This window comes from Aotus nancymaae, unplaced genomic scaffold, assembly GCF_030222135.1.
Source record: "Aotus nancymaae isolate 86718 unplaced genomic scaffold, 86718_ANA_hifiasm-v0.15.2.pri h1tg000064l_0, whole genome shotgun sequence".
Classification (NCBI taxonomy): Eukaryota; Metazoa; Chordata; class Mammalia; order Primates; family Aotidae; genus Aotus; species Aotus nancymaae.
The window spans coordinates 9,226,355-9,514,712 of NW_026988478.1; the positions used below are offsets into that span (position 1 = coordinate 9,226,355).

General features: G+C 38.3%; 2 protein-coding genes, 2 non-coding genes and 2 pseudogenes across 8 annotated transcripts in view; 3 read left to right on the forward strand and 3 right to left on the reverse strand.

The window, feature by feature from the left end:
- Positions 1-11,051: 11,051 nt before the first annotated feature.
- LOC135270587 (small nucleolar RNA U13) lies at positions 11,052-11,152 on the reverse strand. The gene has a single exon (XR_010338743.1). It is a non-coding gene; the product is annotated as a small nucleolar RNA U13 (small nucleolar RNA).
- A 1,390-nt stretch (positions 11,153-12,542) lies between these two features.
- Positions 12,543-189,169, forward strand: DMXL1 (Dmx like 1). 4 transcript variants are annotated; one of them, XM_012448600.3, is made up of 44 exons: positions 12,543-13,112; positions 29,569-29,694; positions 32,968-33,039; positions 36,088-36,166; positions 40,775-40,907; positions 45,324-45,390; positions 46,699-46,877; positions 49,364-49,553; positions 51,802-51,970; positions 65,261-65,473; positions 69,161-69,414; positions 69,523-70,207; positions 70,297-70,418; positions 79,783-79,872; positions 80,575-80,677; positions 80,880-80,999; positions 81,290-81,511; positions 82,744-84,426; positions 86,658-86,765; positions 98,271-98,440; positions 98,953-99,050; positions 100,701-100,866; positions 101,700-101,961; positions 104,320-105,407; positions 105,889-106,080; positions 108,902-108,978; positions 111,060-111,187; positions 111,701-111,949; positions 123,728-123,906; positions 128,111-128,244; positions 130,753-130,838; positions 132,122-132,323; positions 137,652-137,769; positions 140,852-140,914; positions 158,424-158,510; positions 161,918-162,039; positions 162,389-162,530; positions 166,164-166,224; positions 173,653-173,780; positions 178,203-178,295; positions 179,940-180,031; positions 181,375-181,427; positions 184,616-184,833; positions 187,048-189,169. In XM_012448600.3, the coding sequence occupies exons 1-44, from the start codon at positions 13,026-13,028 to the stop codon at positions 187,270-187,272; spliced, it is 9,135 nt and encodes a 3,044-aa protein (XP_012304023.2). In that variant the 5' UTR covers positions 12,543-13,025; the 3' UTR covers positions 187,273-189,169. The 4 variants fall into 4 exon arrangements, with proteins under 4 accessions (XP_012304023.2, XP_012304029.2, XP_064222284.1 ...); XM_064366213.1 differs by having other exon boundaries at positions 12,908-13,112; positions 111,788-111,949; XM_012448606.2 differs by lacking the exon at positions 140,852-140,914.
- On the reverse strand, positions 20,950-21,575 carry LOC135270553 (high mobility group protein B1-like; annotated as a pseudogene).
- On the forward strand, positions 74,835-74,941 carry LOC135270571 (U6 spliceosomal RNA). The gene has a single exon (XR_010338728.1). It is a non-coding gene; the product is annotated as a U6 spliceosomal RNA (small nuclear RNA).
- LOC105714619 (craniofacial development protein 1-like) lies at positions 156,932-157,810 on the reverse strand (annotated as a pseudogene).
- A 21,610-nt stretch (positions 189,170-210,779) lies between the features above and the next one.
- The window catches only part of TNFAIP8 (TNF alpha induced protein 8), a 119,809-nt gene continuing 42,230 nt past the window's right edge, over positions 210,780-288,358 (forward strand). Inside the window, exon 1 of one of the 2 annotated variants that reach the window (XM_012448579.3) lies at positions 210,780-210,838. In XM_012448579.3, the coding sequence (XP_012304002.1) occupies position 210,838 (1 nt within the window). In that variant the 5' untranslated portion in view covers positions 210,780-210,837. Of the gene's footprint in view, positions 210,839-268,035; positions 268,486-288,358 lie in introns of those variants that run through there. The other variant, XM_012448567.2, reaches the window with a different exon arrangement.

Sequence of the window (288,358 nt, forward strand, 5' to 3'; positions counted from 1 at the left end):
GATTACAGGTGTGAGTCTTTATTTTTGTTTTTCAGAGACAAGGTCTTGCTATGTTGCCCAGGCTGGTCATAGACTCCTGTCCTGGGCTCAAGGGATCCTCCTGCCTCAGCCTCCTCTGGCATAGCTGGGAATATAGGCACATGCCACAGCCTAATAATAAATATTTATAAAATATTTATTTAATAATATTTTATAATGATATATATTTAATAATATTATTTAAGCCACTGCTAGTTGCTAGTCTGTTATGTACAGCCTAACACATACTATATAAATATTATTTATGCATTAGAATATTTAGTATATCCATCATGTTTGCATTTGTTGATTAGTAAATATATGATTATGCTTCATTTGTTCCTTTCCTGGAGTGACTGCTAGAAAGTTGAACAGGTTGTATGGAAACGTTTGGAGCAATCTAATATTTCAATTAAAAAGAAAGAGAGAAACATATAGACCACTACATTCACTCTATATAGAAACATCATTAAAGAGATTCATCTATAACCAGGAATTGCCATGGTAATATGAATGTGACTTTTAAACCCAATACTTTTCTAATCCTGTTCCATCTCTTACATTCTCTGCTTTTTAAAAACAGCTTTGTTAAAAGATAATTCACATACTATACAGTTCACAGTTCCTCTTTGAAAAGAATTTGCATCCTACTTTGTAGAATGGAGACTATCAAGTTTAACCTTTCGATCTACATTTACCATGTCCAAGATCAACCCCTCCACCCTTGATTCCTTATCTCCTGGGTGTTTACTCCAGCAGGAGTCTTTAATGTCCTTCCATTTATACGAGGAGCTAATTCTTAGATGTGTCTTTCCAAAGGAGGCATAAGCAACGGGATATGACATAAATAGGGTTAGCTAAGCAGTGTGGTCAGACAGCAAGAGGTCTGGCCAGGGCAAGACTGCTGACTAGATCCAGGCAGCAGGGCTTGGCAAGTTTGGGAGACTGAGCAGGCTTTAAAGCCTCTTTTAAAGGTAGCAATCAAGGTCAGAGAAGCAAACTAATTAGACTTTTCAAAACAGTAGTCCTGAGCCACTGCTGGAAAGGACTTGCTCTCTGCAGCCTAGGAAGCCACTGCCTTTTTAATCTATTGTAGTGTAAGTATTCTCCAATCAGCACCTCTCCCTGTGAGCGCCTTGTAGATATCAGGGCAATTTAAAAACTTCTTAGTCTCTAAAAAACAACCAAACAGATTTAAAATGAAAGACTGAAGGAAAGAAAAAGAAAGATGCTGTCTTCATCTATTCAAGCATTATCAGTCTTCAGGTCAGATTCAAGCCTTGGCTGGAGGATTAAGTCCCTCATTGGTGAGCTAATTCTTCAGTCTTGTGATTTTCTTCATAGTTTTCCTATTTCAGGACCAGCTTGAGAAAAGGACAATAAGTAAGTAAAGGGCCAAAGACAATTAATTATTTATTTATTTATTTTTGAGACGGAGTTTCGCTCTTGTTACCCAGGCTGGAGTGCAATGGCACAATCTCGGCTCACCGCAACCTCCACCTCCTGGGTTCAGGCAATTCTTCCTGCCTCAGCCTCCTGAGTAGCTGGGATTACAGGCACGCACCACCATGCCCAGCTAATTTTTTGTATTTTTAGTAGAGATGGGGTTTCACCATGTTGACCAGGATGGTCTCGATCTCTTGACCTCGTGATCCACCTGCCTCGGCCTCCCAAAGTGCTGGGATTACAGGCATGAGCCACCGCGCCCGGCCCAAAGACAATTTATAAATGAATGTCTCCTTATGTCTTCATCATCTAATTTAACATTGATAACCTCCACTTTACCAAAGTACACTCCTGACAGTCACTAATGACGTTCTAAAATCCTAAATCCAATGTTCTCTTTTTGCTCTCTGAGCAGCAACCTTTTTCCCCCAGGCACTTCCTAAAACCATTTTTCCTCAATGCCCCTCCCATCCACCTGACTACATTAGAAGAGTTGACCCTTGACTTCTAATATTGGGTAGTCTCTAAGCTTCAGTTCTTGATTCTCTACTCTCTTCACCTTCTACCTTGGAAATCCCCTCCATTCCTGAGGCTAAACTCTTGACAAAAGATAGCTTTTTCTTTTTTATTACCTGCTCTGACAGCATTCCTGAGCCCCAATCCCATCTGTTCAACTATCTTCTTTCTACAATGAATGTCCCATGATTACTTCAAATTCAAATACTAAAATTAATCATAGCCTTACGTACCCAAAATGGTTTATCCTACTATTTTCTCCCTATCTTACTGCATTAGTAAAATACCATTTCCTTAGTCATCCAACCCTACTATTTAGTGGCTGTTTCCATTACTACTTTTCTTTTCTTTTTTTTTTTGAGACTGAGTTTCACTCTTGTTGCCCAAACTGGAGTGGAATGGTGAGATCTCAGCTCACTGCAATCTCTGCCTCCCGGGTTCAAGTAATTCTCCTGCCTCAGCCTCCCAAGTAGCTGGGATTACAGGCGCCTGCCACCATGCCCTGCTAATTTTTGTATTTTCAATAGAGATGGGTTTTCACCACATTGGCTAGGTTGATCTCAAACTCCTGACCTCAGGTGATCCGCCCACCTCGGCCTCTCAATGTGCTGGGGATTACAGGTGTGAGCCACCTTGCCAGCCTCCATTACCATTTTTCTAAAAGAAATCTTCAAAATGTTTTCCCTGTTTTTTTTTTTTTAGGACAAAAACTTTTCTAGAAAAAACATTAAGCAAACGAATGTAATATGTCAGACACCAGACTGCATTATCTATAACAAAAAATTAGAAATACGTAAAAATACCATTATATATTTTAACATTTCATTTTTTAAAGATAAAATGCAGTCTCTCTATGTTTCCGAGGCTGGTCTTGAACTCCTGGCCTCAAGCTATCCTGACTTGCCCTTCTAAATTGCTGGGCTTATAGGTACAAGCTGCTGGGCTTTTAGGTACAAGCTACTGTGCTTGGTCAAAATTTTTCATTTTAAAGAACACAAGGTTGAGGGTGAGATTTTTTTCCCCCCCAGAAATATATACAGTAGAGCAGAAATTACTTTTTCACTTATAGCAAAAGATGTTTCTTTTATCTACCTTTTAGTTCTTTAGAGAGCAAAAGCCCCTACTTACTAAAAATCCACTATTGTTTAATTAAAGCAGTATGTGCAAACCTGGAGCTTTCCCTCTATGGATGTTTTAAATCTAGGAACTATAATCAAAAGCCTCTGCACAGAGAATGTGGTAGTGTTTTTCGAGCATACCGGGAAAGGCATTGAGGATATTTGAATTTCTAGTAATTTCAGTGACAGAAATGAGTGTTTTCAGAAAGCTGCTTATAGAATGTCTTTCTTGAAAAGGTTCTCTCTTTTTTTTCCCCCTCTGCTGTATAGGGAATGAAAACTCAGCAGGTGAAAGATTAGGCAATTCATCCATTCCTCAACTCTGCTTTTTTTCTATTCATTCAGAACTCTGTTGTATATTTTTCTGTAGAATTTTCACTTTGTGTCTATACTTTTATTTTTAAAAATCCTACTTCTGGCAATTACATTTAGTTTCATCAAGTTATGTATGAAGCACCTTTCAGGACTCATATTTTTGCTTTTCTCTAAACTCTGGTGTTCTCCTCTCTCTTAATTCACATGCTTAATACTTTCTAAAGATGCAGGAAAACTGGAACTCTCATGTTGCTGGGAATTTAAGTTACCATGTATTAATGTTGTGATCCAAAGTGACAGAAATAGAATGCAAGCCAACTGAGAAGAAAAAAAAGTAGATGAAGGTTGGGCATGGCGGTTCACACCTGTAATCCCATCACTTTGGGAGGCCAAGGTAGGATTGCTTGAGGCCAACATGGCATGACTCATCCCTCTCTTTCTCTCTCTCTCTCTCAGTATATGTATATATATGTAATATGTGGATATTACATATATAATACATATGTGTAAAGTAGTTGTATTCACATAATTGGGTAGGATGGACATTAAACAGGACTGGACCAAGAGTTCAAGTGAGGTTGTCATGGCTTCCTTTTACTCCCTATCAAAAACAGAGTTCAGCTCTACTTCGCTTTCTCCATTCTTTGCTAAAACACTCAGGCATCATTTCTGTTCAGGGACAATGTTTAATCACTTCAAAAATGCAAGAGTTCCCTGCTAGATAGATGCAGCAATAAGTCCTGGAGAAAGATTCTGATTGACCCAGCTAGGGTTCATCCCTGAGTCAATCACAGTAGCCAGGGAAACCAAGGTGAGGCAATATAGCCCTGAGTGGGAAAGGGCCTGTGTTCTGTGTTGCTAGACATAATGGACTTAAATCCCAGCTGGCTATGTGACCTTGGGAAATTACTGACCTTTACTGTTTTTGTTTCCTTATCAGTAATCTAGGAATTACATTGTGAAGATTACATTCTGTGTAGAAATACACAGCACAATCCCTGCAAGCAGAATATATTGCATACATCTTATCTATCATTTTTATTATTAGTCATGTGTCTTCCCTTGTGGTTTGAATGGAAGGGGTTGTTATGAGTAGGAGGTGGGAGTGGTGATGGAGAACAGTGTATAGAGTGCTGGGCAACCAAAATAGATTAGCTGCTAAATACGTTTTTTTTTTTTTTTTTTTTTTTTTTTTTTAAGACGGGGTTTCACCATGTTGGTCAAGATGGTTTTGAACTCCTGACCTCAGGTGATCCGCCCACCTTGGCCTCCAAAGTGCTTGGATTACAGGCGTGAGCCACCACGCCCGGCTTTTATTTTTTTATTTTTTATTTTTTTGAGAAAGAGTTTTGCTCTTGTTACCCAGGCTGGAGTACAATGGCGCGATCTCGGCTCACCACAACCTCCGCCTCCTGGGTTCAAGCAATTCTCCTACCTCAGTCTCCCGAGTAGCTGGAACTACAGGCTGTGCCACCATGCCCAGCTAATTTTTGTATTTTTAGTAGAGATGGGGTTTCACCATGTTGACCAGGATGGTCTTGATCTCTTGACCTCATGATCCACCCGCCTCGGCCTCCCAAAGTGATGGGATTATAGGCGTGAGCCACCACGCCCGGCCTTAAATACCTTTCTGAAAGGTAATATGAAAATCTTTATCAAAAATTGCAAAAATAGGGTCAGGCCCAGTGTCTCATGTCTATAATCCCTGCACTTTAGAGGGCCCAGGAGTTCAAGGCTACAGTGAGCTCTGATAGCACCCCACTGCACTCCAGCCTGGGTGACAGAGATCCTACCTCAAAAAAAGAAAAGAAAAAAATTGTAAAAATATGCATACCCATTGGAGACTAGTTGCATAGTGTGTGCTATATACATGTAATGGATTACTATGTTGTTATTAAAAATGATGCTAGAGAAGTGTATTTATTTATAGGCAAAGATGTTCATGACAAATTGTTGCATTTTAAAAAAGATTAAAAAATGTCTGTAAATTATAATCCCATTTTTTTTTTTTGGTAAACAGTGTGTATAATAGGCATACTAAAACCTATTAACAGTAGTACCTCTAAGTGGTGAGATTTGGATTACACTTTGTACAAAAAAAAAAAAAAAAAAGATAGAAGGCCGGGCACAGTGGCTCATGCCTATAATCCCAGCACTTTGGAAGCCTGAGGCAGGCAGATCACCTGGGGTCAGGAGTTTGAGACCAGCCTGACCAACATAGAGAAACCCTGTCTCTACTAAAAATACAAAAATTAGTCAGGTATGGTGGCACATGCCTGTAATCCCAGCTACTCAAAAGACTGAGGCAGGAGAATCGCTTGAACCCGGGAGGCGGAGGTTGCAGTGAGCCAAGTTCACACCGTTGCACTCCAGCCTGGGCAACAAGAGTGAAACTCCATCTCAAAAAAAAATAGAGATGAGGTCTCGCTATATTGCCCAAGCTTGTCTGGAACTCCTGGCCTCAAGTGATCCTCCTGCCTTGGCCTCCTAAAGTACTGGAATTACAATTGTGAGTCACCATGCCCAAGATTTAAATAAATTTTACCTGCTTTTTTCCTAATGTATTTTCAGATTTTTTAGTAATGAAAATATTTACATAAACATTTTTATCAAAATTACAATAAGTAAATATATTCCATCATTTTAAAGTAATTCTCTTCTTTCCAAGAATTACACTCCCACTTTCCATTTGTAAGACAAGTTATCTTAGTTTTAAAACTCACAATTTATATGTTTATTACTGTTTTTCATATCTACTTTATCATCTTCATTTGCATCATCTTGGTTATCTCTGCAGTTTTATAATTATTATAAGTTTTCCTTTTACACCAGAAATTTTATTTTCAGCCTGGCACAGTGGCACACGCCTATAGTCCCAGCTACTTGGGAGGCTGAGATAGGAGGATCACTTGAGCCCAGGAGTTTGAGAACAGCCTAGGCATCAGAGTGAGACCCCTTCTTTAAAAAAAGAAAGAAAGAAGTTTGATTTTCAGCCACACCTGTGTATTTCTTGCTCTAATTTATTAATTTGGAAAATTATGTCATTTATTTAGTTCTGAAATCTTCCTTGTCTTCTCATTTTATTATTTTATCATCTCATCTCTGAGGTTTTGTTTAATTGAATTTGTGTTATTACAGTACTGTGAAAGCTACCAGAGGAAATTTTGTTTTTTTGGGAGAGCTTTGCTTTGTTTGCGTCTGGATTTTGCATGCTAAATTTCTTTTCTTTTTTCACCCTTCTCCTTCCCTTTCTTTTTTCCTCTGGTATAGACGCAGTATAGTGTAACAGTTAACAACTTCTGGCTCTACCCATTACTATGTGACTTGGGTAAGCAAATTCACTTTCTCTGTCTCAGTTTCCTTACTAGCACAAGGAAGGATAGGGGAAAGTAATGAGGGGGAGGGCATAATAGTATCCATCTCTTCAGGCTGACATGAGGATTAAATGAGTCAATACGGAATGCTTAAAATAGTACTTAGTTTATTAAATGTTCAATTAATGTTAATAATTATAATTTCTACATAATTGACATTTTAAAATATGCCCATGGTATCTAACTGGTGTCAATACTGCTAGACTTGGCTCCCATGTCCCACTTTGTGAATTGTGTAGGATTTATGTAATCTACTTCTAATGAACTCTGATACTGGCCAGACTCATAATCCTCTTCACTTGGGAATTACCATTGGAATTTGGACCATTCCCCCAGTTCAGTGTAAGGCCCTGGAACCTATGTGTCTGCTAATGAGAGATAGTCCAGGTTGTGGTTGTTCATTTCTCTTTTTATCCATCTTTCTTGTCAAACTAAAATAAAAGAATCAGCCGGGCACAGTGTCTCGCGCCTGTAATCCTAGCACTTTGGGAGGCCGGGGTGGGTGGATCACAAGGTCAGGAGTTTGAGACCAACCTGACCAATATAGTGAAACTCTGTCTCTACTAAAAGTACCAAAAAATTAGCTGCACATGCCTGTAATCCCAGCTACTTGGGAGGCTGAGGCAGAAGAATTGTTTGAACCCAGGAGGTGGAGGTTGCAGTGAGCTGAGATCATGCCACTGCACTCCAGCCTGGGTGACAGAGCCAGACTCCATATCAAAAAAAAAAAAAAACAAAAGAAAAGAATCTGAGTCAGAATTAATATAGAGTTGGCCAGGCATGGTGGCTCACGCCTGTAATCCAAGCACTTTGGAGGCCAAGGCGGGTGGATCACCTGAGATTGGGAGTTCAAGACCAGCCTGACCAACATGGTGAAACCCTGTCTTTATTAAAAAAAAAAAAAAAAAAGGAAAAAAAAATAATATAGAGTTTATTTGGGCCAAAGTAGAGAACAGCTGCCTGGGACACACTTCCAAATTGTCTTGGGAAGTACTCTGTTCAGACTTTTGTTACAAGCAGATTTTTGAAGGCAAAAAGGGAACAAGGAGTGGGCTTATACAAAGTTGTTTGTTGTTTGTTAGGAATTCTCATTAGTTCATTAGTGATTGGCTATACATTGTTGAGCTACAGTGTACGGGTTACACTGTCCAGAATGTGGCATTGTTAGATTAATTTATAGTTACTTGTAGCAATAGCTAGCAGTTTCCTTCTTTCCTTCCTTCCTTTCTTCCTTCCTTCCTTCCTTCCTTCTTTCCTCCCTCCCTCCCTCCCTCCCTCCCTTCCTTCCTTCCTTCCCTTTGATGGAGTCTCACTCTGTCACCTAGGCTGGAGTGCAGAGGTGCGATCTCAGCTCACCAGAACCTCTGCCTCCCACGTTCAAGTGATTCTCCTGCCTCGGCCTCCCAAGTAGCTGGGATTACAGGCACCATGCCTGGCTAATTTTTGTATTTTTAGTAGACATGGGGTTTCACTATGTTGGCCAGGCTGGTCTCAAACTCTTGACCTCAGGTGATCTACCTGCCTCGGCCTCCCAAAGTGCTGGGATTACAGGCGTGAACCACCGTGCCAGACCACGCTAGCAGTTTCAGGAGAAGATTACATAGTTCAAGGAGAGAGATGGGATATGATTGCTGTCTCATTTTAATGCCTTTCTGGACCTGATAATTTAAAAGGGCTTATATTCCTCATATAAAAAGAGTATGTGATCAAGCATGGTGGGATCAAGCCTATAATCCAGCACTTTGGGAGGCTGAGGTGGGTGGATCACTTGAGCCTAGGAGTTCGAGACCAGCTAGGGCAACAGGCCAAAACCCCATCACTACAAAAAATACAAAAACTTGCTGGGCATGGTGGCATGTACCTGTTGTCCCAGCTACTTGGAAGGCTGAGGTGGAAGGATCACCTGCCTCAGCCTCCCCATAAAATATCTATTTAACCTATAGTATTCCTGATGAATTTGGGTTTCTTTACACTATCATTACCCTCTGACTCTTAAAAAATTCCCCATCTTCTTGAAGACGAGTACTGAAGACACCATAACTTATCTTTGGCCTGCCAGTCTCAGAAACCACATAGCACTTTAGTTTTGTAAGAGATCTTGCTGGTAGTAATAATGCAAATTATACAAGAAAAGTCTTCCTTTATTCTACCTATTTTTAATTTTTTATTTGTTTTTTAGAGATGTGATCTCACTATTTTACCTCGACTGAACTTGAACTCCTGGGCATTCAACTGATTCTCCTGCCTTAGCCTTTTGGGTAACTGGGACTACTGCCACTGCACACAGCAAGACTTCCTTTTTTTGGAGAGCCATTCTTTCTCTCTTATTTTTTTAGAAACTAAAAAAGAAAACCAGGCCAGGCGAGGTGGTTCACGCCTGTAATCCTAGCACTTTGGGAAGCCGAGGTGGGCGATCACAAGGTCAAGAGATCGAGACCATCCTGGCCAACATGGTGAAATCCCGTCTCTACTAAAAATACAAAAAAATTAGCCAGGCGTGGTGGCATGTGCCTGTGGTCCCAGCTACTCGAGAGGCTGAGGTGGAAGAATCGCTTGAACCCAGGAGGCAGAGGTTGCAGTGAGCCAAGATTGCACCACTGCACTCCAGCCTGGTGACAGAGCAAGACTCCATCAAAAAAAAAAAAAAAGAAAGAAAACCACAGAAGCACACTGTCAGTGAGAATTCAAAGGATGGAATGATACAGTTTAATTATAGTTGAGGGGATAATTAGATTCAACAATTATCCAGGAATTTTTTTTTTTTTAAAGACAGTGTCTATTGCCCAGGTTAGAGTGCAGTGGCATGATCATAGCTCACTGCAACTTGGAACTCCTGGGTTCAGGGATCTTCCTGTCTCAGCCTCCCAAAGTGCTGGGATTGCAGGCATTAACTACTGCACCAGGCCTTTCTCCTGGATTTCTTGGATTAGCAGGTGGATTTGCAAGGCTTAGGTAGAAGGAAGGTGGAGACTGTGAGTAAGCAGAATGCAGGCATGCAGTACTGCCTTCTAAACCAGCAGTAAGGAAACAGGAAGGAGAGGATGAGGAGTAAACACCTATAATTTACTTTCACCTCCTCTACCTTCTTACCTTATTAATATTCCCATAAGGTCAGAGTCATGTCAAAGTTGCACAATAAATCAGGAATAGATTTAGGATTCCACAGAACCTTATTAGGGGAGTTTTATGACATTAGGAGATGATCTATGAGGAGCAGCAGTGTGGAGGCAAAGGGAATTTTGTTGAAAAAAAACATAGAAACAGGGCTTCACTATGTTTCTCAGATTTTGCTGTAGGCAAATGTTTCTCAGGCTGATCTCAAATTCTTGGCTTCACCTCCTTATTTGGCCTCCCAAAGTGTTGGGATGATAAACATGAGCCACCTCTCCCCCTTCATTTTTTTTCCAGGGTGTTTCTCTGTCACCCAGGCTGAAATGCAGTTGCACCATCACAGCTCACTGCAGCCTCAAGCTCCTGGGCTCAAGCGATCCTCCCACATCAGCCTCTCAAGTAGCTTGGCCTACAGGCATGCACCAACATACATGGCTCATTTTTAAAAATCTTTTTTTTTTTGTAGAGATGGGGTCTCCCTTTGTTGCCCAGTCTGTATTTTTCATAGAGACAAGGTTTCACAATGGCACCCAGGCTGGTCCTGAACTCCTGAGCTCACCTTCCACCACGGCCTCCCAAATTGCTGGGAGTACAGGTGTGAGCCACTGCACCTGGCCAATAATTTAAATAAACACTAACGGATGCAAAGAGTTGTAGAAAAGGCTTTGCTAAACAAAATGTTGTGAATAATCAAAAGTTCCTAACTTTACAGATGAGGAAAGTCAGTCTTAAAAATTAAACAGACTTTTCCATGGTCACACAGCTAGTTACTTTGAGAATCAGGAATAGATCTCAGATTCCCTAACTACTCTGTTGCTTAGTTTCTTTTATTCTACTACGTGGAATGCTCTTCAAAACTAACAACTGGGCAAAATAGAATGAGTAAACATGTTAAATTATGGGCCAGCCACAGAATTTAGGTGGGACTCACACAAGTACATACAACAATCCTGACTTAGGGTCTAAAATATAAAATTAACTTAAGACATGTGAAGTAAAATTTGAAATAATAAAAGATAAGTCAAACGGTAGACCTTAAAAATAGTTTATTTTTAAGAAGCAAAGACAATTTTTGTCTCTCATCTTATGAAAAGCCTGGAATACAGAATGAAATTTTTTTTTGTTGTTGTTAGTTTCGGGTTTTTCTTTTCCATATCAGATGGGTAACGTGTGGGTGGCACAACAAGGTTTGAGGGACGGACATCTCACACAAGTGTGAACACACAATCATCACACTATGAATTACAAAAGTATCTCGTAAGTAGCTTTTTATTGCAAGACAAAGTAAATGTACATTATAAAAAATGTAATAAAAAAATAAATTTAGTAATGCTTGTCCCACCCAAGTATAGTTTCAAGTCTTTATACCGCAACAAAAGCATATAAAAAATAAATTTAGTGAAATTCTAAAAACCACTCATTTTATTTGTAGAGGGTTTTTTTTTTTTTTTTTTTTTTTTTTTTTGACGGAGTTTTGCTCTTGTTGCCCGAGCTGGAGTGTAATGGCACGATCTTGGCTCACTGGAATCTCCACCTTCTGGGGAGGCTATTCTCCTGCCTCAGCCTCCCGAGTAGCTGGGATTACAGGTGTGCACCACCACGCCTGGCTTTTTTGTATTTTTAGTAGAAACGGGGTTTCACCATGTTAGCCAGGCTGGTGTCGAACTCCTGACCTCAGGTGATCTGCCGGCCTCGGCCTACCAAAGTGCTGGGATTACAGGCGCAAGCCACCATGCCTAGCCTACCTAGAGGGTTTCTATACACATTTATGCAACATTTACTGAACATCTTGAACCGGGTGGGACTGGCGCGGTGCTAGACATGAGGGACAGATTGTGTCCTGTTCCTCTCTATCATGAAGAGGCTTACGGTATACAGGGGAAAACAAATAAATAGACGTTTGTCAATTATATTACAAAACGTGTCAAAATACAATGAGACTTAAATCTCACAATTTGTAGCTGTGACACTGATGATTCTGGAATTCTTAGGTTCTTTTCCAAAACAAGCGCTCAATTCAAGGCTGGTATGTTGTTATTACCAGCATTATTTCAAAACGTGTTAAGGTAAACTTAGGCTAAGAAAATACCACTTTACTACTTGTCAAGTGTTCGAACCTTTCAAAAACCATCCTGTTTAGGGACTTCGAAACAAGCGCAAGTCTGGAGAAACCATTAAGCTGCTAACGTAGACGTTTCAAGGGTCACTTGTACTTACACTAGGGCCACCCCGGGGAGCGGTGCATGTTGGGACTTGTAGTCCTACCAGAACTGAGGAAACTGCAACACTATTTACAATGCACTTCTCCCCTTCAAATGTTCAGACCCATAGTTAGATTAAGCCCTAACCTAAAGCACAATTGGCACATCTCACTCATTCTGGGTTCATCAGGCTTCTACTAGGCTTATCACGTTCAAGCTCAAACGCACGGCGTTCTCCTGCACAAGCCTCAAAGAGATTGGCTTATCCTCGGTGGTGGGCGGAGCCCTAGGTGGACCGGGGATCAGGATTGGCCAGTTTCTAACTAGAAGAGGCGTTTTTATATTTACTTGCTGATATGTATGCTGCGGTAAAAAAGTGAATCCTTTACCACAGCACCAGCTTCTCCGAGCGAAGTCTCGCGATATTTCCGCCTAAGAGCTCCAGAGACGCGTAGTGAGCGGCAGAGGACTGTGGGGGTGGCGGGCACCGGAGCCGGGAAGGGACAGGTCAGGCGGGGAGTGCGAGCGCGTGCTGCCTGCGCCACTTGGGCTAGGTCAGGAGCGGCTGCCTGAGGCCCAGAGGAAGTGTGTAGACAGCGCGGCCTTCCTGGCCGGTGAGTCGGCCCCGGGTAGTGGCCGGTGAGGGGACCCCGATCTTCACCTGGGCGGGCGCGGTCAGTGACAGGTGCGCCGAGGAGGGCGGCGCTCCGCCCGTTCGCCGACCCGCCCCCTCCGGGCCTCGCCCTCCTGGGCTCGGGATGAACCGCGGGCTCCAGCTGAGCTGCTCCAGCTCCGGGTGCCTGTCGTTGCTTCTGCCGTCGCAGCCAAACAGCAGCCGCCGCCCCTGAGGGAAGAAGGGAGGGAAGCGGCCGCTGACGCGGGGCATGAGCTGGAAGCGGTGTCCGTTGCAGGACTAGGGCGCCGACATGAACTTGCACCAGGTGCTAACCGGGGCTGTGAACCCTGGCGACCACTGCTTCTCCGTGGGCAGCATTGGCGACCAGCGCTTCACGGTGAGTTCGAGAGAGGCCCTCGCGTAGCCCATAGCTCGGCCTTTGCCCGTCATTCTGGGCAGAGCTCGGCCCAGAACGACGGGCAGAGGCGCGAGCGCCTTGTCGCTCCAGGGGGGTCCCTATCATCCAAAGCCGGGCAGACCTGGCCCTTGGAAACTAAAGAGGCAAAACCATTTCGGTCAGTGAGGTACTGTATGGAGCCTGAACTCAAGTTAGAATGTTCTGTAGGATTTTTAAAGTTTTTGGTGTGACTTCCTTGGGCAAGGGTGCTTTGCCAAAATCGTTTATCCAAAAATCTTTGATGAGTAACGAGTTGGGGGCTTTTTATTATACCACTTTATAGGTTCAAGTTATCAGACTCAGGAATAGTGGAGATTGGCTTCATTTTGTATTTTAAGTTAAGGTCAAGTGTCTTTGTAGTTAAAAAGAGTGGGTGTCTCAAAACAATTACCAATTGTTTGCTATCAACAACTAGCCTTGAGTAAAGATATAGTGAAAACAGTGCTTTTCGTTTATTTTCTTTACAAATTCCCTGAGAAATAGGAAAGAAAAAAAAAGCCTTTTCATTTTAAAGAATATTTCTTGGATATTTTATAATAACCTGGTAATTCCAGGTTAAGATTTACTAAAAGTGATTTGCTTTTCATTGGTCTTTCCCACATACTGAAAATAAGAGGGCACCAAACTTCAGGCTACTTGTCACTGTAGTGGCATTTTCTGCCTTAACTATAGTTTGTTTGTAACAGTTTCAAACTATAAGTAATTGCACATGATACTTTCATCTAAATAAATTTATAATGTTAATTATTTTTGATACAATTTGTGTAGATACCTCCTTAGTTGTGATTAAAAGTAAAACTTGTCACTGCCTGGAAATACCGAGTGTTGCAGGCTTTTTTTCTAAAAACAACAACAACAACAACAAAAAACACAGAAAAGTAAAACTTAATTTTGTATAAGTGACACGAAGTAAACAATGTAACCAGTGTCCCAGGTTTAGGAGTCTAAACTTTCTAATCTTTTTGTCTGCTTTTAGCTTTTTTGTGGTCTTTGTTGGTCAGAATAAATAATACTCAGCATTTAACATGGTGTAGGCATTTAATACCTCAATTGTACTTTTAGAATTGTGCCAACAAGCATTTTGCTTTCAGATAGAGGCTGTGCCTCCCCTGTAGACTGACACATACACAGCTTAGTTTATCCCGATTCCAATTCTAAATGTTTGCCCAGCCTAAATACTCAGGAAAAGAGTGAGCTCTGAGATTCTCAGTGAGCAACTTGTTTCCTTACAGCTGGGGGCATTGCTCTTTGCTGTTGGTGCTTAAGAGGGAAATGAACATCATCATCCTTAGATGGTTTTCCTAGTGGGAAATTATAGGATAATGTTGCATTCTCTGCCATTTCCTAAAGTTGTTTGAGTGCTTTCTCCAATCTAAATTCTAAGAACTTTTGCTTTTTAAAAAATTTTGAAATGAGGTCTCCCTCTATCACCCAGGATGGAGTGCAGTGGCGTGATCACAGTTCACTGCAGCCTCAACCTTCCTGGCTCAAGCCGTCATCCCACCTTAGGCTCCTGATAGCTAGGACTACAGATGCTAATCACCATGCCTAGCTAAGTTTTCTATTTTTTGTAGAGATGAGGTTTCCTTATGTTTCCCAGGCTGGTATTGAGTTCTGGGTTCAAGTGATCCTCTTACTTTAGCCTCCCAAAGTGCTAGGATTAGAGGTGTGAGCCACCATGTCCAGCCCAAAGAATTTTTTCTAAGAAGACATTCACAATCTATGTAAGCAGTGTTGTGAATTTCAAAGCATATACAGTGTGATGGCCTATTTGTATACCTGTATGCATTCCTCTATAAAACCTTGGTGCATGTCTCTGTATTGTTTTTAAGGAGAAATCAGTTAATGTGCCGAAGATTAGATGGTCATCCTATACCATCATGTAGCTTGTTGCTCAGTTCTGCTGAATTTTAAAGTTTATTTCCATAGAGTAGGATTTAATCTCCCACCAAGCCTACTGCAGATTTCTTCCAGGTCTCTGGAAGCAGTCAGTAAATAAACTAAAAATAAATTTTTTAAGTATAAAGAGAGCTCAGCTCTCTTTAGTTTAAATGGAATTTTAAGGATATAATAGTCATGGTTTTCTTTTGCAGCCTATCCAGGCTTGACTCTTTAAGTTGATAGTTCTGTTACAAACTAAATTTCTTATGCTCATTTTCCTGGACACTTATATACACCTTAAATGTATCTCTCCTGTTCTCTCATGTTAAAAGCCAGAATCTTTTGTTTACTTCTTGAGTTTTTATTTTTTTAAATTTTTTGAGACTGAGAGTTTCGCTCTCGTGTCCAGGCTGGAATGTAATGTCGTGATCTTGGCTTACTGCAACGTCTGCCTCCTGGGTTCAAGAGATTCTCCTGCCTCAGCCTCCCAAGTAGCTGGGATTACAGGCATGCACCACCATGCTTGGCTAATTTTTTTTTTTTTGAGACAGAGTTTCACTCTTGTTGCCCATGCTGGAGTGCAATGGCACGATCTTGGCTCACCACAACCTCCGCCTCCCGGGTTCAAGCTATTCTCCTGCCTCACTCTTTTGAGTAGCTGGGATTACAGGCATGCGCCACCATACCTGACTAATTTTGTATTTTTAGTAGAGACAGGGTTTCTCCATGTTGGTCAGGCTGGTCTCAAACTCCTGACCCCAGGTGATCTGCCTGCCTCAGCCTCCCAAAGTGCTGGGATTATAGGCGTAAGCCACTGTGCCTGGCTAATTTTGTATTTTGTAGTAGAGACGGGGTTTCTCCAAGTTGGTCAGGCTGGTCTCGAGTTCCTGACCTCAGGTGATCCACCCACCTCAGCCCTCCAAAGTGTTGGAATTACAGACGTGAGCCACTGTGCCCATCCTGAGTTTTGTTTTTAACCTCTTTAGATTTTGACTTTTCTTTGATTGGAAAATAGCAAACATTAATAGTAGATGCTATGTGAGGACTAAAATATCCCTTAATTGCATTCTACTCCAAGTAGAGTATATGGCATCTTCCTCTTGCAGTTCTCCTTGAAAAATTCTTTTATTCCTTCTGGTACTTTGTGCCTTTTCTTAGGACAGTCCTGTTTTTGTAAGTCCTCCCTTTGCATGTTTGCAGATAACTTCCCCGTGCCTGCTTTGAAAGATTACAAGATGTGAGATCTTGTTTTAATCATAAAGTCTGACAGGTTTTAAATGGAAATGAAACCGAATGCCACTTCTCCTGTTTTCTATAGTCTAATTATTAGATACTTTTTTACTACTTCAATAGGCATCAAGCTGTTTTGACTTTGCTCTTAGGAAGAAAACCTCTAGTGGGCAATGACCATCTCTCCTGTACTTTTAGAGTACTTTCTTTGCATCTTTATTATATCATAAACCAGTTTTGCCTTGTGGATTGTATGTGTCTTCCCAGGCTTCATTGTAAGCACCTAGAACAGTGATTGAAAGAGTATTTAAACCTAACAGTAAGGTCATTATTTGGAGTTGATTTCCAATGTGGTCCCTTATAATTAGCTGTTTATCCATTAGCAAGTTCGATTCTTTGAATTTCTTTTTTTCTCTTCTGTAAAATGGGACTAAAATTGTACTATTCATAGAGTTGTTGCATGAAAAAGGGCTAAGCTGTAAGTCCATGTTTAGCACATGTAAAACTCTCAAAAATGTCAGTTTTTTTTTTTAAAGACCAGATTTCTCACGTACTAAGATAAGTAGGAAATTAACAAGGAAAAAGGTATGAAGGAAGCATTCCAGTAAACAATAAAAAGAAAACTTTTGCTTAGCATACCTGAAGTCTCCCCTAGTTACTCACTTGATGTTGATGATAAAATACATAACGATTTTGAAAAAGAAACTAACAGGAATATTTTATTTGGACTCAAATCTAAATGATTAAAGCTATTTTAAAATACAGCAATTATTAATTATATTACAGTAAGGTTTCTCTATCCATTTTTCATTAATTCAACCACCATGAAGTACTTTCTAGTGTTAGGCATTAGAATAAATATCACCTTAATTTTATGAAAACTGACATTTTTGAGAGTTTTACATGTGCTAAACCATGGACTTACAGCCTAGCACTTTTTTCATGTAACAATTCTATGCACAGGAAGAACTGAGTTGTATTTGTGTTATGCATATAATCAGAATGTAATTTTCAACTTTTAATTGTGGCAGAGAATAAAGTTGAAAATTATGTTTTGATTATATGCATGATAACACACATGCAACTCAGTTCTCCCTGTGCATCCTGTGCGTCGTGTTTAGTCTTAAAGTTGATAAAACTAATGTTGTGTGTGCCTAATAGAAAGATTTTTATTTGTCAATTGAATTTTATTGGGTAGTAATAGATTGTTCTGATTTTCAGATCTTTTATTTTATTATTACTGTTTTTTAATTAAAACTTTTTTTTTGAGATGGAGTTTCGCTCTTGTTGCCCAGGCTGGAGTGCCATGGCATAATCTTGGCTCACCGCAACCTCTGCCTCCCGGGTTCAAGTGATTCTCCTGCCTCAGCCTCCTGAGTAGCTGAGATTATAGGCATGCTCCACCATGCCTGGCTAATTTTGTATTTGAACTAGAGACAGGGTTTCTCCATGTTGGTCAGGCTGGTCTCGAACTCCTGACCTCAGGTGATCTGCCCACCTCAGCCTCCCAAATAGGTGTGAGCCACCACGCCCGGCCTAGTTAAAACATTTTCAAATAAAAAGAGACAGGGTCTCACTATATTGACCAGGCATGTCTGGAACTCCTGGCCTCAAGTGATCCTTCCACCTCGGCCTCCCAAAGTGCTGGAATTACAGGCATGAACCACTAGGCCCGGTGCTGTTTTATTGTTGTTGTTGAGGTGGGAACTTGTTATATTGCCCATGCTGGTTTGGAACTGCTGGACTTACGTGAGCCTCCCTGTGATTACAGGTGTGCACCACTGTGCCTCATGATTATAGATCTTTTGACAGAAGTGGCTGGTGACATCTACCAGTTTATTTGATAAGCCAGTGCTGCTATTATTGTTTTGATAACCTTCTACATTATAGTCAGGGCACCTTGAAATGAGTTTTTGTGAATAATTTATTTAGATCTGCATAATTAGTTTTACGTTTTGATTTAGAAGTGTCATGTATTGTATTACATCTTAGGTGTTGTATTTTTTTAAGACATGGTCTCACTCTGTCACCCAGACTGGAGTGCAGTGGATCTCAGCTCACTGTAGCCTCTGCCCCCTGGGCTGAAGCAATCCTGCCACCTTAACCTTTCGAGTGGCTGGGACCACAGGCATGTACCACCGTTCCTGGCTGCTTTTTTTTTTTTTTAAGTAGAGATGGGGTTTCGCCATGTAGCCCAGGCTGGTCTCAAACTCCTGAGCTCAAGGAATCCACCTGCCTCAGCCTCCCACAGTACTGGGATTACAGGTGTGAGCCAGCACGCCTGGCCCGTTTTAGGTTTTTATTTAAAATCAGGTAGATGGATTATTTTTATTTAATAATTTAGTGGTACAAGGATTATTTTAAAATCATGCACAGCCATTCTGTTTCATTTATTTATTAAAAAAAAAATTTTAATGATAAGGTCTTGCTGTGTTGCCAGGGCTAGGCTGGAGTCCTGGCCTTAAGTGATCCTACTGCCTCAGCCTCCCAAATAGCTGGGATTACAAGCCTGTGCTGTTGCACCTGGCTCATATTTTCACTAACTTTCTAGTATTAAGAAGAACATGGAAACTGGAGATTTAATATGTCCTTTTCTTAATATTAAAATTTAATAGGAGACAGAGTTTCACTCTTGTTGCCCAGGCTGGAGTGCAATGGTGTGATCTTGGCTCACTGCAACTTCTGCCTCCCAGGATCAAGCTATCCTCCTGCCTCAGCCTCTTGAGTAACTGGGATTACAGGCATGTGCCACCACGCCAAGCTAAATTTTTCTATTTTTAGTAGAGACAGGGTTTCTTCATGTTGGTCAGGCTGGTTTCAAACTCCCAACCTCAGGTGATCCGCCCGTCTCAACCTCCTGAAGTGCTGGGATTACAGGCTTGAGCCACTGTGCCCGGCAATATGCCCTTTTCTTTTAGAAATGATACTACTTATATGGACCTGGAACTTGAATTATTTGTTCAGCCACTGATTCATCTGTTCTTAGCACATGTTTGTGAGATATTTATTTTATTTATTTTTTTGAGACAGAGTCTTGCTCTATCACGCAGGCTGGAGTGCAGTGGTGGGATCATGGCTCACTGCAACCTCAACTCCCTGGGCTCAATCATTCTTCTCAGGAGTAGCTGGGACCACAGGTGTGTGCCACACCATGCCTGGCTAATTTTTTATTTTTATTTTATGCGGAGATGGGAGTCCCACTGTGTTGCCTAGGCTGGTCTCAAACTCCTGGGCTTAAGCAGTCCTCCCACCTAAGCCTCTCAAAGTGCTGAGATTACAGGCGTGAGCCACTGCACCCAGTCTCTGAGATACTGATTGAGGAGTTCATATCATGTCTGTGTTGCAGGATGAAGACAACTGTATGAAAATCAGGCTTTAATTCTTAACCTTATTGCCTTTTGTTTCACAGTTATTGTTACACATTTTAACTTGACAATTTATATAATTTATCATGAGTTAATTTAGCAACACTCCTTTTGCCAATATCCTTTTAACTCTCTTGATCCTTTTTGTTTTCACTAGTCTCATTATTGATTTGTTGAGGTTTTCTGTTTTCTTATAGTTCAATCTTGGTAGATTGTATGTGTCCAGGAATTTATCCACTTCTGGATTTTATTGAATTTGTTGGTGTGTAGTTGTTCATAAGGATTCTTTGTATTTCTTTGATCTAGTTGTTATGTCTTCTTTTTAATTTGTTACTTATTTGGGTCTTCTCGTTTTTTCTTAGTCAAGCCAAAGATTTGTTGATTTTCTTTAACTTTTCATAAAAAATTTTCATTTCATTGATCTTTATGATTTTTTTAGTCTCAATTTCATTTATTTATGCTCTGAACTTTATTCTGTCCTCCTGCAAATTTGGGTTTGATTTGTTCTTGTTTTTCAAGTTCCAGGAGGTTCATTAATTATTAGATTGTTTATTTGAAGTCTTTCTACTTTTTTTTCCTACTTTTTCAATGTAAGCATTTATTGCTTTCAGCTTTTCTTAATACTGCTTTTGCTGTATCCTATAGATTTTGTTATGTTGTATTCCCATTTTCATTTGTTTTAAGAAAGTTTTAAATTTCCTTCTTAATTTCGTTATTGATTCATTGGTCATTTCAGGAGCGTATTTGTGAAGTTTCTGAGGGTTTTCTTACTGATTTCTAGTTTTATTCCATTGTAGTGAGACAAGATACTTGATATGATTTGTTTTTTATTTTTTTATTATTTTTTCTAATAAAAATTGTATTTACTTAGAAGCATTCAGAATGTCAACAAAACAGTTGCAACTTTTTTTTTTTTCAATTACAGAGTGGTATTCAGTTAACAGAACAACAGTTATTTTGTACAGGCTGCATCAGAGACAACTGAAGATGAAAAAACTACCATCCCCATATATAACTAATTTGTGCTGTGCACCAACAAGAACCTGCTTTAAATTTCCATGCCAATTTACAACCCCCATACTGTACCAGGCAAGGTTAGTGGCCATTGAAAATACCAGCAGGACAGGGCTGTCTAAAGACACATTCGGTAGTGTGTTAAATATACAAAAAAAGACACTGTTCAGTTTAAAAACAAATCTTACACGGCCTTACATTTCAACTTTTTTCTTTAAAAGGAGTATATTATGTACAGGGGGTTAAATGCTTTATAGACAAGAAAATAAAACTGCGCTAGAACCAACTTATTCATCATTATCATCTTCATCTTCTTCCTCTTCATCCTCTTCATCTTCCTCATCTTCTTCCTCTTCCTTCTTTTTCTCTTGCTTTTTTCAACCTTGACAACTCCCTTTTTTGCTGCATCAGGCTTTCCTTTAGCTCGATATGCAGTAATATCCTTTTTGTATTTTTCCTTCAGCTTCGCAGCCTTCTTTTCATAAGGCTGCTTGTCATCTGCAGCAGTGTTATTCCACATCTCTCCCAGTTTCCTCACAACATCACCAATGAACAGGCCAGGATGTTCTCCTTTGATTTTTGGGCGATACTTAGAGCAGAACAGGAAAAAAGCCAAAGGAAGCCTCTTGGGTGCATTGGGATCCTTGAACTTCTTTTTGTCTTTCCTTTAGGAGGGATACAGGTTTTCATTTCTCTCTCATAACGGGCCTTGTCTGCCTTTGCCATATCTTCAAATTTTCCTTTCTCTTTAGCAGACATTTCCTTTCCACCTCTCTGAGCACTTCTTAGAAAACTCTGAGAAGTTGACTGAAGCATCTGGGTGCTTATTCTTATGCTCCTCCTGACAAGGTTGCACAAAAAATGCATGTGATGACATTTTGCCTCTCGGCTTCTTAGGATCTTCTTTGCCCATGTTAATTTTTCCTCAGCAAGGCACAGGGTCACCCAGTGCCCGTCTGGCTCTCACTTGCCCTGGTGCTGTCTCTATGGAGCTCAATGTACTGCAATGGCTGTCTATTTCTATTTTTTAAAAAAATTGTTCAGACTTGTTTTGTGACCTCAGGTATGTCTATTCATAGGAATATTCTATGTGCTGATGAAAATAATGTGTATTCTGCAGCGGTTGGGTGAATGTTTTAAATGTCAGTTAGGTCTATTAGGTCTAGTTTATCATTTAGCTGATGTTTCCTTGTTGATTCTTCTGTCTAGATGATCTGTCTATTACTGAGAGTGGGGCATTAAAGTCTCCTACATTATTGTATTGCATTCTATTTAGATCTATTCATGTTTACTTTATTTTTATTTGTTATTTTTTTTGAGACAAAGTCTCGTTCTGTTGCCCAGGCTGGAGTGCAATGGTGCGATCTTGGTTAACTGCAACCTTCGCCTCCCAGGTTCAAGTGATTCTCCTGCCTCAGCCTCCCAAGTAGTTGGGATTACAGGTGCCTGCTTCCACGCCTGGCCAATTTTTGTATTTTTAGTAGAGATGGAGTTTCACCATGTTGGCTAGGCTGGTCTCGAGCTCTTGACCTCAGGTGATCCGCCTGCCTCAGCCTCCCAAAGTGCTGGGATTACAGGCGTGAACCACTGAGCCTAGCAATGTTTGCTTTATATGCTTGAGAGTGCTCATGTTGGGTAATAGAGATATTTATAATTGTTATATCTTATTTCAGGATTGACTGCTTTCTCATTATATAGTAACCTTCTTTGTCTCTTTACAGTCTTTGATTTGTAGTGTATTTTATCTGATGTCAGTATAGCTAGTCTGGTTATGTTTTGGTTTTCAGTTGCAAGGAATATCTTTTTCCACCCTTTTGCCTTAGTCTATGTATGCCTTTATTGGTGAGGTGTGATTCTTGTGGGCAGTATGTGGTTGATTCTCTTTTCTTCATTTATTCAGCCACCCTGTGCCTTCTAATGGGAGAATCAAGCCCATTTACATTGTGTTATTGGGTTGGTGCAAAAGTAATTGCAATTTTTGCCTTTAAAAAGATATTATTGGTAAGTAAGGATTTACTATTTGATGATTTTCTGGTTGTTTTTCTACTCTCTTCCTTTCTTACTGTCATCCTTTGCAGTTAATTGCTCTTTTCTGGTTGTGTGTTTTATTTTGTTACTTTTTATTTTTAAAGAATTTATTATAAGTTTTTGCAATGTGATTACCATGAGGCTCACATAAAACATCTTATTGAAGTGCATTGTTATCTTAAAGATATGACAACTTATATCACAAAGAATAGAAACAAAGAAAAATAAACAAAAATTTTCTACTTACATTTTTGGCTTTCAGTTGTCTTAATTTACACGTTTTTGTATTATCTATCTCTTAAAAAGTCTTAGAGGCAACACTTAAGTTGCTTTCAGTTGTCTTAATTTATGTATTTTTGTATTACCTATCTCTTAAAAAGTCTCAGAGGCAATGCTTAAGTCTCAGAGGCAAGGCTTAAGTCCAGGTTCACCTTGGCTCTAGTAAGCCATCAAAGGGCTGTCCTTTCTAAAGTGAGGCGATCCCACAGGAGGTATCTCAGCAGACTGGGAATGCTCTCCGAGGGTTCATGTGCTGGAAACGTGTAGGACAAACCTCCTACAGGGTGGTACTGCTGAACAGCCTCTCTCATGTAGCATCTCTTTTGGCTGAGTTATGGAGTCATATTTTCGGTGATGCAGATGATAATGCTGCCTGTCCTCTTTGTTTCTCCCTGTCCTCAGAGATATTTCTCTTTAGGCACTTGTGATGCTTCTTTTGTTTTATGGCTGGAATGGATCTCCTGCTAGAGAACCAAAGATGGTGGGAAAGCTGGATGTTCACCTTAATCTCACTTTTTCCAATGTAGAAATAGTATTTGGGGAAATTTTCTGTGCCCTTGGTACTGGGCAGAATTGGGGGAGGGGTCTTTTGAAGGTGGAAGTCTCATTGTTTTTTTTTTCATTTCTGAAAATTGTCTTTTTTCATTCCTGTGGCCCCAGGAACTGTCTTATCTTCATATGTGAGTTCTGTTTTATTTCTGATGATAATTTGAGCACTGTATATTTGTTTTGGGTTTTCTTTTTATTTTAAAGAATTCTTCTTCTTTTTTTCATATGGAGTCTTGCTGTATTGCCCAGGCCGATCTCAAACTCCTGGGCTTAAGCGATCCTCCCTCCTTAGCCTCCTGATTAGGTGGCATTACAGGTGCAATGTTGTGAGTATCTGTTTTTTATTTTCTTTGGAGGCGAGTGAAACACCACCTTTTTGGAGCCACAATTATTATTATTTAAATAATAGCTTTATTGAAATATAATTTATATACCATAAAGTTTACCTTTTTAAAATGTAAATTTTAGTGGTTTTAGTGTATTCACAATGTCTATTACCACAGACTGATTAAAGAACATTTTCCTCATCCCCAAGAAAAATCCCATATCTATTACCAATCACTGTCTATTTGCCACTACCCCTAGTCACTGGCAGCTGCTGTCTTACAGCCACCTACATTGCTTGTTTGCTTATTTACACCAGCTACCTTATTGACTCTATGGACTTGTCTATTCTGGACATTTCATATAAACGAAATAATAAATTATGTGGTCTTTTGTAAAGTTCATGTTCTATCATTTATTACTACTTTTTATGGCTTAATATTCCATTGTATGGATATATACTGTATTTTGTTTAGCTGTTCATAGTTGATAGACATTTGAGTTGTTTCCTTTTGTGGCCATTATGAATAATGCTGGTATGAACATTCATGTACAATTTTTGTGTGGACATATGCTTTCAGTTTTCTTGAATATAGGAATATCTTGTTTTCTTGCTCTTTCCTTTATTGTACTTCAAGTATTATTATTATTATTTTTTTTTTTGAGATGGAGTCTTGCTCTGTTGCCCAGGCTGGAATACTGTGGTGCGGTCTGGGCTCATTGCAACTTCTGCCTCCCAGGTTCAAGTGATTCTCCTGCCTCAGCCTCCAGATTAGCTGGGATTACAGGCACCTGCCACCATGCCCGGCTAATTTTTTGTATTATTAGTACAGATGGGGTTTCACCATGTTGGCCAGGCTGGTCTTGAACTCCTGACCTCGTGATCCACCTGCCTCGGCCTCCCAAAGTCCTGGGATTATAGGCGTGAGCCACCGCACCTGGCCAAGTATTACGATTTTTACAAATTGAAGTTTTGTGGCAACCCTTGAGCAAATCTGTCAGCACCATTTTTCCAACTGCATGTGCTCACTTTGTGTCTCTGTGTCACATTTTGGTAATTCTCAAAATATTTCAAACTGATTGTTGTTATTACTATTATTATTGAGACAGAACTTCACTCTGTCACCTAGACTGAAGTGCAGCAGCATGATCTTAGGTCAGTGCAACCTCTGCCTCCTGGGTTCAAATGAGCACATCTGGCTAATTTTTGTATTTTTAGTAGATAGGAGATTTCACCATGTTGGCCAGGCTGGTCTCCTTCTGATCTCAAGTGATCTGCCTGCCTCGGCCTCCCAAAGTGCTGGGATTACAGGTGTGAGCCACCATGCCTGGCCCCTTTTTAAATTATTATTATATCTGTTATGGTGATCTGTGATCACTGATCTTTTAAGTATTGTAATGGTTGTAGAGCACCAACAAACTTCTCTTCTGTAGGACCGTAAACTTAATAAATGTTGTATGTATTGTGACTGCACCACCAATTGGCTTTTCTCCCATTATCTCTTTTCTGCTCAGACCTCTCTATTCATGGAGACACAATGATGTAGAAATTAGAACAGTTACAACCCTTCAGTGTCTTTTAAGTGTTCAAGTGAAAGGAAAGAGTTACACATCTCTTCTTTTAAGTCAAAAGTTAGAAATGATTAAGTTTAGTGGTGAAGGTGTGGAGATGGACCGAAAGCTAGGCCTATTGTGCTGGTTAGCCAAGTTGTAAATGCAAAGGGCAAATTCCAAAGGAAACTATTAATAAAAGTTTGGCTCCATTGAACACATAAATGATAAGTATGAAAATAGCCTTATTGCTTATATGGAGAAGGTTTGAGTGCTCTGACTAGAAGATCAGACCAGCCACAATATTCCTTTAATCCAAAGCCTAATCCAGAGCAAGACTCTAACGCTTTTCAATTCTGTGAAGGCTGGGAGAGGTGAGGAAGCTGTAGAATTAAAGTTTGAAGCCAGCAGAGGTTGGTTCATAAGGTTTAAGGAAAGAAATCATCTGTATAACCTATAAGTGCAAGGTGAAGCAGCGAATGCTGACTGATGTAGAAGTTTCAGCATGTTATCGAGATATGGCTGAGATAATTGATGAAGGTGGCTATGTGAAAGAACAGATTTTAAAGTAGATGAAACAGCCTTCTGTTGGAAGAAGATGCCATCAAGGACTTCCATAGCTAGAGAGGAGAGGTGGCTTCAAAGCTTCAAAGGACAGGCTGACTCTTGTTAGACGCTAATGCAGTTGGTAACTTTAAGTTGAAGCCCATGCCCATTTACCATTCTGAAAATCCTAGAGTCTTTAAGAATTATGCTAACCCTACTCTGCCTGTGCTCTGCAAATGGAAAAACAAAACCTGGATGACAGCACCTCTGTTTACAGCATGGTTTACTAAATATTTCCAGCCCACTATTGAGACCTACTGCTGAGAAAAAAGATTTCCTTGCAAAATATTGCTGTTCATTGACAATGACCTGATCACCCAAGAGCTCTGATGCAAATGTACAAGCAGATTAATGTAGTTTTTATGCTTGCTAACACAACATTCATTTTGTAGTCCATGAACCGAGGAATGCTTCCAACTTTTAAGTCTTATCTTTTAAGAAATACATTTCATAAGGCTATAGCTGCTATAGATAATGATTCCTCTGATGGACCCGGACAAAGTAAATTAAAAACCTTCTGGAAAGGCTTTACCATTCTAGATGCCATTAGGGACATTTGCAATTCATGGGAGGACGTCAAAATATCAACATTACCAAGAGTTTGGAAGAAGTTGATTTCAACCTTCACAAATTACTTTGAGGTTTTTTTTTTTTTTTTTTTTTTTGAGACAGAGTCTGGCTCTGTCACCCAGGCTGGAGTGAAGTGGCACGAGCTCGGCTCAGTGCAATCTCCACCTCCCAGGTTCAAGCAGCTCTCCTGTCTCAGACTCCTGAGTAGCTAGGATCACAAGCGTGCACCAACATGCCTAGCTAATTTTTGTGTTTTTAGTAGAGACAGGGTTTCACTTTGTCGTCCAGGCTGGTCTCAAACTCCTGACCTTGTGATCCACCCACCTCAGCCTCCCAAAGTGCTGTGGGATTAGGCGTGAGCCACTGCATCGGCCCTATTTTTTTAATTTTTAGTTTTTAGACAAGGTCTCATTCTGTTGGCCGGGCTGGAGTGTAGTGGTGCTCATCACCAGAGCCTTGACCTTCTGGGCTCAGGTTATTCTCCCACCTCAGCCTTTTGGGTAACTGGGACTACAGGCGTGTGCCACTGCAACACAATTTTTGTGTTTTCTGTAAAGACGGTTTTGCTATGTTACCCAAGCTGGCCTTTTTTTTTTTTTTTTTTTAAAAGATGGGATTTCACCATGATGGCCAGGCTGGTTGTGAACTCCTGACCTCAGGTGATCCACCCACCTCAGCCTCCCAAAGTGCTAGGATTACAGGCGTGAGCCACCGTGCCTGGCCGCCAAGCTGGTCTTTAACTCCTGGGCCCAACCGATGTGCCTGCCTTGGCCTCCCATTTTTCTGGGATTACAGTTGTGAGCCACCACGCCCAGCTAAGTTCAATAATTTTATTTGATTTGAAATTAACCAAGCCTAAAGAGACAGCTTTGTAACTTCTAGTACCATCACTTATCAAATAGTAGTAATATGAAGCAGCAGCAGCCAAGGAACAAGGGTGATTCAGAACTAGCTAAGTCATTGAATGATAAAGTGGTAATTGTGTTATTAGTTTTTTCCTCTCTATAGTACTAAGCGTTTATTTCTGGGATTACTTTACATTTCTCAACTCTTCAAGTATGATACTTGTATTAAATAGTAATTTGTGTGGTACTTCCAGATTAACATAGACTTGATATGGGAAAATTTTGAGTCGTGCTTGACAAAATACATGCAACATAATATCTGAAATTAGGTAGATAATTTCAGGTATAACAAAGGTAAAGTTATGAAGACATGAGTTTCTTATTCCACTTAATGGAAACCAAAAACGTTGTTTAAAAGGGAGCAAATCTAAATTGTAAACCTATACAATTTAACATAATATTTTCAGAAACAGTGACAATCAGTATTATAAAATTTAATATCAAGTAGAAAAATTAGTTTCTAAATTATTTGAAAGACAACTCTTAAAATTAGTCTTTGGAATTTATTCTTGCTAATGGCCTTATGACAAGCCTTATGATCCCATCATGATATTTGTATAGGAGAGGAGATCATCATGTGATTTTTTTGTTTGTTTGAGCCAGTTCTTTTCACTATGTGATACTAGTGGAGTCATACTTGATTATTCTTTCTTATTTTTAGGAATAATTCCAGGCAAGCATGTTAACTAGGGAAGACCCTGTTGATACCATGGAAATAAATAGCAAGAGGCCAAAAATCAAGAGATCAGGTTCTGAAGTCCACTCTGCCACTAAAACATTATCAACTTATTTGGGCCTTGATTTTCTTTTCTGTAATAGGAGCACATTTATTTGTATGTTCTCTCAAGTCACATTTTTAACATTTTTGTTGAATATACAGAATAATTTTGATTTTGGTAGGAATTAAGAAGGTAAAATAGATATGAAATATAATTTTAAATATACATGCTTGTGCAAAAATGAGGAGCAAGTCGAGAATTGATAAAACTTAATGAATTCAGGATGGAAAACAGTTTGTGTTGGATGTTTTATTGTTGTAATGTGTGCCAGCCTATAATATGAATCCTAGGAGAACAACCATGTACCCTGTAATGGAAGAAACTCCTGGGATTAAAGAAGGTGGTAGGGAAAAGGACACACAAATAATTCTGGTTGGGAGAGTTATGCTAACTGTTGTAAAATTGAAAAAGAGGTATGAAATGCTTGCCAACAAGCCTTGAACTATGTATACTTTCTTTTGTTATGGTGACTGTTTTTGTGAACTTAAATGCTTCATTTATTCCATTTATAAATTACTAGCTGTGCTTTAGGCTCTTGTGTTAGAATTGAGGACTAGAGCAGAGAACAAGATAAATTTGAATCCTTTCTTTTTGGAATTTAACTTTTAGAATAGATATGGACAATAAACAAGATATTTAAAAATTGTGATATATGCCATGAAGAAAATCAACAGTAATCTGATAGAAAGTAATGGGAGAGTTAATGGTTGGGAACTGTAACCTGAATACTGGAAAGCAGCTAACTAGAAAAGACTAGGCAGATAAACACCTTGAGATGGAAAAAGGAACAGAAACAAGAGCCAACTGAGAGAAGGAAAGAGTAGCCTGAGATGGGTTTATAGAAGGACCACCATTTAGGATATTGACCATGGCAAGGTGTTGAGATTTTATTCCAAGTGCAGTGGAAAACTATTGAGTTTAAGCAGGGAAAATTACTTGGTGCAATAAGCATTTTTCAAATATCACTCTTTGTGGAAATGAATTAGAGGGAGGTAAGAATGGAAGTTTGCTATTAACAGTAGGACTAGACAGAGATGATCATGGTTTAGACAAGGGTTGTAGCAATCATTGGAGATGAAAGAAGTTGACAGAGTTGATACATATTTTGCATCAGGACTGACAATTTGCTAATAGGCTGTATATGGGGAGGTAAGGGAAATAGTTCCAAATATAGATTTTTTTGAAGAAAATAACATCTAAAAATTGGTCTTTTGAAACATTTATTCTCCCCACCTTAAAACATGGTAGTTAATGCTAGTATTCTACATGGTAAATGTTTTCTTGACACTTTTATCATTTTTATTTTATTTTTTAGGCTTATGCATCTGGATGTGACATTGTAATACTGGGAAGTGATTTTGAAAGATTACAGATAATCCCAGGAGCTAAACATGGAAATATTCAAGTGGGATGTGTAGACTGTTCAATGCAACAAGGCAAGGTTTGTAATCTTGTGTTAATATGCAAATTTGTATGGAATATGGTTTTTGTCAGGATAATCTCTGAAGTATGTACTTCCTATTGAATTAGAGACTTGGCTTTGTTTCAAGGATAGTGTAGCTAAAAATATCTTTGGTTCTCTAAGATGCATTCTATAGAGTGCTAGAAATTCTATTCTTATATAATTTTAAATTGTAGCATTGTTTTCTTTGAGTTGAAAAAGAAATATAATACTTATATTTTATTCTTTATATAGAATGAGTAAAGCTTACTTATTTAAAAGGCAATTGGATTAAGGGAAAGGAATAACAATAAATCTTAATTGTTTACAAATAAACTGAAGGAAATGACTTAGAGGTTTTTTTGGTCTGTAAACAGGTAGTTATCTCCTTGTAACTTCTGTGTAACAAGAACTGTGTAACTTTGTGTGGAAATGAAAAACTCTTCTAGAGTTTATAATATTAATTTCTTCTAAGCCTATAAGAAAAGTGAAAAACTTTATCTGGACTTCTATTTGCGTATGAAAAGTAAAAAGGTAACCTTGAAAGTAAAATAGCAATAACAAAAACAAAAGAAACAAAGTGTAAAAAAAATTAAAAAAAAAAAAGAAACAAAATGTAAAATTCTTCTACATCAGCTTAAATACAGTTCGTGTAATACCAGAATGAGAGAGTCGTACTAGTAGGCAAGGCAGCATAATATATAGCTTAAAATAATTCCATTTAGGCATAGATGGTAGAGCCTATGTATAATTGTGTAGCTAGACTGGACTGAACTTTGCAAATACACTCATATGACTCCACTAGAACATTTTGTGTAAGGAATCAAAATGGTCATATAAGAGGCCATGGACCCAATCATTTCTTTTTAAAACTAATCTTCATTTGAGGTAAACTTTCTAATATTAAAAGTTACTCACTTAGGCCAGGCGCGGTGGCTCAAGCCTGTAATCCCAGCACTTTGGGAGGCCGAGGCAGGTGGATCACGAGGTCAAGAGATTGAGACCATCCTGGTCAACATGGTGAAACCCCGTCTCTACTAAAAATACAAAATATTAGCTGGGCATAGTGGCGCGTGCCTGTAATCCCAGCTACTTGGGAGGCTGAGGCAGGAGAATTGCCTGAACCCAGGAGGCGGAGGTTGCGGTGAGCCGAGATCGCGCCATTGCACTCCAGCCTGGGTAACAAGAGCGAAACTCCGTCTCAAAAAAAAAAAAAAAAAAAAAGTTACTCACTGGGACATAAAGATATTAATTGTAAAAGGAGTTTCTGTTTTCTCAATCTTTACGTATTCGTTGGACTACCTTTCTGTTACATGGTATTCCTTCCCTTTAATATAGTTACAAGTGTCCCCTGTCTTTTGTTGAGGCTTCCTATGACTTCTCACTATACAACAGAAAGGATCTTTATTATGGAATGCTGAAAATCCTTGACATTTTTTTTTTTTCATTCTCTTCATGTTTGTTTGATCTCCTAGCTCTTTTGTTCTGTAATCTTTACTGTATAAAAACTTGCTTAATACCATCTAGACTCACAGGGAACTGGTTAATGTTAAAAATTGAATTTAATACTTTCCAATATGAGCTATCTTTTTGTGATAGATTATATGACAGTCCAGGTTAGAATGAAGAAATCACGGCCAGGTGTGGTAGCTCATGCCTGTGATCGCAGAGCTTTGGGAGGGTTGAGGCAGGCAGATCCCTTGAGACCAGGGATTTGAGACTAGCTTGGGCAACACTATCTCTACAAAAGTAAAAATAAATAAATAGCCGGATGTGCTCCTGTAGTCCTAGCTACTCGGAAAGCTTGGATGGGATAGTCACTTGAGCCCGCAGGTTCCAGGCTTCAGTGAGCTCTGGTTGCACCACTGCACTGCAGCCTGGGTGACAAAGCAAGACCCCATTTCTAAAAACAAAAACAGAAAAGAGGAATGAAGAAGCTGTTTGGTTTTATAATCATTCTAAAAAAGAAATATTTTCTTGATTTACAGATATCAGTATTATCATAGGGTTCCTTAAAAAGTATCAGGAAGAAAATTTGCAGGTCCTGGTACCCGGGGACTTCTGATTATTTGCATTTAAGAAGGAAATGTTAACATCATGGGCACCTGTATTTTTATTATTACTGTGTTTTTGCTTTGTACTGTACTACCACCTAACTAATTTTTCAGAGAAAATCAGCATTTATCCTGTTATTCATCAGCTTCAAAATATTCTTAACTTCAAAATATTCTTAGCTTCCCATTACCTTGGAAAAGTTCAAATTGTTCACCTTGGCATAAGGCCTTTTACAACCTGGTTCAGACCTGCCTTTTTAGTCTCAGGTACACTATTCTGTTACAAGGAGCACTCTCTTCCTGATGGGATGGTGGTCATTCACCTCTAAACATACATTGCCTCTTTTAATCTTTACACCTGTGTTTATAGTACACCCTATTTATAAAATTGAATACTTGCTGCTTTTTGAAATCCCACCCATAATTAAAGGCTCAAACTAAACACTTCCTACAGATCACCTCAGTACAAGTGTCCTCTATATCCTAAGAACTAAAATACCCATTAAAAGTTTTTTCTCCGTATGTATGTTGTGTCCTCATTTCTTACCTTCCTCTTTACTAGATCATATATTCTTTTTTCTATCCATGATTCGTTCATTCATTTAATCTCTTTGTCTCTCTCTGTGTTTGATTTCCAATATTTTGATTTTCTTCATATAAGACTCACTCAAGTTATAGTAGTAGTTACTTTATAAAACAGAACCAGGAAAGGTTATGCTCCATCGATTTAAAGAGTAAATTCAAAAGATAAGTAAAATAAAATATTTTTAAAAATGTACTCAGGGAGTTTGCAGAGGAATAGATCTAAGTTATAGTTTTGAAAAGTTAATGTACACTGACAGAATTGTGAATTTTGAGGATAGATGACAATTAACATTTATTGTGTATATTATAGATCACTTATTATGTGCTAGGTGTTTTACAAATGTTATTTCAACCCTCAAAATAATTCTGCTGGGAAGATAGTGTTGTATATATTATGAACACTGACACGGAAACTAACGTTTGGAGAGATTAAGTTGCCACTTACGTAGTAAATAGCAGTTCTAGGATTCTAATGCAGATGTGATAGTCTTCAAAACTGACATTCCTAAGCATCAGTGAATGAAATTGTGTGTATTAGCATATTTAAAGTTATAGTATTCATTTCTTTGCTTTTTTTGATTCATAAGTAAGTTAACATATCCATAATAAGTTTTCTTTTTTTTCTTTTTAAAAGATTGCGGCATCTTATGGAAACGTTATCTCCATTTTTGAACCAGTTAACCTACCAAAACAGAAGAAAAATTTGGTCAGTAATTTATAATTTTTTCTTTTAGGAATTGAAATGTCTTAAGTATTAAAAGAGTATAAAATCAGAGTGATCATTGAGTAAATCAGTATAACTTACATAATTGAAGATAACATGCTAAATTCCATTTTGATATTAAAAATATATTTAAATCTTTCATTGGGATAGAATTAAACTAAATTATACCAGTGAATTGTTGAAATGCTTTATTATTTTATTTCTGACATTTTAAATTTTATAATAAATATTTGAAGAGTCAGTAACCTAAAGTTTGTCACTTACTTTATTGCTAGTATCAGATACCGTTGTCTAGCTATATGTACTTTTTTCTTTGTTTTATAATCTACCTTTATACAGATTTTCTGCCTCTTTAGGACTTAACTTTCTTGCATTATTTAGATCATGTAATACAATTGTTAACAGGGCAATGAATGTTTTTCTTTATAAGGAAGCTGTACTCAGAAATAGTTCTGAAAACTAGTTACTCAATAGTTAATACATATTTGGATTGTGTTAGTAGATTTTATAGGTTCTTTAATGCTTGTGCCTGTAATCCTAGCTACTTGGGAGGCTGAGACAGGAGGATCACGTAAGGCCAGGAGTCTGAGACCAGCCTGGGCAAGAGTTTAAAAACAGTTTAGCCAGGCACAGTGATGCTTGCCTATAGTATCAGCTGCTCAGAAGGCTGAGATGGGAGGATCGTTTGAGCCCAGAAATTTGAGGTTGCCGTGAGCTATGATCACAGCCAGGGTGATACACAGAGACTCTGTCTCTAAAAATAAAATTAAAAAAACTGGCCGGGTGCGGTGGCTCACGCCTGTAATCCTAACACTTTGGGAGGCCAAGGTGGGTGGATCACCTGAGGTCAGGAGTTCAAGACCAGCCTGGCCATCATGGTGAAACCCCATCTTAAAAAAAATATATAAAGAATAAATAAACCACCTGAAATAAGATAAGCATAGTGTTATCCAAAGAGCGGTGTACTGGGAGTCTTAGAACTGGTTTCTATATCTGGAGCTATCTAGCTAGTTGCTCTTAGGTAAGTTAGCCTTATGAAATTCTTTGTTCAACTCTGAAATTCATTAATACCTATTCATTCTTGATGAGAATATTATTAGGCTAACATTCTGTCAAAGACTGTTTAGAAATGTATTAATTATAAATAATTAAACTGTTTTAATAGCAGATATACCTTTATATATCTTTTGATAGTTTTCATATCTTTACTTAGCTCATTAGTATTTTACAAATTACTTCAAACCTAGTTTGCACAGCTATTATTTCTTCTTTTTACAAGTAAGGTAGTAGACTAGGCCCAAAGGAAATAGTGACTTGACCAGTGAAACAGCTATTAAGCCACAAAACTAAGAGTAAATCCATCTTTATTGATTCCTAGGTGTGAACATTCTTTCCTTACCTTGTGTTAATGAAAAATATTTTCTGAGTTAATTGATATTCATCTTTAAATTTCATGGAAGGAGTATTCACACTTCTCTCTGATTTCTATTTGTTTTTATAGATTGCATAGTGAATCTATTTGAGGCTCCTAAAGCCTTAAGAATTAGTAATTGGCAAGTACTAAAAATAAATTTTTAAGGTAATTACCCCATTCAGCCCAGAACAGTGTATTTCAATACTCAATAAATATTTATTAAATAAAGTAAGTATCTTTTGAAAATCAGTATGCTATGTTAAGATGCCTTTATTGGGAAGGGTAGAATAGACAATTTCAGTGTTTGTCCATTTTCTTCTTTGCGAATCATAATTGATGAGTATAATAATGTATAAAATTCAAAAAGAGGCTGGTTTGTTGACTTATTAGCATTGACTTTGCAGAAAAGATAATAAACGTGATGAATAAGGGCAAAACTGGATCAAATGGTAAAGTTATAGACTTGAAAGATACTTAAAATCTATGATTCTAGAGATAGTCTCAGAATCTTTAGATCCTTGTAAAAAAACATTATTTCCTTTTCTTTGTATATTCTGGAGTATTCTTTTAAGATGGTGGTTCTTCATGAGAGTTGCACTTCACAAATCCCGTTGGATATATGTGTCCAAGTCCTGCTCTGGGAATTTCTAAATCTGTAGGTGTGGGATTGTGTCTATGCAGTTAAATGTCTTGTTCTAGAGAAGGTTCTGGTATGTACTGTGATTGAAAGCCATTCCTGCAAGGCAGTGTTTATGAAAGCATATTCTGTAGGTCACTTACATCAAAATCACCTGGGGTGTTAAAGTACACGTTTCTGCTCCCCATCCTGAAGCTTTTGAACCTGAATTTTTGGGCACAGGTCTTGGAAATTTGAATTTTTAGTAACATCTCAGGCTATTCTTTGTTGTAGCAGAGTTTGAGAACCATTACATTAAGAGAGAGAGTATGAATTTCAAGCTGTAATTGGGCTGTGAACTCAACTTAGTATAGGCCACAACCTGAATTTAAAAAGAAAATGAAATAGAGAAAATACCAGAGTATGTCACATGTAATAAGGACAATCCTAGATTGTATTTATTTGTATATGTATGTGTTCTGGGTCACAATACATTGTGTATTTCTTACTGATTTGCAGGCAAGAAAAAAAGGCAAAATTTCGCTTTAAGAAGTTGTAAAGCCATAAATTACATAATGGTATCAAAATGTTGCATCTTTTATTCTGAATTTTTTCACATACCATTATGATCTCAGGTCGGGATAAAACAGTGAAAGAGAAGGAAACTTCAAATAGTAAAGACACATTTAAAATTAAGCTTTTTGCTAAAACTATAATAATAATAAAATAATAATTAGATCTGAGGTTAATAAGACTGTTATCCAAGGTAGCATATGATTATTGGTTGTTTATACTAACGATAGAATTTTGACCTCCAGTAATAAGTATTGTCTCACATGTCTTCTTTAGCCTATATTCTATATTTTTGTTGACTGAACTGAACATTTCATTATCTTTAAAATTGACTGCCTGTGTTATTATAAGAATAACAAACATGAACGTACACATTTGACAGAGATGCCAATTATAATGGGCTAAATGACTTTTTTCTTAATTTTAGGAATTGTATAGTCAGTGGCAGAAAAGTGGCCAATTTTTTTTGGAATCAATAGCACACAATATAACGTGGGACCCCACAGGTAAGAAAATAAGCAGGATTAACTAAAATGAAATATCACTTACCAAGTTATTATTTTTATTACTCTCATGTATTTCACTTCTTTGTGTGAAATTGTAGGTCATTCCCTTTTAGAGTTTATAGTGAAATGAAGACAGATATGCACTGTAAGTGATGAGAGAATGTTCTAAGTGCTATAATAGGATACTTATTGTTTTTGGAAAGAGATATTTCTCTGGAGAATTGAGGTACTGGAAAAGAGCCTTTTGACCTGAGAGTAGACAGACTTTAGCAATGAGGGTTGGGTAGATGTAACAGGAAAAAAGTGAAGTTTAAGAAAATATAATATATATATATATATATCAGTTATCTATTTCTGCATTAGAAAAGCATCCCTCAAAATGATAGATGGCTTAAAACATCCATCATTTTATTGCTTATAATTCTGTTGGTCAGGAAGGCTCTGTGGGAATGGCTGGTCTATTGTTCCACGTGGTATTGGCTGAAGCATCTTATCTGTAGCTGAAAGATCCAAGAAAAGCTTTGTTCACCTATCTGGGCTTTGCTGCTTGCTATCTATTGGAATGCCTTTGTTCTCCTCCACGTGGCCTCTTCTGTGGCCCTCTCTAGCAAGGTAGCCTAGATTTTACATGGTGGCTGCATTCTGAGAGTGAAAGTAGAAGCTGCAAGGAAGTCCCAGAATGTTGTTCCTGCCACATTATATGGTTACAAGTCCAGCTCATATTAAGGGATGGGAGAAATAGACTCCACTTCTTAATGAAAGATATGGCAAAGTCATATTACATGGGGACATCAACATGGGGAGACGTAATTTATTGGGAGCCATTTTTACCATTCTACCAAAGTGAGCGAAGGCACAGAGAAAGAAAGCATAAGATACATTATAATAAGGATTAGTAGTTCACTGGACTGAGTCTCAGTGGTGATAAGGAGATAAGACCATACCATGTTATAGAAGACTTTTAAAATCATGCTAAAAACATTGAATTTAATTCTTTATAGTTGTCTAAAAACTATAGGTTTTTGAAAGAGGCTAGTGATGTAAGATTTATGGTTTTGTAAGATTGGGCTACTAGCCATGAGAAGGGTCAGTGGCAGGTGGAACAGGAGGAGTGACCTTTGGAGAAGTTGTATTCTCATTAATCTGGATGAGAAATAATAACTTATTTCAATGTCTTTTCCATGGTATGTGCTCAATTAATATTAAATGAATTAATAAATAGTGAAAGGTATACATGTATATGAAAAATGTTTAGGCAGTAGAATTGACCTTACTGGACAACTGGATTTGAAATTACTTTGAGAGTATCTATGACCACAAGAAGAGTAATATATAGGAGTTAGAGGTAGTGAAACATAAGGTATTAATTGGATATGTGGACTTTAAGAAGCTTGCATGTCATAAAGCAATAGATAGACATTTGAATCTAGAACATAAAAGGTTATCTTTGAGTCTGGGTGCGGTGGTTCACACCTGTAATACCAGCACTTCAGGAGGCTGAGTGGGGAGAATTGCTTGAGCCCAGGAGTTTGAGACCAGCCTGGGCAACATAGGGAGACTCCATCTCTACAAAATTTTTTTTTAAAAAATTAGCCAGGCCTGGTGGCCAACAATTGAGGTCTCAGCTACTTAGGAGGCTGAGGTGGAAGACTTGTTTGAGCCCAGGAGGTTGAGGCTGCAGTGAGCCGTGATTGTGCTACTGCATTCCAGCCTGGGTGACAGAGCAAGACTCTGTCTCAAAATAAAAAAGTTATCTTTGGAACATAGAAATAGAAGTCATCAGTTCAGATAGATACAAAAGTATTTTTAGATGGTATTGGTAAACTGATTAATGCCTTTGTCTTGTGTCCAGATTCACTATTGTATCTTGCCTAAATCATAAGATTTTCTGTTTTAGACTTTTTATGCTTTTTTTCTACTTTAATATCTGTAATTCTGTCCTTAGAGTTTGAAATCAGTATACCATATTATATCTCACCTACTTTTGTTCCTTTCCATACCTAGGATTAATTTTGTATTCTATATTAAATTCTTAATCTTTTAGGGGATATCCTAATTTTATCTTCAGTTTATATTAAGCAAAAGAAAATTTGTATTTGTTGGTAAGTTCAAAAGTGGAATAATCAGCATATTCAAATGGGATGTTTCATTACTTCTTGTGCTTTTTTCCCCCCGTCTGTGAAACCTTGTATCTAGTTGCTCTACTATTTATTGAGCTTCTGCTTAGTGCCTGGCCTGTGCTAGAGACTTTGTGCATATTATAGCTAATCCTTAAAACAACTGTATAAAAAGCTCAAATTTTATAGATGAGAAAGTTGAAGCTCAGAAGTTGCCCAACTAGATCAAATTCACATGACTAATTAAGCATCTTGGGATTTAGATATAGGCATTTCTGATCTACAGTCTATGCCACAGATCCACTTTCCTTTTGAAATAAGAAAACTAGGGCCGGGCATGCTGGCCCATGCCTGTAATTCAGCACTTTGGGAGACTGAGGTGGGAGGACTGCTTGAGCCCAGCAGTTTGAGACCATCCTGGGCAACATAACGCGACCCCGTCTCTGCAAAAAATAAGAAAAAAATTAGAGGTGCATGTTCTCAGGACCTCCTGAGGGCTGTGTCACAGGCCAAAAAAAAAAAAAATTTATTACTGTAGAAATACACAAATCTATAGTCCTTAATTGCCAAGGTGAATGCCATCTTTATTGTAAGCTTTTTTGCCAGAACTGCTTGTGCTTTGTGTGGATGATAGCATGACCTTCTACTTAATTCTCAAGTCACAAAGTTAGAATCTGTCCTTTAAAAACCTCTTGTTTTTTCCCTGTATTTTGTTGGGTTCAAACGCTGACAATTCTTCTTGTTTGTTTGTTTTTTCTTGAGACAAGGTCTTGCTCTGTTACCCAGGCTGGGCTGCAGTAGCACAATCATAGCTCACTGCAGCCTCGACCTCCGAGGCTTGAGTGATCTCCCACCTCAGCCTCCCTAGTGTCTGGGACTACAAGTGTGTGCCTAACTAATTTTTGTACTCTTTTTTTTTTTTCTTTTTCTTTTTTTTTTTGTAGAAACAGGGTTTTACTATGTTGCCCATGCAGGTCTTGAACTCCTGGGCTCAAGCAGTCCTACCACCTTGGCCTCCCAAAGTGCTGGGATTACAGGTGTGAGCCACTGTACCCAGCCTTGACAATACTTTTTGAAATGGCTTTCAGATGCTTGCTTTTGAAATATTTGGTTGAGATCCTCATGATTTACTATCTGAGTTTTTATAGTTAATTAACCAGGATTAATAGTTTAATACTTGGTTAACCACACATTTATGTTTTCCCTGATGTTGTTTGTCTCTAGAGTTTTTCTAAAAAGTATTTATTTATTTATTTATCTTTTGATACGGAGTTTCGCTCGTTGCCCAGGCTGGAGTGCAATGGTGCGATCTCGGCTCAGTGCAACCTCAGCCTCTGGGTTCAAGCAATTCTCCTGCCTCAGCCTCCCGAGTAGCTGGGATTACAGGCATGTGCCACCACACCCAGCTAGTTTTTGTGTTATTAGTAGAGACAGGGTTTTTCTCCGTGTTGGTCAGGCTGGTCTCGAACTCCTGACCTCAAGTGATCTGCCTGCCTTGGCCTCCCAAAGTGCTAGGATTACAGGCGTGAGCCACCGCACCTGACTAAAAAGTATTTTTTAATCTTCTTTGTATACTAGAGTCTTTGAAATTTTGATGAAAGTTACAGATTATCTTTCTGGAAAAAGGCACATATTGTATGTGCAACTTTTATATGTTATCTCAATAGAGGGAGGTTCACAGGCCTCTCCATCTGTTGACTGCCCCTCCTCCAGTTAAGGCCCCTTGTTGTAAAATACAGATCCAATTACATAACAACTCCCCCAGAACCCCCCACTGCCACTTGAAAACCTTTTACTCCCAACTACCTATAACAAAGCCCAAACCCTATGAACTTGAAAAACTCTTCACAGTCTCACCTTGGTATTTTTTCCATGGCAATTTTTTTTTCTAGCCTTTCTGTGTATCTTATTCCTTACCCTATACCAGATTAACAGGCATTCTTGGGAAAATATATGAACTTACATGTCTTCATGCCTTTGTTCATGTTAGGTCTCCTTTCTGAAATGCCTGTCTCTTCTGCTTATTCATCCATTAAGGACCAGGTTGCATTTCATCACTTTTCCTGGCACTTTTACTACAGGTACACATTAATGTCTCCTTCCTGTGGGCTTCCATAAAGCTTTGCACGCATTTCTATCATGTATATAATACTTGTACATGGTATCAGGATAGTCCCATGTCTTTCTACTGAAATATACACTCAAGACGAAAAAGGACAGTGTTTTGTCATTGTATTTCCAATGCCTAGCACAGTGCCTGGTACAAAGAAGATGCTCATTAAATGGTTGTCAAAGGAGAGGTTTTAAGATGTCTTCCTTTCTATCTCAAGCTGTTTTAACAAAATTAAAATACAGCCTTCTCCTCCTTTCCTCAAAAATTTTTTTTGTTATTTCACTTTTTTTAGTAGTTGTTTTATATGAAATTCTTGAGCATGTAATTTAAGTCAGTATTAAATACCTAAATAATAAATGATGAATAATTTTTTTGTAGGCAGTCGTCTTTTAACTGGTTCCAGCTATTTGCAACTGTGGTCTAATACTAACTTGGAGAAGCCAACTGAAGATGAAAATTTAAACAAAACTGATCTTAACTTTGGGGATTGGAGATGCATTTGGCATTGCAAGTAAGCAATTAATTAGGGGAATAAACTGATAAACCTGTTGTTCTATGTGGTTTCATTTTAAATGTATTTTAGTTGTATAAAACCACACTAACATAGAAAATATTGATTTTTAGTCAATGGTATGTTTTTTTCTTATACACAGATAATTTTCTACTTCCCATGTTCTACAAATACATTTTTTAAAAATGTCAAATAAAATAGGAAGAAACATAAATGTGTAAGGCCTGTATGAAGACCGTTAAATACAAACTTGCTAAACTATATGAAAAGAGAGACAACTTTGATGCTTTTGAATGGAAGACTTCCTATTGTGAATAAATCTATTTATCCCGCATAATCTATATATTGAGCATAGTCCTTGTCAAAATCTGAGTGAGATTTCTATTAAGTACAGTTTTAAAGTCTATTTGAAAGGACAAATACAGAAAAGTCAGAGCAATTCTGAAAGAAAAGAATAAAGATATACGGTTTAGTAAAATGAATTCTAACACTACAGATGATCAAGCATTTTGTTATTGATGTAGGAACAGACAGATTGGGATCCAGGATTAGACTCAGTTATGCATGGAGATTCTATATGTAAGGTTGGTTGTTTTTTTGTTTGTTTTTGTTTTTTGTTCTTTTTTGAGAAAGAGGATTGCTCTATTGTCCAGGATGGTGTGCAATGGTGCGAGGCTTACTGCAACCCCTGCCTCCTGGGTTCAAGCAATTCTCCTGCCTCAGCCTCCCGAGTAGCTGGGATTACAGGCATGCACCACCACACCAGCCTAATTTTTATATTTTTAGTAGAGATGAGGTTTCACCATATTGGCCAGGCTGATCTTGAACTTCTGTCCTCAAGTGATCCACCCACCTTGGCCTCCCAAAGTGCTGGCATTACAGGCGTGAACCACCGTGTCTGGCTGTAAGGTAGTATTTTACAGTGGGGAAAACTAGCTAGCTTTGTGGAGGGAAAGTTAAGTTAGAGTCCTTCATACCTGACATCAAAAAGAATGTGGGATGGTAAAAAAAAAAATTTGTATAAAATGAAACAAAAATATTAGAGGAAAATACAGGTGAAGTTTTATATTTTAGAGCTACATTGTCCAGTATGGTAGCCACTAACTACATGTCAGTATTGAGCACTTGAAATCCAACTAGTCCAAATTGAGATGTGCTGGACTTTACAAATTTAGTATTAAAAAAAAGTGTCAAATATCTCTTAACATTAAAAAAAAAATGTTGAAATGTTTTTATGTATTAGGTTAAATAAAAAATATAATTAATTTTGCCAGTTTTAACTTTTTAAAAAAATGTGGCTAATAGGAAATTTAAAATTACAAATTTGGCTAGCATTTGTCATTTATGTTATGTTGCTGTTGGACAAGAAGTGTTGCTTTAGAGTTAGGGAAAAACTAAGAATGACACCCAAACTGGAAATGGATAGGAAATGAAAAATAGTTCTAACTGTATCAATAAAACATTTCTATAAAGCAAAATGTCCACAAGGAAAGAAACACAAACATGAAGAGAAGTATGTGCAGTTTTGGGCAAATGTGTTTTTAAAAGTAGACCTTAAATTAGTTAGAGAAGAACAGGTGTCACAACAGTAAACAACATTGGGCAATGGAGGGAAAATTTTAAAAAGATGTAGAACATATTAACAATAAGTGTAAGAAGAAGTGATCTCACTTGAAATCAAGAATGTGAAATGTTCAGAAAGAGGATGGATCTTTTCTAATAGTGTTTAGAGAAGTAAAGGCTCTTGTATAGTGTCATCAATAAGAGAGTGCAGTTGATATTATCTTTCTAGAGCACGTTTTGGAAGTATGATTCAACAGGCTTAATTTTTTTCATATCCTTTAAATAAGAGTTCCAGATTTCATTCATTCATTCAACAAATAATTGTTGAATGGTTCCAGGCAACTTTAAAGGTGCTAGACTATTGCAGTGAACAGCTAGGGGGAGATAGAAAATAATTCAGTAAACTAGTATAACAGGATATTAAGTGAAACTGCCTAGGTTTATATGAAGTGGTGATAGCATAAATATCACAAACAAAGTAAGGCAGATGTCCCATATGTAGAATTTACAGATTTCAAAGGAGCTGATTCCATGTGTTTCGCACCCCTCAGATAGGTCATGGGTTAACATGTAGAAAAGGAACAGAATTTTGCATAAATAATTCTTTACAAAGAGCTGTAGGCTGGGCATGGTGGCTCCTGCCTGTAATCTCAGCACTTTGGGAAGCGGAGGCAGGTGGATCACCTGAGATCAGTAGTTCAACCAGCCTGGCCAACTTGGTGAAATCCTATCTCTACTAAAAATACAAAATTAGCTGGGCATGGGTAGCATATGCCTGTGATCCCATCTACTCAGGAGGCTGAGGCAGGAGAACTGCTTGAACCCAGGAGGCGGAGATTGTGGTGAGCCGAGATGGTGCCGTTGCACTCTAGCCTGGGCAACAAGAGCCAAACTTAGTCTCAAAAAAAAAAAAAAAAGGCCAGGCGTGGTGTCACACACCTATAGTCCTATCTACTCGGGAGGCTGAGACATGAGAATTGCTTGAGCCAGGGCAGTGGAGGTTGCAGTGAGTGGAGATTGCACCACTGCACTCCAGCCTGGGCGATAGAGCAAAACTCCATCTCAATTTAAAAAAAAAAAAATTTGTTTTAAGGATATCCTTAGGATTAACCAGATGTTCTAAAAATGTGTGTGTAGGAATGTTCACTTCTCTCTGTTGTCATTGCAGCAAAAATTAGAAAACAGCAGTGAAAAATTATTTGAAATCATTGTATGTGTGTGTGCATATGTCTATATATGTGTATATATATATATAAACATATACAATAGAATATCATAAACCAGTAAAATAGTAATGTAGATCTATATAGCTGGACACATATACACATCTTTTGCATCTATATGCAAAGATGTTCATGACATACTTTTGTTGTTGTTCAAGACAGAGTCTTGCTCCGTTGCCCAGGCTGAGTGCAGTGGTGTGATCTCGGCTCACTGCAGCCTCCGCCTCCCAGGTTCAAGCAATTCTCCTGCCTCAGCCTCTGAAGTAGCTGGAATTACAGGGGTGTGCCACAATGCCTGGCTAATTTTTTGTATTTTTAGTAGAGATGGAGTTTCATCATGTTGGCCAGGCTGGTCTCGAACTCCTGAACTTGTGGTCCACCCCCCTCTGCCTCCCAAAGTGCTGGGATTACAGACATGAGCCACTGTGCCCGGCCCATGTCATATTTTTTAATGGGTGATAAATATGGCTTCAGTTTGTAGCCCTACTTCTCCCACATTCTCCTGCAGAAAGTAGAATGGAGAGAAGGGGAATATTAACACTGGCTTTTTCTGAGGAAAGGATGTGGTGGTATTGGTGAAAACTATAAATGATTTCATTTTCTTTTTATCTACCTGTATCAATTTTTCTATAATGTATTATGCTTAAAATCAGAAAAAAAAAAGTTATTTGTATCTGAAATGAAATGTGACAGAATTTCTCTTTGGATTGCTTTAGAAATAAATTTAGTGTTTATCTAAGCATGAATTTGGGCAAAGAAAAGGAAAGCAATGATAGTGGTGGGTGTCTTGAGCTCAGTATATATGAGTAGCTGTAAGGGAAGGCAATGAAGAGAAATGAACCAAAGTGAGAAGAAAAGGCAGCTGGGTGCGGTGGCTCACATCTGTAATCCCAGCACTCTGGGAGGCTGAGGTGGGCAGATCACGAGGTCAGGAGTTCCATACCAGCCTTGCCAATATGGTGAAACTCCGTCTCTACTGAAAATACAAAAACATTAGCTGGGCGTGGTGGTGCACGCCTGTAATCCCAGCTACTCCAGAGGCTGAGGCAGGAAAATCACTTGAACCTGGGAGGTGGAGGCTGCCGTGAGCCAAGATCACACCAGTGCACTCAGCCTGGGCCACAAAGTGAGACTCCATCTCAAAAAAATAAAAAAGAAAAGAAAAGGTAAGTATGTACTAAGAATATAGGTGAAGCTGGCAGGCTGAATCCCTAATTGCTACAAGTCCCCTGTTAACCCACACATAATCTTTTAAATATTACCCTAAGGCAAATTTATATATTATCCATGAAAATGTATGTTGGCATATAGGAATCCATGGTTCTGGAAACTAGATTTCCAGATTAAAGAAATGAAACCACTCTCTCTCATTCTAAGGGAATGAGTGCTATGACTTTTGTTTTAGGCTTTAAAGATTTTGACAAGTCATTCCTTCCATGATTCTTATGCATGGATGTTTTTATATTTAAAATTTATCTTACTAACTAGTTCGTTTTTCAGGTACACAAAGATGTGAGTGTGAAACTTACAAAATTTTCTGTCATTTGAAGCAATTACTGATGTATAATTTTGAGAATATTGAACTTTTTAGCTTTCATTGCAAATTATTCCTTATCTGTTTAATTTACAGAACTGCTTCCCAGGTTCATTTAATGAAATTTTCACCAGATGGAGAATTTTTTGCGACTGCTGGGAAGGTAAATTGTGAAAATGCTGTTGCCAAATTTATGTTTATAGTTTACTTTGAAACCTTAAAAACGTTAACTGTCTGCATTCTTTTATTTATTTAACTTGAAAATAATAGTTTCCACTAAAAATTTTAAGTATCAGAAATTGACTACATTATTGTGGTGGTAAAAGGCTATGTGATATAATTGAAATAACATAGATTTAGGGGCAGATCTGGATATAAATCTGCCATTTACCAGCTTTCTCATCTTGGGCAAATGAATCTTCTGAGCCTTTCTTTTCTCATGTGTAATAAGAGGATAAAAACACTTACCTCATAGCTCATTAACCATAGGATTAATTTAGACCATGTATACAGTATAGAGTGACTGGCACAGTGCCTTTCATGTAGTATACAATCAATAAAGCATAGCTTCTATTTATATTACCTTTCAGTTGGTGTATATCAGGCTGTTTTTAATATGTAAGACTTTATGGGCTTTCTAGAAAGATACTAGTAACCATTTCTTTAGTGTGCATACTTTGTTACTAACTGTTGATTTTAAAGCAGTGTTTTTCTTTGAAGTTATTTTTATTCATTGGTTCATAGCGCATTTCATGAACTACTACTAAGTCAAATTATCGTTCTCATGGCTCAAAGCCTTCTGCAAACTAAGCGTGTGAGATACTCTAAAACCACAGTAAGATTTTTGTTTTTTAGGAGAGAAGTGGAGCTGTTTATTCTGATTGACTTTACAGGTGGGAACTCAGTTATAGCTTAAAAGCAGCACCTGGTACATTCTAGTCTCCCTTGCTCTTCCCTTATTTCCCAAATTAGGAGGTATAAATTTGATTGTACATAGACTATTTTATATAGTATTAATATATTAACTCATTATTTTCATTATCAACATTTTCTTTGAAAAGTCATATTCTAATTCATGAAAAGTATCCTTTGCTTCAATAATTAGCAGTCTTCATAAGTCTGCTAGTGGTATTGATTTTTTTATTTAATATTTGGCTTATGGGGAAAAATCCTTTATTTCATTTTTCAGTCTTTTCTGAATGACTCCATTCCCCATATTCTATAGTAATTAGCAAGAATTTTCCTTGAGCACAGAATACACACATTCACACACTTCAGTTCTTAAAGCACAGTTATGGAATGCTAATAGAAAAGTGCCAGAATTAGAATTTTCTTCTTAATTCCCCTGTGCCCAGCCTCTCTTCCCATCCCCAAGTTCTTGCCATTGAGGAGGAAAATATTACTTTTGCTATTTGATTTAATTTTTAGTTCTGATCTGCATGTTATTCTGTTTTTTTTTTTTTCTCATTAGGATGACTGTCTTTTGAAGGTATGGTATAATGTAGAAAACTGGCGGACAGCTGTTACTTCTCCAGATAGAAGTTCAGAAAAACAATCCCAAGGAGAAATTGACTTTTCTTTTGTATATCTGGCCCATCCTCGAGCCGTAAATGGATTTTCCTGGCGTAAAACAAGCAAATATATGCCTAGGTCAGTGGATTGGTCATTATTTCCCATATATTAAGGGAACATCATCTTTGTTACTTTGATTGCTTCTCTCACTTTTGAGAGTCCATAGTTATAGGACTTCTGAGCCTCTGAAGATTAGAGTAATATTAGATAGTCTCTGGCCTGCACATCTCTGGCTGTGGGTCAACTGTGATTGATGCTTAGGTTAAGAGCCATATTAAAGGAGTTTAAGGTGAGATAATTTTCCATATCAAATGTCTTTAAGTCATAGAATTGTGCATGTTTTGTTTTTCTTTGTGTTTTGTGTCTAATTCTGTCATCTTTTATTCTCCAGATTGTTGTTTATTTATATATTTACATAAATACTCTCTCATCTTGTACCTTCTAGTATGTCTCTCCTGGTTTTCTTCTTTTAAAAAATGGCTTTATTAAGAGGATATACCATGAGTGCTCATAGGTTTATTTGACTGCTCCCAGTATATCTGAGGAAAAGAGAGTAGTTTAATACCCTACATTATTCTTCTCAGAAATAGGTATTAGTTTAACCACACAAGCACATACTGACATACACACACATACATACCCTCAGTACCTTCTTTAGTTCTGGAAAGAGTTAATACCATACTGAATTTTAGTAGGATATAGAGACCTATTACTTAAGTACAGGTAGAAATCCCTTATTGTTTTTTGTTTGTTTTTTGTTGTGTATTTTTGTTTTGTTTTGTTTTGAGACAGGGTCTCACTCTATCACCCAGAGTGGAGTGCAGTGGCCCAATCATGGCTCACTGCAACATCCATCTCCTGGACTCAAGTGATCCTCCTGCCTCAGCTTCTCAAATAGTGGGGACCACAGGTGCATGCCAGCATGCTGGGCTGATATATTTTTTCCTTTTTGGATTTTTTGCAGAGATGGGGTTTTGCCATGTTGCCCAGGCTTGTCTTGAACTTCTGACCTCAAGCAATCTGCCTGCCTCAGTCTCCCAAAATACTGGATTACAAGCATGAGTCACTGTGCACAGCCAGAAATCCCATTTTGGACCGTATGGCCATTTTCAATTTGGCCACACCATATGACCACTGTATTTTTTCCCTACCTTTTCACTGTTTTATGAATTTTGCTATGTAGGTGTTTTGAGCTATAGTGTAGCTATAGCTAGGTAAGGGATAGAGAAAAGAGAGTGAGAAAAAATGGAGGGAGATGGGTGCAAGGATGGGGAAAGGAGGAGAAACAAAGGGTTGGGGAAAGAAAGAAAAAAGCTGCTAGGAAGCAGAGATAGAGGACAGAAGGAGAGCGGTAGAAAGGGAGTGTGGCCTTGAAAGGCTGTGAAAGCAAGGAATGGTGGGAGAGGGAAGCCAAGAGAGGAGAAAGGGAGGGGAAGACGGGGAAGTAGACAGAAAGAGGAAAGGGGGCCAGAGAGACAGTGATGAGAGAATGGTGGAAGGAAGGAGAAGGAGAGAGCAACCAATACAAATCATGCTGTTCTCCCTTCTCTTCTGGAACAACTTTTTTAGTCAGGTAGGTATGTCTGACAAAGTGGCTACTATACAATATTTTGATTTCTTTTCTCATTTACTGTAACTCACTGAGCTACTGATAAAACCTACTGATTGTTCAGTTTTTTAAAAAGCAGATATATATGGTGGAACAAGGTACTACTACAAAATATCATGACTTTTTATTTCTTTTTTCTAAACTTGCTGACTTTCCTTATGGAAGATAGTCTTTGTTTATAGGGCTTCAGCCTTTGAGCTCTTGATGCTTACGGGACTTATTAATATATATGTAATTGATTTTAGCTTTTATTTTAAGGAGGTGGCAAAAAGGATATTAACTGAAAGTCAAGGATGACTAAGGAGGGCAGGTGTTTAGTACTTATTTTATCATTAATATTCAGTTCTTGCATTTTACTGTTTTGGGCATCTGTTAGGCAAGGAGAGAATTATTGTACTCAGTAGTTACTAGCTTGTTGTGACCATGTGCAGGTGCCTTTATAGGAAGTAGAGATGAAGCATATGATATAATTCAGAGAACTATCTACTCAATAAATCAGAAAATTTTGTTAGAAGATGTAGTTATTTCTTGTGTGTCAACTGAGAGATCCTGGCTTAATCTCAGTCTTTTGTTTTTTTTAGATGTAAAAATAATCTTACTGAGAGCTGGGATGGTGGCACATGCTTGTAATCACAGGATGAGGTGGGAGGATTACTTGAGCCCAGAGGTTTGCTTGAACCCAGGAGTTTGAGAACAGCTTGGGAAACATAGTGAGACCACATCTCTTAAAAAAAAAAAAAGAAAGAAAATTTGGCAAGGTTGTTGAAACAAGAACTACTGAATTCTAGGCAGAAAAGAAATAGGTTGGCAAGCGTTTGCTGTGATGAAATCTGTACATAGTAACATTTTCTTCATTGGTACCTTAGTTGGAACTTTTAAGTAATTACATCATAGCATTGTCTGTGATACTATGTGAAATTTGTATTTTTGCTTCTAAACTCTTTTTATTCCTTAGGGCTTCTGTATGTAATGTACTATTGACTTGCTGCAAAGATAATGTGTGTCGTCTTTGGGTAGAGACATTTTTACCAAATGATTGTTTGCTATATGGAGGTGACTACAACCATTGGACTGAAACAATTAATTTAACAAATAACTTCAAGAGAAATGCTTCTGGTAAAGAACGAGTTCAAAATGCTTTAGAAGTGAGTGTTTTTGTTACATAACGTACTACAAGTTTTAAAACCTTTGGTACATTGCCTTTTTGGTAACATAGTAATATTATTAAAAAATCTATATCCTAGGAAAATAATTCTTAGAAAATTTTCAGTTTTATTTGGTTCAAAGAATATATTTTTGTCTAGATTTTGTCTGGAGCACAAAACTACCTATAAGTATCAAGTTAATTTTAGGTTAACTGATGATGATGATAAAAGGTTGATTACATTTGACTTAGCTAAAGTAACATAAAGTAAAATCTGAGAATGCAAATATTTGACTCTTAAAAATAACAGGCCGGATGTGGTGGCTCACGCCTGTAATCCCAGCACTTTGGGAAGCCGAGGCGGGCAGATCCAAGGTCAAGAGATCGAGACCATCCAGGCCAACATGGTGAAACCCCGTCTCTACTAAAAAATACAAAAAATTAGCTGGATGTGGTGGCGCGTGCCTGTAGTTCCAGCTACTCGGGAGGCTGAGGCAGGAGAATTGCTTGAACCCGGGAAGTGGAGGTTGCAGTGAGCTGAGATCGCGCCACTGCACTCCAGCCTGATGCCTGGTGACAGAGTGAGACTCTGTCTCAAAAAAAAAAAAAAAAAAATCATATTTTTTCTTTCTTGGAGCTTAAGTAGTTTATCCTATTTTCTTCTCCTGCCATTTTATCTTTAGAAACCCCACCCTACTCCCCAGAACTTGGGGTCTTTACAGATTAATCTGGAGAGTAAAAGTCAACTTTTGATGTTTGGATACAATAAAGATAGAATAGTAAAACACCTGATCTTAGCCTAAATGCTGAGAAGCAATAGTAGAATAGTAATACAGATTCTTCTTATCATTTTTTTTTTTTTTTTTGAAACAGAGTCTCACTCTGTCAACCAGGCTGGAGTGTAGTCTTATGATCTTGGCTCATTGTACTCCTGGCCTTAGTCTCCTGAGTAGCTGGGATTACAAGTGTGCATCACCATGCTCAGCTAATTTTTGTATTTTTAGTAGGGAGAGGGCTGCACCATGTTGGCCAGGGATGGTCTTGAACTCTTTACCTCAAGCGATCTATCTGCCTCAGCCTCCCAAAGGGCTGGGATTACAGGCATAAGCCATGGCTCCTAGCCTTTCATTTTCTTAATATTGAAAACAGGAAGTGATTTTATTTTTTTGTGGATTTTGTTTTTGTTGTTTTTTGTTTGTTTTTTTTTTTTTTTTGAGACAGAGTCTTCTCTGTCGCCCGGGATGGAGTATAGTAGCATATCAGCTCACTGCAACCTCTGCCTCTTGGTTTCAAGCAATTCTCCTGCCTCAGCATGCTGAGTAGCTGGGATTACAGGTGCATGCCACTATGCCCATCTAATTTTTGTATTTTTAGTAGAAATGCTGTTTTACCATGTTGGCTCAAGTAATCCTCCCACCCAAGCTGGTCTCGAACTCCTGGCCTCAAATGATCTGCATGTCTCATCCTCCCACAGTGCTGGGATGACAGACGTGAGCCACCATGCCCGACCCTGAAAACAGAAATGATTTTAAAACAATTTATCTTTGAATGCTTTGTGTGACTTTGCAGCAACTATTTTTCTAATTTGAATAGTATTCTGATGGCTTAGAATGTAATAAAATCTATGTTGACTCAACAACGAATAGAATGGTTACAGGTAGTAATAACTGAAAGAAGTTACTGACCAGGAATCTGAAGACTTGTTCTACCTTTTTCCCTGCATCTTCTTAGCTAGATGACCTTGGGTTCTCTATAAAATATTTTATCATATGAAAAATGAGAATAACAATATTTGCACTGCCTGCCTCATGACATCAAACGGGATGATCCCTATGAAAATGCTTTATAAATTATGAAATGTCCCATGTGCAAAGGTAGTATTATTTAATATTTTGTGGTCACAAAGAGTTAGCTATGGACAAAAGAGGGCAGTTTATATAGAGATGTCATTCACAGACAATAGTATTGGCAAAAAAAATTTTTAACATTAGATTTTAGGAAATACATTTTAAGAAAACAAACCAAATAAAAATTGCAAAATATTGTGTGAGGATTAAGAGAAGACCCAGGTACTTTAAGTCATAGCTTTATTCTTCAGGATTCAAATTTGCTATACAAAAATGTTGAAGGTGTTTTTACACATAAAATGTTCTGAACTAGGATAAATGTAACTTCTGACAATTGTTATGTAGCTTACACATATACGACTATTGACAACATAGGTATTAGTTTTGTTTCTATTCACACAGGTAAATCTGAGACATTTTCGTAGAGGTCGGAGGAGATCACTTGCACTTGTAGCACATACCGGATATCTGCCACATCAGCAGGATCCTCATCATGTTCACAGGAACACTCCACTGCATGCCAATGCACTTTGCCACTTTCATATTGCAGCCAGCATCAACCCAGCCACAGGTAATAAAACATTGTTCAAAACATGTTTTTGAAATTGAATAGATTGATTTTATAACAAGTAAGTTATACTTTTAGTTTTAGAATAAGTAGAATATTGGAGGTGACTTTCTTAGCCCACTTTTCATTGTAGTAAGCTCATGGATTTCTGTTTGTTTGCCTTTAAGGCCATGATTTTATTTGTGATTTAGGATCTTGATAAGGCATTGACGTTCATTATTAGTTTATTCAAAAGTTGAGATTTGAACTGTTACTTAATAAAAGTACTACAGAAGTAGTATTGTATTTTTTTTACTTTTTATTATTATTATTTTTTTTTTTTTTGAGATGGAATTTTGCTCTTGTTACCTAGGCTGGAGTGCAGTGGTGCAATCTCAGCTCACCACAACCTATGCCTCCTGGGTTCAAGCAATTCTCCTGCCTCAGCCTCCCGAGTAGCTGGGACTACAGGTGCGCACCACCATGCCCAGCTAATTTTTTTGTATTTTTAGTAGAGACGGGGTTTTACCATGTTGACCAGGATGGTCTTGATCTCTTGACCTCGTGATCCACCTGCCTTGGCCTCCCAAAGTGCTGGGATTATAGGCGTAAGCCACCACGCCCGGACTTTTTATTTTTCATAGAGACAGAATCTTGGTGTGTTTCCCAGGCTGGTCTCAAACTCCTGGCCTCAAGTGATCTTCCTGTCTTGGCCTCCCAAAATGCTGGGATTACAGACATGAGCTACCATGCCCAATCTCTAAAAGTAGTATTTTATGATTATCATATAGTTGTTAAAATCTTTGCGTTTGGTACTTGATCTTTGGAGCCATTCCATAAAGAGGGCAGAAATATGTAAAAGCTATTACTGGAAGAATTAAGAAACTTATCCCTGTAGTAAAATATGTACTGTTAGACTGAGAGATCTAGATTATCTGGGTCTACCTATGAATTTGAAAATGTAAGTACTTATTATTTTTGAGATGAGGAATCCCTCCCGTTGCCCAGCTTGGAGTGCAGTGGCACGAACACGGTTCACTGCAACCTCAACTTCCCAGGCCCAGGTGATTCTCTCACCTCAGCCTCCCAAATAGCTGGGACTATAGGCACGTACCACCATGCCCAGCTAACTTTTTGTATTTTTAGTAGAGACTCGGTTTTTCCATGTTGTCCAGGTTGGTGTTGAACTCCTGGGCTCAAGAGTTCCACCTGGCTTGGCTCCTAAAGTGTTGGGATTACAGGCATGAGCCACTGTACCCAGTCAGCACTTATTATTTTATATGTCTATAAAATAATATACTGAGTCAAAAATAAATATATGTTTAATATATTACAAATAAATGCATATTAATATTTATTAAAAATATATATAAATGACATATATATATATTTTTTGTTTGTTTGTTTGTTTTTAGACAGAGTCTTACTCTGTCACCCAGGCTAGAATGCTTGTTTGTTTTTAGACAGAGTCTTGCTCTGTCACCCAGGCTAGAATGCAGTGGTCCAGTCTTGGCTCACTGCAACCTCCGCCTCTCAGGGTCAAGCAATTGTCATGCCTCAGCCTCCCAAGAAGCTGGGATTACAGGAATGTGCCACCATGCCCAGCTAATTTTTGCATTTTTAATAGAGACAGTTTTTCACCATGTTGGCCAGGTTGGTCTTGAACTCCAGGCTCAAGCAGTCTACCCGCATCGAGTAAATAATTTTTATGAGTATAAAAACTAGTTGTCACAATTGGAACATTTAAAGTAGAGCCCTGGAATATTACTTGAAAAAAAATATTAAAGGCAATATTTGCATAAGGTGTTATTTGTATAAAAAGTGAAAAGTAAAAGCCTCCTTTCAACTCTATCACACCTTTGTCCCTCTTCCTAGAAGATAACCACTAACAACTACTTGGTGAGTTTTTGTTTATTATGAAATTTTTTTTTTTTTTTTTTTTTGAGACAGAGTTTCGCTCTTGTTGCCCAGGGTGGAGTGCGATGGTGCAATCTCAGCTCACTGCAACCTCCACCTCCTGGGTAAAAGCAACCTCCTGCTTCAGCCTCCTAAGTAGCTGGGATTACAGGCACCTGCCACCATGCCCAGCTAATTTTTTGTATTTTTAGTAGAGATGAGGTTTCACTATATTGGCCAGGCTGGTCTCAAACTCCTGACCTCAGGTGGTCCACCCATCTTGACCTCCCAAAGTGCTGGGATTATAGACACTTTGGGAGGCCTATACTCTGGCCATTATGGAATATTCTTAAGCATAAATTAAGTATAACCTATTTCCATATAGTACATTGGATTTACAGTATTGCATTCTTCAAGGAAACATAGTGATAAAGATGGCCCATTAATTACTTGAATAGAAATTAATCTGTTAAAGCAAGAAGTACTCTGATAAGTCAAGCGTAGAGATACTGTGGTAGGAATGAAAAGTATCTACTGACCTAGATTTTATTTGGTTGACAACAGTCTTAGCTCTAAAAGAATTTATGAGCCAAGAATAAATGGGGGAATATTGAATTATCTTTATTAAAAAATCATATAGGCTTGAGGCCAGGCACAGTGGCTCATGCCTATAATTTCAACACTTTGGGAGGCCAAGGCGTGCAGATTACTGGGGGTCAGGAGTTCAAGACCAACCTGGCCAACCTGATGAAACCCTCTCTCTACTAAAAATTGCATGTGAAAATTTGCCGGGCTTGGTGGCGTGCACCTGTAAGTTTCAGCTACTTGGGAGACTGAGGCAGGAGAATTGCTTAAACCCAGGAGGCAAAAGTTGCAGTGAGCTGATACCATGCACTGTACTCCAGCCTGGGCGACAGAGTGAGACTCCATCTCAAGAAGAAAAAAAAAGCCTTTAGATGTAGGCTTGTACCTTTATTTAAAACATACTGACAATGGTTGAATAGTTTTGAAGATCCCCGCTGAGTAAAGGACAGTATTGGAGAATAAGGAAAGCATGAATTCTGTATTAATGGAAAAGGCTTGAGGGGTTACTGGAAAAAAAGGAACCCTAAATTCTAGTGTGGTATTTCCTTGACTAGCTTCCAATAGGAAAACTCTTAAGATCTTTCTTTAGATGGTTAGGTCCCTAAGGAAAATATCCAGCAAGTCAAACATTAGTAGCTAGATTGGACCCTATGCAGAATTTCTTTCCCTAAATTTGATTTGTTGGAATGACTTTTCTGGATGCTTTATTTCTTATTCAAAGCACAACTCTCAGATTTGGCTTCACTTATTTGTCCATCAATAGAAATAGTTACAGGAGAGGCACTCCTAGAGCATGTTCTCTTAGTTCTAATTCTTATACACTGTCCATGAAGATTTTTAGTAAAAATGACATTATTCAAATTTTTGAATGCGTTCAGGACATAGAAGAGATGTGTTTCCTTTTGATTTGAATGCTTCTGCTAAAAGCCAGCATTATCCCGTCTTCTTGTGAATTTAACAGTAAGGCCTACTAAAGGCATTGCTGATCTCTTTTGAGGGGCTGATTGTAAGTCAGATATCAGAAAGTCTTACCCATGAATTCTTGGGGGCACTCTCTTAATCTCTGGCACCACTGTGTATCCACCTAGGAAGAATGGGATTGGCAGTGAGGCCAGCCACGGCTACTACTGAGTGCTTAATCTGTCCCAGTGTAGGAACTAGAAGTTGTGGTAGGAAGTAATGATACAGTGGTAATCAGAACAGGTAAGGTTCTTGCTCCCATGAAGTGTATAATCAGGCAGGGGATATATAAATATCAGTGAAATAATTATACAAAGGAATGTACAGTTATAAACAGATGCTCTTGGATTGGATGTAGCTATCAAGTCTTAGAACCTGCCTCCAATAGAAGGGACAGGAGAAAATTTTTTTTAATCCTTTCCTTTACATTAATCTCCTATAATATTCTTTCCAACAATATGGTACCTAACAATGGATACATTGTTTGAAGAGATATTTAATTCAAATTATTTACCTTTTTTTTTTTTTTTGAGATGGAGTCTCGCTCTGTTGCCCAGTGTGGGGTGCAGTGGCATGATCCCGGCTCACTGCAACCTCTGCCTCCCGGGTTCAGGTGATTCTCCTGCCTCAGCCTTGTGAGTAGCTGGGACTATACACACCTGCCACCGTGACCAGCGAATTTTTGTCTTTTTAGTAGAGACTGGGTTTCACCATATTGGCCAGGCTGATCTCAAACTCCTGACCTTGTGATCTACCCTCCTTGGCCTCCCAAAGTGCTGGGATTATAAGCGTGAGCCACCACATCCAGCCTTTACCTTTCTTTTAAAAAATAGATATATTTTGGAGAAAATTGTTTATACTCCTTGAGTTCATTCTGGCCTTTACAGTTTAGCAGATACCAGCATGATCCAGGTTTGATTTAATATGATCCTTGAATTTTTGCTTACTTCTACTAATTATGGATTATTTGTCACAACTGACTGGATTTGTACTTGAGTATACTCAATTTAACATTTATATCAAAAGTAATACCAAGGGGTCAGAATATCAAACTGTAATTCCAACACTTTGGGAGGCCGAGGTGGGTGTATCACCTGAGGCTGGGAGTTTGAGAACAGCCAGGCCAACATGATGAAACTCTGTCTCTACGGAAAAAAAAAAAAAAAAATATATATATATATAAAAGCTGGGTGTGGTGGTCCCAGCTACTTGGGAGGCTGAGGCAGGAGCATTGCTTGAACTAGGCAGAGGTTGCAGTGACCCGTGATTACACCACTGTACTCCAGCCTGGTGACAGAGCGAGACTCCATCTCAAAAAAAAAAAAAAAAGTAGTACCAAGGAACAAATTTTTTTTTAGCTGAGGTGGACTGTCTTGAATGCTTTCCTTGACCATGAAAAGGGAACCTCAACTTCAATCTTGATGGTAACAAATAAGCAGTCTATCTTAGAATTAGGTCATTAAAGAGCTTAATAAGTCAGTCTGTTGAGTAAAAACAAATTGTTGTTGCTACTAAGATACATATGTTCCTAGTTCCTTTGACATTATGGTGATGACTTTTTTGTGTGTGTGTGGATCAGCTTAAAATTTGCTTGTTACCAAAATTTGTTATAAATTAGATGTTTCTATTAACAGAGCTACAAATTATAGACAGTTTTATCATGTGAATATGTTTCAGTGTTAAAACATTTTGGTTAAAAATACATTATACTATGAAACGTAGAATATATAATTTAATCTCCTTTACAATAGATACATTAAATTTACTATTTAAATCTGTTACCACTAATAATAGTGGCAAACATTACTATGTTGGAATTTTTTTTTATTATTGTACTTTAGGTTCTGGGGTACATGTGCAGATCATGCAGGATTGTTGCATAGGTGCATACATGGCAAGGTGGTTTGCTGCCTTCATCCCCCCATCACCTGTATCTGGCATTTCTCCCCTCATTATCCCTCCCCACCCTCCCCACCCCCGCTGTCCCTCACCTAACCTCTCCCTACTGACTGCAGTGTGTGATGCTCCCCTCCCTGTATCCATGTGTTCTAATTATTCAACACCCGCCTATGAATGATAACGTACGGTGTTAGGTTTTCTGTTCTTGTGTCGGTTTGCTGAGAATGATGGTTTCCAGATTCATCCATGTTCCTATGAAGGACATGAACTCATCATTTTTTATGGCTGCATAGTATTCCATTGTGTATATGTGTCACATTTTCTTTATCCAGTCTATCAATGATGGACATTTGGGTTGGTTCTAAGTCTTTGCTATTGTAAACAGTGCCGAAATGAATATACATGTGCATTTGTCTTTATAACAGAACGATTTATAATCCTTTGGGTATATACCCAGTAATGGGATTGCTGGGTCAAATGGTATTTCTATTTCTGGGCCCTTGAGGAATCGCCACACTGTCTTCCACAATGGCTGAACTAATTTACACTCCCACCAATAGTGTAAGTGTTCCTATTTCTCCACATCCTCTCCAGCATCTGTTGTCTCCAGATTTTTTAATGATTGCCATTCTAACTGGCGTGAGATGGTATCTCAATGTGGTTTTGATTTGCATTTCTCTAATGACCAGTGATGAAGAGCATTTTTTCATGTTTGTTGGCCTCATGTATGTCTTCTTTTGTAAAGTGTCTGTTTATATCCTTTGCCCACTTTTGAGTGGGTGTGTTTTTTTCTTGTAAATCTGTTTTAGTTCTTTGTAGATTCTGAATATTAGCCCTTTGTCAGAGTGGTAGGTTGCAAAAATTTTTTCCCATTCTGTTGGTTGCCGGTTCGCTCTAATGATTGTTTCCTTTGCTGTACAGAAGCTCTGGAGTTTAATTAGATCCTATTTGTCTATTTTGGCTTTTGTTGCCATTGCTTTTGGTGTTTTAGCCATGAAGTCCTTGCCTATGCCTATGTCCTGAATGGTTTTGCCTAGGTTTTCTTCTAGGGTTTTTATGGTGTTAGGTCTTATGTTTAAGTCTTTAATCCATCTGGAGTTAATTTTAGTGTAAGGTGTCAGGAAGGGTTCCAGTTTCTGTTTTTTGCATATGGCTAACCAGTTTCCCCAATATCATTTATTAAACAGGGAATCCTTTCCCCATTGCTTGTTTTTCTCAAGTTTGTCAAAGCTCAGATGATTGTAGATATGTGGTGTTGCTTCTGTGGCCTCTGTTCTGTTCCATTGGTCTATGTCTCTGTTTTGATTACTGTGGCCTTGTAGCATAGTTTGAAGTCAGGCAGTGTGATGCCTCTAGCTTTGTTCTTTTTGCTTAGGATTGTTTTGGCTATGCGGGCTCTCTTTTGGTTCCATATGAAGTTTGAAGTGGCTTTTTCCAGTTCTGTGAAGAAGGTCATTGGTAGCTTGATGAGGATAGCATTGAATCTATAATTTACTTTGGGCAGTATGGCCATTTTCATGATGTGGATTCTTCCCAACCATGAGCATGGGATGTTTTTCCATCTGTTTGTGTCCTCTCTTATTTTGTTGAGCAGTGGTTTGTAGTTCTCCTTGAAGAGGTCCTTTACATCCTTTGTAAGTTGTATTCCTAGGTATTTTATTCTCTTTGTAGCAATTGTGAATGGGAGTTCACTTTTGATTTGGCTCTCTGTTAGTCTGTTACTGGTATATAGAAATGCTTGCGATTTCTGCACATTGATTTTGTATCCTGAGACTTTGCTGAAGTTGCTTATCAGTTTCAGGAGATTTTGGGCTGAGACGATGGGGTCTTCTAAATATACAATCATGTCATCTACAAATAGAGACAATTTGACTTCCTCTTTTCCTAATTGAATACCCTTTATTTCTTTTTCTTGCCCGATTACTCTGGCTAGAACTTCCAATACTGTATTGTATAGGAGTGGTGAGAGAGGGCATCCTTGTCTTGTGCCAAATTTCAAAGGGAATTCTTCCAGTTTTTGCCCATTCAGTATGATATTGGCTGTGGGTTTGTCATAAATAGCTTTTATTATTTTGTGATATGTACCATTGATACCTAGTTTATTGAGGGTTTTTAGCATAAAGGGCTGTTGAATTTTGTTGAAGGCCTTTTCTGCGTCTATTGAGATAATCTTGTGGTTTTTGTCTTTGGTTCTGTTTATATGATGGATTACATTTATAGACTTGCCTATGTTGAACCAGCCTTGCATCCCTGGGATGAAGCCTACTTGATCATGATGAATAAGCTTTTTGATTTGCTGTTGCATTCTGTTTGCCAGTATTTTACTGAAAATTTTTGAATCGATGTTCATCATGGATATTGGCCTGAAGTTTTCTTTCTAAGTTGCGTCTCTGACCAGTTTTGGTATTAGGATGGTGTTGGTCTCATAAAATGAGTTGAGGAAGATTCCCCCTTTTTGTATTGTTTGGAATAGTTTCAGAAGGAATGGTAGCAGCTCCTCTTTGTATGTCTGGTAGAATTCGGCTGTAAACCTGTCTGTACCTGGGTTTTTTTAAGTCAGCAGGCTATTAATTGCTGCCTCAATTTCAGACTTTGTTATTGGCCTATTCAGGGATTCAACTTCTTCCTGGTTTAGTCTTGGGACAGTGCAAGTGTCTGGGAATTTATCCATTTCTTCCAGGTTTACTGGTTTGTGTGCATGGAGTTGTTTATAATAATCTCTGATGGTAGTTTGTATTTCTGTGGAATCGGTGGTGATGTCCTCTTTTATTGTTTTTTATTGCATCTATTTGATTCTTCTCTCTTTTCTTTTTTAGTAGTCTGGCTAGCAGTCTATCTATTTTGTTGATCTTTTCAAAAAACCAGCTCCCAGATTTGTTGATTTTTTTGAAGGGTTGTTTGTGTCCCTATCTCCTTTGGTTCTGCTCTGATCTTAGTTCTTTCTTGTCTTCTGCTAGCTTTTGATTTTTTTGATCTTGCTCCTCTCTTTCAATTTTGATGATAGGGTATCGATTTTAGACCTTTCCTTGCTCCTCATGTGGGCATTTATTGCTATGAATTTCCCTCTAGACACTGCTTTAAATGTGTCCCAGAGTTTTTGGTATGTTGTATCTTCGTTCTCGGTGGTTTCGAAGAACATCTTTATTTCTGCCTTCATTTCATTATTTATCCAGTCTACATTCAGGAGCCAGTTGTTCATTTTCCATGAAGTTGTGTGGTTTTGAGTTAGTTTCTTAATCCTAAGTTCTATTTTGATTGCACTGTGGTCTGAGAGACTATTATGATTTCTGTTCTTTTGCATTTGCCAAGGAGTGATTTACTTCCAGTTATGTGGTCGCTTTTAGAGTAAGTGTGATGTGGTGCTGAGAAGAATGTATATTCTGTGGATTTGAGCTTTAGAGTTCTGTAAATGTTTATTAAGTTCGCTTGGTCCAGATCTGCATTGAAGTCCTGGATTTCCTTGTTGATTTTCTGTCTCATTGATCTGTCTAATATTGACAGTGGAGTCTTAAAGTCTCCCACTATTATTGTTTTGGAGTCTAAGTCTCTTTGTAGGTCATTAAGGACTTGCATGATGTATCTAGGTGCTCCTGTATTGGGCGCGTATATATTTAGGCTCGTTAGCTCTTCTTGTATTGATCCTTTTACCATTATGTAATGCCCTTCTTTGTCTCTTTTGATTTTTGTTGGTTTAAAGTCTGTTTTATCAGAGACTAGGATTGCCACCCCTGCTTTTTTTTTACTCTTTACTTGCTTGGTAAATCTTCTTCCATCCCTTTATTTTGAGTCTCTGTGTGTCTCTGCACATGAGATGGGTCTCCTGAATACAGCACACCGATGGTTCTTGGCTTTTTATCCAATTTGCCAGTCTGTGTCTTTTGACTGGAGCATTTAGTCCATTTTTATTTAATGTTAATATTGTTATGTGTGAATCTGATCCTGCCATTTTATTACCAGTTGGTTGTTTTGCCCTTTGGTTGGCGTAATTTCTTCATTTCATCATTGGTCTTTACCATTTGGTTCTTTTTTGCAGTGGCTGGTATTGGTTTTTCCTTTCTGTGTTTAGTGCTTCCTTCAGGAGCTCTTGCAGGGCACATCTAGTAGTGACAAAATCTTTCAGCAATTGCTTGTCCATAAAGGATTTTATATCTCCTTCACTTATGAAGCTTAGTTTGGCTGGATATGAAATCTAGATTGAAAGTTATTTTCTTTAAGGATGTTGAATATTGGCCCCACTTTTCTGGCCTGTAGGGTTTCTGCTGAGAGATCCACTGTGAGTCTGGTGTGCTTCCCTTTGAGGGTGACCCGACCTTTCTCTCTGGCTGCCCTTAGCATTTTTTCCTTCATTTCAACCCTGGTGAATCTGACAATTATGTGCCTTGGGGTTTCTCTTCTAGAGGAGTGTCATTGTGGTGTTCTCTGTACTTCCTGTATTTGAATGTTGGCTTGCCTTGCTAGGTTGGGGAGGTTCTCCTGGATAATATCCTGAAGAGTTTTCCAGCTTGGATTCATTCTTCCCGTCATCTTCTGGTCCACCGATCAGGCGTAGTTTAGGTCTTTTCACGTAATCCCATATTTCTTGAAGGCTTTGTTCATTTCTTTTCACTCTTTGTTCTCTTTTCTTGCCTTCTCATTTTATTTCATTGATTTGATCTTCAATCTCTGATATCCTTTCTTCTGCTTGATCTATTCGGCTATTGAAACTTGTGTATGCTTCATGAAGTTCTTGTGCTGTGTTTTCAGCTCCATCAAGTCGTTTATGTGCTTCTGTAAACTGGTTATTCTAGTTAGCATTTTGTCTAACATTTTTTCAAGGTTTTTAGTTTCTTTGCTTTGGGATAGAACATCTTCCTTTAACTCAGCAAAGTTTGTTATTACCCACCTTCTGAAGCCTGCTTCTGTCAGTTTGTCAAATTCATTCTCCATCCTGCTTTGTTCCCTTGCTGGTGAGGAGTCGTGATCTCGTGGTGGGGGAGAGACATTCTGGTTTTTGATGGTTTTATTCTTCTTGCTCTGGTTTCTCTCCATCTCTTGGATTTATATAGTTTTGATCTCAGGTAGCTGCTTGGGGAGGCGGCCTTCCCTTTTCTGCCTGCAGAAGTGCTGCTGGGCTGCCACGGATTCACTGGAGATGCTGTGTCTCTTGTTTACTCAGGAAAATTAGGCTGGCTTCTGTAATAGCAGCTTCCCTTTCACCAGGAGAGTTGGATAGTTCCTGGTTGCTCTCTGACTTTCTGGGTGCCTAACTCTGGAGTGAGAGTCTTTTGGCCTGCTGGGCTTTGTGCAGCCGGGGACCCGTCCTGCCCTTAGGGCTGTTTCCTGTGTTCCGTTCCCCTTCTTACTGGGGGGCGGGTAGCTCCATCCCACCGGCTTTTTGGCTTTCTGGGCATCAGCCAGTGTTTCGGCCTAGATCTATGCTGCAGCCTGGGCGCTGCCGGAAGTTGCTATCCTGCCTTGTTCAGGCAGCTTGCTAAGGCTTTTCAGCCTGGCGAAGATCTCCTGTTCTGTGGGTTGTGTAGGGTTTGGGTAGAGCGCTGTATTCGAACCGTAGTCCCAGAGGGGGAGATCCCTAGGTCCTCCGGTTGGTTGCATGCTTCTCCTGGGTGGGACAGTGGCCACCTTGCCGTAACTTGCCCTATTTGGTTTATAACCACTGTTGGACCAGACCCACAAAATGAACCTGGTACCTCGTTTGGAATTGTGGAGACCGCCTGGCTTCTACATCTCTCTCGCTGGGAGCTGCTTTCCGGAGCTTCCTCTTATTCTGTCCTCTTGGGATCCCGGGAAATCTTTTCTTTTACATCACAACATTGTTACGTGAATTGTTAATGGTACAAACAAAAATACAGAAATGCAATATAAGAATACAGCTAAGTGCAAAATGGTGACTTTTTTCTCTTCAAGAGTAAAAGTACTTTTTTCTCTTCTAGTGAAATAGAGAGACTACATAGATAGAAATAGATTGGTTCTTAGCTTTACAATTTTGCCTAGAAATGATCTATAAATGCTTCTTTCCCCACTGCTACTTACAAAAAATATAAAAAGGGAGTTAAAGGAGAGTTTCCTTGTTGGCTCCCATCCCACCGTATGAAAGATGCTATATTCTATTTTGGCAGGGCCAATATATGGAAAATATCTAAACGAAATGTTATTACAAAAATGAATTAGTAATGAGATTCTAGCTAAGGAGGGCACTAAATGAGGATAATATATATTTAAAGAATCCAAAACAAACAAAGGTTGCTATAAAAAAGCTCTGGATGCACTGTGTAAGCATATAGGTTTTTTTCTTTTTTCATTTGTATTTCTAAACAATGGAAGGGTCAACTGTGTTAGACTGAATTACGCCATTGGCTGGATGCAGTGGTTCATGCCTGTAATCCCAGAACTTTGGGAGGCTGAGGCAGTGGTGAAATCAGAAGTTAGAGACCAACCTGGCCAACTGGTGAAACCCCATCTCTACTAAAAATGCAAAATTAGCCAGGCATGGTGGCATATGCCTGTAATCCCAGCTACTTGGGTGGCTGAAGCAGGAGAATTGCTTGAACCTGGGAGGCGGAGGTTGCAGTGAGCCAAGACTGTGCCATTGCACTTCAGCCTGGGCAGCAAGAATGAAACTGTATTTCAGAAAAAAAAGAAAAAGAATGTATATATAATATGTAATAATAAATATAAATATAAACAATAATTTATTATTTAATATAAATATTTTAAAATAAATTTTATTTCTTTAAAAATTAAAAATTTTATTTATTTAAACAAAATAAAATTTTATTTAAAAATTTACTATAAATAAATTTTAAAAATAATTATTGTTATATATTATATTAGTATATATAATTACATTATTGTATATGCTACATTGACTGGAACCTTTGTATTATAATTATCATAGAAAAAACTTAGCTTGCATCATATTATGGCAGTTTATCCTCACTGAAAACCTTGCAGCATCCTTTTATTTTGGAATGTCCTGTAAACAATTATGCGACCAGGACCTGATTGTATAACGATAAAATGTTATCTTGCATTACATTGAGGATATCTGTTCAATAAAAGACAAAAAGGAAAATGTAGGAAATGTACGTAGAACTGTTATTTTCTAAGTGCACAACACCATAGACAATTTAAGGCATCATAATCTCCATCAAGAACAGTAACCACGAAAGTTTATCATGTTGTTAAATTCATCATTATGGATAAAACTGGTGGAGACTGATAAAACAGATCCATCTAACACTGATGTCCAAGCTGGTATTGGCAACTAATGCGTAACTGGTGGTCAATAGAGTATTTAAAAGATCTTCACTTTTTATTGTTCTTTTCCAGGGGTCTTGAAGAGTTCTGTTATAAAATAAGTTGTTGAGTTGGGCTTTCCAGTTTGCTTTCTCATCCTCAAACCGATGATGTTTTTCCTCTAATTGTTTGTGCTATGCTTCTGAATTCCTTTTTGCTCTTAGCACCATTGGAGCTCAGCTTCAGAGTCCTTTAGTTTTTGAACTTTTTCTCTGACCTTCGTCTTGAACATCTGCTCTATATGCATCTCCATCTTCTTCATTTTAGCCTCATGCTCTCTTCTTTCCTCTTCCATTTGTGCCAGAGGGCTCAAATGTTCGAGGCTGGCCTCGAACTCCTGACCTCAGGTGATCCACCCACCTCAGCCTCCCAAAGTACGGGGATTACAGGTCTGAGCCACCACGCCTGGCCAAATGTACCACTTTGGTAGTAGAGGCTGATAATGTGGGAAGCTATGCATGTGTAGGATGGGAAATATGGCTGTACCTTGGAATTTTGCTGTGAACCTAAAACTACTCTAAAAATAATCTTTAAAAAATCTTAAAATAAAATTAAAAAATGAAAGGAATAGACTTTCAGACAAAATATAAATGTAATAGTAATAAAAATATGAAACATGGATGTTTTATATGCTAGAAGGTAAAAATTTTAATTTTATAATCTCTTTTTCTCTTACAGACATTCCACTTCTTCCATCTATTACATCTCTGAGTCTAAATGAAAATGAAGAGAAGACTGGACCTTTTGTTGTACACTGGCTAAACAATAAAGAACTGCATTTTACTTTGTCCATGGAAGTTTTTTTACAGCAACTTAGAAAAAGTTTTGAACAACCATCTTCTGAGGCCAGTGCAGAAGATTCTAATCAGGCAGATGTAAAATCTGATGAAGGTAAAATTTTAAGAAAAAAGAAAAATTTAAAGTTTTGTTCAAAATAACAAACATGTTCGTATTAGGGTAAAACTAGCTACCTGTAGGAAATAAACTCCAAAATTGCAATGACATGATACAAATATGGACTAGCTAGCTTATTTAATAATCTAGTGTAGGTATTTCTGTTCTGGGTAGCTTTCTTCCACATGATGATTTAAGGGCTCAAAGTTCTCATTCTTCTGGTTTTGTCAGACCTTAGGACTTTCCTATTTAAAGGACTATCTGTAGACGAGCAGCATCGGTATTACCCGGGAGCTTGTTAGAAGTGCATGTCTCGGGGTCCACATATACCTACCAAACCAGAATCTGCAATTTAACGAAATTTCCAGATGATTTGTATGTACATTAAAGTTTCAGAAGCATTGGAACTAGGACCTTAAATTTCTCTGCCTTTGGCCTTCAGTTGGTGTAGAGAGAGGTAGAGAGAAAGAAAGCATAGCTGTTTCTTAACTACCTTGATTCAGAATTGACACCTATCACTTATACTGTCATTCAGTTGGCAAAAACTAGTCACAGGGCCATGTAGTTCCTGACTGTATAGTCTTTATATACTGAGAAATAGGAAGTAAGAAACAGTGCTGGGCAGCTAGCCATCTCTGCGACAGTCTGTGGTTCATAAATGTGTTTGTTTTTTAAAAAAAGTTTTGTTTTAATTTCAAGATTGTTCATGATCATTAGGGAAGAAAAACAGGTACACAGATAGTTATAAAGTTTCCACATTGTTAAGTTTGATGAGTATCCTTCCAGTTTGATTCTTTTCTTATATTCATACAAATATCTAAATACAGACACTTAAAAGTTGTACTTTGGGTGTCATTTTTATACAGAAATAATGTTCTGCACTTTGTTTTTGGTTTTGAGACAGAATCTCGCTCTGTTACCCAGGCTAGAGTGCAATGGTGCAGTCTCGGCTCACTGCAAACAACCTCCGGACTCAAACAATTCTCCTGCCTTAGCCTCCCTAGTAGCTGGGATTATAGGCACCTGCCACCATGCCTGGCTAATTATCGTATTTTTAGTAGAGACAGGGTTTCACCATTTTGACCAGGCTGGTCTCTAAACTTCTGACCTCAGGTGATCCACCTGCCTGGGCCTCCCAGAGTGCTTAGATTACAGGTGTGAGCCATCACACATGGTTTGCACTTTGTTTTAATTCAGTCAGTAATGGGCAGTTTTTCATTTCATTGTACTTAACAGCTGCTGAGTATTCCATGTCGAAGAGAAATATCTAACAGTTCTTCTACTGATAGTCATTTAAATTGATTTAAATTGTTTTTCATTATCCTAGGTACAATGACATGTCTTTTTCATTTTTGTATGAATTTACTGTAACATTGATATCTAGATGTAGAATTTCCAGGGAGTGTACCAATTTTAAATATCAATAACTTCTGCCAAATTGCCCTCCAGAAATGTTTTATCAGTTTATACTTTCTCTAAGTGTATCTGAATGATGTTTTACATCCTTATCAACACTGCATGTTTTCATTATATTACTTTTTTTTTTTGCCAGTTAAGGGGACAATGGACATCTTGTTTTACTTTGCATTTTCTTGATGCAAATTAAGCAAAATATCTTTTATAGTGTTTTAGCCCTCCTGTGGCTTGGCTTTTAATACCCTTTGTCTAATTTCCTACTGAGTTATTTTTTTTTTCTTATTAATTTGTATATCTTGACTTTTTAAATCTGGTAAATAGTCAAAACTTGTAAAATATATATCTCTTTAGGGAAAGGCTATAAATTGCTAACCAGGAATTGGGGGAGGGTGTAAGGTCTGGGATTTTTGAAAGAGGAAAGAACATACATATTTACCTGTATTGATTAGTTGGTATACAGTTTATTTTTTATTACTAAGGTGTTGCAGGAAACCTGGAAATTGGCACCACAAGTGTTTTCCCTTGAAATGGTTTATTTAAGATGTCATAACAGTTACAAGTCCATATGCCTAGAGGATAACTAGTGTAACATACTGAGGTTTGGATAAACTTGGTACTTTGAAGAAAGCATAAATTACACTCAAATAATATATTTTTAAAACTCAGTCCCAGTTATAGTCTCAATTCCAATTTCCTCATTTTAGCGTGAGCAAAACTGAGGTCCAGAAAATTGGTGTGTGTTACTAAAGGTTACCTGAGTGGTTAAATGTAGATCATCCAGGTTGAGACGCCAGTTTACTTATTTTCCAGTTTAATATTATGTCTTCTAACAGTTATCCACTGACTCAGTCCTGTATGGCTACTGATTAGTTAACTCCAGTGATCTTATATTCCTGGAGCAAAGTTACTTTTAATGGGAGCCCATTTCTTATTAATGTGAAAGCTGTTATGTTTTTCATCTTGAATGCATTTATAAAGATTATTTGTGTGTGTGTGTTTGTACTAATTTTATTACTTTTACTAGAGCGTTTTATGTTTCTCACATTCAAGGCAAAGAAATAAAATATAGTCTGAAGAAAAATATATATTTATTAAAAATAAAAAGAGTCTTCATTATGCAGATCTGGGCATATTGTACACTAGGGAATACTTAATGGCTCAAGTGGATCAAAGTACCAGTTTGATGCTGATCCACTGAATAGAATCTCCTTCATATTTGATGACTAGACTAACTCTGTAGTGGCTGTGATTTTAACCATTTTGGTGATATTCCCAGATGTCACTAAGAAAAGCCTCTATACCAGAATATATAACAATTGATCTGGCTATAAATTATATCTATAGGTTCTTTATTATTATTATTATTATTTTTGAGATGGCATCTTGCTCTGTCACCCAGGCTAGGGTACAGTGTGGCACAGTCTTGGCTCACTGCAACCTCTGCCTCCTGGGTTCAAGCGATTTTCCTGCATCAGCCTCCCGAGCAGTTGGGACTACAGGCGTGTGCCACCATGCCCAGCTAATTTTTTGTATTTTTAGTAGAGATGCGGTTTCACCACGTTAGCCAGGATGGTCTTGATCTCCTGACCTCGTGATCCGCCTGGCTCGGGCTCCCAAAGTGCTGGGATTACAGGCGTGAGCCACCGCGCCCGGTCAGGCTCTTTATAAGGTGGCAAAAGAGGCCCTTTCTTGAGTACATGGTCAATAAAAGTATTATTGTGGTCTAAAGATGCTGGATTGGTTTTGTGTTGTTATAATGAGGATAAGGTACGTATACCACTGTCAGATTAAGAAACTTCCACAACTTGACTCAGTTGTTCAAATAATGGAGGAAGTTTCTTTTCTGGGTTGACAGTTAGTCCTATATTGTCATTGCTGCTGGCTATGAAACTGACTGCCAAAGGTAAACACTTAAATTGAACTACTTGGTAAGTGTTACAGTAACAAATGATACTTTTATTTTTTGAAAGTCCAAGTTTTCTCCTTTTGTCTGTGCAAGGGCAAAGGTAGATAAGAAACTAGATTTCAATGCATGCTCTGGAACATTATCATTAGCCAATACATTTACTCGTTTATTATAAAGGATATTGCAAAGGATACAGATGAAAAGATGTATACGGTGAGGTATGGCAGAAGGGGCACGGAGCTTCCATGCTCTTCTTAGGCATGAAACCTCCATGTACTCAGCTATCCAGAAGCTCAGTAATTCTTAATTTATAGTAATAGCCTAATTGTATTTACTTGCTTTGTAAATTCTTTTGCTTATAGAAATGGATGATGGTGTTGATGATCTGAAAATAAATCCTGAAAAGAAGGAATTAGGCTGTGATAAAACGGTACCAAACTCAAGTTTTACATCGTTATCGTCAGCTGCCATTGACCATCAGATTGAAGTACTTCTGTCTGAATGGAGTAAAAATGCAGATATGCTATTTAGTATTCATCCCATGGATGGTTCTTTGCTAGTTTGGCATGTGGATTGGCTGGATGAATACCAGCCTGGTATGTTTCGCCAAGTGCAGGTACTACTATAATTTCTAGATAACTACTTTCTTGTTTATGTGGGTACTGTTTTGTAATATCTCTTTATATAATTTTATATGTTCTAACACTGACTTTCTTTCTTCTAGGTGTCCTTTGTTTCCAGAATTCCAGTAGCTTTCCCTACAGGTGATGCAAACTCACTCTGTAAAAGCATAATGATGTATGCCTGTACCAAGAATGTTGACTTGGCTATTCAGCAAGGGAAACAAAAACCTTCTGGTGTCACCCGTTCTACATCAATGCTTATTTCTTCTGGTCACAGTAAATCATCTAATAGTTTAAAATTAAGTATTTTTACCCCTAATGTTATGATGATTTCAAAACACGCCGATGGTTCTCTGAATCAGTGGCTGGTCAGTTTTGCTGAGGAATCTGCTTTTTCTACTGTTCTCAGTATTTCCCACAAATCCAGATATTGTGGTCATCGTTTTCATCTTAATGATTTAGCTTGCCACTCAGTGTTACCATTATTGCTGACAACTTCACACCATAATGCATTAAGGACACCAGATGTTGATAACCCAAAGCAACCTTTTGATGCTTTAAACACTGAAGACTGCTCTTTGACACAACAAAATAAAAGCACTGTTGACATGGCATTTCAGGATCCCAATGCAGTTTACAGTGAGCTTATTCTTTGGAGGGTTGACCCAGTTGGGCCATTGTCTTTTTCGGGAGGAGTTTCTGAGCTTGCCCGGATTAATTCTCTTCATGTTTCTGCCTTTTCCAATGTGGCATGGCTACCCACTCTTATACCCAGTTATTGTCTTGGTAAGTATTCTGGCATTTATTTCAGTAATTTAGATTTGCTGACATTATCGTAAAAGGGTGAAATTTTAATATTTGTAAATACTTTCTAGGTGCATACTGCAACTCTCCTAGTGCATGCTTTGTAGCCAGTGATGGACAATATCTGAGATTATATGAAGCAGTTATTGATGCTAAGAAACTTTTATCTGAGCTTTCTAACCCTGAAATTTCTGTAAGTAATGTCTTTTAAAACAGCTTAAGTATATAATATTATGTTTTTAGATACTTTATATTTATTGGGCATGTTCTAGAATTGTGGCCTATAATTTATAAAAAGCATTTGTATCTTTGTTTTATTTTTTCACGTTTGTGTTGTACTCTTATAATGATTCCAAGCGCCTTTAAAAGGAAACCATTCTTTCACTCTTTGAAAGAAAGTAGAGTCTGGAAGTTATATTGGCCCATCTGCAGTTATTTTATAGGCAAGAGGAGCTGGGACAACAGGAATAGAATTTTAATCTTAAGCATGAAAGCAAACAGCCCTTACCTTGCTTCCAATTCAGGCAAGAGTTCTTTGAGTACTATTGCAAGGCTTTTGCCTTATGACAGCTACATTTCTTCTCATACCCATCTAATAGCAACCTTCTAACTACATTGTCTTGGAACATTCAACAGGCAAGTATTAGGTTTTGTTGATTTTTCTTTTAGTATCCCCAGAGGCAGCCTTCAGCTGTACCAAGCTTTCTATTTAGGAGATTTAAGCCATCTCCCTGACTACCAATTAATTTATTTGTTAATTCTCTGCTTACAGAGTTGCATAAATGTCAGTGATCTGTTCCAATCCTGTTTTTTTGTAAGCTAATTTTAGTGCATAATTTTGCAGAACACAAAGTTTTCCAAAACAAGTATATAGTGTTACAGTAGAAATGCATATATTTTTTAGGGGGGTCTTCTATAAGGCATTTTTAAGTAATAGGAAGTTAGATGTGAAGAAAACAGATAAACATTTTGTATCATAGAGCTTATATTCTGGTGAAGGGAGATAGGAAGAAAACAGATAAAAATATATTAATTAAAAATACTATGGAGAGAAACAGTGTTACAGAAGAATTAGGGATTGCCAAGTAAGTTGCTGTATAGGAAAAAATTCACAGAAAAGGTACCATTTGAACAAAGATCTGAAGGAGATGTGGGAGCTAGATATGTAGATATTTATTAAAGGGAGAGTAATTTGCAAAGAGGGACAGCCAGTTCAGAGATCCTGAGGCCAGAGTGTGTTTGGTATGTGATATGGTTTGGCCCTGTGTCCCACCCAAATCTCATCTCGAATTATAATCCCCGTATGTTGAGGGAGGGACCTGGGTGGGAGGTGACTGGATCATGGGGGCAGTTCTCCCATCCTGTTCTCATGATAGTGAGGGAGTTCTCACAAGATCCGATGGTTTTAAAAGTGGCAGTTTCTCCTGTGTGCGTGTTCTCTTCCAACACCTGTGAAGAGGTGCTTGGTTATCCTTTGCTTTCTGCCATGATTAAAAGTGTCCCGAGTCCTCCTGAACCATGCAGAACTGTGAGTCAATTAAACTTACTTTATTTATAAATTACCCAGTCTTAGGTATTTCCTTATAGAGTGTGTAAACAGTATAATTGGTACCAGGAGTGGGGCACTGCTATAAGGATAACCCCAAAATGCAGAAGTGATGTTGGAACTGGTAATAGGCAGAGCTTGGAGCAGTTTGGAGGGCTCAGAAGAAGACAGGACGATGTGGGAAAGTTTGGAACTTCCTAGAGACTTGCTGAATAGTTTTGACCAAAATACTGATGGTGAAGTCTAGGCTGAGGTGGTCTTAGATGGAGATGAAGAACTTATTGGGATCTGGAGCAAAGGTCACTCATGTTAAGTTTTAGCAAAGAGACTGGCAGCATTTTGTCCCTGCTCTAGAGATCTGTGGAACTTTGAACTTGAGAGAGATGATTTAGGTTATCTGGCAGAAATTTCTAAGCAGCAAAGCATTCAAGAGGTGACCTGGCTTATTCTGAATCCATTCAGTTGTATGTGTTCACAAAGAGATGGTTTGAAATTGAAATTTAAGTTAATTTATGTTTAAAAGGGAAGCAGAACATAAAGGTTTAGAAAATATACAGCTTGTCTATGTGGTAGAAAAGAAAAACCCATTTCTGGAGAAGAATTCAAGCTGGCTACAGAAATTTGCATAAGTAACCGGGAGTTGAATGTTAATAGCCAAGGCAATGGGGAAAATGTCTCCAGGGCATGTCAGAGATCTTCGTGGCAGCCCCTCCCATCACAGGCTCAGAGGCCTAGGAGGGAAAATGGTTTCATGGGCCAGGCCCAGGGTCCAGCTGCTCTGTGCAGCCTTGGGACTCAGCACCCTTCTTCCTAGCTGCTACAGCTCCAGCCATGGCTAAAAGGGTCTATGGTACAGCTCAGGCTGTTGCTTCAGAGGGTGCAAGCCCAAAGACTTGGCAGCTTCCATGTGGTGTTGGACCTGCTGGTATACAGAAGATGAGAGTTGAGGCTTGGCAGCAACCACCTAGATTTCAGAGGATGTATAGAAACACCTGGATGTCCAGGTAGAAGTCTGTGGCAGGGGAGGAGCCTTCATGGAGAACCTTTACTAGGGCAATGCAGAGGAAAAATGTGGAGTTGGAGCCTCCTACAGAGTCCCCACTGGGGCACTGCCTTGTGGAACTATAAGAAGAGGGCCACCATCCTGCAGACTCCAGAAAGATAGAGCCACTGACAGCTTGTACCATTTGCCTGGAAAAGCCATAGGCACTCAATGCCAGACCATGAAAGCAACCACAGGTACTCTACCCTGCAGAGCCACAGGAGTAGAGCTTCCCAAATCCGTGAGAACCCACCCCTGTGTCAGTGTGCTCTGGATGTGAGACATGGAGTCAAAGGAGATTTGGGGACATAAGATTTAATGACTGCCTGGCCAAGTTTTGGATTTGCATGGAGCCTGTGTTCCCTTTGTTTTGGCCATTTTCTCTTATTTGGAACAGAACATTTACCCAATGCCTGTGCTCCCATTGTATCTTGGAAGTAACCAACTTGCTTTTGATTTTACAGCCTCATAGGCAGAAGAGACTTACTTCCCTTGTCTCAGATGAGACTTTGGACTTTGCCTTTTGGGTTACTGCTGGAAGGAGTTAAGACTTTGGGGGACTATTTGGAAAGCATGATTGGTTTTGAAATGTGAAAAGGGGATTTGGGAGGGGTCTGGGTAGATTGATATGATTTATCGCTGTGTGCTTACCCAAATCTCATCTTGAATTGTAATCTCCACATGTCAAGGGAGGCACCTGGTGAGAGGTGATTGGATCATGGGGCAGTTTCCCTCATGCTGTTTGCATGATAGTGAGCAAGTTCTCATAAGATCTGATGGTTTTAAAACTGGCAATTTCCGCTGCATGCTTTCTTTCCTGCCACCTTGTAAAGAAGGTGCTTACTTCTGCTTCACCTTCTGCCATGATTGTAAGTTTCCTGAGGGCTCCCCTGCCATGCAGAACTGTGAGTCTGTTAAAATTTATTTATAAATTACCCAGTCTCAGATATTTATTTATAGCAGTGTGAAAATGGACTAACACAGTATGTAAAGGAACAGCAAGAAGGCCATTGTGACTGGAGCAGAGTATGTGAGGTAGAAAGTAGTCAGGGATAAAGTAAAAAAGTTAGCCTGGCCAGGTAATATGAAGCCTCATAGGCCATTGTTGTAACTTCAGCTTTTACTCTGAATAACATGGAAACCATAGAAGAGGTATGAAATGATTTAGGTTTTAAATGTATTCCTCTGGTGGGTATATAAATCATACATGGGATTTGGAAGTAGATCCAGAGAGACCAATTTAGGAACCAATTAGTAGTCTAGGAGAGAGAAAAAAGGGGCTTAGAATATAAGCAAGTGGTGACAGCAGAGATAATAAGAATGGCCAAATTCTAGATGTTGTTATAGAACATTGAATAGCTAGGAATCGTGTGGATATGGTATGTGTGTGTGAGATATGGATATGGTATGGTATGTGTGTGAGAAAAAAGAGGACTCCAAAGGTTTATGATTGAATATTAGGAAGAATAGAATTGCTGTGAATTGAGATGTGGAAGAATGTAGAAGTAGCCAGTTTTGAGGGGCAGGGAAATTCAAGAGTCTGACTTTGGTCATGTTAATTTTGAGATGCCTGTTTGACATCTAAGATACGTAGTAGGCTAGTATCTGGAATTCAGAGGGAGGTCTGGCCTGAAGATATACAGTGGTTGTCAGCATAAAAATTTAAGGTTGTGGAAGTGGATGAGATTGTCAAGGGTGAGACTATAGTTAGAAAACAGAAATGATAGACCGGGAGTGATGGCTCATGCCTGTAATCCCAGCACTTTTGGAAGTCAAGGCAGGCAGATCGCTTGAGGTAAGAAGTTTGAGACCAGCCTGGCCAACATGGTGAAACCTCATCTACTAAAAGTACAAAAATTAGCCAGATGTGGTGGCAGGCACCTGTAGTCCTAGCTACTCAGGAGGATGGGGCAGGATAATCACTTGAACCTGGTTGACAGAGGTTGCAGTGAGCCAAGATCACACCACTGCACTCCAGTTCTTAAGATACCATCTTAAGAAGGGATAGAAAGATTGAATGTGTGCTCACTTCAGCAGCACATACACTAAAATTGGAATAATACAGAGAAGATGAGCATGGTTCCTGTGCAAGGATGACATGCAGATCTGTGAAGTGTTCCGTATTTCTCCAGAAGAGGCTGGGGACCTATATTCAACATCCTAAAATAAAAAAAGTCTTCAACCAAGAATTTCATATCCAGCCAAACTAAGCTTCCTAAGTTAAGAAGAAATAAGATCCTTTTTAGATAAACAAATGTTGAGGGAGTTTGCTACCACCAGACCTGCCTTACAAGTGATCCTGAAGGGAGTACTAAATACTGAATGGAAAGATCACTACCACCTAATATAAAAACACACTTAAATACACAGACCAGTTACACTATAAAGCAACCATATAAACTAGCATAATAACCAGCTAAAAACACGATAAAAATCCACACATATCATTACTAACTTTGAATGTTAACAGGCTTAGTGACCCACATACAAGGTATAGGTGGCAAGCTGGATATAAAAAAAGGCAAGACCCAATGGTATTTGGTGTTCAAGAGACCCATCTCACATGTAATGATACCCATAGGCTCAAAATGAAGGGATGGAGAAAAATCTACCAAGTAAATGGAAATCAGAGAAAAGCAGGGTTGCCACCCTGATTTCAGACAAAGCAGAGTCTAAACCAACAACGATTTTAAAAAAGGCAAAGAAGGGCATTACACAATGGTAAAGGGGTCATTCAACAAGAAGACCTAACTATGGTAAATATATATGGAACCAACACAGAAGCACCCAGATTCATAAAGCAACTTCTTAGAAACCCACAAAGAGACATAGACTCCCACACAATAATAATGGGAGACTTCAGCATTCCACTGACAGTATGAGACAGATCATCGGGGCAGAAAGTTAACAAAGATATTCAAGACCTGAACTCAGCATTGAACCAAATGGATCTGACAGACCTCTACAGAACTCTCCACCCAGAACAACAGAATGTATATTCCTTTCATTGCCATGTGGCACATACTCTAAATTGGACCACAGAATTGGACAAAAAACAATCCTCAGCAAATGCAAAAGAACCAAATCCTACCAAACACTCTGTTGGACCACAGAGTAGTCAAAATAGAAGTTGAGATTTTAAAAATAGCTTCAATCATACAATTACATGGAAATTAAAAACGTACTCCTGAATGACTTTTGGATAAATAGTGAAATTAAGGCAGAAACTAAGAAGTTCTTTGAAAGTAATGAGAATAAAGATATAACATGCCAGAATCTCTGGGACACAGCTAAGGCAGCATTAAGAGGGAAATTCATAGTACTAAAATGTCTACATCAAAAAGTTAGAAAAATCTCAAATTAATAACCTAACATCACAACTGAAAGAATTAGAGAAGGAAAAACAAATTAACCCAAACCTAGCAGAAGATAAGAAATAATCAAAATCAGAGATGAAGTGAAGGAAATCAAGACGCAAAATACCATTCAAAAGATCAACAATTCCAGGAGTTGGTTTTTTGAAAAAATTAATAAGATACATTGCTAGCTAAGCTAATAAAATAGGGAGAAGATCCAAATAAACCCAATTAGAAATTACCAAGGAGATGTTACCACTGACTCTAAAGAAATAAAAACAATTATCAGAAACAACTATGAACACATCTATGCACACAGACTATAAAACCTACAAGAGATGAATAAATTCCTAGACACATACCCACTCCTAAGACTGATCCAGGAAGAAATTGATTCCCAGAACAGACCCATGGGGTCTCTGAAATTGAATCAGTAATAAATACCCTACCAGCAACAACAAAAGAAAGCCCAGGATCTGAGAGATTCATAGCTGAATTCTACAAGATGTACAAAGAAGAGCTGGTACCACTCCTACTGAAACTATTTCAAAAAATTGAGGAGGAAGGACTCCTCCCCAACTAATTATTTGAGGCTAGCATTATCCTGATACCAAAATCTGGCAGACACACACACACACAAAAGAAAATACTTTAGCCCAGTATTCTTTATGAATATCAATGCAAAAATCCTTGACAAAATACTGGCAAACCAAATTCAGCAGCACATCAAAAAGCTAATCCACAGTAATCAAGTAGGCTTAATTCCCGGGATGCAGGTTTTGTTCAATATAGGAAAATTAAGTGTGATTTATCACATAAAGAACTGAAGACAAAAACCACATAATTATTTCAATAGATACAGAAAAGGCTTTTGATAAAATTCAACATTCCTTCATATTAAAAATTCTCAGTAAACTAGATATTGAAGGAACATGCCTCAGAATAGTAAGAGCCATCTATGCCCAACTCACAGCCATCATAATACTGAATGGGCGAAAGCTGGAAGCATTCCCCTTGAAAACTGACACAAAACAAGGATGCCCTCTCTTACCACTCCTATTCAATATAGTATTGGAAGTGCTGGCCAGAGCAATCAGGAAAGAGAAAGAAGTGGCATCCAAATAGGAAGAGAGGAAGTAAAACTATCACTGTTTGAACATGACATGTTTCTGTATCTAGACAACCCTGTGTCTCGGCCCAAAAGCTCCTAGATCTGATAAACAGCTTCAGTAAAGTTTCAGGATACAAAAATCAATATAAAAGAAAACACTAGCATTCCTATACACAACCAACAGCTAAACCGAGAGCCAATTCACAACTGCCACAAAAAGAATAAAATACCTAGGAATACAGCTAACCGGGGGGTGAAAGATCTCTATAATAAGAATTACAAAACACTGCTCAAAGAAATCAGAGAAGACACAAACACATGGGAAAAACATCTTATGTTGATAGATAGGAAGAATCAGTATCATTAAGATGGCCATACTGCTCAAAGGAATTTACAGACTCAGTGCTGTTCCTATCAAACTACCAAAAACATTCATCACAGAACTAGAGAAACCTTTTTAAAAAATCGTATGGAACCAAAACAAAGAGCCTGAGTAGCCAAGGCAATCCTAAACAAAAAGAACACAGCTGTGAGGTATCGTGTTACCTGACTTCAAACTATACTACAGGGATACAGTAACCAAAACAGCATTGTACTGGTACAAAAACCAGGCACATTGACCAATGGAATACAGTAGAGAACCCAGAAATAAGACCACACACCTACAACTATCTGATCTTTGACAAACCTGACAAAAACAAGCAATGGGGAAAGGATTCCCTATTTAATAAATGGTACTGGCAGAATTGGCTAGCCACATGCAGAAAATTGAAACCGGATTCCTTCCTTACATCATATACGGAAATCAACTCAAGATGAATTAAAGACTCAAATGTAAAACCCAAAACTCTAAAAACCGTGGAAGACAACCTAGGCAATACCATTCTGTACATAGGAATGGGCAATGATTTCATCACAAAGACATCAAAAGCAATCATAACAGAGTAAACAGGCAACCTACAGAATAGGAGAAAATATTTGCAAACTCTGCATCTGAGAAAGGTCTAAATATCCAGCATCTATAAGGAACTTAAACAAATTGACAAGAGAAACACAACTCCATTAGAAAGTGAGTAAAGGACATGAGCACTTTTCAAAAGAAGACATACGTGTGGCCAACTAACATGGTAAAAAGCTCAGTATCACTGATTATTAGAGAAATCCAAATCAAAACCTCAATGTGATACCATCTTACACCAGTCAGAATGGCTGTTATTAAAATGTCAAAAAAAAAAAAACAGATGCTGATAAGGTTGCAGTGAAAAGGGAACACTTATACACTGTTGATGCAAGTGTAAATTAATTCAACCATTGTGGAAGGCAGTACTGTGCTTCCTCAAGGAGCTAAAAACAAGAACTGCCCTTCAACCCAGCAATCTCATTACTGGCTTTATACCCTGAGGAATATAAATCATTCTATGATAAAGGCACATGCATGCAAATGTTCATTGCGGCATTATTCACAATAGCAAAACATGGAATCAACCCAAGTGCCCATTAGTGACATATTAGATTAAGAAAATGTGGTACATGTGCACCATGGAATACTGTGTAGCCATAAAAAAGAACGTATTTTGCAGGAACAGGGGTGGAGCTGGAGGCCATTATTCTTAGCAAACTAACGCAGGAATAGAAAACCAAATATTGCATGTTCTCACTTATAAGTGGGAGCTAAATGATGAGAACTCATGAACACAAAGGGAACAACAGACACTGGGGCCTTCTTCAGGGTGAAAGGTGGGAAGAGGGAGAGGATCAGAAAAAATTATTGAGTACTAGGCTTAGTACCTGGGTGATGAAATAATCTGTATAACAAAGCCCTTGAGTTTACCTACATGACACAGTTGCATATGTACTCCCAAACCTACAGTGAAAGTTAAAAAACAAAAAGAAAGATTGAATGCTGGAACACTCTGTTAAAACTAGGGTGGAAATAAAAGGGTGAATGTGGTATATAATGGAAGCCAAAGGAAAAAAATTTTTCAAAGAGGGAAAAGTAATGATCACCAAAGTCAAATGCTGCTAATAAAGTATGATAAAGATATGAAAATAGACCACGGAATTAAGCATTGTGACCTTCACTAAAGCAGTCAGGACATGAATCGCTCAAGAAATCAGCATATTTGAATAGTATGTAATCATGTTTCTTTAGCTGTATCCTCCCTAACTCAAAATTAATGCTTAAAAAGCCCTAACTCTTAGAACATTTCCAGGAGATTGAAATCAGTTTTTCACACTTACCTATATAATTTTTTTTCCTTAACAGTTTTCAAGCATTGCTTTTGTTTATCTCCGTACCAACTGAGCTGTAGTGCTTTTTCATTTGTATGTTAATTCTTATTAAGACTAAAGACCTAGAATTGTTATAGTTGAAAGGGACTATATTTAGGCCCACTTGAATTTTATTGTTATTTATCTGGTATGCCTGATATTTTGTTACTTACTCTTAATTGCATATGAATTTAATTGTTTAGTAAATTATCAATTTTTTAAAAAAAACAGAAATATGTTGGTGAAGTCTTTGACATCGTCAGTCAACAATCAACAGCCAGGCCAGGATGCATTATTGCATTAGATCCTATTACCAAACTTGTAAGTATTAATTTTTTGTGGGGGAGGTATATTGAAAAAAGAGTTTATGAAAGCATTTTGCATAAAATCCGTATACTGATATAATTTGTTAATTTGCTATATAATTGCAGGTAAAGTAGATTCAGTAATTAACTCATCACTTAATAGGTAACATACTATTGTACATTTTACTTTCTGGACTTCAAACTAGAAAATGAATTATAATCCTCATTACTATATTCACAACCAAATAATTTTAAAACTTTGACTCTTAAACACATTATAAATATTAATATTATGTTACCATTAGATTTAATAAAGTGGTGTTAGGTTCCTTGTCCATGGCTATGAAAATCACTGAAAAGAAAACTAGGTTGCAATTTGTGACTAAATAAAAGACATTGGTGGATATTATTTCTTTTCTTTTTTTTTCTTTTACTAATTTTTATTTATAATTGACACATAATAATTGTATATATTTATGGGTTACAGTGTGATGTCTTACTTATAAAGACTCATTGTAATCAAAGTAAATCATCTTTACCTAAATTTTTTATTTTCATCTGTTTAATCTAATGGAGGTACCATAGACTTATATTCTGCTGAACTTTTGACTTCTTATTCTGCCTTTAAATATCTCATTATGAAGTATTATGTTTCTGGCTATTTAGCATTAGGTAAATAACACATATGTCAATTATGTTGGTATTTATTTACATTCAGCATGGCAGAAAAACCCAACTGCTTCATGTTTTTCAAGAAGACTTCATTTTGAATAACCTTGAGAAGAAAAGTCTTGGTAAAGACAGCATTTTATCTAATGCAGGTAAGGAAGTATTGTTTATGTTTATGTAATGAGAGATACTACTTACAGTATGTTAGGCAGTTAACAAAAATGAATTGGTAAAATGTTTTACATTGTTTATTTGAAGTAAAAGTTGTTCGGGGTAGGTTATTTTAACTTGGCATATTCAGCAAGTTGTCTCTTTTATACATGTTAACAGTGAAAATATCATTAATACCAACAGGTAGCTCACCTAATGGATTTTCTGAGAAGTTCTACCTAATTGTAATAGAGTGCACTCAAGACAACCGTTCATTATTACACATGTGGAATTTACATCTAAAGTCAATTCCTGTCTCATTGGGTGAGTCTTGTGTGTGTTTGTGTATGTGTAACTTTAAGTAGGTATAAGTTAACAGATTACACAAAATTAGGTAATTTGGGTCATATTTCTTAAAGCCATCTCATTAAGTGGTGAAAACTGTAGATTATTCAATTAATTCAAAAAGCTTTTTCTTACTTTCTTTCTGTAAAGAATCATACTAATGTGTTTACTATTTTATCGTTTATAAGGCAGTTTTAGATTGTGAAATGTAGCAATTGTAATATTTATAGGGTTCCTCTGCCTCAGTTTTTGGTTCTTATGTTTTATAGAAGAAAAAGGAGATACAAAATTATCTGAAGCAGTTTGGCAGCCAGAAGAACATTATTCTTCTTCTCCAGAGAAGATCCCATCTCCGTTTTCACAAAAGTATGAGGCTTGCAGAGCAAATCTCCAGAGTACCAGCAAGTTGACTCTGTTTTCAGAAATGGTTTATAGCCAAGAATTGCGTTTGCCAGAAGGAGTTGAGATAATAAGTATTAAGCCATCAGCAGGTTTGTAAATTTTATGAAAGGCTAATTTTGTAACACGTGAGTGTTTGCCGGGTATTTAAAAATAGGTGCTGCAACTACCTCTTAAATCCACACAGAACCAGAAATGGAAATAATATATTCAAGTACCCTAAATTGAAGACTTATATTTCTCATTATGTTTTCAGATTACTCTGACATTTGTCAGCCAGTTCTAGTCTTAAATATTGATTTCTAAAACACATTTTCTTTGTCTTTTTGGGACAGTTTTTGACAGTTTCTAGAGCAAAGATGGTAACTAAGTTGTACCTTATTTGCAGACTTTGATGGTATTGGCAATAGCTGCCTGGAGCTGTGATTCTGAGTGTTTGGTTTCTGCTATATATTTATTATCCTTATTCTAAAGCAGTGGTTTTCAAAGTATCTTCAGGCCAGCAGCATCAGTGTCCTGGAAACTTGTTAGAAATGAAAATTCTTGGGCCACCCGGGGTTACTGAATCTCAAACTTTGGGATCAGGCCCAGTGGCCTGGTCTTACAAATCTTCCAAGTGATTTTATGCATACAAAAGGTCAAGAACCTCTGTTCTGGAGTATCAAGAACACTAATCAGAAATAAAAATCAAGGCCCCTGTTTTAAGAAACTAACAGTACATGATTACTTTAAGCCTAAGCAAATGTTAAGTTCCAGTTAGGAATTTTCTCAGCATCTGTTATATCAAATATACTTCAATCATAAAGGGCCCTGTAAAGTGACCATTTAGTACTTAGTAAACATAGGCCATTCATATTTATATTGAAAAATGTGAAAGAGAAGGAGCCAGTGAGTGTTGACAAATTTTTTAAAAAATGTATTGATACCTTTAAAATTAGATTTATAATGTATAAAACTAGCAAAGAGTTGTGAAACAAATTCTGGATTGAGAATCAGAGCTAGAGTTCAAGGTTTTAAATTCTGCCTATGACTAGTTGTTTGATTTAGGCCCAAGATGTTTAACCCATAAAATGCAGGAATTGAAGTAAATTATCTCAGAGTTCCCTTTCAGCTCTAGGTTTTGGTGATACTTTCTTTTTATATACCTTTCTGATGTCACTAAAAGCCTCTTTCTTACTATTCTTGCTACCCCTTCTTAACCTAAGTAAATATAGGTTGTCATGTTCTTAACAGTAATTAATACAAAGAGACTAAAACCTTTAGTAAAAAAACAGAAGTATTTAACCAAATTTGATGTTTTGTTAATGGATTATTTTTATTTTAGGACATCTAAGTTCATCTTCTATATATCCTGCATGCAGTGCTCCTTATTTATTGGCAACTTCATGTTCAGATGAGAAAGTAAGATTCTGGAGATGCAGAGTAACAGATGGAGAATCTGCTACATCAAAGAATGGAAAAATTGATCTTGCATACATTTGGGAAGAATGGCCATTACTTATTGAAGATGGACTTCAGAGCAATAGTAGTATAACTGTAGCTGGTAGACCTGTAGAAGTTAGCTGTGCTCATACAAATCGTTTAGCAGTAGCTTATAAGCAGCCTGCATCTAATAGTAGATCTTCCCAGGACTTTGTGATGCATGTAAGTATTTTTGAATGTGAGTCAACAGGAGGTTCATGTTGGGTTCTTGAACAGACAATTCATTTAGATGAGTTAAACACAGTATTGGATTCTGGCATTAGTGTTGATAGCAATTTAGTGGCCTATAATAAACAAGAAATGTATTTATTTAGTAAAGAGAATATCACGTCAAACACAAAGCATTTAGTTCACTTAGATTGGATGTCTAGAGAAGATGGTTCTCATATCCTGACTGTAGGAATTGGATCAAAACTTTTTATGTATGGACCCCTGGCTGGCAAAGTACAAGAACAGACTGGTAAGGAAAGCCTGGCATTTCCCGTCTGGGAGAGTACTAAAGTTGTGCCCCTTTCTAAATTTGTACTATTACGAAGTGTGGACTTGGTTTCTTCTGTAGATGGCTCCCCACCTTTTCCTGTTTCTTTATCTTGGGTCCGGGATGGCATCCTTGTGGTAGGAATGGACTGTGAAATGCATGTGTATTCCCAATGGCAGCCATCTTCTAAACAAGAACCTGTTATAACAGATTCATACAGTGGGAGTACTCCATCTATAACAAGTTTAATAAAACAGAGTAACTCCAGTTCTGGGTTACATCCTCCAAAGAAAACTCTGACTCGATCCATGACCAGTCTCGCACAGAAAATCTGTGGAAAGAAAACTGCATTCGATCCTTCCATGGATATGGAAGATTCAGGTCTTTTTGAAGCAGCTCATGTACTTTCTCCAACTCTACCTCAGTATCATCCTTTGCAGCTTTTGGAACTCATGGATCTTGGTAAAGTTCGGAGAGCCAAGGCCATCTTGTCACATCTTGTTAAGTGCATTGCTGGGGAAGTTGTGGCTCTGAATGAAGCTGAATCTAATCATGAACGCCGCCTTAGGTCTCTCACAATCAGTGCTAGTGGAAGCACTACCAGAGACCCCCAGGCATTCAACAAGGCCGAAAATACAGATTACACAGAAATAGATTCTGTTCCTCCACTTCCTTTATATGCATTACTTGCAGCGGATGATGATAGCTGTTACTCATCTTTGGAGAAATCTAGTAATGAGAGTACCTTAAGTAAATCAAACCAGTTGTCAAAAGAAAGTTATGATGAGCTTTTTCAGACCCCACCTCTAATGACTGATATTCATATGTTAGAGACAGATGAAGAAAATACAAAGCCTAGAGTTATTGACCTTTCACAATACAGTCCAACTTACTTTGGACCTGAGCATGCTCAGGTTCTTTCTGGCCACTTACTTCACTCTAGTTTACCAGGACTCAGCCGGATGGAGCAGATGTCTTTGATGGCCTTAGCAGATACAATTGCAACTACAAGCACTGAAATTGGAGAAAGCAGAGACAGAAGCCAAGGTAAAACTAAAATCCATACTGATAACAACTTTTACTTATTTTCACAGAAAATAATTTTAAATAATTTTTATTAAAATGATGCATTTGCTAGGCACAGGGGCTTATGCCTGTAAATTCAGCTCTTTGAAAGGCTGAGGCAGGAGGATCACTTGAACCTACGAGTTTAAGACCAACCTAGGCAACAAAGTGATACCCCCATCTCTATGAAAAATAAAAAACTAGCCAGGTATGGTTCCTCACACCTACAGTCCTAGTGACTCAGGAGGCTGAGGGGGAATGATGCTTGAGTCCAGGAGGTTGAGACTGCAGTGAATTGATTGTGCCACTGCACTGCAGCCTGGACAATAGGGCAAGACCCTGTCTCTTAAAAAAATACCATAAAGGTTTTTTTTGGAAACATCTTTGCTACCTTTAATAGTACATATTGAGGGTTTGCTGTTTATGATAGTCTCGGAGGGGGGTGGTTTAGCTAAACCCCCCCGTCCCAAGACTATCATAAACAGCAAACCCTCAATATGTACTATGTATCCCATAAATCATAGTACTAGCAGGCTAGGCATGGTGGTGCACGCCTGTAATCCCAGCATTTTGGGAGACCAAGGCTGGTGGATCATGAGGTCAGGAGTTCCAGACCAGCCTGATCAACATGGTGAAACCCCATCTCTACTAAAAATAGAAAAATTAGCCAGTGTCCCAGACACTCAGGAGGCTGAGGCAGGAGAAGTGCTTGAACTTGGGAGATGGAGGTTGCAGTGAGCTGAGATTGTGCCACTGCACTCCAGCCTGGGCAAGACTCCAACTCAAAAAAAAAAAATTATAGTACTGTAAGCAAGTGTATGCGCATGCCTGTAATCCCAGCTAGTCAGGAGGCTGAGGCAGGAGAATTGCCTGAACCCAGGAGGTGGAGGTTACGGTGAGCCGAGATCGCACCATTGCACTCCAGCCTGGGTAACAAGAGCGAAACTCCGTCTCAAAAAAAAAAAAAAAAAAAAAACTCATTATGCCAGTCATTTTTACTAATTGTCTGTTTAATAATACAAAAGATCCAACTGAATCTTTTTGAGTTTAGTAAAACTTAACAGATTCTTATTAAACAATTATTTTAGGTACCTAAAAATAAAAGATGGTTTCTGTTTTTTTCCCCTCATTTTGTGATAATCCACTATTAACAATTATAATTTGGTTTTTAAAATGTTGAGGTTTTTTTTTTTTTTTAAATAAGCATTAGTGTATGCTCCTGCCTAGAAAAGCATAATATAAGTAGGTCTTTTCCTCACCCAGAGAGCCTTCAAAAAACAAACAAAAACTACTGAGTTATGAACAGATTCCCATCAAATCTCAAGTTCTGAAATAAACAAATTGAGCCTTGTGGACCATATATGCGTCAGTATACCTTTGAACTAAGCTTGAAAGGAAAATATGTGGTAAATTTAATGTAGTAATAAAATTTAAATTTAAGAAAAAAGTTGGTTGTGAATCTTGACACTTTAAGAGATATTACTAGTAGATACTATTTTTGATGTGAATATGTTATAGGTGTTTTATGTTTTTAATTTTTGCTTCAAGGAGAAAATAGCAGACCCTCCCACCATGGAACTATTTCTTCCAGTGTTAACAGCAGATTATTGTGGTGGATGTATGATTTGAATAAATCGTATTGATTAAAAATATTCTTATACATGTACCACAGAGAAGGTTAAACTATTCAAAAATCAGTCACATTTTAATTTAAATAAGATTTCAGTCAGAGTTATTGAGTACCCTATAAATACATGCAATTTTAATGTGTCAAATTACCATTTAAAAATTTTAACGAGAATTTGGCTTAGCAGAGTGGCTCATGCCTATAATCCCCAGCACTTTGAGAGGCTGAGGCAGGCAGATCACTTGAGATCAGGAGTTCAAGACTAGCCTGGCCAATGTGGTGAAACCCCATCTCTATTAAAAATACAAAAATTAGCTGGGCGTGGTGGCATAATAGATTATATTTATAAATCTATAGATTATAAAGAGTTTCATAGAGTCTCTTTATTCTCTTCTTTATTCTTTTTCCAATTGTTTAACTATGCTATTTTTTTCTTTCATGTGAAATTGTTTAGAAAAAACGATGTTAGAAAATATTTAAGACTGATAACTTTTTTTTTGGTCAGGTTAAGAATGTTATGTGCCTATATTTGTTCGTTTGCTTACAATTTTTTTTAATACATTGCTCCCCCTTTCTCCCATTGCAGGTGGAGAAACTCTTGATGAATGTGGGTTAAAATTTCTTTTGGCTGTTCGACTCCATACCTTTCTTACAACTTCCCTTCCAGCCTATCGAGCTCAGCTTCTTCACCAAGGTGATTTTGATAGTAATTATTAAAGGGAAATAAAGCAACTAGAAAATGAGAGACTTGTGAATTTTTAAAATTGTTTTTTGCCCAGACATGATCATGATGACAAATTTGACACATTTTAAGTTTCCTTTATTTGTTAAAATGTTTATTTCCTTATAATCTTCTTTGCTTAAAACATTGGAATTTTTAATGGTAGACAAAAGGAGTTAATGAAGAAACGGATACTGGGAAATTGGATATTCTGTGTTATGTTTTTAAATACATGATATGTTCCAGACAAATTAGTATTGTTTCTTTAGATTGTCTTTTTTCTCCTTTGACATTTACCTAAAGTCAGTTTTTCTGCCAAACTTTGAATGATATTTTTGTTATAATACATTCTCAAATTTTAAATGTTTCACAAAGAGTACAGAATATTGAAAGTGTAAATTTACCCACCCTTAAAACTACTGATTAAAATATGTATTTCAGATATTAGTTTAGCATATTTCACGTATTCTATATTGAGTGCTGTATTTCAGATTCTGTTACTGTTCTCTTATTTTGAACTATCTTAGACTTTGAACTGTCTTAGTGTAACTTAATAGATTCTTACTGAATGATTATTTTAGGTACCTGAAAATAACATTGTCTTAGACAGATCAAAGTAAGTTCACTTAAATAAAAAACAGCATTTTTTTTGAACTTCATCTCCCAAGAAGTTCAAGAAATAGAGCTGGCTTTCAGCATTATTGGATCTATAGGTTTAAACAGTGTTACTGGGACTTTGCAGTTTAGCATTTTAGCCTCTGCTCCTTGGTTTCAGTCTTTTGCTTACACCTTTTGTCTCTGACTCTTTGTTTCACTGTCTATTTTCTTTCTCTCATTTTGCATTTAGCTTTGAAAAAAGTAAAGCTGAAAATTCTCAATCAAATTCGTTTTAGTTTTTCGTTTGTTTGTTTTTTGAGGTAGAGTCTTGCTTCGTCACCCAGGCTGGAGTACAGCAGTGCGATTTTTGCACACCAGAACCTCCACCTCCTGGGTTCAGGTGATTCTTCTGCCTCAGCCTCCCGAATAGCTGGATCTACAGGCATACACTCCCACGCCAGCTAATTTTTCTATTTTTAATAGAGATGGGGTTTCACCACATTGACCAGGCTAGTCTTGAACTCCTGACCTCAAGTTATCCGCCTGCCTCAGCCTCCCAAAGTGCTGTGGATTACAGGCATAAGCCACCTTGCCAGGCCACATTCTCTTTAAAATTTTTAAATTGTAATTTGACACATTAAAATTGTATGTATTTATGGGGTACAAAGTAATGTTATGATATATGTATACAAAGTGAAATGATTAAATCAAACTAAAGAACATATCACTTCAGATATGTAACATATTTGTGTTAATATTCAAAATGTACTCTCAACAGTATTGAAATAGACAATACACTATTATTAAACGTAGTTACCATGCTGTGCAGTAGATCTCAAAAATGTATTCCTCCTGACTGAAACTTTGTACCGTTTGAACCATATCTTCCTTCTCATCCTGACCCTAGCCTTGGACAAACACCATTTTATTCTCTTTTTCTTTGATTTTAGTTGTATTAGGTTCCACACATAAGTGAGATCATGTAGTATTTGTCTTTCTATGACTGGCTTATTTCACTTACTGTAGTGTCCTCCAGGTTAATCCATGTTGTTGCAAATGACAAGGTTTTCTTTTTTTCTTTCTTTTTCTTTTCGAGATGGAGTTTTACTCTTGTTGCCCAGGCTGAAGTGCAATGGATCTCAGATCCCTGCAACCTCCGCCTCCCGGGTTCATGCAGTTCTCCTGCCTCAGCCTCCTGAGTAGCTGAGATTACAGGTGCACGCCATCACATTTTTTGTATTTTTAGTAGAGACAGGGTTTCTCCATGTTGGTCAGGCTGGTCTTGAACTCCCAACCTTAGGTGATCCGCCAGCCTTGGCCTCCCAAAGTACTGGGATTACAGGCGTGAGCCGCCATGCCCAGCCTAAGATTTCCTTTTTTAAGGCTGAATGGTACTCCATGGTATATACAGGCATACTTCTTTTTATTGTGCTTTGCCAGGTTGCATTTTGCAAATACAGCAGTTTTTACAAATTGAAGCTTTGTGGCAACCCTTTCTTGAACAAGTCTGTCAGAACCATGTTTCCGACAACATATGTTCACTTCATGTCTCTGTGTCTCATTTTGGTAATTCTCACAATATTTCTAACTTTTTCTGTGATCTGTGATCAGTGATTTTTGTTACTATTGTAATGATTTGGGGGTGCCATGAAGTGCACCTATGTAGGACAATGGATTTAATCAGTATATGTTGTGTGTGCTGTGGCTACAACGCTGATCAGCCATTCCCCTGTATTTCTCCTTCTGCTCAGACCTCCCTATTCACTGAGACACAACAATATAGAAATTAGGAGACCGGGCACGGTGGTTCACCTAAGGATTACGCCTGTAATCCCAGCACTTTGGGAGGCTGAGGCAGACGGATCACCTGAGGGCGGGAGTTTGAGACCAGCCTGACCAACATGGAGAAACTCTATCTCTACTAAAAATACAAAATGAGTGGGGCATGGTGGTGCATGCCTGTAATCCCAGCTACTGGGGAGGCTGAGGCAGGAGAATCGCTTGAACCCAGGAGGTGGAGGTCCCAGTGAGCCAAGATTACACCATTGCTCTCCAGCCTGGGCAACAAGAGTGAAACTTCATCTCGGAAAAAAAAAAAAAAGAAAAGAAAAAGAAATTGGGACACTTTAACACCACCACCATGTCTTCTAAGTGTTCAAGTGAAAGGAAGAGCTGCATCTGTTGCCTTAAATCAAAAGCTAGAAATGACTAAGCTCAGTAAGGAAGGCATGTCAAAAGCCGAGACAGGCTGAAAGCTGAGCCTCTTGTGCCAGACAGTTTACAAAATTGTAAATGCAAAGGGCAAGGTCCAAAGGAAACTAAAAGTTCTACTCCGCTGAACACATAAATGATAAAAAAGCGAAGTAGCCTTATTGCTTATGTGGAGAATGTTTGCGTGGTCTAGGTAGATGGAACTAGCCATAAGATTCCCCTAATCCAAAGCCTAATCCAGAACAAGGCTCTAACTCTTCTTAATTTCGTGGAAACTGAGACAGGAGAGGAAGCTGCAGAATTAAAGTCTGAAGCTAGCAAAGATTGGTCCATGAGGTTTAAGGAAAGAAGCCATCTCCATAAACTACAAGGTGAAGCTAGATCTTCTGGATAACATGGTGAAGCTTCTACATCAGTTAGCACTTGCTTCAGCGTGTTATCTAGAAGATCTAGTTAAGATAATTGATAAAGGTGGCTACATAAAAGAACAGATTTTTAAAGTAGATGGAACAGACTTCTGTTGGAAGATGCCATCTAGGACTTTCATAGTTAAGAGAGAAGTCAATGCCCAGCTTCAAAGCTTCAGAGGACAGGCTGACTGTTGTTAAGGTCTAATGCAGCTGGTAAGTAAGTTGAAGCCAGTGCCCATTTACCATTCTGAAAATCCTGGAGTCTTCAAGAATGATGCTAACCCTACTCTGCCTGTGCTACAAATGGAACAACAAAGCCCAGATGGCAGCACCTCTGTTTACAGCATAATTTACTGAATATTTCCAGCCCACTATTGAGACCTACTGTTAAGAAAAAAGGTTTCCTTGCAAAATATTGCTGTTATTAACAATGATCTCTTCACCCAAGAGCTCTGATGCAGATGTATAAGGAAATTAATATTGTTTTCATTCCTGCTAACGCACATTCATTTTGCAGTCCATGAACCAAGGAATGCTTCCAACTTTTAAGTCTTATTATTTAAGTAATACATTTCATAAGGCTATAGCTGCTATAGATAATTATTCCTTTGATAGATCTGGATAAAGTAAATTGAAAAACTGCTGGAGGCCAGGCACAGTGGTGCACGCCTGTAATCCAAGCACTTTGGAGGCCAAGGTGGGCAGATCACCTGAGGTTGGGAGTTCAAGACCAGCCTGACTAACATAGTGAAACCCCGTCTTAAAAAAAAAAAAAAAGAAAGAAAAAGAAAAACTGCTGGAAAGACTTCACCTTTCTAGATGCCATTAGGGACATTTGCAATTCATCGGAGGAAGTCAACATGTCAGCATTACCAAGAGTTTGGAAGAAGTTGATTCCACTCTTCACAGATGACTTTGAGGGGTGTAGGACTTCAGTGGAAGAAGTAATTGCAGATATGGTAGAAATAGCAAGGGAACGAGAATTAGAAGTAGATCCTAAAGATGTGACTGAATTGCTGCAGAGCCGAGCATGATGACTCATGCCTGTAATCCCAACACTTGAGGCCAGGAGTTTAGGACCAGCTGAGGCAACATAGTGAGACTTCATCTCTGAAAAAAATTTAGGTGGGTTTAGTGACACGTGCCTGTAGTCCTAGCTACTAGCTACTCAGGGGGCTGAATGGAAATACCACTTGAGTCCAGGAGTTCGAGACTTCACTGAGCTGTGATCACACCACTGCACTCCAGCTGGGCAACAGAAGGAGACCCTGTCTCAAAAAAAAAAAAAAAAAAAAGCAAAGTTTCATCAGACGAGGAGTTTCTTAAAGGATGAGCAATGAGTATGGTTTCTTAAGGTGGAATCTATTCCTGGTGAAGATGCTGTGAACATGGTTGAAATGACAACAAAGAATTTAGAATATTCTGTAAACTTAATTGATAGAGCACTAAGAGCACTGGTAGGGTTTGAGAGAGGACTGACTCCAATTTTGAAAGAAGTTCTAAATTCTATCAAATACAATTACATGGTACAGAGAAATCTTACATAAAAGGAGGAGTCCATCTATGTGGTAACTTTATTTTCTTATTTTAAGAAGTTGCTACAGCCATCCCAGCCTTCAGTAAGCTCTACCCTGACCAGTCAGCACTGGTAACATCAAGGCAAGATTGTCCACTAGCAAAGATTATGACTTGCTTAAGGCTCAGATGATTGTTACATTTTAGCAATAATGTATTTTTAAATTAAGGTATGTACACTCATTTTAGACATGCTATTGCACAGTTAACAGACCACAGTATGATGTAAAAATAAATTTTATGTGCACTGGGAAACAAAAAATTGTGTTACTCATTTTATTGCATTATTTGCTTTATTGTGGTAGTCTGAAATACAACCCATGGCCTCTCCAACGTATGCCTGTATATATGGCATTTTCTTTGTTAATTCATTTATGGATACTTGGGTTGATCTGATAACTGAGTTATTGTGAATAAAGCTACACTTAACGTTGGAATGCAGATATCTTGTCAACGTACTGATTTCACATCCTTTGAATATATACTCATAAGTGGGATTGGTGGATCATGTGGTAATTTTGTTTTTATATTTTTCTTTTTTCTTTTTTTTAGTTTCCTTAACTTTTTTCTTCTCTTTTAATAAAACATTGTTCCAGAATATTTTTAGACATTTGAGCAAACTTTGTACCCTTTTCCATAATGGCTGTACTAATTTATGTTCTCACTAGCAGTATGCAAGGCTCCCCTTTTCACCACTTCTTTGCCAAAACTGTTTTTTTCTCTCTTTTGGTAATAGACATTCTAGCAGGTATGAGTTGTTATCTCATTATGGTTTAATTTGCATTTTCCTGATGTTTATAGATGTCAAGTACTTTTTTCATTTATCTGTTTGGACATTCATATGTCTTCTTTTGAGAAACATCTATTTAGGTCATTGCCCCCCTCTGTTTTTTTTTTTTTTCCTCCAAGAGATGGGGATCTTACTCTATTGCCCAGGCTGGAGTGAAACTCCTGGCCTCAAGCCATACTCCTGTCTCAGCGTCTCAAGTAGCTGGGACTACAGGTATGCACCACTTGTGCCTGGCATGCCATTTCTGAATTGAGTTGTATTCCTCCTATTGGGTTGCTTGAATTCTTGATATGTTTTGAATATTAACTTCTTATCAGATATACAGACTGCAAATATTATTTCCCAATCCATGGCTTTTCTCTTCACTCTGCTAATTGTACTCTTTGCTATGCAGAAGTTTTCAGTTTGATGCAATACCATGTGTTTATTTTTGCTTTTGTTGCCTTTGCCTTTGGTGTCATTTCCAAAAAAATCATTGCCCAGACTGATGTCATGTAGTTTTTCTCCTATGTTTTCTTCTAATAGTTTGATAATGCAAGTCTTATGTTTAAATCTTTAATCAGTTTTGACCTATTTTTCTATATGGTGTAAGGTAATGGTCCAATTTCATTCTTCTGCATGTGGTTATCTAGTTTTCCCAGCACCATTTATTGAAGAAACTATCCTTTCTCATTTTGTGTTCCTCACACCTTTGACAAAAATCAATTGAGTATAAATGCATGGGTTCATTTCCATGCTTTCTGTTCTATTCCATTGGTCTGTTTTTCTGTTTTTATGCCAGTGCCATGCTGTTTTGATTACCCTAGCTTTGTAATATAGTTTGAAATTAGGTAGTGTGATGTTTCTAGGTTTGTTCTTTCATCTCATGTTTACCCTGGGTATTTGGGGTTTCTTGGTATTCCTAATTAATTTAGGGTTGATTTTTCTATTTCTGTGAAAAAAAGATATCACTATTTTGATATACATGACATTGAATCTATAGATCATGTTGGGTAGTGTGGACATTTTATCAACGTTAATTTTTCCAGTCTGAGAACACTGGATATCTTCCATTTATTTGCCTCTTCAAATTTCTTTCATTAATGTTTTACAGTTTTTATTGTAGAGCTCTGTTACCTCCTTGGTTAAATTTTTGTTTGTAACGAAATGGGGTCTTGCTATGTTGCCCAGGCTGTTCTTAAACTCCTGAGCTCAAGCGATCCTTCCACCCCAGCCTCCCAAAGTGCTGGGATTACAGGTCTGAACCACTGGCCTGACCAAGTTATTTCTAAGTATTTTTTTTTGTAGCAATTATTAATGGGATTGTTTTGTTTATTTTTAAAATCAGATCAGATAATTTGTTACTGTATGGCAATGCTACTGCTTTTTGCATTTTAATTTTGTATCCTTCAAGTTTAATGTAGTTGTTTATTAGTTCTGTTTCTTTGGTGGAGTTTTTTGTGTTTTCTGTATGTAAGATTGTCTTGTTAGCAAACAGTGACTTTCACTTCTTCCTTTTCTAGTTGGATGCCTTTTTATTTCTTTCACTTGTCTAATTGCTGTGGCAGGGATTTCTAGTACTAACATAGTTGAGTAGAAGTTGTGAGAGAGTTCATCCTTGTCTTCTTTCTAATCTTAGAGGAAAAGCTTTCAAATTGTCACTGTAGAGTATGATGTTTAGCTCTGAGCTTGTCATTTATGACCTTTATTGTGTTGAGGTGCATTCCTTTTGCACCTAATTTGTTGAGAGTTTTTGTAGTAAAAGGATGTTGAATTTTGTCAAATGCTTTTTTTTTTTTTTTTTGCATCTATTGAGAGGATCATACGGTTTTGTCCTTGATTTTGTTGATGTGAACAGAATGACATTGGTTAATTTGCACATGTTGAGCTAATCTTGTACCCCTGGCATAATTCCTACTTGATTATAGTGGATGATCCTTTTATTGTGCTGTTAATTTGTTTTGCTAGTATTTTGTGGAGGATTTTACATTTGTGTTTATTGGGGGTAATGGCCTATAATTTTTTTTTTTTTTTTTTCTATTCATTTTGCCTGGCTTTGGCATCAGGAAAATACTGTCCTCATAAAAAGAGTTAGGAACTTTTCTTTCTTCTTCTGTTCTTTGGAAGAGTTTAAGAAGGACTGATGTTAGTTTTTCTTTAAATGTTTAGTAGAATTTACCTGTGATGCCTGTGATGTGATTAGATTCTGGGCTTTTCTTTGATGAGAGACTCTTTTTTTTTTTTGAGACAGAGTCTCAAGCAGTGGCGAGATCTCAGCTCTGTAACCTCTGCTTCTGGGGTTCAAGTGATTCTCCTACTTCAGCTTCTTGAGTAGCTAGGGTATTTTTAGTAGAGACAGAGTTTGGCTATATTAGCAAGGCTGGTCTTGAACTCCTGACCTCAAGTGATCTGCCTGCTTCTGCCTCCCAAAGTGCTGGGGTTCCAGAAATGAGCCACTATGCCCGGTCTGATGGGAGACTTTATATTACTGATTTATATCCTTACTCATCATCAATGTGTTCAGATATTTTATTTCTTCATATTTCAGTTCTGGCAGGTTGTCTATGTCTAGGAATTTATCCATTTATTCTGGGTTATCCAGTTTGTTGGCATATATGTGCATATTAATCTCTTTTGATTGTTTGTGGTACCAGTTATAATGTCTCTTCTTTAACTTCTCATTTTATTTGTAGTCTTTTATTTATTTATTTATTTATTGAGGTAGAGTCTTGCTCTGTTGCCCAGGCTGGAGTGCGGTGGAGCCTCTCAGCTCACTGCAACCTCTGCCTCCTGGGTTCAAGTGATTCTCCTGCCTCAGCCTTCCAAGTAGCTGGGATTACAGACTCATTCCACCACGCCTGGCTAATTTTTGTATTTTTAGTAGAGATGGTTTCGACATGTTGGCCAGGCTGGTCTTGAACTCCTGACCTCAAGTGATCCACCTGCCTCAGTCTCCTAAAGTGCTGGTATTACAGGTGTGAGCCATGGTGCCTCACCCTTCTGGCTTTTTCTTAATCTTGCTAATGATTTGTCAATTGTATTTATCTTTCCAGAAAACTGACCCTCAGTTTTTTGAGGTTTTTTTCTCTGTCATTTTTCTAGTTTATACTTAATTTATTTCTTCTCTGATCATTATTTCCTTTCTTCTGCTAACTTTGGTCTGAGTTTCTTCTCTTTTTGGCTCCTCGAGGTGTAACACTAGGTTTATTTGAGGCCTCCCAGGTTGGGCAGGTCTGTTGTCTAAGGAAATACACAGTGACAGGTGTCTCCCTGCCTGGGTAGGACCTTGGAGTGGTGTTTGAGGCTGAGCCAAGCCACTGTTTGATAAACTCTCTGGTTGGGCAGGTCTAGCCCCTGAGCTTTGCTGAAATTTGCTGTGGTAGGTGTCTACCAGTCTGGATGGGGCTTTGGGGTGGGCTCTGAGGCCACATGTGGAGGTTGGCCATCTAAGGACTGAAGCCAGGTTGAATTTTCTACCATGCTTCTAGAAGCAACCAGCTTGACTTTGCAGGTAGAATATGCCATTGGCTGTTACCTCTAATTGGATGCTACCACTGGCAGTAACACAGAGATACCACCAAGATCTTGTAGGCTAGTTGCTATAAGGTCTACCTCCTTTCTTTGTTTCTACCCAACCCCAGATGATCTAGTTATGCCATTGCCCACATTGTTTCCATTGAAGTGAGACCATTGTGAGCTTCCTGGGAAACATTTTAGAACACTGGGGAAGCTCAGTGTCTGACCGTGGCTTTCTTTTCCCCTGTACAAACTGTGGATCTAGGGAATTTTCTTTGTGTAGCACAAATCAGCTTGGATGGAAACAGATGATGTGCTCAAAGTGAGACTGTTACTCTTAGCCTTCTATTGCAGTTTTTATTTGGTTCTGTGGTCCATGCAGGTGTCTCAGCTCATTCCCAGGTTTGGGGGTAAAATGGCATTTTCTCATCTGTGGCTAGTTACTACTTAAACACTGTGTGTATGGAGTGTCTGTCTTTGGGCTTCTATAACAAATACCTTAGACTGAGTAATTTATAAATAGGAAAAATTTATTTTTCATATTTCTGGAGGCTGGGAAGTCCAAGATCAAGGTTCCAGTAGATTTGGTGCTTGGTAAGGGCTTGTTCTCCTCCATAGTTGGCACCTTGTTGCTACATCCTCAAATGATCGAAGTGGTGAAAAGGACTAGCTGGTTCTCTTGAGCCCTTTTATAAGGGCATTAATCCCATCTGTGAGGGCAATGGCTAATTATCTCCTTAAGGTTGTTCTTGTTGATGATAATACATTGAGGGCTAAGTTTCAACATGAAATCTGGAGGGACATAAATATACAAACCATAGCAAGGAATGAAGCCTGAGACTTCTGTTCCACCATCTTACTGATGTCTAAATCAAATTATTTAATTATTTATAAAAATATATGGAGAGATAATAGGAATCCAAAAATGATTTATAATAATAGTCCATTCACAACATAGGGTTTTTTTGTTTTGTTTTGTTTTTAACCTTTCATTTATTTTCAAAGTGTTCAGTGTAGAAGCATTTCACATTGCTTGGCATGGGAGGTGATTCCTTGCTTGGCTTAGGTTAAAAATTTGAGGCCATATATCTCAAAGCCACATCCTACAACTAATCATTTACTTTACCTAGTAATGCTAAACAAAATGTTTTGTGAAAAGTCAAAATAGAAGGTGAGCAATAAACATGTGTAGGCCATTAAGTTGAGAGAATCACTAACATAAATGATGTTGTATAAATATGAAAATATCTTTACTAATATGGTGATATGGGATAATAATTACTGTGTGTCAGATTCTATTCTAAATTTTATAACTATATTATTTAATTCTCAAAACTATGTTATAAGGTAGTTCCATGATTATTTGCATTTTATATACAGATAAATTGAGGCATTAAGAGACAACATAACTTGTCCAAGATTATATTAATATATTAGGCTGGTGCAAAAGTAATTGTAGTTTTTGCCTTTTTAAATGGCAAAAACCACTTGCAGTTACTTTTGTACCAACTTAATACTTAACAATTGAGCTGGAATTTATTTTTATTTTTATTTTATTATATTTTTATTTTTATTTTCGTTTTTGAGACAGAGTCTCACTCTGTCACTGAGGCTGGAGTGCATGATCTCAGCTCACTGTAACCTCTACCTCCCTGGTTCAAGTGATTCTTCTGCCTCAGCTTCCTGATTAGCTGGGATTACAGGTACATGCCACCATGCTCGGCTAATTATATGTTTTTTAAGTAGAGACAGGGTTTTACCATGTTGGCCAGGCTGGTCTCAAACTTCTGACCTCAAGTGATCCACCCACCTAGGCCTCCCAAAGTGCTGGGATTACAGGCGTGAGCCTGTACAGAATAGTACAGAAGAAGATTTCACCTTCTAGCACCCAGCTAGAGCTGGAATTTAATGTATGCATTCTGATTTTTGGGGTCTTTGCAGTGCTAGTCCTAATTCGTCAACCTGAACTGCTTACTTGATTTTTTAAATTAATTCTGTGGAATTACATCCACAAAACAAATGTTGACCAAGGAAGGTAAAAAGCAGCTTTGAAGATAGAAATATATCAACATAAAGTAATGCTTTGTTTCTCATTTTTTAAAAAGGATCATGGGTAATAGCTGGAGAACAAAAATACATCAGCACAGTGGAATTTACCATAAGCGTTTTTTCTTTTCTTTTCAAAAAAATATGCTATTTCTACAAAACACATATATGCTCACTGGAGTGATACAGTTGTTTGAAATAGCAAAAATAAAAAAATAGCCCATATTTCTAATCTTAAACTGTGAATCTCATAGAAGTTTACACATTTATATTGTAAATATGGAACATACATTTCTGATAATCATAGAAGCATACTTCTATTTCTTATAAACATCATTTTTGACATTTCTACAGGCCTTTCTACAGGTCATTTTGCTTGGGCATTTCACTCAGTAGCAGAAGAAGAACTGCTGAACATGTTGCCAGCCATGCAGAAAGATGATCCCACTTGGTCTGAACTAAGAGCTATGGGTGTGGGGTGGTGGGTCCGGAATACCCGCATCTTACGCAAATGCATGGAAAAAGTAAGCATTTTATTTTGGTGTTATAAGTGAGTTAATATTTTTTGGACATTTTTAAAAATGTCATTCCATATCTTCTCTGCCATTACTCCCTCTTGTTTTTGAAGAAGCAAAAGGCTTTTGAATAGTCCACATTTCATTTATAACATTTCAAAATATGTTAATATAAAGTTTTGAAATATATATTCTAATTCCCAAGTTTTTAATCGATACATTTGCTTAGTAGTATACGTGTGATTTTACAAAATAATATATGTATATATTTAGAAAAATTTAAAAATAGTACAGAAGAACTTCTAATGAAAGGCAGTAGTCTTACTATTTCTTCTCTGTGTCCTTTGAAGTCATCACCATAAGTCACTTTTGTTCTTCTAAAATGCACATATTATTCATTTACATATTTTTAAAATTTTATTAAACATTCAGTGGATAATATGTGCCAGCCTTGCATATGAAGGAAATTACTTGTTCAAAACTGTTTCTGTGAAATTTTGACCAATATTTTTTGATTATAGGTAGCTAAAGCAGCCTTTTATAGAAAGAATGATCCTTTAGATGCTGCCATTTTTTACCTTGCAATGAAAAAGAAAGCTGTGATTTGGGGATTATATAGGTAGGTAAAAAACAAAACAAAACAAAAAAAAAACTGTGCTTCAGTGTGAAAATCTGGTCATAAGGAGTAAATGTATGAAGTAAGATTTGTTGTTCTTGATGTTGATTCATGTAGATTCTTATTAAGAGAGAGATTTCATAAGGAAAAGGCCCCACGTGTTTTTTTTTTTTTTTTAGAATGGAAGAAACCTGATAGGTCAGTTTAATTTGTTTTCAGATTTATCAATCCAGAAACAAAATACTGTTTATTTTAAGAACTTCTTATCATGCTCCTATGAAACAAAGGTAATGTATTAGTCTGTTTTCATGCTGCTGATAAAGACATACCCAAGATTGGGCAATTTACAAAATAAAGAGGTTTATTGGACCTACAGTTCCATGTGGCTGGGAAGGCCTCGCAATCATGGCAGAAGTTGAAAGACATGACAACAAACAAGAGAAAAGAGCTTGTGCAGGGGAACTCCTGTTTTTATAAAACCATCAAGTCTCTTGAGACTTACTATCATAAAAATAGCATGGGAAAGACTTGCTCCCATGATTCAGTTACCTCCCACTGGGTCCCTCCCACAACACATGAGAATTCAAGATGAGATTTGGGTGGGGACACAGCCAAACTATACCAGGTAACTAAACCAGAAACTTATATATAGGACAGGGAAGAAGATGAATTAATTAGTTGGTAGAGTCTGGAACAGGCATCTACCTCTGTGCTATAGGCCAGCCCTACCCCTCAAAACTGCCTCCCTCCTGTGAGTGGGCCTCACCTTCTTTCTGAGCTGAATTCACTTAGAATTTTTCTCTCTCACGTCTGAGCAAGACTGGTGAACAAGATTACGATAAATAGTTCTTCATTTGTTTTGACTTTATTTCCAGAGGACCCACATGAACAACAACCTTTGGGAGAAAATCGTGATAACAAATGGGTTTTCTAAGAGACTAGATGATTTAGGGTTGTTTTGATTCAAGGCACATTCTTCAGATTTTATCTCTTATCTAGGTAATTTTCAGATGGGCAGGGGTGAAAAGTTACTGATGAGTTTCAATGGTGGCACATAAGTTAATATAAATTAAACATTTTGCATGGATTTAAAAGTAATTTTCACAGTCCTACTAATGTAGTTTCCTTTGTATTTTGAAAGAAAAATTTTTTTGTAATCTCTCTCTGAGACTTATGTAACAAATGTTTACCTAATACATTTTTTTTTTTTTTTTTTAGACAGAGGCTTGCTCTGTCGCCCAGGCTGGAGTACAATGGCTCACTGCAACCTTCACCTACGGGGTTCAAGTGATTCTCTTGCCTCAGACTCCCAAGTAGCTGGGATTACAGGTGCATGCTACCACACCTGGGTAATTTTTATATTTTTAGTAGAGACAGGGTTTCACCATGTTGGCCAGGCTGGTCTTGAACTCCTGACCTCAGGTCATCCGCCTGTCTTGGCCTCCTGATGTGCTAGGATTACAGATATGAGCCACCACGCCCAGCCTACCTAATATAATTTTTACTGTGAAAAGAAGCACATATATAGTAAGTTATGAACTGGCAGATGTTTCTATTGAGCCTTAGCTATTAAATCCTAACTTTAGAAAGTTGATTCTGATGTAGAAAAAAAATTGTATTCCAAAATTTTCATACCTCTTTTTTCCTTTGTAGAGCTGAAAAAAACACCAAGATGACACAGTTTTTTGGACACAATTTTGAGGATGAAAGATGGCGTAAAGCAGCTTTAAAAAATGCTTTTTCTTTGCTAGGCAAACAAAGATTTGAACATTCTGCAGCATTTTTTCTTTTAGCTGGCTGCCTCAGAGATGCAGTTGAGGTAATGAATAAAATTTAAATAACAAAGAATAGCAAAGTCATCTTTTAAAGCTCTTTCGTGCTTAAATTTTTAATTTTATTAAATTTTTAAATTTCAACTTTATTGGAAATAATACAAGGCTAAATACCTCAAATAACTGTTCATATTTAATAGAGACATTTAAAAATTTGACTGTTAACTTGAATAGTATTTATACAGAATTAAGATTAACCAAATGTTGTTTGTTAGCTGGTAGAGATAGGTAATTGATTTGACTCTTAAGAATATTCATAAACAAGTTAAAAATTAAAAGGTTTATGTTATCAGTTTAAACATATTTGAACCCTATAGTTGTCTCTGTATTATTTGATAAATGTTAGAAAGTCCTTAACTGATTATTTCGTAGTAAACCTTAAAAAAATTATGAATATTTAAGATAAAACATTTCTGTCTCAAATTGCCCTTTTGCTCAGAGTTTCATACAAGTAATTCAAAACAACCTTTTAACATGGAGACTAAAGTCTCCAGGGGCAGATAGAGATTAATAGTAGAGGTTCAAGACAAAAAATAATGTAGATTGAATTGATGTCATTTAAAGTATCCATTATTTCCTCATTTAGTCTACTTTTTTGCACATATATATATTTAGTACTAGAAAGTAGATTTGCAAATATTAAATGTTGTCAAGTAGATTTGCTAAAAGGAAGCAGCATATATTTTGTTTCTTACCCTTCTTTGCTAAGTTTGGATATTAATAAGGCCTTATATTTTTCCAGTTACTAGTGAGTTAATTGAATTTATACTAAAATGAAACCTGCTCCTGCTTATTTATAAACAATATTTTCTTTTTAAAGGTGTGTCTTGAGAAATTGAATGACATTCAGCTGGCTCTTGTAATAGCAAGACTCTATGAGTGTGAATTTGATACAGCTGCAACATATAAATCTATTTTACGTAAAAAAGTTTTGGGAATTGATTCTCCTGCCAATGAACTGTGTTCCTTGAACATAAATATGCATCATGATCCTTTTCTTCGGAGCATGGCATATTGGATTTTGGAAGATTATAGTGGTGCTCTGGAAACATTAATCAAGCAACCTGTTAGAGAGTGTGATGGTAAGCTGCATTTCTAAGATGTTAATAATTAAGAGTGTTATTGGTAATTGCTACATGTGCAGACCACTCTATGGTGTGATAAGGGTAATACAGACAAATTGAATTCATGGTCTTTATAACAGTTTTTGGTTGGTTTTTTTTTTTCTCCAGAAAGATAAATCCTTTGAAAACAAAGAACTTAGGATTTTCTGTTTTTAAAAAGTAGATTTATTGAACATAAATATTGTCAACACTTGAATATAAACATAGAAGAAATACTGTTATAAAGCCAGTTTTTAAATCTTAGGTTGAATTTAGGCATTTGTCCATCAGTTTTAGAAGTCTTATAGTGTAAAATATGTTCAGTGTAAAAAAAAAAGTTGACTTAGGTGATGTGAATAGAAAATCTTAAGCTAGATAAACCTGACTGTCTTGTTCATGAGATAAGTGAGGTAGAGCATATGTACTCTTTTGTGTCTACTAGTACCTTTTCTTTTAGAAATCCTCTTTGCTAAAGCTTTCTTAGAGTTTTGCATAAAATGGAATTTTTATGTAGATTCTATAAAAATGAGATTTGCTTTTCAGATACTTTTCCATAGATTGAATTGTGTTTGGTAGCTGATAAAATAGGTATTATATTATTTGAAATACTAATTGGAAAAAGTTCTAGTTCGTAGATTTTTATGTGGTATCATTTAATTGGGAAGAGGCCTTTGCCTTATTTTCTAAACCTTTGAGAAAGCTCTGTGACTCATTTGTTTAAGTCTTCTAGCCATCTAAGTTAAAGATTTTCAAACTAGCCTCTATGTATTGAAGGGAAAATGTAAATGCCTTTTCTAGCCACTTTCTTTTTTAAGTGTTTTTATTTTAAAAAAAATTTAGAGACCTCATCTTGCTTTGTTGCCCTGGCTTATCTCAAACAGCTGGCCTAGCTAGCCTCCTATCTCAGCCTCCCAAAGTCTGGAATTACAGGCATGAGCCACTGTGCCTGGCCCTCTTTTCTTTTCCCCTTTCCTTTCCTCCCCTCCCCTCCCCTCCCCTCCTCTTCTTCTTTATTTTCTTTCTTTCCTTTCTTCTTTTCTTTTCTCTTCTCTTCTCTTTCTTTTCTTTTCTTTTTTCACATGGAGTCTCACTCTGTCACCAGGCTGGAGTGTAGTGGTGCTATCTCACCTCATTTCAGCTTCCACCTCCCAAGCTCAAACAATCTTTACACCTTAGCCTCCTGAGTAGCAGGGACCACAGATGTGTTCCTCTGTGCCTGGCTAATTTTTTTGTATTTTCGGTGGAGATAGGGTTCTACCATGTTCCCCAGGCTGGTCTTGAACTCCTGAGCTCAAAGTGCTGGGTTTATAGGCATGAACTACCACACCCAGCCCTGGCCCACTTTCTTATACTTACAGATATTCATGTGAAAATTGTATTTTAATTTGGGACTAGTACATGTTTACATACTTTTATTACCAATTAATCTTGTATTCTAGAAAAAATTTTCAAAAGATAATAGTGGCTTGGACCAGAATGATTGGAGTGGAGGCAGAGAGATGTGGTTGGATTTGGGATATGATTTTAAGATTGACTAGATAGGACTGGATTTGATATGGAGTGAGAAGGAGTTAGGAGTCAAAGGTAACTCTTGGCTCAATAGGTAAATGATACAGGGAAGTATTGTTTTACATCATGAAGCTTTCTGATAAGGTGACCTTTGAGCAGAGAATTGGTTGAAATGAGTGAGTTAATCAGTGTAGATAAGGGTAAAGAGTGGTTCGGGTCAAGGGCACACTAAATAAAAAGGTCCCAAAGCAAGAGTTTATACATGTAAGTGGAAACAAAATGTAGGCCTTTCAGTATAGGAGTTTAGATTTTCAGTGTTAAGTTGGGACTGGAGATAGAGATGATGTCCAAGTTATCATTTCAGTATTTCATTGGATGTTACTGAAAGTCATGGGACTATATGAATTCAACTCAGGGAATATAGATAGAAAAGAAGTCAGCAGTTGAACCCTAGAGGAATCTCAGCATTCCAAGGTAGAGAAAATGAGGAGGACTAACAAAGCAGACTGAGAAGTATCCAGGGAAGTAGAAAAAGAACTTAAAGTCTGTAACTGGATGTTTTAAATTATCTTAGAATATTACCTGAAGAGATTTGTTTCAATGAGAAAGCAGCATAATGTTTGTTTGCCTACTTCGTTAGAATATGTTAATTATAAATGTGTTGTTGCCTCTTTAATGCCATGGATCATTGTGGCCTATTAGTAAAATTGTGTCAAAGACCCTGAAGATAAAGGTGTCATAGTATATAGAGAAAAGGGACTACAATACAAACACCCATTTCAGCTCTTGAATAACTTTCCTTGGCTCATGAAATGAATTTACTTTCAGATCAAGTTATGTCAGTCTGTAGTCCTGCAGTTTTTAATTTCTACAATTACCTAAGAACACATCCTCTTTTGCTGAGACGTCATTTCGGATCATCTGATACATTTTCCACGCATATGAGTCTAACAGGAAAAAGTGGACTGGCAGGAACAATTAATTTAAGTGAAAGACGATTATTTTTTACTACTGCCAGCGCTCATTTAAAAGCTGGCTGCCCAATGTTGGCTTTGGAAGTATTATCAAAGATGCCTAAAGTCATCAAGAAAACAAGACCTTTTTGTAGAGCTTCTAGTTTTCTGGATACTAGTAAAGACTGTTCTCCTTCTTCTCCATTAAAATTGGATGCAAGGGAAGATAAGTCTTCTGCTATTGATTGGTCACAGTCACTGATTAATGGTTTTGGATCTTCTTCAGAGGGTTCCTCAGAGAAGCAATCAAACTCCACTCTTTCTTTTGACTGGAGCCAACCAGGTGTTGTGTTTCAGGATGACTCTTTAGAGTTAAAATGGGACAGTGATGATGAAGAAAATGAGGATGTCCCTATTTCAATGAAAGAACTAAAATCTTTACAGAGAAAAACAGATAAAAAAATAGATGAAATCAGTTCTAATTATACAGAATCTTTCAGCACACTAGATGAAAATGACCTCTTAAATCCATCAGAAGATATAATTGCAGTTCAATTAAAATTTAGAGCATGTTTAAAGATTCTCACAGTAGAACTTCGTACTTTATCTACCGGCTATGAAATAGATGGTGGAAAATTGCGTTACCAGCTATACCACTGGCTTGAAAAAGAGGTGATAGCTCTTCAGAGGACTTGTGACTTTTGCTCAGATGCTGAAGAACTACAGTCTGCATTTGGCAAAAATGAAGATGAATTTGGATTAAATGAGGATGCTGAAGATTTGCCTCACCAAACAAAAGTGAAACAACTGAGAGAAAATTTTCAGGAAAAAAGACAGTGGCTCTTGAAATATCAGTCACTTTTGAGAATGTTTCTTAGTTACTGCATACTTCATGGATCTCATGGTGGGGGTCTTGCATCTGTGAGAATGGAATTGATTTTGCTTTTGCAAGAATCTCAGCAGGTATGTAATTTATATGACAGTCAAAAATAATACATGTCTAAAACTTTTTGATGTTGCTTTTTTGGTTTTGAATACTAAGACTTGATTTTCTTCATTATAGTTGCTTTAGGGAATGTTCCCTTCTGTGTGGTCCTTCATATTATGAATTAGTAGAGTTGTATATTTACTGTAGTTTCAAGCAATTCAGCATCAGGCCTTATGACCTGCTTAATTCACACTCCAAACACTTGTCTGAATGCCTTGTAGGGTGACAAACTTGTTATTGCAAGAGAGTATTGTCTTTTTATTTTCCCTCTCTGTTCCCCCTCAATGTCTTATTTTTAAATATGATTATTGGAATGCTGACTTCTTTAGGTCCCTTCTAAGTTTCTATTATGCTTTTATTTTTAAATTGCTTTGAAGTGAGAGCCCTTGATTTACTGAAATAATGGTTTATAACTATAAATAGTTGATTAACCTTTTTTCCCTCTTTGTTTTTAAGGAAACGGCAGAACCGCTATTTTCTAGCCCTCTGTCAGAGCAAACCTCGGTGCCTCTCCTCTTTGCTTGTACAGCCAGTGCCAAAACAGTAGTTGCCAATCCATTATTGCACCTTAGTAATCTAACACATGATATTCTCCATGCCATAATAAACTTCGATTCACCACCCCACCCTGATATCCAGAGCAATAAAGTAAGTATGCTTAGTTTCAAGCTTTTAATTCATCTGTACAATGATAAAACAACAAGATAAATATTAAGGTGTTTTTTTTAAGTAATTTTAAACATCAGACTAAGCATAGCAATTGTTACATTACCAAATTTATATTGATTCCTATTAAAGAAATCTTCTGGTTGTAGACCAGCTTATCTTACTCGTGTTACTTAGACCAGTAGAGTTCTTGAATTTTTTATCAAAATGCTTATTTAGTCTTAGCTGCTTTTTCAGAATAATAGGTGCATATGTAGATACATGAGTGATTCCTTTAGTAGCACATTTAACCAAAAAGCTCATTGTTTTTTAAACATAGAAAGTTAATATTTTAATGTAAAGGCACTAATATGTAAATAAAGTTTTCCCTTGTTAATATTGGAGGATTCCGTATTTTAAGGATAATGTGAACTATTTGCCCCTGTCATTTCTGAACCAGCTAGAACAGAATCACCTGCAGTGCTTATTAAAAGTTTGGATTCTCAAGTTCACTCCAAACTTATTGAATCAGTCTGTGAGAGTATGTCCCAAGAATATGTATTTTTAAAGAAGCTCCTGGTGTGATTCTAATGCGTAACTAATTATATTGTTATAGTTAATTCTCTAATCAACCAGAGCATCCTGTTCATCATCACTCTACTTTTTCTGCTGTTGATATCATATTTTATCTTTACTTTCCAGACATACTGAAATCCTTTGAAGTATAACTGATTTTGACCATTTTCATATATCCCTACAGTTTTTTTTTTTCCTCATACTCTATCATGTAGCTCTCGTCCACCTCCCAGGTTATATTACACCACTTCGCTTTTCTGTTTGCCTGATGGTGGCCTCTCCTACAATTTTACCCTCTTTAATCCTTGTAATTGAATTTCACTACCTATTTTTCTGTACGGCTCTGTAGTATACGCCCATATGGCTTATTATACAGTTTAGAATTTAATTTCTTTCAGATTGTGCTCATTTTAGCCAAACTCTATTTTATATTTAACTTTATAGCATACCTGTGGTGTATCAGTTAGCTTTTGCTGCTTAAGAACTGTCCTGAAACATTAGTGGCTTAAAAAGCCATCGTTTATTTTGCTCATGATTCTGTGGGTTGGTTCATTAGTTCTTTGGTTTGGGCCAGCTGTACTAATGTCTGGACTCTGTCATTCATCTTTGGTCAACTGGTGGGTTAACTGGGTTCTAGATGATCTAGGATGGCATCATTTACATTTCTGGTGGTTGGCATATGCTGACAGTACTGACAGGAGAATCTGGGTCATAGGTATCTCATCTCCAGCAGGCAAGCCTAATATATTTGTCTGGGTTCTTCAAGAAACAGAAAATAGGATGTGTAAGGAGAGAGAGATTTATTACAAAGAATTGGCTTATGTGGTTTTGGAGGCTGAAAAGTTCCAAGATCTGCAGTTGGCAAGTTGGAGACCCAGAAGAGCTGATGTGGTGTAGTTCTAGCCCAAATCAGGCCTGAGAACCAGGAGAGCTATGGTTTAAGTTCAGGTCAGAAAGTCAACAGGCTGAAGACCCCAAAAGAGCTGATGTTTTAGTTCAAGTTTGAAGATAAGAAAAGCAATGCCTCAGCTCAGTGCAGTTAGACAGGAGTTACTCAGCCTTTTTTGTTCTATTTACATCTTGCCAATTGAGCCTACTCACATAACAGACCACAATCTGCTTAATCAGTCTACTGATTCAAATGTTTATCTCATCTGAAAGCATCTCACAGACACCTAGAATAATGTTTAATCAAATGTCTGTGCACCCCTTGGCCCAGTCACAACTAGATTTTTTTCACATGGTGGCGTCAGGGGTTCAACAACAGTAAGAATAGAATTTGCAAGGCTTTTTGAGATGTAGATTCAAAACTCACACTTCATTTCTGTTGTTTCCTCTTGGTCAAACAAGTCAAGGCCAGCTTAGATTTAGTGAGTGGAGAAGAAGGTACAGCTCTCTTTTGCAGAAGCTGTAAAATATTGTGGTCATTTTTGCAAGCTCCCACACATAGTTTTTATCATCTTCAATTATATAATATCTTTTAATTCATACCATGTTTTACTGACATTTGAAGGAAAAATTAGCAATTAGATTTGACCTGTCATTCTCCATTTTTATCTGCAAAAAGACTGGCATACTTCACAATCAGATGAGGAACCTGGTCTTTTAATATTCTAGTCTAGTTTGACTTTCTTACCGAGCTGAAGCTTCTCCTTCATCCTCAGTTCTACCTAATGTTACTGCTGTTGCCATGCCATGTTTAGGGTCTTCTCTTCCTTAAAACAAATGCCTGACTCCACTGCCTTTTGGTTACTGCCTTTCATACCTTATAACGTTTCTCTTTTCTCTAGTTTCAGTCTCTTCAAATTATTTCCTAAGGTAACTAGAATACCTGGTAGTATATTCTTTAGTGACCTGTCCATTGGTGAACTGTCTGTTATCACGCAGTGTCTCTTCACATTTTGGTTGAGGAAAAAGCAGATTGAGAGTTGGAGGGCTTACTTTAATACATGGTTCATGCTCTACTGGAGAGCTGACATCTGTTCTTCATTGCTCTAGAAAAAGAAATTAGGTAGCAGATGTGTGTTTTATAATTTCTGCTAAAGGCTTCAGTGTGTTTTCTTTAAATTTTCTGTAGTGAGACTTATGTAGATAAAAATGAGTGTTATAGAAAAAAAGGAAATAGTTTATGAAGGCAAAGAATGAAAAATTTTTTCATTTTTAAAAAAATGCTGATTATATTAGGTCTTGAAAAAAATGTATACTTTAGAAAAGTTATGCTTAAAGTAATTTTGTTTTTGTTTTCCAGGTATATGTAATGCATACTTTAGCAGCCTCACTTTCTGCTTGTATTTATCAGTGCCTTTGTGGTAGTCATAACTACAGGTAATTATCTTTTTATGAAATTTAAGAATGCTTACAGTAAGCAGTGAGGTTTCATATTTTGTATGTTAGTGGTTTAGAACTATCTATAACAGTCTATTTCAAGTAATGCAAAAAACGTACATCTGAGGGTTTTTTTAGTACTTTCTGTTCATCTTTGAAATTTTTATGGCAAATGAATCTCAAATAAATTTCATCTTTGAAATTTTTGTGGCAAATGAATTTCAAATAAAATTCATATAACTTATTTAGCAGCCTATTACTGATCACTGCCTTATGTCAGATACTGTGATTGGCACTGAGAATTTTAACGCAAGTAATAATATAAGGTCTATTTTTTAGGATCAGTCTAGTTAGAGACAAACATGTGAGCTGATAAATGATATGTATGTAATATGGCATAGTACCAGAATGATAACTACAATAAGATGGTAGATAGTAAAAGGTTCAGGGAACACAGGGGAGGGAGTAATTGACTTGAAATTGAGAAAAATTTTGCGGAAGAATTGATGTATATGATATTTCTCTTTATGTTATAAAGTTTTACTGTAATTTATCTAGACTTTAAAAAAATAGTTTTTACCCTCTGGGGTCTTTCTGTATCTGTCTTTAGTTCTTTGAAATACTCTGTTTCTTCAAATATTGTCTCATCTCTCTTCTCTTTCCTATTAAACAGGTATTGCAACTTCTGGGTCATTTCTCAATGTTCTTTTAACTTTCCCCTCCTATGTTCCTTTTCTTTGTCTCATTTTGTTTCATTTCAAGAGAAATTCTAGCTTCATTTTCCAAATATGGATTCATTATTCAGCAATGTCCTATTTAGCCAGAATTTATATTTTAGAAATTCTGTTTTTTCATTTTTAAGATCTCTTGTTAAATTTAATAGTTGCTTCTATTTTTGTAACATTTCTTGATTAAAAAAATTTTTTTGTGAGTTTGAAGTACTTTAACTTAGTGGTAAGTTGGCTTTCTCAGGTGAAGATCTTTTGTTGAGTTTGTTATTTCTTACATGGTGTCAGCCTTCCTTGTTAATTTTTGGTTGTCTGTCCATTTTATGTATTTGAATTTTCTATGGGTAGCCTTACTTACCACTCTGGTTGTATATTTCCCAAGGTAGCTTCAACTTGATTTCTTTAACGCTGATCCTTCAAGAATTCACTTTCTTATTATTTAGGCTTTATTTTCATTAACTTATTTTTATCTTTCCTATGATTTCCAAAGGAATGAGGGAGTTTTTTTGTTGTTATTCTGCTATCTTGAAGTTGGAAAGTAAAGCAAGAGAAACTACAAATGCGTCAAAATGTTATAACCAATGAGATTTCCTAATCATAACACATTTATACCAATAAATGTGCTATGTTTAAGTATTATATTCATGTACTTTATGTATGATGTAGGAATTTCTAATTCCTATAATTCATAATTCTTTATACCATTTTCTGTCAGAATTATTTCATAGTTTATGTCAAGCAGCAAGTTATTTTGTTTATTCATCTATTAGACTTAGCTTTGCATCTTTTACTTGGGGAAGCTTATCCTAAATTCCCAAATTGTGTGAAATACTCCTCTATTTTGCCGTGATAGCATCACATGCATATGTTTCATCTTTAAGAGTAGTATGATAATATTATTTGTATTTTGTTCCCCCACTAGAGTAAATTTAATGGGGGCAGAAACATTGTTTTTCCTTGAATGCCTAGTATCTGCTACAGTGCCTGATGTGTAGGGGTAGGCTAGCCATTCTCTATAAAAGTGAGCCTAAACTTACTTTATTTTCAACCAGATAACTATGTTTTTAAGTCCAATATGTAAGCTTGCTACTTGTACATAGCAATTTAGTTTTCTCATTTGTACTTAACCTGTCTCTTAAAACCTGTCAAATGTGTTTTAATTTAGAAAATGTGTATATTTACACTTAAAGGATACTTTGTTTTCAAATAGCACTAGACTGTACGGTATACTACTTAGATGTACTAGCAGTATAATTAATAGACAGAAATTTGTACTCTTGATATTGTATCTGAAACATGAAAATATTATATATGAAATTTATCATAGATTTAAATATTGTTTTCTTCTCTCAGTTCATTTCACACAAATCAGTTTACTGGAATGGTATATCAGACAGTACTGCTTCCTCATCGACAGTCTTTGAAAACAGGAAGCTTAGATGAAGCAATAACTCCCAATACATCACCAGCTCAATGGCCAGGTATAAATAATTTTCATGTATAGATCAGTTTTTTCTTAGTCTTATTTATAATCTTAGATAAGTTGAAAGACGATTTTAGTTTTGACACATGATAATGATTTTTAAATATTGTTAGAGTTGATACCAGTTCAATATTCACCACTCATTCTGAATTATGCAGTTACTTAACGTTGGTATTTCCTTGATCATTATCTTAATGTAACTCAAATGTTTTGTAATACAATTTTTAAAATCATTTTACTTTTGTCATACTAGAAAAACACATCAATGAAATTTCATCTGAGATTTTAGTCATTAGAGATTTTAATATTTAATGTTACAGATTTTTAATGTTTCTCTCAAATAGCTCATTTGTGCATTAACTGTAATAACTGCTACTAGTCTATGAATCTAGGGAAGAAAATACAGTATTAAATCCTGATGCAATACCTTTTTTGCTAAAATCAGAAAAATATAGTTAATTTTTAATTTAAAAAATTTATAGTCAGTGGCAGCTATGTTTGTTTGTTCTAGGAATAACTTGTCTAATTCGACTTTTGAATTCTTCTGGCGAGGAAGCCCAGTCAGGACTTACAGTCTTACTCTGCGAAATTCTCACAGCAGTGTATCTTAGTCTCTTCATCCATGGCCTGGCCACACATTCAAGTAATGAACTATTTCGGATTGTGGCCCATCCTCTAAATGAAAAAATGTGGTCTGCTGTATTTGGTGGAGGTGCAAATGTTCCTAGCAAAGAACGGACGCATTCAAAAGCTTTATCTGGTGAGTTTTAAGCTTTTTTTTAAGACTGAAGTTTTATTTATCTGAGTGATAACTTTCTCAAACATAATTACATTTTAATTTAGTTATAGAAAGTTCTTGTTACAGACCATTTGTGAAAAGCACGAACAAATAGTTATACAGTGAAAATGTAATATTAAAGTTTCTGGTGCAGTTTTTAATCTAAAATATTCCTGTACCAGTAATTAGAATGATCTTATGTAAATTTGTTAAATATTTTACAATTGAAACTTTCATTTGTTTTGAAACACACTGTAATATTGGTTTTTGTTCTATCCCAAATACAGATTATTTCTTCTTTCTTTGGCAGGAAGGCACTTTGCTATGCCTAGTCCCCACCAGGTAGTGGTATTCTCCATGGAATGTGTGGGCTTTTCCAAAGCTCTTTCAGCCATCAGTTCTCATAGCCCTCCCAGTCTTGCAGGCAAGATATGAGCTTTAGAAATAGGCTTTTATCATTCAGCTTGCTTTATGTTGTTTTGAGGGGTTGGGATACAGTGAGCCAGTTTTATTTTGTTTGGCATTTATAGAAAACTGAGAAGTTTCCTTTGATCAAGCCATATTTTTGATTTAAAACAATGATTAGCAGTTAGAAAACTGTCTCTGGTATTTTGTTCTACTTTTAAATTCTTTGTTTTTTATATTTTTATGTCCCTTAGACTTTAACATTTTAAAATGTGTAAAAATAAAACACTGTCAATGCTAATCATAGAAAATCAGACTATGGCTTGAAATGACTAGAAAAACATTTCAAATTAGGCTGCTTTATGATTTGCATATTATGATTCTGGCTGTTAGAGTTTTTGGATTTCTAAGTGTTCGTAATACCATGAAAAGTAAACATTTTAAACAATTATATCCCCTTTTAAAAACTTTCTAATGTTAAAACTGTATTTTTTTAATGTGTTAGTCCACGTGTGATAATCTTGGTTTTCCAATTTTGGAGGACATAAGGAGAATGTTTATTTTTAATATATAGTACCTGAAAACTTATTTCATTTTATACTGATGTTGAATAAATTGAAAATGTTAAATGTTTTTCCAAAAAAAAAAAAAGAAAAGAAAAACCCTTTGCATACATTTAAGAGAGAAGCTCAGCAAGATTATTCATCTCCTTATGAATTTTCACTTACTTCTTCCCTGACATTTACACTGAACCTACACTTGAACATATAGGTATATGTGGGCTTGGATATATATGTGTTGGGAGGTCAGGCAGTTGGTGAGGGACATGAGAGAATAAGAAAAACTTGAATTTGGCTTCATTATTGAGGAGAAAATTATTGCCAAGATCTATACCATGATTGATGAATATTCTCTGAATGAAGCTGTATTAAAAGGAAGTTAGAAAAGTTATTCTCTAGTTAAAATATTAAAAAGTTATTTTAGGCAATGCTGGCATATATTATACTTTTCAAAAGCAGTTTCCACTAAGCTGTGGCCCTGCATGACTATATAGCAAAAAATCATGATAGCCTAGCTTCTACTTCCTCTCCTTAATTGAAATTGTTTCTTCAATTACCTAGGATTCTCAGACTTTCTAGTCTGGGTCTCTTACTCTCTTCAACCAAGAAAAAACAGGCAGGGATTCCTTTATGTATAATACTTACCATGAAGCAAATCCAGTTTATAACTTAAAGCAGAGTTCAACCAGCTTTTTCTGTAAAAAATAAAAAAAAAACTAAATATATAATTTAGGTTTTGCAGTTCATTCGGTATCTCACAACTATTTAGTTCTGCCCTTGTAGCACAAAAGCAGCCATAGACCATTTTTAAACAGATGAGTGTAGCTGTGTTCTAATAAAACATTATTTATTTGTTGGGCTGCAATTTGCCAACTCCTGCTTTACAAGTAGAAGCAATTTATTATTGCTCTATTTGGAATAAAATATTTGCCATCCTTGTTAAAGGAATTTCATTTTAGAAACAACTAAATTTAATATTTTGGGGCATGGAGTTCACTGTGGGTCTCTCATTTGACCTAGCCACAAATTGTAGTTATGAAATAGTGTAAATGGCATCAGAGGGATAATTTATAATCTTCCCTGCCATGGCCCTTAGCTTCCTTGAACAAATCTAGGGGCTAATTCAGTTTTTGCTGTTATAAAATACTGAAAATGCAGAATGCTAATATGACTTCTCCAGAGACCTGATACCATCCTGCCTAGTACTCATCCACCTATCACACTCTGCTTACTAATTTGATGGCTGTTTTATCTCTCTGGTCCCTGTCATTTGCCCTAAATTAAACTTATTTCCTTCTATCTTTTCTTCTTATGCACTTCAGATTTCATAAGCAAATCTACCTTATTTGCCAAATTTAACTTTGCTTATTAAAATATTAAGTATTTTAATTTTTGTAACATTTCTGTTTTCTAAAAAGTTGTTTATTGTGCTTTTTGTATAGATTTTTTTTTTTAAGAATTTCACGAGATTTGTCTTGGACTACATTTATGCTTAAGATACCTGAATTCCATTAAAGAAAAACTTTCAAAGTCTAAGGGAAGTAAGATCCTTAGCTCTGTTGAGTTTAAATTAAAAATTGGTAAATTAATTTTGACCATGTTTTTAATACGCTCTGAGAAAAATTGATTTGTTGAGACTCTGATTTTGTTGATGTAAAATGTTAAAAAGGGATAAATTCTTGCTAAGGAAGGTTCAGATATACATAAAAAAGAAAATGAAAAATACATTCTTACTAAGCAGCCATCAGGTCTCTCAATTCCATCCATTTCTTCTGAGCACAGATATATGTAAATAACCTTACTGAAAGTTCAGGTTGATCTTTGTATAAGGTTGGTGTAAAAGGAATGGCAAAAACCACAATTACTTTTGCACCAACCTTATTAACCACTCTAGTTGTTGGTTGTAGGCAAAAATACCATTACATAAATAATTTTTGGGGACCATCACAGGTGCCATCATAAGCTCTATCCTACCACTTATTCAACCCCAAATCAAAAATAAAGTGACCTGAAATTATCTGCATCTATATATCTAATCTCAAAGCAATAATAAGGATACTTAAAATAAACTATTCACTTAGTGGTAGGGCTGGATGTAGTCACATCCAGGTTATATGGTACTCATCTGTCCTTGAGTACCCAGAAAGTATTCTAAATACAATCATGGAAGTAATTGAAGGAGTACTTACAGAAAACATGAATGATACGATTTGTCCATTTGCTAACCAGAACAAAAGGAATATATTCACTGAATGATGAAACTAAAGGCCTGCTGGTTCCAAAGCTGATCTAATTTTAAAAGGAGCAGGAAGGCTGGGCGTGGTGGCTCATACCTGTCATCCAAAGCATTTTGGGAGGCTGAAGTGGGCGGATGACCTGAGGTCAGTCAGGAATTTGAGACCAGCCTGGCCAATATGGTGAGACCTTGTCTCTACAAAAATTAGCCAGGCATGGTGGTGCACCTGTAGTTCCAGCTACTCAGGAGGCTGAGACAGGAAGAATTGCTTGAACCCTGGAGGTGGAGGTTGCAGTGAACCGAGATCACACCACTGCACTTAAGCCTGGGTGACAGAGCGAGATTCTGTCTGAAAAAAAGAAAAAAAGGAGCATGTAGAAAGAGAAAGGGAAAGAAGTGAAGGCAATTAATGGTAACTAGAAGCAGTGGTCCTGTGCGGTAGAGATTCACTGAAAACTAGAGAGAGAAAAATCTCACAACAGAAAGTCAATGAGGACAAAGAACTGCTAGCAGCATTGGCTTTCAATATGAAGTAAAGTTCTGAAATCTCAGTTTTTTGAAGGCATTATTATGGTGCCCTGAAAACATACCAACTGAGGCAGGACAGCAACCTGATAAATTTTAGGTTGTAGGAAAGCAATCCTGTGTGTTTGGATTACTGCTAATCACAATCATGATGTCCCAAAAGTCTAATTGCATTAAGTAATGTTCAATATGCATTGTTGACCAAGGGAATAAAACAATGTATTTTAGAAAAGTTGACTTGAATCCAGTCAAAATTAATGTATATTTAAAAATTTTTTATCTTTTAAATTTGACCAATGAAAGCTGACGAATCTAGTATATTTCATTTTCCTGACTATTCAAATCAGTGTCAAAGCATTGTATGTTGAAGATGAAATACATGTTTAGACCCCTTAAAAATGGTTTCTGAAAAGTGTTCTGTAGATTTAGGTGCTGTATTGTGAGAGGAATTTGAAAGTCATCATTTGTTTTCCTTGTATTGATATAAATTTGGATTTAAATTTTCTTTGCCATGATGGCCTCATGAACTAGATTTTATTTCTTTCTACATATCTATTATATACTTATTATATCCTTATAGTAACAATATTTAAAGATAACTTAAGCTTCACAACTTAAGAAAATGATAGATTTTTATTAGACTGTAGTCTAGCAGGTCAAAATTCTTAACCAAAATGTTCATGTATATAAATTGATTTTTAATCAGATTTAGGTTTTTGTGAATTCCACATTATATATTAATGAAGAATTTGATTTTTCTAATTCACTGAAACTGTAGTGCAGTTATATGTTTATGGAGCTCTGAATTATTTTGTTATTATGGTTAATTTTTAACATAGAGAATCAGCTGGCCAGACGTGGTGGCTCACACCTGTAATCCAAGCACTTTGGAGGCCAAGGCGGGTGGATCACCTGAGGTCAGGAGTTCAAGAGAATCAGCTAAGCAATAGCAATTTCCAAAAAATTACTTTTTCTGCTAACAGTTAGAAATCCATACTTTTGCTTTTTGTTCTATATTATAAACAAAACAGAGTGTTTTTAAGAATTTTTATTGTGTTTTGTGATACTTGCAGTTATAAGAACTGTGAATTTTCTCTTTATAGTAATAAATTTATAGTAATGATTTTTTTATGTCTCCAAGTTGAGGAATGGAAATATAAAATGAATATTTTATTAGTGGTAAGCATGTTGTATATTTTTTACTATGATACTGCTATGATATTCTAGACATAAAGTATATTTCCAATTTATTATGCTAAATATAGATCAGAAAATCCATGTTTTGCTTTTTCTGATAAAACTTGTATAAAAATAAAAGTTCTGTATTCAGTATTCAATGATTATCACGTCATTGCTATCATTCCTTTAGCAAAATATGAAAAACAGCAAAATATCTTGACCAGAAAAGCTAAGACTTGAGCATATGAAAATATAAAACAAAATAGGTGATTTAAAATATAATTGAATATGCCAAACACTTAACTGGTAGTTTATTATAAGGAACTTTTAAAAGGCTGCTGAACTTCAAAATTACTAATTCTGTGGAAGTGAATACTGTCTTCTCCCCTCCCTTCCCTTCCCCTTCCCTTGCTTTTCAAGACAGAGTCTCCTTGTCGCCCAAGCTGGAGTGCAGTGGTGTAATCTCAGCTCATTGCAGCTCTGCCTCTCGGGTTCAAGCGATTCTCCCACCTCAGCCTCCCAAGTAGCTGGGATCACAGGCGTGCGCCACCACACCTGGCTAATTTTTGTATTTTTTGGTAGAGACGGGCCAGGCTGGTCTCAAACTCCTGACCTCAAGTGATCCGCCTGCCTGGGCCTCCTTAAGTGCTGGGATTACAAGTGTGAGCCACCATGCCTGGCCAGGAGTACATTTTTTGTTAGACTTTTTGTTGAAGACCATATAATATAAATTTTAATTTAAAGTTTAAAAAGCATTCTATTCATTCATTTTATAAATGACTCAGGAAGGCAAATTTTTATGTAAGAGTAGAGAAAGCATAGAAGATAAAAGAAACTCCAAGATATGTATATGTCTAAATTTTTACATGTAATTATTCTTTTATTTCAATGGTAAAGCCTGATGACAAAAGAAGAAACTAACCTTATGATAAATGCAACATTCATTTATCTGGACTCCCTCATTCAATATTTCCTTCTTTTTTTTTTTTGAGACAGGGTCTTGCTCTGTCTCCCAGGCTGGAAAGTGCAGTGGTTTGATCACAGCTCGTTGCAGCCTTGGCATCCTGGGCTCAAGTGATCCTTCCACCTCAGTCCCCCAAGTAGCTGGGACTACAGATGCAGGCCACCATTGTTAGCCTACTTAATTTTTTAAGTTTTATTTTTGTAGAGACAGGGTCTCACTATGCCCATGCTGGTCTTGGACTCAGTCTCAACTAATCTTCCCACCTCGACCTCCCAGAGTGCTGGGATTGCAGGTGTGAGCCACCATGCCCTGCCTCATTCAGTATTTCTGTGTACCTTACTGAGACCAATCATGCGGTCTCTCTCTTCAACCCAGTTTTCTAATATTTCTGGCAGTCCTAATTCCTCCAGCAAAATGGCCTGAATATATTTTCTCCATTCTAATTTTTTAAATTATGACAAAAAACACATGGCATAAAATTTACCAAGTGAACTATTTTTAATTATATAGTTTAGTAGTAAGTCTCTTGTGTTGTGAAACAGATCTCTAGAATTTTTTCATCTTGCAGATCTGAAACTATACCCATTAAACAATTCCCCCACTTCATGCAGTCCCTGGTAATCACCATTTTACTGTTTCTAGGAATTTGATAACTTTATATACCTAATTTAAGTAGTTATATACCTCATATAAGTGGGATTATATAGTGCTTTGTCTTCTTGTGACTAGCTTATTTCACCTAGTATAATGTTCATGTTGTAGCTTGCGACAGAATTTCCTTCCTTTTTAAGGCTGAATAATATCCCATTGTGTGTGTATACTCCATGTTTTCAATAAGTTTCTTGAGTTTGAGTCAAAATCTTATATACAGAATCATGTTGTGGCATTCAGGGTGATTGAAAAGTAAGTACTACTCTAGGGCAGTGATCTTCAGGCTTTTGAATACGTTACCTTATCCATAAAACATGGTTGACCAAATTCTCAATATATATATATTTATGTCTACTACTATCGATCCAGATGTTAAACATGGACAACGTTGTTTCTTCTCCTTACTACTGTTCTTCTTCCCCTTCTTTCCTCTGCTTTCCTCTCCCCCTGCCCCCCTCCTTTCTTCTTGTCCCTTCTCCTTTTCCTTGCCTCTACTTCTTCCCATCCCTTTCTTCTTCTTCTCTACCTTCTTCCCTTCTCCTTCTGCCCTTTCCTCCTATTTATCAAAAAATAAATCTAGAAGTTGTAGTACTTTCCTTCCATATTCCAGTAGTTCATTTTGTACACCAACTACCTTGGAGACTGCCTTGCTCTGTGGCCTGGAGACATCACCACTTTCTATTAAGATATTTATCATTTCATTTTTATAGATATTTGTGGAGCCATGTTCAAGATACTATGCATGGTAATGATCCTAGGAAGACTTTAAGGGTCAGTCGTTCTAAAAGCTGGATAGTATCATCTTCCAGACTTTTTTTTTTTTTTTTTTTTTTGAGACAGAGTTACTCTGTCACCGAGGCTAGAGTGCACTGGTGTGATCTTGGCTCACTGCAACTTCCACTTCCCAGGTTTAAGTGATTCTTGTGCCCAGCCTCCCAAGCAGCTGGAGCTATACATGCACATCACCACACCTGGCTAATTTTTGTATTATTGGTAGAGACAGGGTTTTGCCATTTTGGCCAGGGTGGTCTCAAACTCCTGGACCCAAGTGATCTGCCTGCCTCAGCCTCCCAAAGTGCTGGGATTACAGGCATGATCCTCTGTACCTGGCCAGACTTTTTTAAAATCACTAATCTTATTCTTTGGGGATTAAGAAGTTCCTTCAATTAATTGCTTATTTAATCCTTTTATTTTTGGAATCTTTTGAAGTTTACTTGGAAAATCATGTTCTACATTTAATTTTAAGGATTTGTTTCATAATTAATGTTCACATACATTTGTAGTTCTCACATTTTTTACATGAAGATAAAGGAAGATGAATATATACCTCTTAGAAGACTGAGGACTTAGACTGAATTGCCTTGCTGAAAGCAAGAAATAAATTTAAAATCTATTTTATCTTAAACTTACATGACTTTTATCTTTTCCATAGCTGTGTTCCTTTCAACATAAAATGTTTTAAACCATTAGTTAAATGATTTATCTCCTTCCCTGAAATTTTGGGGGCTCAGTTTGAAGGTTCAGACTAATGTGCCTCCTGAAGCTTCATGTTCACTCTGGCAAACTCATAATAACTCTATAGATGTGAGTGCCTTACATGGAGAAGTAGAGAATGAGACCTGCAGATTACTTTAGGTTCAGTTTTTTTGTTGTTTGTTTTGTTTTGTTTTGTTTTGTTTTGTTTTGTTTTGTTTTTGAGATAGGGTCTGGTTCTGTTGCCCAGGCTGGAGTGCAGTGGTGTGATCTCAGCTCACTGCAACTTCTGCCTCCTGGGCTTAAGTGATCCTCCCAAGTAGCTGGGGCTACAGGGGTGCACCACCATGCCCAGCTAATTTTTGTATTTTTTGTAGAGACGAGGTTTCACCATGTTGCCCGAGCTGGTCTTGAACTCTTAAGTTCAGTTTTTAAAGTAATGGCGTTTAAATCTAGATTCAGAATATTAATTTCATTGTACTGATTTTCAATGATAAACTGAAAAATAAATATTAACTTAATAGCCTTCCCCTTATGCTGTAGTTTTAATCACAGCAATATATGCGTGTGGTAACAAGTCTAGTAGTACAGAAGAATTTATAGGAAGGAATGTTGTCTTATTCCTCTGCTCTTCCTATTCCCTATGTGTAGCCTGTTAACCATTTCTCCATTTTTGTTTTGGGTTCCTTGGGGAGTTAATTTTATAATTCTAAAAAAAAACACAGTGCAGAATGTTCTTAGGGTGAGGAAAGGATTCTTAAGGGAAGGAAGGTATATTTGTCTCTACAGTCTACTATCTTGACATGGAAGCTTTGTTTTAAAAAGTATTTCCTGTGAAAGCAGCTGAAACTTATTTATGAAATTTATGTCAGGACATGATTCTGTTTTTCCTGTGAATGCCTTAGTTTTTCTTCAGCCACTTTCTAGCCTCCTTATATCTCTTAAAATTCATAAACTCTATATTCAAGTTGCTCTTCATTTCTCTTTAATACTAATTTTTTTCTATTACTAATAAAGTAGCTATTTTTCCCTTAATAATAGAATGGTAGAGTTAGTTTTCACCCAAGGAGTGGCAAGCATTCTTTATTTATTTATTTTTTTTTTTGAGACAGAGTTTCGCTCTTGTTACCCAGGCTGGAGTGCAATGGCGCGATCTCGGCTCACTGCAACCTCCGCCTCCTGGGTTCAGGCAATTCTCCTGCCTCAGCCTCCTGAGTAGCTGGGATTGCAGGCACGCGCCACCGTGCCCAGCTAATTTTTGTATTTTTAGTAGAGACGGGGTTTCACCGTGTTGACCAGGATGGTCTTGATCTCTTGACCTCCTGATCCACCTGCCTCGGCCTCCCAAAGTGCTGGGATTACAGGCGTGAGCCACTGCGCGCGGCAAGCATTCTTGATATTCCATTATTAGCATGTTCAGAAACAACTAGCTGAACACCCAGCAGCTATAGTTTGTATTGGTGCCCCTAAGTTTCACAACCAATCTGACCTAACAAGATTTAAGCATAAAATTGCCTTAAGTATTCCTACAATTGGAGGAAAAAGAAGAGGGAGCAGCTACCCTATTGACAAGTCATGGGTCATTTCTTGTTTGCTGGGAGGTATCACTAAGGTCCTTTTAGTTATAGCATCTAAATTAATACACATTCATTACTGTAAAACTAATTGCCATTTTTTTTCCTTTGGTCCTGCTTCATAAAAAGTGTTTTAATAAGTGGTTTTATACTTCCTGGTGTTGAGTCTGTATATTTTAAACATTTCCTCCTAGTGTGGTTAATTTCTTATTTTCATGTCATGTGTCTGGATTCACAGATTGTAGTTTCAAATGTTTTCTGTCTTTAAAAACTCTCTTATGTTTTACTTTTAAAACTATCTTTTATCTACCAGTGAGTGAGTAAAGGGAAAAAGAAAACTATTTTTATGACCGGCTAATCTTGGCAAAAATCTATTAATTTATCGTAAGTTTTATTTTTTTCAGAGATTCTCTGTACTTCTTGGTTCACATGCTTTTTAATAACATAAAAACAAAAACAACCAGGTGAAGTGGCACAAGCCTACTCCCAGCCACTCAAGAGTCTGAGGTGTGGGGATCCCTTGAGTCCAGGGATTAAATCCAGCCTAGGCAACATAAGGAGACCTCCATCTCTTAAAAAAGACAAAATAGTAAAGTTAAAGCCAAATGATAAATTGATAAATTTGTTTTAAAACTTAGCATTAAGTTTTTGAAAGTTAAAAAAAAATACCTCTATAGTCCTCACTTTTCCCTTGATGAGAAGTTAGTAAACTGTTTAAGTTTTAGAATGTATGTTAATGTATGCAACAATAATACTGCAAACTTGATTGTTGGTTATCAAATTTAGTAAGAACAAAGAAAAAAATTTACACATTTAATCTGACAGTTCCTTTTAAAATCATTTGAAAGATTAAGTAATAATCATAATCATGCCACATTTTAGTAATTTTTTTTTTTTTTGAGACAGAGTTTTGCTCTTGTTGCCCAGGCTGAGTGTGGTGGTGTGATCTTGACTCACCGCAATCTCCGCCTCCCGAGTTCAAGCGATCCTCCTGCCTCAGCCTCCCGAGTAGCTGGGATTACAGGCATGTGCCACCACACCTGGCTAATTTTGTATTTTTAGTAGAGACAGGGGTTTCTCCATGTTGGTCAGGCTGGTCTCGAACACCCGACCTCAGGTGATCTGCCTGCCTTGGCCTCCCAAGCCTCCCAAAGTGCTGGGATTATAGGCGTGAGCCAGCTTGCCCGGCCCTATAATCTCTTAGAATACTAATATTTTATTCATCTTTCCTTTTTTCTGAAATAACCAAATTACTATGTTAAACTCAGCTTGATTGTAGCTTGTTATAATGCATGTGCATGCTATGTCTGCAAGCTGAGAAGCTTCAAACAATAAAACCAAATTGTATTACAGCACAGGTAGTTGCACTCTTTTGGAAGGTAAGTAAAATCTCATTGGAACTATTGAATGAGAATATTGGTGTGCCTTAATGTGGAATTGTTTGCCTGTGTTTTAGATCATGCCTTTGTCTGCAAAATCCTTGATTCTCTACTGGTGATTTGCATTTTGTAACTCAGGGTTGATTAAAGATTTGTATAACTCTTTTAATGCTAATGTCTTTAGTATTCTGAGGTAATATACTAAAAAAAATACTATCTAACTGTAGAGTATTAACAAAGTAAAACAGTAAAAATTGCATTATTTTCTTCCCTGTAATTCCATTGACTAGAAAATTCCATCTCTGAGCCATTTCCAAAAGTTTGAATCAATTTAAATAGTTATGGTGCCTGAATTTTGTTTATATTTTCTAATGAAAAATGTAGTTTTAAATATAAGGCCACATGATTATCGAAGAATCTCAGAAGGGAGCTGTTGCTTTTAATTAACGCTGACATCCCATGATAATCTTAAAAAAACAGCAAAGTAGGATGTTGGAAATTTCCTATTATGTTCCGATTTAAATTGTGGACTGATTTATGGGGGGATATTATATTCTTTTATCTTTCACATACAACAGATAAGTCAGCATTTAGAGAGTAAGGGACAAATTGAGGAAAAAGCAGAGGTTGCTAGAAAAAGTTATTTTTGTCTTTCCCTACTTATTTTCCTACCTGCTCTATACTTTCATAATCTCAATCTTATTTTTTTTTGTGTATACTTATTTGTAGTTAACCTTAGATCTTATATAAAGACAGGTTGAAATAAATGCAGTGAAAATAGTACTTCAATAACATTTTATTTTCTTTTTGTTAGTTTCTCCACTGGTTGAAGAAGGAGAAAAACAGAACAAACGTTTTAGGTCATCAAAAATGTCTTGCAGAGAATCTGCCTCACTGACCCCTTCCTCACCACCAGTAAGCCAGGAGTCACTGGCAGTTAAAGAAAAGTTCATCCCACCCGAACTCAGTATCTGGGACTTTTTCATAGCTAAGGTAATTAAAATGCTATCTAGATCGATATTTTCATAGTCAAATAGAAATGAGAATATCTGAAATAAGTGTAATTTTTGGTGCTTCCAAATGTTTTCCCACCTTGGTTTAGAAAATTTTCGTTAGTATCGGGCTACGTTCCAAAAATATATACCCTAGAATATTTTGACCATATTTCATATCAGTTTTTAAGGCAGTTTTTTGGTAAATTATAACATTTTCATTTTAAACAATAACTTTGCTGTTTTATTGTGTTTTTATAAGATAAAAGAGAATTTGCTTAACACCCTCATGTAAATGTATTTGATGGTGATTAAGAATGCAAAGTGCTCTGGTCAGCTATCATCCATATACATGTTTTTTATACTACAGCAGTCTCTAATTATTCTGAAATGCATAAATTTCTATTTCTAGAGTTTAGTTAAGATTATTTCCTCAACAAAATGGTTCAAATTTGTTACCACAGTATATTAAATATGAGTAATTGTGTAAAGAATAAACTTCCCTGCTAGCGCTTCATTCTAGAAATCTCTATGTAAATATGCATCTTTTGATCAGTAACCAATCATGTCAGTTCTTTCAATGTCTTTCAGTGGTTGATCATGTAGTGCCTGTTATTCAATTCATACGTAGCAAAGCATGCAGTTGTTTTGCTTCATCTCCTGTGATAAACCCACATGATAGTGTACAAAATTGGATTTAATCAAAAGAGGAAAGTGGCCAACTAAGATGAAAGTGCATCTGTAAAAAAAGTGATAATACTGAAAGTGAAATTCAGATTGGACATAAATGAAGTTAAGAGAGAAAATATCCAACTGTGTGTATGTTGACAATGCTGCCATTTGATAGACTCTAGATGTACAGCCAGAGAAATTTAGTGAAGGTGAACTTATAAATGTAGAAGGTAGTTGTAATAAAAAGATGAAGATGTTCAGAGATAGTGACCTTGCCGGAAAACTTCACATTAAAGGGATTCACAACATTGAAAATGCAAAGAACAGAATGCTGGAAGCTGATAAAAACTTAGAAATACTACAGTTTGTTTAAGGCACAGAAGAGATGCACACTTCATTTTATTTCTTTGTAAAAAGCATTTTATTTCTTTGTATTCCTAATATTTTAATTACAGTATGCTAAAATTAGTTTATTTAAAAATTTTTTTTCTATACATTTATAGCTGATAGTAAAAATTTTTAGTGTTTTGACAAATATTTTTAAAGGTCAGAAAACATTGGTAATTTTTCCCATTGGTTATTATTGCTCCGTGTGGTTTCTGCTTGCATGGTCAGTTTTATTGTCATGCAATGCTATGCAAAACAAAGACTGCCCATATATGTATCTTCCACTTTTTGTGTCATCAGCCACATCCCTCACATTCTCAATTTCCAGACGTTCTCCTTCCTTGTACAAATTGCTATCTAACTGTTCTCTGTACTGACACAAGCCTCCCAGGCCTGCTAAGCTGTGGTTTGTATTTTTCTCATATTCTATATGCTTAAGGGTAATGAAGTGAGTTTGTGTCTCCTGGTTCCTCACTACCCTTTTTTGAGTCATTTATTTGTTCATATATTCAACAAATGTTTATTAAGCACTTCATTTATCTAGGAATATCTTTGTTTCACCTCCATTTTTTGAAGGAGAGTTTTGCTGGATATAGGATTGTTGGTTGGCAAAGCCTTGTTTAGTTATCTTGTTCCTGAATATTATTGTTAAATGTCTAGGGTCTGCCCTTAGGCCCAATCAATATCACAACCTCAAAGTAGTTGAGATGTCACCTTCCCTAATTGTTTGCTACTGAGATCTCTGTTACTTTTGATAATGCCTTTGGGTCCAGAATTTTAAAGACAATCCCCTCTGGCAGGACATCAGAATTATTAGTCTTCACAGCCTACCCTGCTGGCCCTGGTGGAACACCTACACCACAGAGATTAGGGTGGGATGGAAACAGCTCCTGACCACGTTCTCACTGTTTTACCCAGATCCCATAGATTTTTAAAAATAAATACTTCTCTATGTGTTATATGCATGGGTCAACCATTGGTTGTTTGCTACAACATTGCTCAATTTTATTGTTGCTTTTTGGGGAAAGAACTTACCAAACTCTTACTCAGCTGTTCCAGAAGTTCTGTTCTTGCTGCTGTGTTTCTTTGTTGGTCTTCCAAGGTTTTCTTATCCTCACTTTTAATTGATGACCTCACCTTACAAGTCACTGAGAAAAGTAGAATAAGACAAAACTTTTTCATCATCCCATTATAAAGTTACAGCTCAATTACATTTGCTCCTGTCTTATTCCCTCCTGTTATAATGGAGGAAGAGTTCTTCTGTCCAAGACCATTTTCTCGAGTTCTGTTCTGAATGAGATTCTTTCTTTTCTTCTCTACTCTCCACTGTGTTCTCTTCCTCTCTGAATCCTTCATATCAGGACAGAAATGTGCTTTAGTATCTCTCATTCCAAACCCCTGCTTTGATCCCGAAACTTTTTTGGCTGCTATCCCATTTCTCTACTCCCAATCACATTCAAATTTTCTTTTCTTTTCTTTTTTTTTTTTTTGGAGACAGAGTCTTGCTCTGTTGTCAGGCGCCAGGCTGGAGTGCAGTGGCGTGATCTAGGCTCATTGCAACCTCTGCCTCCTGGGTTCAAGCAATTCTTCTGCCTCAGCCTCCCTAGTAGCTGGGACTACAGGCGCACACCACCACGACCGGCTAATTTTTGTATTTTTTTTTTTTAGTAGAGACGGGGTTTCACCATGTCGGCCAGGATAGTCTCGATCTCTTGACCTCGTGATGCACCCGCCTCGGCCTCCCAAAGTGCTGGGATTACAAGCATGAGCCACCGTGTCTGCCCTCAGCTTTTCAAAACTATTGACACACTTCCTTTCTACTGCCTTATTTCCCTTTCATACTTATCATATAACTTTCTGGCCTAGTTACTCCCATTGAAACTGCTCTTGTTGAGATTCAGGTGATATCCATGTCAAATATAATGGAAACTTTTAAATTATTATCTCATCTGTCTTCTTAGCATCATTCAACATTCTTCACTATTCCCACCTTGAAATGCTTCTCTCTACTTTTCTCTTGATGCCAGCCTCTTCTAGCTTTTTCTCTTAAACTTATTATTTATTCCTTCATAATCTTCTTTCTTCATCCTTCCTCTTCTATTTGACCCATGAATTTTAGTCTTCTTCATGATTTGGGCATTTTATATCTATTTTTCCCAAAACCTTCCCTCTCAAACCCAAAGTCTTTCCATTTTATGAAATTACATCTTTATCCTTATAGTTGCACAAGCAAAAAATCTAGGAATCATTCATTTTTCCTCACCTTCTCTTGCCCTCCAAATCTATCAGCAAATTTGTCAGTGCTTTCTTCAAAATATATCTTGAATCTACTATTTCTCTCTAGCTTCATTACTAACCACCTACATCCAGGCTGCAATTGCTGTTTTAGTTACTGATGTCTCCATTTTTACTCTTGCTGTTTCGCTTTTCTCTCATAAGAGAGTGATCATAGTGATATACTTAGCATATAAATCCCAATACCTGTCCTTTATATACAACATATTAGTGGCATTCCCTTATATGCTTTTACCATGGCCTACAAGACCCTGTCTGAGCTGTCATCTGCTATTCTCTTCAACCTTTCTCCCAATTTTTATCTTTTTGCTTGGTAGATTCAGTCAAACTACTGTTTTTCAAACCAAACTCTTTCCCATCTGAAAGACTCTCTGCTTTCTATTTCTACCATCTAAAATGCTTTTCTTCCCTCTTGTTATATGGCTTGTTCCTTCTTATCCTTCAGCTCTCTTTTCAAAAAGGCCTTCCTTAATAAGCTTATCTCAATTCTCCTTATTTTCCATTTCTTTTCTTTATAGCATGTAATACAGTTTGTATTTAATTTTCTGTTATTTGCCTATGTTTTCCACCAGCATGTAAAATGTAAATGAGAGCGGTGACTGTATCTGTCTTAAAAATTCTTAAATCAGGTAGAATTCTTGCCACACAGTGGATACTTAATAAACTTTTGTTGAATAAATAACGGAATTGTGTCAAGTCATGTCAAAGGCATAGGATAGTAAGATAATATTTGCTTAACTTTCTTATAATAAAGTATCTGCAAATGGGATGAATTGTTACTATTAGACTGTATGTTTGGATGTATTAAATTAGATATTTGGCTGATGAATTTCATTATTCCTTTATTTTAGCCTTTTCTACCGCCTTCTCAAAGTAGAGCAGAATATGATTCAGAGGAGAGTCTGGAAAGCGATGATGATGATGACGATGATGTTTTAGCATCAGATTTCCATCTCCAGGAGCATTCTAATTCAAATTCATATAGGTACAGAATATTGTATTTTAAATTTTTTTAAGTTATGGTTTATATAAATAATATTTTTGAAAATACATGTGAAATTAATAGCTTGTTGACTTTATAATACATTATAACTCATTTCTTTAGTTGAAATTGTTAAATTCCTTTTTTTTTTTTAATTATATTTTAAGTTCTGGGGTACATGTGCAGATCATACAGGATTGTTACATAGGTATACACATGCCATGGTGGTTTGCAAATTCCTTTTTTTAACAATAATTTCTCACATACCTTTGGTTGTCCATGAATGAACCATCTATATAATTTCTATCATTCCTCACAAATCTTGCTCCAAATTATGTCTTGCATTCTGGACTCTAACATAAACAAGTTCTACTGTTTTATTCTAGAAAGTGTAAAGTATTTTCAGTAGAACACTAGTATTATAAGATGTCAATAGGTACTATCTATAAAAAGTACTCTGTATATCATAAAAATCATAAATGTGCTAAATGCTCATCTCTAGCTCCAGTACTGTGTTGTTGTTACATTCGTGAATGATAGAATATTATCTTGTCTCTGTTGATGTGTTTACATCTAAAACACATATATGTTTTACTAAAACATGGTATGTTAATGATGTGATAAAAAATATAAATTTTCTAAAAGAAGTAAATGTATGAGGGACAATGAAGTCATTCTTTATTGAAAAGTTAGTATGAGATTTTTACTTCGTGGTTTATTGAGTTGTTTTCCCCCTGCTGAATGAATTTTACTTTTTTGAATACATAAAACATTTAAAAGTCAAGCTGTACAACTCAACAACAAAAAGACAAATAATTTAAAAATTGAACAAAGGGCTGGGCCTAGTGGCCTATGCCTATAATCCCAGCATTTTGGGAGGCTGAGGTGGTCAGATTGTTTGAGCCCAGGAGTTCAAGACCAGCCTGGGCAACATGGCAAAACCCATCTATATTTCTAAAAAAACAAAAAAATTTTAATGAACAAAGGACTTGAATAGACATTTCTCCAAAGATGATATGAAAATGGCCAATAAGCATATGAAAAGATGCTCAATATTATTAATCATTAGAAAAATGCTAATCAATTCCCCAATGAGACATCATCTTACACCCGTCAGGATGGCTACCAAAAAAAAAAAACCCAAAATAATAGTGCTGGGAAGGATGAGGAGAAATTGGAATCTTTGTGCACCTTTGGTGGGAATGTAAAATGGTGCATCAACTATGAAAAACAGTATACTTGTTCCTCAAAAAATTAAAAATAAAATTTCTATGTGATCCAGCATTTCCACTCTGGGTACATACCCGAAAATATTGAAAACAGGACCTGAAACAGCTATTTATATATTCCATGTTCATAGCAGCATTATTCATAGTATAATATGAATTATACATAGTATAATTCATATACTATTATACTATTATATATACATAGTATATATAAGAAATATACTATTATATTTCTTCCAAGAGGAAGAAATAATCAAGTGTGTTTTAACAGATGAAATACTAAACAAAATGTGCTATGTATGTTCAACAGAGTATTATTCAGCCTTAATTAGGAAGGAAATTCTAACACATGCTACAACATTGATATTATGCTAAGTGAAATAAATCAGTTACAGAAAGGGACATAGTATGTGATTTCACTTATATGAGGTACTTAGAATAGTGAAATGCATAAAGACTAAAAATAAAATAGTGGTCGTCAAGGGCTGGGGACGGGGGAGAATGGGGAATGAATTTAGAGTTTCAGTTTTGCAAGATGAAAAGAGTTCTGGAGATGGATGGTGGTGGCGATTGCCCAACAATATGAATGTACTTAATGCTCCTGAACTATAAATTTTAAAATGACTAAAATGGTAAATTTTGTTTTTGTATTTTACCACTATTAAAAAGTAACTAAAAATTTAATCTTTTAAGAAATAAATATGTTCCATTTGAAATAAAAGAGAAGCTGAAATATTTTTTTAAATCAAACTATAAAAATGTGAAATCACAAGTCTTAGTTAAACTTCTGTTTACTCTATCCAATTTCTTCTGTACATCCTCTACAGCTAACTACTTTTATTAGCTTCTGGTTTATCCTTCTCTTTGCAAAAATAAACAAATGAATCAATCTAAACTTATTCCCCCTGCTTTCTTGCAGAGAGGGTAACATACTACATGTAGTATTCTGCAACTTGCTTTTTATTTATTACTACATACCAAAACTTACTCCATATTAACTCTTAGAGATCCTTTATTATTCCTTATAGTTACTCTAATATTCCATAGATCAAAAATAGTTATTCAGTGAGTACTCTCCTGATTGATAATTTGGTTATTTCTACACTGCTGCTATAGTAGATAATACTGACATGATTAACTACATGCATATATTATTTTGTTTTTGTAGAGGGGTGTATTCAGGATAGATTCCTAATGGTGGAATTTGTTGAGTCAAAGGGTAGTTTACTCTTCTAAATCTCTATAGAAATCATTAACAGATCCATCATTACTTTATTTTTAGTTGGTCCTTGATGCGATTGGCAATGGTGCAGTTGGTGCTCAACAATTTGAAGACTTTTTATCCCTTTGCAGGTCACGATCTTGCAGGTAATCAATAGCTCAACATGAACTAATGGTGTCATTACTTTTGACTTACTACTCTGTTTTGTTTGTTTGGAATGGGGAAAATGTTTAGTTATAGAAGATATATTTCTTTTAACTAAACCAACCACCTGTAAATGTATCTGTCATACTGGTAGGTGCTTGAGGAGGACAACACCCAAGAAATCAAGGACACTGAACGTCATGTGATTGACTATATTGAGACTCTATTTTTATTCTAGCTAAGTGTTGAGGATTTTACAATGGACAGAAAACTAAGCAAATGCAAAAACTAGCAATTATTAACTCCAAAGGAAGAAAAGATTGTATAGGAAAGAAAGGGGCATGATAACTAAGTGATTCAGCTATGAACTGTAGTTCTGTAATATAATAAGGTAAACATAAGAATACTAATTTAACCAAAAATTTTTATGAGACTCTTTCATAATGATAGAGAGAAGAGTTTATTCTCATCATGCCATAGTAGTAAATCAGTAGATCATTTCTAAAATTGAAAAATTAAGTATTAAGCATGTTATTTAGATATAGGGAGATAAGTAGTAAGAATAGCTAAAAGTGGAAAGTGGGATCAGGACTCAAAGGGTATGGATGGGCAGAACTGGAAAGTGCTGAGTTTCATGGCAAGTATTATTTAATTTTTTTAACTTTATGTATTGTTTTCATTATCTATAGATCTTAAAGAGTTACGTGCCATATGGAAATTAGTCTGATAAAAATTAAAGCAGGGGTGCCCAATTCTTTTGGCTTCCCTGGGCCACATGGGAAGAAAAAGAATTGCCTTGGGCCACACATAAAATACACTCATACTTATAATAGATGATGAGCTAAAAAGAAAAATCACAACAAAATCTCGTGTTTTAAGAAAGTTTATAAATTTGTGTTGGGCCTCATTCAAAGCTTTCTTGGGCTGCATGCAGCCTGTGGCCCATGGGTTGGACAAGCTTGATTTAAAGCAATTAATTTTCTCCCCACACATATTTTCATAATCTTCAGATACATTTTCTCTTCTGATATTAAAGTCAGAAGCAGTAATGTTGAAATACTTACACAGATTTATGGCATACCTTTGGTAATCTACTGGGTTTCTATGCCCACCTCACCTTGCACATTTTCCCTGCCAAACTGTATGTTAGTATTTCATCTCAGTCTTTCTTTTCTTTTTCCTTTTTTCCTGTATCCACTCTCCCCTCTATCATTTCAGCCTTTCTTAAAATTGAATTTGGCATTTTACTGCATAAGATTAATATGGATCAATGTTCCCATTTTAGAGCTTCCTGTCAGTTCACCTCTTTGTCATGCGGTTCTAAAAACTCTTCAATGTTGGGAACAAGTTCTTCTCCGACGACTTGAAATCCATGGTGGGCCACCTCAAAATTATATCTCAAGTCATACCTCTGAAGAGAATTTGTCTGCAGGTCCTGCAATTCTCCGCCACAAAGCTTTACTGGAACCTACAAACACTCCTTTCAAGTAGGTTTTCTTATGAATACTGTTTGAGTTTTTTTGTTTGTTTTTGTTTTTTGAGGTGGCATTTTGCTCTGTTGTCCAGGCTGGAGTGCAATAGCACAGTCTCAGCTCACTGCAACTCCGCCTCCCAGGTTCAAGCAATTCTCCTGCCTCAGCCCCCTGAGTAACTGGGATTACAGGCACCCACCACCACACCTAGTTAATTTTTGTATTTTTAGTAGAGACAGGGTTTCACCACGTTGGCCAGGCTGATCTTGAACTCCTCAGGTGATTCACCTGCCTCAGCCTCCCAAAGTGCTGGGATTACAGACGTGAGCCACCAGACCCAGCTTGAATACTGTTTTTAAAATAGGAGTTTTACTTTTTGGGCTGTACATTCTTGTCACAACTACTCAACCCTGCCATTGTAGAGTAAAAGCAACCATAGACAACATGTACACAAATATATTCAGTTATTGTCCAATAAAATTTATTTCTTAAAATGGTAGGTAGGCTAGATTTGGACTGTGAGCTGTAGTTTATTGATGCCTGCTTTAGAGCAATGCTGTTCAAAATAACTGGCCACAAAAGTGTTACTAGGAAAGTTTATAGCACTAAATTAGCAATCAACAGATTCAGCACTGTTCCTGTCAAATTACCAACATCATTCTTCACAGAATTAGAAAACAATTGTTCTAAAATTCATGTGGAACCAAAAGAGGGCTGGAATAGCCAAAGCAATCCTTAACAAAAAGAACAAAGGTATCACATCACCTGACTTTATACTGCAAAGCAACAGTAACTGAACAGTATGGTACTGGTACAAAAATAGACACATAGACCAGTGGAACAAAATAGAGAACCCAGAAATAAACTGATATCATGAGGATTTGTCCTACAGATTATTTCATTACCCAGGTAGTACTAAGCCTGGTACCCAGTAGTTATTTTTTCTTTTTTGGAGACAGAGTCTCGCTCTGTTAACCAGATTGGAGTGCAGTGGCATGATCACAGCTCACTGCAACCTCCACCTCCCAGGCACAAACTATCCTCCTGTCTCAGCCCCCTGAGTAGCTGGGACCACAGGCACACACCACCATGCCCGGCTAATTTTTTGTATTTTTTTGTAGAGATGGGGTTTCACCTTGTTACCAGGCTGGTCTTGATTTCCTGAGCTCAAGCAGTCTGCCTGCCACAGCCTCCCAAAGTGCTGGGATTTCAGCTGTGAGCCACCACACCTGGCTCCCAATAGTTATTTTTTCTGATCCTCTTTCTCTTCTCGCTCCCCTCTCCACCTTCAAGTAGACCCCACTGTCTGTTGTTCCCTTCTTTGTGTTCATTAGTTCTCAACATTTAGCTCCCACTTGTAAGTGAGAACATAGAGTATTTGGTTTTGTGTTCTTGCATTAGTTTGCTAAAGATAGTAGCTTCCAGATCCATCCATGTTCCTGCGAAAGACATGATCTCATTCTTTTTTATGACTGCATAGTATTTCTTGTATCTGTACAACATTTTCTTTATCCAGCCTGTCACTGATGGGCATTTAGGTTGGTTCCATGTCTTTGCTATTGTGAATAATGCTACAATGAACACTTGTGTGCATGTGTCTTTTATGGTAGAACAATTTGTTTTACCCTAGGTATATACCCAGTAATGGGATTGTTGAGTCAAATGATAGTTCTATTTTTAGCTCTTTGAGGAATTACTCTACTGCTTTCCACAGTGGTTGAACTAATTTACATTCCCACTGACAGTGCATAAATGTTCCCTTTTCTCTGCTATCTTCCCAGAATCTGTTATTTTTTATAAATAATTTGTTATTTTTTAATGATAGCCATTCTGAATGGTGTGAGATGGTATATCATTGTGCTTTTGATTTGCTTTTCTCAAATGATCAGTGATATTGAGCTTTTTCATATGCTCATTGGCCACATGTACGTCTTCTTTTGTAAAGTGTCTGTTCATGTTCTTTGCCCACTTTCTAATGGTGTTGTTTTTCTTTTGTAAATCTGTTGAAGTGCCTTATAGATGCTGGATGTTAGACCTTTGTAGATACATAGTTTGAAAAACTTTTCTCCCATTCTATAGGTTGTCTGTTTACTCTGTTGATAGTTTCTTTTGTTGTGCAGAAGCTCTTAAGTTTAATTAGATCCCGTTTGTCAATTTTTGGTTTTGTTGCAATTGCTTTTGATGTCTTTGTCATAAAATCTTTCCCTGTTCCTGTGCCCAGGGTGGTATTGCGTAGGTTGTCTGCCAAAATTTTTATAGCTTTTGGTTTTACATGAAAGTCTTTAATCCATCTTGAGTTGATTTTTGTGTATGTTGCAAGGAAAGGGTTCAGCCTCAATCTTCTGAATATGGCTAGCCAGTTATCCTAGTACCATTTATAGAATAGGGGATCTTTTCTTGATTGCTTGTTTTTGTCACCTTTGTAGAACATCAGATGTTCAGAGGGAGTTGTGTCACCTTATTTCCTGGTTCTCTATTTTGTTCCAGTGGTCAATGTGCCTGTTTTTGTACCAGTATATTCTGTTCTGGTTACTGTATTTTTTTTGTCGTATACTTCGAAATGAGGTAATGTGATTCCAATTTTGTTCTTTTTGCTTAAGATTGCCTTGCTATTCAGGCTGTGTTTTGGTTACATATGAATTTTAAAATAGGTTTCTCTAGTTCTGTGAAGAATGTTATTGGTAGTTTAGTAGGAGTAGCATTGAATCTGTAAATTGTTTTGGGCTCTATGGCCACTTTAATGATTTCTTATCCATGAACATGGGATACTTTTTTCATTTGTGTCTTATCTGATTTCTTTGAGCAGTGTTTTGTAATTCTCACTGTAGATCCCTTTCACCCTCTGGTTAGCTGTATACTTAGGTATTTTGTTCTTTTTGTGGCAGTTGTGAATGGGACAGCTTTCATGTCTAAATGAGGTCTGTTGTTGGTATATAGGAATGCTGGTGATTTCTTGTACATTTATTTTTGTATTTTGAAACTTTGCTAAGTTGTTTATCAGACCTAGGAGATTTTGGGCTGAGACATGGGGTTTTCTATAATTAGAATCATGTCATCTGAAAATAGGGTTAGTTTTACTTCCTGTCTTCCTATTTGGATGCCTTTTCTTTCTTTCTCTTTCCTGATTGCTTTGGCCAGGACTTTTAATACTAATAGGAGTGGTGAGAGAGAGCATTCTTGTCTTGTGTTGGTTTTCAAGGAGAATGCTTCCTGCTTTTGCCCATTCAGTATGATACTGGCTGTGGGTTTGTCATAAATGGCTATTACTATTTTGAAGTGTGTTCTTTCAGTACCTAGTTTATTAGCTTTTTACAGGGAGTGATGTTGAATTTTATCAAAAGTCTTTTCTTCATCTATTGAGATAATTATGTAGTTTTTGTCTAAGTTCTGTTTATATGATTCATCAGATATATTTATTGGCATATGTTGAGCCAAACTTGCTCCTGGGGATGAAGCCTACTTGATTGTGGTGAATTAGCTTTTTGATATGCTGCTGGATTCAGTCTGCAAGTATTTTGTTGAGGATTTTTGTGTCAACATTCATCAAGGATATTGGCTTGAAGTTTTCTTTTTTTGTTATGTCTCTGCCAGGTTTTGGTATCAGGATAATATTGGCCTCATAGAGTTAGTTGTGGAGGAGTTCCACCTCCTCAATTTTTAGGAATAGTTTTAGTAGGAATGGCCACCAGCTTTTCTTTGTACATTTGGTAGAATTTGGCTGTGAATCCATCCAGTTCTGTGCTTTTTTTGGTTGGTATGCTATTTATTACTGATTTGATCTCAGAGCTCATTATTGGTTTGGTCAGGGAATGGTTTCTTCCAGGTCCAGTCTTGGGATGGTGTATGTGTCCAGGAATTTATGTATCTCTTGTAGGTTTTGTAATCTGTGTGCATAGAGATCTCCATAGTAGTTTTTGATGGTTATTTTTATTTCTGTGGGGTCAGTGGTAACATCCTCTTGTCATTTCTAATTGCGTTTATTTAGATTGTCTCTCTTTTCTTCTTAGTCTAGCTAGCAGTCTGTCTATCTTACCACTTTTTTCAAAAGACCAACTCCTAGATTCATTGATTTTAAAAAAAATTTTTTTTATGTCTCAATTTCTTTCAGTTCAGCTCTGATTTTTGTTATTTCTTATCTTCTGCTATCTTTCGGGTTTATTTGTTCTGCTTCTTTGATTTTTTTTTTTTTCAATTGTGATGTTAGGTAGTTAATTTGAGATCTTTCTAACTTTTTGATGTGATCATTTAGTGCTATGAATTTCCCTCTTAATGCTGACTTAGCTGTGTCCCAGAGATTTTGGTAAAGCATTCTATTTTTGTTAACCTATGGCCCTAGGTTAGGGAATCAACAAACTATGGCCATCCCCACAGGTGAAATCTAGACTTCTCCATGTTTCTTTAAATAAAGTTTTATTGGATTATAGCCATAACACTCAATTGCATGTTGCCAATGATTGCTTTCCCACTGCAAGTTGACAGTCCCTAATCCAAAAATCTAGGATCTGAAATGGTCCAAAATTCAAAAATTTTTGAGTACCAACATGATGCTGTAAGTGGAAAATGCCATACATAAGTATTTAACACAAACTTTCTTTCATGCACACAGTTTTTAAAAATAGAATTTCTTACCTTCACTGCCTGTAATCCTAGCAGTTTGGAAGGCCAAACAGGTGGATCACCTGAAGTCAGGAGTTTGAGACCAGCCTGCCAACATGGTGAAACCCCATCTCTACTTAAAACACAAAAATTAGCCAGGTGTGGTAGCAGGTGCCTATAATCCCAGCTACTCGAGAGGCTGAGGCAGGAGAATTGCTTGAACCCAGGAGGTGGAGGTTGCAGTGAGCCAACATTGACCTCTTGCACTCCAGGCTGGGCCACAGATTGAGACTTAACTGAAAAAAAATACATAGATTTATATATATATATATATATATATATATATAATATATACATAGTATATATATGTAATTTCTCACCTTCAGATTGTGCATATAAGTATATGAAACATAAATGAATTTAGAATTTAGACATATATACTCAAATATTTCAAAATCTGAAAATATATGAAATTCAAAATACTTCTGGTCCTAAGCATTTTGAAGGGTTACTTTACCCATGCAATAACAGACTTGAGTAGTTGTGACAAAGACCATCTGTCCACAAAGTCTGAATTATGTACTATCTTATTTAAGAAAAAGGTTGGCGATATGATCTGCCTCCAATCGTATAATCTGATTGCAGTTAATTTATTATAATAAACATTCATATGGCATCAAGGAATTGTGATCAAGTTAATCAGAAATCTCCGAAGTGTATAATTAAATTTACTCTCTCTCTCTGTAGATCCAAACACTATCTGGCACTGTCTGTGAAGAGGCTTTGGCAGTATTTGGTGAAGCAGGAAGAAATTCAAGAAACCTTTATTAAAAATATATTCACAAAGAAACGGTGTCTAAATGAGGTCTGTATAAGTTAAAGTCTGTTTATTTTATTATTGAAGTCTTTTATATTATCATGTAACCATTAAAATGAGTTATATTTTATAGAATTTTTGAAAACACGTTTTATATCATAAACATAGGCAATTAATGCTTAGAAAAGTATGATTTAGAAGAGGGGCAGTATTTTCATAAATCAATTTAATTTAATTAATTCAAATGTATTTGGGATTTTTTCTCAAAAAAAAAAAAAAAAGTTTAAGATTCCACATCTTGTTTCTTGTATTTTGAATTGTCATGATCATCAATTTAAGAGACAAGATAGAAATTTTCTATGATTTTCATGTAACACTTAAAAGAAGTCTATCTTAGAAGTTTAATTGTAACTAGGCTTGTATACTAAAGATTATTTATTTATTTTTTTTGAAGTGAGATCTCACTCTGTCACCCAGGCTGGAGTATAGTGGCACCATTTCAGCTCCCTGCAACCTCTGCCTCCCAGGCTCAAGCGATCCTCCCACCTCAGCCCCCCAAGTAGCTGGGACCACAGGTGTGCACCACCATGCCCAGCTAATTTTTTGTATTTTTGGTAGAGACAGAGTTTCATCATATTGCCCAGGGTGGTCTTGAATTCCTGAGCTCAGGAGATCTACCTGCCTTGGCCTCCCAAAGTGCTGAGATTACAGGCTTGAGCCACTGCATGCGGCCAACTTTTTAAATATGTACATTTTCTTTTCTGTGGATTATGCTTAAATTAATGAAATGTTACAAACCCTAATTAACATGTACTGTAACTCGTTGCTTATACCTTGATAATATCATCAAAATAAAAAAAATTTTTTTTTGATGATTTGGTTTAGTGCTAGTAAAAAGTACCAGTTTGATGACATGGGAAACTTGCCTTCTTCATTGAGAAAGTTTTGTTACTAAAAAATTCCGGTGAACTAAACAGTAGACATAGTGATGTAGTCAATTCTTTATGTCTCCTGGACTGGTAACAAAGAGTTCAGAGCTGATATTCAGTATGTGAACCACATTTTGAGTAGCAGTGAACTAGTCTGAAAGCAAGCTTTGTACAGTTTTTGGAGTTGGAGAAAACACTGAAGCTATTTCAGTTGGAGAAATAAGTTGAATGGCTTCACAATAGACAAGTAAGCAAAAAGCAAGATGACATCTAACCTTTCTGCCTTAAAGGAAAATTACATATATATCTCGTTAGCTCTCAATTTAAGCACTAATTTGTAAGTGGAAACTGTATATGCTATTATTTACTATTTGCCTCATTTTGTAAATACATTCAAATCAACCAAGTCAGGAAATAGTATGTAGTATTCTTACTGACTTAGAAGACTTCTGACCTGGATACCTTGGTATAACATTGAAATTTAGACAAACATGAATGTATTTAATTTGTTTATTTAACTTTTTTTAAATTGGCATATTTTATTAATCTTCCAAAAAAACTTATCTTTCTACTGCTGATATATTTAGGGTATTTGGGAAATGAAGTAATTCTGAAAACAAAACAAAAAAACTCTTGGACCATTAGATTGTCTAATTGATTCAGGAATAGAGTCATTAAGGAAAAGAATAGTATAATCAAGCCAGAATGCATAAACATAGCAAATAATAAGTATAACTACACATGTTAAAATTTGTTATTCTTTGGAGTTTCATGATATCTCAAGAAAATTTTAAAATTATTTTTATTGTAACTATTTTAATCAGGAGCATGAGCATGAATGTTGGACTAACAGTTTTGTGACTATCAGTAAGCTATATATTTTCTCTGAATTTTGTCTCTTTTTATGCATAATAACTATAATACCCCTTTGCAATGTTTTGATAGATATAACTTATTTAAACCTTGACACAATTAATGGTAGTTATTAAAAGTTTGTTGTGACTGCTTTATTGTTTTATTCTTGATAGTAGTACTGTTAAAAATAATGTCTTTTTGATAAAGAATATGAAAAGAAAAATTTTATATAGTAAAACATAGATTTGAATGGAATTAAATAGAATCTTTATAGAGTTGGTATAAAATTAATCTTTACTGGAAAGGTTACTAGCCTATTTTTAGTATTAACAAAGTCATCTTCCATCCTTATTTTTCTAAAATGATGGTTATACTTATTTTAGTCGAAGTCACTGTGACTTTCCAGATGGTTAGGAGATAGATATATAACAGGCTCTGTATTTTGGATGGCAGGTGATGGGAGAGTATTCTGAGAACTGCTCGCTCTTTATTTCTTTATGTGTTTGAAAATGAAATTTTACAGTTTCTTCATCTGACCTTAAAATCCTGGTTTATTCTCAGATCTTTTCCTATATAGTAAAGTTTACTGGTACATGTGTTTTAAAATAGAATGTCTTCTCTCTTTGTACTTAAATAGAAAATACAGACAACTGCAGATAAAGTCATTCTTAATAAAAAATTGAGACTTGACAACTCCCATCATTGTTCCCAATCCTTTTTCCGTTTTTGTTTTGTTTTGTTTTGTTTGACTTTCTTAGAAGAGCTGAAAGTCTTGGAAGAACTCTTTCTTTAGCAAGTACTACTATTCCCTTTTAAGAAATATGTGTGCTTCCCAGCAATTTATTGACTGTTTCTGACTACCTCAGTGGAAAAGAATTAGATAAATGTAGAAATTGAAATTTCCTAATCCAGAGATTTTCCTGAAGGTTCAGATACGGAGATAAGACATAGCAGCGAGTAAGAGAATAATTTGACTTTAATTTTCAGTTGATAGTACTCTGACACCAGTAGCTCTGATTATTTTATTTATATTAATATAAAGTACTTTGGTGTCAATCATGCTTTGATGTCAACATTTTGAAATTGAGTAAAAACTTCTTAGGGACAGAATAAAACTTATAGTGGTGGTTAATAAGTTCTGAGGGATTAAATTTTTCTCATTTCTTAACCATACACCTTCATACATGCTTCTTAAAAGGTGTATGAAATTTTAATAATAATAACTCCATATAGTGTTCTTTTCTAATAAATTTTGTTTAAAATATAACATTTAATCAATCCCCAGTATTTTGCATGTTACATCTCATCTTTACTCTTTGTCATGTGGTTATTCTTTCTTGATGAAGTCATTAGAGGACAACAGTGAAACCATCAAAAATTCTATGATGGAGGAGCCAAACATCAATAAGGTACAAAACGTCATTCAACTGAAATTAGAAATTGCATTCTTTCACAAAAGAACAAAGTATTTGCATTTTAGTTTTAAACTGGTCTTTGTTTCCAGTGGAATTAAAGTATTATTCCCTCAAATTATTCTCCTTTTATTTTAACAGCTTAAATATTGCAATTGTAAAAGGGATTTCTGTTTTGTTAGATAAGAGAATGCAATTTTAAAGAGAGTTGAATGTATCTTGTTTTGGCTACAGATTTTTCTGAGTAAATACAACTAAAGTTCTAAATACATATGATTACAATAGCAATTGTTTTGTAGTATTGTTTTAATTCTGCAAGTATCACATTTGAGGTTAAAATTCTCTCCTATAATTTTAAGAATTAATATCCTATGATATTAATTCTTAAAAATATAGTAAATACTGTTATATAGCATTTATTCTATTGGTAGGAATAGAATGTAGCAAAGTGCCTTAGGATACATAGAAAGTACTCATTGTACTTGAGAACCAAAGCACAAAGGATGAGAATCTGTATAATTATGAAATAACTCCTAGGTATTCTGTGATTGCATGTTCAACTATGACTTTATTATTTTTTATTTTTGAGACGGAGCTTCACTCTTTTACCCAGGCTGGAGTAAAGTGGCACAGTCTCAGTTCACTGCAACCTCCAACAACTCCCCCTCCTCAACCTGCCACTGGGTTCAAGCAATTCTCCTGCCTCAGCCTCCTGAGTAGCGGGGACTATAGGCACCTGCCATCAAACCTGGCTAATTTCTTTTGTATTTTTAGTAGAGGTGGGATTTTACCATGTTGGCCAGGCTGATGTCAAACTCCTGACCTCAGGTGATCCATCCACTTTGGCCTCCCAAACTGCTAGGATTATAGGTGTGAGCCACTGCACCCAGCCAATTGAGTTGTGACTTTATGAAGTTGATATTTAACTCATATTTTTCATGTTCTGTATTTAAAACAGTCTCAGCAGTGATTTTTAAGTGAAAACTTTCTCGAAAAAAAATTTTATGGCTACTAATTTCTACCTTTTATTCTTTCCAACAGGAATCCTTTGGTAAAATAAGAGAAATAATTATGTGCAATTAATTAAAAGGCCTGATTTGATATCAAGTGTATAGTATAACTAAAACTTTTGCAAAATAAGTGTATATATGATTCATACTTTGAAAATTTTTAATGGCCTTTGGGAGTTTTTAGGGAATATAATTCAAACATTTAATTAGTTAACAATTTTCCTTGCCTGGGTAATGATGATTGCTTACTACTCTCTATACATTATCAGGAATTCTTATCCGAAGATTTTTGTTTTGATATTATTTATAAAATGTTAATAATCATAATGTTGTATTTCTATAGTCATCTTCATGCTACATCAAAATGCAGTCTTTTTGAGGGGAGGGTTAACATAACTATTTTGGCCAGCTTTTTCCAAGCCCACTGCTATATGGTTTTAAAAAAATCTTCATAAGGTATGCCTGACTTAAAATAACTATATATATTTGAAGTGTGCAACTTGTTCAATTTTGGCATGTGTATTCACTAGCACAGCCATCACCACAACCAGGATAATGATTATATCCATCAGTCCTCATAATTTAATCCCTCCCTTTTTTTTCTTTCCTACCTGTGCCTTCTTCCTCCCCAAGCAACTACCAAGCATTAAAGATTAATTTGTTGTTTTCTGGAGTTTTATGTAAATAGAATAATATAACATGCCATTATTGGTTTCCAGTCTGTGTCCATTGACTTAGCATAATTATTTAAAGATTTATCCATGTCGTGTGTTTTAGTAGTTGATTCCTTTTTATTATGATGTTTATTACATTGTATGGATTACCATAGTTTATTTACCTGTTAATGAACCCTTGAGCTGATTTTATTTTGGAGCTATTCCAAATAAGGCTGCTTTGAATATTCATGTACAAGTCATATTGTATGGAAATATGCTTTCATTTCTCTTGTGTAAATGCCTAGGAGTGAAAAGACTGGATCATATGGTAGGTGTATGTTAAACATTTTGTGAAACTCTTCAGATATTTTCCAGAGTGGTTGTACCATTTATTTATATATTCTCAATGGGTGGTGTACGAAATCCCAGTTGCATCACATTCTTTTTTTTTTTTTTTTTTTTTTAAAGACAGGGTCTCTCTGTGTCTCCCAGGCTGGAGTACAGTGGTGTGATTACGGCTCACTGCAGCCTCGACCTCCCAGGCTCAAACAGTCCTCTTGCCTCAGCCTTCTGAGCAGCTGGGACTACAGGCATGCACCACTACGCCCAGCTCATTTTTTAATTTTTTTTGTAAAGATGGGGTTTCTCCATGTTGCTTAGGCTTGTCTCAAACTTCTGGGTTCAAGTAATCTTCCCACCTTAGCCTCCCGAAGTGCTGGGATTACGGGTGTGATCCACTATGCCCAGCCTTGCATCACATTCCAACAGTTAGTGTAGTCTACAGTTTCATTTTAACCATTCTATTAAGTATGTCATAGTAGTTCATTGTGGTTTTAATTTGCATTGAGCATCTTATCACAAGCTTATTTGCCATTTGTCTGTGTTTTTGCATGAAGTGTCTTCAAATCTTGTGTTTATTTTTATTAGCTTGCTTGTTTTCTTGATTGAATTTGAACAGTTATTTGTATGTTCTGGATAAAAATTGTTTATCACAAATGTGATTTGCAAATAGTTTCTCTTACTCTATGGGTTATCTGTTAGCTCACTGCAACCTCCACCTCCTGGGTACAAGCAATTCTCATGCCTTAGGCATGCACCACCACACCCAGCTAATTTTTGTATTTTTAATAGATGAGTAGACGGGGTTTCACTGTATTGCCTAGGCTGGTCTCGAGCTCCTGGCCTCAAGTGATCTACCCACCTTGACCTTCTAAAGTGCTGGCATTAGGGGTGTGAGCCACTACACCTGGCCTCAAGGTCTTTTGAAGTGCAGAAATTCTTAATTTTGATGATGTCTAACATATTATTTCTGGTTATTCATTTTCTTTTTGGTGCTGTATTTAAGAAACCTTTGCTTAGCCTAAGATCACAAAGATTTTCTCCTGTTCTATGTGTTTAGAGTTTTAGTATTACATTTAGGTCTATAATCCATTTCAAGTTAATTTGTTTACATGGTATAAATAAGTATGGACCTCAGTTCTTTGTTACTGTAGTTGTGTTGTTACATCTGTATGTCCGTTGTTTCAGCATTATTTGTTGAAAAGATTAGCTTTTCCTCCACTAAACTACCTCTTCCTCCTTTTCAAAAATCAATTGACAGAGATGTGTTGGTCTAATTCTGGAGTCCCTATTTTGGGCCATTGATCCATGTTTATGGTAATAGCTGACTGTCTTTATAACTATAACCTTATAATTCATCTTGAAACCTTGAAATAGTGTGTTGTAAGTCCTTCAAGTATATTCATCTAAGTTCTTTTTTTTTTTTTTTTTTTTGCCTTGTCACTGACTTAGAACTTTCAGTCCAATGTTGAATAGAAGTGATCACTAGCATACATTTTTATCTTGTTTCTGATCTTGGGGAAAGCAGTCACTCTTTTATTATTAAATATAATATTTCCTGTAGGTTTGTTGCAGATACCCTTTATAATTTTGAGGATATTTCTTTGCCTTCCTACTTTGTTAAGAGTTTTAATAAGGAATGGATGTTGGATTTTGTCAAATAATTTTTTATTACTATTGAGATAATCATGTTTTTTCTTTCTTAATATGATAGGTTAAGGATTATTTTTTAAGATAAACCAATCTTGCATTCCCAGCGTAAGCGCTACTTGGCCATGATGTGTTATCATTTTTATATATAGTTACATTTTATAAAATTTTAGAAATTTTTTAATATTCATTGAAGTATTTTTTTTACAATTTTTTTTTTAATCACACTTTAGGTTTGGGGGTACAAGTGAGGAACATGCAAGTTTGTTGCATAGGTACACACATGGCAGTGTGATGTGCTGCCTTCCTCCGCATCACCTATATCTGGCATTTCTCCCCATGCTCTCTCTCCCCAACTCCCCACCACCTGCTGTCCCTTCCCTATTTCCCCGCTACAGACCCCAGTGTACGATGCTCCCCTCCCTGTGTCCATGTGTTCTCATTGTTCAATACGCACCTGTGAGTGAGAATATGCAGTGTTTGATTTTCTGTTCTTGTGTCAGTTTGCTGAGAATGATGGTTTCCAGGTTCATCCATGTCCCTACAAAGGACACGAACTCATCGTTTTTTATGACTGCATAGTATTCCATGGTGCATATGTGCCACATTTTCCCTGTCCAGTCTATCATCGGGCATTTGGGTTGGTTCCAGGTCTTTACTATTGTAAACAGTGCTGCAATGAACATTCGTGTGCATATGTCTTTATAGTAAAATGATTTATAATACTTTGGGTATATACCCAGTAATGGGATTTCTGGGTCAAATGGAATTTCTGTGTCTAGGTCCTTGAGGAATTGCCACACTGTCTTCCACAATGGTTGAACTAATTTACACTCCCACCAACAGTGTAAAAGTGTTCCTATTTCTCCACACCCTCTCCAGCATCTGTTGTCTCCAGATTTTTTAATGATCGCCATTCTAACTGGCGTGAGATGGTATCTCAATGTAGTTTTGATTTGCATTTCTCTAATGACCAGTGATGATGAGCATTTTTTCATATGTTTCTTGACCTCATATATGTCTTCTTTTGTAAAGTGTCTATTCATGTCCTTTGCCCACTTTTGAATGGGCTTGTTTTTTTCTTGTAAATCTGTTTTAGTTCTTTGTAGATTCTGGATATTAGCCCTTTTTCAGATGGGTAGATTGCAAAAATTTTTTCCCATTCTATTGGTTACCGATTCACTCTAATGACTGTTTCTTTTGCTGTGCAGAAGCTGTGGAGTTTGATTAGGTCCCATTTGTGTATTTTGGTTTATGTTGCCAATGCTTTTGGTGTTTTGGTCATGAAGTCCTTGCCTATGCCTATGTCCTGAATGGTTTTGCCTAGGTTTTCTTCTAGGGTTTTATGCTTTTAGGTCTTATGTTTAAGTCTGTGATCCATCTGGAGTTAATTTTAGTGTATGGTGTCAGGAACGGGTCCAGTTTCTGCTTTCTGCATATGGCTAGCCAGTTTTCCCAACACCATTTATTAAACAGGGAATCCTTTCCCCATTGCTTTTGTCAGGTTTGTCAAAGATCGGATGGTTGTAGATGTGTGGTGTTGCCTCTGAGGCCTCTGTTCTGTTCCATTGGTCTATATCTCTATTTTGGTACCAGTACCATGCTGTTTTGATTACTGTAGCCTTGTACTATAGGTTGAAGTCCGGTAGTGTGATGCCTCCTGCTTTTTTCTTTTTTTTTTTGCTTAGAATTGACTTGGCTATGCAGGCTCTCTTTTGGTTCCATATGAAGTTTAAGGTGTTTTTTTCCAGTTCTATGAAGAAGGTCCTTGGTAGCTTGATGGGGATAGCGTTGAATCTGTAAATTATTCTGGGCAGTATGGCCATTTTCACGATACTGATTCTTCCTAACCATGAACATGGAATGTTTCTCCATCTGTTTGTGTCCTGTCTTATTTCATTTAGCAGTGGTTTGTAGTTCCCCTTGAAGAGGTCCTTTACATCCTTTGTTAGTTGTATTCCTAGGTATTTTATTCTCTTTGTAGCAATTGTGAATGGCAGTTCATTCTTGATGTGACTCTCTTTAAGTCTGTTATTGGTGTATAGGAATGCTTGTGATTTTTGCACATTGATTTTGTATCCTGAGACTTTGCTGAAGTTGCTTATCAGTTTAAGCAGATTTTGGGCTGAGACGATGGGATCTTCTAGATATACTATCATGTCGTCTGCAAATAGACAATTTGACTTCCTCCTTTCCTATTTGAATACCCTTATTTCTTTTTCTTGCCTGATTGCTCTGGCTAGAACTTCCAGTACTATATTGAATAGGAGTGGTGAGAGAGGGCATCCTTGTCTAGTGCCAGATTTCAAAGGGAATGCTTCCAGTTTTTGCCCATTCAGTATGATATTGGCTGTGGGGTTGTCATAAATAGCTTTTATTATTTTGAGATATGTTCCATCAATACCTAGTTTATTGAGGGTTTTTAGCATAAAGGCCTGTTGAATTTTGTCAAAGGCCTTCTCTGCATCAATTGAGATAATCGTGTGGTTTTTGTCTTTGGTTCTGTTTATGTGGTGAATTACGTTTATAGACTTGTTTATGTTGAACTAGCCTTGCATCCTCAAGATGAAGCCTATTGATCATGGTGGATAAGCTTTTTGATGTGCTGTTGCAATCGTTTTGCCAGTATTTTATTGAAGATTTTTGCATCTATGTTCATCATGGATATTGGCCTGAAGTTTTCTTTTCTTGTTGAGTCTCTGCCGGGTTTTGGTATCAGGATGATGTTGGTCTCGTAAAATTATTTGGGAAGGATTCCCTCTTTTTGGATTGTTTGGAATAGTTTCAGAAGGAATGGTACCAGCTCCTCTTTGTATGTCTGGTAGAATTCGGCTTTGAACCTGTCTGGACCTGGGCTTTTTTTGGTGGTAGGCTCTTAATTGCTGCCTAAACTTCAGCCCTTGTTATTGGTCTATTCAGGGTTTCGACTTCTTCCAGCTTAAGGCTTGGGAGGAGGCAGCTGTCCAGGAATTAATCCATTTCTTTCAGGTTTTCTAGTTTATGTGCATAGAGTTGTTTGTAATAATCTCTGATGATGGTTTGTATTTCTGTGGAATCTATGGTGATATCCCCTTTATCGTTTTTTATTGCATCTATTTGATTATTCTCTGTTTTCTTTTTTATTACTCTGGCTAGTGGTCTATTTTGTTGATCTTTTTGAAAAACCAGCTCCTGGATTTATTGATTTTTTGAAGGTTTTTTTGTGTCTCTATCTCCTTCAGTTCTGCTCTGATCTTAGTTGTTTCTTGTCTTCTGCTAGGTTTTGAGTTTTTTTGGCCTTGCTCCTCTAGCTGTTTCAATTTCGATGATATGGTGTCAATTTTATATCTTTCCTTGTTTCTCATGTGGGCATTTATTGCTATGTATTTTCCTCTAGACACTGCTTTAAATGTGTCCCAGAGATTCTGGTATGTTGTGTCTTCGTTCTTGTTGCTTTCGAAGAACATCTTTATTTCTGCCTTCATTTCATTGTTTATCCAGTCAACATTCAAGAGCCAGTTGTTCAGTTTCCATGAAGCTGTGCAGTTCTGAGTTAGTTTCTGAATTCTGAGTTCTAAGTTGATTGCACTGTGGTCTGAGAGACTGTTTGTTATGATTTCCGTTCTTTTGCATTTGCTGAAGAGGGATTTACTTCCAATTTTAGAGTAGGTATGATGTGGTGCTGAGAAGAATATATATTCTGTGGATTTGTGGTGGAGAGTTCTGTAAATGTCTTAGGTTTGCTTGGTCCAGGTCTGAGTTAAAGTCCTGGATATCCTTGTTAATTTTCTGTCTCATTGATCTGTCTAATATTGACTATGGGGTGTTAAAGTCTCCCATTATTACTGTGTGGGAGTCTAAGCCTCTTTGTAGGTCATTAAGAACTTACTTTATGTATCTGGGTGCTCCTGTATTGGGCACGTATATATTTAGGATCGTTAGCTCTTCTTGTTGCATTGATCCTTTTACCATTATGTAATGTCCTTCTTTGTCTCTTTTGATCTTTGTTGGTTTAAAGTCTATTTTATCTGAGATAAGAATTGCAACTCCTGCTTTTTTTTTTTTTGCTCTCCATTTGCTTGGTAAATCTTCCTCCATCCCTTTATTTTGAGCCTTTTTGTATCCTTGCGTGTGAGATGAGTTTCCTGGATACAGCACACTGATGGGTTTTGGCTTTTTATCCAATTTGCCAGTCTGTGTCTTTTGATTGGGGCGTCTAGCCCATTTACATTTAGGGTTAATATTGTTATGTGTGAATTTGATCCTACCATTTTGATGCTAGCTGACTGTTTTGCCCATTATTTGATGCAATTTTTTCATTGTGTTGATGCTCTTTACCATTTGGTATGTTTTTGGAGTGGCTGGTACTGGTTGTTCCTTTCTGTGTTTAGTGCCTTTTTCAGGAGCTCTTGTAAAGCAGGCCTGGTGGTAATGAAATCTCTGAGTACTTGCTTGTTCGTAAAGGATTTTATTTTTTCCTTCACTTATGAAGCTTAGTTTGGCTGGATATGAAATTCTGGGTTGAAAGTTCTTTTCTTTAAGGATGTTGAATATTGGCCCCCACTCTCTTCTGGCTTGTAGGGTTTCTGCTGAGAGATCTGCTGTGAGTCACATCTGCTGTTATGGGCTTCCCTTTGTGGGTAACCCGACCTTTCTCTCTGGCTGCCCTTAGCATTTTCTCCTTCATTTCAACCCTGGTGAATCTGACAATTATGTGCCTTGGGGGTTGCTCTTCTTCAGGAATATCTTTGTGGTGTTCTTTGTATTTCCTGTACTTGAATATTGGCCTGCCTTACTAGGTTGGGGAAGTTTTCCTGGATAATATCCTGAAGAGTATTTTCCAGCTTGGATTGATTCTCTCTGTCACATTCAGGTACATCTATCAAACGTAGATTAGGTCTTTTCACATAGTCCCATAGTTCTTGGAGACTTTGTTCATTCCTTTTTACCCTTTTTTCTCTAATCTTGCCTTCTCGTTTTATTTCATTGAGTTGATCTTCGGCCTCTGATATCCTTTCTTCTGCTTGGTCAATTCGGCTGTTGAAACTTGTGTATGTTTCGTGAAGTTCTCGTGTTGTGTTTTTCAGCGACATCAAGTCACTTATATTCCTCTCTAAGTTGTTTATTCTCGTTAGCATTTCATCAAATCTTTTTTCAAGGTTCTTAGTTTCTTTGCATTCAGCTAGGACATGTTGTTTTAGCTCACAGAAGTTTCTTATTACCCACCTTCTAAAGCCTGATTCTGTCAATTCATCACACTCATTCTCCATCCAGTCTTGTTCCCTTACTGGTGAGGAGTTGTGATTCCCTTGTAGGAGGAGAGGTGTTCTGATTTCGGGTGTTTTCATCCTTTTTGTGCTGGTTTCTTCCCATCTTTGTGGATTTATCCACCTGTCATCTTTGTAGTTGTTGTCTTTCAGGTTGGGTCTCTGAGTGGATGTCCCATTTGTTGATGATGAAGTTATTTCTTTCTGTTTCTTAGTTTTCCTTCTACCACTCAGGCCCCTCTGCTGTAGGACTGCTGAGGTCCACTCCAGGCCCTGCTTGCCTGGGGATCACCTGCAGCAGCTGCAGAACAGTAAGGGTTGCTGCCAGTTTCTTCTGCTATCTTTGTCCCTGAGGGATACCCGCCTGATGTCAGTCTGAGCTCTCCTTTATGAGGTGACTCTTTGGATATACGGGGGTCAGGGAGCTGCTTGAGGAGACAGTCTGTCTGTTATCGGAGCTCAAGTGCTGAGCTGTGAGCTCTGTTGTTCATTCAGAGCTGCTGGGCAGGTGCGTTTAAGTCTGCTGCAGCTGAACTCATAAACCCCCTTTTTTTTCCCCAGGTGCTCTGTTCTGGGGAGTTAGGGCTTTATTTATGAGTTTCTGTTGTGCTGCTGGCTTTTTTCAGGGCTGCCTTGCCCAGTGAGGAGGCAGGCTAGTCACTGTCTGCCTGCAGAGGCTTTGCTGAGCTGCTGTGGACTCTGCCCAGCTGCCGTGTGAACTTCCCTGCAGTCCTGTTTATACGGGTGTAGTTAGAACTACCTCAGCAATGGTGGCCCACCTCTATAATGGTGGACTCTCTCTGTAATGATGGGCTGCCTCGGCAATGGTGGGCTGCCTCAGCAATGGCAGACTACTGTAGTGGTGGAGTGCCTCGGTAATGGCAGACGCCCCTCCCCCACAGAGCTGGACTGTCCCGGGTTCAGCTGTGCTTGCTGTGAAACTCTCAATCCAGAGCATTTCAGATTGCTGATTTTTTGTGGGGGTGGGACTAGCCGAGCCTGATCACCTGGCTCCCTGCCTCAGAGCCTTTTTTTTTTTTTGTCTCCCAAGTGTTCCAGTCACCTGTTGAAAAGGTGCCGGGATCTGTGTGATTTCCTGTGCGGCGACCCACTGCGCCGGCTGAAAAAACCGCGCTGAGATTTGTGGCACTTTTTTGCCCAGGAATCTCCTGGCCTGGCTTTCTGTTTCAGTCCCCTTTTCTATCAGTTGAATGGGTGACTCTGTCTTCCCCGAGCTCCGATCGCCAGCTAAAACAGTGCCCGGACTCATGTATTTTGTATGGAGAACCACCACGCCCGGGGCGCCAGCTGAAACAGCCGCGCCGGCCAAAACAGCCGCACTGCCATCCCGTGGGGCTCCTCCACCTGGGAATCTCCTGGTCTGTGGGCAGTAAAAATCCATCTGGAAATGCGGCGTCCACTCACCCTCCACGCTTTCGCTGGGAGCTGCAATCCTGAGCTGCTCCTAATCAGCCATCTTGGATCCTTTGGAAGGAATTTTTACATCTATGTTCATGAGCGATATTGGTTTATAGTTTTCTTAGTGTTGTTTGTATTGGTCTCAGATTAATGCTAGCCTCTTAGAATGAATTGACGAAGATTCTCTTCTCTTCAATTTTTGGGAAGAATTTTTGTAGAATTAGTATTATTTCTGAAGTGTGTGGTAGAATCCTGAAGTTTATTATATGACTAGTTTCTGTAACAGATGTAGGGCAATTCAGGTTTATCTATTTCTTGAGTAAGTTTTGGTAGTACATGTCTTTCAGGAAGTGTACATTTCATTTCTATTACCAGATTTACTGGCATAAAGTTATCATGTTGCCCTATTAAAATCTATGGTGATGCCATGTCTCTCTCTTTTTTTTTAGATGGAGTCTTGCTCAGTCACCCAGTCTAGAGTGCAGTGGCACAGTCTTGGTTCACTGCAACCTCTGCCTCCTGGGTTCAAGCAATTCTCATGCCTCCGCCTTCCAAGTAGCTGGGATTACAGGCATGCATCCACCCTGTCTGGCTAGGTTTTTTTGTATTTTTAGTAGATTTGGGATTTCACCATGTTGGCCAGGCTGGTCTCAAACTCCTAACTCAGGTGACCTGCCTGCCTTGGCCTCCCAAAGTGCTAGGATTATAGGCATGAGCCACCGTGCCCAGGCTCTGCTATGACTTTGAAAACCAAATTATGTCTTCTTAAGCATTTATATTCCCTAATATTTGGGGTATTGACACCATTTTATGTTCACTTGATTGCTTCCTATTTTCCTTCAGTTATGCCTTTGATATTCTTTAGCTATCATTTTACTTCATATTTGTTTTCTCATGTCATTAGAGTGGCACTGAAGTATTCCAAGTACACAACCTTATATTGTAGGTGTTAGTAAATGAAAATCACTAATGACTACCCAGAATCTACTGTATGACCTTTCACTTCTTCCACCCTTGGAGCTTCATTTACTAACATGTGAAACTAGGGCTTGTAATTTTAAACCTGTTGCTTTTCTAATTGAAATACTGGTAGTAGGATCAGGGCACTAATCTAACTATCCCTCTCTCTTCCCACTTCTAAGGGCAGCTCTGAGGAACCCAAGCACTGTTCAGATCAGTTTCTGCATAATTTCTTTTTGTGGTAAAATATAAATAACATAAAAGTTAACCATTTTAACCATTTATAAAGCAGCCCAGTGGTCATAAGTACATTTACACTGCTGTGCAACGAACACACCATCCACCTCCAGAACTTTTCCATCCCCTCCAAACAGAAACTTTTGTGACCACTAAACAATAGCTCCTTACTTTTCTGGCCCCCACCCCAGGCAACCACCATTCTACTTTTTGTGTCTATGAATTTTACTATCCATAGGTACCTCATGTAAGTGCAATTGTATAATAGTTGTCCTTTTGTGACTAGTTTATTTCACTTTGCTTAATGTGTTTAAGGTTTGTCCGTATTTTAGCATGTGTCAGAATTTTCTCCCTTTTTAAGGTTGAATAGTATTCTAATGTATGTACGTACATTTTGTTTATCCATCAGTTAGTGAGCATTTGAGTTGTGTCTGTCTTGGTTATTGTGAATAATGGTGCTATGAATATTGATATACGAATATCTGAGTCTCTGCTTTCAGTTATTTTGGGTATATACAGAAGTAGAATTGCTAGATCATATAGCAATTCTATGATTAGTTTTTGATCTGCATAATCTCTTTAAATCTCTTTTAGCATTAATATTTGGATTCTTTTTTCCTCACGTATCCAGCCAATGAAAGCATGACATCTTTACAAAGTGTGACTTGAAACTTTATATTTAGGAGATCTTTTAAGACCGTATTCATTGTGATTTTTTTTTTTTTTTACTATAATGTATGTTGTGAGACCTTTAACAAAATTATGTTCAAAGCACATGCAAGTTCTGTCTCTGTTTTTAGCTGACTATATCATGTTCCTACTTCCTTCCCTTCCCGGCTTAGATTCCATGACCCATCATGGAATCAGTCAATCACTTGCAAACATCCTTATTCCTGTTCTTCCTACACTATACTTGCCTTGAAAATTCCCAAACCTGTTTAAACCAAACTCTTTGACCTATTCTGTACCTGCACTCAAACAGCCGAACATGTTTGGAGGAAAAGCACAAACACTGGAGCTTGCCTCACTTGAAATACTACCCTGTAGTCATAACAAATTGCTCTATATAAATTTGTTTTTCATTTTCACACTTTTTCCCTATTTCCTCAGACTTCTAGTATTTGTTTCCCACTCCCCACAGATCAATATATTTTGCTGTCAAAATAAGTGCCATCAGCAGTGATTTAGCCGTAATTGCCCATCATCATCTGATTTCTGTTCTATATGCAGATATTTTGTTCTGCCTCCTCTAATAGTGAGTGAAGTGTCACCCTTTTATCCAAGGCCAGATCTTTCACTTGTGCATGGATTGTATCTGCTTTCACCTACCCAAGGACTTGTCTTCAGTTCTTTATAACTGAAGCCCATCTCTGTCTTTCCTCAATAAATATATACCTCTCTCAAATTATTCTCATTGGCATGAGCAAATATGTTTTTTTGTTTTGCCTTAAAAAAAATACTGAATTTCTCTAGTCTCCTATGTAGCAAAATTCACTTACAGAGTTGCCTTTTAAAGTCATTCAGGATTTAATCAATAATGTTGAAACATCATAAACTACCCAGCTTAAAAATAAAACATTATCCAATCAGTTGAATATCTCTATGATCCTTTCCCAGTAGACTTCCCTCCTTATTCACCAGATATCACAGCCTCTCTAATTTAGTTAGGTATTATCTCCAGCCCACTCCACTGAGATTGTCCTAGACACGGTCACCATTGACTTCCAGTATACTAAATTTAGTAGTCAATTATCTGTCTTCATATGATTCAACTTCTGAGTAATCATTTCGTAGTGTTAACCCATAACATTTTTCTAAAATTGTTGCCTCACTTAGTTTCCATAATATCAAACTCTTCTATTTCTTATGTTAGCTAATTGACAACTACTAAATTGTCCTTTTTCCCATCCTTGAAATATTGGCTGCCTAAGAATTCAGTTCTCTAACTTTTCATCTTTCCTATCTTTACTTTCTCTTTGGATTATCTTACAGTTTAAATACCAGTATTATCTGTATGCTGACAACTCTCAAATCTCTCTAGTCCCAACTAATTTCCTGACCTCCATACATTCCCTACTCTGAACCTACTCCCACTGTTTTCTTCACTGCTGTCCATTTCAGTAAATGGTACCTTTACTCACCCACCTGTCAGGCCTGAAAACTACAAGTCATCCTTTTTCTTTCCTTGTTTTATTCACACTATGATTACAGTTCATTAACAAAATGTATCCCAATTCCAACCACTTATCACTACCACCATTCCTACTGCCCTAATCCAACCCACCATGATCTCTCCCTTCAGCTACTACAGTAGCCTTTTAACCAGTTTTCTGGCAGTCATTCTCAAACCCTTTATGTTTTATCTCACAATAGCCAGACTTCAAAATCCACCAATGGTTTCTCTGCCTTAGAACAGCATCTGAATTCTTGATTATGTCTTTTAAGGTCCTACAAGAGCTGAACCTCTGCCTTTAACTCCAATCTTATTTTCTGCCACTTATGGTCATCCTCAAATTTAAGACTCCTGAGATACTAACCACTGTTTCTTTGACCCACCCCCATGACATTCTGATTATGTGTCTGACATGGGGTTCAGAGTCTGTATTTTAAAAAATCATCTGAGTTGATTCTTAGGTTAACTTGACACCACCTTATTGAGAAACAATGTTTTTAGTAAATAATGAGGACACAATTGTATTCCTACATAGAGAAAGGTTTTTTGAAGTTTATATATGGAAGAGCTTTCCTCCCATACATGTAAAGTTTGAAAAAGCTCTCCAGGTGAAACTGATATGATCCCCCATCCAAGCATTACTAGCAAGTAGCACATCCCTCTATTCCATGGAACCATTATCTTTCTCTGTCAACAATTTCTTCAAAACCTAAGAATGAACATTTAGTATACTTTAGATACCAGGCAGATAAGTGGGTAAGTTTGAATTTTGTCATGAAATTATGGAATTTGACTTGTACATCGTTACCGGATGATCAGCCTTTTTTAGCTAGAGCTGAGACTTTCCTTAGAAGACAAGTTGATCCTCAAGTCAGCCAGAATGTTCAGTGAATACTGAAATTCTTCATAAGCAAGTTACACTTTACATTGGAATATATTTGATTATTTATATCTGGTGACTGATTTTTGTTTGCGTAGGGACATTTTGGTTTGGTTATATGTCTGTTTCAACTTTCCAATTGAACAGTCATCTTAATTTCCTTTTTGATTTTTTTTGAGACAGGTTCTTGCTCTGTTGCCCAGGTTGGAGTGAAGTGGCTGGATTTTGACTTACTGCTGTCTCTGCCTTCTCGGTTCTAAGCGATTCTCATGCCTCAGCCACCTAAGTAGCTGGGATTACAGACACGCACAACCACGCCTGGCTAATTTTTTGTATTTTTTGTAGAGACAGGGTTTCTCTATGTTGGCCGGGTTGGTCTTGGTCTTGTACTTCTGACCTCAAGTGATCTGCCCTCCTCAGCCTCTCAAAGTGCTGGGATTACAGGCGTGAGCCACCACGCCTGATCTTAGTTGCTGTTTTTAAAACACTGTGTATTCTGATCAGTTCTGTGGTCAGTGGCTAGGGATTGGTGATATTTCTGTCAAAATTTTGCAGGAAGTAAATTTATTGTATGCTGATTTCGAATAATTTATGCATTTCACAATAAGCTGTAAACCTAATTCATTTTAAAAGATTGAAAGTTAGGATGGCTGGGTGCAGTGACTCATGCTTGTAATCCCAGCACTTTGGGAGGCTGAGGCAGGTGAATCACCTGAGGTCTGGAGTTTGAGACCAGCCTGTTCAACATGGTGAAACCCAGTCTCTACTAAAAATACAAAAATTAGCTGGGCGTGGTGGCAGGCACATATAATCTCAGCTACTTGGGAGGCTGAGGCAGGAGAATAGCTTCAACCTGGGAGGCAGATGTTGCAATGAGCTGAGATTGGGCCACAGCATTCCAGCCTGGATGACAAAAAAAAAAATTGGGGGGAGGATAAAATGAAATGTCCTATATTGGGCAACATTTCAACTCTTTTATTGCCTCCTCTTTTCAACTTATTTTAGTAAGTGTTGATTTTGTACAGTATTCTTTTCTAAGTTCAATGATGTTGTATATACTTTCTCTAGAGTAAGCAGAAGGTCAAATATATGTCCCTCATCTAAAGTACATAGAATTACGGTTTATTTAGCTACTAAAATGATTACTCACTAGGACAAGTTACTTTGCCTTTCAGGATTTCGGGTTTCTCTATAAATCAAAGGTGGTGGTGTTTTTTTTTTTTTTTTTCGGAACCAACTCTTATTTATTCATTTAAGGACAAATTTTTAAAAGTAAAGTGAATGAAACCATTTGTGATTAAGATACATAGACAGAACTTCAATGTAGAAGAAAAAAGACCTTGCTGGGAAACAGCTGATGAGAAACACCGGAAAACATTTCACAGATGCACAAAAAGCTCACATTGTAAACAGGATTAAGTTGCACTTGATTTTGCTCTTAACGTCAAGGTTTTATTTTGCTTAGCCTGAGATGTCACTCAATTTCAAACTGCCTGTCGTCAAGGAAAGCTTTCCATTCAGTGTACTCCTCTTTCCCTCGATTACAGATGGCAGGTCTTCACCAATACCCTCTTCCTCCTTGAAGCTCTCGCAGTCCAGTTTGGACTTCTCAAGGGTGCTCATTTTCTGCTTCTTGGCACCATTTTTCCCCAAAAGGCTGCTCTTGATCTTTTTAACCTTGACCTGGCAGGGAGTGATGGCAGAGCTGAAGAGACCTTAGCCTGTGGTTTTTCTTTCTCATTCTGCTTGAAGAAGGATTTGGCCTCTTTAGATGTAGCATCCACTTCCTTAGTCACCCTTACTTCTTCAGCAGCAAAATCAAACACCGTGGTGATTTTAACATTTTCTGTTTCTTTAGGTTTCTCTAGCTCTTCTGCTTTTACTAACAATTTACTTGAACTTGTCTCTTCAGTCTCCTCTACTTTTTTAACTTGTGTACTTGGGGGCACTTTTGATTTTGGTCCCATATCATTGAGGAAGTTGGCCCAGAGTTCATCCTCCTCCTTTTTCTTTGCCTCCTCTGATCCAGTGCATTTTGTCTGCTCTGCTCTTCATCTTCCTCCTCACTGCTGCTACCCTCAGATTCTGAATTGGCATCTTCTTCTTCCTCTTCTAAAGAGAGGTCACCTTGTCTTCTCTTCCTGGTTGGAATGCTCTGGCTCTTTCTCTTTTTTCCCTTCGTTTTCTGTGTCTGCTCTTCACCATCCACTTCATCTTCCTTCACTAATTCATTTACATCATCTTCACTATACTCTCCACCTCATGGCACAGAATTCTCGTCTTCCCCCAACGTGGAGAAGTCTTCGGAGTCGAATTCCTCCATGTCGCTACCCCTCAACCCTGGTCAAATTTGCAGGACCGCAGCAGCTGCCTCAAACAGCAAAGATCTAGGGAGAGACAAAATCAAAGTTTATTTTAGAGGAAGAGTCAGTAAACTACAAGCCAGCTGGCCAAATCTCTCACCTGCTTCTGTATAGCCCATGAGCTGAGAATTTTTAAAGAGTTTGAAAGAAAATGCAACAGTGGCCCTTTGTGGTCTGCAAAACCTAAGATATTGACTATTTGACCTTTTAAAATTTTTTAAATATTATGAAAGAATTATGATGCTAAGAAACTTGGTAAATACATTTTTCTTTAGTAATTAGAATGTGTTGATCCTTTAAAGTTAATTCATTGTGGAGGATAACCAGTTAATGAAGTTGTATGTTGTATCAGCTGTCTTTTTATATGTAAAAAAAAAGCAAGTTTGAAAAAATTTAAATTTCCCTTGTCAAATTTTGTTTTAGGGATAATTGGTGTATACAGTAATATCTTTAGAATTGAAGTATGTAGTTTCTTAAAATAATTCATTCAAGTACTAAATAATAGATTAGCATATCTTATTAGTTCCATTACTAAAAGCACTGCATTTTTGTATTTTGTTTTCTTTCATTTAGATAGAAGCAGATTTGGGATATCCTGGAGGTAAAGCAAGAATTATTCATAAGGAATCTGATATCATTACTGCCTTTGCTGTTAATAAGGTAAGTACATAGACATTCTTCTTTGGTTTATTAAGTATTTATAGTTGGAGAATATCTTCTTTTTTATCAGTTTATCCAGTATTTCTTTTTTTTCTTTTTTTAAACGAAGTTTTGCTCTTGTTGCTCAGGCTGGAGTACAATGACACGATCTTGGCTCACCACAACCTCCTCCTTGCGGGTTCAAGCAATTCTCCTGCTTCAGCCTCCCAAGTAGCTGGGATTATAGGCATGTGCCACTATGCCTGGCTAGTTTTGTATTTTTAGTAGAGATGAGGTTTCTCCATGTTGGTCAGGCAGATCTTGAACTCCTGACCTCAGGTGATCCACCCACCTCAGCCTCCCAAAGTGCTAGGATTACAGGTGTGAGCCACCATGCCCAGCCCAGTATTTCTTTCCCAAAGCTACTTCTAGTTCCTTAAATTGCAATCTGGAGACTTTTTTTATATTATAAAATGATATTATTTGATAATGTGATTTTGTTATTATATGATTTTGGAAATAAAGCTGATAAAATACATAATGTTTTGTTACTATGCAGAGAGAAGTACCAAATGTATAGGTGATAGCTTTAGAATTTATACAATGTAGTATGGTAGTTAACCCACAGAAAAGGTTTTTTTTTAATATTCCTAATGAATATGTTAAATGTGGTTTTGGATATTTGCTAAGATTTAAGTTTAAATGTGACCCAAATCCTCCCTCTTTGATTTATACCTCCAGTAGCTGCCCAACGTGTGTATATATATATATATTTATATTTCTTAGATTTCTACTTAACATCCTCATTAGATGTCTATAAGCTCCTCACAGAAGAGGTGACCTTAGGTACTATAGTCCAAGGTTGAAATCTGTCTTAATCATTTTCCCCGTCTATCTCCCTTAATTGCCTTACTGTATAGTTCCTAGTGACTTCTAGTTACTCTTTTGTTTTCTTTCCATTAACTTAAAGGATATGTGTATCTTTTTTTAATGTATTTATAGAAGATACCTAAAGAAGATTTTGTATACATATATATAAAATAAATTTTCATAGGTTCCTAATTTTAAAATAATTTTTAAATGATATGTAGATACATACCCTGTAATATATACAGGGAAATGAGATATACAGGGAAATTAGCCATTTAGTAATCCTTTCACCTGTTGGTTTTCTGTCTTTCAGTGCTACGTCTGTCTTCTCTGAATTCTCCTGGACAGTTTGTTTGTTGTTCTGTGTCCTTCACTTCATTTTCCTCTTAGACACCTTGAACAATGACTGGCTAAAGGGCTCATTCCAGATTTGCCTGCCTCAAACAGTTCTGTTAGTTGTCACAGAAACAGTTCTGTTTGAAGCAGGCAAATCTGGACTCAGCCCCTTAGCCAGTTGTAATATCTGTATAACATGATATTACATATACATGTCAAATACAGAATTATTGGCCAGGTGCAGTTGCTCACACCTATAATCCCAACACTTTGGGAGACCAAGGCAGTAGGAGCACTTGAGGCCAGGAGTTTGATGCCAGCCTAGGCAACATTGTGAGACCCTGTTGCTACAAAAAAATTATTATCTATACCTGCATTAGCTGTTCTTTCTTGAAGAAAATATGATTTAAAATATTCTGTGCTATAAAATAAACTAGTTGTTTTCTTCTTGAGGGTTTATATATAAGTACTAGTAATGAAGTTATTCACATATATAAAGTCTATAGTACTATATATGAATATGGCTTTGTAATTTTTATTTCCCCAGATGTGCTATTTTTAATACCCTTACTAAATTTGCAGGTGATTCCTTTTGCTTTAAATTGCATTTTTTTAAATGCCATTGAGATTTTTTTTTTTTGCTATTTGTTTAGTTGGAAACTACCTGTGTCAAAAACTATGGAGGGTCTCAGATTTTACCTTAAATTAAAACTAACAGTTAGCTTTATGTTTCTGTTAGTTGTCACAGAAACAGTTCTGTTATAGGAAGGCAATGGATTGTTTAAACAGTCCACTTAATTGATCTATCAAACAGGTTAATGGATGCTAATGGAAGACATAAGACTCTTGGATCAGAGACAAAGGGCAGTTTATGTCTAACAGCAAGAGCAATAACCAGAAAATCAGCATTTTACATTGGTTTCCTGAGCCACAGTTTCTAGAGAATGACGGGAAGAGGGCCAGATGATACCTACCTGTACACATAGTAGTTTATTACAGGAGAGGGTCACTGAGTTTAGGGAACCCAAATCTTTTATAATAGATAGTAAGCATACTTGCCCTTTGCTCTGGCTATAGCTATACAAACATCCTGGCAATGATACTACAGGAAAAAGGGTGGACATGACTCACTTATAAAACACACAGAATTTGGGAGACCCATAGAGAATTACCATCCAATAATCTAGCTATATCATTTTTCCATTTATTTTTAGGGTCTCAGTTTTTTCTTATTAGTTTGTGTTAGAATCTTACATAGCAGTAATGTTAATCCTATTTTCTCTTTGCTGTCAGTATCTTCCTGTTTTCTGTTTTAAAGATATACTATTGAGTGATTGATTGATTGATTGATTGAGACAGGGTCTCATGCCTGGTGCCCAGTGCTGTAGTGCAGTGTCGGCTCACTGCAGCCTTGACCTCAGGCTCAAGCAATCCTCCTACCTCATTCTCCCAAGTAGCTAGGACTACAGACCCATGCCACCATGCCCAACAAATGTTTGTATTCTTTATAGAGATAGTATTTTTCCATGTTGCCCAGGCTAGTCTCGAACTCCTGAGCTCAAGCTATCCACCTACTTCAGCCTCCTAAGTGCTAGGATTATAGATGGGAGCTACTGCATTCAACCAAGTACATTTTTGATTCATAGGCATTTAAAATTTCATATCATTTAATCTTACCAATTTTTCTTTTGTGATCTTTTCTAGCATACTTCTGCCACTATTTTTCTGCCCCTATAGCTTTTTTCTGTGATCCTATCACCTTCTTCTTCCCCCCACCTCACAAGATTGAAAAGCTTTAGGAGGAAGTTGTTTTATTTGAGTAATTAATAATTATGTTTTTACTTTGGAGTTCCTTATTGCCCTCACCTTTCTCTACCCTACAGGGCTCCTATCTTTTTCAGCATCTTCCTCCATGTTTCTGAATTGTGCAAACCTTAGAGACAGCATAGCATTCTAGCAATCTAGAAAGACAGTACTGAGAGAAGAAATAAAATGGTGCATGTATTGTCATTTATATTGGCTTTCTATTGGATGTACTCTTCCTAGAACATAAACATATCTGCAAACTGAAGCTTATTATTTCACTAAAAGTAAGAATGCTGTATATCTTGTACTTTAGTTATTTCTAGAGATTATTTCAAAACTGCCATTTTCACAAGCAGCTCATATACCTGTTTTGCCTGTTTCTTTTAAAATTACTCTTTGACTTATTTATTTTTCAGGCAAATAGAAACTGCATAGCAATCGCTTCCAGTCATGATGTTCAAGAACTGGATGTTTCTGGAATTCTAGCCACACAGATCTACACTTGGGTAGATGATGATATAGAAATGGAAACCAAAGGGTACCTTCATCCTTTGTTTTTTTTTTAGTAATGTTTCAATATGAGTAACTATACCCACTCACCTATAACTTTCAGAAGATTCTTTAAAGCAATACTTTATAGATTGTAAGCAGAGTAGAAGCTGATGTGCTAAATGAGGGGTGGCAAGAGCGTTAAACAAGGGAATTGAGAGAAGAGTAAGTGAAGGGAACAGAAGTTGTTCAGGTATGAGGTCATTGTGTGTGAGTTAGGAATAAGAGCTGAAAAAATTAATTTTAAAGGGAAATATAAATTCAAATTTTAGAGTTTTCAAGTGTAAAAAAGAAATAAATGATGAGTTCATTTTATTCTGGTTGACATTCCTTTATAGATCAGAAGATTTCTTGGTTATACATGCTCGTGATGATTTAACAGCTGTTCAAGGTACAACTCCATATACACATAGCAATCCTGGCACTCCAATCAACATGCCATGGCTTGGTAGTACACAGACTGGCAGAGGAGCATCTGTGGTATGTAAAGTTAAAAATAAATTTAAGTTATATATAACTGTCCTATTTTTCCCTCTAGGTTAATGGAGAAAGGATGATTTAAAACATTTTTCTTAATTCCTAAAGTTTTAATAAATCTTACATGTTGGAAATTATAAATTTTGATAATGAAGAATAGTGTGTTTTCATTTGAAAGGGTAACAACAAATTGTTTTAAAAATATACTTTGCTTGAAAACCAAAAATTTATATTTTAATTAAGAATTATTTGAAACATAATGGTTCAGATCAGGCTTCAGCAAGCTATTGCCCATAGATCAAATACTACCCATCAACTGTTTTTATATAGCTAATATGCTAAGAATGGTGTATACATTTTAGTGAAATGGTATATGCATTGTTTTGTCAGTGGTTGAAAAAACAATCATAATATTTTTTGGCACATGAGAATCATATGAAATTTTATTTGTGTCTATTTATAAATAAAGTTTTATAGGAACACAGTTATAGTCATTTGTTTATATTTTGTCTGTGAATGCCTTCACACTACAGTGTCAGAATTGAATATCTGCAACAGAAATTAAATGCCCATAAGGCCAAAACATTTGCTATCCAGTCCTTTATAAAAAAAGTTTGCAAACTCTTTGTCTAGATATCCTTTAATGGATATCAATTAACAACTCTGTCATTTTAAGTATCACTTTTTTAAATGCCAGGACAAATATTCTTTTGTTTTTTTAACAACAATATAATTTTTTAAGTTAAGCAAAAAGCAATATACAGATAAATTGAAACAATTTTCCTGTAGTGATGGAGGATCTATTTTTAGCCCTGATTACCTAGAGATGTGATTCATATTTGTACTTCCAAGAGTTTCCCTTATTATTACTTAGGGTATAGGAACTAATGAACAGATTTGAAGAAGCAAAGAAAGGTGGTAGGGTTTTTCAGAATTTTGTAAGTCCTGTAGAATGCTTTTCTTTGGCCAAAAAAAAAAAAAAATTATTTTCCATTAATTAGTATGGGTAATTGTTAAAGTAAAGGCTCAGTCATCTTTAATAATATCTTGTAATATTTTGTACCTAATGCAGTTCCTTTATAGTTGACATAACCGTATAATTTTCAGTATCTGTTGTTGTTATTTACTCATACTTAAACATTCTTCAGATGAAGCTTGAGATCCAGAAAGGTCAAGTGGATCAACCTAGGTCACTTTGTTGAGCATGTGGTAGAGCTTGTTTTAAAGCCTTCTGTTCTCCTTAGTTCAGTTATTTCAAGTTCTTCTTAGTTCAGTGTTTTAAGGATTTAAATGAACTTGAAAAGCAATCTAGTAATTATTCAAATGAAATTACTTGCTCCATAGTGGTTCAGTTTTTTTTCCAGCTGACAGGTATGCTACAATTCATTTGTAAAACTTACTGATATTATAATCTTTTAAAGGAGAACTCAAAGGGAATATGCCAAAGAAGTGAATAGAACTAATAGACACTTTTTTGAACTCCAGCTTCAGAGATTTCAATATAGTTCTTCCTGTACCTTCTTTGTTGCTGGTCTCCTCCTCCTCCTATTCTTTACACAGCAGCAGCCAGTTACTCTTCTCTAAAACATCATTCAGATCGTCACTCCCTTTCTAAAAAATTTCAGATTTCCCAGTACAACTTTGAAATAACAAGTCATTAACATGGCCCTACAAAATTTGATCTTCTGCCATCCCCTTTATTCTACATCTGATTTTCTTTGCTATAGTTATACTGGCTTCTTTCTGTCTCTTGTATGTATTAAGCTCATGGTCATGTCAGAGCCCTTGCCTTTCCTTCTGCTTAAAATGCTCTGTCCCTCTGTTTTACCATTCACATCTCAACTCGAATACCCCAAAATTTCCTTGGCTTCCCTAGTTAAGCCATTTGCCCCTACCCACTCTACCCTCCCTCACCTTATATTTTATCATCTTTATAGCACTTACCAGTTACTGAAATGATTCATTATTTAGTTGTCTTTTTTTTTTTTTTTTTTGAGATAGAGTCTTGCTTTGTCACCCAGGCTGCAGTGCAGTGGAGCAGTCTTGGCTCACTGCAACCTCCACCCGCCAGGTTCAAGCAATTCTCCTGTCTCAGCCTCCCTAGTAGCTGGGATTATAGGCATGCACTACCCTGCTCGGTTAATTTTCGTATTGTTAATAGAGATGTGGTTTTGCCATGTTGACCAGGCTGGTCTTGAACTCCTGGCCTCAAGTGATCCACCCACCTTGACCTCCCAAAGTGCTGGGATTACAAGCTTGAGCCACCTGTCCGGCCTTTAGTTGTCTTTTTTTATGTGCTGTGGAATGTAAGCTCTTCAAGAGCTTGGATTCTGCCTGCCTCGCAGATTGATAATTCCTGACTAGAATGGTATTGGACATATAGTAGGTGTTCAGAAAAATGTGTTTATACTCCAAAGCATTGTAATACAGAAATCTACCTTTGGCATAATTTTAAGGATTGAATTTTCTTCCTACCTAAATCTTAAAAGGACATCTATTTATTTGGAGTAATTGTGATTTGTTAACGTAAGTGTTGGTATTGCCTCACTCTACCCTCAACAAAAAGATACCAATAGAATAACATTGTTTCTTTTTTACGTGGATCTTCTAAAATAATGATTTTACATATTCTACATATACTTTCAGAAACTTTTTTAAACCTGTGTTTCTGTATTTTTTTTTTACTAATGTTTCTCCTGTGAATATTAAAAAAGGTAAAAGCAAGAATAGGAACCTTCAGCCATTTCTTTAAGAGAACATGGGATTTAAATATGAAGTTCACTAAACAAAAGTCATATGCAGCAGGTTTTTATTTTTTCTAAGGAATTGATAGAATATTTTCTTAATCCTTTCAATTTATCAAATGATAAATGCTAATAGCAAAAAAAGAATCATTATGACCAGCTTCTGCTATTTTGGAGTATAACCGTATCCATGTATATCTTTCAGTTTTTTTAATCTCTTTTTCTCTGGCCTCATCCCTATCCTCCCTACCAACTCCCCACCTTCTCCACAACTTTAGGCTAATTGAACCATTTAAAATCTAAAAGAATAACAACCACAAAATCTACCTGAGACTGATGCTACAAACTTAAAATAAAATGTATTTGTAGTATAATGCTATATAAATAGGAAATGTTCTATAATTTTTTCCTTTTATTTTATGTATTTGTTTTACAAATACATAAAGGCTAGTGAAATTATTCAAAGCGTAACTTTAAAATGAGTAAATAAATAGTTCCAAACTATCTGTTTTTAAATTTATTTTTCTTTTTCTTTTATTTTCACATGCTCCTGTCTTTTAAACTTCTACTATTCAAGATTATTCCTGAAAAATAAATTTAATGGGATCAGAAAAGAATTGACAAGAAAGGAGGGAGACTTTCTTGACTAAAGACTAAATTCTTGAGGGGAACTTTTCTTTAGATCCTAGTCAGTAATGCAGAAAATGTATGTACAAATATAAGAACTGCACTATTAAATTTCTGTTTTCATGTTTAGTATTTTTACCACCCATAATGGTAGTAATGAAATCATGTAAAAATAAATAAATGAATGTTATTTGAATTTACTGTCACAATTTAAATGTTTAATCCTTTTTATTGTGGCTATAAAATAATTGTTCTATTTTACCAGATGATTAAGAAAGCCATTAATAATGTTAGAAGAATGACTTCTCATCCAACTCTTCCTTACTGTAAGTTGAATAATAATTAGCAATTGTCCTTTCTTATTCTTGGATCTATATTTGGTAATTTTATTATAAGAAATGTATGGGAACCTTTTAGTTTTAATTGAAAGCATTTGTTTGACTTTTTTTCTAGAGAATATTTGCCAGTAAAATAACATCTTCATTTCAAAACTGCGTAAAAATAGAAAAAGATATTTCCCTAAAAGAGAAGGCTAACTTAATACAGTAATTTTTTTGGCATTTTGACTACCAATCAAAATTTGTGACTACCAATACACAGAATTTGTGTATTTCTAAATTAACACATTTTATCTTTGAACATTTCTGGATTTCTTTGATCATGCTAAATTATAGTGAATAATTGTTTTAATAGGACCACTGCTAACCTTTATTACATATGCCACAACCATACCTCAATTATTTATTACTTCATTATAATCAGTTTGTATTTTGTTGCTTTTTTTCCATTTGTCTTTTATGAGACACATTAATATTAAACATAGGAAATGATTATGTAAGTTTTTATATTCTAAGGCAGAATGTATTTGTTTTCAGTAATCTTCCTAGGAATCTCAAAAGTTTCTCTTCCTTCAACCAAGAACTTAATTAATGGGGAATTTATTGGAGGTATTGATTCTGGTGGGTTGGAATCAATACTCATATTGGTGTGTGAGTATTCCAGTTTTTTTAATATGATTTTTTTAAGTTATGCCATTTGTCAAGTTGTCCTACCACACAGTAACAAGAATAGTGCATGTTAATTAATAGGTATTAATGTTCCCCCAGTTTAATAGCCTAATTAAGACTTTAGCAACTTTTCTCTTGGGAGATATTCTGATAAAATAGTTAACAAAATCAGTATTTTTTTCTGCTTCATTTATCATAAATGCTCTAAGAATCCATTATCAAAGTTGTATACTCTATACAAAAAAGGCTCAAGAGAACCATATATTTAAAATGAAAAGAATTAACATCTGTTACTTACGCTAGAGGTATAAAATAACATAAAAATTTGTTTTCACTACATCAAATTTATTCATCACTAGAAGTATTTTTTACCCACAAGTTTAATGTGAAGTGAGAACTAAAAAACAGCCATGAAGTCTATAGAAAAGGTACATAGAATGAGGTCTGTAAGGCTCCTAAGCAGAGGAGCTTCTGTCCCCTTGGAGTTGGGTGTACTACAAACCTGCACATGGATGTGTTCACCACCCAAGAAACTCATCAAATCTCCTTATTCAAGAGTGTTTATAGAACTTAATCTCCAGCTCCCCTCCCCACACTTTTCTGCAGGTTGGCAAATGGGACCAAAAGTTCCAATCCTTTAGGCTATAAATGGGACCCCCTTTAAATCACTATATTAACATAAATTCAGGTTCTCTTCCAAGGGTTTTAGTAACTGTATGCCAGGATCCAGGGACAGAGACAAAATCTATATTGTATGTCATACTGGGTTATTTTTTTTCCTCTTCCAAAATGTTTAATGTGTTTTCCCTTTTTAATAAATACATGTTGAAATCATACTACATGATAGGTTCTATATAAGCCTAGGTAAGTGAAGTCCGCTCTGCTGCAACATTAATAAGGAATCTCAGATAAGACTTTTAAAAACTTCTTGAGGCTCAGAAGCCAAGCCAAGGACTTGCCATCTGATTTCACCTGCAATCCTGTAGATTTGGGTTAATTCCTCTCTTTGTGAGGTCCTCAGAAAATCCTGGGGTTCCTGTGTCTGCTGGGAAATGATAGTCCTTACTCTTCTGTAAGGCAACGATATAAGGGACTATATATGTACAGTACCAGGCCTTATTTGCTCTGTAAAGTCAACCTTTCGTTCCTTAAAACTGTCTGGGTCATATCTGTTTCTGTGCAGTCTCCAATATGATACACAAGTCAAAGCCTTGGTAATATGATTGATGTTTCCTATTATGTCCTGCTATAAGGACAGGTTCTTTTTACTTTTACTCCTGGTTGTAAAGAACAGATTCTTATTGAACTTAAGCAAACGAAAATAAGAATATTCACTAATAGCTTTTGAATTCAGGAGGGATCAGGTAGGGAGAAAAAGCTAATTCTTTTATCTTTGTTCACGAAGGCATACTTGCAGTAAGCTATTGAATAGCTTAAGAGAAAAGAAAAATGTTTTCTTAAATCTGGAAAACAAAATATTAAAGAACTAGCAATGTTTCAAAACCATAATTCCTAAAAAACACCATATTTTTTCTTAAATAAGTTATTCAGCCCCTGATACTTAATTCTTGTTCGGCTTGACCTTGGTTAGCAGTTTAATGAATTACAGGTTTTCTCCCTTAGAGTTCTGCAAGTTCTTACACTGTCCAATGATAGGATTTAAACATGATGAGAAACCGGTGTCTTTCAGAGTCTTTTCCATGAAGCTCCTTCAAGACAGCACTTTAGGATTATAGTTACTTGCAAATACTTTCAGAAAAAGATCAGATGAAACAATAACCATCTGTCAGTGACAAAAGACTTAACATGGCCATGGCTAAAGATCTGCTGTGAATTCATTATCATAATGACACAATTGACAAGTAAAATTGATTGCTTCTGTGGCATACAGTATTTTAACAAAATAACTGGAAGTATGGCTGGTAACATTGCACCAGATTTTTAGGAACTTCATACAATTTCTGGAACACTTATCTCATAACATACACTCAGACAAATATAAGAAGGTATCACCTTTATTTGACAATACTTCCCATGCAATTTAACATATCAATTAAGCCTAATTAGTTTAACAAAAGCCCACTTATTTTAACATTCTTTATAGAGAGAGAGAGAACACATTTTTTTTAGGTATTCTAGTGGCCCTTTGGAAACTCCCAAAGTTAGAGTGAGGTCAAAAGTACTTTATTTATAATGTATTTGCTAGAAATTTGTCAGAAATACCAAACGGTTTGAAACACTTGATTATGATAAGGTTACTGTGGACAAATATTTAACCAGTGAAAATTAAGACTTCAAAGGAAAATACAGAAAGTTACATCATTGTAGAAAAAACTTTAGCTATTTTAATATAGAGAAGACTCAGTTTTCTTAGGTAATCAAATACCCAGAAAGACATGAAGCATAGGAAATTATCTTGAAAAATCTTGATTTTGTAGTCAGATTGCTTACAAGGTAAAGGAAAACCTTTCACAATCTCTTGTCAAGAGAAAACCAATACTCCAATAAAACTTTGCACCAATGTACTTCTGATAGTAAGACTCACCATTCTTTTAATAACATATATAAATACACACATATTAGCCAGCTTGACCTTACATAAAATTATTTTGCTAAATTTCTCTTACACAAACCTATAGCTTTCTTGTATCCATGCATATTTTGTTCTATACTCTTCTTCTTTCCCAATATGGAACAGTCTGCTTTAGGACAAAAATTATTTTTTCCTATAAGAAAATCATCCTTTGTTCCTCATAGCTTCCTATTCCAAAAACAACTTATACTTTCCTGACATACAAAATTATTTATCTGTTTTCAGTAGTTTTAATTACATATATTGATTAGAATTTTTAACTGTTAATGATGTTAGTTTCTAGTGAAAACTAGGTAATAAGCAGTTGTGCACTGTCAGTCACACCAGCATTCTGTAGACTAGCAAATCTATACTCTTTCATAATTCACAGAAGCATGTTCTTTTTCATAGCGTAGTTTTTCTTTTTTTTGGGACAGAATTTTGCTATCATTGCCCAGGCTGGAGTGCAATAGCGCAATCTCGGCTCACTGCAACCTCCTCCTCCCAGGTTGAAGTAATTCTCCTGCCTCAACCTGCGGGTCACCACACCCGGTATTTTTGTATTTTTAGTAGAGACAGAGTTTCACCATGTTGGCCAGGCAGATCTCAAACTCCTGACCTCAGGTGATCCACCCACCTCTGCCTTCCAAAGTGCTGGGATTACAGGCATGAGCCACTACACTTGGCCCTAGGATAGTTTTTCAATGTGGCACAGGACACCTTTTACTAACAAACCCAATTATCTTTATTATTCTTCTGTAATAAGAAGCCAAAAGTACATAAGCTTATGTTTAGCAATTAATGTTTTAGTATTTTACATAATTTTGAAGTGATCTAGATATTCATTTAATATCCATCATTTAATTAACCTTAAGGAAATACTAAGGGTATAAGTTATCAAAAGGATTTGGAAAACTGTTTTGAAGTAGACATAACATCAGAGAAGGCTAGCAGTCAAGTTAGTTATTATTTAGTTTTTGCTGACAAATTTTGTAACAAAGATAACAAGAATATATTTGACTAGTAAGCCTAGGTAAAACAAAAGTTATATATCATGTTATATTTAGTGCTGGTAACTCTAAGGATATTACCTGCTTCAATTAAACCAACAAACTTAAATTAGCTTTTTAAAATTTCCAAAGATTATCGCACATCAAATGAACTTGAAAAACATTTGGGTCTGTTTTTATCTTTCTAAAAGCTTAAGGAATGCCTAATTTATATAAGTGCTTATTTTTCTTTAAGCCCATTATATATAATTATTAAAAATTAATTTTGACAATACCATCTGGTGATAGAAAAATATTGCATATATTTAACATATATATAGTCATACATAAACATACAGGCAAAAACAGATTCTGTACTTTTTATTCTAAATTTTAGGGATCTACCAGATATAAAATGTCAAACTCAGTAGTTTATAAAAAGGATATCTGGATCCAAATTGTGTTTCTCAAAATGGGACAAGATTACCCACCCAGATTGCTAAAACTTTACTAGTATTTGTGGAAAAAGACTTTTAAGATTTCTCATTTGTCTTTTGTAAAGAGTCTTTTAGAGAGACAATTTGCAATTCATTTAGTCTTCTAGTAGCCTCTGCATACCAATCAAAAAATGCCTCCCACTGTTTCTGAAGCATTAAAGATCCCCTTTTTTTCCAGTGCTTCCTGTAGATGGACAATTTTGTGTAAGTTATAAACTTCCCTGTTGTTGCAACCATAATTCTAAATTGTCCTTGGTAAATGTACCCATTTCTCTAGGAAAGCACAGTTTCTGGATCCATAATGTGTACACATAAAATTAGCTGGAGTTCCAGATGGAGGAGTTCTTGAATTCCTTGAATTCAGATGAACCCATGATTTCTTATCCTTCCAAAATCTTATCTACCTGAGACCTCTTACTGGACCTATTCCAGTCAGGCTCAGTCTGACTTCCAGACCTGATCTGGATGAAAAATGCTTAAAGCCAGAGAACTCAGGATAAAAGTTGCAGATCTCAGGTCAAGTGGTGACCTTCAAATGCACAGTGAGAAACAAACAGCACAAGGGGCCTAGCAGGAGGTATCTGTGCCTGTTTACTTGTTCTTCCTGGAGGTCATCATCAAGGGGTCTCCTTCATGATCCTCTGCTGAGAACTCTTAAAACATAGGCACATTAAAAATTTAATGAGTTTATTTGAGCATTCAGCTCTAATTCATGAATTGAGCAACACTAGACAAGAAGCGATCAAGGCTTCACCAAGGTAGCATGAGAGAAAATCTTTTACAAGGTGTTCAAGGAAGCAAAACATAAAAAATATTTTATTGGTTAAAGTGGCAAGCCCTTATTTAGAGGTTAGTTGGCAGTTTCTATTGATAAGCATCTAGTTAGAAGTTAGTTGGTGGTTTTTGATTAGTTAAGCTTAAGTTTCATTTTACTGTTTACACTGAATTGAGTTTTCATTTGCTCATATAGGTACCCAAGGCTCTGGAGCTGTCTTAGCCTAGTAGCCTCCCAATTAATTTCTTTTTTTGTTAACTTATTTTTTTAAGAGACAGGGTCTCACTGTGTTGCCCAGGCTGGAGTTTTATGGCTATTTATGGCACAATCAAGGTACACTACAGCTTTGAATTCCTGGGCTCAGGTGATTCTTCTGCCTCAGTCTCCTGAGTAGCTAGGACTGTAGGTGTGTGCTGCCAAACCCAGCTCTTTATTTTTTAACATCATAAATAATAATAGAAAAAGTTGAGCAATTTTTTAAAATGCGGCTAGCTCAATTTATTTTTCTGATTAAGCTCTGCAAGCACACTGGGGGAAAGGGAGTAGAGTCAGTCAAATACCTAGTCTCAAAAAACTCTATCCACCCTCCTACCCCTTCCCAATGGTAAAACATTTTAAACCAATTGAAGTTCATTTATTTGAAATATTTCATAAAGAATGAGGGAAACTTGACTGATATGTGATTAGCAAGTGCTAGATGTTTTATGTAAATGTAATTTTTTACTACCTCCATACCACATTAATATTGATAATTATACTCAATGTAAGTTCAGTGTTATATGTTAGGCATATTTCTGAGTACCTTATATATGTGATCTCATTTACTACTCACAGCTGTCCATTGACTTATATATCATTAGTCCTTTTTTACAGGAAGGAAATAGTCTCAGAGAGATTAAGTAAATTTCCTAGTATAACACAAATAATAAATGGCAAAGTGAAGAATTAGTAGTCATTTAGCTTATTCATATTTCTCAATGAAACAAATAACAAGTTACGTGCAGTGGCATATGTCTATAATATCAGCCTTTTGCAGGCTAAAGTAGAAGGATCACTTAAGGCCAGGAGTTAAAGAACAGCCTGGGCAACACTGCAAGACCCTCTCTCTAAAAAAAAAATAAATAAAAATAAATAAATAAAAAATAAACAGATAATATATATTTGAGATATTAGGCCAATCAGGATAACTTTTATAACTGTTTTTTTTCTGTAGCATGGCATTTAAAACCTTCCTTAATCTGATTATTTTCATAGAAAATATGTACTTTTTTTTTTTGGGGGGACGGAGTTTTGCTCGTTACCCAGGCTGGAGTGCAATGGCGCGATCTCGGCTCACCGCAACCTCTGCCTCCTGGGTTCAGGCAATTCTCCTGCCTCAGCCTCCTGAGTAGCTGGGATTACAGGCATGCGCCACCATGCCCAGCTAATTTTTTTGTGTGTGTTAGTAGAGACGGGGTTTCACCATGTTGACCAGGATAGTCTCGATCTCTTGACCTTGTGATCCACCCGCCTCGGCCTCCCAAAGTGGAAAATATGTACATATTTAAACAATAATATGATAAGGATTGTCTCTAACAATCCAAAGAATTTGTTATAATGAGTATTTATTATAAAAAATTAAAGGCTATTAAGACAATGAGATAATTTTAAAGGGAAATATAATTTATAGAGATATGATCTAAATGCTCCTATTGTCTTTGAGAATGTGTTCTTAGTCAAATGAAAGTGTATCACATAACTGATTTTATGATGAAGAGAGTATTCAACTGAAATTTCATACAAAGGTAAATTTGTATAAATTGACTGATTTATTTCTTAGATGTTTCATCCATAAAGATTTTTACATTGGATTAAGAAATAACTTTTCCCAAAGATTTTTGAAATAAGTGCAGTTTTTACCCTCTTGTAATGCAGATCTGACAGGAGCTCAAGATGGAAGTGTCAAAATGTTTGAATGGGGCCATTCTCAACAAATAACCTGTTTTCGATCTGGTGGCAATTCAAGAGTTACAAGAATGAGATTTAACTATCAGGGAAATAAGGTATTATATTAAAATGTAAATGGTAAAAAGAATTGATTGTGTTGGAGGTTTTTAAATATCACTAGTTTGGGTTTCTGAAAAGAACAGCTCAGTGGGTAGTAGTAAAGTATTGATCCATATAGATTTTTAAAAATTCTTCTCAAAGAACACTTAATTTCACTTGTTCTTCCTAAAGTATGTTATATAGGTGTCCATTAAAACTCATTTAAGTGATTATGACCAAATCATTGTAAATTCACCTTATATTACACATTTTTTAATTATTAAATGCTCCCACTCTCTCTATCCCTTGGAACCTACTCAGTGTGTGATCCAGTAGCAGGTAACATCTAAAGCTTATTATAAATGCATATTATTGATCCTTTTCCAGATGTACTGAATTACTATCTGCATTTTAACCAGATATTGTTGTGATTTGTACAAATACTAAAGTTTTTTAAGAGGTACTGCTCTAGAACAGGACATCAGCAAACTACATCCTAGCCACCTGTTTTGTAAGTAAAGTTTTATTGGGCCACAGTTACCCCCATTCATTATTTGTTTTCTTTGGCTACTTCCTACTACAACAGCATAGTTCAGGAGGACAAAGACCTTACAGCTGGCAAGCATAAAATATTTATTATATGACCACCTAAGAAAAAGTTTGCCAGCCCTGTTCTAGAGCATCCTTTACTGTCTTCACTTCTCATAATCCTACTTTGTTCAAACTGCTTCCCACCTGCTTTTGGTGTTAGACAGCAATCTTTTATTGAACGGTACTGCTCCTTGTGAAGCAGGGCTAACTCAGAGGCAGTGCACCCACAGCCAGCCCAAACTCCCTATTTCTGCTCCTAATGTCTTCCTAGCCCTTTAAAAAATAATTAAAGGGTAAATCAACCTTCTCTTTGTCTTCAGGGCCATGCTTCACCAAAAACTACTCTCACAGACTCTAGCTGATGGTATATCTTGCCTTTTCTTTCTCCTCAGCTCCCAACCTTTAAATTCTCCTCACCCTTTCCTTGTATCATTGTATGCTGCAACCTTTTTTGTTTACCATGTTTGTCACATGGCTCTATTTTCATTTCACAAAAGTCAATCTAGTTTTATGTTGTTGTGAAACAAAATTTTGATAACTTTTTTTGTTGTTGTTGAGACGGAGTCTTGCCCTGTCGCCCAGGCTGGAGTGCAATGGTGTGATCTCAGCTCGCTGCAGTCTCTGCCTCCCAGGTTCAAGCGATTCTCCTACCTCAGCCTCCCAAGTAGCTGGTATTGCAGGCATGCGCCACCACACCTGGCTAATTTTTCATCTCTTTAGTTGAAATGGGTTTTCAACATATTGGCCAGGCTGGTCTCAAACTCCTGACCTCATGATTACCCTCCTCAGCCTCCCAAAGTGCTAGGATTACAGGTGTGAGCCACAGGGCCTAGCCAAGAGCTTATTTCCTAAAACCAATTAGCAACATTCTTAGCTCCTTAATGGGAAATTAAGGGAATTTAATGCAGAAGCCTTTACAATTCTACAAGACTTTCAGTTGTATTCCCTATCAATGTGTGTTATTATGTGGTCTTGCATTTCCACTTGGCTTGTCAGTATTATATTGCTCCTAACTAATCTGTATACCTGAATCCTTATCTCTCTAATGCATCTTGCCAACAATATTATATAACAAACAACATAGTTAAATGACTACAATATAGATGAGATCACATTATTATTTTTTTCAAGAACCCTTCAAGGCTCCTCATGTCATATTCTTTAACATAGTATTTAAAACATTCTATAATAAGACTTTATTTTTCAGTTTTAACACTCACTATAGCCTTCTGCATAGGCTATTTTAAGGCACAAAAAATCTGTTTGTCATTGCCTACCCAAGTATCTTTGACAGGCAGCCAGCTTATTATTCATTCACCTTAGCCTTGATGAAGCCAAATAGCACAACACCTAAGCATGCTATCTCTTCTAGTAGAGGAGCCTCTTAAGGTAAATGGAAGAGATGACTGACACTGTATCACAATAATTCTGGTGAATTTGATATTCAATTATGAATAGAAATACACTGCCAAAAGCCAATGCATATTTCAGGAAAGCTAAGTGTCTGGAAAGGCGCATTAAACAGAATAAATAATAAATAACCAATAAGGAATAATTCCTCAGAGATTCAAGAATATATTACATTTATCAAATAAGAACAGGCTAGCATTAAACAAGGATAGCAGGAGAACAGAAAAGAGTTATGGGAAATTAGAAACATGATTCCGAAAAATGTGGTCAATGGGGTAACTACTTATTAGAAAAGCTGAAAATCAGGTTTGTTGTTGGGAAGCACAAATTAAGAAATTATCCCATGATGAAATAATTTAGGAAATATTTCAGAAGAAAAAAATGATAGAGGAAAAGCAATATTTAAAGGAATAATAGATATTTCCCCAAAGCAAAAAATAATAATAATAATAAGAGAAAGGGCCTACCAAGTATTGAGAAACAACACATACCTGCACACATCCTATTTGTGTATCTTTTGTTTTTTAGAGTTAAAGAGAGAATCCTATAAGGTTCTAAAAAGGAGTTAGAATGAAAATGGTTACTTACAACCCACACCCCACCCTGCCACTAAATGTGATTGGCGTATTACAAAGATAAAAGAACAATATCCACAGAATTATGATAGACAAGGAATGGGAACTGAGTTGATGTCCATCCAAACAATTATTTAAATTTGCTGGTAAAATAAACATTTTTAGGTATACAAAGACTTAACACATTCCATGTGTCTACCCTTTCTAAAGAACACACCTAAATCTACTCCAGAAAACATAAGATAAACTAGAAAACGGAATAGACCTGAGAAAATATTATTAACAAATATAAAAACAATAGGTTAATATTCATAATATTAGTCCTATCAGATTTTTTAAAAAGACAAATAATAGAGAAATAGATAAAAGATATTAACAGTCAATTTACCAAGAAACTGTGCCTGGCCAGTAGCCCTCAACCCTCCCTAATAATTGAAACGGAAATAAAATGAGACTATTTTTTCTGCATAAAATTGACAAGTATTTTAGCTTTTAATAATATCTGATATTAACTAAAGTGGAAGAAAAATGAGGGTATGAATTTATATTACCACTTGGGATTTAATTTTGGCATAATCTATTAATTTTAAGTAATGCTTTTTAACAAAACTTTCTCATTTCTAGATGTCTGTCCTACATAATTATGCAAAGGTATATGTGTAGCAATGTTCAAAGCAGCCCTTCTTATATTAGGGAAAATTGAAAATGATATGGGGCAAGTTTTAAATTATAATCTCACTATACAGTATAATACTGTGCACAGCACAAGAATGAGCTACATCTGTGTGTATTTACATAGGAAAGATAGCTATAATAAATCAAAAATGTAATTGTATAGCAGTATTATTATAGAAACAAATCTGAAAGGAAACATATCAAATTGTTAATAGGTGCTAGATCTAGAGGCAGGGGAGAGTAGGAGTCCAAAGCAGATATTTGTTTTATTTTATATACTTTATAATAAGCCTGCATTATTTTTATAACTGAAGGAAAAAATTTTAGCTGTCCTACTCATCCTTCAAGATCTCTATCACATACCTCCCTTATTGGATTATTTTGACATCTTACTAATTAAAGTTGCCCTGGGCTCCTATAATGGGATTGTTTTACTTATATGAGTTTACTTTGTAATTTTTATTTCTTTTTTTTCTTTGAGATGAGTCTCATCTCTGTCACCCAGGCTGAAGTGCAGTGGCGCAATCTCAGCTCACTGCAACCTCCGCCTCCCAGGTTCAAGCAATTCTCCTGTCTCAGCCTCCCGAGTAGCTGGGATTGCAGACATGCACCACCATGCCCAGCTAATTTTTGTATTTTTAGTAGAGATGGGGTTTCACCATGTTGGCCAGGCTGGTTTCTAACTCCATCTCAGGTAATCTGCCTGCCTCAGCTTCCCAAAGTGCTAGGATTACAGGCGTGAGCCATCGCACCTGGCCTACTTTATACTCTTGTTCATGTGTTTATTGTTTCTGAAAGTCCTTTTTGTCTTTTTCAAAAGTCTGTTTTTGTCTTTTTCAAAAACGAGCAGTTTTCATTCTTATATATGATAAAGCTTTGTCATATAGCCTAGTCTGTTAATCCAGTATCCTATTTTTGTAATACTTATAGAGAATATATAGGCTATGCTAGAGGTTAGTATAATAAAATGGGTGTCTGATGTTTGTTCCCTTTATGTCCACCCTGGGATTTTTAAAGTAGTAGCTGAATGTTCTTCTGAAATAGATCAATGTATAGGTGAAGTGAAAAATCAAAAAGACATACAATCAAATATTTAAGAGTCAAAATATGGGTGTCACGCTGAGGGTAAGGATAAATATATGCTTTTATATTTATATTAAATACTTCTAAATATTGTCTTTCTCTAAGTTTGGAATAGTTGATGCTGATGGATATTTAAGTTTGTATCAGACAAACTGGAAATGTTGTCCAGTTACTGGAAGCATGCCTAAGCCATACCTGGTAAGCCAAGACTTTCTGCCTTTAAATAAAATTTGAGTTTTCATTTTAAATAAACCAAGAATATGTATTTGAGATGAGAAATTTAGAACTAATAAATAAAATGTGGTCCTGTATCCTCAGTCACTTTACTGTAAGCTTCTGACCTTGTGTTATGTGACAATTACTCTGTGAAGCATAAAATTTCTTAGTCTCTGGTAATTTGGAAAGTTGACATGTATAGAAGCAACATGATACCTCCAGATACCTCTACATCCTGTGGATAACTAGACCCCTTTTTTAACCTCACTAAGTTGGCTATTATATTATACCTAAATAGAATAATTACCAAACCAATGCATCTGCTTATTTTGCTGAGCAAAGTGAAAAGGACATCCTATAGCTGGTATTGTTATTTTCTTGTTCATCTCTTTTTTTTAACAGAATATTGATACATCTCTATTCAGGACTGTGCAGGCTTTTATGAACTTTATATGGCTTCAAAGAATGCTGAATGTACATTTTATATTCTTCAGTGAAGCCCTTTATAGGACTAAGCAATTCCTATCAGGAAAAAGTTAAGAGTATAGATTAATTGCTTCTTGGCTTTTTGGCTAGGATCAAGTGAAGAATATAGGTTAAGATTCTGGTAATTTGCCCAAAGTTAATTGCTAGAATACAGTACTCATCTAAGTAAAAGCAAGCAAGCATGGAAGGGTTGATTAGGGTACCTTGAAAGAATATTAACTGTTTCTTATATTTTTATTAAGCCTAAAGATTTAGATGTACAAGTTTATATTCTCAAAGGGACTTTTTTTTTTTAACTTTTAAAAAGATAAATTGAGTTTTAAATTGTGCATAACTGGCTTTTGGAGACTAAGAGGATTTTGTCTGTTTTAGGGATACGGTCATCTAGCCCAGCTCCAATAGGGTTCCAGGGGAAATGGGGAGGTGGCTCAGAGGAATAATCTTTGGTGTGGTGATTTTGGGATACTTTAAAAAAATCATTTTTTATTAAAGACAAATATCTAAAACATAATTTGGAAGCTTTTGTAACTGATGAAACCTCACAATTTCATAAGTGTATTGTTTGATAGAATATTGAAAAATGCTATATATTTTCTAATTTTGATGACTATAATTTTTTCATGTACTTGAATTATTTTTAAAAGCTTAAATATTTTTGAAAAATACATGTCAATTATTTAACAAAGACAATTAAGTCTAGTATTATCTAAAATTCTACTTTCTGTCTTCTAAAACAAACATTTTCACTAAGTATTCTAAGGGAAAATCTTTAAGTTTAACCTCCTTATGTTTCCCTTTGAACTTCTGGTTGAACATAAAGAGATTCATAAAGGGTCATGACATATGCAGCCTACTTAAATAGTTCAGGAAAAGTGTGTGTATGTGTCTGTGTCCACATATATGAAAGAGAAGGAGAGGCAAAATCAATGTGCCAAAATGTAAAAAATTGCTGCATCTGGGTAAAAAGTATATGAAAGTTATCTGTATTACTTTTACAATTTTTCCAAAGTTCAGGGGAAAAAGATGATACAACAGGTTAAGAAAGCCATAAACTACATGATGACTTTTTGAAGAATACTTTTACCTGGTGATGACGTTTTTAGTGAGAGCAGTAACATGTATTGTTTCTAACCATTCCAGACTTGGCAGTGTCATAACAAAACAGCCAATGATTTTGTCTTCGTTAGTTCCTCCTCTCTGATAGCTACAGCTGGGCTTTCAACTGACAATAGGTAAGAGATGAAAGCTAAAATTGAAGTATGAGAAAGTATAGCTGAACTTTTTTTTATTGTTTCTGCCCTTGTGTTTCAAGAATTTTTATATAATTATGGCTTTAGATAAAGTATTTTTATTCTAAAAACTATTATTTGTTGGCCATGTTATTCCAGCTTCACCCCCAAAAGCTGTGGTTGTGAGAAAGTGTCATCTCCTACCCCAATGTCTGTCTACCTCTTTTGATTTCTGTCATACAACTGAGTTCTGAGATCAAGGCCCACTGAGTTTGCTTGCTTTTATATTTATCTGTAAGGCCTCACTTTGCACTAGAAACAGGTTTGTAAGCCTATGGATTCTTCAGCTTATCTTCTGTAGATATTTCTTATATATGTTGGTCTCTCCACACAATAGAAATAAGTTATCTTTGTGCTCAAGAAAATGCAGCATCTCTCCTATTAATGTATGTCAGTCCAACTGTTAGAGAATCAGTGAATACAAAAAGAAGTTTTCATATTCAGCCTTCATATAGTATTATTTGTAAATGCATGTTAATCTAAAGTTATTCAACTTTTTAAGCTATAATAGTAGTTTTAAATTTTCTGTCAAAATTGTGGGCTGGGCGCAATGGCTCACACTTGTAATCCCAGCACTTTGGGAGGCCGAGGTGGGCGAATCACTTGAGGCCAGGAGTTCAAGACCAGCCTGGCCAATATGGTGAAACCCCATCTCTTCTAGAAATACAAAAAATTAACTGGGTGGGTGTGATGTTGGGCGCCTGTAATCTCAGCTACTCGGGGTGCTAAAGCAGGAGAATTGCTTGAACCCAGGAGGCAGAGGTTGCAGCGAGCCAAGATCACACAATTGCACTCCAGTCTAGGCAACAAGAGCGAAACTCTGCCTCAAAAAAAAAAAAAATTGTGGCCAGAGCATGGTGGCTCATGCCTGTAATCCCAGCGCCTTGGCAGGCTGGTGCAGGAAGATCACTTCAGCCAAAGAGTTTGAGACCAGCCTCGGCAACATAGGAAGACGTCATCTCTACAAGAAATTTAAAAAATTAGCCAGACATGGTGGCTCATACCTGTAGTCCCAGCTACTCAGGACACTGAAATGGGGGGATTGCTTAAGCCTGGGAGGTCGAGGCTGCAGTGAGCCAAGATTGCACCACTGCATTCTTTTTTTTATATAAAAAATAATTTTATATAAATTTGTTGGTTAATTTTATTTGGTGCTTTTATGAATTTAAGAACCTTCTGTGATAGCAAGGTTTAAAGGTCACATAGCTATATATGAGATATTTTTTATTCTGTTGTTAACTTTTTGTGTGACTCAGAAGGAATCTTTTTTTTTTTTTTTTTTCCAGAAACATATGTTTGTGGGATACTCTTGTAGCACCTGCCAATAGTTTAGTCCATGGTAAGTTTCCAAAGCATTTTATGAATTTTGAAAGTCAGGAAATTCATAAGCTAAACATTATTTATAAATATATTTGTTACTAATGACACATATATTTTTTAGCCCATGAAATTTATTTTGCCCATGATGACAGGATTTGAAAGCAAAAAGATGCAATATACATAATTAAATCTTCTCTATACCTTGATAAGGGCCAGTGGGACATAGATAACACAAAAATCGTCTGTCTTTGAATCTGATAGCCACAGGTCATCATTGTAAACACAAAGTAAACTCAATATTATGTCCCCTCTCACCACTCCTATTCAGCATTCCACTGGAAATCCTAGCTAATGCAATAACACAATAATAGGAAATAAAAGATATATAAATGGAAGGGAAGAAATAAAACTGTCTTTATTCACAGATGACATAATTTTCTGTAAAGTATCCCAAAGAATCTACAAAACTCACAAGTATAGCAAGGTCCCAGGATACAAGGTCAATGTACTGTTGATTCTTGAACAACATAGGGGTTGGGATGCTGACCCCTGTGCAGTTGAAAATTCTCATATAATTTTTTATTCCCCCCAAAATTTAACTACTAATAGCCTAGTGTTTACTGGATGCTTTATTAATAATATAGTCAATTGGCCAGGTGCAGTGGTTCATGCCTCTAATGCCAGCACTTTTGGAGGCCAAGGTAGGCAGATCACCTGAGGTTGGGAGTTCAAGACCAGTCTGACCAACATGGAGAAACCCCATCTCTACTAAAAATAAAATACAGAAATTAGCCAGGCGTGGTTGTGCATGCCTATAATTCCAGCTACTGAGGAGGCTGAGGCAGGAGAATCACTTGAACCTGGGAGGTGGAGGTTGTGGTGAGTGGAAATCATGCCATGGCTCTCCAGGCTGGGCAACAAGAGCAAAACTCTATCTCAAAAAAAAAAATAGTAATAATAATATAGTCAATTAACACACATTTCGTATATGTATTATATAGGAAGCTAGAGAAAAGAAAATATTAAAATCATAAGGAAGAGTACATACCTGTAGTGTACTGTATTTATTGATACTGTAAAGTTTATGTCATCTGTCTACAAGGTGAATTATCTGTCTGAAATGGCAGGAAACTACAGCTGCAGACATCAATTTGTGGTGCATATCAAGCAATTCAACTTTTTTCTTGTAATGTCTTGACTTTTCTCTGCTTTTGGGGAGTACTTCCAGCATCACTAGTAGCAAGTTGATGGTTCCCGTGGTGTTATTCAAGGTTTACACTGTTGCACTAAATACAATGAAAAATTCACAAGAACCACAAGAGATCACTTTTCACTGCAATATACAATGTACTGGAGAGAGGACCTGCTTACATGGAGATGATTAGCATCACGCAGCGTTTTAAGTGTATACTCGCAACACTTGAGCTTACCACAGTAGCAACAGGAGGTGGCTGTTAAATTCTAACAGTAGTTCAGTATGAATTGTAATTAATTTTATGCACTTATGATTTCATACTGTGTCTTTATTTTTGTTTACATTTCTCAAGTGTCAATGCCACCACTTACGATCTGTATTTGTGTGCATATATTTCAATAAACTTAACTTTTTATAATAGATTAATGTATATTTTAATGGTAGTAAATAATAGACTAGTATCTACATATATTTTATGCATTCATGACATACTTTTTCTTAATTTTTTTGGCTATTTCTTGGCTGTATGGGTTGTGGGCAAGTTTTTCAAATTGTCTCAAATCTTTAAAAAATTTTCCAATATATTTATTGAATAAACCACATCTAAGTTGGACCCATGCATTTCAAACCAGTGTTGTTGAAGGGTCAGCTGTACTAAATTCCATTGCTTTTTTTGCATCAACAATTGCAATTTGAAATTTAAAGAATATTACCATTTACAATAGCACCCAAAATAATGAAATACTGAGGCATAAATCTAACAAAATATATACAGGGTCTGTATGCAGAAAACTATAAAAATGATAAAAGAAATCAAAGAAGATCTAAATGAGAGATATTCCACATTCACAGATTAGCAGACTCAATAGTCTTAAGATGTCAGTTCATCTTGATTTTATAGATTAAACACAATCCTAAACCAAATCCCAGCATGCTACTTTGTAGATATCAACAAACTGATTCTGAAGTTTATATGGGAAGGCAAAGGAATAGCCAACCAAATACTGGAGAAAAACAAACTTGAAGGATTCACACTATACTACCCGACTTCAAGACTTATAATCAAGACATTGTGGTATTAGCTTAAGAATAGACACATAGATCATGGAACAGAATAGAAAGCCCAGTAATAGACTCACATATATAGTAGACTTTAATATGTCACAGAGACAATTCAGTGGGGAAAAGATAGTCTTTTCACCAAATAATGCTAGAAAAATTGAATGTCAACTTTTAAAAACTTGAACCTAGATACGGACCTCATCTTTCATAAAAATTAACTCAAAATGGACCACAAACTTACATGTAATATGCAAAATGATAAAACTTCTGGGAGGAGCTAATTGGATAGAAGTCAGAATTCCTACTAATTCTGTCATCTCTGTCACTTCTGGGTTAATTTCAATTGATGGATTTGTCTTCTCCTTATGGGTTACATTTTCCTGCTTTATTACATTCCTGTTAATTTATTATTAGATGCCAAGCATGTGAATTTTATCTCATTAAGTGCCGATTATTTTTGTATTCTGTAAATGTTCTTGAGCTTTGCTCTGGGACAAGTCTAAGTTACTTGGAAACAGTTAAATCTGGGGTGTGGGGAGGGGGGCTTGGTTAAACAGGACCAAAGCACTATTTTGGTCTAGGGCTGATTTTCCTCCACTACTGAGGCAAACCCTTCTGACTACTGCACCAAGCATCTTGTGAATTATGAATTTTTCCACTATGGCTGATATGGAACCAGTTCAACCAGGGTTCCCCTTCTGGTGCCATGGCAATAAGTTAAGGCAGTTTTTTGACTCACCCAGTTTGTTTCCCATCTCTCAGAGATCATTCTTTATTGCCTCATATCCGTGTCTCCAATCATTATTCTTTATATTTCATTTGATTTTTTTTAACTGTTTCAGGCAGGAGAGCAAATCTGGTCTATTATTTCATCTTAGCCAAAAGTCAGAAGTCCATTTCTTTTATTGTTAAGTATTTTTTTGTTTTGTTTTGTTTTAATTTACTTTCAGCTTTTACCTGCCATGACAGTGGAGCCACAGTTTTAGCATATGCTCCAAAACATCAACTACTAATATCAGGTGGCAGAAAAGGTTTTACATGTGCATTTGACCTTCATCAACGACAGCAGAGGCAGCATTTCCAGAGCCATGATTCTCCTGTTAAAGCCATTGCTATTGATCCAACTGAAGAGTACTTTGTTACAGGATCTGCGGAAGGCAATATAAAGGTAAACATAGTTGATGCCACAACATCTAAAAAATGAAAAGAAGGCCGGGCGCGGTGGCTCAAGCCTGTAATCCCAGCACTTTGGGAGGCCGAGGCGGGTGGATCACGAGGTCAAGAGATCGAGACCATCCTGGTCAACATGGTGAAACCCCGTCTCTACTAATACAAAAAATTAGCTGGGCACGGTGGCGCGTGCCTGTAATCCCAGCTACTCAGGAGGCTGAGGCAGGAGAATTGCCTGAACCCAGGAGGCGGAGATTGCGGTGAGCCGAGATCGCGCCATTGCGCTCCAGCCTGGGTATCAAGAGCGAAACTCCGTCTCAAAAAAAAAAAAAAAAAAAAAAATGAAAAGAAATCTTCAGAAACCTTAGCTCTTTAATCATATCAGTGACATTAGTCTATTTAAATAATAGTTATATTAACTTCTTTGTAGTCAGCAATGCTAATTGCTGTTTAATCTTTCAATGAATGGAATAATATTTAATGTGAAAATTTTCTATTTTTCAGTTGTTTTAAAATGTGCTTCATTACTTCATACTAAAACCCAAAATTTTCCATGGATATAAACATAATTCAGATATTAGAATTTGTCTTGACTCCATGTTCAGAGTTACATAATTTACTGAATTTAATTTCCAGGGGCTGAGAAATGTATTGATATTTTCTTTTATCCCACATTGCTCTCCATTTTTTCATATATATTATTATTCAACTACTCAGTGCCCAATTCAGGAATTCTGGATAAACCTTGCCTTTAGCAGTTCTTTATTTTCAGAGTGCATTGTGTTGAAAACTTAGAGAAGTTGTTTAAAATGTTAAGCAGCTTATTAAATATGCAAATTGCTGGGTCTCATCCCAAAAATACTCACTTGGTAAGTCAGTCTGAGGGATCTGCATTTTAATAACACATACCTAGTAATTTTGATGGAGGATCCTTTGGCCCTGTTTGGTAATTGGTGAGTCAGTTTAGACTAGTCCCCATGTTATTTTAATGGTCAGCAACCCTAGAGTTGAGGGGTTTAGTTTCATCGAATTTATTAATTTAAACACTTATTTAGTACAATCAAATGGACTTTTTGTTTGTTTGTTTAAGATACAGGGTTTCACCATGTTGGCCAGGCTGGTCTCGAACTCCTGACCTCAGGTGATCCACCTGCCTCAGCCTCCCAAAGTGCTAGGATTACAGACATGAGCTGCTGTGCCCAGCCAATCAGATGGATTTTTTAGGACCAGCAAATTGTTCTTATACTTCTCATCCAGGAAAAGACTAGAATTACGAAATTTTAAAAGGCTTTTTATAAAATCAAATATATATACCAACAGAATTATTTTCCTTCACTTTGAAACTAGTTTCTTATTTGGACTGATTCTAGTTTAGAATAAGCCATAGTTAGATTGGGTCTTTAGTTTTTAACTTTGATTCTGTAGTTTATTGTTTAATCAAGGTAAAAAAAAGACTTGAAAATATACGATGTATCCAGAAGCCCTAATTTAACCAATTCATGTGCAGGATAGTATGAATTAATGAATTTCTTAGAGTAAATAAACATTTTAAAAAAATGATCTCCAATAAAATCAGGTAATCAGTTGGTTTCTCTAAACCTAAAATATAGATATCCTAAAAGCGTTTAAGTTGTTCACATAAGTGAAGATGCTTATAATTTGCTTTACAAACAGATACATTTATTTTGATAAGGGCTAGAAATACAAAATCTTAGTAAATTAAGTATCCTGAAGTTGTAATAATTGACTGTGTCTTACAGTTAAAATATAACTTTGCCTGGTCAGAGGGCCTCTAGGTGTCAAGTACTTCTCCCTTTCTAGCTGTTCAGATCTCCTGGTGAGCGTTCAATAATACAGAGAAGAGATTACCTTACTGTATAACTATACAGCAAAAGCTCTGCTGAGAGATAGAAAACCTTGATTTTAATCCCTATAGTATTAAAAGTTTCTGTAGCATTGTACACTTAACCTCCTTGTTACCTATGTGGTCTCTCTTACTCTCTGGGTGGATTTTTAAGTATTTTGTGTTAAAGCAATTGGTAAATTACAATGCCCTATACAGAATCAAGGTGTTATGGTCCTAGGCCTACACAAATTTTTCTCTGTGTTTTGGAAATTCCTTACTGCATAGGAATGCGGGCCTAAAATTTTCATTTGGTTTCTTAAGGTCATTATCAACCCTACTTTTCCTTTTGTTCTTAATATCTTTCAGATTTGGAGTCTCTCTACCTTTGGTCTTCTCCATACTTTTGTCAGTGAACATGCTCGGCAGTCTATTTTTAGGAATATTGGAACTGGAGTAATGCAAATTGAGACAGGGCCTGCAAATCACATTTTCTCCTGTGGAGCTGATGGAACAATGAAAATGAGAATACTGCCAGATCAGTTTAGCCCCTTAAATGAAGTGTTGAAAAATGATGTGAAATTTATGCTGTAACATTTTTACAGTAAGATGTATAATTTATTACCTACATGAAAGTGGCCAACAGACGTAATTAATATACAGTGATCACTCTCTATGCCACAAATTAGCTAATGCTTTTTTGTTTTTATATTTATTTTACGGAGCTTTGCCCTTGATGCACTGATGCCTTAAACATTAACAAGTTCATTCAGAAGTAGATTACATTGCCTAAAGTAGAATGTGTAAGTAATGCTGTAATAATACATATTATAGTATATTATAATCAGTATGTCATAGTGTTAAGGGTGTTTTGTTTTATTACTGATACTCTTCCACAGGTATCTCTGCATGAATTTCTTCCACAGTAAAAATACCTTTTTCTGTAAAGGCAGTTATACGTAATACTCATTAATTCACCACACTCTCACTTCCTTTATCAGCCTTTTACATCTCAAACTCTTCTCTTAATTATTAATAGATTGACATTTGAGTAAGAATGAAAAAAATAATGAACATCTTCATTAAAATTGTCATTGAGACGTCAATCATAAATGAGCCAGATGGCTCATTATGTAAGGTTTTCATCAGTTTCCCCTCTGAAGCCCATGTTATATGTATGTATACGTGTGTGTGTGTGTGTGTGTCTTACACATCTTATTTGAACTTGGTTGTATAAGTTAGCGAAAACTGGTTTTTCATGTGTTTTTGTGCCATAACAACTGCCACCAGAATAACTTTTTTTTTGCAACTGTGCTTTTCATTTTTAAAAAGTTTTTGAATTCCCATCCTAATTTTCAAATAAGCTTCAAGAAGACTTTCAGGATTATTATTTTAAAGATTAGATTTAGTCAAATAAGTCTTAGCTGGCAGTAAAGTTTCTGTGGTGGCATATATAAGACACTTAAAGTATGTGAATTTGTCAATAACTTTTGGAGCATCAAACAAATATTTTACTTAAATTTTATTTTATCTTATTAATTTGTAGGTGCTTTTAATCTCAGAATCCTGAAAACCCTATAGCAGTGTTTTCAGAAACAAATGTGAAAACAGTCAAATTAAGTAGATAGTATTTAGAAATGTAAAATACTCTCCAGATCTACCATTAACAGAAAATAAACTAAACCTTTTATTTTTGCCAAAAATATTATTTTATTATAAAATATGACCAAAATATTTAAAATGCACAATGCTTTTAACTTAAATGTGCTAACCCTGTTTCTGTCTGTTTTGTGCTATACCTTTTCTGATTCAGAATTATAGAAAACTTGATAAATACTTGATTTTAACCGATGAGACTACAGACAGATGGGACTAAGTGTTTATGGGACAATTATATACTATTTAACTTAAATATATTTTGTTTAATAGGAAATATAAAATAAGAGCATTTTGTGTAATAAAATATGGGCAACTATTATCTTGGAAATTAAAGAGTCAAAGCAAAGAAATGAAGGGCTGGTAAAATGAATTTTGTAATATCCTCAGGATACTTTTATCTTAAAAGTATGTTGTTAAAGATTTTGTAAATTGTATTTCAACAATTTTAAATATGTTGAGCAAGTTGCAGTGAAAACACTGTCATCATGTAGAGAGTTTATATGCACATAATAACCTGTACCTATAAATTGTGCAATAACCATATGTGACTATTTTGCCATGGAGAAATCTGTGACAGCAGTGCAAACAATAGTATTGTTTGATGTAGTTAACTTTAAGTTATTTTTCAGTAATTTCCTCACAAAGATTCAAACAGCTTTAAACACTTTCAATGAGATAAAGTATTTACTATTATGCTTATTAGAACAAAAGGTATTAAGGATGAAACATATTTTAAATGAGGATTTATATGGATAATCATACATTATGTAAGCCCATATGTATGTACATCCAGAGTCATAATATTTTAAATAAACAATCATGCAGAAGCTTTTTTGGGGGTTATGCTATTGTTTTAATATCTGTGCCAATTTAGCTGACTTAAAATATGTGACATTCTAAAATCAAGAATTTCTATATTTGTATTTGGTTAATGTAAGGAGAATGGAATAACTTTCCAAAATACCCTGTTCTTTTCTACAGTTTTTTAAAATTTGATAGGTAAGCATTATTCAAGGAAGGTGGGAATAAAAGTTGTTGAAATGTTCAAGTATAAAATGATGTGCATATATGTAAAATTTCATCCACATTAATGGAGTGGATACATCAAAATACATTTTTTAATTGCATGTTTTCTAAGAATGTGGCTTTGTGATCATGTAAGAATCACAACATTAACAAATCTTATTTTCTGAAATCTAGGATTTTTCTTAACTAAAACCATGCAACAGTCATCTCCATCCTCCTTTCTTGCTCTTTGCCTTTGCTCTCCTTTCTTTTAAAAAAAAAATTCTTACATTGGTCTCAACAGTGGGACCACAATACAAAGACAAATTCAAAGAAAAGCCTATACAATCTTAGGGTGACCTTTTAACAAGATTGGAAATGCAGACATATTTTACTTAATAAAAAATGTAACTGTCATATGGCCGGGGTCACAGTCAAAGTTAAGACAAGTAGACTAGAAGAATATTTGTTTAGTAACAGAAAACCTGTCAGTGTCCCTGTATACAAAGAGAAGTTTAAATTATTGGAGAAGTGATCAAACTGTGAATAAGCAATTCACAGAACACGACATTGAAAAAGTCAACAAATATGAAGTATGTTCATCTTCATTATAAGGGTTAGTGGAATGTTTTTTTAAAAATGTTACTGTAGTACTAGTTTTTATCAGATTAGTGTAAGGTTAAATAATGACAACATCCATTTTGGCAAAGATGCAAGGAATTCGGCACACTCAAACATTGCTGGCAGAACTCAAGTGCTAGAAAGTTACCTGGGTGTAAGTAAAATCAAACACACATACCTTTCAGTGAACAACCTTATGAGATATTATAAAAACAAAAGCATCCATGCCCAAAAATGTACACGGGGCTGGGCGCAGTGGCTCATGCCTGTAATCCCAGCACTTTGGGAGGCTGAGGTGAGTGGATCACAGTCAGGAGTTCAAGACCAGCCTGGCCAACATGGTGAAACCCCATCTCTTAAAAAAAAAAAAAAAAAAATGAACATGGATGTTTATTGAAACATTCTAGAGGCCAGGTGTGGTGGCTCACACCTATAATCCCAGCATTTTAAGAGGCTGAGGTAAGCGGATCACTTGATGTCAGGAGTTTGTGGCCGGCCTGGCCAACATGGTGAAACCCATCTCTACTAAAAATATAAAAATTAGTGGGGTTTGGGGTTATGTGCCTCTAGTCCCAGCTACTCAGGAGGCTGAGGCAGGAGAATTGCTTTAACCTAGGAGCTGGAGGTTGCAGTGAGCTGAGATTGCACCACTGCACTCCAGCCTGGGTGACAGAGCAAGACTCTGTCTCAAACTAAAAAAATCTGGAAATCTAAATGTTAGTAAGTAAATGGTTGAATAAATTGTGGTACAAAGGTGTAATATTATAGAATATTCTCTCACCACTAAAAAGAATGTTAGATGTATATTGGCCTTAGAAGAGGTTGGTGAGGAAAAAAAATTACAAAGTAAAAGCTATACCTATATTGTTTAGATTTTTTTCAAAAATATATGTATGAACTAAGAAATGTGTGTGCAAAAAATACACAAAACTTTTAACATTGGGAAAGGTAAGACGAGAGTAATATATTTCCAAGCTTATTTAAACCTCACTCAGTAAAGTAATACCAAAGATAGTTTTGTTGAATGTGTGTACGTGGGAAAAATAGCTTTATTTAAAATCAAATGGTACTTCATGACTTTGGGAGCTGCTCTTTTGAGTAAAGTGATCCTGTATCAGGAGTACTCCTCTTTGAATTGTTGAGATATTTTTGGTGAATGTATTTAAGCTGAATGTTAAAATGTTACCCTTTGGAGCAGGAGTACCCAACCCATGGGCCACACTGTAATTCCAGTACTTTAGGAGGCTGTGGCAAGTGGTGAGTGTCGGGCAAAGCTTCATCTATAATTACAGCTGCTCCCCATTGTTTGCATTACCACCTGAGCTCTGCCTTCTGTCAGATCAGTGGAGGCATTAGATTCTCATAGGAGTGGGAACCCTGTTGTGAACTGCTCATGCAAGGGATCTAGGTTGTGCACTCATTATGAGAGTGATGCTGATGATCTGTCACTGTCTCCCATCACCCCAAGATGGGACCATCTACTTGTAGGAAAACAAGCTCAAGACTCTCACTGATTTTATGTTATGGTGAGTTGTGTAATTATTTCATTATATATTACAGTTTAATAAAAACTGCACAATAAATGAGCTTGAATAATCCCAAAACCATCCACCCCCGGGTCCATGGAATAATTATTTTCCCATGAAACCAGTCCCTGGTACCAAAAAGATTGGGGATTCCTGCTTTGAAGTACCTGGAAAAAGTTGGTCATAGATTATTTGAAAGTGCCTATTAGTATTTTAGAAATTTATATAGATTTTAGTACAGTTATTTTCAAAGCTGAGTCTGTTTGAGCTTTTCAAGATTTTTTTCCTTTCCACTTGGCTGTCTCTACATGTATATGGAGCTTCACTATTAGCTCCATATATGTGTACCATATACATGTATATGCTATATACATTATTAGCTAATATACACTATTAGCTCCATATATGTATACGGAGCTAATAGTGAAGAGTGTCACATTGTTTCACAAGGGTTCTTGGAACAAGAACACTTTTTAAGTTCTCCCACTGCAAATACAGATGAGTAATAAAAACAATTGGTGTGACAACACATTTCACTCCACAGTGGAAAAATAAATGCTTTATTCATGGACAATCAATTATCTGTTCAATGTATAGGTATGACCTATATAACAGAACTCAGCCAGTATGATGTATCAGCCCTGGACATATGTTAAATAAGTTTTAAAAATCCTTTGGAATCTACTCCCTAGCGTCATTTCTGAAATTGCAGCATACTTACTTTTTAAAGTCATACCACTTTTTTTACTTTATTCTGTACATGAGCAATGATAATTCCTTAAAATAGTATCTGGTTGCCTGTATTTGGGTTGTTTCATTCTGTGTTTTGCAGAAAATGCATCAGGTTACTATGGCCATTCAGACATGAAGATAACTAAGCAAGCTATAATACTTGAAATGTATTTTAAGATCTCATAGGGCTTTTCCTAATGAGAAGCTTTATGGGGCGAGGGGGAATGCCCCATTTGGAGTTTACATTAGTGAAAACTTCATGTGTAGATGAATGGAGCCCCATAAATGAGGCATTTCTTCTGAGAATGTAGCTCCACAAGAAACCGCTTAGCAAATGAAGAGAGGGCTAGACTTCAGCCCAACACATCCCCTTCATAAGTTATATAAGCATTCACCATGACCCTGTACCTCATAGTCAGAAGTCTAAGAGTCTTATACAGTAATGACAATCACCTAAATTTCAACTGTTTCACAAACCTTTTACAGAAGAAAAAGCACAAATCACTCAGGTATCATACCTAAGCATGTTAAATGGCAGAGAAGGCAGCAACCTTTAAATTACATATAATTTGGGAAATAAACATTGGGGATTCCTAGATTCCACACTGTAGCAGAAAATGATTGGAAAAGGGGTACGTAGACTAGTGCAAAAGGTTTCTACTGGTAGTGACACAATATGAACTGGAGTTTAGAAGGAGAGAGTCATTCTGAATGGTGAAATAGAACAAATAACTGGCTATTGAAAAATAGAGTTGGAAATTGTATGTGATTAGCTGTGAACAGTTTGGGAAATTAGTTCTGAAAGAGGAGGGCATCTTCAGAGGAACTGTTGTCCTTTGGAGGCTTATTGGTGAAGGGAAAAAAGGAAGAAGTAAATGAATGTAAGTGTCCTTTATTTAACGAGATCAAAGAATCCATAAACATCCTCCACAAAGGTGTATGATTTTGTTTTTAAGGAAATCATGATTCACTTTACAAATAAAGCACTATGCTCCTGAATGAAAAAAAAAAAAGCCCCCCATATTCTTTCCTACACTTGTCCATAGATTGTTTACCATTTCAACATGAAAGATTTACATCACATGTGAAAAAATCCATGGAAATTTACTCAAAACATTTTTTTTGAACATATAAAACCACTCTAGGCCGGGTGCAGTGGTCAGTTCCTGTAATCTCAGCACTGGGAGGCCCAGGCGGGAGGATTGCTTGGGCCTAGGAGTTTGAGACTGGCCCGAGCAACATAGGGAGACCGCCATCTCTACAGATAATTCAAAAATTAGCCAGGCATGGTAGGACATTCCTGTGGTCCCAGCTACTTAGGAAGTTGAGGCAGAAGGATTGCCTGAACTAAGAAGATTGAGGCTACAGTGAGCAGTGGTCACACCACTGCACTCCAGCCTGGGTCCAGAGTGAGACCAAGTCTCAAAAAAAAGGTGGCGGGGAGAAGGGGTGGGTGTGGTGGCTCATGCCTGTAATCGCAGCACTTTGGGAAGTCAAAGTGGGAGGACTGCTTGAGTCCAGGAATTCAAGACTAGCTTGGGAGACATGGTGAAACCCCCTCTACAAAAAAACATATAGAAAATTAGCCAGACATGGTGTCACATGCCTGTAGTCCCAGCTACTCAGGAGACTTAGATAAGAGGATCACCTGAGCCTGGGGAGGTCAAGGCTGCAGTGAGCCATGATTGTGCCACTGCACTCCAGCCTGGTTGACAGAGTGAGACCCTATCTCAAAAATAAAAATATAAATAATAAAACCAACCTCCAAAGTAATTTCATGAAACAGAGGAAAGCAGTAATTCAAAACATTGTAACTTATTAATTGAACAACAGGGTCTCACTCTTGCCTAGGCTGTATTTATAGGACCTGCATTTACTCAGGAATGAAAACAGCAAAATTATCTCATAAATCAAGGCTAAATTAGAAATGGCCCAAGGGAGAAGAGATATGACTGAAAGCACATACTAAACAGTATAAAAATTAAATGAGGAAAAAATGAAGTAAAAAGTTGTTATAGAGAAAATGATAGATATAGAACACAGGAAGGCAGAGCTCTGGATACAGAGCCAGGAGTTGCAAGCCCAGAGAGCAGAGCTTTGAATCACAGGGTGTTCTCAGGCCTTGAAGCTGAATGGAATTTTCCCTGCTGTACTTTGAAATTGTGTGGGACAATGTCGGCACTCTATCAAAAATTACTGGACAAGAACAAAAGCTGAAAAATGTGACTCATATGAGAGAAATATCAGTCAATAGATACAGAAAACATGGCAGACTAGAAGTTTCTAGCACTTGTCTTTCTCACAAGGACAACCAGAACAATGAAAACTACATTTTAGTGTGGGCATGGTGGCTCATCCCTGTAATCCCAGTGCTTTGGGAGAATGAAGTGAAAGGATCACTTGAAGCCAGGAGTTTGAGACCAAACAAGGCAACATAGAAAGACCTCATCTCTGCAAAAAGTTATCTAAAAATTGGCCAGACATGGTAGTGCATTCCTGTAGTCCTAGCTACTAGGGAGGCTGAGATAGGAGTATTGCTTGAGCCCAGGAGTTTGAGGCGTATTACAGTGAGTTATGATTACACCACTACACTCCAGCCTGAACAGAGTGAGACCCTGTCTCAAAACAAAATACTACATTTTAACAACAACAAACAAAAATAAAACAGAGGGGAGTGCCAGAGTGTCTCAGAGGAGTAACATAAATCTGGATGGGAACAGAAACTCAGATGGCCACATAGAAAACAGAAGAAAACATTGGGCCTCTACCACTCCATCCCCCAACTAGGATTAGCTGAAAACCAGGAGGAACTTCTCCTTTCAATAATGAGGTAAGAATGAGGATTGCACCAACTCCCATCAATACCTTGGATGCGAGAAAAAAAAAAAAAAAAAAAAAAAGGCAAATAGGAGGCAGGACTAAATTACAGCTCCCACTCAGACAGCAGTGGGAGGAGACTCACACTGTGAACTCTTGCTCCAAGAACTACTGCAGGAATATGCCAGGAAAGCCGAGCAAATCCACAGACCCTTTGAAGGAAGTGGATTGCTCCTACAGGACCCAGAAGACAGCCCAAATACTATGAGTGCCCAAACTGTGAAAGTGGGAAAGGGGGAATCATCTGCCCCTGAACACACACCCTCACTGGGGAACCTGAAGGTCCAGATCACTGGAGAAGGATTTTACCTTACCTGGAGCTGAGACAATTTAGAAAGCCACGCAAAATGCAGGGGTAGAAGAAGCAGCAGGAAAATCTCTGTGGGCTCTCTGGGTCCCCAGTGAAGCCATTTCTGACTTGTCTCACAGGGGTCCTTGGGGAGGGCTGCCAGAGGAACAGGGAAAAGACCACAGAGAGAAGGAAACTTCCAGCTGAACTTTGTAACAATTCCAACTGAACACAATGTCTCCTGGCCAGAACTCAGGGGATGGTGCGAATCTGGTGTGCATACTTGATAGGTGGGAAGGTGTGAAAGCCCTGCTTGCTTCCTCAGCCAAGAGGCTGATAGCCTGGGGCAAGTTCTCAGCCTTGCTCACCCACTGCCTGAAAACAAACTCGGTGCTGTTGGTTGGGGGTCATGGTGAGGGTGAAACCGGCCTTTGGAGTTACATGGGAACTGGGTGAGGCCTGCAACTGCCAGCTTTCCTGCACTTCCCTGACAACGGGCATGACACAGCAGAGGGAGCCATAACTGGGAACATAACTCCATTGACCTGGGAACCACACCCGCATCCCCAACAGCAAGCCCTGCCCAAGGAGAATCTGAGCTCAGCTACGCCTAACCCTGCCCCTACCTGATGGTCCTTCCCTACCCAACCTGATAGCTGAAGACGAAGGTCATATTCTCCTAGGAGTTCTAGGGCCCTGCCCACCGTTTGATCCTCCTCTATGCTACCACAGCTGATGCTTTCTTGAAAGCGATACCTCCTGGTAAGAGACCAACCAGCACAAAACTAGTGCATTAAACAACTACAACTAAGGACACTCGGAGTCCATTTCACTTCCCCGCTACCTCCACAAAAGTAGGTACTGGTATCCATGGCTGAGGGACCTAAAGATGATTCACAACATAGGACTCTATGCAGACATCCCCCAGTACAAGCCCAGAGCCAGGCAGCCCTGCTGGATGACTAGATCCAGAAGAAAAATTACGATCACTACAGTTTGGCTCTCAGGAAGCCACATCCCTAGGAAAAGGGGGAGAGTAGTACCTCAAAGGAGCACTCTGTGGGACAAAAGAACTTGTATAGCAGCCTTGAACCCCAGATCTTCCCTCTGACATAGCCTATCCAAATTAGAAGGAACCAGAAAAACAATTCTGGCAACATGACAAAATATGGTTCTTTAACACCACCCAAAAATCACACTGGCTCACCAGCAATGGATCTAAACTAAGACAAAAATCCCTGAATTGCCAGAAAAAGAATTCAGAAGGTCAATTATTAAGCTAATCAAGGAGGCACCAGAGAAAGGTGAAGTCCAACTTAAGGAAATCAAAAAAATGACACAAAATATGAGGGGAGAAATCAATATATATAATAATATGTGAATTGAAAACAATAAAAGCAAAAAAAAAAGAGAGAGACTCAGAAATGACACATAATGGAATTAGTAGAAAAGGGCTATAAAATAGCTATTATAAATATGCACAAGATCTGAGGAAAAACATTAACATAATAAAAGCAGATGGTAGAAAGAACTATAGTGAACTTTTAGAGATGAAAAATATAATATCTGAAATAAAAATTCACTGGACAGGCTTAAAACTATAACACTTTGGAAGAAAAGATTGGAGAATTTAAAGACATGGCAACTGAAGCTACTCAAGAGAAATCAAACACAGAAAAAAATTTTGAAAAAAATACAACAGAACACAGAACACTGATCAATTAATATGCTATAATATCAAGTGGTATGATACATCTACTTAGAGTCCAGGAGAATTAAAACGAGGAAGAAAAAATACTTTAAAAAACACCTTTAAAATTTTCCAAATTTGATAAAAACTGTCAACCTGAAGACACAGGAAACTCAAAAACCCATAGTTGACACAAGATCTGTCTCTATTGCCCAGGCTGGAGTATAGTGGCCTGATCTCAGCTCACCGCAACCTCCATGACCCAGGCTCAAGTAATCCTCCCACCTCCCTCCTGAGTAGCTGGCACTACAGGCACACATCATAATGTTAAGCTGGCTCTTCTTTTGTATTTTTAGTAGAGATGGGGCCTTGCCAGTTGCCTAGGTTGATCTCGAACTCTTGCGCTCAAGCAATCTGCCCACTTCAGCCTCCCAAAGTGCTGAGACTACAGGTGTAAGCCACCATGCCTGGTCTCCATAACTGGATTAACACACATACTGCCATGATGCATCACGATAAAATTGCTGAAATTCAGTGATGAGAAAATGATAAATGTAGCCAAAGAAAGCAATATATCATTAAAGCAATATATTATGCAAAGAAAAACGATATAAACGAGTCCTTTCTCAGAAACTACACAAGTCAGGAGATAATGGAACAATACCTTAAAAGTGCTGAGGAAACAACAAAGACAAAAAATCAATATCCAGCAAAAACATCCTCCAAACATGAGGGCCAAACAAAGCCCTTTTAGACAAACGAAACTAGTGAATTTGCAATTTGTTGCCAATGCATTTGAACTACAAGAAATAGAAAAGGATTTTTTTTTTTTTTTTTTTTTTTTTTTTTTTTTTAAAGATTCAATGCTGGCCGGGCGCGGTGGCTCACGCCTGTAATCCCAGCACTTTGGGAGGCCGAGGCGGGTGGATCACGAGGTCAAGAGATCGAGACCATCCTGGTCAACATGGTGAAACCCCGTCTCTACTAAAAATACAAAAAATTAGCTGGGCATGGTGGCGCGTGCCTGTAATCCCAGCTACTCAGGAGGCTGAGGCAGGAGAATTGCCTGAACCCAGGAGGCGGAGGTTGCGGTGAGCCGAGATCGCGCCATTGCACTCCAGCCTGGGTAACAAAAGCGAAACTCCGTCTCAAAAAAAAAAAAAAAAAAAAAAAAAAAAAAGATTCAATGCTATTCGTGTCAAACTACCAATGACATTCTTCACAAAACTAGAAAAAAACTATTTAAAAATATTTTTGGTTCATGCAGAACCAAAAAAGAGCCCAAATAGTCATGGAAATCCTAAGCAAAAAAAAAAAAAAAAAAAAACTGGAGGCATCACATTACCTGACTTCAAACTATAGTACACGGCTACAGTAACCAAAACAGGGGAAACGACTTCCTATCAATAAATGGTGCTGGGATAACTGGCTAGCCATATGCAGAAGATTGAAGCTGGACCCCTTCCTTATACCATATACAAAAATTAACTCAAGACGGAAGACTTAAATGTAAAAACCAAAACTGTAAAAACCCGGAAGACAACCTAGGCAATACCATCCTGGATATAGGAATGGGCAAAGATTTTATGACAAGGACACCAAAAGCAATTGCAACAAAAGCAAATATTAACAACAGGGATCTCATTAAACTTAACAGCTTTTGCAGAGCAAAATAAACTATCAACAGAGCAAACAGACAACCTATAGAATGGGAGAAAATATTTGCAAACTATGGATCTCACAAAGGTCTAATATCCAGCATCTATAAGGAACTTCAACAGATTTACAAAAGAAAGACAAACAACCCCATTAAAAAGTGAGCAAAGCATATGAACAGACACTTTGCAAAAGAAGACATACATGAAGCCAACAAGCATATGAGAAAAGCTCAGTATCACTGATCATTTGAGAAATGCAAATCAAAACCACAATGAGACACCATCATTTTTTTTACTTTATTAAAAAGTCAAAAAGCATGCTGGCATTGTTGCAGAGAAAAGAAACACTTATACACTGTTGGTAGAAGTGTAAATTAATTCAACCATTGTGGAAAGAAAGCAGTATAGTGATTCCTCAAGAGCTGAAAACAGAGCCACCATTTGACCAAGCAATCCTATTATGGGTGTATACCCAGAGATATATAAATCATTCTGCCATAAAGACACATGCACACATATTCACAGAATGTGAATTATTCACACAGCAGCATTATTCACAATAATAAAGACATGGAACCAACCTGAATGCCCATCAATGACAGACTGGATAAAGAAAATGTGGTACACATACGCCATAGAATATCATGCAGTCATAGGAAAGAATGAGCTTGGCCAGGTGCGGTGGCTCATGCCTGTAATCCCAGCACTTTGGAAGACCGAGGCAGGCAGATCACGAGGTCAGGAGATCGAGACCATCCTGGCTAACACGGTAAAAACCTATCTCTACTAAAAATACAAAAAAATTAGCCAGATGTGGTGGCGCCTGCCTGTAGTCCCAGCTAGTCAGGAGGCTGAGGCGGGAGAATTGCTTGAACCCGGGAGGCGGAAGTTGCAGTGAGCTGAGATCACACCAGAGTGAGACTTTCAAAAAAAAAAAAAGAAGAGAGAATGAGATCTTGTCTATTGTGGGAACATGAGTGGAGGAGAAGGCTATTATCCTTAGCAAACTAATGCAGGAACAGAAAACCAAATACTGCATGTTCTCACCTATAAGTGGTAACTAAATGGTGAGAAAGATGGACACAAAGAGGGAAACAATGGACACTAGGCATACCTGAGGATAGAGGGCGGAAAAAAGGACAGGAGCAGGAAAAACAACTGTTGGGTCCTGGGCTCAGTACCTGGGTGATGAAATAATCTGTACAACAAACCCCTGTGACACAAGTTTGCCTCTGTAACAAACCTACACAGGTACCCTGAACATAAAATAAAAGTTTAAAAGGAAATGTTAAAAAAAAAAAAAGTTCCTTTTCTTTTTTTTGAGACAGAGTCTCGCTCTGTCACCCAGGCTGGAGTGCAGCGACGTGATCTCAGCTCACTGCAGCCTCTGCCTCCTGGGTTCAAGCTTTTCTTCTGCCTCAGTCTCCTGGGTAGCTGGGACTACAGGCACACGCCACAACACCTGGTTAATTTTTGTATTTTTAGTAGAGATGGGTTTTTACCATATCGGCCAGGCTGGCTTCGAATTCCTGACCTTGTGATCCCTCCGCCTCGGCCTCCCAAAAAGCTGGGATTACAGACATGAGCCACCGCGCCTGGCCAAGAGTTCCTTTTTTAAGGAGTCAAAAATATTTTTTTAAAAGAAAATTATAAAAGGAATTTCGTCAGTCTAAAGGCCAAAAGGAATACCTGATGGAAACTTCGACCTACATTAAAAATTAAGAGTCCCACCAGCTACTCAGGAGGCTGAGGCAGAATTGCTTGAACCCGGGAGGTGGAGGTTGCAGTGAGCGGAGATTGGCCACTTCACTCCATCCTGGGCAGCAGAGTGAGACTCAGTCTCAAAGAAAAAAAAAAAAAGTTAAGAGTCCCAAATATACTAAATAAGTGAATATATATTTTAAAAACTTTTATTCTGTTTTAATTTTTTCAAAAGATGGCTGGGCACAGTGGCTCACACCTGTAAACCCAGCACTTTGGGAGGCCAAGGCAGGCAGAGCACCCTAGGTCAGGAGTTTGAGACCAGCCTGACCAACATGGTGAAAACCCATCTGTATCAAAAATTAGCTGGGCATGGTGGTATGTGCCTGTAGTTCCAGCTACTTGGGAGGCTGAGGCAGGAGAATCACTGGATCCTAGGAGGCAGAGGTTGCAGTGAGCTGAGATTGCGCCACCGCAGACCAGCCTGGGTGACAGAGCAAGACTCTGTCTTAAAAAAAAAAATTATGTATATACATATATATAATTGTTTAAAGCAAAAAATAACTATTTTTACAGTTTTTTATATGCATTTGTAGAAGTAAACAGTATGACGATCATAATACACAGGGTGTTATTTTTAGTATCCTTTACAAAGATGATTGAATTGTGTTATGGCTTGAATTGTGTTATGTTATGGCTTGAACTGTGTCCCCAACAAAATTCATATATTGAATCCCTAAGCCCCACTGTGACTATATTTGGAGATAGGCCTTTAAAGAGGTAATTAAGGTTAAATGAGATCATAAAAGTGGGGCCCTAATTCAATATAACTGATGTCCCTATAAGAACAGAGAGTAAAGAGAGAGAGAGAGAGAGATGTGATATGTGCATGTACAAACCAAAGACCATGTGAGGATACAGCAAGAGGGTGGTCATCTGCAAGCCAAGAAGAGAGGCCTATAGAGAAACCAGATGTCCTACCTTGATCTTGGACTTCCAGCCTTCAGGACTGTGAGAAAATAAATTTCTGTTGTTTAAGCCACCTGGTCTGTCGTAGCGATCATGTAGTTTTCAGTTGTACCAGAACAAACCGAAAGCACTTCCAATGGTCAGATTCACAACAATTTGATCATCAAATGTAATGTTAATTAAATGTTAAACTTTGTATGCTGGGTAACCAACTACTCTCTAATTTAGTGTTGCAAAATAGCAATCATTTGATAATGTAATGTTCCATGGCTTTGTGAGTCAGGAATTCAGAGGACTCAGCTGGGTAATTCTGCTGCTTCATGTGGCATAAGTGGGGTCGCCCAGTAATATACAGCTGGCAGCATAGCTAGTCTGGAGTGCCAAAGACAGGTTTACTAACACACCTTAGGGGGCATGACCAGAAGTCTGGGCTCAGGCAGCCTCTCTCTCTCTCCATGTAGTTTCAAGGCCTTTCCATATTGTCTCTTCAACAGGGTCCAGACTGCTTGCATGATGGCTTAGGGCTCCAAGAATAAATGTCCCAAGAGATAGTTGAAGCTAACAGTCTCCTAAGGTTGAAGCTAGAAACTTGCACAATGTTATTTCTGTCATATTTTGTTGGTAAAAAATTCACAGAGCCGATCCAGATTTAAGAGAGGAGGCCATACGCTCCAGCTCTGATGGGGAAAACTGTCAAAGAACTAGTGTGCACTCAAAATGTGCCACTGTCCACCCTCTGTCCATAAATTATTTATGTTTCTCTCACATATAAAAGAAATTTCCTCCATATAAAACTCTAGTAGTTTCATCTTACTATGTGAAGCCTCAGGATTCGCATTATTTAAATCAGGTCCAAGAATCTATTAGGCTTTTTTTTTTTTTGAGACAGAGTCTCATTGCTCAGTCTGGAGTGCAGTGGCACAGTCTTGGCTCACTGCAACCTCCACCTCCTAGGTTCAAGCGATTCTCCTATCTACCTCAGCCTCCTGAGTAGCTGCAATTACAGGTGCCTGCCACCATGCCTGGCTAATTTTTGTGTTTTAGTAGAGATGGGGTTTCACCACTTTGGACAGGCTGGTGTCGAACTCCTGTCCTCAAGTAATTCACCCGCCTCAGCCTCCCAAAGTGCTGGGATTACAGGCTGTGCCCGGCCTCTATTAGGCTTCTTAAATGAGGTTTAAAAGTATGATACCTCTCATTCTGAAGAATTGTGAACTAAAGAGACAAATTGTGTGCCTCCTACACACCAAGCATACAGTGGTGAAACAAAGATAGAATAGCTAGCTCCCATTCAAAAAAGAGGAAACATTAGAATTACACAGCAGTCCCTAGTCCATAGAGATTCTAAAATTTAGATAGGCACGTGTTGCCAGTTCCTTGAATAACCCTTTTCCCTGGAAGTTACTCTCCACAGATCTTGGCTCTTCCCTCTAAGCTTCCCATCACCCCACACCCACTCCCAGTCATTCTTCGTTTTCCATAAAAGTGGACCACGTTTGCAACTGATCAGTCTTCTCAGCCTGATTTCTGGTCATAGAAGTTTCAAGGTTCAAAGGCTTCTTTAAATTTTATACAGTTCCCATCTTTTACAGTTCAGTCTAGTAAAATTATTTTAAAAACTCTGTGGATTTCTTATATTTTGAATTATAAACCACTCTACTAGACAAAAGCCACACTCATATTTTTCTTCTTCTGAGACAGCCTATTCCCTACCTTGGGCCACCTGTGAGATTGCTGTGGTGTGTCACCTTCAGATTCTTAGAAATCTTGACTTTTCACAGAAAAGGTCTACATGGCACACCCTTAAATCCTTCTGAGATCTTAACAAAGGAACTAACAACTAAAATATTGGCTGTATCTTTATGCTGTGATCATTTTTAATCCACAACAATGTTGAATAAATTTTTAAAGTCCATGAGGCCATTGCTATGAAGAGTGAGAACTCACACATGATAGTGAGACCAGTTCCGGGACATGGGGGAGGCTCAGCTCCCAGACAGGATGTGTTCTTCCAGGCCCTTGGTCCCTCACTGCCCTAAGAATGGGAGGGAGGACCCCTCTGGGCACAGTGGCTCATTTAAGTAAATATCGGACCCCAAAGAGTTTTGCAGAAAGTGATTTATTTAGGCAGAGAGAGGAAAAGGAGAAAGAAATAGAGAGCAGCTCCCACAAGGTCACAGAAGGGGATCCAGAAATGGAGTCCACCCAGATGTGGGGGAAGGGGACTTTTAATCTCGGAGTAATTCCTGCCCCATTCAGATTTTCTGTCCTATGAAAGGAGTTCCTTTAAACTTCGGCTGGAGTGATTGACTTTTGATTTCTTCCCCCGCATGAAAGTTAAACAAAGACCTTTAAGCTCCCAGATGGAAACATGGAAGAAGGCAGGTGGGGCATGTCACTGGGAAGTTCTTGACTTTGAAACTACACCCCCTTGTGAACCTGGGAAGGGAATACATTCCCTCAATAGTAAGTAGTATATCAACTCTACCCTGAAGATTGGTACTTACAATGAGAAGTAAGGCTATTAAAGGAGAACAACATGGAAGTCAAACTCTGCTAGGTGAGGGTGCTGTTCTTGGAGCAATATAGGACTAAGATGAGAACCTGTCTTGCTTAAAATTAAGTACATCTACAATCAGGAGAAGAGAAACAATAAAAAAAAATCGAGTACAGCATTCCCAACTTGGACTAGCATTTTGTAAGTGGAGCTACACAAGGGAATTCTATCAATAGAGCCAGGAATTTAAGCTATATTTATTTACTTTAAAATGTCTTAAAAGGAGTTGGAAAAGTAGAATTGTGTTTTCAAGAACAAGACAAAACAAAACTGGTCACTGTGGTATTTGAGATAGATTCACATGAGATTTGAGATGGTCCAAAAGGAGAAAATAGTTCATGTGGGGAAGAACCCATGCAGAGAAACCAATGGTGCACTTAGAGAAAAATAAGGATTCTGGCTAGAGACAGCACTATAATTTCTAAGAATGTCTTAAGAGGTGGCCAATGAGACACACAAAGAACTTGGTATCATGGGGAGTGTGGCTCACCCAATTGGGGACAGTTGTAGAAAATGTTGCATTTTGAAACAGCCTATATAGTTCTAGCAAGCTTTCTTAGGAAGAGATGTGTTTTCGTGCCTACATTATCATAAGAGGTAAATAATTCTGCCTAAACAGTGAAAAATACTCTAAAATGGAGGTACTGCTGCTAGTGATATGTAATAGCCATGAGTGGTGATTGAGGTCCATTAAAGCAATGGGAAAAGACTACTATCTTAAAATCTTGATTCTTATTCTATCCATGAGTTTCTATTATTTAAGAGAGACAAAAAAAACTATACTATCTCACTCATCTGGTTACTTTGAGGACAAGATAAGATTTTATGATAATCCTCCATAAATAGGACTCGAAAGATAGAGTTGAAATATTGGACAATTAAAGAATAATTTGGAAGAATGGTGAAGTTATAGCCATGCTTTGAATCAGGCATGTTGATTGGCACATTCCCACAAACGTATATTTAAAGCACAAAGGCTATGTAAGCACTTCTGTGGGCTGTATTTAGGCTGCACATCTTTGCTTCAGTACCTTGCAGCTTGCTGGAAAATGTTAAACCTGTCTTTCCCTTTACTCTTCCTTTTGGCTGTAGTATCCTTCTCTCTGCTTGGCAAACTCCAGTTCATCCTTTTGAGTCAACTGGATGGAACCTCCTTTGTGAAATCTTCCCCATTTTCCGTTACTTCTTCTCTCCTCCCAGAGTATCTGTGCATACATTTTTATTGTGTGTATCACAGTGCCACAATTATTTCCTTACACTCAAAAAGAAGATGCTTTCATTGAGTAACCAGAGCAGGGGCTTGGAGCAAAAGAGAAGAGTACACAAGAAAACTGGGACAGAAGATTTTTTAAGACTTCACAAATTTCTCTAGAGTTAGTTCCCTTACCTTCAGCTGGGCAGAAGCAAAAATAGAAGGCAAGCGCAGAGGTATTTCTGGCATGCAGTTACAGTAACAGCTAACTCTACTTCATGTGACTTACGGAGTTTGGGGGTTTTTGGGTCTGAGAGAATTCATCAATTTAGATGTAGCTACAGTTATTTTAGAACACATTTAGCCGTTGAGTAATAGACTAGTTATTAGGAGCTTCTAGATTCCAATGTGTTTTATTGGCCCCAAATTGGAAACATGTAAGAACTAGCTTGAAAAGGAAATGACGCTGGCCTGGCGCGGTGGCTCACGCCTGCAATCCCAGCACTTTGGGAGGCCGAGGCAGGCTGATCACGAGGTCAAGAGATCAAGACCATCCTGGCCAACATGGTGAAACCCCATCTCTACTAAAAACGTGGTGGCGCGTGCCTACAGTCCCAAATGCTCGGGAGGTTGAGGCAGGAGAATCGCTTGAACCCAAGAGGTGGAAGTTGCAGTGAACCGAGATCAAGCCATTGCACTACAGCCCAGCAACAGAGCTAAACTCCATCTCAAAAAAAAAAAAAAAAAAAGGGAAATGACCTAAGTATCTATTGGCCCAAGTAAGACAGCAAAGTTAGTTTTCTTGCTAATTTCTAAACATCATCACACTATGAAATAAGGTGGAGGAAGAAATAAACCCTATTCAATTTCATCAGTAACAAAATGATGAGTTGATTTTCAGTGCAAAGGACCCCAGAGTTGCAACTCATGTAACCTGATCATGCCCAGATGAACCAAGCGTTCCTAATTCATGACCCCGAAGCCAACCACAGTGAAATCTTAGTATTCAGATTGAGGAATGGGGATGGAATTAAGAAGAGAGGGGTACTCTGTTTTGCCACAGTATGGACTTAGGAGCCAAGGACCCAGCATCACCTCTTTGCATGACCCAATCAGATCATGCCTCCTCGCATTGTTCTCTCTCTCTCACAGTTATCCTCTGCCTATAAGCCCTGTCCCCAGACCTCAGCCTGGGGAGACAGATTTGAGCATTGGGTCCTATCACCTTGCCAGTCAACTTGCAATAAAGCTTTTTTTTTTTTCTTTTCCTCAAAGCCAGTGCCATAGAATTGTTTTCTAAACACATTGGGTGGTGAGCCCGTTGATAGGTAGCAATGACAATGAGCAAGTTGCCTAAGATTTCATGAGTACCCCACTCTCCATTCTTCCCCAAAGTAAACACTGAGACAGTGGTCACTCGGCATTGTTTCTACCATCAGAGTCTGTGGTCTCTCAAGTTTAGATAATCCTAGCAAGTAGGTCATACGAAGAGAGAGTAGGACCTCCATGTAGAATTTTAAATTTTATATTATTTTTAATATTTTAGCATTTTTATGTTTTGCATGCGAAGCATAGAAATGAAAAGTTGAGGATAAAAGGGAATGAATAGTTAATGGAATATGACCTCTATAGATAGAAGAAAGTGATCATGGAGGACCCAGAGAACTGGTGAATGAGTTTGCTTTGACCCATTGAGACATGAAGAAAGGAAATCAAGATGAATGTGGATACAGATAGCATTTTGGGTGGCTGGGGCATGATGTCAAGAAAATTCTCTATTGATGATCTCTAAATTTCCAATAAACTAGGAAGCAAAAACATATATCAAGAGAGTGGGAAAAATGTCTTGAGGACATGGTAAAGATTAAACCCCTTCTGCTTCTCATCCATGATGCAGGAGGCTATGCAGGCTACAGAACGGCTTAGCGGAGATTAGAGGTCATAAATCTGTACTGGTACCAAGTTTTACACTTTTTTAGTTGTTAAGTAGTCCATATGAAAAATGTAGCTGGCCAGAAAGATTTGCCAGGTGGATACAGGGAAAGGACGATGGGACAAAGAACAGAGAGGACTAGCAAGGGAGTGACTGATGTGTTGACTCTCAGAGTTAGGCTGGATTGGAAAAGGGGCTGAGGGAAGAAATGCAAATCTAGATCAGATAAAAGAAGAGTGTGAGGATCAAAGGTGGGAGGTTGTAGTTGGGGTGTAGAAAGTCAGAGATAAAGATCATAAAGGTAGAGGTGGATCTGAGGGTGCTCCTACAGGGTACAGCCGGGTACAAGGGAGACTGAATCAAGCAATGGTGAAAGTTACTGGGGTTGAGGTTTCAAACACCATGACATCCTGGGTGAATCTCACAGCAATCATGCAGATGGAGCTTCTCCTTCTGTCTCACACAGAAGCTAAGCCTCAGTAAGGTTTTGTGCTTTGTCCAGAGTCATCCAGCTTACACAGGGCAGTTCCAATATTAGAACTCTCAATTGGTGGTTACAAATATCACTATCCATGGGCATTCAGAGATAATTTCTGATTATTTGGGAATGGGAGAGGTTGGGAGTGTACAAACCCTTTTAATCCTAGTGTAGTTACATTACTGCAGCCTCCAGAGGTATTTAGAAAGTATGTATCTTTGGCTGGGTGAGGTAGCTCATGTCTGTAATCCCAGCACTTTGGGAGGTTGAGGCGGGCGGATCACGAGGTCAGGAGATCAAGACCTTCCTGGTTAACACGGTGAAACCCTGTCTCTACTAAAAATACAAAAAATTAGCCCGGCATGGTAGTATGTGCCTGTAGTCCCAGCTATTCGGGAGACTGAGGCAGGAGAATCGCTTGAACCCAGGAGGCGGAGGTTGTACTGCTACACTCCAGCCTGGGTGCCAGAATGAGACTTCGTCTCAAAAAACAAAAAAAAAAAAAAAAGAGGAAGAAGGAAATACCTATCTTTGTCCTTTCTGCTGAATGACACCACCAACGATTGACCCTGCCAATCCCAAAGCCCTTTAAATCCACCTGCGTGACTCACCTTCCTTCACTCCCCCCATCCCCTCAATCTCCAGGCTTTTGTAAGTCTTGAATGCATATCCTCCTTTCCATCTAAATAGTTTAGGCCCTCGGCATCTGTATTAGTTTTCTACGATTGCCATAGCAAATGATCACAAATTTAGGGGTTTAAAATGTATTACTTCACAAATGTATTACTTTACAGTTCTGTAGGCCACAAATCAGTATCAGTGTCACCAGTATAAAAGGTGTCAGTAGAGTTTAATTACTTTCTGAAGACTAAGAGAGGATCCATTTCCTTGCTTATTTGGGTTATTGGCAGAATTCAGTTTCTGCTCTTGTAGGACTGTGGAAGAAATGCAAATTTAGACCAGATACAGAAAGTCAATTTTTTTGTTGGCTGTCAGCTAAGGTCCTTTCCCAGCTCCTGTAGGCTATCCACAGTCCTTGGTTCATGGTTCAGATTGAGTTCCTCTCACACTATGAATCCCTTTGACCCACTCTTCTTCCATTTTAGGGGATTCATGTGATTAGATTTGCCTCACAGAAATAATCCAGGATAATCCCCTATCTCCTCAATGGCATCAAGCTTTTTTTTGTGGGGGAGGGGAGAGAGTCTCGCTCTGTTGGCCAGGCTGGAGTGCAGTGGCACGATCTCGGCTCACTGCAACCTCCACCTCCCGGGTTCAAGCAATTCTCTGCCTTAGCCTCCCGAGTAGCTGGGATTACAGGCATCTGCCACTGTGCCTAGTTAATTTTTGTGTTTTTAGTAGAGACGAGGTTTCACTTTTTTTTGGTCTTGAACTCCGACCTCGGGATCCACCCACCTTAGCCTCCCAAAGTGCTGGTATTAAAGCCACCGCGCCGGGCAATGGCATCAACCTTAATCACACCTGCAAAATTTCTTTCTTTCTTTATTATTATTTTTTTCTTGACGGAATGAGAAGGTAACACCTGCAAAATTTCTTTTACCATGTAAGATAACATGTTCACAGCTTCGAGGGATTAAGAAGACCTCTTTCTGTAACTCTAGTAATTCTGCCTACTAAAGTATCTCACCCTGACATATTTCAACATTTTTTAAGCAAGTTTCTTGGTTCTGGGATCTTTTATGTTTCCAAATTAAACTTTCTGGAAACACACCTGACCTATCTTCTGCTCCTAAAACCCTTCTGTCTTCCCACCAATCAAAGGTCAAATTAACGTTTAGCTTCTATAGGAAAACAGCCCTTGAGTTTGGTCCTGTTTTGTTTTAGCTTCATTCTGACCACGATTCCACTTCTCCTCCGTCCTTCTTCAGGCGTGAAAAAGTTTACTGTGATTCTTCCTCACTTATAGATGCTTTTGAAGCTCCCATTCTTTCTTCCAAACTCAGCTCAGACATCACCTACTCCAAGAAGATCTCCCTGACGCCTTTCCCCATAATTGTAATCACAGGACAACATCCTCTTGTAAAAACCTCCGTAGCTTGTGTATGTTTCTATCTTTTGCATTACACCCAAATGTGTTGTGATTTTTGTCTGTTTCACCTATCAAGAGTTTACTGTCCTCTCTTCAAGCCAGACTCGGCCATTTCCCAAATACGTAACTTTCTTTGGGAAGGCTATTTAATTCACGATGTCTCCCTTTCCCTGTGTAAAACAGGGGTAGTGACAGGATCTATACCATAGATTGTTGTGAGTAGAACGGTGACCTGCACATATTAAGTTTTGCTAGTATTATCAATATTCCCAGCCCTCTGCGCCCCGCTGCGATGTAGTAGGTGCTTAATGGATGTTTATGGTGTGGATGAATTCGTCGTACTCCCACAAAGGTCCCTCGCCCTTGAAAATGGCTACCCCGGGCCAGGGCTCCTCAACAGAATGAAGATCCAGATTCTGCTCCATCCTGGCAGTCTCTGGTGGCCCCTGAGAGCAAGGCTTCGGCTGCACAGGCAAAGTCAGTCACCGCTAAGCCCGCGGGGGGCGGCAGAGAGCGGGCGCTTTGCAGGAAGCCCTGCATTCTCTGCCAATGGAAACCAGGAATCAGGAGCGCGTCAGCTATCGTCGGGTAGACTTAAGGCCAGCCGACGCTGAACGGCCCAAGAGCAGCGGAATTTAGGGGCTTTCATGAGTCATCATCATAATAGTCAATGGTGCAAATGTATGACCCCATTTAATCATCTCAACACACTACAAGGTTGGTGTCTCATTTTTACAACGGACGAAACTGAGGGGCTCAAGTGATAGTATATTCTTTGCGTATCTCCCAAGCGGATCCCGTTCTCTAGCGTCCAGCGGTCTGGGCCTCAAGGTCCAAGTCTGGCTCCCAGGCCGCCGCTCCGCCCTTCTCCGCGTTCTCCAGCGCCGGGCCACTTCCGACCCCTGCTGTCCTGTCCCCTGGCTCCTCCTCTCCCGCCCCGCCCCGCCCAGCTCCGCCCCGCCCCGCCCCAACCGCTCGGCTCCTCCTCCGCGGCCGGCTCCGTCCCCGACTTCCCGGCTCCTCCCCGGGCTGCCCGCCACACCTCTGGCCCCTCCTGCAAGCTCCGCCCCTCGCCCCTGGCTCCTTTTCTCCCGCCCGCTCTAGCCCGCGCTTGGCTAAGGTCTGCAAGCGCTCGCCAGCCACCGGGCCAGTAGGGAACTCGGCGCCGCCAGACCGCCCAGCTCGCGCCTCAGCGTCCCGGCGCCGCAGCGCCACTTCTCCGAGTAAGTGGCTCCTGGGCGCGCCCGTCCCGCGCACATCCCCGTGCGCCTCTCCCGCCGCTGGGCTGCGGGCTGCTCCCCGGGCGCGCCTCCGGCTCAGAGAGTTTCTGAAGCGAGTGTGAGTGGGTGTGAGGGTGCGTTTGAACGATTCTGTGTATTTGAGTGTGCGTACGAGTGTGTGCAGGAACGCACAGCTTCGGAAACTCCCCGGAATTTTACTCAGTTCCAGTGCTGCACTGAGGATGCGAGACCCCCTGTTAGGAACCCTTACCTACTCAAGGCGACCTCTTAACCTTTACCTCCTGCTCGGAGCCCTTTTCCTTCCCCCGCCTTTTTCCTTCCCTCGCTATTTGTCACGTCCTCCTGTAACCACACATGCTGGCGAAAGCGCTGCCCGGGTTATCAGGATGCCCCAGATTGCAGACTGAGTTGCTGGCCTGAGATTGTAATCCGACCTTGCATTGTAAAATGGGCAGAGACCAGAGCCCTGCTTTGAGATCACTCGATGGCGACTTCCTTTGAAGAAGAAAGTGTGTGTGTGTGTGTGTGTGTGTGTGTGTGTGTGTGTGTGCATGACTACACATGTGGCACTGGAGCCCTCAGCACCTGCTGCAGACACCTGATGAGCTCTCAGGCTCCTCGGACTGCAGACGACTGATAGGCATGTTCAAGACCAGGCTGACCCACCAGGCTTAGGCACCTTAAATATGTTAATTGCTTCAGTAACGCTGTATTTCTAAACCAACAGATATTCTAAAACACAGGAGCTATATGTAGAAGGAGCAGTGTCCCCAGAGGAATCATGGAAGGAATCAAACAGTAGTTAAGTGCCCAGTGTTGAAACAAAAAAATCCTTGTATTGCTTAAGACTGATCATTCCATCCCTACATAAATTATTTTTAAGGGGGTTAGGTCAGTACTCTCTCAAAGCAGTATGTATTTCTACACTTAAAAAATTAATTGAAAGCTTTGTTATCATACCAGCAGTGTTAATACTTGAGTCTCTCTGTAAAATGGTTTCTTCATCTATAAAGTGATTCCCTGGTTGCTGGGGTCCAATCTAATTTTAATAGTGTCTCTGAGTTCTACATTTCAGTTTATTCTTGCTACTTTCTTGCTATGAAAGTAGAATATTCTACTTCATTGGTAATAATCCATTTAAGAGATGCTGATAGGGGAATCACATTTTGAGTAGAAATTATTCGTTGAGGGTAAGGATAACAAAATTGTGTGGCCAAAGGAAAGAACCAAAAAGGGTACCTTTAAGAAGCCATTGTGCATTGGCAAGTGAAAGGTAGTAAGAGTTGATAAATCACTTTAAGTGCTGCTTATCGTAGCAAGTATTTTTATCCTGGTTTGAATCCTGTGTTACACAGAAGTGTTTCCACATTGTTTTAACTAAGGAAACATTATACTTTGCAATGTAAACGTGTGACTCCATATCTCTTTAAGGAAAGAAATCATTATCACATTTAATTAAACCCTTGGACACATTTATTGCCACCTTCTAATTAGATCTGTCATGAGGAGTTTAAGTCAGCAAGTTATTGTTGTTTGTGTATAGAGACAGGGTCTTGCTACGTTGCCCAAACTGGTCTTGAACTCCTGGGCTCAAGTGATCCTCCTGCCTCAGCTTCTTGAGTAGCTGGGGCTACAGGGGCCCACAAATAATTGTTAATATTCTAGCTAGTAACACAATTTGCTTTTTCATAGATTTTTTTGATGCCTTTTCCCCTCCATACACATTAATTGCCTCCCCCAATCTCTGCCCATCTTGTGAGTTTTTACTTGTAATCTGAGTAAATAAAGTTTAGGGAAGTAGACTACTACCTACTCCTCTGTAAAATATGAATTCCTTAGATATTGGATGTGTTGTGTTACACTCTTTGGATTGACATATGTAGACTTTATAAATCATTATATTAATCTAGATTATGTGACGACTTAAGAATCATTAATAAATCAATGAATATAGGAAGGTTCTACCAAAAGCATAGTGATCCTGCACAAATGGGCCTTTTAAACATTTTCGTTAAGGGAGACTTTTACTCTGTTGTGCCTTTTGTTCCAGTGTGTTTAAACTCACTAAGAAAAGTTTGTGTGAGTTGAGAAATCTCATGCTGTTGCCTTTTTATTTTCTATTTCGGACTATATTGCTAGACATAGTCTTTGTTTAGGTGTTGAGCTGTCGTAAGGACAGGCTGTCCTGGGATCCTAAACAGAATAGCAGAAACCTGGGAGTGAACACACTACCGGGGCCAGGAACAGAGTATTTTTTGAGGCTGGTTCTTTGCAATTCTCATTCTGTTGAAATGGAGGAAAGGGTGTGTGGGGAGGAATTATTGCATCCAAACAGCACTCATTAGGAAATGCCGAGTTGGGGGAGGAGCAGATTTCTATGTGACTTATGGCTTGGAGAACTTCACAGAGGTGATCCTTAAAGCCGAGTCTACCACAGTGCCAGACACTGCATAAGTCTTATATTTAATTGATCCAATTGATCCGATTAATCCTCTTCTGCAGGAGATAGCCCAATGTGGAAGTAACACCCTTCCTGGGGATTTCATTCATACTCAGAATCGAGCTTTGTTCTATATCATGTGGAATGGTCCATTCCCCACCCCCTCCATTTATTCCTGATAGCAGTTGAAGGGGGTGAACATGGGATAACCTCCAGGAGGTAGGGGAAAAAACAGTGATGATAAATAAGGGCCACTTGCTTCCTCAAAGAGGGGAAGGGCATAGGGGCTATTAGTACAATCCCAATGCCAGGGGCATTGACTTTGGCAATGGTGATGTGCACAGGGGCCAACCTGGATCACAAAGTGAACAGTTTCCCCTGCTTTGGCATTCTCAGGGATCTCTGGCTCTGATACAGAAGTTAAGGGAAGGAATTGTATGATGCCAGATTAACTTTTATCACCTCACCCCTTCTCACACTGCCCACATCCTGCATTTAATACCAAATACACACAGTAAGAACTCAACAAACACTGAAAAAGCCCTCGTAACACCCAACTTTTATGTTTCCCTGTAGCAAAGAATTTTCTTCCCATACTTGTCTCTGGTTTTGATGGTTGTGGCCCTGGAGTTTGAGCCAATTGCAGTTTCTAGGCTTTTACTTCAGTTGTGCTGCCCAGTAGCTGAAAATGAATGATTTGTAGAAAGTTAAAAAAAAAAATCAGAGAACCATGTTGCAAAATGTAAATGAGGTCAGTTCATTTTTAGTCTACATTTTGGCCTGAAGAGGAGGAAATGAACTACAAATGGAGGGTAGATAATTCTAGAATGGCAGAACCAACAGACATCTTGGAAACCACTTGGCCCATGGCCTTACACCACATGGTTGCTGTTACTCAACTTTGGAGGTGTCCACCTCCTTTGTCCAGCTTGAAGAGGTGAGCACCATTCATTTACACAACAGGCACTTATTGAGCTCCTGCTATGTGTCTGGTACAGCACATCCTTCTCAGGTTTACATGAAAGCCTGGGATCTGAGAAGGCAGGTAACTTGCACAAAGTTGTCTGCTGGTAAGAAGGAGTCCCTGAAGGTAAGTTGCCAGTGGCAAAAGTGGGTTTGGAATTCTCTTGTGTTTCACCAAGGAAAGTAAAGGTACTTCTTTAGTCAGGACAGTAGAATCATATTCAAAATATTTGTCTTTCTCAACAATAAGAAACTCAAAGAAGCACATTTCTTCCAACATCTGTTTCAAATAACCAGTGATATTACTGAAATAAACCTGATTCCATAAGATTTAGTTTTACATCCGATGTAAATTACCTGAGAATTGTTAAAAAATATCACAGGCTCAGCAATAATCAAACAATACCCAGCCCATCCTTTTAGAAAGCAGTTGCTGTTTCTCTGGAAGCAAGTCTTTATGGTACAGAACCAAAGTAGCCTTTTCCGTATAGGACAAGGGAGATTAAAAACCAACATGGTGATGTTTTTGTCAAGGTGACGGGGGGCTAGGTATACAGATCTGTTCTACTAAAAACAAAAAACAAGGGTGGTGGGGAGGTGGTCACAGGAATGAGACTCCAGACTAACTTGTGAACACCTCTGGGTTAGTTTCTTTAATAACAGAGAATGCAATTAAGTTCAAAATTCCACTTGTAGTTTCCTTAAACACTGGGAATAAAGGGGAATAAAGATGATTTTAGTCAAGAAATGGTTGGTCCCCATGACTTTGCTGGAATCAGCAGCTCGTGTCTCATCCCCTGCTGGCCATGTGGCTTTGGACAATCTTCTTCACTCTCTGAGCCTGTTTCTTCACTGGACTGAAAACTGGGATAGTATTTATATTATAGGATTGTCGTGCGGATTAAACCAGATGTTCCTCTCCTGTGTCAATGTGCAGAAGGCACCTATTAAGTGAAGGACTTGGTTAGATTGGCCAAATAGGTCTCATTCCCATAAGTGTTAGTACCGGGCCATTGTGGAGTAGAGAGGGAGAGTAGTAACTTGTGTCATATGTGATTTTAGCATGAATTCTTTTTTCCTTTAATGATGCCAGAGGAGCCCAGAGAATGGGGTGAATGTAGCACAGCTTCAGTGATTGCCAGCTACAGGGTCACGTGATTATATAAGGGAAATGCTGCTGCTGCTGCCAAAGACAAGTGAGCCAGAGCAGGGCATTTGAGTTTTATGTGCCTGAGAACGGAGAGCCATGGTACCCATTAAGCTTCTCTGCATGAAGGAAGCTTTCAAAAGACCTATTACAGTTACATTGTGAGCAGTGGGTTGGCCTTTCACAACCCCCATGTTTAAAACAAGTAGTGAGTGAAACCAGATTATCTAAGACGGACAGCTGCCCTTGGTGTTGCAAAGGGAATCGGGCTGGCCTGTCTTCAGGGGAAGTTGCGTGAGTTCCGGAGGCCCAGGGCAAGGACCGCATCTTCAGAATTAGGCACTGGGGCGAGGTCTTCTGGGAACACAGTACTCAGCACTCTTGGATATTTTAAAGGAGCCAAAAAGTAAGCAACAGCCCACTGAGCCAATACCCTCTCTAAGCCTGGCTCTTACTCCTTCAAACCAAATTAATTTAGCTCGAGCCTTCCCCATTCCCAACTCTTACTTATTACTCTTATCATTTGTTTTAAAAAGTGAGGTTTTTGTTTTGTTTTGTTTTTACAAAAATAGGGGAGACAGAGATTGTGATGTGTGCTGTGTAGGCCTAACTACACTCATCGTTTCCTGTCCTGAGCTCTCATCTGACTGTGTTCAGACCCTCACACACATGCGGACACAAAAAGAAATGCCATGGTCTTCTGAGAAAAAAAAATGCATGCACAGTGTTGGCAACAGATTGCAAATTACAGAACAAACTTTGGTCACGTAAACCTTTGGGAAGTAAGTCCAGTACCTCATTCCATCATTCTGTCGTCAGGAAACTACTCTTTTATTTTTCCTTCTCTCTTTAAAGGGCTGAAATTGTTTTCTGGGAAATGGCAGGTGCTTGGTTAAGTACTGTTTCACTGTGCTTGAAGCGCAGAGCTGTCCTCACTTAGTGATGGAATTCCTTTTGCCTTGATGCAGAATTAGGCTGCTAGTGACTCATGAAGTATACCTGGAAGAGGTGAGTGAGCTCAGTTCAGGCCTTCCCAACATCCGGTGATTACCTCTGTTTGCACACACTTAGCCACTTTGCTCCTTTGCTTTTTATGGCCTGGAAGACTGATAGTGCCTGAAGGAACAGGGCTATTACTTGCAGGGGTAAGAGACCTTGTGTAAATAGGGAGCCTCCTGAAGAAGCAAGGATTCCCTGCCCTGTGTACCTGTGGTGCTTATCTCCTCCCCGGCAGGGAAGCTCTACTCAGGTGGAGTAGTTTGAGAACGTCATTATCTGGGCAGCCACAAAGATGATACACCAAATGAAACTTTGAACTTGTCCAATGTGCTGTATTTTAGGGTTCATCTGGGACTATAGCTCTGAACCTGACTGTAAGGTAGAATCACCAGTGAAACTTGATGCAAATTGAGAACGCCTAGCCTCGGAGACTCATGCGACTAATTTTCCTGTCTTGTTCTAGAAAGAAGCTTATTCAGGCAGCAGATAGCTGTAGGGATTTAAAAAAAATTATTTTGAAATGGAAAGAGCAAATTTCTTAAAAGTACAGAGTGGCTTTAAAGTTTAAAGAAAATGAAAATGAACACATACATTTAAAATGAACACCTGTGTACCCATCTTAAGAAATAACAAAGTGGTTTTTATAATAGATCTTCACTGGGTGGAAAAATATTGACAAGAAACCAGGTCAAGAACAAAAAATAACAACCAAAACAATTAGTGGTGTCCCACAGATAGATCCAGGAATTGAAGGCCATGAAGCAGAGACATTGGAGAGTCTGCCCAGTGTTCATTAGTTGAAAATCTAGACTTTGAGTCACCGACAATGCTGACATCATAAATCCAGTATGTTGGCTGACTTAAGGACACCTCAGGTGGTTTATAGATTACTGATCTGGGATGGGCATCCTTATTTCAACAGCGGCACATGTCTGGAAGAGCTGAGGTCCAACTCAGGACTAGGAGTTGCCAAGTGGACCGTTTCCCCTACCCCAGGCCTGTTCCCTGTCCTGAGGTCTTGGCACCTCCAGGAATCTATTCTGTTCTCAGTTTTGCAATGTGTCCCTCTCGTTTTGCAATGGTAGAAAATGAAAAACAGACCATTTTTTAAAAATTCACCTTCTGTAACTTCCTCCCTCTTCTTTTGCATTTTGGGTTTTGCCAGTACTTGAGACTTCCCTATTTTTGAATTTTGGTCAGTTTTTAATTTATTTTTCTAATAGGGGCCATGGAAATTATTAATAATAAAGGTCTGCTACTGTTGATACTAATTATAGTAGAACCACAGCTTTTTTTTTCCCTTCTAGATTTAAATATTTGATCGGAGACTAACAGGTATGAAATTGACTAATTCAGGTCTGGCCTCTTCCTTCCTCTGTAGTCAGCCATCCCCCAGGTTTGCCGCCCTGGAGTTCAGCACACTGGGGCCTTCCAGCCTCACCATTAGGGAAATGAAGCAGATAGAGGAAGCTGGGCAGTGACTTGTGGAGACAGGTGGCAAGGGCAGAGGAGTAACCAGCCCTGTAAGCATATCCACACTGAACTTTACCCTTTAATCAGTCTTTTGTAAGTTCCGTTGTCTTTTTGTCTTTTTTTTTTTTTTTTTTTTTTGAGATGAAATCTCATTCTGTCACCCAGGCTGGAGTGCAGTGGTGTGAACTTGGCTCACTGCAACCTCTATCTCTCGGGTTCAAGCAGTTCTCTTACTCAGCCTCCCAAGTAGCTGGGATTACAGGCACACACCACCATGCCTGGCTAGTTTTTGTATTTTGAGTAGAGACAGCATTTCACCATGTTGGCCAGGCTGGTCTCGAATTCCTGACCTCAAGTGATCTGCCTGCCTTGGCCTCCTAAAGTGCTGGGATTACAGGTATGAGCCACTGCACCTGGCCTGTAAGTTCTATTTTTTAATGATTGCCTTTAGTGATTATAGTGTACTATATAAGTGTATTTGTTTGCAAGGGCTGCCGTAACAAAATACCACAGACTGGTGGCTTAAACAACAGAAATTTATATTCTCACAGTTCTGGAGACTGGAAGTTCAAGATCAAGATATCAACAGGTTTGGTTTCCCTGAGGTCTCCCTCCTTGCCTTTCAGCTGGACACATTTCTGCAGTATTCTCACAAGAACATTTCTCTGTTTGTGCATATCCCTGGGGTCTCTCCCTCTTCATAGGGTACCAGTCATATTGGATTAGGGTCCCACGATTATGATCTTATTTAACCTCAATTAATTCTTTATTAAAGGCTGTCTCCAAGTACAGCCATACTGGAGATTAGGGTTTCAGAATATGAATTTGGGGGATACATTTCAGTCTATAACAATTGTCTTTATAAAGAATATTAGTTGTCCCTCTTTACACAGGGGGGATCATTTCAAGACCTCTAGTCTATGCCTGAAACTGCACGTAGTACTGAACCCTATATAAGCTGTATTTTTTCCTATACATATGTACCTATGATAAAGCTTAATTTATAAATTAGTCACAGTAAGAGATTAACCATAAAACCAAATAATAAAACAGAACAATTATAACAGTATATTTTAATAACAGTTATGTAAATGTGATCTTTCTTCACTTTCTCTCAAAATATCTTGTATACTGCACTCACCTATTTTCAGACTGCGTGGTCTATGCTCACACTGCCACTGTGGACAGCGAGACCGTAGATAAGGGGGACCACTGGGGAGACCACACCGTTTGTGCTGTGATTGTCATATGGTTTATTTCTATATATATGTATAATCCCCACAAATTATAGTTATTTTTTTCCTTAAACAATGATCTTTTAAATAAATTAAAACAGGAGAAAAATATCCATTTACTATGTATGGGGCTTTTGAGTTTTTAGTGTAGACCCAAATTTCCATCAGGGATTTTTTTTTTTTTGTCCTTTAGCCTGGGAATAAAAATTTTTGATGTTTATTATAGCTCAGATCTGCTGACCACAGATCCTTTCAGCTTGTTGTGTGTGCACATCTGGCGTCTGTGTGTCCAGCTCTCCTCTTATAAGGACACCAATCAAATTGGATTGGGGCCCGCCCTAAGACTAATTTTAACTGAATCACCTCTTTAAAGATTCTGTTTCCAAATGCAGACACTTTCTAAGATATTGGCAGTTAGGGCTTCAGCATATGAACTTTTTGGTGTTTCTTAGTCTGTTTGTACTGCTGTAATAAAATATCTGAGACTGGGTAATTTGTAAAAGACAAATTTATTTTCCACAGTTCTGGAGGCCGGGAATTCAAGATCAAGGCACGAACAGACTCAGTGTCTGGTGAGGGCAGCTCTAGGCTTCCAAGATGGTGCTTTCTTGCTGTGTCCTTATGTGGTAGACGAGATGGGAGGTGGAGGGGTAAAAGGCACTGGGGTACTCCTTTCAACCTCTTTTGTAAGAGCGCTAATCCACTCATAAGGGTGGAGCCCTTATGACTTAATCACTTCCCTAAAAGCCCCACCTCTTAATACCACCACCTTGGGGTTTAGGTTTCAACATATGAATTTTGAGGGGAAATATACCTTCAAACCATAGCAGGAGGGACACAATTCAGGTAATAACAATCAGGATGCTTTAGGCTGCAGTTAAGCGAATGCCAATGAACAGTGATTTGAATAGTAAAGACATTAAATTATCTTATATGAAGGGCAGTTGGGTTGAGTAGATCCAGGATTGGACCCATGGTTAAACAGGGTTATTAGGGGACCAGGTTCTATCTATTCTTCCGCCTTCTCATCCTTAGCATGTTACATTTTTATCTGTAGACTTACCACTTTGTGGACAGAAAATAGCTTTCTCAGCAAGAGGTATCACAGGTTCCTGCCAACCTCTTTTTAAGACAGGAAGACTGTGTGTGTGTGTGTGTGTGTGTGTGTGTAGGTGTGTGTGTGTGTGTTTGTAAAGGGTGGACACAGAGGGCAGCAATAAATTCGTTCTTTTATAGTGTCTATCCCTTTTCATCCCGGAGTAGAATCTTTCCTGATGTCTCCTTAGGCCTCATTGGCCAGAACTGAGTCGCAGCCTCAAAGGAAGCTGTGAAAGTGAGTAGTGGGCATTGAGGGAGAACCTCTATTGTGGGAGGTTGGCTGTGCCAATAGGAGAAGGGAAGGGGGATGGTTACAGGGTGGACAAGAAGCATCTGTACTAACCCCGGGCTCCCATTCCCTAGAGGCCAGGTATAGCCATCCGTATTCCCAATATTAATAATCCCAGGTTTCATTGGAGTTAAAAGTAACCACCCATGATGGTAGTTGGGAGGAGAAAACCAAATAATGATATGGAAGGTGTTGAAAATCACGTATACTTAATTACTACTAGCAGTGACTTTTTCTTATTCTTGTTCATTTTAAAACTGATTGGAAATATCTTGAAGCAGTGACTTTTTAACATTAACGATCATAGGTTTATAAAATAGCCCTACTTACTTTAGAGAAAGCATCCTGCATTCCAGCCAGAAAAGTGTCCATCATATAGAGAGTGCCATATGTTTCTGGAAATGTTTGCCATCCCAGTAATCATGGCAAACACCTAACTGAGTACTTAGGGTGGGCCAGCAGGCACTGTGCGAGTGCTTTATAGACATTGTTTAATTTCATCTTCGGAAGGGATCTGTGAGAAAGATACTGCTGTTTATCCTTGTTTACAGATAAGGAATGGAGGCTTAAGGAGGTTAAATAACATTCTGTGAGTGCCTGGCCACGCTGGGATTTATACACTGGGAGCTCAGCTACCCTCCCATACTTGTGCTACAGGGTGTTACCCTTCAGTAATACTGCCACACACACCCTCCTTTTCTGTGAACTCTCAAAGGCTGTTACCTCTTTCTCCAACCAGTCTGGTTTTGCTACAAAGTTTGTCTCCATGTTTCATTCTTCACATTTTGTTGTTTTTAGGTGTGCAGAGCTGATCATGCCACATCTTATGGAGCGTAAGATGTGTCATCTTGTTTGTGAGAACCCAATGCCCAACTGCTCGTTGCAATTCTGGTAGATATGAGGTCATTTTGTTATATAATTTAATTTGTTTGTTATATGTGTTTTTTTAGAGATGGAGTCTTGCTCTGTTGCCCAGGCTGGAGTGCAGTGGCTATTCACATGCGCAATCCTAGTACACTACAACCTCAAACTCTTGGCCTCAAGCAATTCTCCCACCTCAATGTTTTGTGTAGCTGGGACTACAGGTGCATGCCACCACACCCAACTCTAAGAAGTCATTTTGAATTGAGATTGCTCTTGAGGTATTTTGGAGCATGTCATTTCTTATAAGCTTTTAAAAATAATTTAAAGTGTTATAAGACAAATTTTAATTAAACAATGTAGATTCAGTTATTTACCTTCAAAGTGAAAGTTCATTGAAACAGAGTTCATAAGATGCTGGTTCCTGGCTGATTTATTGCTGGGTCCCTACATTTTTCCACCTAGCACTGAGGGACACCTTGTAGTTTTTTCCATCAGTTGGCTACTGTGCTGATATGCCTAGATTTTCTTAACACTTTTTTTTACACTTTTGTTGTAAAATATAAATATCAAAAAGCCACATAAATCAAATGTACACAACTTAGTGAATTATTACAAAGCAAACACTCGTATATATCACTAGCATTTAGGTGAAGAAATAGAACTTTGCCAAAGGGACCAAAAATCTTACATCCTATCCTGATCACATTTCCCTTTGTTCCTCCAAAAGTAAATGCCATCCTGACTTTTATAGTAATTACTTCCTTTCATCTCTTTATGGTTTTATTGCCCAAATGAGCAGCCTGACCCACTGAGTTTAGTCTTGCCCATTTACAAAAAAAAAAAAAAAAAATGTCTTTTAAGTCTCTTTTAATCTGCAGATCCCTCTACTGTTCTCCTTCCTTTACATTTTTTTAAATTTGTTGCAGGACCTGCGCTGTTCAATCTGTAGAGTTTCCCACAGTGTTGATAACAAAAAAGATTCACACTCATGGTGCAGTTTAACTTATTACTTTGCCCTCTGTTTCCTTTATCTGGATCCAGAGACTTGATCAGATTCAGGTTTGATCCCTTTGGCAAGATTACAGATGGTGGTGTATTCTTTTACTGGGAGACACATGGGGTCTGGTTTTTCCACTCTTTTTTGATGTTAGCAGCTGTTGATCCTCAATGTCTAGACCTGTTAATTCATTGGGGGCAGTTGCAGAATGGTGATACTCTAATTCTATCATTTTGATTTTATTGATTAGCTAGAATAATTTTATAAGGATAGACTCCCTTTCAATCTGTTATTTGATTGCCCAGTGGTACAATTCACATGGGAAAGGGAGGATTTTTTTTTTTATTTACTCAGTTTTCAAGAATTGATTTCATGTCATTCTCAGGAGATCACTGATTAGGTTTTTAAAAATTGTTATGAGCTCATGGAATTAAATCTATTTGATAGGTTTTAGTCCATTGATATTTTAATTTTTGCTGATTCTCAAATTGTCCCATCTTTGACCAGTGGGAGCCTCTTCAATTGGCCCTTAAGTCCTCCTGATCTGACCTTAGTATTCTTATTAGTTTCCTGCTGTTTGATTTGTTAAGGTGATCCATGCTTGTCTTGTACATTTCCTGCCTATACCTGGAGTCAACCATTTTCCCAAGAATCCCCGGTTTCTTTTAGTGAGAAGTGCTATTTCAGGACCATAATCCAGGCACTGAGAATCCTCATTCACTGGAACGGTTATTATTTATAGGCCTTTTACTGGTCAGAGCTGGGAAACACACACATACACACACACACACTTATATGTAAACATAAATGCTCATATAAAGATAAAATACTTTGTGAGTTTATAATGATATTTCCAATTCAAATTCAAGACTATAGGGTTTCTGTTTAACCTCTTATATATTGCATTTTTATTCCTTTTCTTCCACACTTAGAATCCTGGTTTTTTGGTCACAGGGGAAATAGACTATTGTATAATTAACTATTTGATTACCCCATATTATATACACATTAGTCTCCAAATAACCACATTAATATTCCCGTTATCAGCTATGATTACTGAAAACAGTAAAAATAATTTCTTTGGCATATGCCATACTCATTCTTCCCCATGTAAAAATATAGTTTAGTACTTCTCCATCAACAGATCTTATTATTGTTATATACTAAAATATCTCCCTTTCATTTAGTCTTATTTTTACAGGTTGTTGTATACATCATGCTTATCCCTTGTCCTCATATCAGTGTCTCTAGACATTTTGATTGAAGCTCTTTCTCTAGTAGATTTAATTGGAAGGGCTCATGGGAACAATATTCCTTCATTTCTTGATAATACTTTGTCTGTGACCTTTATAATTAAGGGTCACTGTTGTCTGATATAAAATCCTTGGCTCACATTTTCTTTCTTTGAGAATTTTAAATATGTTACTCCATTTTCTTCTGACATAAACTATTGTTGTCCGAAAGTCTAATGATGATGATCTGAATGTTTTCCTGCTAACCATCTACTCTTGTAGCACTTTTGAGGGTATCAGCTATATACCATTTCATTCAGTTGACACAGTATGAACATTCCAGTACTGTGACTAGTGAGCTGTTATGTTACCAAATCTGAGTTTATGACTTGGTCAACCTTGCTGCCAAATAATCTCTTTCTGCTCTTGACCCAGCGTAAGCCACTTACTCTCAGTAACTATAGTTTTTTTAATCTTTGTAACCTCAGCTGGACCTTGTAAAGAGTACAGAGTTAATACTAAATATATACTTTTTTGTGAAACAAGTGTTGTGGAAGGATGTGGGCTTTTTTCTTTTTCTTATTAGCCTGTTGGGAACTGTTCTGTCCCTTTACCTCTTTTCCTCTGATCTGGTGAGGCTTTGCCTTTGTGCTCCTTGAGACAGGCCATTCCCTGAGCAGAAAGTATGTGGATGCAGCACCCATCAGTTCTGAGTTGTTTCGTGGATTCACTGTCAGGTTTTCAGACTATGTTCTTATCGTATTGCATTTTCAGGACTAGCATGTTGGGAACTCCTGGCTCACGGAGCATCTGACTCCACAGTAATGCCACTGTGGTCCCCGTGCCTGCTTGCCCTTTTCTTTGTCTACACCCTGATCTATTCTTTCCTGGGTTTCACAGCTCAGGTCCCTGGCATGTAGGGTGTAGACCCCAGCCTCTCTGTGACCTTTCTTTTCTGACCACTGCATCAGTGGGTGCTGGGGCTTCCACCTGCCCAGACAGGCCCTTTCTTCCTTCCTGCCCTTTCCTTTCTTGACTGATCTTTTTGGTCTTCACTTCTTGCCCATCAGAAACTTTTGCAGGGCACTACATAATGGGACCCTTGGCCAAGATGTGACCCAGGTGCATTTTGCTCAACTTACACACTGTTCAGCTTTTAAAATTTACATCTCACTTAGTGGGGCATTTGTGCCAGTTTGGCCAAAGACTCTGCTGCTCCCTGTTGTGCTCCTCCTGGTCTGTCATGCATTTCATTTATCTGCCTGGCTCCTAGAGACAGGTGAGTTGGTGACCTCTGAACTTTGGTATCTCTTGCTTCTCAAAGCATTCACCACATGGGCATGACCGTGGGCTGCCCTATTTTATTCATGGCCTGCACTAGTTTGGCAAGACATTCTTGCCCTGTTTCACTCACCCTGTTAGATCCTGGCCTGTGGGCTATTCAGACGTTTTCTTTCATCCTCTTGAGTATCTCAATCACATGTAATAATAGGAAAAAAACCAGTCTTCTGATACTTAGCTTTTAAAAGCATTCACTCTGCAAAAACAATGATGAAAATGATAAAGGAGTAATAGGCTAGATAGAGTGGCCCACACCTGAAGTCCCAGCTACTCTGGAAGCTGAGGTGGAAGGATCCCTAAAGCCCAGGATTTTGAGACCAGCCTGGGCAACATAGCAAGACCCTGTTTCTACTAATTCAAAAAAAGGTAATGGAATAGTGGTTCTTCCCTGGTGGTGCGAACGCTTAGGTGATCTCTTATTGCAGGTATGAAGAAAAAGGGAAACTCTTAGCCTTGGTCACACCAGGGAGCTCTCGCTGGTAACAGAGAGTCAGTGATATGGAAAAGCTGCCTGTGACTTGAGAAATTGTTCTGATTCCCTCCTTTTCTGTTCCTGGTCAGTGCCCTGAAGTGAGAGGCTGTAGAGTTGGGCTCTTCTCTGCTGTGGGCGGGCCTGTGGGAGGCAGCTCATGAGCCTGACTGCCCTAGTGAGTTTCTTCCCAGATCTAGTTTTTCAGGTCACAATTGAAACCATCCTAGAAATGACTCTTTGCTCCTAAGAATCTTGAGAGACAAATAAGGACTTGGGTAAAAAACAAAAACAAAAACAAAAACTGTTTTCTGTTCTGTTTTTATTAATTCAGCAGAAATCATAATGAAGACTTGTTATTCTCCTGTTCTCAGCTGCCTGTCTTTTTGCCTTTTGCCTCTGGTTGGCCCATGCATGTGTCAAGTATGGTAGTAAAGGCTCAGCATTTTTTGAGCACTTACTATGTGCCAGGCACTGTATTAAGATCTCTCTATATGTTGCCATATCCTTCAATGGCAATTTGAAATAAGTTCTATCATTATTATCCCTGTTTTAAAGATGGGAAAACAGACTGCAAGAGCTTAAGTTGTTACCCAAGGTCAGGGGCAAATCTGATATTCAAATCCAGTGGTTTCTAATCATACTGCTGTAGTTCTCTTGCAGGAACTATGCCACGTAGCCAACTTGCAGGGACTTGCTGGAGGGCAGTAACAGAGCTGGGCCTCAGGGGTTGCAGGATGGAGATCTTGAACATTGTAGAACAGTTCTTCAACTGAAAAAAAAAAAGATCTTGAACAGATTTTTCTCAGAGCTATTAAAAAATCCCTGATTCAGGCCAGGCATGGTGGGTCAAGCCTGTAATTACAGCACTTCGAGAGGCTGAAGTGGGTGGATCACTTGAGGCCAGGAGTTTGAGACCAACCTGACCAATGTGGCGAAACCCTCTCTCTACTGAAAATACAAAAACTAGCTGGGCATGGTGATGCACACCTGTAGTCCCAGTTACTCAGGAGGCTGAGGCAGGATAATTGCTTGAACCCAGGATGAAGAGGTTGCAGTGAGCCAAGACTGTGCCACTGTGCTCCAGCCTGGGTGACAGAGGAAGACTGTCCCTCAAAAAAAAAAAAAAAAAAAGGAAAATCCTGATTTAGATTCTGTAGTGTAAAAACATGACTCCAATTCTCACAACCTGAGTAGCCCCAGGTTTATAAATCTGTTGTCAGGGCTGCAGACAACTTGAGAGCAACCTGTCTTGCTGATAACAAGTCAGCAGTGTTACTAGCATTTGCTTGTTAGCAGTGCCTCAAGGGACAAGAAGAAGAGAGGTGAAACTTAAATGTGTCAGTTTTGAAACTTGCTAGGCATTCTAGTAGTGAGTTTGAAGTTAAAATTATCTAAAAATAAGGTTTTTGACTTCCTTACTACCTGTGTTATCTCTCCATATGTTGTCAGAATCTTTTTTTTTTTTTCCTAATTTAAAGCATCATTTCTACCCAGAGGAATATTGCTTACATGGTCTTTTTGAAATAGTTAAGCAAAGGATGCAGCCGTTATTTGGTACTAGGTAATGGGAAAAGCTCCGGACAGGACTGTGCAGAGACTGGGTATATAATATTGCTGAGATGTTCAACCCCTCTGGGTCATAATTGCTATATCTAAGAAATGTGAGTTGTGAACTATAAATCATCTCTAATCCTTCCATGTAGACACTCTGTATTCTGATAATTATCACATATACTTTTCACTGTCATATTAAACATGGGAACCAGGGAGTCCGAAGCTACTGGTAGAGCCAGAAGGGTAGTATCCTGGGTCCCTGTGGGAAGGAGTGCTAACTGCCCCAGAGTGGAATGAGGAATTCTGCACAAGTAGCTTTGGGTGGGAAGCCAAGAAGAACTCTGGCCCCAAGTCTTCCCAGGAGGCTCCAGAGCTACGAAATGTTGCCTTGAGATAATCTTGTCAGTAAGTTTATTTTTAGGCTATATTTATGTTCCCTCTCATTGCTAAGTGACTGTTAACTATACTAATGTACAAGGAAATTGTGCTAAATTATGTTTTCCACAAGAGAGCCTATCTGTGAAAGTATCCAAGAAGCTGATTCAAGTGACCACAAGTGAATTCATTTTGATACAAAGAGTTCATTACAGCATTGTTTTTAAGAATGAACAAAACAAAAACTGAAACAACTTAAATATGCATCAGCTGCTTACATACATAAGGGCGCTTCCTTGAGATGAAACACTGCAGCTTTAGAACAAGGTTGGTCTCTGTGCACTGATAAGGAAAGATCTCCGTGACAGATTAACTCAAAAAGCAAAATAATGATCTCATTATATGTAAAAAGGCATATTATGTTTATGAGTACATAAGCTTTTCTTTTTTTTTTTAGAAGAATGAACAATATACTGTTAGTAGTGGAACTATGGGTTGAAATTATCTATGTGTTTAAATTGTATAATAAAAACATATTTGGCAAAGGAGGGAATTTAGATTTCAGTTAGGTGTTGAGGCATTCTAGTACTTCCTTAGAAAAACCTGTATAAAAAGTACATGCTGAGAAAAGGTGGGCATTGTCTGGCAAGTCTTCAGGCTCCCAATATTGGGTAACTCCCGCACTCCACTTCTCCAGCCTTTACTATCCTCTTCTCAAAACACAGCTCTCTGGTGATTGATTCCTCTAACCCAGAAGAGTCAATGGCTTCCAGTGTCTATTAAAAAAAATCCCAAAGAGCATTGTGGCACAGCAGGCAGGGGATGGGCCTGGGCTGTGAGTTTGTCATCTTGCATTTAGGCAATGTTTGTGGAGGCTCTGCCATGCCCCAGTCACAGTTTTAGTGAGGGAATACAGACATGAACTGCATGCTGTGAAACCGTATGCGACTCCTCTAGCCTCAGTCTTCCCACTTACGAGACAAGTTGTCAGGATTAAATAGAACAATAAATGCACAAAGCCCAGAGAGCAGTATTTGCTTGCTTGCTCCATCCTTCTCTCTATGTCCAAGGCTGGATGTGATGCCTATTCCTCCTTGAGTGTTTCCTTTGGTTCCCATTCCTAAACCCTGCATTGTTCCAGAACACACCGAACGCATCCCTTCCTTTGCCTGGTTATATCCCCCCTTTCCTGCACTGCCCATTGCTTCTCTTTCCTGGACATCGTTAGCCTACCCTTTAGGAGCCAGTTCAGATGCTGCTCAGGGAAACCTTTCCTGGTCCAGAAGTCATCTCTTCCTCTTAAGATTTTGTGTAGTCTCCTTCTTTATATTGATTCTATCACTTACAGCATTCTACCTTAGTTTGCAGCTCTCTACCTTACTAGGATAGCTTCCAGGGGGCAGTGACCAAGTTATTGTTTTTGTTTTTTTCCCAGCTTTATTGAGGTATAATTGAGAAATAAATATTGTACATATTGAAGGGGTAGAATGTTATGATTTGATGTGTAATGATACCACAGTCAAGTTAACGAACACATCCTTCCCCACACACGGTTACCATTTTGTGTTTGTGTGTATTTGTGATGGGAACACTTAAATCTGCTCTATCATGTTTGTGTGTATGTGTGATGGGAACACTTAAATCTGCTCTATCAGTAAGTTTCAAGTAAACAATACAGAATTATTAACTATAGTTGCTGTGCTGTATGTTAGATCCCCAGAACTTGTTCATCTTATCTATAATTGAAGGTTTGTATCAAGATCTCCCCATTCCCCACCCTCCAAACCCAGCCCCTGGAAGCTGCTGTTCGGCTGTCTACTTCGAGGAAGTAACTCAGTTTGTTCATGTCTAGAAATCATCTTTGTGCCCAAGGTCTCAGTAAATATGTGTTAACAAATGACTTCATTTTTAGGATTTGCCTAAATATCATTTTTACTTTCACTTAAGGGGTTATTTTAGTTTCACAGTAAAAATGAGAACGTTTCCTTGAAATCCACTCTATTTAGCCGGCGAGACACAGACAGTTTCTTTCCCCCTGCAGGGATTAAACTTGAAAATTGTGGCTTTACTAACCCTAAGGGATTTTTAGGAGGAGACGAGGCAGGCATCTTATCTCTGGTGGTCTAGACAGTCACCACCTTGTTCTTGAGTAATTGGCCCATAAACTCTTTTCTGATGAGGTAAGATCTTATCCTGATAATTTAAAAAGCAAACATGTTACACCCATTGTTAAGACAACTCCCAGCAAAAGTAAAGGAAATTATAAAAAAAACCAGTAAGGTTATAGAGGTGTGTGTGAAAACATCTATTTCATTTCTTATATTCCTTTCCATCTTCATTTATGGTTACATATAGCTGTGACCATAGAATATACAGAATTTAATGTTCTGTTTTCTCTTAACATTATTTTGTACGCAGTTTTTCATGTTTTTATGGACATTTGATATGTTTCTAAATGAAACAATTGGAGTTTAGTTTATTGTTGCCTTTCCTGAGAAAGAAATGGAGAATGTGAAACAAAGATGTGCCTTGAGAGAATGTCAGCCTCATATATTCCTAAAAGGCATGGTCTTATTCTGATGTTGCTAAATTTTACTGGAGCAAAAACAATAACAAATGATTTGATTGATGTTTGCAGCACAATCAATGGATTAAGGTCTTGAGCCACCGGAAAAAGTTTTCTTTAATTAAATACACATCTTTAAGAGATTGGACAGAGTTTTGCAAGCAATGGCTCTTTATTTACAAAAGCTGTTGGGAACAGCTGGAAGGCAGCCTTTCCTTATCAGCAACCTTGTGTAACTAGCCCCAGGTTGTTTACTAATAAATTTCAGGTCCTTAACACTAATAGGATGAAATAATTTTACACAGAAGGATCAATCTCTAGCCTCCTTTTGCAGAAGAAATTAATCTGACTGGTGCCTACAGGCAATGAGGTGTGTTTAACATATGGAAAGAATTAGACTAAATACCAGAATCTCTTTGAGGTTTGTGGATATAGTCTCCAAAGAGAGAGAAGGGCATTTAAAATTAAACTGCACAGAATTATAGCAAGCAGTAACTACTCATTCTTGGAATGAATCTTGCTTTGGCCCTAGGCTAAGTTGGCTAGATTTGTACTCCTTTTGTTGGCTAAAAGCCACATTCACTCCTTTTTGCAGTGAGAACCAACTGCCTCCTAGCACAGTTTTGTAGCTTTCTTTTATGGAGCTTCTTAATTATTTTGCTATTTCTTTAATCATGCAGAGTAATTAATACAAGTGTTGATTCAAAGTAAATTTACCTTCTGGGCTAGCTTATCTGTTAGGAATTAGTGTATTTTATCATGATCACACCTTACTGTACTTACTGTATACAAGCAATCTTCTATAATTTCACAAAGGGATGCTTATCAGATTTCTTTGTGTTCCCAATAGGGTATATGTTTGTGTGGCATCTATGGTTTTATTTATGAAAGAACTGCCAAAAGATTGGTCCAGGTTTGTTTCTGTTTTTATTTATGACTTAAAGAGAGGCATTTGGTCATACTAGTTACCAAGACCAGTTTCACTAGATCCCAAGAAGACCTAAGAGGACTGTTAGGTCTGTAAGAGAAGGAGTTTGCTGTACTGTAGCTTAGCCATGAGTTCAAGAGAAGACTTGTACTGGGCTAGAAACCTCTTTTAAATATTGGGAAATTCAGAAGAAATCTTCTCAAACACTTATGAAATGGTATTGGTTTCTGGGACTGGGGCAGGTTCTACCAGGATTCTCCCAGGTTTAAGCAGGTTAGACATGGCTGACCGACACCAAACCCTGTACATGGCAGCTATTTATTATTGCCAGTCTCCTCCTCTCGTTACCATCACTAATTCTTGCTTTGCTCCAATGCCCATTTACCACCTGTGACACTTTGAAACTGTTCTTGCCCTGGGTAAGTTAGGAAAGCCAGAGTGAGAGAAAAGTCCTGAGGTAGAAGTGAGGGGAGACTCTCTCTATATTGTTGGCAGTATTTTCTTTTTTCTTTCTTTCTTTCTTTTTTTTTTTTTTCTGAGACAAAGTCTCGCTCTGTTCCCCAGGCTGGAGTGCAGTGGCACAATCTCAGCTCACTGGAACCTTTGCCTCTCGGGTTCAAGCAATTCTCTGCCTCAGCCTCCCGAGTAGCTGGGATTACAGTTGCCTGCCACCACACCCAGCTAATTTTTTTGCATTTTTAGTAGAGATGAGGTTTCACCACCTTGGCCAGGCTGGTCTTGGACTCTTGATTTTTGGCAGTATTTTCTAAAAGCCAGGACTGGGATCAGAATTCAGGCTGCCAACTGTTACTACTTCCACACTACTAAGTCCTTAAAGTTCTAAATAAATTACAAAATCATCCAAAACCAATATGAAGTCAATCCAAGACACAGCTTAACCAACAATTTCATTAAGTTTTAAAATTCTCTTATCATTCAGTCAGTCAACTAATGATTACTAAGCATGCAGAGTTAAAAAATATTAAAGAAAGTCTCTGCTCTCTAGGAATTATTAATCTAGTTGTAAGAAAAATGTTAGGATGGAAATAATTGGAAAGCAATACAGAATACGTAAGTGAGCTATATTAGTTGTCTGTTGCTGTATAACAGATTACTAAAACTTAGTAGCTAAAAACAGTAAACATTTATCGTTACATATACTTTCTATGGGTCAGGAATTTGAGAATGACTTAGCTGGGTGGTTCTGGCTTGGGGTCTCTCCTAGGATTGTAGTCAGTGAGTTGGCCAGGTCAGCAGATATCTGAAGGTTTTCTGTGGCTGGAGGATCCAGTTCCAAGATGGTTCACTTATATAGCTGGCAAGTTGGTAGTCACTCTAGGCAGGAGATCTCAGTTCCTCAATACATAAACCTCTTCATAGGTTTATTGGGAGTGTCCTCATGACATGGTGGATGACTCTCCCTAGAGTGAGTGATTCAAGGGAACATAAGGTGGAAGCCTCAGGTGTCTTCTGTGATCAAGCCTTGGAAGACACACAGCATTGCTTCTGGTGTGTGACTTACTGGTTACACAGGGCATATGGGAAGGGATTACACAAAGGAGTGAATATCAGGAGGTGGGAATCATTGGGGGCATCTTGGATACTGGCTGTATGAAGAGGTGAAGATCTGCATAATGATGGAAAGAAGTGTTGGGATGCCTCAAAGGAAGGAGGCAGAATGTAAACTTGATGGATTTTCAGTAGCTGAGGTTGAGGGAAAGGGTGTTGGTTGGGACAGGGCATCAGGAGAAAGCAGCGTGGATGGCAGCAGGTGTCAGTGTGTTCAGGGGACATTAATGGAGCAGTTGGATGGAGTAAAATCTAGTCAGGTGAAAAAGGGCCAGGGCCTGTAGGGTCTTGCATGCCAAGCTAAGGAGTTTGGACTTTCTTTGATTATTAGTGATGGGTCTTTGAAGGTTTTTGAGCAGGCAAATGACAATCATTGGCATATTTTACCTTTAGTTTGTATGTGAGATTTAGGGTTTTGGTGCCCTTCCCGTTCCCGGTATTATCCAGGTAGTCAGCTCTCTAATTTCTAAAATTGTGTAACACTTTTGCTCATGTCCCTTAATCACACGCTACCTTGTACTGTTTAGCTTTTCATGTGTTTATCTCGTTATCACAAGTAGATTGCAAGGGCTATAGGGCCATGTCTTTATCAGCTTCTACTTCCTCTGCTGTGTCTAGCACACTGGGTGCCCAGTAACTACTTGCTAGCTGCTTGGATAATAGCAGCCAATTACTACATGTGTGTACAGCCACTGTTTCCGGCCTGTGGTGCATAATTTACAGTTAAACATTTTTCAAAAGAGGGAGCAATTGCAGTGGATTTGATTTATGCAAGTGGAAAAAAGTGTTCAGAATCAGATCTGTGTGCTTGGCATTTGCCATAATATTTTTAGGAAACTTGGAATAATAATTTTATTTTTAAAAACTCATGGATTATTTTTAGCTTCAAAGAGTATTCTTATTTTGCCTGAGTTAAACTAATGGGGTAAAAACCCGCCACAGTGTGCAGGAAGGGCTGCTTTCATCTTTGAATAGTGAAGGGCAGCCTCTTTCATGCATGTATTTATGGGATAAAATTCCTTTTTAGGATTTGGGGCAGAGTTTTTTTCCTCTCATGCCCCTTAGTTTGAATAGAATGATCATTCATTGTCCTTGTATTTTCATTAACTGTGTAAGTGTTTCACTCAAGATATAGTTTTAAGAAAATTGGAGATTTCTAGTTTCAAACTAGCAAAGACATTTTTGCTTTTGACTCTTGAAAATCTCCCTCAAACGAAAAAAGTAAAAACTGGGAATGCAGACTATCCTTATAAACCTTGGAGACATCTGTAACCCTGACCCCTACAGGACTTAAAGATAGAAAGCAGATGAAGTGATGGCAAATGCATTTGCAGACAGTCAAAGTGGAATCAAGAATAAAATGCCTGCAGGGCTCAAGGGGAGAGGACCAGAAGCAATTGATTCTGCTCACAGAATGCCAGGAAGGCTCAGAAATGAGAGTTCCCAGGTTCCCCAGAGGCATAGGTGCAGCAGAGGCTTTAGGATGGGAGTTGGAGTGGGAAAGTCTGCAGGAGGTTAAGGGGAACCCCAGGATGACTTGAAAAGAGAAGTTCCCTATTGCAGCTCTGGCCCAAGGAGAAGAGCCCATCTAGAGGAGAGCTGAAGGAGGAAGGCTCCAGGAGGAGTGTTTCTGGGGGGTGGGGTGGGGATGAAACATATGAAAAGAAGAAAAAAGGAAGAATGGGAAGTCTTGGGTTTGAATTCTGTCTCTGTCACCAATGAACTGTGAGTATGAGCAAATTATTTAATGTCTTTGAACTTTTCATTTCCTTATTAAATAAAATGTTGGATCATATGATATTTAAGGTCTGCTCAAACTCTGATATTATGTGATTCTGTTGGGTAAAAGGCAGTACAAAACCTGGCAAATCTACTTCTAGGTGTCTACCCAAGAAAAATGAAAACATGTCCATACAAATGCTTATAAGCAAGTGTTAATAAAAGATTATATATAAGAGCCAAAACCTGTAAACAGCTCAAATATCCACCAATTAGTGAATGAATAATAAATGTGGCATGTATATACAATGAAATAGTATTTAGCAATAAAAAAGAACAAAGTACTGTACCTACCACAGCATGGATGAATCTCAAAAACATGGTGCCAAGTAAAAGAAATCAGATGCAAAAGGCTACTACTGTGTGGTTCTGTTCATGTGAAATGCTGGAAAAGGTGAATCTATAAACAACAAATAGATTAGTGGCAGCCTGAGGCTGAAGTAAGAATGGGGATTAACTGAAAATGGGTGTTGTGGGTTGATGAAATCGTCTTCTTTTTTTAAAAATAATATTTGTCTTTCTCTATCTGATTTATTTCACTTAGCATTATTCCAGGTTCATCTGTGTGGTCACCAATGTCAGGAGTCCTTCTTTTTAATTTAACTTTTAAATTTTATTTTAATTGACAACTAAAACTTGTATATGTATGTGTGTACAACATGCTGTTTTGATATGTGTATGTTGTGGAATGGCTGAATCAAGCCGTTTAACACACGCATTACTTCACATCCCTTTTTCTCATATGTGGTGCAAACACTTAAAAATCTACTCTTTTAGCAGTTTTCAAACATACAATAGATTGTTATTAACTGTTGTTACCATGATGTACAGTAGATCCTTTTGAACTTGTTCCTCCTATTGAAATTTTTTGTTTTTTGACCAACATCTCCCCATCCCCCCACCTTCAACCTCTGGTAACCACCATTTTACTTGTTTCTGAGTTCAACTTTTTTACTACACATATGAGTGAGATCATGTGGTGTTTGTCTTTCTGTGCCTGGCTTATTTCACTTAATATAATGTCCTCCAGGTTCATCCATGTTGTCACAAATGACAGGATTTCTTCTTTTTCAAGGTTGAACAGTATTCCATTGTGTAGGTGTACTATATTGTCACTGTTCATTCCAGATGAGGAAATGTTCTAAAAATTGGATTGTGGTAATGGTTATACAACTCTATACATTTACTAAAAGTCATTAAATTGTACACTTATAAATTATATCTCAATAAAGCTATGGGGAAAAATGGTAACAAAACAAGAGTCAAGGGGTGGAGAGTTACAAATGAAACGAGATTGGCAATATATTGGTTATTGTTGAAGGTGGGTGACAGGTGAGAGTTTGTTATGCTCTTTCCACTTTTATGGATGCTTGAAAATTTGAATAATAAGTTTTTAAAAGGGCAGTCACATGCATGTTATCGTGTGATGTCAGATAACACTTGCAACGCTTTACAGTGGTGGATGTTCTAGGCACTCTTGGGACATAATGTAACCTCTATTGGAACCATATCCGTAGTGTATCAATTCACTTTTAATGTGTTAACTCTTCCCAATACCTTAGCAGGAACTTGGGAAAATCATGGTGATCACATCCTCAGAAAGAAGGTTAAGTTTTGTTCAACATGCTCTCTTTAAGTAAGTGTGGTACATTTTAGAAAGGGTAAAATTACAATGAGCTTTATTGCTTTACAGAAGAATCAATCTAAAAAAGTAGACCATCTAAAACAAATGTTATTTGCAATAACACCGAGTAAGGGAATTTTTTTAACATGTCCTTGAAACTTAGAAGCAATATTGCATTCCTGACCCAGTCTATTGTTGAAGTGTATGTAAGAGTGATAGTTAGGATTTTTTCTTGCTTACTATGTACTTGTTTAAGGATCTGTTTTCCAACCTCATAGTCGACATTCTTAAAAAGGTAGTTTTTTGTTCCCCTTTTACAGTGAGGAAAGTTGAGGGACAGAGAAACTGAATAACTTGCCCGAGATCCAGCAGCTAGTCAGTGTTAGTGCTGGCACTGCTTGACTCTGCAGGCTGTGCTGTTACCCCGTCATGGTTGCATTGGAACGTATTTTTCCCTAAAAGCCTTTTCCCCACAAACTTCGGTTTAACCTATATGTTATGCTTTCTTTATGGAATCTATGTGAGGTAGGTGAGAAAGAGGAGGTGATGTTTTCCTAGAAGGAGGAATTGCAGGTGCAGATGTGAGTTAAAGGCAGTGACCATCTCCGAGGCACAGTTTTAGGGTGCCTCATGCTAAAAACATTATAAGTGGGCCCCAAGCTTTGATTTGAAGGTATTGGAAATAGCTGTTTGCAATTCATAATTCAGATCCTTATTCATTGGCAGGTTTATCATAACTTTCCTAACCACAGTCCCCCAGCTTCTGGTCCATTCCTGGACTTGCCACCCAGTTGCATTACTTCTAATGTAAAAACCCTCAATGAATGGCCCTAAATTCCTACAGATTAAAATCTGAACTTTGTAGTTTGGTGTTCAGAGCTCTTTATGTCTTCCTTCATGCTGTTTTTCCATCATCCTTTCTGCTGTTCTCCATTGGGCACACTATGCCTATGCCATCTAGAATATTCCACAGTTCTTACCCCTCTATCACTTGGCTTCTAGGTGTCTACTGAAGAAAAATGAAAACATGTCCATACAAATACTTATAAGCAAGTGTTAATAGAAGATTATACATAAGAGCCAATACCTGTAAACAGCTCAAATATTCACCAATTAGTGAATGAATCATAAATATGGCATGTATATACAATGACTGTTCCCACTGACTGTAATTCCCTTGTACCCCTTCTTCACTGGCCAGATCCTATTCAGTCTTCAAAGCCTCCCCCTCCCCACCCTGCCAAAAAAAAATTATCTCCTATGGGAAGCCTTCTCCAGTCCTCTCAGCAGTACCAGCTGCTTCTTTCTCTGGGTTTTCATGACACTTTCTGTGCACCTTGAGTATATGTGGTTTTGCCATTATTTATATGCCATATAGCTCCTTCAGTTCAGAGACCTTGGAGGTCCACCTATATCTCATCACTCAGATCTGAGTCTAGCATGTGATCGGCCCTCAGGGAATATGGGTAGAATTAACATTTTTATAGAACTGTGATTTATGATTTTTGAAATGAGCAGTCTTAAAGATAGAAAACAAAAATACATTTAACAAGTCATCTTTATGTGAAAAAAAAAAACAGCCAGGAATCAACCTGGAAATATTAAGGTACATATTTGTAATGGACCAGAAGCACAGTCCTATTTCTTAGGATAAAATATATTCCAAGTGCCAACCCAGATACTAAGGATATTCCCACTACACCTTTCCTACTCCAAGATCTCATTTAACTTTTTTGTATTGGGGAAGGTATGGGAGAAATGAAAGTCTAGGAACTGGAGAGGTGTGAAACAGATGCTCCTAAGAATTTTCTAGTTTATCTTCAGGAATGAAGGTACCACTTTGATTACATAATTTCCAAGGTCCTATTATGTTCTGAAATAGTTTTAGTTGTTTCAGTCCCCATCTTTTAGCAAATAAGGGAGGGATTAGTTATTCACTCGCCAGATATTTTAAATCATAGGACCATTATTTAGTTGACCTAGTTGGGGTCAGGCTAACTGGCCAGTGCATTGAACTTGACCTTCAAGCCACCTCTTGAATTCACATCATTTGGTTTTAAGGTATAGCTTCCCTGTAACTGCTCACTGGTACTTTATGAGCTAGAAGATCTATGCCCTCAGGGGTGACAACCTCAAAAAACTTACTCTCCATGAGAGATAATCCAGAAATATGGACATCCTTTTATTAGGGAAAATAATTTCTAGAGAACACTAAATAGTTTTTTTCTCTTCTATTTTTGGTATATTTCCTGCTATAGAATCCCACTTTCTCCTCTGCTTCTAGTATGTTTCCAGCTAGTCACTGGGTAAATGTAAAAGTAAAAATTCACCTGTCTTTGGGAAGGATGTGTTGAAAATAATTTATTTTTCTTTCGAGAATTGGCTCTGCTGAACTGTCAAATTATTCACCTTTATCATGTTGAACAACATGTGGTTTTCCATCATCTTCTGCCACTCCTTTTATCCCACAGTCTTTTAGTGGACATTTTATGAGCTCATCTGGAGGGTGTTGCTCACTTGACCATCATCTTTTCATTAGGTTAGCTGGATCAGTGCGCTCATTTCCATTCATAATTAACACTTAGAGCTTATGATCTAAGATTGTTCACCTGCCAAAACAAGCAAAAACCCCAAACAGCAAAGCAACTCTCTTATCATATGCTGAGAAGAAAAGGAGAATGCTTTTTAGTATATTCCTGGACTTTCTCCCTGCCCTGTTTGCATCAGTGTTGAAGGAGAGATGCCTCCTAATTGGAATTTCCCACTCCTGAGTGGAGACATTGTTGTGAATTGTTATATGATCAGCCATTAGAAGTACAATTTCTGCCTTCACCCATTTAATTTTATCATGTGTTAGAACTTTGCTTGAAAGAAACTTTCATGTCTGCCATGCTCTCCTCACCTCCTCCTCCCTCTTTGAAAGACTCCTGCCCTAGTACCCTGAAAAAATCACACACAAGGAAATGAGGAAACCAGACCCTGGTTTCCCCAGATTCCTTTAGAGGGGCAGCTATGCAGCCAGTGTAAACATTCCAATTCAGTTAGAGATAACTTCTTGGTTTTCCATTACCCATGCCGGTGAGGTCATGAAGAATATGCTTACTTTAATGAGTACTGAATTTTGTTTAAAGTATATGTCATCTCTTAGAAAATGCTCAAGAGTTTGGAAGCCTGAGGCTTGGGTCCCAGTTAATGTTTTGCCACTGACAACATGTTATGTACAGTGTGCTTCACCTCCTTCCTCCTCCTTCTGCTCTCTCATGCCTGGTATAGTGTGAGCAATGCTGTGTGCTCTGTAATGGCTCAGTTAGATGGACCTGCGCCTCTTGTGGGTCAGTAAAGCTACACACCTTGACTTGCACCTCAGAGCTCTCAAAGGTTAGGGATAGGGCTTTCTTTTCCCCCATCATATGGGGGGAAATGGGTGTAGTAGATCCAAAAAGATGTGTAATGGCATATTAACCAGAAGGGTTGAATGCTTGCTTCAGACAAATAGAACATAAAATAAAAACAAGTTGAATTCAAGTAGAAGTTTCGTGCGGTAAACGTGACCAGCAACACAAACAACAGGGGACAGAGAGCTTCTTCCCAGCAGTGCCACACAGATTCATGAGAAGGTTCCCCTTCCCATAAGTTCTTTAGTCACATTGTTTAAGTGAACCCAACAGTAAGAAGTAAATGTAAAACAGCCACACTTGGTTTTTAGAACCTTGTGCAATAGTTTCCCACTATTGTTAAGAGGTGAAATATTTCACCTAAGTAAACGTACCAGGTAAATTAGTTCTCAATGTCAGTATTTTAATTTTTAATTTGTTTGAATGGAGGTTTTCTCAGCTTTTCCTCCCTCTGTCTTCTGAGTATAAATGGAGTGACCACCCTCCTGAGTCTTCCTTCTTATGGCTTGAGTGATCTTCCTATGAGACAGATTGGATTCTGTCGGTCTCCAGCTTGAAATTGTTTTTGATTTTCTTAACTTTTTCCTTTTTTAAAATTAAAATTATATATATATATATAGTTGTTGTTTTTTTGGTAGAGACAGGGTCTTGCTCTGTTGCCCAGGCTGGAGTGTAGTGGCATGATCATAGCTCATTGCAGCCCCAGATACCTGGCCTCAAGCGATCCTCCTGCCTCAGCCTCCTGTGTAGCTGGTACTACAGGTGGCTTGGCTAACCCAGCTTGAAATTCTTAAAAGTGCTCCTCCTGCTTTCAGAATCAAGTTCAAACTCCTTCACTGAACATATTAAAGGCCTATTTATCTGGTTCCTGTCCAACTTTGCAGCCTCATTTCCTCCTACTTTTCCAAAGGCACTCACTCTGTGCTTTCACCATTCTGAGCTGTTTTTTTTTTAACCTCTAAACTAAACACACAGTTCCCTACAATGGTCCCTCAATAACCCACAGGGAAACCCGACCCCGTTCCCTGCTACCATGCACACACCTTAGGCAAAGTCCTTAAAACTTGCAACTCATAATCATTATCTGAATATGATACATAGTCCTCACAGTTACTCTCTTCTTGGGAATGTTGTGGAAAGGCCATGACTGCACGAACTCACTGTGAGATGAAAGTAACATAACTATTCCTGTTTTCTTTTCAGGGGATAATTTCCTGTCATATCTAAATAGGATACTATCAGTAATATCTAAAAGGATACTATCCTTTTAGAAATTATTTTCAGTTTTCTTCTATATCAACTTAGTAGCACAGATTTCCCTTTTGGATGGCATCAGGAAGCAAATCAGCATGTCTCCGTTTAATACAAAGTGATTGAAGTGATACAGTTTCCTGAATTCTAACCCTGTGTTTGAGGCTGCATTGTATGAGAACAGAAAAGTCCCAAAGGAATGGTGAGGTGACATATAATTAAAATCATTTATGAGCGAGTCAGTGTAATCTACGTTCTACTTGATGTAAACAGAAAATACCACATACTTGGGAGGGAGGAGGGAGGTAACGTCATATCTGTAAACTCCAAACTGGAACAACAGAGGAAGAGCCATTGGAAGTGTAGATTCCAGTGCTGTGAACTCCCAGTTATAGGATCACTCTATCAACAGAATCTAAATAAGCTGATTTACAAGAGAAAATTGAAGGTTTCAAAAAATATGGGGTATCTTAAAAAAAACTCTTTGACAGTCATTTTAGGGCTTCCTCCCCTCAAAAATGAACTGACTTTTCAAATGACTATTTTCTTAATTGAATATGTTGGGGAAAATATATATTTTCTAGTTCTCAAGTAGGAGATGAAATTTCCAAATATCTGTTTCAGTTTCTAACAACTATTAAAATATGTAGGCTTTACTCTGAGAATATGTAGATGTATTTTATTTGAGTGGTTCTATCAATTCTAATTTTAAAGGTCATTTGGGGCTGGGTGCAGTGGTGTACACCTGTAGTCTCAATAGCCAGGAAGGCTGAGGCAGGAGGACCACATGAGCCCAGGAGTTCAAGGCTGTAGTGCACTTGATCACACCTTTGAGTAGCCACTGCATTGCAGCCTGGGCAGCACAGTGAGATCCCATATGTAAAGAATTTTTTTTTAAGTCATTTGAAACAAAAGTTGTTAAACTTCATTGCCTCAAATCTACTTTTCACACAGTATAAAGGTTATCTAAATTTCTAGACCTCACTTTACAAATGACACATTACAAATACCCAAATCATGATAGCTCAGGTATGCTGTTGGAATGTTTGTGGAAATTACTTTGCTGAAGTATGGGCAGGCCAGAAAAACCTGCATTTTAATAAGGGTCCTTTGTTCATTCATGGATGGAGGGCCACAGGGTGAGAAACACTGCCCTAAACTCTCCATCCTCTGAGGGCTCTTGAGGGTTCCTGCTTACCAGTGCTGTGGATGTGGCTCCGGATCCTTCTGGCCACACGCCAGTGTTGGGTGTGGTTGGACTTGGCAGGGAATGCACACGCCGCCATCCACTCCCCTCCCCCCGCCCCTGCCACCCGCCACCTTTCAGATAAGGAGACTATATTACTGTTTCACACCTTCATCCTCCCAGAAAACAGGATATCCTATGAATTCCTCTGAATTACCAAACCCCTCTACCTCTAGTGTGGAGAACAAGCTACAACTTTTGGCAAAACTTGCCTGAATGATCAGAAAACAGAAAAGAAGCAAAAGAGCTGGGTGCTTAGGATCTCCTACTGAATGTCTCCTTTCTTTCATCCTTGCATTACCTTCTTCGATCTCACTTTTCTTTTCTTCTTCTTCTTCTTTTTTTTTTTTAACATGGGGTGTCTTTATGTTTCCCAAGCTGGAATGCAGTGGCTGTTCATAGGCACAATCCCACTACTGATCAGCATGAGAGTTTTGACCTGCTCTGTTTCTGACCTGGGCGGGTTCTACCCTCCTTAGGCAACCTGGTGGTCCCTGCTACTGGGAGGTCACCATGTTGATGCTGAACTTAGTGTGGACACCTGATCAGCATGGTGCATTACATCCCACAACTCCTGGGCTCAAGCGATCCTCCTGTCTCAGCCTCCCAAGTAGCTGGGACAATGCCACCGTGCCTGGCCTTGCTTTTACGTTTTTTATGAAATATATTTTTTGATGTAATAAAAAATTTTCCTAGGAGTGATTTTCCCAAAAGGAATACCCTGTCCCAATGATTTTCCAAGCTGCTACCTTGTAGGAGCCTAGAATGGTTTATACATGGTTTGTTTGTTGGTTGGTTTGTTTCAGAAGTAATATGTGTTTAAGGAAACACCTCATACTTAAATAAAGGCTATAGGGTGAAGTAAAATAAAACAAATAAGACATCTTTCTCTTTTCCTACTTTACAGTTCAAAGTAGCTTCCCAGAAATTTCCTATGCATATTAAGGTATGCACATTTTATACATATATATACAAATAGGATCAAACTACTGTATTTTGTGGACTCTTGAGATGCCATTGATTAGTACACCCCAATTTCAAATATGAAATAATGTACATTTTACAGTTGATGACATACAGAAAATTATTCTTTGGGACTCACCTTTTTTCCACAGTAAATACTTAGAACGTCAGTTCATATTAGGAAGGAGAAAAATCTACTTCATTCTTTTTACTTTGTAATATTCCATATTCTAAATCAAGATTCAGGTATGTATTCTGCATTCCAAGTCCACAAATATACTATGGTTTATTTAAGAATTCCCTTATTGCTGAACATTCTTGTTCTTTACTGGTTTTTATATTACAAATAATGCTGCAATAAACAACCATGTTCATATGTCATTACATACAAGCAATTATATTTCTAGGTTTCCGGAAGTATAATTGCTGAGTCAGAAGGTGTGCACACAGTACATTTTCTCTGTACAACCTCTGCGTTTTTCAATGTTAGAAAGAAACCAAACACACAAATGAGCAGCTTCTGCCAGGGTTCCTTGTAGAGAAAAATTTCTGGAAAGATAAATAGATATACATAGTTAAGCCTCTATATGTATCCATTCATACCATTGTGTTTCAATTCTAAGGTGCATATTTTTCATTTTTTAACAATTCTCAATTGGATATATGTTGTATAATGGATGTGCACAGATAATGCTATAGTCTTTTCCCCAAAAAAGTCTGCTGTTAAATTGTGCATCTTACAACCAATGGCATTTTAGAATCATGGGAATACAAGTGTATTTTAGTAAGACTGTATATATATATCCTTCAAGATTTATTTGGAAATTATTTTAATTTAATGGTGAAAATGTAGTTTTAATTATTTTCCCATTGAAGCAATCTCAGAAACAAGCCAGAGTTTTACAGACACCACATGTTTATCAGTAGCTAGTACTGTCCTTTGGAGTTTGCACATATGATTTAAAAGCCAGCCTTCATTTCCTAAATAGCCTCATTGCAAGAAAAAAGTTAAATCACAAACAGAACTTTGAAAAATACTAGTGTCATGTTACTTAGAATTGGAGAAGTTAGAAGTTTATTCTAACCCCTATAATTTACAGATGAGCAAACGTCTTATGGTGCAACATGTGGCATTTTGTACCTCTTGCCCAACTGATAATTGATATTAAAATAATATTATTAGGTAAATACTACAGGAAGGCACACTAGTCGTGACTGATAGCTTTCTTGCAAATGACAGCATTCCTTCCTTTCCTGCAGACTATCCAGCAGTCTGCCACCTGTGAACTCTCCTAGGGTAATCTGTATCATTTCTCAGGGGCTTGGTGTTGGCAAGAGTGGCCGCTTGCATCTGTTCTGTTTCTCTGTTTCTGTTTAATTAGATTTGAAATATGTATTTTTCTCTCCTCCACTTTTCCCACCTTTTTTTTTTTTTTTTGGTTTCTCGCCTTTTTTATTTTTTGGTTTCCCAGCTGTGTATGCAGTACATCATGCAGGCTGTGCCTTCCTGCTTCTTGGCGCTGAAAGGTTTCCATTGCATCAGGAATGGACTTGGGAGGTCTTAAACAGTTGGCACTTAATAAATGGTCTTGACTGTATAAGCGTTTTTCATCTTTCTTAAGACTGTTCTGGACCGGGGGCAGTTGTTCAGGCCTGTGATCTCAGTACTTTGGGATGCTGAGGTGGGTGGATCACGAGGTCAGGAGTTCAAGACCAGCCTGGCCAAGATGGTGAAATTCTGTCTCTACCAGAACTACAAAAATTAGCCAGGCGTGGTGGCAGGTGCCTGTAATCCCAGCTACTCAGGAGGCTGAGGTAGGAGAATTGCTTGAACCCAGGTGGCAGAGGTTGCAGTGAGCCAAGATTGTGCCACTGCTCTCCAGACTGAGTGACAGAGTGAAACTCTTGTCTCAAAAAAAAAAAAAAAAAAAAGACAGTTCTGATATTGCACCGGAAGAGCATCTGAGCCAGTGCTCCGCGTTGCTCCATTTGACTCATGCTCTCTCCAGTTATTTATCATGGCATGGTAAAAAGGCAAGGGCATTTGTGCATGTGTGTGATAAAATTGCTAAACTGCTTCTTGTTAACTGTCAACTGGCATTGAAGGAGACAGTTATTTACATTTTCAGTTACTTTTTTAGAAATACAAAGATCAAAGACCTTTTCTTCAGTTTCCTCTTCTAAAACCACAACTTACTTCCTCTGTGTTAAAAGCCTCTGCAACATGCATTAGTATTCTACTTTCTCACCTTCAGTGACAAAGAATAATTTTATTGTACCAAGATGAAATGTCACTTGAGGGCTTTTCTTTGGGTGCCTCTGCATCTCTGAATGGACACCTGTGGAAGACACTTATCACGCTTTTCAGCAGCATTTTTTGTTTTTATTTGTTCAAAGGAAAAAAGACTGTAGAAATGTTCCTGACTAGATTTCAATCCTTTTTTGGTTTTTGGACCCTTTTGAGAGTCTGATGAAAGCTTAAGGGTGGTGATGCTTGTCACGGGGGCAACTGCCACAGGGGCAGCCGTGGCTCACTCCAGCACATTCTCCAAAAGTGATTGATTCTCTTTCAACGGTTTAAATAAGGTGGCAAGAAGATGGCTCTCAAGAGTATAATGAAAAGATAACAATAGAGGAAATGGCAGAAGAGCAGGTGGGTAGTTATGTGCGTGATCAAAGCATCGGTGATCAGACTATGGGAGGAGCAGGGGAGTCAATGTTGGGGGCATTCAGAGTGACTCCCCACTCAGAAAAGGCACATCACTCAAGTCTCGGGACATTCCGATAACCCCAAAGCCCATTTGGGGGCTGTTAGGGGGTCTGTGGGCCTCAAGTTGGAAAATTCTGCTCTCGTCTTATTCGCAGTTACATGTGGGCTCAAGAATGGGGCGGACCTTTACCTGAATTTCAGTGCTAATGCTTCCCAAGTGTGGGGCCTTGGCTAGTCTAGTCATTTGCTTCTTTAAGGTACTGTTTTCCCACTGAAAATGGGAAGAAATAAAACCAGACAGTTAGACTGTGGAGGGCCAACTGGGATAACCTGAATAAAATGTCTGGCACATTGTCACATAGAAGTATCTCAAAAAGTGGCTGTTCTTTTCCCTTCTTCTGTCCATCTTTGATTTCTTTTATGGAAAGAGGTTTTCTTCCCCAAGAAGATGGATTTTAGAGCTGCAGAAATCAACTTCATTGAGGCTAATTGTATCTGTTAGAACTCAGATGCATTTGCAGACGTAGAGGTTAGGAAATAGACGCCACTCTTCTGCTCCCCCCACTCCCTCCACAAGATGAGGTACTAAGGCTGGTAGACACTGGACTGAGGCTAGAAAGGTGGTAAGTTTGTCCTGGGACAGCCCCAAGTGGAGGGAACTCTGTGCTCATTCCCAGAAATTGAACTTCTAGATGGTTACCCCAGCAGGGATAATTTGCTGGAGAAGGCAAAAGGCTGTAGGCCAAGGCAGAGTACATTGGAGGACCTACAGGGCACCTCTCATGGTAGGGATAAGGAAGAAGGTCTCAGAAAACTTGAAGAGGAGAGAGAGCCAAACCTGGTCTCGGCCAAAGCCTAGCCTGAAGGCTTATTAAAATGCTCTGAGGCTGGGCATAGTGGCTCATACCTGTAATCCCAGCACTTTGGGAGGCCGAGGCGGGCAGATCACTTGAGGTCAGGAGCTTGAGACTAGCCTGTCCAACATGGTGAAACCCCCATCTCTACTAAAAATTAGCTGGGTGTGGTGACACGCGCCTGTAATCCCTGCTACTTGAGAGGCTGAGGCAGGAGAATCACTTGAACTGGGGAGGCGGAGGTTGCAGTAAGCCGAGATTGCACCACTGCACTCCAGCTTGGGTGACAGAGCAAGACTCCATCTCAAAATAAATAAATAAAATGCTCTGAGAACAGGAGTTGGCCTTTTTGTCCCCTGTCTGGTTCCCTTCTTTTTCCCCATACTTTTAAAACCTACTGAAGAGTTTTCAAACAAAAGCATTATACTCCAAAGCCTTAAATATTCCTAGCTTTGTTTTGGTGTTCATTTATCTGTTTTTTTTTTTTTTTTTTTTTTTTTTTTTTTTTTTTTTTGAGACAGAGTCTTGCTCTGTCACCTAGGCTGGAGTGCAATGGTGTGATCATAGCTCACTGCATCCTCAACCTCCTGGCCTCTAGCGATCCTCCCATTTCATCCCCAGTGTAGCTGGGACTATAAGTATGCACCACCATGCCTCGCTAATTTTTTAAATTTTTCATAGAGATGGAGTCTTGCTATGTTGCCCAAGCTGGTCTTCAATCCTTAGGCTCAAGTGATTGTCCTGCCTTGGCCTCCCAAAGAGCTGAGATTACAGGCATGAGTTATTGCGCCCAGCCTTTGTGTTCATTTTAAAGGAAACAAAAAATTGAAATGGCAATGTGAATTTTGAATGGTCAAATGAATATTAAAAACTCAATGAATGAACTCATATTAATGGGATGGGCAAATTAGGTGATTAGCAAGAGCAGAGTAAAATTATTAGGAAATGCCAGTGAAGGGGCATTGTGAGTGTTCACCTGTGAAGAAGGGTCAAAGCTCTCATTTGTAGAGTTTGAGTGTTAAGCAGAGGAATCAAAGTATCCCTAGACCTGTGGTGCTTAACAGCCTAAATGTTCATCAAATTTGATCAAACGTAGTTTAACTAAGGCTAACTTTGTTGCGATACTACCACATGATGGACTAGTGTGGAAACATGACAGAAAGAAAAAAGAGCTGTATATATTAACTTAGATACACTATATTATTAGCCTTTAAACTAATGTATATAATACAGTCCTGTTTAAGTAAGAGGGTAGGTGGTAGGGCAAAGGGTAGGCATGCTTATTTTGGTATTTAAAACTTTAGGAAAAAATAACCAAATTATTATCTGGGATTCTAACTGGGAATGGATTGGGGAGGAGTCTTGTTTGACACAGCGGTTTGAACTAGGGTTTGGAAACAGAGCTGGATTCAAATCCTGACCTTGCTCTTTCTGCTATTGTAACTTGGCAATTTGCTTAACTACTTTTGTATGTAAAATGGAACTCATCAGAGCATTGACCTCATATCATGAGGATGAAAATAAGGTTAAAAAATACTTAGTTCAATGCCTGGCACATAGTAAGTAGTAAGTGCTCACCATATTTTAATTTTTATGTAGAACATGCCTTACTTTTATCATTAGAAAAAAAGAAAATAGAGTTATTTCAGTGGCAAGTAGTGATTGAGGTTAAGAAGCTTAATGACATTCACTGAGACTCAAATGACACCACCAAAGGGGGCAGATTTGTTTACAGAGAAGAATGTGAACTTGTAAAGTTTAGGAAATAAGAATGTGGCTGGGTGTGGTGGCTCAAGCCTGAAATCCCAGCACTTTGGGAGGCCAAGGCAGGGCGGATCCCTTGAGGTCAGGAGTTAGAGACCAGCCTGGGCAATATGGCGAAAACCCGTCTCTGCAGAAAATACAAAAAGGGATATGAAGATCTACATTCAGAAGGAAAATGTTGGGTAACTACAGTGAAAGAATACCAAAGGGCAGAAGTTAGCTGTTAGATCATGCAGAGTAGGCAAATGTGGTAATTAAAAGTTCCGTAGACTCTGAATAGAATATACACTTTTAAAAGAGAAAATGAAGTTCACTTAGGAAAATCTGTACTTGGGAAAAAAGGCTATCTAATAAAAACTGGGACAAATACTTGTTTTGATTGTTATTATAACCTTTACTTTGGCTTAATATTAAGAAGGGTTAAATTATATTAAAAGAACCTCAATGAAGATGGGGAAAATTACATTGAGAAGAAATTAAATGCAGTAAAAATGGTTGACAGTGCTTCAAACATTTCCAGAATAAGTGGATAAGCGTGGTCAGCTTTGTATTTGTCATTTTTGTTACAGATAATTAGTTCAAAGTCAAGAATTTATATTTGAGTTCAAGACTATTTAACAGCTCCACAGAAAATTCTCTTGCTTAGTTTAAAAGCCCACTTTTTGAAATCTGCCACAAACTCAAAGGAGTTTTACAGAAACCTTAAAGGCAATTGGAAGTCTGAGGGCTCTCAGCCTGTAATGAAACATGAGGCTTTGGGGGCCAGGGTGGAGGGAGAGAAGGAAGGGGGGTAGGTTTTGCTTTCACTTTCTTGAAACCACCATTGCCAGAGCTGCCAAACCCCCAAATCCAGAGATGTGATACTGTTCCTAAGGGTCTCGTAGTAGGCACAGGCTTGGACATTTTATTTCATTCTGTAGATGCCCTACAACAGCGAAGATGTGCATTTGCTAAAGTTTAGTACTCTCCAGAATATGATAGCCTCTTTTTAACAACTGATGTTTATTAATGGAATCGTCAGTATCTTTAATAACGTCATTGAAGTACAGATTATGTGTGCTTATTTTAAATTCTTGGACTGGCATATTGTGAAGCAGCCTTAAGATGGAATGCTTTTATTTGGTACATAAAAGTTTATATGCTAGCTGGGACAACAAGGCTCAAGCACATGAAACATTTTTGCATCTAGCTTAGCTTTTGAATTAAGTGCTAAAGTGTATGGTGCTGACCAATTCATTTATTCGGCAAATATTAAAGTGCTTGTTATTCACTAGGCATTCATGTATTAGGTTTTGGGGTTAAAGGAACAAGCAAAATTAAGTTAGTTTTCCATGCTGTAGACAGGGTAAATGCAACTAGCATAAAATCTAGTAGAGGCAGCATAATGCAGTGGTTAAGAATGACCTGTGTCATGACACATGCCTGTCATCCCAGCTACTCAGGAGGCTGAGGCAGGAAGATTCCTTGAGCCCAGAAATTTGCATCTAACCCAGGCAACATAGCGAGACGCTGTCCCTTAAAAAACAAAAACAAAACAAAACAAAAGCATGTCTGTCGTCTGTTTTGTTCATTTGTGAATCTCCAGCACATGGGACAGGGTCTGGCCAGTGGTAACCACTCAGATTTAGTTGTTGACTGAATAAATGCTGATAGAAGTAGTCCATACCCTCTTGGAACTTACAAACTAGTGGTAAGACCAAGTTTTCCCAGATACATTCATATGTTCTGTGAGATGTTTCCTCTCTTTCTCTCATATACACATGCACACAAAGAAACAGGCAGGTTCAAAGACATACACAGTGCCCTGTGGTCACGTTGATGGAGTCTGGAACAAAATTTGGGTATCATGCATCCTCTCCATATCCATAAAATTTTCTTCCAACCTACTCTAACCCAGATCAATGAGAACTTGAAACACTCACAGGTGGTAGAGTTCATATCACTGATTGGGATTTTTGTTTTGTTTTTGAGAACGCGAGAGACAGTATGGTGTGGCCATTCAAAGCATCAGCTTTGGAGCCAGAGGGAAATAGGTCCAGGTCCTGGCTTTGCCTTGAATAAGCTTCTTAAAACTGTGTAAGCCTCAATTACTTTGTCTATAAAATGGGGATATTAATAGCACCTGCTTTTCAGTGCTGTCAGGAGTTAGTGAGATTAAAGCGTGTATGGCACATGGTAAAGTACTATACTCATCCTAAGCACTTAATACAAGTTACTGATTATTCCTTTTTTTTTTTTTTTTGGAGACAGTCTTGCTCTGTCACCTAGGCTGGAGAGCAGTGGCATGATTTCAGTTTATTGCAGCCTCCGCCTCCCAGGTTCAAGCAGTTCTGCTCCTTCAGCCTCCCAAGTAGCTTGGATCACGGGCACCTGCCCCCACGCCCAGCTAATTTTTGTATTTTTAGTAGGGATGGGGTTTCACCATGTTGGCCAGGCTGGTCTTAAACTCCTGACCTCAAGTGATCCACCCGCCTTGGCCTCCCAAAGTGCTGGGATTACAGGCATGAGCCACCTTGCCTGGCCATAAGTTACTGATAATTCTTGTTCCTGAAATGGAAGAAGAATCCTTATCACATATGTATGCATATGTGTGTCTGCTTACCTTTTTCTTACTGAAAAAAAAACAACAGACAGTGTGTGTTGGCATAACCATTAAGCTGGCACACAGTTGATAAGAAAAACATAACCAGAGACTAGCTCTTAGGGGAACAGTGCCTTCAAGGGCAGTGCTGTCCCACTGTGTGCAAAAATTTGATTCAGGCCCAGTGTTGTTGAACACACTGAGGAAGCTGGCAGAAGACACTGTGGTGTAATGGGCAGGAGGGAAGCATGTGGGCTGTTCATGCCCATGGAGCTTTTTTACAGGAATCAAGCTTTGTTGTCAGCTTCTGACAGTTCCCTGGTAGTGTCGTCAACCTGAAGATGAACCCCACCTCCACCACCTACACACAGAGAAGTCTTGATTGCAATTCCTGTGTGGGTCTTCTGGGTGTCTTCACACCCACAGATGTATTATTTTTAATGAACTTGGCGTTCCTCTGAGGCTGGTTTAATGGTGCCCATTAAAGAGATGGCAGCTCCAAAGTTTCTTCATTGTAGAGCCGGCATTTCACCCTGTGAGGAAATAATTCTCTCTTCCTACCTGTGAGGCAATGTTAAAGTTGAAATAAATCTTTATAGACCAGTTTCTGTTCACCTAAAAGAGAAAAGAACTTTGCAGATTAGAGCTACAGTTGACCTTTTTCTATTTCCTCCACTTTTTCTTTTTTAGACAGGGTCTTCCTACGTCACCTAGGCTGAAGTGCAGTGGTGAGACAATAGCTCACTGCAGCCTCTAACTCCTGGGCTCAAGTGATCCTCCCACCTCAGTCCCCTGAGTAGCTGGAACCACAGGTGTGTGTCACCACACCCAGCTAGGTTTCATATTTTTTGTAAGAAATGGTTTCACCACATTGCCCAGGCTGTTCTCGAACCCCTGGGTTCAAGTGATCCTCCCACCTCAACCTCCCAAAGTGCTGGGATTATAGGTGTGAGCCACAATACCTGCCCTTCTCCACTTCTTTCTACGTCCTCTAATCATGTTGATTGTAGTACCAGGATGAAGAAGACCCGACTTTGGAGGGATATAATGCATTTTTGAGTTGAGTTAAATTGATTAAATGACTTGCTTGATGTCATTGATAAACTCTAGGGTAGAGATTCTCACACTTGGCTGCACATTAGAATCTCTTTCAAAAATCCAGGTACCTAAGGCCTACTCCACACTAATGAAGTCAAAAATCACTGCGGGTGAGACTCAGGAGTCAGTATTTTTAAAACCTCCTCAGATGCTTCCAACATGTAGCCAATTTAAGAACCAGTGCTCTAGAACATGGCTCTCAACTGGCGGCAGTTTTGCCCTGCCCGCAGGAGACATTTGGCAATATCCAAAGACAATTTTAGCAAACTGGGAGGGGTTTTATTAATTCAATTTTAGTGAGAGGGGTTTGCTGCTGGCATCTAGAGGGTAAAAGACAGAGATGCTTCAAAGCATCCCACAGTGTACCCAACAGCTCCGTGTAACAATTACGTGGGCCAAAATATCAAGGCTGAGAAACAATACTCTAGAAAAATCCGGCTTAAGAAATGCCAGAGCAACGTATATGCCTGTTGTGAGGAAATCATAGCATACAGAAGTTTACGTTTTTAGCCACCTGACAAGATAATAAAAAGGAAGTGGGCCTCTGCTCTTTGAGTATCTTTTGCATCTGCCATCACGGAGGCCTGCCCTTGTGGCTGGTGCACCTCCTGGTTTCGATTCCTTGGGTAGGACTACTTCTTCCTGCAGTTCCATAAGTTTATTGTACTTGAATGGCTTGGAAGAAGACCGAAGTTAAGAACGTTAAACCCATTAGCTAAGATAAATAATTTTTAAATAAACTTTTATATTGTTTGGCCTGATATAGTTTTCTAAAATTACAGAACAAACCATTTGAAAGTGATTATATAAGAAATTATATAAGAAGTCTGATTCTATATGCCGTAGAGACTTCTTTTTCTTATTCCTTTTGGTTGGATAAGAGGAGGCTAAGAAAGGCATTTTTAAATTCTATCAGAATCCGTTTTCTTTAATTCTGAGATATTCAGGAATGGTTTTATAGCAGGTTATATTGACCTATATTTATCATGAAATATTTACCTTCTATAATAATAATAATTATTGTTATTTTTTGAGACGGAGTCTCACTCTGTCACCCAGGCTGGAGTGCAGTGGTGCCATCTCGGCTCCCTGTAACCTCTGCCTCCTGGGTTCAAATGATTTTCCTGCCTCAGCCTCCCAGGTAGCTGGGATTACAGGCACAGGCCACCATGCCTGGCTAATTTTTGTATTTTTGTAGAGACAGGGTTTCACCATGTTGGCAGGGCTGGTCTCGAACTCCTGACCTCAACTAATTCGCCCACCTTGGCCTCCCTAAGTGCTGAGCCACCACTCCAGGCCCTACCTTATATAATTAATATCATGATCTTTATCTCCTTTGGACACACCTACTTTTCCAGAGTTTGGGATAAATAAAAGAACTTTGTCATAAAAGTTGTGTTTTTTGTTGTATGCAGTTGTCAAGTTTAGTGTTTAATCAAGGTGGTAAATTTAGTTGATTCATCACTTCAATTAATTATATTAATTAACTATAGTCAAACATTATCATAGTCAAACTGTTTTCTTCCCCAAAACTGATGAAAGTAGATAGTCATAGCTCTTGAAATGCTCTGAATTCATCATTTTTTTTCAGTTTGTCCCTTTAACAGGAGATTTCAAGTGTGACCTTTAATGCTCTGTATCAACCTTTTGTTCTAGAACTGATTTTTTTTTTTTTTTTTTTTGAGACAGGGTCTCCCTCTGTTATCTAGGCTGGAGTCTGGAGTGCAGTGAAGTGATCATAGCTCACTGCAGCCTTGACCTCCTGGGCTCCAGCAATCCTCCTACCTCAGCTTCCTGTGTAGCTGGGACTATATGCATGTGCCATCAAGCTTGGCTAATTTTTTTATTTTTGTTTTTTTTGTAGAGACGGGGTCTCCCTATGTTGCTGAAGCTGTTCTTGAACGTCTAGGCTCAAGTGATCCTCCTGTCTTGGCCTCCCAAAATGCTGAGATTACAGACATGAGCTACTATGCCTAGCCTGCAACTAAATTGATATACATATGAATCTGGGGTGATACCTGTTACAGTTTTTCAGTTTTTTCTTCTCTCTCCCAACCTCCTGCCCCCTCCCCTCTTCTGTCCCTCTTCCTGCTCCTCCTCCCCTTCCTCCTCATCATCTCAGGAACACTTGATTCCAGCTGAGTGGAGTTTATTAATTCAGTAAACATTTTGGATCCTACTATGTACATTTTGCATTAATTACTATAATGGCTTTAAAAATTGTTTTAGCCTGTTATATAGATTGAAATCCTGGGCTCAAGTGATCCTCCTGCCTCGGCCTCCCAAAATGCTGAGATTACAGATGTGAGCCACTGTGCCTAGTCTAGAACTAAATTGATGTACATATGAACTGGGGTAATAGGGTTATTTGAGACACTAAGCCAATACTCTTACATGTTTGGGTCCCTTTCGCTTCCTGTGGTTGGAATGTTTTAAAATAAGACTAGAATAGACCGAGTGTGGTGGCTCACGCCTGTAATCCCAGCACGTTGGAAGGCTGAGGCTGGTGGATCACGAGGTCCGGAGTTCGAGACCAGCCTGGCCAATATGGTGAAACCCTGTCTCTACTAAAAATACAAAAATTAGCAGGACGTGGTGGCACGTGCCTGTAGTCCCAGCTACTCGGGAGGCTGAGGCAGAAGAATCGCATGAACCCCAGAGGCAGAGGTTGTAGTAAGCCAAGATTGTGCCACTGCACTCCAGTCCAGCCTGGGCAACAGAGCAACACTCTGTCTCAAAAAAAAAAAAAAAAAAAAAAAAAAAAAAAAAGACTAGAATAACAACAGCTCATATCATATTTGGCATGAATACTCCTTCAGTTTTGGAACAACATACCTGTTTCTTCATTGAATGTTAGCAATGACTCCATAATTTAAGGGATACTTTAATTTTAGTCTGATCCTGGCTTTTGTAGCTATGCTTTTAACTTATTGCATTAAAAGTATTCCTGGCCAGGTGTGGTGGCTCACACCTATAATCCCAGCACTTTGGGAGGTGAGGGTGGAAGAGTCGCTTGAGCTGAGGAATTCAAGGCTGCAGTGAGCTATGATGCCGCTACTACACTTCAGCCTGGGCAATGAAGCGAGACACTGTCTCCAAAATAAGATAAGATAAAATAAAATAAAATAATTCCTTTGGCTATGTAAACATTTAGGTTTTTCTTCTGGCTTTGGAGTTTGTATCTCAACATGAGGTTTTGAGAAGATAATCAGTTAATGCTGTAGAAACCCTTTCCTAAAAACTTGAGTTAATGAGAACCATTACAAAAGGCAGCTGGTGATGGTTAAATTTTCTCCTGAGAGTTGAGTGAGTGTGCGTATGTTGAGTGTGTGGTGGATGTGTGTATACACACATGTTGTGGGAGAGTTCTCTGCTAGAATTGCAGAACAAGATGGAGAGAGATAATTAAATGAGTGCTTAAGGATTGAGTGGATGAAGCCCAAACCTTGAAGCAGAACCAGGCTGGAACCACTCTGTTTTCTTGGTAACCAGGGTCATTTTGTGTTATTTTTATGTATAGTGGTATACCTCTTGTTCCATTATGCTTCACAATAACTTCTTTATGTTAAAGAACACCGGCCAGCTGCGGTGGCTCATGCCTGTAATCCCAGCACTTTGGGAGGCCGAGGAGGGCGGATCACAAGGTCAAGAGATCGAGAACATCCTGGTCAACATGGTGAAACCCAATGTCTACTCAAAGTACAAAAAATTAGCCAGGCGTGGTGGTGAGAGCCTGTAGTCCAGCTACTCGGGAGGCTGAGGCAGGAGAATTGCTTGAAACCGGAAAACGGAAGTCGCAGTGAGCTGGAATCGCGCCACTGCACTCCAGCCTGGCGATAGAGCGAGACTCTGTCTCAAAAAAAAAAAAAAAAAGAACACCAAGGTAGATTTGTAGCCCCTGTCTAGATATTTTTTTAGAATAGGATCTGTTTGTCCATACATGTGAAAAGAACTGGTTTGGTTTAGGGAGTACATAATTAACAAGGTGGGACAGGAGTTACTAGTCTTCAATTGTTTGAAAAATGTGAAAGAGGGATTAGACATGTTCTGTGTATCCCAAAGGCACAGCACCAGAACCGGTGGATTGAAGTACAGAAAAATAGGTTTCTGTTCAGTTTTAGGAGTATTCGAAGAGATCAAGAACCATGGGTTGGTGGTGGAGTGGATGGAGTGTAGAAACTGTCTTTCAGTGGAGGTTGTCAGGATGACTACTGAGAGGGGACACGGGACTGGGAATAGGCATTGGATTAGATGATTTGTAAGGTTGATTTCAATCTAGCCACTCTGAAATTTTTAGGACATATTGCATCCCCTGGAAAGTGAAAAATGAAGATGCATCAGGCATTTGAAGGAGAATTTCAGATTCATTGGTTCAGAGTCTCTAATGGCTTTTTCTCTCCAACTTCTTCAAACCCTCCTGCAATTATACTCTTTCTCTTACACATCAATTTCTTTCTGTGTATGGAAGCATCCTTATAACCATCAGAACATGCCTTTTTATCACCCTTCTTAAAAAACAAGTTAAAGAAATTTGTCTATCCAGTGTAGCCTTCCAGCTCTATGGCACTTCTCTCCTGCCCATTCTGGCAGAACTCCCCGAAGGCTTGTCTCTTGGGGTATGCAATCCCCCCTTCTGCCACCCCTCCTCACTCCACCACTCCATTAAGGTCACCAGAGACCTCCATTGTAACAAATCCCATGGCCTGTTCTAGTCCTCATCTTTTTCAGCCTCTCAGTAGTAGATGGCATCATCCATCCCAGCCCCCTTCTTTTTCTTTTTGGAGTATGCCCTTGTAACCACCCCTGTCCCCTCACTGCGCCTTGAAACACCGTCCTGACTTGACTTCCAGGGCATCACATCCCCTTTTTTTTCCTCCTACCTCAATAACTGCCCTCTCCAAAGGCCTCTACAGATGGAATTGCCCAGGGCTCAGTCCTTGACTTTCTTCTCCATACTGTGCTGTCACTAGGGTTCTTAACTGGGGTTTGGCTGCTTTAAGAAAAAGAGAAAACTAAACTAAAAAAGATACACTTTATCCAAATCTACTTAATTCAGAACCTTTGGAGAAGACTTGTGAGCATCAGTTTTTTGTTTTGGTTTGAATTGGTGTTTTTGGTTAATTTTTGTTATTGGGTATACGAGTGTACAGCCAGGATTGAGAATCTGGATGATTTCTAGTCCCGGGAGAGAAATACCAAATACTAATAACTTTCAAATTGATGTATTTAACACATTTTCCCCAAACTCCAGCTGTGTTTATTCTGTTGTGTGTTTACATTTCCACTAGAAATAGGCATCTTGATTGCATGCTCCTTCCCCCACACTGGCTCCTTCCTGGGTTTGCCCTTTGTGCACACAGCTCTCAGGCCACAAGCCCAGAGGAACCTGTTCCCTTAGCACACGGCTCACCCGGCAGCAAGTCCTTTCAACTTGCCCTAACAAATATGCACATCCTAAATCTCACTGCTGCTTTTCCCATCACCACTTCTCTTCTGGGTAGCCTCAGGAGCCTCCTACCTCTCCCGTGCTCTTGCTCTGTCACTCTCAGACAGTCCCTGTGCAGTCAGAGTGGTCTTATCACTGATCACAGTCATTCCCTTGCTCCAACGCCCCATGGCTTTTCATTCCAATGGACAAACTCCCCGCTCCTTACCAGGAGCTAAAGGCTCCCCTTCATGTGGCCTCTGCCCAATTCTGCAACCTCATTTCCTCCCACTCCCTCCTTCCCTGCCCTAGTGAGACCGAACTGACCACCATGCTGTTCCTCAAACTTCCCAAGTTCGTTCCTCCTGCCTCAGAGCCTTTGCACACACCCCTCCCTCTGCCTGGAAGCCCCGTCCCCGTAGATTGTTCCTTGGCTGTCACCCTAATTTTTCTCAGGTTTCTGCTCAGATGTTACCCCAGGAGAAGGCCTACCCAAAATGCTCCTCTCTCCCACCCACTCTCTTCTGGTTTATTTTTTCCCTCCACAGCATTGATCTCTACTCAAAATCCTGTTTTTCTGGCTATTTGGTTAGAACTTTTGTCACTGCTCTATCTCCAGCACCATCAGCAGTGCTTACACGCAGTAAATGACAGTACGTACTTGTGGCTGAATGATAAAGTGCTACTCCTTGAGGAATGGTCCCAGGACCTTGGTGTTTTGTCACTTCTGTGGCCCTTGGCCCCTTTTCCAGCCTCTGAGCAGACAGTGCTGGCTATGGCCAGGATGTCCTGCTAAGTTTATCTCAGAACCTACTCTTTTCTTGCTGCTTCCCATTTGGCCCCCTGACTGTTTACCGATAACTCCAGAAATACACCGGCATGGAGAGGTCAAGCAGCGTCTGGCATTTTAGCTGTAGGTGGGTACCTTTCAGTTCTTCTCTTCCTGACTACTCCAAAGCAAGTCCATGCTGGTCCTGTTTCTGTAGACAGACTGGTCCTTGATAATCCACTTTCCTGATTTCCTTCCCCCTTTCTCTTTGCCTTTTCTTGGTCTTCTTTGCAGGCTCCTTCCCCTTCTTTGTCCAATATCGAAACGCTGGTATTTCTTAGGCTCTACCTGGATTCTCTGCCCTTCTTACTCCACTCTCTCTCTGGTGACCCTGCCCATTCCTAGGGTTTCAGATTCTCTGCATGCCAGTGGCTCCCAAACTTATATTCCAGGCCCAAGCTCTTGTCTAAGTTCTAGACCTGGGTGTCTAGCTAGAAAATGTTCTTTGGTGTCTCACAGGCAACTCTAATTGTATGTGAAGAAAGCTGACTTGCCTTCTCTTTCATTTTTCCCCTTAGTCAATGACCCAGGTAACTATCTCGAAACCTGGAAGGCTTCTTCTTCTGCCCTTACCCCTATGCCTAATCAATTGCTAGTATTGTCAGTTCTCCAGGTGAATAGCTGTAGACTCTATATACTGCCTGTCACTGTGCACTGCCACCAGCTAAGACCAAGCCACTGCAGCCATCTCTTTCCTAGGTTACTTTAAGGGCAGTTGCACCCCCTACACTTTCTCCAGTCTAATGTCCTGTGCTGCTATTCGTGTTTATAAAATGTCCATCTGATTGCATCAGCCTCTGCTAATGCCTCATTAGAGTTTTGATAAAACCTAAACTTTTTAACAGGGCTTGTAAGATCCTTAATAACCTGTTCCCAAACTGGCTGCATTTCTTGGAGTTTCTTGGAAGTATCTGCCTCCCTCAAGCACACCCCCACCCCACCCTGCAGACATACACATAACTCCTGTGGGCAGTTGTTTGTCATTTACAATAGAGTATAACATAGGGCACAGTAAGGCCTCAATAAATATTTGCTGAATCGATGTAGGAAGGCAGTGGTCCTGGATTATAATTGTGTGTCCTCAAATTTTAATTTAATATACTTTAAAAATGTAAAGGCTTGGCCAGGCACAGTGGCTCTTGCCTTCTAATCCCAGCAATCTGGGAGGCTGAGGCAGGCGGATCACCTGGGGTCAGGAGTTCCAGACCAGCGTAACCAACATGGAGAAATCCCATCTCTACTAAAAATACAAATTAGCCAGGGATGGTGGTGCACGCCTGTAATACCAGCTACCCGTGAGGCCGAGGCAGGAGGATCGCTTGCAGTTGGGAGGTGGAGGTTGCAGTGAGCCGAGATCGCACCATTGCTCTCCAGCCTGGGCAACAAGAGCAAAACTCCATCTCAAAAAAAAAAAAAAAGAAATGGTAGAGGCTTGCAGAGTGAGAAGTTGCTGTTTTGTTTTATAGTGCTGTGTATATGTTTCCCTCTACTGTGTAGTTTCCAGAGGCTTATTAAAAACGAAACTAAAAGAAGTATGTGGGATTCTCTTAGGAAATCAGTTTCAATCTGTGCTCTTTGGCTGTTGAGTGCTGAGCTTAGAAGGCTGCCAGATGGGGACATAGGAACCAAATAACCTTTGCTTCCCAGTAGGTAACAAGGGGGTGAATTGGCTGAATGGGCTTCTGCGGTAAAACTCCTTCAACTTGAGCTTGTGTAAGCCAGGATCAAAATACCTGAGACTTGTTGAGACTTGCCTATACTGTTGATTAAACTTTCAAACCTGTTTGGGAAGAAGGCTTGGAACAACAGTGGGTTTGGGTCTTGTGCAGTAAATCCTATTTAAAAGAAATAGACAAAATCTTAATCGTCTTTAATTTGTAACAATATAGGTAAGACTGTTGGTTGCTGTTGTAATGAACCTAAAAAAGAATAGAGAATATTTTTTTCCTTAGAAGTTCCAGGTTTAATGATGAAACCCTGTCTTACTAAAAATAGAAAAATTAGCCAGGTGGGTGGTCTGGCGCCTGTAATCCCAGCTACTCTAGAGGCTGAGGCGGGAGAATAGCTTGAACCCCAGAGGCGAAGGCTGCAGTGAGCCGAGATCGCACCACTGCATTCCAGCCTGGACCACAGAGCAAGACTGCATGTCCAAAAAAAAAAAAGAAGTTCCAAGTTCAATATTCTCAACATCCCCCTTGGGGCTGGGAGCTCCTGGGTGAGGTTTCTAAGTCTCCATCCTCTCAGAACTCCTATCTCTAACTTTTTCGTGCATGGATCAGAGGGACCTGGAGTCACTGCTGAGTCACAGGGATAAGCAAGAAGGGGATGACACACTTCCTGCCCCAAGTTCTAGGGAGTTTTTATGGTTTGTTTTTCTGTTTCTCTTTGAAGATTCCCTGAAAAGACAGAAGGTTGCCCTAGGTGTCTCCTGATTAGCAGCCTCCATTTGTTTACACAATTTCATAGGGTATCGTCTCTGCTATACTTTGTAACTCACAGGCTTTTTGAAACCTTTTTTCCTTATCACAACAGCATTACATGTTTGTGTAGTGTATTTATCAACTACAATTTGATCAATAAAAAAAGAAGTACTCCTTATTGTTATTAACCAGAAAAAAATATATTGTAAATATCATCATTTCAGGCCCTTTTCTGTGTGCTTATAGTTTTCTCTTTAAAAATTATATATGGCTTAATATAATTTCTTTGCTTTTATATATTGTTTTGTAGCCTCAATGAAGAGTTCTCATGTTATTAATACTCTGCAAGATCAGTTTTAAAGATTGCATTACTGACCAGGCACAGTGGCTCACATCTGTAATCCTAGCCCTTTGGGAGGCTGAGGCAGGAGGATTGCTTGAGGCCAGCAGTTCAAGACCAACCTGGCCAACACAGTGAGAGACTGTCTCTAAAAAAAAAAAAAACAAAAAAAAAACATTGCATTACATGCCATTATACGGTTGTGCCATAATTTACTTAATCAGTCCCCATGTGGATAGTAGGGCTCTAAAAGTTTTCATATGGGGTCATTGCTATAACCTGCACAGCTTCCTTGCACCACAGCTGTCCACACTTGTCTCTGTTTCACTGGATGTATTCCTGTAGGTGGTTCAAAGTCCCTGTGGAGTTTTAAGGTTTTTTATCTTTATTGTAACTTTGCCTTCCAGACATTTGTTCTGTTTTACATTCCCACCATATAACATAAACTCCTTACCATGGCCTATATGGTCTACATATTCTGGCCTTTGGCTAACTCCCAACTGCTTCTCACACCTTTCCTCCCCTTGCTTCTGTCACTGTAGCCCAGCAGCCCCTCTCCTCTCCTTCCCTGAAGTGTGCCAGGCTTGTCCTATCTCAGGCTGTAGCACTTGCTCTTTCTACCGCCCAGACCATTATTCCTGTGGCTTTCAGCATATACCTCCAATGCCACTTCTGCTAGAGTGGGCTCCGTCAGAACCCCCTGTTTATTTTTGCCCTAGCACCTTTCACAGTCTGTCCTTTATTTATGTATGTGCTTACTGGACTGCCACCTCTTTTTCCCATTGAGGTCAGTTTTGTAAGACAGGCAACCCCATATGTTACATTTCCCATGTCCCCAGCATCTAAGTCAATGTCTACTATTCAGTAGGTACTGGGTAAATGCAGGTGGATTCATTCATGCTGAATGAATGAAGAAATCTCCCTGTCATCTAAAAGTGTGTGATGTAGTAGGGCTGATGAACGTGTATAGTGATGGTTACCTCTTGGAGCAAAACATGGCTGTCTCTTGGAGCAAAAAACATGGCTATCTCTTGGAGCAAAATGTAGGAAATGCTGTAAGTGTCCAAATATCACAGAGACGCAGGAGTGGGAGCCAGTAACTGGCTACAGTGTTATGAAACGGTTCATCTGAGCGGAGCCTTGGGAGATTGGCAGTGTTTTTCAGCTGGTGACGATGGAAAGGATCCGAGGGGCTGAAGAAAGTGGGTGAGCAGAGGCCCAGAGGCAAAACAGTGAAGCACGGTGGGGGCAGGACTGGGGACTGCTTTAAATCCTGTGTTGACTCATGGACTCGGACCCCTGAGCAGCAGGGAAACATTGCATGTTCCTCATCAGAGGGTGACATGGTGAGTGAGGATACGGAAGTACTTTTTAAACTAAATTCTAGGTACACATGCAATGTTAGGGTGATCAGGCTGTGCTTCAAGAAGATGTACCATGAGGACAACTAAGTAAGAGGAGGAGGAAGTTCCGGCCAGAGGATAAGCCTGAAGGGGGTTGGGATGATGGGGCTGGAAATGAGGAGAAGGCAGAGGAGCGTTTTGGAGCTGGGGAAGAGGAAGAATGGGACCCACGATGACACTGAGGTTTTAGTCTGAGTGACTGATGGGAAGATGAGATATGGAGCCCTAGAACAGAAGCTGTTTTGAAGTAAGAACAGTTATGAATTTAGTTTTGACCTATCCCTTTACTGAATTAGTAAGCCTCTTCCAGATTAAACCAGCCCATGTGCCCTCCTTTGTGCTGAAGGGGCTTGGGTGACAAGAAGATAGGGAAGGGGAGACGGAAGTATAAACCACAGGATGGGGGCTCGAGCTCCCATGGCCTCTTCCTCCTTTGTAAGAAAAGGACTGCATTTGTGGAAAGGGGAAATGGGGCTCCAACTCCTTGCCAGGGGATGAGATGCCGTTTTCTGGAAATGTCTGTTCTCAGGCCCCCATTGGGAAGGATTTGCCACCAGCCTTGTTGTTGGGTAAATTTGTTCATGTTGTTACGCTGAGGAGGGTGGGGGTGGATGTGTGTTGACTGTGGAGCACATGAACATGTGGGCTCAGGGTACAAATGGGAAGAGGCCCAGAACTGGGTGACACATCATATTTTTCCCACAGACATTCAAAAATGATGTGTGCTTTTCTTAGGGGAAAACATGAAAGGGAAATTACTCAAGACATGTTATAATTCTGATTGCTCTCTAAATTGAAAAGGTTTTGTTGTTGTTGTTGTTTTGTTTTTGTTTTTTGAGACAGTCTCACTCTGTTGCCCAGGCTGGAGTGCAGTGGCACAATCTCGACTCACTGCAATCTCCGCCTCCTGGGCTCAAGCTATTCTCCTGCCTCAGCCTCCTGAGTAGTTGAGACTCCAGGCATCCACTACTACTGCTGGCTAATTTTTTTTATTTTCAGTAGAGATGGGATTTCACCATGTTGGGCAGTGCTGGGATTACAGGTATAAGCCACCTTGCCCAGACTGGAAAGTTTTTTGAAACTTACTTTTCAAAAAAAATTTGGTTTGAAAATAGCCACATGGGTAAAACTACATAATGAGAAAGCTCTCTGTCTTCTAGAGAGGGAATGAAGAATAGAAGTGCTTGGCTGGCATTCTCTGGAATGTTGTCTTTTCAAGAAACCACCTTCTATTGCCTTAAAAACGAAAGGAGGTTTAACACAATCCAAATGGAAATGAGAATGGGAGAGGCACAGATGAGAAGACAGCAGAACTTGGTAAATAAGTGACCACCCAGACCAAGAGAGAAATCAGTGATGACCGAGTGACAAGGTTGTGAAGGGAGCCAGAGGGGTTAAAACAGAAAAAAATAACAGGTTGGTGATGGAGGCAAGATGAGAAATTTAACTTGGGAAATATCATACATGGCCTTATTAACCAGAATTTCTAGAAATTTACGAGAAATTTACCTTACAATTGGATAGGTTTTCTTGGCAAATTGAGAGTTTAATTAGTTTAGTATTTTATTACTAGGGATCATGTTCAGTTTTACATGAGGTTTTGCAATGGAATGATGCTATAAAATGTCAGGCCTCTGTTTATATTCAGTTCAGTAGAGAATAAACCACATTTAAGTGCCAGCATATTTATTGCAGCCAGCGCTCAGTGTTTCTTTGCTTTCTAAATGCTGATTCTGTGTTTTCATTGGTAGTGTAGGTGTAAAGAGAGACTTGAGCATGAATCATAGGAAGACAGACGTAGATGCTCATTCTGCAGGCCTAGGGCCCAGTGAGTGCCGCAGCTGTGCTGCTCACAGCTAGTGGTGGGATTCTGGGCAAGCCTTTCGGTCTCCTTGGATGGCCTTGTTTTCCTTGCTTGTGAAATGAGGTTAGATGGTATCAGCGGTCTTGCCAACACCCAAGTTATGTGATTCTAAGAGAAATTAGAAGACAGTCCTCTTTTTTTTTGCTTCTAACAATAACATTTTTTATACAATTTATACTTAAAACATAGAAACAAGTACTACATGATAGAAAGGCCTACCTTCCCACACTTACCTTTTGTGCAGCGCATTTGGGTAGGCAGCCTGAATGGCAGCTGGGGTGATGACAGACGTGAGCAATCTCTGCCCCAGTGCTGGCCCTCAGCAGCAGTTGTTCACACTGCTTAACTCACCACTCTACCTGGCCTTGGGAGTTATTTTGCCTTTCTATTAAACGTAAAGCTATTCTTCCTATTTTCCATGTAGTCTGCTCTTTGTGCTTTTTGCCTGGTGAATCATGGACGCTTTTGTGATATGATACGAAGACAAAAAAGCCAGCAGATGAGGGCTCATATTCCAGCATTCTGCTGAACAGATATGTTACCTTTATGGAGCTGGGTTTCCACACCTGTAACCTGAGGATAATGATGCCCACTTCCCAGGGTTTTGGCGAGGACTGAGTGGACCACAGTGAGAGCACCATGCACACTGTGGACATTTGCAGGTGCTTAGAAGCAGGATTTCCCTAACCTTGTCTAGACACAGACCATGCAAGGCCATGTCTAGACAATGTTGGGGAAATCCTGTGCCATGCAAGGCCTCCTTTATGTGAGAAGTTGGGTCTGACCGTCCGCCATCTCTGTTAGAACATCTGGAAAACGCTTCTGAGCACATTGTTTATCTCAGGCACTGGGTCTCCTGGAATAATTCCTTCTCAGCCTGCCTTCTTCATGCTTTACCAATGACTCCTTCCTCTTCGAAGAAGAGGAGAAAGACAGAGAGGAGTAAGTTGAATAGAGGAGGGGTAAGCTCTGATTAGGGCCGTGGTGTAGGGAGGCCATTGAAAGAGTTGGCATGGGTGTGATTCAGCATGTGAGGAGCGTACAGAGAGAACTGATGGGAAGAGAGAAAGGTTGAACAGGAAGAAAATGAAATTAATCTTGGCAGTCATGGCATTAAGCACTAGGGATTAGGGAGTATCCTGGGAATGCCAAAGCGTAAAGGTCAAGGTGTTTTGTAGACATTTCCAGTTTTGTCTGAGGCTGTAGAATTAGATGAAATAAACAAATGAAAGTATCTTTTTTATGCAGGCACAAATGTCTCACTCTTGTGATGATTTTGTTAAATTTTTTAACACATCCTTATCACAGCTACTGATAAGGATGTGGGTAGCTGTGAAGGAAATATTTTTCTTGGGGTATGTGATAAGCAGTTGATGAAACTAGGCCAGTGTCTAGCGTGTGTGTGTTCTGGGAGGGCAGGGGTTAGGCCTCATGGCCTCTCCTCTCAGCCCTGCCCTATTGCGCAGGGCCCTGTTGAATATGCTGCTTAACCTCTCTGCTCTGCCACTCACTTTGGAAACTGGGATTGCCACCCACTTTCGCTGGGCGTGCGGGGAGTGAAATGATTTAAGTGATAGTCTCTTGCTCTGAGATGCCAAGATAACCCGGAGTACACACACATGGAGGAGAAGGATCTGGTTTTCTCATGGCCACCATCATGTGTTTGCAGAGAGATAAAGAATACCAGATAAGACAGCCCCAGACTTCCCTCATGACAGCTTATTTGGTATTACTGTGACACTCCAGAGTGCCTCCATGACTGACAGTGTCAGTTGCACTCTCAGGGGCTGGGGGTTAGGGGTTGGGGTGCAGATTAGCCCTTTGCTTCTGCTGCAGAGCTCTGCTCACCAAGAAAAAGGCCAAGAGCCACTTGTATTCCTGAGCGCAAATTGCCTTTACAAAGTTGGGTCTGGACAGATTCTTCAGTCACTAGAGGCCACCAGGCAGGGCTCCTAGGGCTGGAAGTCCCAGCTGCCTGCTTGCCTTGAAGCATGGATGATGCATCCGTATTGGGCGACCATCACAGTGTTGATCCCTGAACCTACCTAGAGTGTCTTAATTCACAAGTCCTAGGGAAGCATGGAAGTTCTGTATCTTTGTAGAGATTAACCTTTTTTTTTTTTTAACATAAGCCTATTCTGTAAGGTTTGACTGCTTTACAAATACTTACTTGAGAGCCTCTTTAGCCTGCTCTTTAGCCTCTGTCTGCGACTCTTCTTTCTTCCCAAATATAGTAGGATAAGCAGAATGCTAACTGCTGGGACTGGTTTAAACAACACACTTTGAATAGACCCAGGGACAACCTGGGCATTCTAGTCTCAAGTGAGAGAAGACGAGTGTCTTAGAGAAATGCCTGTGCAGATGCTTTGCTTTTTATTCTCCTATTTTTGGAGAACTCTCTCCAAAACCAGTTATTTCCTGCTGGGTGTGGAGGTGCCCACTGGATACCTGAGGCTACCATGTGCAGCCTCCTCTGCCCTTGCCTGGTGTCGGGACCTTGCTGGCACCTCCCTGACTGGGCCTGGAGTGTGCGTAAGGGCCCTGCTGTGATGGTGGGAGTTGTTTTCACATAGGACTGCAGGATTCTTCCTCCAGCCTTCTCTTCTCCCGGCTTCACTGCACTGCCCCATCCTCCCCCAGCAGAAATGGAAAGAGTGGTTCCTGGTGACCACCTAGCCAAGCAGCCACCACTGAGGTCACATTTTAGGGAAATGTGAGGGGCCTGTTCCTCTGTTTAGATGCAGCATTTCTGCTCTTTGTAACTTACCCTTGGAATTGCCAGTGAATCACGTCCTGGGAAGTTCTTGTGATTTAGAGTCCTACACTTCCAGGAAGAGTTTTCTCTTGACGCCTTCTTTGACCCTTAGTCTCTGATGAAGTTTTCACGGCATGAAAGGCCAGTCAGAATTTGGGGAGTTAACACAAAAGAACACAAAAATATTGTTTCTAAAGTATAAACTAGTATAAACGTCATATCTCTATGAGTTAGTCACGTGATAATGTAGGCCAAAGAAAGTAGGAAACGTAGAGATATGTTTGTAAATTGATGTTGTTTTGGTATCTCTTTTGATCTCCTTCCCACATTAGTATTTGGCACTTGATTTTAATTTAGGTCAATAATAATGCTCAGTACTGCTTGAGAACTCTGTGTGCATCAGGCAATATGTTATTTGCTTCACATGGTTCTCTTTAAATCTTAATAGCAATTCTGTGACGTTGATGATGTGATTCTCATCTTACAGAAGTGCAAAATTGCTCAGGGGTGTTAAATAACTTGCATGTCTACAAAACCGGAAAGTGGCCTAAATAGACTCTGAATCAGGCCTTGGAGAGTGTGTCCATTACCTTCCACGTTTTTTGCCAGGTGCCTGGTAGATTCGAGGCGGAGTGTTATTGCTACAGAGCATAGAAATTAAATCAAGAAGCTTACCATGTAGGGAGAGTAAGGTAGATAAACAACCAAAGATAATACAAGGACAGCTGTGATAGATACCAAAAAAGTGTTAGCAAGAAAGGTCAACCGAGGTGCAGTAGGGGCTAAGGGAAGAGGTTGAAATCATACATACCTAATTGGGGTCACCCAGGAAAAGGCTTCTTAGAAGTGGTGCACTTGAGGTGGGCCTCATAGGACTGGCAGAATCTTACTTGTGGGGGTGGATAAGGAAAGATTTGTGGGTGGCAATGACTGCCAGATGCCCAGGTAAATAAACAGACTCCTAAAGAAACTATTAGATTGTATATCTGCATGTATGTGTATGTGTACATGTGTGTATTGTGTATGCCTGGATACACTCACAGTTATATTCATTATAAAAACCTTCTATACTCTTCCAAAGCACAAGGCTAATGACTGTAAGTAGCAACGTTGTCCAAACTGTGTTCTCTAGTTCTCCTGAGAACAGAAACACCTCTGAGCAATACTTCTTATTAACAGACGTTCATGTTTATACAGGTAGGAATGAGGTGTTCTTAAATTTTCTTTTCTTCAGGCATCTGTGAATGAGGCCTCTCCCTTTTTTTGTTTTTTAAGTATCTGTTTCTATTTTCTAGCATGTTGAAACATTAGACTTCCTGTTTCTGCTTGATTTTGAATATACTCCTGTTTGCTTGTCACAGGTAATCTTGAGTTTCTCTGTAGCTGTAGTTTACAGGGATCAAGTGCAGGCAGCAACCAGTCCATCCCTGTTGTGAATGTGGAGACCTCTCTGGACTTACAATTAAAGGCTACATAATGCATTCCACTACAAGTGACGAAACCCAGCTCCCAGAATAACAAGCAAGACAACTTTTCAAAGTGACTGTTGTTGACCAGTGCCTTCTGTGCATTTTTGTGGTAAGCTTAAGGTAGATTTTTCAAAAGGATAGTAGAAGTTATTTTGAATTCTTCTTGAGAAGGACTGAGTCTCCCCGAAGGTGATGCAGGTGCCGTAGTGCACACGTCAACAGGGTGGTTGCGTGCGTTCCTCAAGTCTGTATGACTCTACCAAGATACTGTGAAGTTGTCCTTCTAATTGTATACAGGGAGAAAATGCCCAAACTAGGTGAGTTAAAACTGTCCTCAGAATATGTTTGAATGTAATGTCTTTGTTGAAATCTGGTAAAATGTTCAGATGACTAACATGGTATTGTGTCTTTAAGGAAATAATGTTTGTTCGTGGCTTTAGAGTTACTGTGTTCAACACATCACTTTTGTTTTATTTTTTTTTGCTATGGCTCTGGGTGTGGGGAACCAGTGTTAAGCTGAGAGAGGTGTGAGTGTTATAGGTGGAAAAAATGGCATCTGAAGTTCGCATGTAGACAGTTTCATTTGTAAATAGATGAAGGTTTGAAATGTTTCAGAGGTGGGACTCCGAAAAGGTTGGATGGCTTTTTCACCCAGAATTTCTCTTTTACATTTTTCATGTGTTTATTAACTGTAGGACACCTCTGGTTCCCAGCGGTCTGGCAGCAGTGGTAACACCATGGGGCAATCCGTAAACACGAGGGTGTTTATTTCTATTCTCTCATTGGGTAATTGTTTGAGTATTGCTGTTGCCATTTTCTCTAACAACCAAAAAAAATTTTACCTTATATATGAAGCATTTTGTACTTTTAAAATAACACCTTAGGTTTGTTTTTAGCCATACTTAATGCTTCCACAGTAGACTTAATTTTATTTTTAAAGTAAATTGAAAGAGTTGCCAAGGATTGGAATACAGTGTTTTAAATAGCCCTTAAAGTTGTATTGGTGTTTATATACTTTTTTTCAAGTTGATGTATAATATTTGCTTATGTTTACTTAAAATTTTTCTGCTCAACAGATTTTCTGGAACTTAAATTTGATACTAGGAAAAAACTAGAATTTAGAAGACATGGGTGGGTGTTGGTATATCTAGTCTTTTGGTCCATTAATTGAACCCTTGGCAGCCAATAAATATTATTTCATAGAATCTTGGCTTCTCTTGTATGGAATGTAGTCACCTATATATCATTTATAGTCAATGTACATTTGTCTACTAGATGCCTAGAGCTGTGCATGTGATCCTGTCATATATGTATGTGTGTATGTATACATATACACACACATTGTAGCCATATATAAAAATGGTTTTGTGTCTGTGACTGTATGTCATTGCATATATACAGTTGAGATCAGAGCCAGCTTTGCTTGGGAGGGTTTTGTGGAAGACGTGAGTTTTGGATAGAATTCCAAAGGGAGGGTAAGCAGCATATTTTGGCAGAAAGACATGTACATAAGGTTTCCAAGGCTGGAGCGATTAAGTCATAAGCATTCAAGGGTAAGCATGAACCATTTGAGAACCAACTGTAAATTAGTGGTTGAATATAGCCAGACTTGAAGTGAAGGAGAGGCAAGGTTGTGCATGCCAAGCTAAGAACCGTAGTGGTAGAGTGGCGCGTAGGAGCTTGTCTACTCTGTTCCTGGTAAATTTCACTCTTGGATATCAGCACATCCTGACCATGTTGCCATCTAGTGGAACTGGCTGAAATGCCTGTGGGAGCATCAGTACTTTTTCCCACTTCAGGATTATCTTGGCAATAGGGAAACTTACTTCCCTTTTACCTGGGGATTTTAAATGAAGAATCAGAGGAGGTGGGTGTAACTATGCTTTCCCCAGATGACATTAATTTAAATTCTGGAAATGTGGAGCTGAATGCTAATATAAGGAATTTCTCATAAATAACATCTGGAGTCCAGGGTATGACTGCTGAGAGTGCTGGGTGTACATGCCCGTCAGCTTAAGATATAGAGCGAGCAGGAAGCAGCACTTGCGAGGTTCTGCAGTGGAGTGAAAGCATACCGCGTCTGGCCCTGGGCCCTTTATGTTTCACTTAGGCCAGCTTGTTTTTGTCATGTGGTTACAGAGTCCATCCTAGTGGCATAGAGAGCCCCCTGACCATAAGCACCACAGCCCACAGACCCCAGACCGAAGACAATGTAAAGGTCTGTAATCCTCTTGCTCTCCCTCCCAGCCATTCATGGACACATGTATTCAGCAAATACTTACTGGATTATGTCCCAGGCAGCTTCCAGATACTGAGGCTATAGGAGTGAACAAAGCAGATAGAAATCCCTGCTATTGGATAGCGGATATTCTAGATGGGGTGACAAACATCAACAAAATAAATAAGTAAAAATATATAATAAGTGGAGAGCTGAGTGCTAAGTAGAAAAAAATATTTTCACGCTGAAGAGGGAAACAAGGATTATTGCAGGGAGTGAGAGGGTGAAGGCAGGTAATTGTGGTTGCAATTGTGAGTGAATCCTCACTGAGAATGTGATTGATATTAGACTCACCTGAGAAGTGTGAGGAAGCCAGACATAGATATCCTGGGGGAAGAACTTTCCAGACGGCTGCAAAGCCCTGAGGTGAGAATGGGCCTGATGTATTCCAGAAACAGTACAGAAGCTTAAAGGAGGGGGAGAGATGAGTCAGAGAGGTGTTGAGGAGCTAGATGGTAGGGCCTTGTGGACAGTTGTAATGAATTTGACTTGTACTGGGCATGAGATGAGAAGCCATTTGATTTAGTCCAGTCTTCTCATTTTACAAATGCAACGTAGGCCAAAGAAATCAAGGTAGGTGTCCATGGTCATTCAGCCTCGTGGTGTGAGAGCTTGGATGAAAACCTGTCTCCTGCCTCTGGCACTCTACCGGCCACCCTGCCTGCCCTGGGGGATACATGGCCATGTGCAGGTGCAGACTTCCAAGTGCAGTGGTCTGAGAGGAAGAAAAGTGCTGTGCGCTCCTCCAGCAGCTGTGTTTCAACATGGTTCATCTTAGTTGTTCCCCTTCTGTGACCCTTCTACCTATAACAAACGCAGAAAGGCTTAGACCTCTTATTTCAGAGTTTGAAATAAGAGGTCTAAGCCTTTCTGCTGAATATTGCCTGCCTTTGTTTTTGCTATGGCGATAAATCCTTTGGGTTTTCCCAATGGTATTCTGCCCATTAGCCTGTGAAGCACAAGAACCTGCAGTCTCATAAAACCTCCCCTGTTTCTTATTTGCATTCATTTTTAAGCTATTTGGATATAATAAACGTAAGATAAAATGTCTACAGTCCTAAGAAGTTTGATCGCCATTCTCAGTATCACCCCCCCCACCCTGAAAATTAGTAAGATTGGATATTAAATGTTATTTAAGATGAATCTGAAAACAAGATTACTAGTTGAGGAGAGAATGTGAACTCGTCACCAAATACAGCTTAACCTGGACCATTTTGGCCCAATACTCATTGTCTTCTTGTTTTACTTTGAACAAGTTCAAGCCTTTTTTTCCCCTTCTATCTCCTTTAGATCTTATGACCACTGTCCTCTGGACACAGGCCAGATCCTCTAATATCACTTTATGGTGAAGGTCAGACCAGTGATAAGTATAGAAGAAAATCACTTTGTGCTGTCATCTGCATTTTCTCCTCTTGTTTAATCGTCTCCTAGCCTGTATCCAGTGGACAAAGTGACGTGAAGTATTTGCATCTTGTGGCGAGAACTCATCCTGAATTCTCTTGCTTTGTTCTTTCCCTTCCTCTTAAAGCAGAGCTCCCATTCTAGACGATAGGAGATTTACATCATCATCATATCTTGCACTTACATTTGTTTGTATAGCACTATTTATTTTTTGCCAATCAAGGTGATTTCATATGTTTATTTGTACACGTTGTCTATAAATGAGCTTGACATCCCACCAGCTTGAGCCATTAGGGTTAGCATTGATTGCATCTTTTGGAATCAATTCTTCTTTTGGTAAAAGTTGCCTATCACTAGATCCTGAGGGCATAGACCTCTGTGGTCTTTCTGTTTCTATTTTTAGGAGAGTGTGCTCCTGGAGGAGCTATCTGAGCTGGATTTGATGAGAACCTAAGAATGAGTGCTTGGTGGAGGAAATTTCGTTATCAAAACTCAGGGCCATGTGTTTGGGAGTTAGCAGCCACAAAAAATTAAAAATAAAATAAAAAATTTAAAATGTCAGGGCCAATAGGACAACAAAGCCATGTAGAAATGCAGATATTAAGGGGGGCTGCCATGAACAGTAGGCTTGACAAGAAACATTTCTACAGTTCCTGTTTACCATCTAAGCCAGAGCATTACAGCATTTGCTGCATGTGGGAGATGGAAAGTGAAAGTGCTCAGTTAAAGTTGCCACTAAAGAAAGTCTAATTAACACCCTAACTGATTTCCCTAGCTTCCAGAAAGTCTTTCTGTTGGAATCCAGCATTTCAGCTGTAAGACTGCTGAGTGGAAGTGCGGAAATGCAATTTGCTGTCTGCAGAGCCCCAAGTGGACTTTGAGCACGTTCTTTTTGTTTTGTTTTGTTTTGTTCTGTTTTGAGACAGAGTCTTGCTCTGTTGCCCAGGCTGGAGTGCAGTGGCACAATCTCAGCTTACAGCAGCCTCCACCTCCAGGGTTCAAACAATTATCCTGCCTCAGCCTCCGGAGTAGCTGGGACTACAGGCTCCCACGCCCGTCTAATTTCTGTATTTTTAGTAGAGACAGGGTTTTACCAGGTTGGCCAGGATGGTCTTGATCTCCTGACCTCGTGATCTGCCCACCTTGGCCTCCCAAAGTGCTGGCATTACAGGCATGAGCCACTGCGCCCAGCCGACTTTGAGCACATTCTAAGACAAAAATCTGGCCTGACCTTAATTGTCCAGGGCTTTCCGTTGCTGATTTGCTCCTCTCCTGCTAACTGCTGAATAATGTTCCTGCCCTTCACCACATGTGCCCCTGAGCTCCTCACCATACCTTCAGCTCCTGGGAGAGATCCCAGGGCAGACCTGACCTCCTCGTTCCTGGCTCCTTACTCCAGATTGGAATCTGGAGCTTAGAACACACACATACCTTCTCCACACCTTGTCCCACCCTACAAGTCTTGTCTCTTCTGCTCCTGTCAGGCAGGCAGCCACCCACAATATGACAAGGATATTCTCACATGGGGGGTTTATCAGGAAGCCCCATCAGGGAGCGTGGGGCAGCACCAAGTTGTGAGTGGAGGCGGAAGATCAGGGACCCACGTCCTACCTTACAGAACCTCCACCCCGTCTGTGCCTCTGTGGTGTCTTAGCATCCACCCACTTTTCCCCAGCCTTCGGACTCTGCTCTCTGCTATTACTGTCACCAGACAGGCCAGAAATGGTCCTGCTGGAGAGGAGGCTTCCAGGCTACCCTCTGGCCTTTGTTGGCCAGGAGGCTTGAGGAAATGGGCAACAGCGTTGATCAGCTGTGTGTCCTTGGCTCCTTCACCCACTGTCCTTCAGGTGTTGGAGAATGTTGTAAAGCCAGCAACAAGATTAGAAATTATCATGCACTATTCTTCCTTAGCTGCCCAGGATATTATATCCATTGTGGCTTTTGCTGTACAAGAAAGAGAAACCCCAAGTTGAACTTGTTCATACAAAAGAGATTTTTTTGTTGGCTCACATAACTGGGAACAAAGTTTTGATTTAGCAGTTCAGTGATGTCAAGAACGTATTTTGCAGCTTGGGCAACATCGTGAGACTGAGAATCTATGTCTACAAAAAATCAAAAAGAATTAGCCTGGCATGATGCTGTGTACCTGTAGTCCCCGCTACTCAGGAGGCTTACGTGGGAAGATGTCTTGAGCCCAGGAATTTGAGGCTGCGGTGAGCTATGATTGTGCCACTGCACTTCAGCCCAGACAATAGAGGGAGACCTTGTCTCTAAAAAAAAAAAAAAAAAAGGTCCCATTTTCTGCCTTCTGTGGTTGAGCTTCATCCTGAACTCGTTTGTTGATAAAATCCTGCAATTCTAGACTTCATATCCACCTACACTCTCCAGAGGAAGAGAGAGAAGTGGCATCTTGTGGTCATGTCAGAGGAGCAAGTGATCTTTTCCAGAAGCCCTCAACAAATTTCTGATGTCTCAATGACCAGTTCATTGGCTATGGCATCTGCTGTAATGATTGGCTTGGGCTTGGGTTGCCTAAACCCGTCACTCTATGGGATTTCTGTGATTTATTTAAAATGATCAGGATTGCTACCCAGGGAGAGAGGAACGGACATGATGTTGGGTTAGGCACGATGTCTACTATACAGGCCTCCTCTTGTGGTTTCTTTCTTTCTTCTTTCTTTCTTTCTTCTTTCTCTTTCTTTTCTTTCTTTCTTTCCTTCTCTCTTTCTTTCTCTTCTTTCTTTCTTCTCCTTCTCCTCCTCCTCCTTCTCCTCCTTCTTCTTCTTCTTCTTTCTTCGAGTTTCTCTTATTTGGTGACTGGCTATGGTATGTAGTAAATGGGGCCCTATATATGGGATTACCAACCCCTGATGACACATGTCAGATGCTGTCAGGGAGAGCAAGAACACAGATTTTGTGGACCACAGTAGCACTACAGATCACAAAGGGATTCTAGAGGTGAATAAAGCACCCCCAAGGAACTATAGATCTGGTCTGGTAAGTTGAACAGTGAGAATAAGAAGTAGAGAAAATTAATTATGGACAACTCTTCAATCTATGGTAATTATATGTTCCCATAAAACACTGAAATCCAATATAATTTTTGTTTAAAAACTGTTTGATAAGGCCATATGTTTCTGTAAAGAATGGCCTTACATTTCGTAGCTATGACCTTCATCACCATATTTGATTAATGATTTTATCTATTTTAATGGAAATAAACGGGCTGTGGATAATGTAAAGCTTTGGAAGCTGCACACAAATAAATGAAATGGGTAATCAGTCATAGAGAGTTTCATTTAATTTTCTCTAAATAAGTCCTCCAGGAGGATGGCTGTCTAGAGCAGGCGAAAGGGTTAGGGCAACATTCAGAAGGCTGGTGAAAATGAAAGTCATAGTGACACAAGAAAACACCATGTTGTGGTAAGCAGAAGAGGCAGCCATTTATCTTTTAGATGAAATCTGTGACTGGAGTATAGGATTCTAAACTCGAGAGCCTTGTCGCTAGCCAGCCAATCTTGCCCACCACATCTCTGATGGAAATATATGCTCGGGGGCCAGCCAGAGCAGAGGAATCCTTTATTACCAGTGGACTTTCACCCAGACCCTAATGAGGAACGTGAGTGAGCTAGACTGCCCATGTGGATCATAGAAATTCGATGCAGGAACATTGGGCTAGGCTGCAGAGGACCACTGTGCCTGAAGCCATGCCCTGCCCCCAGGAGGCTGGTTGCAGGAAGGAGCCCTGAGCTCCTGAGGCCACAATGGAGGTCCTGGAGATTTAATTCTGTTAATAGTCCCTTTTAAGGTACTCATCAACTTGCTGGGCCTATTTTCTCATTTGTGAACAAGTTTGAGGAATGGAGAGATGAATAAGACAACCTCAAAACCTTCCGTTGAGCATTAGCTTTCCGATTCTTGGGTTCTGTGCAGGGTGTGGCAGGAAGTGTCATGGAGAACTGAGGTAGGGGTAGGGGTGGGGACTTTGGTCCTCCATATCCGGACATATGAACAGACAGGTGATGGCACAGTTTCTGTAGTACGTGCTGCAGATGCCTTAAATAGCCACCAAGTGGCCAGACTGGCTGAGTGGCGGTTTGAATTGGTCCAAGTTGAGTATTTTTAGTTGGATACCACAGATTGTGCATTTATGGCCATAGTTCACCGAATAGAGGGATTGTTTCCTTTGCCAAGCCGGAATTGGATATTGGCTGCCAGGCTTGTGTTCTGGGACATCCAGATGTCAGGGGTATTGTGGGAGTTGTGCACGTGAAGGAAGCTCAAGGAGACTTAGCAGGTACTTCTGTTGGAAAGTGGTTTCAAAGCTATAGACACATTTTATTCAGGGCTGGTGAGCTTCACTGGTGTTTTTGGTCTCCTGATTTTTTGTCTTGTTTTGTTTTTTGAAGTTTGATTACAGTGATGGTGTACACTGCTGTGATTTATTGTTTTTTAGTGATCCTGTTGCTCAATAACCCTCTTAACACTCTTCTCTGAAACGGTTAGCACCAGAACTCCACCTAGGAGAGAGGTTGCTTATTTGTTTTTAATGTTAGTATATGTAAGTCAATGGTCCCAAACTAAAATGTCCACAAGAACCAAGCAAGTAATATGAATGTATACATAGTGCTTTATGTGAACAATCTCAGGTTGTGAGTCCTGTGGTAAATTTAGAAACAACAGTCTCATCTAAAGGCATTGAAGTTCAGTTGAAAAACTTAAACAAACAAACAAAAAACTATATGAGCTGGATTCAGTCCCAAGGCTACCAGCTTAGGATCTTTGGGCTATAAGCCAGCTGACTTCAACTATCACTGCCATGTTTGTTCAGTCTCAGAGATTCTGTATTTATGGATGTGAGCCATTTGTAATTTCATTTATATAATTGATTTCAGCTTTTACCTTAGATGAGAAGACTGGCTATCTCTGGGATAAGAGTGCCACCAAAATTTTCACTCACAAATTGGAAGCATATCAAAAGAAATCATATCTTCATGGAAGTCTTTTTTTTTTTTTTTTTTTTTTGGTTTCTGGCTTTTAGAGGCTGAATCTGTTTAGAGAAGTAGAGATGGAAATCTCAATCAAAACAGTTCTGAGTATTTTACATCATTTAAAAATTTGCATCACTGAAGATAAGGAACTGTAAGCATTTGAAACTCTCACTTCTGCTTTGCAAGTTGTCTACCGGGTATATTCAGTTCTCTTTGTCTTCCTGGTCTTAGGTAGGCATGCAGTTAGTGGCCAGGGCTGAACTGGGAATGGGACAAGTTTGTGTTCATTCTCCTCCCAACGCTTCTAACAGCCTTAATTTCTGTATCTCTGTTTTCTATCTGGGGTACTCTCTAGTTCTCATCTCTGCAGGGAGGGAACAAAGAAATGAGTGAATTCTTTACTCCTAGCTGTTAGTCATCCACCGGCTTTTCCTCCAAGGGATGTTTGTGTTTTTAAAAGAACCTGATGGTAGAACAGAAAATCAGAGTTTAACCCAAAGTATCACCCTTCTAATGAGAGTATTCCCTGTACCTGCTAAGCACATAATCTGGGGCTTGGTAGCCTCCCAGTGATAACACCTGTGTTGTCCCCTTTAGGTTAGAACTGCAGAACCAGCACCAGCCACTGAGCATGAAGGTTTTGACTTCATCTTTTAAAATTTGCATTATTCAAACTCATGCCAGAGTTCATGCAAATTCTTGCAAATGTGTTTTTGTAAGAGATTGATGTCACCCTGCTTCTCTGTGTTTGGTGTTGGCCAATGGGAGGGTTATAAGAATGTCGTATTCCTTCCTCAAAGCCACTTAAAGCTGCGCTAAATTTGTGTGTTTTTAATTATGCTTTCTCCTCAGAGTACTCTCTCAACTTACTCCCTTCAGGAAAACTTCTTGAATGAATAGTCCACCACTGCTGTCTCTGCTTTCTCAACAGCAGATCATTCTGCAACCCCTTGCTATTTGGCTGCCATCTCTAGTCACGTTACTAAGTTCTCTTTCTTGAAGAATCTCCAGTGATCACCCGACCGTCATAGCCATTGGTCTTTTCTTCAGCCTTCACTTCTGACTGGTTGTTCTCTACCTGGGGACATTTAACTTTCTTTTCTCCCTCTCCTCACCTTCTTTGGCTGACATCACTTCTTTCAGGAACTCTTCCTTCATGACTCCCTCCTCCAGGCCTGATTGAGGTACTTCTCCTATGAGCTTTCATAACACCTCCTGCTTTTCTGCTATTAAACTTATTGTACTATATTTTAATTAGTATATTAGATATTTCCTCCTCCAACACCTTCCCAACCCTCACTTCTAACTGGCTCTGTGAGGGCAGATATCATGGCTGTTGTATATACATCATTTACCTTTTACCTGTACATAGTAGGTGTTCAATAAATGTTTGTGAAATTAACAAATACATAAATGAAGATGACATCTGAACAGTGACATCTACAGCTTCCTCAAAGTAGACAATGAATCTCTGATTCTCCCTAGTTCCCTTAGACCTCCAATTAGAAACTGTAGAGGGGATCTTAGATGCTGTCAATAAAAAGTGACATCTGGCCCTGAGGAAGAAGACGGTTTTCAGGAAATCCTGGCCATTCATATTCAGCCACTTCGTTACCAGGCAGGGAGTCTGCATGGCTTATGTTGAACAAGTAACCGCTACCTGTTGATAAAATGTGTGAAGTGGATGAGTTTTAAGGATTCTGACCATTAGCAGAATGGGAAGCATATTGTACAGAAGATCAGGCAACTGGGCTATAATGAATTGATCATCGTTAAGGAGGAAGAATTTGAATATCTGATTGACCACTATAGCGAAATAGACTAACAGTTAGAGGAACTGATATAGTATTGTGTATATTCAAAGCCATGTAGACAGTACTGAACTTTCTGGGTCATTTAAACAATTATTAATTAATTAATTTTTTTGAGATGGAGTCTCCTTCTGTCACCAGGCTGGAGTGCAGCAGCATGATCTTGGCTCACTGCAACCTCTGCCTCCCAGGTTCAAGCAATTCTCCTGCCTCAGCCTCCCAAGTCGCTGGGATTACAGGCGCCTGCCACCACGCCCAGCTAATTTTTTGTATTTTTAGTAGAGACAGGGTTTCACCATGTTAGCCAGGATGGTCTTGATCTTCTGACCTTAAATCCGCCTGCCTAGACCTCCCAAAGTGCTGGGATTACAGGTGTGAGCCACCATACCCGACCTATTTATTTATTTTTTTTGAGACAGAGTTTCACTCTTGTTGCCCAGGCTGGAGTGCAGTGGTGCAATCTTGGTTCACTGCAACCTCCACCTCCTGGATTCAAGCGACTCTCCTGCCTCGGCCTCCAGAGTAGCTGGGATTACAGGTGCACACCACCACATCTGGCTAATTTTTGTAGAGATGGGGTTTCACCACATTAGCCAGGCTGGTCTAGAACTCCTGATCTCAAGAGATCCACCTGCCTCGGCCTACCAAAGTGCTGGAATTACAAGTGTGCGCCACCACACTCAGCCTAAACAATTTTAAAAGTAGTTTTAACTCTATGCATTTTCACTTTTTGGATTTTAGAATGCAGTGTCCCTTCCCTTACCTCTGAAAACCTGACTCTGTTATTTTCAGGGAGTTACATCTGTTCTGAAGATCTACTATGTATTGGGACAGGCTTTCTGGAGCATTTAAAAAGAATGTGAAATCCTGATCACATGCATCTTATCTCTTGAAATTGGGCAGAAATTGTTAATTGGGTGTAAAGGCAATGAAAAAGCACAACTTTATTAGGCAGATTTAGTGAGCAAATTTAGGTTCATATGTATGTTATGGACCAGTGTGATTAACAACAGTCTTTTTTTAAAAGTATGTTCTGTAGCTTTTGTGTAGTTAAGAGTAGATATTCTATGTAATCTGTTTTAGAAATATTTTCATTGAAGACTGTGGGCTTTATAGCAGACCGAGTGGAAGAGCTCTGGTGATATGAGAAACAGATCTGATAGATGACGCTCAAGCTCATCCCACATCAGTTACCCTGCTCAGACCTCACACTCAGATGTGTGAAGTGGAACTCCTTGCCCTCCCACTTGGCCACACCTGTTCCTCCTCTGGACTTCCCCTTTTCTATTAATGTCTGCCTCCCTCTTTCCCCAAGTCAGCCAAACACAGAGTTTCCCAATCAGAACTAACCCCTGACTTACCTTACTTCCTTTATTACCTGACCACCTTCCCTCCACCATTTTTTTGACATGGGGTCTTGCCATGTTGTCCAGTCTGGTCTCAAACTCTGGGGTTCAAGTGATCCTCTCACCTCAGTCTCCCAAATAGTTGGGATAGGCATGAGGCACCACCACACCCAGCTAATTTTATGTTTTTAGTAGGGATGAGGTTTCACCATGTTGGCCAGGCTGGTCTCAAACTTCTGACCTCAGTGATCCACCCGCTTCGGCCTCCCAAAGTGTTGGGATTGCAGGCATGAGCCACTGCACGCAGGCATGAGCCACTGCACCCAGCCACACAGCTCTTGTTTCCTATTTTCTTGGGGCATATGGCAGATTTGACTTGAAGTATATTTTTGTGCTGTGCTCAATCAGAGACACCATAGTGTAGAGAAAATATAGCATGGAGTGAGGTCAGAAGACCCATGATTAGTCTTAGCTCACACTCAATCCAAGCTATGTGACCATGGGCCAGCCACTTAATTTCTCTGAGGATCTGTATCCTCATCAGGAGCAAACAGAGTTAGTAATACCCAAGATTCCTTTCTTATAGGATTGTTACAAGGATCAGCGGCAATGTATGCAGCAGCATTTCATGAGCTAGAAACCACCGCTAGGCTGATACATAGTAAGAGTAGAGATATATTCTATTATGTGCCTAGGATTGCACCTAGCACATAATAGGTCCTTCATAAATTATACTTATTGTTTCTAAGGATATTAAAACATAGCTTAATATAAGCACATGCATTGTTTGATTCAGAATTTGGGGCTATGGTCAAGTGGCATACTTTTTTCTTCCTCTGATTTAATTACAAGATATTAGAGACAACCAAGGTGTGGCCATTTTACATTCACAGATTAATTTCATCCATTAAAAAAATCAGATGACAAAATTAATTACACGTTGTACAATCAGGGATCCCAAATTGGCTTTAGAAAACGCAGTATGTTGTAAATGAAAACAGTCTCTGAAGGGAAGCTGACTCCTAGGAGACTTGCTTAATAGAATGTTTATTGCCTACATGTCTTTAGTAAAGAGGTGTCTGGAATTCCCATCTGGGATTTATTAGTCTAAATATTCAGGTGGTCCAGTGCAGGATGTTAGTTCCTAACTTAAAGGAAACAAAGTTTCCAATCTGAGGATGGTGAGATTGCTGCTCTTTTACAGTGGACAGCTGCTGCTGGTGTCTTGCTTGTCCTGGAAATGCCATTAATTGAAATGGAATTTTGTTCAATCCATGTTATTAATGGTTCCTAAAGCAATTGTGGTGGGTTGATAGGTGGCTAGTAAGGTTGTCTCTGTAAAGATAAGCACAGTCTATTAGTTGAAGTCTGGAGTCCACTGGACTTCTACCGGGGATGTTTGCATTTGCTCGGTGCTCTGTTTATGAGGATGTCGAAGGATGTGCGTCCATTCTGTGCATGTTGTAAAACAGAAGGTTTGCAGCTGTCAGATTTATTTTTTTCTTGGCTCCTTTTCTGACAGAATTTTTGTAAACTTGATAGTTTTATGGATTGTCGAAGATTACTAACCTCAGTTCTCCAGATGTCATGCAAATTTTCTTGTCTTTTCTCTGAAGATAGCAGATATTTATGTTCTTAGTTTCTTGTAAGGTAATTTTTGGGGAAAAGGAAATTAAGATTGTTCTTATATGCTATCATAATTCTATATTATGAAATGATTAAATGATTATTTTATTAGCTATATAGTGCTTCGAACTATCCAACATGTGTTGTGCTCTCTAGAAAGGAGAACAAACAAAATGCAAGGTATAATCTTGTGTTTTAAATAGCGTATGGAGCTGCCTCGGAAGACAACTAATGTCAAGATTATCAACTTAAAGAATAGTACAAGTTCACTATAGAAGTATAGGTCCACTATGGGCTTCAATAGGCTTTTAAGAGGAGTTGGGACCTGAGTATGGCTTTGAGAGGGGTAAAAAGAGGATGTAACAGCTGAAAAAATAGACCAGCAGCAGCTGTCCCCACTGTGTGAGCACACAGGGTGTCATGATTCATCATAAGGTTTGTCTCAAGTAATTTCCAGTTAATGAAAAAAGGTGTCAAAAATTTCTGAATGATTCCTTTTCAAATCACTCATATCTACGTGTGTGTGTGGGCCTACATTCATGATTTCGCCTCTAGTAGCATCATTCACACTCACATGCATTGCTGTTGCTTTCTTTGGGAGAGAGAGGTTGGTATTTCAGCAGTTGTATTAGTCTGTTTTGTATTGCTATAAAGAAAAACCCAAGTCTGGGTAATTTATAAAGAAAAGAGGTTTATTTGGCTCATGATTCCGCAGGCTATACAAGCATGGCACCAGCATCTGCTCAGCTTCTATTAATACCTCAGGAAGTTTTTCCTCATGGCAGAGGTGAAGAAGGAGCAGATGTGTCACATAGAGAGGGAGCAAGAGAGAGGGGAGGAGGTACCAGGCTCTTTTAAAGAACCAGCTCATGCATGAACTTATAGAGCAAAAACTCATTCATTACCATGGGGAGGGCACCAAGCCATTCATGGAAGATCCACCCCCATGACCCCAACACCTCCTATCAGGCCCCACCTCCATCATTGGGGATCACATTTCAACATGAGACTTGGAAGGGACAAACATCCACAATAGCAGCAGGCATCCTGGGAATGGGGCCTCACTCACAGCCTGTCCTATTGGTGCTGCCTTCATGGGTGCAAGGACTGAGGCAGCCAGTTGTTGTGTGGCAGGTATGAATTAACATATTTCTAGCTTCAGTGAGCATTTGAATTTTCAACCCATGGTCTTGTTTAAGGGAAACCAGCTTAAAATCTGTTAGGCAATGCTAACTAGAGATGATGGCTTTACTGACAGCTGCAGGAATGGAGAGAAAAAAAGGCCTATCTAGGAAACATGTTGATGTGAGATTAGAAATAAGGGGGACAGAGCACCATAATGATAACTGTAAGGTTTGTAGCCCCCAGTGCCTAATTGAGAAAAACTTAATATTATAAAGAACTATAATATTAAGTATGGTTAATATTAAGGCTCCATCTGTGCCTTCAGAGATACCCCTAGATAGGGCAAGCCTCAGGAGCCATCCAAGCAGACAGGTCCTAATGGCAGCTGGAAACACGTAGGCTAGAGCAGAGCCTTTCAAATCTTCCTGGCTCATGCACCCTTAGTGGTCTCAGTAATTTTTTCATGCCATTTCTAGGACAAAAGAAATACTTAGCAGTTTCATTTGTTAAAAGCTTAGTTCCAAACAACTTAGTATTTCTATATTAATAACTTTGTAGTTGTGAAAAAATAATACATATATATTGAAATATAAAAAAATGTCTTCTTTCTTTTTTTTTTCTTTTTTTTCGGGTGTCTTGCATTGGAATACTCTTCATTTCTTAATGGAATGTATGTACCTGTTGGGCATTGCATATATTGGTCTGGATCTAATGAGAATATAAAGTACACAATTATCTAAAGGAAAGTTTAAAATAAAGGTATATTAACTAGGAAAACAATGTGAGAGTTTCTCAAAAAAATTAAAATTAGAATTACCATACGATTTAGCAGTTTTACTTCTCGGTACCTACTCAAAAGAATTGAAAAGTTGTCTCAGAGAGATATTTGTAAACCAATAGCCAAATGTTGGTAGCAATTCCAGTGTCTGTCTACAGAAGAATGCATAAACAAAATGTGATATATAATACAATGGAATATCATCCAGCCTTAGAAAGGATGGAAAGTCTGACATGCTACCATATGGATGAACCTTGACGGTGTTAAGTAAGGTAAGCCATCGCAAAAAGACAAATAATCTTTTATTCCACTTATGTAAGTTACCTGGAGTAGTCAAATTTATAGAGATAAAAAGTAGAATGGTGGTTGCCAGGGGCTGACAGGAGCAGAGAATGGTGAATTAGTCTTCAGTGGGTACAGAGTTTCAGTTTTGCAAGATGGAAAAAGTTCTGGAGATGGATGGTAGTGATGACTGCACAACAGTGTGAATGTACTTAATGCTCCTGAACTGTACACTTAAAATAAAGATGGTAAATTCTATCCTATATGTATTTTTACCACAATTTAAAAAAATTACAAAAGAAAACAAACTTAAGAAAAAAAATAGTTAACTATAATGGGGACTGGCTAATAGGAAGTAAAGAGAACTTTAAATAACAGGAATAGCAGATATAAGGAGCAGCCACTACCCGTGGGTCTGACAGAGCACCCAAACACATGCTTGTCTCCACTCCAGACCTTGCTGGAGAGGTGATGGCTGGCTGTGGCTCCCTGGCTAGCAGCAAAGTCACTGGGGTGCTGTGCTGGCAGAACTTGCTAGAAATCTATCCTCTACGATGCTGAGGAAAGCTATTCATGTGGAGGTTTCTCATTGGATACACTCTGCTGCAAAATCAACCGAGAGGGATACCAGTGGAAGCTGCTGGAGGCTGGGAGGTGCTGACCATCACGTTCAGCAGGATCCAGTTGCTGAAGAAGGTGTGGATGCTCTAGGAGCCATGCATGTTTGCAGCAGCCTGCAGAAAGAGTATACCAGAACCAGGAAGGAAAACTGCTTCTTTCTGCAATGTGTCTACAGTACTCTCCACTGATGAAGCTTAGAATGGTACCAGCTAGCAAAAGAAAAAACATGTAAAGGTCCCTTCTATGTCTTCACATAGTGGGTAATGAAGGGTGAATTTTGAGCTGTGAGGCAGTAAATATATCACAGTTCCTCAAACTTTGAAACTGGATTGAATTGTGATACCCTAATTTCCTGTTCCACATCGTTTTTCAACTAGTACTTGCTTTTTAACATAGCAACCACCACCAACCTAGCTTTGCAAAGAAATGACGTCATCAAAAGGAAAATAATGCAATCTAATGTTAAACTGTGAAAGAGCTTGAAATAGTAATTCATGCAAGCATCTAAGAAATGTTGTATATTGCTGTGCTTCCCTCAAAGACAAAATATCCCACACACCTCTGTGAGTTTGCTATAGTGCCCTGAGGTACACTGGCACATAATTTGGGAAACTCAGAGCTAAAATCATGTCTTTTTCAGCAACTCTTGACCACATCACTCTAACATATCATATTGTAAGATGCTGATTTGGTTAAGAGTATGAGTCACGTGTAACGTGAAAATTGTATGGCGTCAATATTATTTTAAAAAACCTCTTAGGAAGTTACCAGATTGGAGACTGATACACCATCTCCTATTAAGTATAAGACTTACTCCCACTGTTTCCTTAGCATTGAAGCAGGTTGCTGTTTCTTTAAGACCAGATCATAGAGTTAGCTTGTCTTTGAGGCATTTTCCTATGAAACAATACATAGCCTTAAACACATTCATCATCAGTGTGTGAGATGCTTACAGTGTAAAAGTCCATGCAGAGACTAGAGGAAGAGAGGAAACAGCAAATTCCCAACTCCTTCTGATGCTTACACTGTAGCATAAAGTCAGTAGGGGGAATGATAGCCGATGTACCCATTTAGATAATTTCTTTCTGTCTGATATGGGCTGTATATTATTGAAATTGAGAAAATTAATTGGTATATGATGGGGTTTTGCTGAGTTCAGTAGTAAAATATCTGTTGAAACAGACTTCAGATTGAAAAAGTTGGTGAATTTTAGATATCGTCTCTACTAGGAAATCTATGGACTTAATATTATCTTTTTTAGGTAGGCTGGCACATTGTTCAGGTGAGCATTTTCTCAGAAAATGCATTCATTTTTACGATGCCTACAACTTGGTGAATCATAACTAGTACATATTTCTGCAGCTCTTCTTTAAGGAGAGGCTAACTTAAATTTTGTAACCTATTCAAGAGGAAAAACTTCTGATCCATGCCTTTCACTCTACCTTCAAAAATAACCTCCCATTTTCCCTGAAGCCCTGTTTGGATAAGTTCTGCTTCAGTTCACATTTTCACCACCTGCTGAGTTTGTCTGTTGAGTGTCAGTCTTGGCTAATCTCAACTGCAAGCCTAGGTCAGCTTTTTCTGTCTCCAAAGCAGTTACTAGTTGGCACAATTGTTAATAGATTCTACCCACGTCAGAAACTCAATGTGAAAATCAAATTATGGCAACTAGAAGTGGGTTAGACTTTCAAATAGATCTCAGACCAGGAATCTGTGGTCCAAATTCCACAAATGGAGAACTACATTTGTCTTCTTTGTGGATTTCACGTTTCAGATTTTGTTCAGAAACCTGAATAAAGCTCTAAACTGCTCAAATGTAGTCAAGTAATGCCCATTACTCAACCTGTCTTGGCATTGTTTTCTATCCCCTTGGAGTGAGCACACTGAGGAGAAAGATTATCACTGGGCGTCTGGAGCAGAGCTGCTTGCTTCTGAACGCTCATGATAATCAATAGCAGATGTGTGGCTAGCACTGGAAAGTTGCATAACTGTCTCACACTGAATTCAGCTACGTCAACCAGCCAATTCAACAGGTCTCCACTAGGTTGTTGAAAAATAAAATTTAGTTAAAAACCTATGTTTATCTCATCACGAGATTATTTCCTTGCTGTAAGGATAAAGGCAGTGGTAGAGTGGAAATAATTTGACAATTACTGCCCTTGGACTTGAATTTCAGTTTGGTATATAGAGGAACTTTCTAACGGGTTAGGATGGAGATGGAGTTGTTTTTTCAAGGTGGGTGTCTCTGGTTGTCAAGGCAATTCTGGATGAATCTGTGTTGCCGGTGATGTTATAGGAGATTACTTTACCAGCCAGGTAGAGGATTAGAGTAGACAACCTCTGGCCAGGTGCAGAGGCTCACACTTATAATCCCAGCACTTTGGGAGGCTGAGGTAGGTGGATCACCTGAGGTCAAGACCAGCCTGGCCAACATGATGAAACCCCATCTTTACTAAAAATACAAAATTAGCCAGGCATCATGATGCATGCCTGTAATCCCAGCTACTCAGGAGGCTGAGGCAGGGGAATTGCTTGAACTTGGGAGGTGGAGGTTGCAGTGAGTTGAGATTGCACCATTGCACTCTAGACTGGGTGACAAGAGCAAAACTCCATCTCAAAAAAAAAAAGAGTAGACAACATCTAAGGCTTCTTTCAAACCTGAGTTTCCACACTGTGATTTTTGACCCTTTTTCCTCCTGCTACTTTTCTAAAGGAAAGCTGTGGATACTTTGGTCAGATGTGATGTCGTGCTGTCCTGGCCACCTCAGCCCCGCCTTTCCTCTTCTTCCTGCTGAATCCCTTCTGTGGCCCCTCTCGTGCTGTTCCCATTCACCTGAGCACAGGAAAGAAATTCAGCCCTTTTGCTTTCATTTTCCATTGCTAGACCACACACATTAAATTGCCACACCTATCTGGAATATTGATAGAGTTAGCATTTAGGGCCTCCAAACAGACACTCTTAAACAACCTGGGACAATCTGGCCTTATTCATGATTATATTTGGAAAAGTGATGAGGGGACCCTCATGATTTTCAGTGTTCCATCATGTTCTTTACTCACTAAATCATTTTAACAACCCTGTTAAATAGTGACATCATTCTTATTGTATAGATGTGCAAACAAAAACACAGAGAGGTTAAATTTGCCCATTTTTAGAGGAAAAATTAGGAAATAAGAGGAAGAAAACTCATTTTAATGCAAATGAGGCACAGACGCTGCTTGTTCCGCTTATGGGGGTGGCCCAGGTGTCCCAAATTGAGTCTGGCGTTCTTTTCCTTGCTCCTGGCAGCCCATGTCTGATGAGGCTTACTGAACTTTTAATTAAAGTCCTTACTGCACTTTTAATTTAAAAAAATATTCATAGTTTCAGGCAGCTGAATAAATAGAAGCTATTGAATTTATAGCATATTTAAAGCACTATCAGGAAGTGAATGGCTTCAGTTTAAGGTTGTGATCAAATCATTAGAACAGGGAGATGTGATGATGGTTCAGTGCTAGAACCATGGCCAACCATAAACTCTATAGGGACTTCCCAATATTAGCAATCTTTGAGTTACTCCTCTGCAAAATAAAGGAGGACTTGGATTTTATAGGAGCAGTTTAATAGAGTGAGACTGTCTGGATATAGGAGACAGGAGGCTTAGTCTGCATTCATTGTGGTCTAAAGAACATTATTTCTTAGTTTTGTGACCTGGAGCAAATCATGTAACCTCCATTTCTTTAATTACGTATCTGTAAAATGAGTATGATGACCCAAGGGGGCTAATTTGGGAGTCTAAATAAAACCTAATACAAGACATTATTGCTAAGTACGTCCAACCCTCCGTATCTGTGCATTCCATATCCATGAATTCAGCATCTGTGGATTCAATCAACAGCAGATCAATAACATTCCAGGGGGAAAAAATTCCACAAAGTTCCAAAAAGCAAA

Excerpts from the sequence above, each read along its gene's own strand:
- DMXL1 (XM_012448600.3), top strand. The coding sequence starts at position 13,026 with ATGAACTTGCACCAGGTGCTAACCGGGGCTGTGAACCCTGGCGACCAC. Across the intron at positions 79,873-80,574 it reads TAGATCCTATTACCAAACTT|CATGGCAGAAAAACCCAACT; the intron begins GTAAGTATTAAT and ends ATTTACATTCAG. Across the intron at positions 98,441-98,952 it reads TACGCAAATGCATGGAAAAA|GTAGCTAAAGCAGCCTTTTA; the intron begins GTAAGCATTTTA and ends TTTTGATTATAG.